The 286163-nt window shown below is 46.3% G+C and overlaps 5 protein-coding genes across 15 annotated transcripts; 2 read left to right on the top strand and 3 right to left on the bottom strand.

The window, feature by feature from the left end:
- Positions 1–30101: 30101 nt before the first annotated feature.
- On the bottom strand, positions 30102–32247 carry DDIT4 (DNA damage inducible transcript 4). Its single transcript, XM_032609326.1, has 3 exons — positions 32116–32247; positions 31736–31991; positions 30102–31463 (listed from the first exon to the last, which is right to left on the bottom strand). Exons 2-3 carry the CDS (start codon positions 31929–31931, stop codon positions 30970–30972), a joined length of 690 nt encoding a protein of 229 aa, XP_032465217.1. The 5' UTR covers positions 31932–31991; positions 32116–32247; the 3' UTR covers positions 30102–30969.
- Positions 32248–55804: 23557 nt separating this feature from the next.
- ANAPC16 (anaphase promoting complex subunit 16) lies at positions 55805–68947 on the bottom strand. Of its 5 annotated transcripts, none has more exons than XM_032607288.1 (5): positions 68834–68947; positions 65594–65759; positions 59943–60017; positions 59057–59212; positions 55805–56553 (listed from the first exon to the last, which is right to left on the bottom strand). In XM_032607288.1, the coding sequence occupies exons 2-4, from the start codon at positions 65730–65732 to the stop codon at positions 59097–59099; spliced, it is 330 nt and encodes a 109-aa protein (XP_032463179.1). In that variant the 5' UTR covers positions 65733–65759; positions 68834–68947; the 3' UTR covers positions 55805–56553; positions 59057–59096. The 5 variants fall into 5 exon arrangements, with proteins under 5 accessions (XP_032463179.1, XP_032463176.1, XP_032463177.1 ...); XM_032607285.1 differs by lacking the exon at positions 55805–56553 and adding an exon at positions 56973–57032; XM_032607286.1 differs by lacking the exon at positions 55805–56553 and adding an exon at positions 58231–58440.
- Positions 68653–174657, top strand: ASCC1 (activating signal cointegrator 1 complex subunit 1). 6 transcript variants are annotated; one of them, XM_032607278.1, is made up of 11 exons: positions 68653–68765; positions 70591–70735; positions 71901–72000; positions 76100–76197; positions 78032–78210; positions 109371–109507; positions 123286–123405; positions 134527–134651; positions 140606–140691; positions 165680–165838; positions 174530–174650. In XM_032607278.1, exons 2-10 carry the CDS (start codon positions 70624–70626, stop codon positions 165794–165796), a joined length of 1074 nt encoding a protein of 357 aa, XP_032463169.1. In that variant the 5' UTR covers positions 68653–68765; positions 70591–70623; the 3' UTR covers positions 165797–165838; positions 174530–174650. The 6 variants fall into 6 exon arrangements, with proteins under 6 accessions (XP_032463169.1, XP_032463168.1, XP_032463174.1 ...); XM_032607277.1 differs by lacking the exon at positions 174530–174650 and adding an exon at positions 166915–167696; XM_032607283.1 differs by lacking the exons at positions 68653–68765; positions 174530–174650 and adding exons at positions 68926–69082; positions 166915–167696.
- Positions 174653–199815, top strand: SPOCK2 (SPARC (osteonectin), cwcv and kazal like domains proteoglycan 2). 2 transcript variants are annotated; one of them, XM_032607275.1, is made up of 11 exons: positions 174657–175026; positions 187313–187321; positions 187700–187745; positions 188004–188118; positions 189616–189730; positions 191366–191480; positions 191864–191983; positions 192482–192700; positions 194181–194243; positions 195714–195851; positions 195947–199815. In XM_032607275.1, exons 1-11 carry the CDS (start codon positions 174838–174840, stop codon positions 196087–196089), a joined length of 1272 nt encoding a protein of 423 aa, XP_032463166.1. In that variant the 5' UTR covers positions 174657–174837; the 3' UTR covers positions 196090–199815. The 2 variants fall into 2 exon arrangements, with proteins under 2 accessions (XP_032463167.1, XP_032463166.1); XM_032607276.1 differs by lacking the exon at positions 187313–187321 and having other exon boundaries at positions 174653–175026.
- Positions 199816–242169: 42354 nt separating this feature from the next.
- CHST3 (carbohydrate sulfotransferase 3) lies at positions 242170–284066 on the bottom strand. Its single transcript, XM_032607922.1, has 3 exons — positions 283461–284066; positions 249620–249841; positions 242170–248230 (listed from the first exon to the last, which is right to left on the bottom strand). Exons 2-3 carry the CDS (start codon positions 249775–249777, stop codon positions 246949–246951), a joined length of 1440 nt encoding a protein of 479 aa, XP_032463813.1. The 5' UTR covers positions 249778–249841; positions 283461–284066; the 3' UTR covers positions 242170–246948.
- Between the last annotated feature and the right edge of the window lie 2097 nt (positions 284067–286163).

The raw sequence follows: 286163 nt of genomic DNA, 5'->3' as shown, positions 1-286163 counted from the left end.
TGGTTTCAGGTCCACACCTACCAGCCAGCCGTGTGACCCTGGATGACTGGCTTAGCCCCCCCTGTGCCTCGGTTTCCCTAGTAAACTAGGTAACACGTGGCAAGTGTTTAGAAGTGGGCCTCATACACGTAGGTGTATCTGTTATCTACATGTGTTTGCTATTATCTGTCTGTCTGGGGTAATAACAGTACCTACTTTACTGAGCTGTTGAGGATTAAATTAGATAATGCATGTCAGGTGCTTTGTGTTAAGCGTTTACTTTGTTTTACTAAAGATAACAAGATGGAAGTACAGATCTTGGTCCCAGAGATGCGGCAGGCGGGGGTGGGGATTAGCATGGTGGCTGCTTGTGACTTACTGGGAACAGTGTGCAGGCCCTTCAGTGGCCCAGGCAGCCACGTTGGTTCGGTGTTGTTACCCTGCTGGGTGTTGCTGAGTTGTCCAGTCATCTGCCTGCTCCCTCAAACCCATTTAAACCAGCTCCATCTGGCCTAGCTTTCCCAACACACCATCCTGGCAGCTTTCATGGGCCCAGAGCACTGGGCAAATTGTCAGGCCTGCTGCAAAATATGTTGGAACTTTATCTGACCCCTGGCTCCCATCCCATCCAGAAATACATTGGCTGGAACTTGCAGGCAAGCTGGAGCAAGCCTGGGGGCTGGAGGAGAAGGCAGTTCTGAATCACAAACCAGATATTCCCCCCACACCCTCCATCTTTGTTGACCCCCCTTTTTATTTGCACGGTTCTATGGATTAATGCTGTTCCTAGTTATGAAGCAGGCTTTAAAGCTGAAGGCTTAATCCTGAGCCCTGGATTTGCAGAGAAGGGAAAGAAAGAAGACCGTGCCCCCCCCCAAACTCAGGGAAGTTCACTGAAGAATTTTCATCTTTTTCTTCTTTCAGTGTTGCTTTGCGGCAGCCTTTTGGGAGGCCAGGATGACCCTCTGGGCCGCCATCTGGAACTCCCCAGAAGGAGCCTGTGACAATGGCAGCACTGACAAGCACGCCACCCTGGCACCTGGCCAGCAGTGGAGGAGGTGGTGCTTACTCTGGGAGTCTCCACCCCGGTCAAGGTCGGGTCACGTTACCCTCCCCACCCAGCTCCCTTTGGCGACTCCCCCCAGGGAGGTCCCAGGCAAGTGTAGCAGGTCCCCAGACCAAACAGGTCTTCCTGCAGGTACTCCTCAAAAGGCCCCTGTCTTAGAATAGAAGGAATTCCAGGAGTGCCCCACCCCAAGCATGCATTGGGGCTTTCATAGAGCTAGCTTGCTAGCCAAAGGAAACGAGAAAAAGAAACATTAACGTGTGGGGCCTGAAGGATTCTAGATGTTAGGTTAATCTTCAGCTCCAAAATTTCCCATTACACAGGTCATACTGTCAAGACCCTAAGCCTCACAGATGTGGAATTCATTAGATTCAGAAGTTTTGAAAAATCAGCCTGGTCAAATTAGAGTACCGACTGGATATGAGATGATATTATGGAACAACTGGTTTTCTCAGGTTTGAGAATCACCGTGTGATTATATAGAACAGCTTATTCCTAGGAAATTCATGCTGAAATATTTGGAGCTGAAACATCATGATGCCAGCAACTTCTTTTCAAGTGGTTCACCAAAAAAACTTGATACAGATAAAGCAAATGTGGCAAAAGGGTTAACAATCATTGCATCTAGGTGGAGGGTACATAGGTGTTTATTGTGCTATTTTTGCAACTTTTCTATTTGTTTGAAGAACTTCTCCGTAAAAAAAGGGAAACTTTTAAATAAAATAAGCTATTCACATGCAAAACAAGACAATACAGAATTCAGCCTGCTCTAGCTGAATTTCACCTCCTCTCTGAGGATAGAAGTAGTAAAAACAAGATGGTGTCCAGGATTGCAGAGTTGAGCCGACCAAAGGGAACCAATTCTTTTTTTTTTTTTTTTTTTTTTTTTTTTGCGGTACGCCGGCCTCTCACTGTTGTGGCCTCTCCCATTGCGGAGCACAGGCTTTCGGACGCGCAGGCTCAGCGGTCATGGCTCACGGTAGCAGCCGCTCCGCGGCATGTGGGATCTTCCCGGACCGGGGCAAGAACCCGTGTCCCCTGCATCGTCAGGCGGACTCTCAACCACTGCGCCACCAGGGAAGCCCCAACCAATTCTTTTTAAAGAGTTTATTAAGTGCTTGTCTGGAAACAGTACTGGTCGTTAAAAATCCTTTTAGTTCATGGCCAGAGGAGGACTCATTTTGGAAAATGGGAGAGTCCAGCCCTTTTAGCTTATTGGCATCAGATGTAACACAAGTCAAGAAACACATCTTTTTTTTTTTTTTTTTTAATCTATTTGGTTGCGCTGGGTGTTAGTTGTGGCACACGGGCTCCTAGCTGCGGCATGCATGTGGGATCTAGTTCCCTGACCGGGGATGGACCCCGGGGCTCCCTGCATTGGGAGTGCGGAATCTTATCCAGTACGCCACCAGGGAAGTCCCTCAAGAAACACATCTTGAAGACTTACTATGAGCATAGCCCTGATATGTCACCAAAGGTGTTTTTCCCGTGCCTATAATCTGGTATTGAGTACAAGGTAGCCGCACTTTCTCATCGTGGTTGTCGTGGGCTGAACTGTGTCCCCCACAAAACTCCTGTGTTGAGGTCTTAACCCTTAGTACCTCAGAAGGTGACCTTATTCAAGAATAGGGTAATTGCAGATGTCTTTAGTTGAGATGAGGTCAATAGGGTGGACTCTATCCAATCTGACTGGTGTCCTTATAAAAAGGGGAAATTTGGGCACACGGAGAGAGCCACATATACACAGGAAGAACACCACGTGAAGATAAAGGCAGAGATTGGAGTGCCGCTTCTACAAGCCAAGGGAAGCCAAAGATTGCCAGCAAACCATCAGAAGCTAGGAGTAAGGCACGGAATAGATTCTTCTTCACAGCCTTCAGGGGGAATCAACGCTATTGATACCTTTAGACTTCTAGCCTCCAGAACTGTGAGACAATACATTTCTGTAATTGGCCACCCAGTTTGTGGTAGTTTGTGGTAGGCTGTTATGGCAGCCCTAACCAACCAACGCAGTGGTAAAATGAACATGCCATAAAATTTGCTGTATTAACCATTTTAAAAGTCTGCAGTTTAGTGAATGAAGGGTATTCACATTATTGGGCCGCCATTTTTTGTTTTTAGCTAGGGAAAAACCCAAGACTGTGGGAAAGTTGGAAGCCCAAGTTCCATATCAGCTTCTGCTTAGCTGAGTGACCTGTTTCATCATATGTGCAGTGAAGAGGCAGGCAGATGACTTCCTGCTCTGATGCTATCATTGCCCGTGTGGAGAAATTATAATAGTAATAGCTCACAGCTTATTGAGCAATTATTGTGTTCCAGGACCATGCTAAGGGCTTTTTTTTTTTTTGCGGTACGCGGGCCTCTCACTGTTGCAGCCTCTCCCATTGCGGAGCACAGGATCCGGATGCGCAGGCTCAGTGGCCATGGCTCATGGGCCCAGCTGCTCCATGGCATGTGGGATCTTCCTGGACCAGGGCAAGAACCCATGTCCCCTACCTCAGCAGGCAGACTCTCAACCACTGCGCCACCAGGGAAGCCCCATGCTAAGGGCTTTACAAGGATTATCACTCTTGATAATCACAATAACTTTATCAGGGAGGTATCATTAGTCCCATTTTACAGATGGGGAAATCGAACCTCAAAAAGATTAAGTGCTTGATTTTGACAGCCCTGGGATTTGAATGAAGCTCACGACCACTGTGCATACTGCCTTCTAGCTCTTTTGGCTGCACTAGCCTAGGAGGAAATTAAAAGCATAAGGTACTGATCAGATTGAAACATAGTTTATGTTTATGCCAAATCAGCCAACTGCCCTAGAGCCCCCATTGCACACGCTGTCATACACCAACCCAGCTCTCTCATGTCCCTGTGTTCTTGGGGAGGGACTCTGAAGAGTCCAAGAATTCTGAATTCCAACTTGACTTTCCAGGTCATTCGGAAGGTTTATATATGGAGGTAGGAAAATAAAACATTTTATTTGACAGCTTCTTAGCTTGACTTGTACATTTTGGATAGCTAGACATGTGGTATGTGGGTTTCCATTTGTGCAGTGCCCCGAAGGATAGAGGCAGCCCCGTTACCATGGTTCCCCCGAGCCAACAGATCTCCAGTGGCCTCCCAGTGGCGGCCGGAGCTTGGGACTCTCTCAGAGTCAAAAGGAGAAGCCGTAACCTCTGAGCATGGACCAGGCCAGGATCTGCCCTCCAGCAGTTTCACCTGTTTCCATCAAGGGGCAGGAAGGTACGTTGCTACAGCGTGGGGCGAAGCCCAGCTCACCCACAGGGCCTGACTTACTGCTTCACCAGCTGCACGCACACCCACCTGCTCAGCCCAGGTCCGCCTCGGTTCTCTAATCCCATTTGTTTTCTATATCCCTCTAAAAAAACACCTCTCTGTTTCCCAGAATAGAAAAGGCTAGAGCAGGTTCGCTGGCCAAGGAGAAGGAAAGACAAGGTTGAAGAGACAAGACAGAAAGGGTCCTGGAGAAGACAGCAGGGTGGTGGGGAACACAGGGAGAGGGCCAGGGGCCCTCAGCCTCCGGGGGCAAGCGAGAGAGCAGGAGAAGTTGAGTAAGCTGGAGGGCTCGGGCGGCAGACTGGGCCTGCTGGGAAGAGCAGCTGTGCCTGATGGAAGGAGTGGGGGAGGGGGAGGGGGCGGCTTAGCGAGGCCCCCGCGGCGGCCTCTTGGGTGGACTGCAGCCCCACCGCAGAGCCCCAATGGAAACACTGACTCCAGCTTGAGGGTTGACCGAGGAGGTGAGAGGAGGTGGAAAGTGGCTAAAAAGCCCAAGTTTGGCTGTCGCCCCGTTCAAATCCCTTTCTTCCACAACACCCTGCAGCTGTGACCACACTGATGGGCTTCCAAAGCACGATGGTAACCTGTTCCCCGTGCCCCTCACGGCAGGCCAGGCAGTTGTTAAACCCGTTTCACCAGCGAGGACATGAGAAGTGGACAGGTGATGTGCCTCACTCAAGGTCACATGGCCAGGAAGGTGTGAACATAAGGTGAGGCCAGCAGCCGGACGTGGGAAAGGAAAACCAGTGGCCAGATTCCAGAGAGGATACACAGCGCTCGTCATCACCACCATCAGAGCTCCCAGTGACTGTGCACTTCCTGGTTGCCTGTGCTCTCGCCCAACCCCCTGAGCCTATGGGAAAAGGCCTTTAAGGTAATTATTATCCCCATTCTACAGATGAGGTGTCTGATGCCCAGCGAAGTTAAGTCCATTGCCCAAGGTCACACAGCCGCAAGTGATGAGACTGACAGCCCAGGTCAGAGGGCAGAGTGTGTGCTGGCCTGGTCCACAAGTGTGAACCTCTGCTATGAGTACACATGAGAAAAACCCACAGAGAACACATATGCGAGACAGAGGGCCTGATTCCAAGCAGCGGGGAACAGCTGTGTTGGCAGGAGGGGGTGAGAATGTGTGTGTGAGCGCGGCTTTGACAGCAGCCAACAGCGCGTGGGAGTGTGTTGACAGCAGGGTGTGGGATGGCAGCGCCATCGCCATGTGTGTTTCTGCTGGCAGTGGAATGTTCTGGTCTGTGTTGATAAACAACAGTTTGGGCAGGCGCGAGGCTGGAGCAGGGACAGAAGAGAAGCACTGGGGGTGGGTAAAGGCGGGGGGGGGGAGGGGGTGTGCCCGGGGTGATGGTGACCCAAGCCTGCAGCTCCCAGAACGAGGGGCCTCAGGGTGGCGGCTGTCGTTTTGTCGGTTGACCTCACTGGGTGCGCAGTCTGGGTGTGGATCCCTCTGCAAACCACCTGATGCCCATAAACATGGAAAACAGGAGCGGGGGACACACTGTGAGGAAGAGAGTGTTCTTCCTGGGTTGGTAGTTGCACCAATGGAGGTTTAACCAGCAGCCGAGGCCAGGGTAAACACATCACGATTTCTGCGGCTAGGCAAATTCCTCAAAAGTCAGCTTCTTGGAAAAAGGGGCACCCCTGAGACCATCCCGGGTCATGACTGTAATTGGAGCCCCTGCATCTCACCCTCGCCTCCTGGCAGACACAGGTGTAGGCCTGCGAGCAAGGGCATCTCAACCTGGGAGTCATTGCATGAGAGACTTCCCGGGGCTTGGCCCCAACCCCATCACTGCCCTGGCAGATCCTCCCATGAGAATGCCCCTCTGCTTGCTCCGTCTCCATTAGCTGAACTGTATGCTACCTCCAAGACCCTAGGTATTCCTCACCTCCTCCTGGATGCCTTCCAAACCATCCGGAGGGCCTTAGAACGGCCTCTTTCAGAACCCCAACTGCTCTTGTTGCCAGGGCCTCTCACACAGACCTCGCCACGTGGATGTTGCCTAAACATGTGCTCTGTGCGGGGCACTGAACTGGGCAAAAACAGGGGGCTGTGAAGACCCCTGAAGCCCCAGTAGCCGCCCTCAGGAATCTTACAGCTCAGTTGGGGTGCACAGAGGGAAAAAACAGGAGTGAGGGTGTGAAAGGCTGAGTGAGGGCGCACAGTAAATGTGGTGGGAGATCAACAAAGAGAGCCAGCACTCCTGATCTGGAAGGGGGTGCAGTTAACACACAGGGGTGAGGGGTAGCCCTGCCCAGGTAGTTTCAGCTCCTCAAGTTCAGGGATCTTCTGAAGCCAACACATGGCATCTGCTAAATCAATGCCTGGGGTTCCACGATTGAAAGCGTCCCAACCACCCTCTGAAATCGTTGTTTGGGAACTGGAGGCTCCCCCACCGCCCCCTGCCCTCCGCAGGGTTGGAGGAAGGAAGCTTTGGCCTGGCCATGCTAGTGGAGGAGGCTGACGCTGCTCTTCCCTGGTCTGCTGGCTGCTGCCTTCCTGCCAAGGGCCTCTCATTCCCCAGGGTCGGTTATCTGTACCCGACTTGCTGCCATGTCCTGGCCCTTCTTGTCCTCCAAAGTTCCCAGCTCCTGATCACCCCAGAGGCCAGGGCAGAGAGAAACAACTTAGACTGAGGCTCCTGGTGGCTAATCACAGACGCATTCACCCTCCTTGTCTCAGACTGTTCTCTTGTAGAAGTTCAGCAAAACCATGTCCCTCAGTTCTCCTCATGCGGCCCTGTCAAGAGACAGACCTGCTTTCCTCCGTACACCCAAATGGAGTTACTCTTGGCTTTAATTTCCTAACAGGACCAACCTTACCAAACACAGTGGCTGGCTGCATCTATGTTTCCATTTGAACAATGTCAGAAGGGCCCTTACCCCAAAACATCTTCCCCACTGGCCCATGGAGGTTTCTGAAGTTGCACTATTAGTCCGATATTCAGGAGACCTTATAAAACTATGATTCATGTGTACTTAAAAATGGTTAAAATGATAAATTTTATGTTATGTGTATTGTACCATGAAAAAAAAATTTTGGAAGGATGTGCTCTAAACTATCAACAGCACTGTTTTCTAGATGATAGAAATTTGGGTAATTTTGGGACTTCCCTGGTGGTCCAGTGGGTAAGACTCCGCACTCCTGATGCAGGGGGTCTGGGTTCGATCCCTGGTCGGGAAACTAGATCCCACATGCATGCCGCAACTAAGAAGCCCACATGCCACAACTAAGACCTGGCATAGCTAAATAAATAAATATTTTTAAAAAATGAACCCATGTCATTAAAAAAAAAAGAAATTTGGGTAATTTTACATTCATTTTTATACTTTTCTATATTATTTGATATTTTTAAACAACTGGGCATATACTATTTGATTAGAAAGGAAGATAGGGATTCTCTGGTGGCTCAGTGGTTAAGAATCTGCCTGCCAATGCAGAGGACACGGGTTCTATCCCTGTTCCGGGAGGATCCCACATGCCGCAGAGCAACTAAGCCTGTGCGCCACAACTACTGAGCCTGCGCTCTACAGCCTGCGAGCCACAACTACTGAGCCCACATGCCACAACTACTGAAGGCCACACCCCTAGAGCCCGTGCTCCGCAACAAGAGAAGCCACTGCAATGAGAAGTCCATGCACCACAACTAGAGAAAAGCCTGTGTGCAGCAACGGACCCAGTGCAGCCAAAAATAAAATAAATAATTTTTTTTAAAAAAAGAAAGGACAATAATACCCTCTTTGTTTTGAGAAATAAATACTATGACTTTCAAAAAAAATAATACAATTCATCCCCTGGAGAGGCAACACCTTAAGTTAGTACGTGTCTAACTTTTCAGATCAGGGAGTTTTGAAAAGGATCCCCTAGAGAGGATTGAAGCAATGCAGGTTCCCTGGCTCAGGTGGCCAAGCAGCCCCGGTGGTTCTGAGAACAGCCAGGCCTTCAACTCCCAGCCTTGGAGATGTGTTCTGGGAGCCGCCAGCGCAGTGGGAAGGGAAGGGGGCGAGCTAATGCCCTGCCACTCTGACCTGCCCTTGCTGATACTCCCTCACAAGGCAGGGCCAAGGCAAGGTGTTCCCAGTTCCTGTAAGTGGGAGCCTCCACACGCCTTTCCTTGTTTAATAGATGCTTTGGGGAAACATGCACCCAATCTCTGGGCCTGGATGAGGCCTGGAGAGGTCATTCAGTCCATCCTTCTGCCTCTAGGCAGCACTGGCATGATCCCAGCTGGGCAAGCCTTGTTTTGAGGAGTTGGGAAGCTGGGCATTCCAGACCCTTCCTTGCTCAGTCATTCTCGTGTCTAAACATTTCTAGCCAGGAAGTCCTTCATCATGTCTAATCCAAACTCTCTACTCCATGAGTTGCCATCCTGTGGCTCTTGTGGGTCTGGTTGGAGACAGAAAAATGCCTCTTGCTTCCCTGCCTTCTCCAGGTCAGGAGCCACTAGACCCTTGAATCAGGACCAAAATCCTAACTGGCTGTGTGACCCTAATCAAGTCACTACTACTCTTTGAGCTTCAGTTTCCTCACCTGTAAAATGGGGCCAATGACGTCCATAGTGCAGGAACTGAGAGATTGAACGAGACAGCAAATGCAGATGCGTGGAAGAGGCATACAACCTGCTGCTAACATGAGGCTATAATTATTATTTATAATAATAACCGCCCATCCTGGCTGAACCATTGTACAAAATCATTTCCACTGTGGTGGTACATGGGGAATTTTAGATGTTACAAAAACAAGTATTTTAAATTAAAATTTAATGTGTGTTAGAAAAAAATGAAACTGACACATCAAATCCAGGATTTCACAAATATTGCTTAGAACAAGGGCAAGTTAAAACAAAAACAATAAGAACAACTGAACATTGTTTTAAAGAAAAACTATTAAGTAAATAATACTCTGGGTAGCACAAGGTTAGGGCAGAAATCATAAAGGTGGTGTGAGAAATGCTGGCTGAGGGGAGACAGCAAAGCAGGGAAAGGAGGCTGGTTCTTGAGAGTGGGCAAGAGTTGCTGAGTCTGGGGAGGGCTGAGAAGGGATGTCCCAGAGGACAGGAGGAGACACCTGTTGAGCGGATGTTGAGCATCCTGCCCACAGATGCAGCCCTTTCTGGGTTCTGGAACAGTCTGTCTCCCCCAGAGCTGGGCTGTTACCAACTCCAGCAAGGCTGGTGGGCAGGCCGGGTTAGGATTTCCTGCCCATATTCATGGCTGCCAAGGCTCAGTGCCCTGTCTGCATCCAGCTGTCCCCTCCAGGGGGAATTGGACAACTCAAACCCCAGCCTTGAATCCCTCCTGCAACATTGCCCATCCATGGTTTGCGAGCCTGCGGTGTGGAACTCAGCCAGTGACTGGGAAACCACAACTTCCCCAATGGATCCCCCTCTTCCACGCTCAACGTGGGGTTCGGCAAAGATGCCCTGGCAAAAAAGGTCCTCTGAGACCCGCTGTGTGCCAGGTCCCTGTCTGGGCACCAGGGACACAGAGTGAAAGAAGCCCCTGCCTTCCAGGAGCTCATAGCCAAGCCAGGGAGGCCCGCCTCTCACAGCCATTTCAGAGGTTTTGGAGGAAACAGTCCCCTCTGCCTGGGAGTCGTCAGCCTCCCAGCACCAGACATTCTATTGGAAGAGGACACCACCTCCCTTTGCCCCGGGGAAGAGGCTCCAGGCCCCTCATTTATCTTCCATCTCCCAGGCCCAGGACTGAGCACTGTAATGCCTCCTCTTGAGCTGGGGTTTTTCAGGCCCCGGGGGTGTATATATGGATGGGTTTGCTGGAGCTTGAGAGCTCTCTATGAGACAATAAAATGTTTGTGTTTTCATTTTGGAATAATCTAAAAAAAAATCAATATAAACATATTCTATATCATCTGGATGCCTTGCTTACAGCCGATTATGTGAGCACAAAATTTGGGTATCTACCTTTGCATTGATGTTTATGGAAAGCAGTCTTTTTTCTTTTTAAAGTAGAAGCTACATGCAGAAAAATATACAAAGCTGAAGTATAGAGCTGGATGAATTTTCACAAAGAGAACACATCTGTGAAACCAACACTCAGATCAAGAAACACAATATTATTACTGTCCCCTGGACACCCTCCTTAAGACCTTCCACACTCCCCAGAGGTAACCACTATCCTGACTCCTTTGAACTTGATATAAGTGGGTCATATAGAATGACTCTTTGGTCCCTGGCCTCTTTCTCTCAACCTGATACCATGAATTTCATCCACGTTGTTGGCGTATAGCCGTAGTTGACAGTGGTTAGCTCCTAATCCAGCGTTTCTCAAAGTGGGATTTTCAGAAGTGGTTCTGGAGGGTCTATGACTCTACCATTTGGAGAAAAACAAATGTGGGTACCTGCTGGTTCAGAAGGGTATTGAAACAGCCAACTGCAGGACACACAGTCCTGTCCTGGGCATTCACTCCACAGCCTAGGTCCTGTCGCTGTCCTCCTGACTTGCCGTTTCCCCACGCATCAGGCTCGCCCAGGCCTCTAGGTCTTTGGAGATGTTGTTCCTTCTGCCTGGGACTCCCTTCCCTTGCTCATCTGCCTGGCAAAGGCCTACATGTCTTGTGACCTCTGAAAGGCTGCCTCCTCTGTGAGGTCTCCCCTGGCTTTGCTGGGCAGGCTCAGGCACCCCTTCTCTTGTGAGGCCTCTGTGTTCCGTCCAGGTTGTCCCTGCAGCATTTATTCACACTTGTGCGGTCCTTGCAGGTCTGTCTCTCTGTTTGACTGTGGGCTGCTTCTTCTTCCTCTTTTTCGTTTTAATTGAAGTATAGTTGATTTACAATGTTGTGTTAGTTTCTGGTATACAACAAAGTGATTCAGTTATTCATACATATACATATTCTTTTCCACTATGGTTTATTACAGGATATTAAATACAGTTCCCTGTGCTATACAGTAGGATCTTGTTGTTTATCTATTTTATATATAGTAGTTTGTATCTGCTAATCCCAAACTCCTAATTTATCCCTCCCCACCCTTTCGCCTTTGGTAACTGTAAGCTTGTTAGTTCTATGTCTGTGAGTCTGTTTTTGTTTTGTAAATAAGTTCACTTGTATCATTTTTTTTAGATTCCACATATAAGTGATATCATATGGTATTTGTCTTTCTCTTTCTGATTTACTTCACTTAGTATGATAATCTCTAGGTCCATCCATGTTGCTGCAAATGGCATTATTTCATTCTTTTTAATGGCTGAGCAGTATTCCATTGTGTCTATATACCACATCTTTAACCATTCATCTGTCAATGGACATTTAGGTTGCTTCCTTGTCTTGGCTATTGTAAATAGTGCTGCAGTGAACATTAGGGTGCATGTGTCTTTTCAAATTAGAGTTTTCTCCAGATATATGTCCAGGAGTGGGACTGCTGGATCATATGGTAACTCTATTTTTAGGGTCTTTTTTTAAATTTACTTATTTTGTTTATTTATTTTTGGCTGCGTTGGGTTCGCTGCTGCGTGCAGGCTTTCTCTAGTTGTGACGAGTGGGGCTACTCTTTGTTGCGGTGCGCGGGCTTCTCATTGCGGTGGCTTCTCTTGTTGCGGAACACGGGCTCTAGCCACGCAGGCTTCAGTAGCTGTGGCTCGCGGGCTTCAGCAGTTGTGGCTCACGGGCTTCAGTAGTTGTGGCTCACGGGCTCTAGAGCGCAGGCTCAGTAGTTGTGGCGCACGGACTTAGTTGCTCCGCGGCATGTGGGATCTTCCCGGGCCAGGGCTCAAACCCGTGTCCCCTGCATTGGCAGGCGGATTCTTAACCACTGCACCACCAGGGAAGCCCTATTTTTAGTTTTTTTAAGGAACCTCCATACTATTTTCCATGGTGGCTTCACCAATTTACATGCTAGACTGTGGGCTTCTTGAGAAGGGGAGTGTGGAGTGATGCTGGATGCACTCTCAGAGGGACCAAGGAGGCACTTACTGCACCCTCCACCCCCAGAGCCATCAGAGGCAGGGGCGGGGTTCTCTGTGCTATTTCACCTGCCTTGTTAAATATGCAGCTCAGGTGGCCCCAGCATCCCTGTATCATCAGCAAGGGTGGACAGCATCAGAACAGTGGCATGGGGCTTCCTTGGACAAGCTACCACGCCAGGGAATTAAAGGCCTGGAGAGCCCTGCTTGGACCCAACGCCAGGCCCTAGGGCCCAAGGGTGAGATACTTTACCAGGCAGGCATCAGTTTTCTCATCTGTAAAATGGGGACAATGAACCTGGTCACCTTTCTCTTTCCTGGGTAGAGTACGAGGTTAATGAGTGCCCAAGGCTGGATGTGACTGTACTGAAGATGGAGTGCAAGCTGCCCAGAGGCAACGTAATGGCCTCGGTGACCCTTGGCTCTCTCTTCCTGCCTGAAGGTCTGTGAGACCCACAGTTCGGCTGTGGCTGCTCATCTTGGTCCCCCACCCTGTCCTGGGTGAGTCTCGGCTTGGAAGCCTTAAACTGCGTGCTAAGCACCTACTCCACTCATTTCTACCTAAATTTGCCCAGCCCTGTGCCCTGCCCCTGCAGTGCTCCGGCGGCTCCAATACAGTACATTGGGTGTCCTTGTCCCTTCTAACAGAACGCTACTCGTACGTAGTGTTCCTTCTCCAGGCAGCCTTCTCTTAGCAGTGCTGTTCACGTGGGGCTCACCTACACTGTCAGCATTTGTGAAGGGTTTGGGCCCTAACTGGCCCTCTACTTTGACACCATCCCCCCATCCTAAGGTAGAACTGGGGCCGCAGACTGTGACCTGGCTGGTCCCTGGAAGAGTGGGCTCCGCCGGATGAGGGTAGCAAGATACAGTTCCCTGTTGCCGTGACAACTAAAAGCACCCCCGTGAGCCTTTTCATTGGCCACTGAGGTTGAGATCCCGCCTCCGCTATCGGAAGGCACCAACCCGAGGCAGACTGGGTGAGACCCCACTGGGGCATTAGAGGGGGTGACAGGTTTCGCTTCGCATCCGGTAGGAAGACCCACGGGCACATGATCCCACTTCTCATGGACATCCTGGCTACAGTGGAGCTGTGTCCAGGAGTCGGTCGCGGGTGGAGGTGGGGAGCATCTCGCTGGCCTTTTCCTCTGGCGGGGCTGGCTAGACGTGGAGCTGGGTGAATGGACCGGGGAGGAAACAGTTTTTCTTACCAGCAGTTCAGGCCCGGGAGGTCTGGCTCCTTGGGGCTGCGGCTGGGAGGTCCCCAAGGGCTGCCAGGTGGAGGCGGGGAGTGGGGGGAGGCTGAGGAGGAAAAGTATTAGGGAAGGGGGTGGGGAGGATCTCACTAGTAGAAAAGGCAGACGTTACTGGAGGTAAAGGTCGGCTTGGAGTCACAAAAGACCCGGGTTCGAATCCTGTCTGTCCTCGCCAGCACACAGGTGCCTCCCTCTCTCCGTTTGGGGGGAGGTTCGAACACTCATGACTTTATGCCGATCCTTGCGCTGAACACCCTGGGACTCTTCCCTCCGTTATGCCCTCAAAACGACCCTGAAATAGGTGGGTGCCATTTTACAGGTGAGGAAACTGAGGCTCAAGGAGGCTACGTGGGAAAAGCCCAAGGTGAGCTCAATTCCCAGACGTGAGAAAGATCCGGCGGGGTTGGCGGTTATCGGGAGGGAAGAAGGAGGTGCCGTTCCCACCCCCACCCCCAGGCATCCTGGCCTGTCCGGAAGGAAGGGTAGTGCCAAGCCTTGAGGCTTGCGTGGTTTCCTCTAGCAAAACTGCCGTCAGGCTCTCTCTGGGGGGTAAACCGCCTGGAGCCTTCTCCAGAAAGTTCCCTGTGCAGGAGACTGCGGGTTAAAGATAGAGCCGCCCTCAGGGAGGAAGGGAGAGAGTGTTTATAACTCCTTTTTGCCCTTTCAAAACCGCCTAGAATTGCTAATGAAGCCCTCATTTAACAACAACGGACCCACTTAATTTAGCCTAGCTGGGATTGAGACCTCGCCCCACCATGGGACCACACTGATGTGCTCCAAGGGAGGGACTGAGCCAGTAGAGGGGCGCTGGCTTTAGCACTGGATTGTACATGATCTCTGAGCCTCACATCCTTCACCTGTAAAATGGGCTTGATTAGATCGTGAGGGCTAGGAAAATTAATCATGACCCCCACTAGAGTCTTTCTTGGTGGCACCTGTGATCTGCATGGACAAGGCAGTCCTCCCTGCAGAGTGCCCCCCACACCACCACCACCCCCAGAGATTCCTGGGACCCCTCAGAGTTACAGGAAGAGACTTTTTTTTTTTCCCAGATGCCCTTGCAGTTCACCTCCTGGGGCCAGATTCATTAACAAACACTTACAGAGCACCTAAAAGTTGATGCTTTTTGAATGTCTAACATATGTCAGGCTCTATGTGAAGTGTTGGACCCTGACCAATTCTTTTAATCATCCTAGAACAACCCTTCCTTTCTCCTGAAAAATGCTATTACCATCATCCCCTTTTTGTAGATGAGGAAACTGAAATTTATAGAGAGGTTAAGAAAGTTCACCATGGAAATTTCAGACTCTTTCTGATGCAAATGACAGAAAGCCTGACTTAAACTGGTTTATGCCAAGAAGAGAATTTACTGGCTCGGGGAAACTGAAGGAGGCTCAAAAACATCATAAACACTGAATCCTTCCACTCTGCCATGAGCGGTCTTCTGGGGCTCCAGGTTCATAACATCCCAAATTCCAGGTCAGTAGAAAAGGGTCTCTTCTTAGCAATTGCGACACAGGTCCCAGGATTTACTCTAATTAGACAGTTGGTGGTCACATGACCACACATAAAAGGCCCTGCCCAGGAAGATTTATTACTGATTGGTGGGTCTGGTCACAGGCCCCATGGCTGCAGCCTCACCTGTTCCAATGAGCTGAAAAGGAAGACGGGAGGAATGTTTCTCCAAAGAAGAACCGGAAGAGATGGGAGATGGATGCCAGCTTCTAACTCTACCTGTGTCCTCCACGCTGGGGTCAAAATGTCACACAGTTGAAAAGAGGTAGAGCCTGGATTGAGCCCTGGCAGTCTGACTCCAGAACACAGGCCCTTCTACTACAGGTGCCAGCCTGGTACTAAGGTCCTAGTAGAGAAAACATAGATGTGGAAGATGAGGCTCCCCGCCCCTTCCTCACTGGTCCCAGGTCAGTCCTCATCGCATCTGGTGCCCGTCCCCACCTCTGGCCCTGGCTCCTGTTGTTCCCGAGAGGGTTCCTGGAGCCTTTCTGATAGCTGGGCCTGGGCTGTTGCCCACCATGCTGCCAAAGGCACTCCATATTTAGCTGAAGTTATGCACTGTCCTGGGGTCTAGTTGCTTCCTGTTTCTCCAAGCAGAGGGGAGGTTCCTTGGGGACTGAGACTGTGTTCTCCCTTCCCCTGTGTGTGGTCCTCCTCTGGGACCTGGCAGTATTTGTGCAGCAGGCAGCAACTGTGCTTGTGAGGGACCCTAGGAAGGCCCTTGTCTACCCACTATATTCCTCCTTTACTTTTTTTTTTCCAATGTATTTATTTTATTTATTTATTTTTGGCTGTGTTGGGTCTTTGTTGCTGCGCGCAGGCTTTCTCTAGTTGCGGTGAGCCGGGGCTACTCTTCGTTGCGGTGTGTGGGCTTCTCACTGCAGTGGCTTCTCTTGTTGCAGAGCACGGGCTCTAGGCACCCGGACTTCAGGAGTTGTGGCTCACAGGCTCTGGAGCGCAGGCTCAGTAGTTGTGGCGCACGGGCTTAGTTGCTCCGCAGCATGTGGAATCTTCCCAGACCAGAGCTCGAACCCGTGTCCCCTGCATTGGCAGGCGGATTCTTAACCACTGCGCCACCAGGGAAGCCCCCTCCTTTACTTTTAAAAATTCTATCATTAGATGGGATTTCACTCCTTTAATTCCTGTTAAGATTCAAATTCCTCTGAGAGAGGGGGCATAGTCTTGTTACTCATTCACACTTTAGTGAGAAATAATTCACAGAATCCTTCCTGAGAGCAGGCTTTGTTATCATGGCCACCATTTATTGAGTGCCTTCCATGCGCTCTCCACTGATCTAAGAGCTTCTCATACATTATCTCATTTAAATCTCACAACTCTGAAGTGAGTACCGTAATTTTCCTTGTTTTACAGATAAGGAAACTGAGGCCCAGAGAGGTTAAGCATCTTGCCCAAGGTTTGCAATCAGTGGAGCAGGAATTTGAATGTAGGAAGTCTGGTTCCAGAGCCCACACTGCCTATCACTCCACCAGGTTAGTCCCTAACACTCTTCAGTGTACAAACGTATTCAGTGTATTCACAGACATCTTTTGGACCTTCCTACAATTCAGTGAGGTAGTTGGTACGATCATCCTCATTTTACAGAGGAGAACACCGAGGAGGCTAAGTTCAGTCAGCTGGCGACAGGGTTTAGACCCAGCACGCCCATCTCAGCTCAACTCTGCTCCCCGGACCACATGCAGCGGCACACAGTGACAGGAGCCTTGAGGCAGCTCCTGGGTGGGAGAGGGAGGGTGCAGTGGGCACGGAAACCGGGAGAGCCCAGAACGGAGCTGCTCCTTCCTCTCTTCTCCCCCTCCTCCTCCCTCCATCGCTTCCTTCTCTCCTTCCTTCCACTCATTCATTCACCTACCTGGGCACCTACTAAAGGTAAAGGCTGTGGGTAAGAATGGCCAAAATAAGTGTCCCTCGTGCCGTCACAGGGCTGACAGTCTAAAAAACAAACAAACAAAAACACTTGCTCTATCTTAAGTGTTAATGATGAGCTGGGCCCTGTGCTGAGTACTGGACGTGCGTCATGCTCAGAGCCCTCTTTTTCAGGTAGGAGACTGAAACTTAGGAAGGGTCCCAGCATCTCACCATTAGGCTGAATTGCCTCCGTCTTGGGGTGTAGTGAGGATCCAGTGAATATTTTTGGAGTGATGAACACGCACACACACAGCCCAGGCTTTGTGACCCCAGCACCCAGCACCAGAGGCAGCCATGTGTGCTGTCTCCGGCACCCTCCCTACCGCCAGGAGCCAGGCCCCATCCCATACAGGAAGATGATGGGGAAAGGCCATCTCCCAAAGCAGGGACAGGATGGCACACTTCAGGACCTCTGGATTGAAACTCCCAGGGAAATCGAATGAGAGTGATCTAACCAGAGATCCCAGAGGGAGAAACCAGGGCTGGGGGTCGGGGTGCGGGTGGGGCAGGGAGGGCAGTCTTCTAGCGTGGCTTCCTTGTGCCTCAGTTTCCTCTTCTGTAGGGTGACTTGCTCACAGCTGTGTCTGAAGTGTGACCCATCAGAAACTTCCTAGAGCTGGCTGGACGCTTCATCCTCCCCACTTTCTGACCTGGTTCTCCCAGGCTCTTCGTGGGGATTATGTTTCCTACTTTACAGATGTGGAGACAGGGCTCAGAGAGGCTGACCCACAGCCACATAACGAGCATTAGAAATGCGATGAGAACCCACCAAGGTCTTGAGTCTATTGCCCCAGCAAGTATCTTCTAAGCACTCAGTGGGGTATCAGAGTCTGAGCTGTGCCCAGGACATATAGCAGTGAGCAAGACACACTTGTCCTACCTCCAGGGGCACCAGTCCCAGTAGGGGGGTGGACAGACAAGGGAGGAAATGTTGAAAATGTTGGCAGGACAAAGTGAAGAGCCAAGAGAGACCAAAGAGAACGGCTCAGGGCTGTCTCAGCTCCCGCACTTGGGAGGACCCAGCAGAGCAAAGGTTTGGGGGCTGGAGAGTTGAACTGGGGAAGGCTGGGGTCCAGGACCAGTATTCCTGGCTCAAGTGGGGTGCTGACTGGGAGAGGGAGTTGGAGCTGCCTCACCCTCAGAAATACCCATACCAAGGCCACTTTCGGCCTCTGCCTGCTGCCTCTCAGGCCATGCTCTGCCTGCCAGGAGTTTCCATCCATCAGTTTCCTTGTCTTGGGTGGTTTCCTGCCCCACCTGCTTTCCTGGAGCCCAGTTCACCCATCACTCCTGCCAGACATGTACCAGGGTCACTCTGAGTAACTGCAGGGACCCAGGGTGACCTCACCTGATTCAGTTTGACTCACCCTCCCCATTTCTGGAAGGTGGCTCTTGGCCATTCTTACGTCATGCTTCAACACCCAGTGCCTGTGGGAGTGGCATATCCCCCTCCCCGCTCCCAACGGTTCACCGGGTCTGTGTCACAGAGGGGAAGTGCGGGAGCCCTGAAGAGGGAGCCCTCATACACCCAGATTAACTCACTCCGTCTACAGCTCACTTTGGACTGTTTCCTTTCCAGTGATCGCGAACATTCTCCAGTCTACTTTCCTGTTTTTAACAGGAAAAGGACATTATCTAGGAAGACTAGCTGTTGTTAATTGACCACTTACTATGAGCTGGGCAGTCTGTAGGTATCATCAGAGTCTCAAGCATTTCATTATTGGTCTTCATTTTCTAGATGTGGAAGCCAGAGCTCAGACAGGGGACTTGACTTGTCTGAGGTCACACTGCAAAGAATTGGCTGAGCTGGGTTTGGAACTCAGGTGTACTTGACTCCAGAGTTGTTTAGCCAGGGCCCCACTCCTGACCACGCCCTCCAGCTGCCCACAGGTCTGGGAGGGCAGAGGGAGATCATTCCATCCCCAGCTTGAGCCTGCCCAGATCCAGGCACCCCCCACTAGGACCCCTTCAATAGTGGTGCTGGAAGGGATAGAAGCTTTGAGAGGAGCCACCGTTTGCTCCACCCAGGGGTCTTAGGGCCATCACTTTCTTGGTGGGCAGAAGCCCAGACCTACATAGCGCGCATGGGAGGGGATCCTCTTGTGAGTGGGCCAGACATGTGCTACTTGGTGGGATTCGTGACTGGTCATCCCACCTAATTTTTAGGTGGGCCCAGGTCTGCCACCTCAGCTCTCCACCCTTTCCCTTCCACAGCCGCTCCCCAGTCTGCTCCAACTCCCTCCCCCGGGCCTCTCGCACCCAACCTGCCTTCACACCAGATGAGGCTGCACAGCCCACAGTGGCCACTAGTCATGAGTGGTTGTTGAGCACTTGAAATGTGACTAGTGCAGCGAAGGAACCGAGTTATCATGTTATTTAATTCTAATCAGTTTACGTTTAAGCTTAAAAAGTGATACTCCATGCAGTGCTTAGAAAACACAGGTATGTTTGGAACAACTTGAATATGAGGATCTACTTTTTCAACTGCAAATTTTAGGAACTCTAAATACAGATCGTTTTCTGAGAAAAATTTAGCAAGTGTTTTACGTGTAAACCAACCACAAGATCTTGAAGACTTAGTAAAATAAAATGTAAAAGTATCTCATTACTATTTTTATATTGATTATGTGTTGAAATGATAGTATTTTAATATATCAGAACAAATTTTTAAATATTATTAAATATTTAAACTATTATTAAAATTACTTTTGCCTAATTATTTTGTAACGTAGCTATTAGAAACATTTTCAATTACTTGTGTGGCTCTTATTTCTATCAGATAGTGCTAGTCGAGAGGGTAAACGTGTGGGTTCAAATTTTGGGTCTGTGTATCCTTGAGCAATGTAACCAGTCTCTCTGGACCTCAATTTCCTCACCTTGAAAGGAAAGAGAATAGCAGTACCTCCCTCACAGAATTGTTCAGAGGAATAAATGAGATACTGTTTGTAAAGCGCTTAGCACAGTGCCTGGCTTATAGTAGCGCTCAGGGAAAAAACGACAATATTATTATAGGCTTCCTTTTATCATAGCACCCAGTTGCAGTTCAATTAAACTCAACAATATTTATGGGGGGCCTGCTATGTGCCTGGCTCTGAGGAGTCGATGAAGAACAAGCCAGATGACAGCCTCTGCTCTCGTGGAACTCCCATCCTCCAGGAGGGAGGTGGCCGCTGAAAGAAACAGGGAAAGTGCAGGTAGTGAGTGCTCGGGAGAAAATGAAGCACGGAGATGTTGCTAGAGGCTGCTGTAGCAGGAGTGGCGAGGGAAGGTTCCCCTGTGGAGCATGACCGACGTGGAACCAACCACGTGACGCTGTGAGGGAAGGGTGTTTCCGGCAGAGGGAACAGCTAGTGCAAAGGCCACTGCGAAGCCCCTGTGACTGCAATCTGTCTCCTGTATTACACCATCTGCTTCACCAAACTTTCCACTTCTCTCATCCAACTCTCTCCTGGCCACTGCACTATCCCTGTGTTCATGGCAACCTTTGTAAAGCTGGTCCAACGTTATTCCCCATCTCATCTGCTCTGCTCTCTCCTGTCTGCTCCGGAAAACCTCCTCCCTCCTCTGGCCCTCCAGCTCAGGTCCCCTCTTCGAGGAACTTTCCCCTGATGGTTCCTGACCCCACTGGTCTCTCTCTGGCGTTCTTCTAAGACTGAACACTTTGTTTTACAACATCCCAGTTCCCACCTTGCCTCTTCATCTTTCTGGGGCAGTCATGCCTTCCCCACAAACTTGCCCCTTTTCCTAGGGCTGGAACCAGAATCAGGTCTTACACTCTTCCTAGCACTCAGCCGAGCCGTTCATTAACACCTGTGGATTGCCAGGTCCTGGGAGAGGCACGTCTGCCTGGGCAGAGTGGAAAATCCCTAGCTGAGGAAAGGGCCATGGAAATTTCTTCTTAACGTTCTCCTTCCAGACTTGGACTTGCCCCAGAAAGCAGTCAAGCATTTGCCCAGTGCCCTGCAGGGCGGCCTCTGTTTTTCCTCCTGCCCCCGCCCCCAACCCACCCCAGGCTTGAACCCAGGGAGCAGTGACAGGGTGGGGCTGGGGAGAGGCAGCAGCTGGCAGCTGAGCTCTGCTGTAAAGAATCGCTCTTGATGTCATCCAGTCCCACCCCCTCAGTTCAAAGATAAAGGAATAAGGTCAATGGCAAAATCATGCTAGACTGCGGGTCTCTCCTCTCCCGTTGAAGCTCATTCCATTGCTCCATGTTCCTCGATTTCCTCATCTGTAAAATGGGAATAATAATAACAGTACCTCCTTCATAGGACTGGGGATATGTGAAGTGAGTTAAAGATGTAGAGATAAATATAAGCCCTAGGTGTGCCCTTCCTCTAGCCCCTTGGTGGAGTGTGCAGTTCCCATTCTTCCAGCTGCCAACTTCTGGGGGGACTTAAAAGAGGGTTTGAAGTTATCACCGGGGGCTGGCAGGTTCCAAGGAGGATTGCCCGGTGTTGTCTGTACACTGTGTCCACAGCACATCTGGCTCACATTTGTCCTGCTGCTCTTTACATGTCCGTAGATGCAATTTTGGTGAGTAAAATGTGTATTCACTTGACATTGTTAATGAAGTCACAGCATTGTAATATATTTGCTCAGTCCGTGATAGCAAAAGTCAAAATTTTTGGAGGCTGAGAATTGGTTAGGGGCCACTGGGGCAGGTTCTCCAGTCCTCAGCCCTTCTCTCCTGGGAACCCAAGCCCCTCTCCTGTCCTCTGAGATGTGCCAGCCCAAATCAGCTCTACTATTCTGTCACCAGCCCTCAGATTACCCCCTCCCCTCCCCTCCGAGGGAATGGGAATGTGGGCTGCGGGGAGGCCTAGGTGAGAGAATGAGAAAAGCTGCCTTCACATGCTCAGGGCTGAACTCTCATCCTTCCTCCTCTGGGAACCTGTCCTCACTCTGTCTCCAAATTCCTAGAACATATAGGATACTGCAGATCCATCGCCCTCATGCGGCTCTTTACACCTTACTACCTGTAGGCGTGGGTGCGGTGGGCTTGACTGTTGGGGTAATTTGGACCTGGGCTGAGATGTGGAGAGGCATAAAAGGGCCTAGAAGTATTGTGCACTGTTGGTGGGAATTTAAACTGGTGCAAATTGTATAGAAAACAGTATAGTGGTTCCTCAAAAAGTTAGAACTAGAATTATCATACGATCCAGCAATTCCACTTCTGAGTATATACCCCAAAAAAGTGAAAGCAGGGTCTCAAAGAGATTTGTACCCCCATGTTCATAGCAGCATCATTCACAATAGCCAAAAGATGGAAGCAACCCAAATGTCCATTGACGGATGAAAGGTAAAGCAAAATGTGGTATATCCATACAGTGGAATGTTATTCAGCTTTAAAAAGGAAGGAAATTCTGACATTTGCTACAATATAATTGAAACTTGAAGACCTTGTATTGAGTGAAGTAAGCCAGGCACAGTAAGACAAATACTGTATGATTCCACTTATGTGTTGTATCTAGAGACATCAAATTCATAGAGACACAAAGTGGAATGGTGATTGCCAGGGGCTGGGTGGCGGGGGGGATGGGATATTGTTGTTTAATGGGTATAAAATTTCCATTTTGCAAGATGAAAAAGTTCTGGAGCTTGGTTTCACAGCAATGTGAATATATTTAACACTACTGAACTGTATACTTAAAAATGGTTAAGGTGGTAAATTTTATGTTATATGTATTTTATCACAATTTAAAAAAAAAGTGTTTGGAAGTGGCTCCAATGGGCCTCTCCAGGAGATGGCGGATTTGAGAGGTCATGATCCTTTCTGTCCTTCTTTTCTTCCATACATGTGCATTGAGAATTTTCTATGAGCCAGGCACTGTTCTAGGCACACAAAAAATGTAGGCTGACATTCTGTTAGCAGAGACAGACAATAAATAAAATTTGAACCAAAATGCTCATGGCTTCTCTTTGCTTTCCTTTACTTAGTGAAAAATTTACCATATTTACACTAAATGGGACCCTAATTACGGAGCTATAATTTATGTTTTAAAACTTCTAGAGCTCATTTTATGTACTTTTTCATGTGTGTTAAAATTTTTTTTAATTGAGGTATAATTTGCATACAGTAAAATGTGCCCTTTTATTAGGTGTTCAATTCTATGGATTTGAAAAACATGTACTTAAAAAACAGTTTTATTGGGCTTCCCTGGTGGCGCAGTGGTTGAGAGTCTGCCTGCCGATGCAGGGGACACGGGTTCGTGCCCCGGTCTGGGAAGATCCCACATGCCGCGGAGCGGCTGGGCCCATGAGCCATGGCCGCTGAGCCTGCGTGTCTGGAGCCTGTGCTCCACAACGGGAGAGGCCACAACAGTGAGAGGCCTGCGTACCGCCAAAAAAAAAAAAAAAAACAACAGTTTTATTGATATAATTTACATACCATAAATTTCACCTATTAAATTATATTAATTTTATTATATTAATTATTATATTACTAATTATATAACAGTATATAGTATAGTATATACTATATAGTATATAGTATATACTTATAGTATATATATATACTAATTATATTCCTTTTCCATTATTATATTAATGGTTTTTAGTAGATTCACAGAGTTCTGCAACTCTGTGAATATACTAATTTAGAATATTATCATCACCCCAAAAAGAAATTCTATACATATTAGCATTCACCCCCAACTCCCCCCAGTCCCCCAGGCCTAAGCAACTAATCTTTCTATTTCTATGATTTGCTTATTCTGGACATTTCATATCCATGGAATCATACAATATGTGGTCTTTTGTGATTTGCTTCTTTCAATTAGCATAACGTTTTTGAGGCCCATCAAATGTGGTAGCATGGATTATTACTTCATTTCTTTTAATTGACAAATAATATTCTGTTATATGGGTATATCATGTTTTGTTTATCCATTCATCTGTTGATGGACATTTGGGTTGTTTCCACTTCGATATTTTGAATAATGCTGCTATGAAAATTCATATATAAGTTTTTGTGTGGACATATGTTTTCATTTCTCTTGGGTATATACTGAGAAGTGGAATTGCTGGGTCCTATGGTAACTGCATGTTTAACATTATGAGGAACTACCAAACCATTTTCCAAAATGGCTCTACCATTTTACAATCCCTCCAGCAATGTATGAGGGTGCCAGTTTTTCCACATCCTTGCCAATACTTGTTCTTATCCACCTCTTTGATTATAGCCACTCTGGTAGTATGAAATGGTATCCCACTGTAGCGCTGATTTACATTTCCCTACTGACCAGTAATGTTAAACATCTTTTCATAAATGCTTATAGGGCGTTCGTATATCTTTAAAAAAATTTTTTTTTCACAAGTTTTTTGTTTTGTTTTTTTTTTGTTTTTTTGTTTTTGCTGCATTGGGTCTTCATCACTGCGAGTGGGTTTTCTCTAGTTGTGGTGAGCCGGGGCTACTCTTCCTTGTGGTGCATGGGCTTCTCATTGCGGTGGCTTCTCTTGTTGCAGAGCATGGGCTGTAGGGTGCGTGGGCTTCAGTAGTTGTGGTGTGTGGGCTCAGTAGTTGTGGCTCACAGGCTTAGTTGTTCAGAGGCATGTGGGATCTTCCCAGACCAGGGATCGAACCCCTGTCCCCTGCATTGGCAGGCAGATTCTTAACCACTCTGCCATCAGGGAAGTCCCTGTATATCTTCTTCGAAGAAATGTCTATTCAAATCTTTTGCTCATTTTTTAATTAAGTTGCAAGAGTTCTTTATGTATGCTAGGTGAAAATCACTTATCTTATATATGATTTGCAAAATATTTTCTCCCAGTCTGTGAGCTGTCTTCTTACCTTCTTGATTATGTCCTTTGGAGCACAAATGTTAAAATTTTATAAAGTCCAACTTGTTGATCTTCTTTTAAACTTGTATTTTTGGTGTCATATCTAAGAAATCATTGCCTAATCCAAGATCATGAATATTTACTCCTATATTTTCTTCTAAGAGTTTTCATAGTTTAGTTCTTCCATTTAGGACTATGATCCACTTAAATTTTTGTATATATATACTTTTTAAAAATTCTGGTATTAAGATATAATTTACATTCAATAAAATTCACCATTTGAAGTATACAGTTTTGTTTTTTTTTTAAACATCTTTATTGGGGTATAATTGCTTTACAATGGTGTGTTAGTTTCTGCTTTATAACAAAGTGAATCAGCTATACATATACATATGTTCCCATATGTCTTCCCTCTTGCGTCTCCCTCCCTCCCACTCTGCCCATCCCACCCCTCCAGGCTGTCACAAAGCACCGAGCTAATATCCCTGTGCCTTGCGGCTGCTTCCCCCCAGCTATCTACCTTACTATGAAGTATACAGTTTAATTAGTTTTATCTTATATACTTTTAATCCTTCTGTATTGGGACTTCCCTGTGGTTCAGTGGTAAAGAATCCGCCTTCGAATGCAGAGGACATAGGTTCGAGGAACTAAGATCCCACATGCCGCCGGGCAACTAAGCCCACGCGCCACAACTACTGAGCTTGTGCACCTCAACTAGAGCCCACCAGCCGCAAACTACAGAGCCCACGCGCTCTGGAACCCGCACACCACAACTACAGAGCCCAGGTGCCCTGGAGCCTGTGCGCCACAACTAGAGAAGAGAAAACCTGCACATCACAACTAGAGAGAAGCCCACACACCACAACGAAAGATCCCACATGCCTCAACGAAGATCCTGCGTGCTGCAACTAAGACCCGATGCAGCCAAAACTAAATAAAATAAAAATTTAAAAATCCTTCTATACTGTTAGATTTTTTTCCCCCTGGGAAGTTAGGGATAGGGAAAATTGAGTGTGTGCCCATTTTCTCTTTTTTCTTATGCCCCACAGTTTTGCTTGTAAATGTATGTGTGTGATTATGTGGGAGCGTGTGTGAAAGAGAGAGAGAATTTTGATTTTGACATCAGCTTCTTAAGGATTGCCACTTACTTTGGCTTTCTCTAGCAGCTCCATGGACCCATTTAATTATATATAGGTTGAATGAGTGAATGCAGTAATCAAGTGACAGTCTATCAGTGTCTGCCCTCAGAGCCATCAGTACCACATGGCCACAGATGTTTCCATGCAGCTGCCCATTGTTGGGACTGAGATGGAGACTCCCCAGCTGGGCCCATGTGTGGACGTGTCTGGGTTTAATGGACTGTTTTCTAATTTTGATTCCTTCATAAAGAGCCCCCTTTTCAGGATAATTACAGAGTCCTGTAATAATCTATTACTTAGGACTGGTTTCTGTTCCTCATGTTTTCGCAGCCTTCCACTGGGCTGCCCCAGCAGCATTGGCCACCTCCAGCAGTGAAAGCAGGGTGAGGCTGACCAGGACACCTTAACTGAGGAACCAGGAGAGCTCAGTGGATTGAGTGAAAGGCCCAGGAGGTAGGAGACCACACTTCCCATCTTAGCCCTGCAGCCCTGCTCTCTGAGCCACTCTGAGCCTTCCAATTTCCTTCTGAAACATGAGGTAGAATTAAAGGAACCTTATCTAGGGTGCTTAATATACACTGGGCTTAGAAAAATACCACTTAGAAGTGAAGCAGTCTGAGCACATTAGCTCACAGTGATGTTTTTTACCAGAATTTATTAAGGTTACATATTGACGTGACTGTTGTCAAGATGATGACTTTTGAACGTTAGAGGAAAGGCGGACCAGAGGTGAGGCAGTCAAAGGTGGTCCCTATCACAGGGTGCCTGTTCCACCGCAGCCCAGGCCCCCCATCTCTTGCCCAGCCACTGGCTTCCTCTGCCAGTGGTGAACTCCAGTTATACCTTTATATATTGAATACATCATTTCCTCACTATTATCCCCGTTTTACAGAAGAGAAACTGAAGGTGACTTGCTCAAGGTCATCGGCTAAGAAATGTCCGAGCCGGGATTTGAATACAGATTTCACTAACTCTACTGCATGGAGGTCTTACGCATTAAGATACCACTTCCGTTCTAGGAGCTCTATATTCCTCTAAACTAGGTGGCAGGCAGAGTAAAACAATGAAGTGTTTGTACCCTGCCCTCCTCTCTCCTTAGCCTAGAGTCTGAGGCTGGTGGGGGAATCTTGTGTTGTCTGAGTCCAGGGAGAGGGAGATGATCAAGCAGTCTGACAGCCAGGCTTGAAGGGAACCCAGGAGAGGGATACCAAACAAGTGCATACAATGAGATTGGAAAACTGCTGAATTTTCTACACAGCAATTGTGAAGGATGAGGCTGGGTGAGGCAGAGGGGAGTCATAAAAGGGCTGGAACTTGCTCTGGGCCTTAAAGGAAAGGAAGGGTTTTCAGGCAAAAGAGGGGGATCACATCCCTGGTGGAGGGTACTGGAATAAGCAGAGTCTGGGGCTAGAGGAGGGGGCAGGCCAGGGCAGTGGTAGAGAGTGGTAGAGGCTGTCAGCCTGGGTAGGGTGAATAGGGCCTGATACCAAAGGTCTTCAAAGGCAGGCAGTGGAATCTGATAATAGGGAGCTATGGTAGGTTCTCCAGTAGTATTCTGTTGGGGTGGGAAATAGAACTAAGGGAGGGAGGGAATCCTATACAAAGGGAGGGAATCAATACAAATTTTATAGGCTAACTAGAACGATTTCTGAAAGCATTTTCCAAAATTGGATTTTATGTGGAAGTCTCATATGCTTTATTAACTTTCAGTCTTAGCAACAAGGGAGCCTGTTCCATCTTCTCTTCAAAAGCCCAATACCTAGGACAAAGCTCCCTGCCACATCTTAGGAGACCGAAGAGCCCTAATCTGGGGCTCTTTCTGTCCTATTTGGGGGGATTTTCTAGGTCTTTCTGTCCTATTTGGGGGTATTTTCAAGCCCTGTGAGGATGAAGAAAGGCAGTCTGGCCTCAGAAAAGGGCATCTTAGCTGAGACTTCGTGGGACCCCAAGTTTTCCTCCAGCCTCGATCTGACCATCCAAGAGAAGGAACTTAGGAGCAGAAGCAAGAAGAACTACAGTTCTGCAGCCCATGGAACGAAAACCACAATCACAGAAAAATAGACAAAATGAAAAGGCAGAGGACAATGCCCCAGTTGAAGGAACAAGATAAAACACCAGAAAAACAACTAAATGAAGTGGAGATAGGCAACCTTCCAGAAAAAGAATTCAGAATAATGATAGTGAAGATGATCCAGGACCTCGGAAAAAGAATGGAGGATCGAGAAGATGCAAGAAATGTTTAACAAAGACCTAGAAGAATTAAAGAACAAACAGAGATGAACAATACAATAACTGAAATGAAAAATAGACTAGGAGGAATCAATAGCAGAATAACTGAGGCAGAAGAACGGACAAGTGACCTGGAAGACAGAATGGTGGAATTCACTGCCGTGGGACAGAATAAAGAAAAAAGAATGAAAAGAAATAAAGACAGCCTACGAGACCTCTGGGACAACATTAAATGCACCAACATTTGCATTATAGGGGTCCCAGAAGGAGGAGAGAGAGAGAAAGGACCTGAGAAAATGTTTGAAGACATTATAGTCAAAAACTTCCCTAACATGGGAAAGGAAATAGCCACCCAAGTCCAGAAAGCACAGAGAGTCCCAGGCAGGATAAACCCAAAGAGAAACACACCCAGACACATAGTAATCAAATTGACAAAAATTAAAGACAAAGAAAAATTATTAAGAGAAGGAGCTGAGGGTGCTTGCTGCTTCCCAGTCTAGGAGAGGGTTAATGCTTACCTCCCCATCTAGCTCTTGCCTCCAAACACCAATGAGACTCTCTGTTCTGGAGCCAGACACGGCTTTTTGTTTTCCTCTTTGGGGGTCAGGGAAGCACAGCCATGAGCATTGGCCCTGATCTCAATTCCTGGGAAAGTGCCCCCAGATACCACCCAAGTGTGGAGCCTGCTTCATCCTCACCTCCACCGTGAGGGGCTGAGAGTGGGCAAGGTCAGCCATGGTCAGAAGAAGACCATCATTCAAGGGCTTGGGCCTCTGTTTACTAATCTGTAAAACTTCACTAACCCCCGCCCTACCCACCCCTCCCAGGGTAGCTATTAGGAGGATGTGCTAAGAAGTAAGGGCTCTTAAAACTACTCTGGGCACCCTCTTCCTTGTTACCACCATTTTCAAATCTAGTTCTAAACAGTTCATTCATTTTGGGGAACAAGTCATCTCTACCAAAGAGATGCGAGTCTTCTAAACCATCCCAAAGTTCAAGACCCTGTGTCAGGATCCTGGATGAAAATGCAGATTCCTGGGGCCCTGCCCCGGACACATGTGGTCAGAATCTCCTCCAAGGCAGGGAGATATGTGTTTAATTCAGGCCCCAAGAGATTTGAGTATACAATCAAGTGGAAGAACTACTGTTTTACAGTTGGGCAAACAAGGCCTGTCTGAGACCAGGAAGAGAAACAAGGGAGATAACAACTCTCCAGAGGCTGGTGTGGGAGGACTGGCCGAGTCACTGGGAGGGAGGAGTGGGAAGAGCCTTGGCCTTCATCTGGCCCAATCCCAATTTCACCGATAATGAAATTGGGGCCCAGAGAGTGCGATGAGTCCAGGTCACCGAGAACATTCATGAAGATAGGCCTGTAGTCTCCGGGCTCTTGAAGCCCTCACCACACCTCCTACATATGTTGTGTGTTTTGCTCCTGCCTGGAGGTCATGCCCCTCTCCGAGCCCTAGGTTCTGTGTCTAGTCAGAGGCTTGAACCAAGTTAAGTCTTTTTCAAACTCCCTTTCTTAATGCTCCTGCTCCCTAGCCTTTTCATATCCAGAGATAAAATGTGTAATTTTCACTGCAGAACAAATAGAACTGTGCCTTTTTTCACAAGGAAAAAAGCCTCTTGCCGTCCTTTAAGTGCCTGGAAGGACCTTGGGCTCAGGAGTCCTTTGTACCAGGCCCTTCTAACCCAGGGCAGCCAGGTGAGCTCTTTCTACTGAGACTGTGGCTCTGAGAGGTCTGACTCACTCCCTATCTTCCAGGGCTTTCCAGTGCTTTCCCTTGGTAGCCTCAGCCAGCAGAGCCAAGGGAGCCTGCGTTCTTGACACAGATGGCACTCAGTCTACATACGTCCATGACCAAGCTGGCAGGCAGCCCCAGAAAGGGACAGAGAAACACACAGCTGCACCAGGGCGTGATGAAACCCACCTTTTCCAGCACCCATCCCCCTCCCTTTTATTTCATGGCACTGATGAGAGGCAACCGTTTTAACAAACATGATTTTTTTTATTAGAAAAGTAAAAAATATTGCATAGGTCTTAATACTTGAACATCAAGTGTATTCATGAACAGCGAGTATCTTCATGTAAACAGTTCTAGATGGAAGACCCAGATGGTACTCCTCTGGGGGAGGGGTTCCAGCCCCCACCCCAATCAGCCCCATCCCCTCACAGTTCAACCCTTCACTACACATCCGGGGATGGGCCACACGCAGCTCCCAGGTGTATTTTTTCTTCAAGTGTCAAAGATCCCCAAGTGATCCCAACACCCACCCCTTCCTCCTCTTACATTCATGCGTCTGTAAGATAGCTGCCTAGAACAGGTCAGTAGTGAAGCTCCAATCAAAAAAAAAAAAAAAAAGATACAAAAACAACAAAGAACAAACATTTGGTCCCTTCAGACCATGAGATACACAAACCACCTCGATGGCCTCCCCCCCCCCACCAGAGCTGGCTACCGTGAGCACACATCCCTTGCGGATGCCAGGGCAGCCCAGCTGCTCTCATGGCTCTGTCACACCACTGTTGTCTTAACTGTCAGTAACAATAAAAATAATAAGGTACATGCTACATACACATCCAGCCAGAAGCCTGGTTGGCCCCTAAGCCTTTGTTTCATGCTACAGTACTGAGGGGCAGCGTGTGAGCCCAAGTGGGAGCCACCTGTCCACACCTCAGTGAGCTTCCTAGGGAAACACCGTGTTCCCCTCACCTTGACCTTCCTCCCCGCAGGTGGCTGTTGTCAGTTTTCTAACGACAGGCAGCAGTCCCTCAGCTTCTGCCTGCCAATGTCCACCCCAAAAGTTCAACTGTCTCTGTCATGGGGTCAGTATCGGCCCCCCAGACCCAAGTTCAACACTCCTCAATGAGCAGCTGCTCTGAGCTGTACAGCTTCTTTTTGATTACTCGGAAGCCTGTGCTCAGCGTCAGGGACTGGCTGAAGCCAGGGACGAAGGGAGAGTTGGCGGAGCTAAACAACCCCTGGATCTTGGGCCAGAGGCGTGAGTCCAGGCGCAGCACGAGGGTCAGCTGGAAGGTGGGCACAAGGCTGGGGTCGAGAGCCAGTTGACCCACGCTGTGGCAGCTCTTGCCCTGCTCTACGCAGACGTCTAGCAGCGCCCCCCGCAGGCCGCACGGCTCGCTGTAGGCCAGGCGCAGTAGTTCTTTGCCCACCTGGCTCACCAGCTGGCTGGGCATCAGCAGGCGCGCAGGGCGCCGCGAGCCCAGCCGTGCCTGGGCCAGGCTCTCCTGCAGCAGCTGCATCAGGTTGGCACACAGGTGCTCATCCTCGGGATCGCTGAGCAGCTCGAAGTCGGGCAGGGACACCCCATCCAGGTAAGAAGAGTCTGCAAGGGAAAGCACGTAGGGGAGGGAGTTAGAGCAGCTCTGAACGGGGAGATGCTGTTTCGCTAAGAAAGCAGCACTCCTTTCCACTCTGTGCCTCAGTTTCCGCCCCACTCTCGTACCCTATACTTCAATGCCCCTCCTCTGCCCGCCTCCTTCCACAATCCGGATTCTGATGGGATAGGAAGCCAAAGTGGCTTTGACTCCTTCCAGCGCGGTGCCTTCCCACCTCCCCGGCCCCTCTATTCGCGTCCGGCTCCCGCCCACGGCTTACCTTCCTCCGGCCCAAAGCCACTGTTGCTGCTGTCCAGGGACTCGCAGTCCGAGCTCTCCAGGCTCGCGCAGCGGCCGAGCGCCTCTTCTCGGGCCGCCGACCCCCAGGCTGAGCGTGGCGGCTGATCTGGGGTGGGAGTTCGGGACAAGGACGAGGACGAAGAGGACGACGAGAAGCGATTCCAAAGGCTAGGCATGGTGAGGACGGACGCCAGGACGTTTGCAGATGAGCTCAGGGTACTGGAGCGCAGAAGACGCTGTAAGACAAGAGCGGCGCGGGCCCGGCGTCAGTCTGGGGGCTGCTCCAGACTGAGAGCGCTAGGATCCCCACGGCTGAGGCCTCTCCGCGCAGCGACCAGCACACAGAGAAGGGACACTCACCAGCTACTGCGGTCAGCTAGAACTGGGACAAGTGCGTGCGCGAACTGGTGCCAACCCCCGAGCTCTGCCCGGACCTGTCCCTTCTCCCCACCCGCAGCTCCCCCTCGGCCTGCCGCGGTCCCTAGTACCAGCGCAGAGAGACCTATAAGGACTAGCGGGGAGAGGCCACACCCCTTCCGCGCCGCAGCCCAATCCAGACCCGGGAGTGTGGCCCACCTCGACCAATGGGCTCTGGGCGCACGTTCGCAACGTTCTCTCCTGCCCGGTGACAGCCGCCTGGCCCCGCCCCCCTTGGGCCCCAGAAAGCACCCGGCCAAACCCGCGAGCCTCGGCCACGCCCCCTTTCTGGAAAGGGATCCGCGGCGGCTGCAGCTGCCAAGGTCCCCGAGGGCGGTCGCGGCAGGGGAGGATCTAGGAAAGACTTGTTTATTATAGGGTCGTATTGCTGGGGGAGGGGGTAGGCCGCGGCCGCAAGGGGTAAGAGGCAGGGGGAACTTGAGGGGGGCAACAAGCAGGGAAGACGGTTGCCCCCAGCGTCTGAGAGCCTGCGAGCTCTGGGCACAACTGGGCGCACAAGTGGATGCCAGTGGGACGGCGGCGCGGGGAGCAGACGTTAATCCACCGGCCCTTGCGCACGTACCCCACGCTAACCCTTCTTTACGAAGGGTCGGGTTATGGGTCCAAAGACTGGGCAGCTCCGGGCACCGTGCTCCCTCTTCCCGGCGGCCCCACCTGCCCGCCCGCTTGTTACTCTACAGCCCCAGGGGATGGATTAATTGGGGGGGTGGGGTCCGCTCCCAGCCTCCAGCTGCCTCCAAGGAGGGGGTTTGGGAAACGTGGTTAAAAGACTATTGATGGGCCCCGGTTCCTAGCGCTTGGTTCTGGAGCTGGGAGCCATATCAGAGGGACACACTGACCCACCCGCCGACCCTAAGGACAGACAGAGGTGCGGCTGTGCCTCCCCGGCCCGCTGCGGCCGAGAGGCCCCGGGCGTCCGCCGGGTCCTAGCGCCCCTCTTCGCCAAAACGCTTTGTGTAAAAGAGCCGGAGAGTTGCATCAGGACCGAAGACCTAGATCTCCGGAAAAGCCCCGGAGTGAAATCGCTATCCCCTGTTTCGTCATTCAGGAGCGGCCACAGAAAATGTGACCCGACGGCGGTGCTCGAAAACTGACAGAGATTGCTGAAGGTGGGAAGGGGATCGGACGGATTCGACCTTTATTTATTTAAAGATATATCAATCTGGGTCACAGGATCCTGATGGAAGAGAGAACCAAACTTACATCAGACGCTCCCGTCCCTGGGAGGGCCAGAGCCTAACCAGTTCAGACTGGCGGGCGTCTCCTCGGGGTAGATTTGCGCGTGACAGAAGACACTTGCCGCCGGAAGAGTCCGGCCGCTGCCATCCACACCCCCTCCCATTAAAAAAATGAAAGAGGCTGGCCCGTGGGCCTTCTGGGCAAACCAAGACTTAGAACTGTGAACGACTAGAATCAAGCCCTGCACCCCATCCCCTTTTTCCAGATGGGTGAACCATCTCTGGAGACAAATTTATGGATAAAAAATAAATTAGACGACTCAGATTAGGAGATATCGTAAAGACTGCTGCAGAATAGAATCGTCTGTTAGCTGCTGGGGCTTTCAAGGCCTGAACACTGGCCCTTTCTTCCTATCCTCCAAGCTGTAGTCACTTGCTGGGAACCTTAAAGACACCAGGTCTTGGCAATTAGGTGAAGTGCTTGGAGGACTGAGGGTAGATGACATCCTCTTGAAATCACCCTTTACTGAGGTGGGAAGGAAAGAGTTGGGGTGACCTGTATGGGTGTGTCTTTCTGTCAGGACTGAAGATCAGGGAATTAATCCATCAAGACCATTCACTCCTCCCAGGCTGACTGGGCTGGGGACATCTGAGACAGCAGGATATAGACTTAGGGTGTTTTTCTTCTCTCTCTCTCCGCCGACCCCGCATGAAAAAAAAATTCAGAAAAATGTGGAACACTAAGAAAAATAGAGGTTTTTAAATAGAGGTTTCAGAAGCAAAAGAATCCAGTGCCATTTTGGAAAGGTCAGTTTACTAGGAATCATTCATTCATTCAATAAGTAGCCATCACGGAAGAAGTGTGCTAAGCAGCTTTTTTCATTCACTGTCTCATTCTGTTAATAAAACAGCTTTTTATAATGGGGAAGGGCTATGTTAATGGGCACTGGGTAATTTTGTTTCTTTTCAAAAGAAATCCATTAATGTTGTTGTCTCATCATTTTCAGAAAAGGACAGGCAGTCTTAACCCTGGAGGTTTTTCCCAGAGGAGAGAGTGGGCTATAGGGTAAACAACCACCTGCTAGGAGGCCTGGCTGCAGGGGGATGAAGGTGGAGGGCTAAATGGCTTCCCGACTGAAACTCTTCACCCCTATGAAGGAGGGGGGAAAAGCCCCATACCATTGTCTGTCAGGAGAACCTTTGGATCTAGATGGGGAGTTTCCTAACTGTTAGCCCCTCCGAGGAGCTAGGGTGGAGGGTCTTGGTTCATCCTGTGAGGTGAAGGGCAGGATCCCTTCCACATGGCTGGGGCTGGAAAGACATGGTTACCATCTCACACACCTCTCTGCATTGAAGATGGGATGGGGGGGGATCCCAAAAGTGGTACTTGCAAGGAGTGGGCAGCTTCATCTCCTAGCCTCTGAGCCAGGCCTCTTCAAATCCTTCAAAGATCCTATGAACCCTGCATTTGCTTCTCTCCCCCTCAGGCTTAGGCTGGCTGCAGGTCAGGCTTGCCTGGACATGCTCCTGCCAGCAGCCTTGGAGACGCAGCTGTGGCATCCCTTCCTGCAGGAAGCCTTCCCCAGTGCCCAACCCAATACACCATCCCTTAGGTGCCCCCCCCTCAGGTCATCCTCACACCCCATGCACATCTCTGTTAATAACTGTTTCCCCTTTAGTCTTCTCACCGGACTATGAGCTTCCTGAGGGTGAGTTCTACTCTTCTTTTTTTCTTTAATTTATTTATTTTTGGCTGCATTGGGTCTTCGTTGCTGCATGCAGGCTTTCTCTAGTTGTGGTGAGCAGGGGGCTACTCTTTGTGGTGCGCTTCTCATTGCAGTGGCTTCTCTTGTGGCGGAGCACGGGCTCTAGGCGCACGGGCTTCATTAGTTGTGGCACGGGGGCACGGGGGCTCAGTAGTTGTGGTTCACAGGCTCTAGAGTGCAGGCTCAGTAGTTGTGGCGCACCGGCTTAGTTGCTCCGCGGCATGTGGGGTCTTCCTGGACCAGGGCTCGAACCAGTGTCCCCTGCATTGGCAGGCGGATTCTTAACCACTGCACCAGCAGGGAAGTCCAGTTCTACTCTTCTTAACTTCCAGTGGCTAGCACATAGTAGAGTCTCAGTGAATATTCCTTGGATGAATAAATGAATGAATGGATAAAGCAAGAAGGTGGATTTTCCCAGAACTGCAGACCTACATCTGGATTCTCAGGATCTGGGTGGCCTTTGGGGTGAGCCTTCAGAAGAACTCCATGCTACCTTTCTACCCCCTTTCTCACAAGTGCTGCCAAGAGTGTTGGATGTATCTGAATATTTCCCTTCTTCCTCAGCTCAGGTCAGGAAGTGGGCTTCTAAGGCAACCTAATTCTTCCAGTTTGGGTATAGTCGGCAACCCCAGGAAGTTGGGGATAGAGGTTCATTGTGCAGAGAGCTGACTTGTGGGAAATCTTTTAAAGTAATTAGTACTTTCCCTTCAAGTGCCTTAAAATACTCAAATTTTTTTTTATTGAGATGAAATTCACATGTAAAATTAAACTTTTTAAAGTGAACAAGTCAGTGGCATTTAGTACATCCACAGTGTTGTACAACCACCACCTCTATCTATTCCAAAACATCTTTATCATCCCAAAGGAGACCCTGAACTCACCAAGCAGTCACTCTCCTCAAAATACTTTTGAAGTTTATATTCCCTTGTTGGTGGGAGTAGGGTTGCCCCTTTGCACAACTCCAGATGGCACCACTGCCATTCGAGTCTGTGCATTTACATGTGTCTTCTGGGGAAAGCACTCCTAACATAGACACAATGTGCAACATGGAATCTGTATCAAGACGACCCTGATGGGGAGATGGCTGAACTCCCAGCAGGAGTGGGCTAGTGTCATGTCTCCAGTGACTCAGGCCTCTGAAGTTGGTAACCATGCCCCATGTCCCAGTCTCTGTGGCCAGAGCCATGCCTGTGCAGAAGCTCTGCCTCTTCTCAGGCTCTGCTCTCTTCCCGTAGGACTCACAGCAGCCTGCAATTTCAAGTCAGTGAGCATACACTCCAGGCCACCTGCCCCTCCCTGTTCTGGCGGTTTCTGTCCTGTGCACCGGTTCCCAGGACCTCAGTCTGGCAAGTTGCCCCAGTCGGGTGTGGGGAGTTAAACCAGATCTTGGGGTGGGGGTGTGTTTCTGGGAACCCCAGAATTCAGGATGGGAACCCCTGAAGGCCAGCCAGCATGCCTGCGCGGCTCTGCTTGGGTTGCCTCCACAGCCCTTTGGAAACATGTCATTGAGGGGAGTGGAAGTGGCAGGAGGCGCCCGGGTGGTGGGGAGAGGGTGGAGTGGTGGTGGCACGTGGGGACAATGAAGCCAGCAAAAGTGTTCCCAGGACTCCTGTGGCTTTTTTACTTGAAAAACAACAACTTGGTCAGAATGGCAAGCTTATAAGTGCACCTGGTTTACTAGGAAGGCTGTGAAAAGCTGTTGACAGCTGAGGGCTTTAGCAGGATTTTGACTGTGTTATTGGAGGGAGAGTTAAAAATTCAGTGGGGAATCTTTTTGCAAGTGAAGCTGCTTTTTGAAATGGATATACTAACAATACATTGTATTGTGCAGCCTTTCAAAGAAGCTTTTGAATTATATTATCTACTTACACCCGAAGGAATGAATATAATGCCATTCTACAGAAAGCAAATTGAGGCCCAGAGTGAGTGTCCTGGAATCCTACCATCAACTAGCGGCTTTCTAGCCTGATTGATAATTAGAATCTCCTGTGGAGCTTGAAACCCACCTCCCCAATCCCCATTCTGATTTGGTAGGTCTGGATGGGTCCCTTTTGTACAAAGCTCTCTGGGCGGTCCTGATGCTTATCTTTAGTTGGGATGTCTGCAGACTGACCTGTCAGGAAGAAAGGTAGGCCTTGGAAAGAACGCTGGCTTGGCTTCCCAGCCTCTCTGTGGTTTGGGGGTGGGTTCGGGGCAGGTGAGATGGCACACAGCTGTGGAGACTAGGCCCACCTGTGGTAATGGTGCGCTCACAGCCAGCCAGTTCTAATGGGCTCCTAGGTTTCACAAGAAGTCATTTCCTCTGGGGACAGGGCAAAGGGCAGAAGGAACCCCACCAAGGGCTGGCTTATTAAACCACCATGACAAAGGTGGAGCTAGGAGGGTAGCCTGAGTATCCTGCCGGAGCTCAGGTTACCCCTGCAGTGGTGAAAGGCACGACGGCCTGCCAGACCTCCACTGCTCCCCCCCGCAGCCAGAGCTGTCCTAGGGATCCAGATTCCAGGGCACTGTCTCTCTTTTCTCACTAACACACTGGACTGCCTCTCAGGAAGGAATTCCATCTGCAGGGTCAGCTTTTGGCCAGCTTCTCAGAATCCCTCTTCCACCCTAGCTTCTGAACTCTTATGAGGGAAGAAAACAGTGAAGTGGAGGGAGGCTGAGGTAACACCCCTCTCCAGTTAGTACCCAAAGCCTAGGCTAACTGGCTTTCCGAGGCAAGCCCAGGCCCTATGAGGGGACAGGAGTCAGCTGACCTGAGTTCAGGCTATTTGGCTGCTAAAGATGAACAGGGTTCCGAGCTGTGGCCTGAAGCAGCACCTAGGAAGCGTAATGTGTCTTTGAAATCCAGTATTTTCATTACAAATTATTATTTTTATTACAAATAATGCAATCTTGCATTCTATTTTATATTTTATCCGTGTATGGGAATTTGTGTTAATTTCGGTAGCAAACTTTAAAATGACTTAACACTTCAATTACTTAATCTTCCCTGCCCCCCGAAAAACCCTTTTTAACAAAAAAGATACACTGCGTTTATCCTGTGGCTTCAGACACTGTTTGGATTTTCATACCCCAGTTTTGAAAACCCAGAACTAGAGAATCTCAACCTCCACAAAGATTATAACAAAGAAAAACCGATTTCAGTTCTATGGAGCTCCTTTTCTAAAACTCCCGGGGTGGAGGGCAGCCCATAGGGTGGTGGACCATCTGGAGGAGGCCTGCCAGAGAAGGTAGAAACAGACGTCCCAGTTCCAGCCCTTTCAGTGTTCTCACTTTTTGAGGGTTTCCAATTGCCATATATCAAAGCGGGGGAGGCAGGGTCAGGATGAGCTTTGTTCATCGAGGTGGGGGTGGGGTGGGGGTGGAGGGATGACAAGGATGATCAGAAGCTGCTACAGTGGGGACAGCCTGAATCCAGGCTTACATTTGCATAGCGTAGATGAGACAGGCCTCATCAGTGCCATTGTACAGGTAAGAAAACAGGTTCGGATAGGTGCAGGGACTTGCCTAAGGTCACATAGCCAGTCAGCAGGCTGGAGCCGTGACTCTAGATCTAGGCTGATTTCCTTGATTCCAAGCCCCTGACACTTAGTTGAGAGCCAAAGGGACTGTATGGCTGGGAAGGGGGGCAGTACACGTTGGGGAGCGGTGGTGTAGAACAGGTGGAGTGAACACCTGGAGTCGATATGGAGCAATTGACAGAAAACTTTCTCTGCTGGTTAGGCTCTTTATCTGATGAGGCTCTTCCTCCCCGTGCAGAATTCAGCAGGGCCCAGCAGCGCTGACTCAATGGCAAAGCTCACTGTCGCCATGGGGTCCCCTTCAGCTAGACAACCGCAAGCCCAGAAGTGACACTGATTCTGTCACATCCTCCTCCAGGTATCCTCCCTGAGAGCTCAGGAGGGCCCATGTGGGAAGTGGTGAGCCAAAAGAGGAGCCTCTCCCCGCCCCCAGCTGTAACGTTTGTAACCCACAAAGGACAGACTTTGGCGTAGGAATCCAGAAGCTACGAATGAATCTTTTTGTATTTAAAAATCACACGCAGAGAGACACACAAAAAATCTAGATTTCTACCTTCTGCTCTGAGAAGAGGAGCACACAAGAGCTGAATTGACTTCCCCGCTGTGGCTGGTCTGCAGTGGGGCCAGCCGGGATGGGGGAAGGGAAGACCCCCTGCTCCCTCTCCTCTCCCCTCCCGCCCCCCACCCTCGGCCGAGGTACGCCTTCAGGGGAGCCGGGCAGGGGAGGTGACAGATGCTGAGCAGCTGACTGGGGAAGTGGGGGTCTGTCTCCACGGACCCCCTGGTGTGTGTTGGGACGACCGGGGACGTGACTTGGAGAACGTGCGTCTGGGGGACGAGGTGGGGGGAAGGAGGGAAAGTGAGACAGGGGAGAAGGGCGGGACTAGCGTTGACCCCGCCCACTCCTGGGAGGAAGGAGACTCCTCCCACCGTCCGAGAGGAAAGCCGCCAGGCTGCGGAGATGCTGAGCTCAGCGCTTTAGTCGTTGGGCTGCTGGGTGGGGGGCAGGGCGAGCGGCTGGCGCCTTTCTGGGGAGGGCAGAAGAGCGGGGAGAAGGGGAGGGAGGAGAGGCTGAGGAGGCCCTCACAACCCTGAGGCAGTAACTGTCCTCGGGCCGGGTCCGCTAACAAAGCCGTCTCTGTTGGGGTGGGGGAGGCCTCCTGGGTGCACGCAGAACCTTATGGGGGTGGGCGGGGGAGTGTCTGTGAGTCACCACCCTACACCCTGACTTAGGCCCAAGAACCCACGTCAGAGAGGCAGAGCCCTTGTGCCCTCTGACCCCAGGATTTGTTTGGTGGAGGGAGTGCAGGGAGCAGTGCCTGCTCCTATAGGGCTGCAGGTCAGAACTGCCCGGGCAGCTTCCGGGGACTTTTATTTAAGGCAGCCTTATAAAAAAGCAGGGAATATCAGCTTGGGAGGGGAAGGAAGAAAACCCTTTAGACCTACTTGGCACAAATGGTTACCCGGGCCAAATGGATGGGTGGCTATTTTTGAGCTGACCTACATACCTATTTGCCTCTTTATCTTTTTATTATCACACATAGTTATTATGGGAGCTTTTCTTTAGCACTCGGTGCAGCTGCTGCATTTGCTGAGGGCTGCACAATGAGGCGTGTTGCCTCATTCTCCCAGGAAGTTTTAAGAGTCTCTGGCCCAGGGAAGAAGGACATCAATAGGCCTGCAGAAGCTTCACCAAGTTTTTTACCCAAGGAATGGGATCTGAACCTGGATGCACCACGTCCAGAGCTTGTTAGCCTTGGAGGCCAGGAATGATATTCAGATTTGGCAACAATGTCCCTGGGTTTTGCCCAGGCCGGCCTAAATGGGCCTCATTGCTTGCCAAAGTTGACCTGTGGTCCTGCAGCCCCACACTATGGCAGGTGGGGCTTCCCTTCACAGATGGAGAAACTGAGGCAGAGATGAATTGTGGACAGAACTGGTTTGGGATTTTCTGCTTTGATTGTGGAAGTAACTCTGTTATCTTAAGTAGAAACAAGGAGAGCCTGGAACTTTCTATTTTACTTTTGTTCAGCTTCACTAAGGCCTCCCTCTCAAACCTTTTGATAGCTCCCCACTGCCTTTAGAGCAAGTCTGGCTCCTTACCTTGGCCTCACAAACCCCCAGGGCTGGCCCTTGACTATCTCTAGCTGCACCTCCCTCCCAAAGCCAGGAGGGGAAAATCACAGATGGTTCTAATTACCTCTGAAACGCTCTTAAATTTTCCATAAAGTACAGTATGCCTGGCTTTGTGTATACAACTTTGCACAGTAATATGTATGTAGATGTGCAAAATATATACAGCCATGTACAGTGGATCATAAAGAGAACATCAACAAAGTGTAGGCATATAATTTACAGTATTTTTTTTTTTTTTTTTTTTATGCGTTACGCGGGCCTCTCACTGTTGTGGCCTCTCCCGTTGCGGAGGACAGGCTCCGGACGCGCAGGCTCAGCGGCCATGGCTCACGGGCCCAGCCGCTCCGCGGCATGTGGGATCTTCCCAGACCGGGGCACGAACCCGTGTCCCCTGCATCGGCAGGCGGACTCTCAACCACTGCGCCACCAGGGAAGCCCTAATTTACAGTATTTTTAATCACTCTAAAGAGACACACATAGACGTGGAAGTGAGACTGGCAGAGGTGACAGCAGATTTCTGTCTCCTCCCATCTGGTGCCCTTTCTAGGGCATGAAATCCTTGGCCCCTGGGGAGGAGAATGGGGGCTGCTTGCCCTCCTTAAAATGCTTTTTTGGCTTGGATTTTTCTTTCCAGGCTGGTATAATTGACTTCACCCAGGTGCCCTGTGCCCCGTGGGATGCTTTTCCTCTGTGGTCTCAAGTGTCTTCCCTTCCAGCTTGCTCCCATCTTCACACAGATTACTTTTCCCAGATGCCCTTCTAGCTCCTTCTGACTCACACTCCAAGCTTGTCTCAGCTCAGGGCCCTCCAGGAGCCCCTTTTGAGCACACTTGCGAAGCTCCATGTTCCCTGGCCGGGGAGTGCAGGGCCAGGGAGTCCAGTCCAGAACTGCTTGCCTTTGAAGCCAGTGCTCAGTTCCCAGAGCTGTGGATGTGTCGCTCTCTTCTCACTTGATGTATATTGAAATTATCCTATCCTGGGTCTGATGCTCCATCAATTTGTAAACTCTTTCAGAGGTCACCTATTTTAAATCTTTAAACACTCACCACCACAACTACCCCCAACATACACACACCCCTAACCTCTATATGTTAGATACATATGGTATATGCTCAACAAGTATTCGGCCCGGAATCGAATGGCAGTAGAGCTTGCCTGTGACTCAAGGTCAATGTGATGTCAGTGAGAAGTCTCCCTTGACCCCTATCAGGCAGTGGGGAACTCTACTTGCCCTGAACTCTGATAGTGTGTATTATTATCACAGAAAGTTAAAACTGAAAGAGGTATTTCCCTTCTTGTCAGATGAGAAGATTAAAGGGGAAGTGGCCTGGAATGGGAACCAGATCCCATGGTCTGCTGGCTTCACTGGCCCTCTCTCCTGGTGGCCCCATCCCTTCTCCTCTGTTGTTTCCTTTCAAAGTACTCATCCCATATGTAATTATCCATGTATTTATCTGTGTGGATGTACAATGCCTGTCTTTCCCATTAAACTGTAAGCTTGCCAAGGTCTGTATCTGTTTCATCCCAGAGCTCCAGTGCCCTGCACAAAGCCAGGTCCCCAGAGTTCCCAACACATATATATGAAAAAGAAAATGAGTGTCCATGTGGCCTGAGAACCTCCTTCTACTTCCCCAGGGCAGCACTGAGATTGGCTCAACAACTGCGGAGTTGACAGGCCTAGTGTTCCGTGTCAGGACCTCCAAGGCAAACACCCTGTCCTGAGCTTAAGACCTAGGAGGGGAGATAAGACACCTTGTGAATAACCCTAATGCAAGGAAAACAGCTGAGCTGGGAATGATAGTCAGACTTGGTGTTGCAATCAAGCAGTGGTGTGGGAGGCAGATCAGAGGTTCGAGACCTGAGGCCAGGAACCAGTTAGATAGTGATGGAAGAAAACTGAAAAAAAAAAAACCACCTTGAGTGTCTGGCAGGATAACAGTTAAATAAACTATAGTACATCCAAATCATGGAGTATTATGTGGGTGTTAAAAAGAGTGAGGTCAGTTTTGGAAAAATGCCCGATACTTTGTTAGGCAAAAAGAACAAGTTGCAGAACAATTTGTAACCTCTAATCTCATTTTGAAAGAAAAACAGAGGACATTCCCCTGCAGACACACACTTACATGTGCAGAGAAAACATCTAGAAGGATACTGGAAAAACTGCCCCCAGAGGTTATCTCTGAGGGATGGAGGGGTGGGAGAGGCTTTTAGTTTTTCACTTTATATCATTTTTTTTTTTCAGGTTAAAAAGTAAGGTTACCTTTATTTTGCTTTGTAGAAACACTGGAAATAGGATTTTTTAAAATAAATTTTATTTATTTATTATTATTTTTTGGCTGTGTTGGGTCTTCGTTGCTACGCACGGGCTTTCTCTAATTGTGGCGAGTGGGGGCTACTCTTCGTCGTGGTGCGTGGGCTTCTCATTGCGGTGGCTTCTCTTACTGTGGAGCAGGGGCTCTAGGCATGAGGGCTTCAGTAGTTGCAGCACTCGAGCTCAGTAGTTGTGGCTCAGCGGGCTCCAGAGTACAGGCTCAGTAGTTGTGGCGCACGGGCTTATTTGCTCTGCGACATGTGGGATTTTCCCGGACCAGGGCTTGAACCCGTGTCCCCTGCATTGGCAGGCAGATTCTCAACCACTGCGCCACCAAGGGAGCCCTGGAAATCAGATTTTTACCATGAGCTCATATTACTTTCACAAGAGGTTTTTGTGTTTTGGCTATTGCAGGATTGCAGATGGGGTTGGGGGTTGGATAAAGAGGTGGGGTGGGGCTGCAGCAGTGGAGACCCACTGAGAAGTACTGCAGCTCCTAGACAGATGGGGGAAGGGTCTGGGAAGGCTCTGTGGTTCCAAATGGGGAGATGTGAGGATGGCTGTGGAAATGGAATGTGGGAAGCACAGGGCAGTGTAGGGAGGCTCATTCAAGATGACTGACCTCCACAGTGCCTGTGACCCTGGGTAGGGGACAAGGAGCCCAAGACCAGGAAACCTTAACTTTTGGGAACAAGGGCAAGGAAAGGAAGGAGGTCGACCTTTAGGACCCTACGGATTCCTTGGTTGTTTCACCATCCTTTGGGTACAGACCGTTCTGGCTGCAGCTTGGAAACAAACAGAGCAAGGAGGGGCCAAAGCCAAAGGCGGCAGGGGGAGTCTGCCTTTCGCAGGGCCCGGCGGTGCCGCCTGGGTCTCTGCCTTCCTCCTGCTTGTTCTTGTGGGCTCACGTCCAGGCTTGGGTGAAAGGCCAGGGCTTCTGGCCCCTTCTGGAGGCGAAGCCCCTGACTAGGATCAGGAGCAAAGGAAACCAGAACAATGCTGTTCATGGAGAGATTGGGCGAGAGGGAGCTGAGTTGGGGCAGGAGAAGTTTCTTGGCTCAGAGAAGCCAATACAAGCCTGGAGAAGGTCAAAGATGAAGAATGTTCTGTGATTTCTAAGACAGCAGCTCATTTATCTCAGAAACACTTGCTCTGAGGCTGAGTCCAGTGGTAATGCTGCCACCATGCAAGCTGGGTAAACCCTCCTCAGAGGCACTGTGTTTGGAGTCATATCTCCATGTCTCCCTCCAAAAGTTCCTGTGGAAAGGCAGGAGCGAGACGTCTGCCCAGGGCCATGGGGCACTTTCATGGGGGTCTATTCAGTCAGCACTCCAACCTCCTAAAGGAGGTATTCTTTTACAAAGCAGGAAACTAAGGCTGGGGAGGATGGTGCCTTGCCCAGGACCACATGGTTAGGAAGTGTTAAAACTGGGATTTGAAACTGGGTGTGCCTATGTTCCACTTATAATTTGGTTGCTTGGAGCTCAGAACACATTTTCCCAACAAAATAATGCTGTAAGTAGTGGTTTGGTTGCCATGATGGCCGAGCTCACCCAGGGTATAGCTGGAATTAATTCTATGTTTCACTGCGGTTGTGGATGAATCAGGCTTCTGCGGGCTAGCCTGGAAACCCACAGAAGAGGGAAAATGCATTTCAGGGTGTGCCCGGCTGGGAACTCTTGCCCTCACCATAGCACCTGATTCAGGGCAAGTAGGGAATGTGGTGGCTCGGGGAGCGCTTGTCCATTTCCAGAGCTCTTCCAGCAAGCCCTGGTGAGTTCTAGCTGTTCACCGGAGGGGGCAGAGCTCTTGGCAGGTTTGGGGTTTCTAAGACAGGGAGTGTTACGTGAGAATGTGCACTGATTTTCAGACTCTGACCATCTTAGGCCTTTCTCTTTCTTCCTTACACTGCCTCTCAGCTTCCTGCAGTCATCTTCCATCTTCTTCCCCTAGGGTGGAGCACTAAAGGCAAGATCTAGGGTTTATTTTCACAACGAAATCTGATGTCTGCCTATGAAGTAGGTGGGTGATAATGACTGCACAGGGTTAGGAGTGATGGAGATCAAAGCAGCTGTTGAGAGAAGTAAGGATCCATCAAAGCTTTTAGAGTGACTTCAGGGAGAGCAGTCATTCATTCAACAAACATTTGCTGTGGGTGTGCTGGGCACTGTCCTCCTTCTTTTCATGGCACTTCTGTTGCCAAAAGAATCCTGGGAATGACTGACTGTGGGTCTCAAACCCAGAATCTTAGCATTGGAAGAAGTCTTTTTCCAGATGGAAACTGCAGTCATTCATTAATTCAGGAAGGTCTAACTGTCAGGCTAACTACTGAGAATACATAAAGCCTGAAATTGAGATCCAGAGGGAGGTTGGAAGTGACTTGCCCAGTATCTCAGTCCAGGGTCCCCGTGCCTGGACTAGTACCTGCCCCTTCTGGCCACAGTCATGGCCTTCCTGCCTCAAGATATATCCCAGTCAGCTTTTAGGATTTCTCTGGTTTGGAGTCTAGGGCCTAGGGGAAGGCCACAGAGAAGTAGTAGGATTCCTTTTTTATGGACAATAACAATGCCTGGGTTCTCCCCTGGACTGAGAACTAGATTTCCCACTGGTGGTGTTCAGAAGACATAGAAGACTATTCTCAGTTCTATCAATGAGCCATCTGATCTCTAAATTCCAGGTCTTCACAAGCACTGTTACCTTTGCTTGGAGCTCCCTTTCCCAGGCTCCTCTGTCTGGCTAATTCCTAACTTCCCTTTGGGTCTCAGTTTGAAGAGCTCTCCCTCGAGGACTTTCCTGGGCCCCCAATGTTCTTAGGTCTCCCTGCTCTGTGCTCACCCACAGCACTCTGGACTCCACCTAGGATAACCCTGGACCCTGGGGATTGTTCTTGCTTATTGAATGCCTTTCTTTCCACTAGACTATGATCTCTAGGAGGGGTAGACACCATGGCTGCCTTTCCTTTGTTTGTACATTTGTTTTTAGCAATTGTGTGCCCTTTATCAATCATTGTTAACTTAGTACACAGTAGGTGCTCAATGTGCAGTTGGGAAAGACTGTGATCCATGGCTACAGGCAAGGCCTTCTGGTGAGTGACTTCCACTCAGGTCGTTCAACAACCGTTTATCAAGGACAAGCATACCCACAGGATACAAAGGTGACTTGGAAAAAGAGACTCACCGTCTAGTAGGGGAATTGATGATCCAGAAGCCAGTTTAAAAACTGAAAAAAATCTCTTCTAACCAGAGAGTTCAACCCCGTCCTTGAGTCCCTTTCCCTCTCTCCTGGCCCATTGATCCTTGGCTACTTGGGCTGGAGCCCAGCGTCTGCCTCTGAGTTTCAGGACCCTACCCAGGCCCAGAACAATCCAGGCCTAGTGTGGGGCTGCACATAGGCGTCTGGTGGCAGGTCCAGGGAGCTGAGGCACAGGGCAGACAGAGCACTGGGCTCTCCAGTTTCCTCTGGTCAGCTCTACACCACATGCCAGAGCTTTTAGCTGTTTTGGAGAATTCGTTAAGAAATCACCTTACTGTCAAATTCATCTGGAGAGAAACTTTGAAGGTAAAGGCTTACATTCATTTCAAGGGTTTGAAGTGCTGGTCTTTAAGTAGTTACCCCTAAAGTGTCAGGAGATCTGGGTCCAAAAACCTTGAATTACTGACCTTGGTTGTTCCTCCCAATTTCCCAGAGCCTCAGTTTTGTCAACTGAAGGAGGTTTTGTCGTGAGGAACATGAGATGCTATTATGTGACAGTGCCAAGCAAGTCGAAGATGCTTCAGGACGAATGGGAAGGTAAGTGCCCACAGTCTGGTCACTGGAGGCTCACCCAGTAGGGAGGGCACAATGGAAGTGGCCTCCTGGGGTCCTTCAGTGGGCTTTACGTGGTGCAGGTGACCTAAGGCCGAGGATAGCGAGAGGCAGCACTAGGACCCAGGGGCGGAGTCTGGAGCCGGCTCAGCAGGGTAAGTTCACAGCCAGAACAGAATGTTCTCAGTGTACCCACAGGAAACCGTGAAGAGGAGAACTGCACATGGCCTTCTGCTGGGTGTGTTCTGGTCCTAGCCTTTTATTCTTTTTCCTAACCTCAGTCCCCACTTTCACATCCTGTAACCTGCAGAGCTGCCTGCCCCACCCTGGTGGGCTGGTCCCAGGCCCCAGGAGAGCAATCAATGCAGGAAGCCCAAAGCCTGGCTGGCCTTCACCATTTTCAAATAAGACCGTTTGCCTCTAACCTTGGTTTCCTGAATCAACCCTTTGTGATGGAAACTTTTCACAGTGCGGAAGGCGGACACAGGGGACAAAGCTGAGTTTCTAGCCGAGGCGAGGGTCTTGGCTCACGTGCAGGGAAACAGCTGATGCCTCTGGACCATCTCCTCCCTTCCTCCCTGAAGTCCAGGCCCCACCTGGGACGGGGTGAGGGCCTCCACGGCTGCTGCATAAATCAAAAGGAACTGGGAGCTGCCTGGGGAACCAGGGCCAAGTTTGGAGCAGAACATCCTATGATGTGGTTCCTAGTTTTTATTTCCACGAATGCTATAATATGTTGTCCCACCGAGCTATTTTTATTGAATGAAAAAAATTTTTAAAAAGCAAACCTCTGCAAAACCAACAGCCCTCCGTTACAGGGAAGGACAAGGTGAACTTTTCACTTCCTTCCCCACAGCCTATCAACTCATCTGTGGTTTGGTGTCACCCACACTTCCATACTATATTGAGTCTCAATTTTTGCCTCCTCGTTTTTGAAGCTGCGAGAGCAAGGCTCTTAAACCCATGTTGCTCCTGCACGTTGCGTGAGACTTTCAAAAGAGTTTTCTTAGTGAGTTCTCACAACTGATTGCAGAATGGCCAGGTATGGAGGCCAGATGCCAGCCTTGAGGCAGAGACGAGCCCGGAGAGAGTGAACAGTCAGGGAGAGTCTGTGAGCGGCCAGCACCCAGCCGTACCCTGGCTCCCTGCGCTACTGGGGGCTACAAGTAAGGAGCAAAGCTCTTCTTTTATAACACACCACATATCTGCCTCCTTAATGAGGGGCCTGGCCATTGAAAATAAACCCCAGTGCTTATATTAAGCTCTATTAATAGGGCTCCTTCCACTCTGGCATTTCAGAGTCTTTTCCCAAATATTGGTTTGTAAGAGAGTTTTAGTGTGTCCTCACCCCATGCCTATAAAGAGATTCGACTGGGTGCTTCCCATACTTATCCAAGCTCAGGGATTCCTTTCTTGGAGAAGGAGCTTCCCAAAGCTGGCAGTGCAGCTACTCCAGGGAAATCTGCACAAAACTTGCAGCCCCCAAAGACCTGGGTTCTAGTCTTAGTTTTTCCAATTTGCTGTGTGACCCTGTGCAAGTCACTTTCCTACTCAAGGCTTCAATACCCTCATTTATAAAAGTAGAGGATTTGGTTAGACATCATTGCTGTTACAGGTGGAATTGTGTCCCTCCTCAAAATTTACATGTTGAAGTCTTAACTTCGGTACCTTAGAATGTGATCTTATTTGGGGATAGAACTCAATAGAGGTAGCTGAGTTAAAGTGAGGTTCAGTAGGGTGAACCCTAATCTAATATGACTGGTATCTTGATAAAAAGGGGAAATTTGGACACAGACACATGCATAGAGTGATGATGATGTAAAGAGACATTGGGAGAAGATGGTCATCTACAAGCCAAGGAGAGAGGCCTGGAACAGATCCCTTCCTGCACAGCCTCCAGCAGGAACCAACCACGGTGACATCTTGATCTTGGACTTCTAGACCTCAGAACTGTGAGACTATTAAGTTTCTGTTTAAGCTGCTCAGTCTGTGTACTTTGTTATGGCCGCCCTAGTAGGCTCTTATGGCAGCCCTAGCTCAAATGAATACAGTTGCTAAGGCCCTTCAGCTCTTAGTCTATGGGATTCTTTCCTGCTACTCCTTGGTGGTTTCTTCTGCCCCACATGGCCTTTCTGTTGCCCTCTCCCAGTGCGTAAATGACATCATGTGTGTGAAGTACTTAGCACAATGCCCCACATACAGTTACTCTTCACTATATATTAACCATGATGAGTCCCCAGTGCCTGGGTATGACTTGTACCTACCCTGAGAGCTATTGCGCCAAAATGAGAGGTGTGGGTGCTGAGCCCAGGCCCTCATGGCCACTCATGCCTTCACTACTGAAGCCTTTCCCATCCCCCTTGGCAGCTTTTAAATTGAAGAGTATTAAATTGGCACCTTCCAGGAGCCTAACTCTTTTTCATGGAAAGTTCATTTTGGCCACAAAGCCAGCAGGACTCAAGAGACTGCAGAGGCTCAGAATGGGAGATGGTTTCTCTGTCCTTGGACTCAGTGATCCCCGGGGTCACGAAGAGCTGCAGAACTCTGAGGTTAAGGCCCTGCTTTTCTATTTGCCTAATAAGGATGCCCCTTGGCTGCGGCATAGTGGATAAGGCTTAACTACAGGCGCAGCCAGAGCTTATGCTCCCAGCCCTTATGCTCCCAGACAACAAGGCGCTGCCCTCCTCCTTGGTCCTCCATCCCCCCTTCTGCTTCTTTTCTAGCTCTCGGAATGAATACTCCACTGTACTGAGAGATGGCATGGGGATGATGTCCTGCTTTCTTCCTGGCTCCTAAGTCCATAGGTCTCTGGAGGCCATAGCACCTGGTCCTCCAGCTGCAATCTCAGGCTGGCTGGGAGAGTTTGATTTTCCTTTTCATGATCAGGAGTGCTTTCAAAAAGCACTGTAGCCTTGAGCATTGAAGCAGGATCACAGAATGAGCCTTGAGTCTTCTCTGGGCAGTGACACTGGTCCAGGATAGAAAGTCCTAGGTTGTCCTCTAGGCACTATGTTGGAGAGCTAAGTTGCCCTGACTTCACAGAAGATTCCAGATTTACTGTATTTTGGAGACTCTGCAGAAAGTTACGTGGGTAGTCTGACTTCAACAGCCCGCAAACATGACCTTTGGGTTTGCTAAACAGATGAAATGCCCATGCTTGTGTGGTTTATCTTCAAATATATGCCTGGAGATTTCTGAGAACAAGGAGGGGGAGAGAGGGTGTGGGATTTTACTTCAGGCCTTCGGGGCCAGGGAAGGAAGGAGGAGAAACCATTTGGGGGGAAAAACATCTCTCCGCAATGTCCATATACTTTATATTTGATCCCTTCAAGCTGCCTCTTATCCTGGTTTGGCTCAGAGCCCAGAAGGGAGGCTCCTTCAATAATTGTGAGCTTAGAACATCTGCCTTTCCCTAAAAATAAGTAAATAAATACAAATCTGTAAATATTTACTTTCCAGCCAGAGCAAAAATACTGTGAACAGTACTGCCTAGTGGTCTGTAAAGATCACCTCTGATGCGTTATACCAGCCTAAGGGTCTAACCCTTCCAGGTCTTGAGGAGCCTGCTTCCTAAGTTACTTATTGTAAAAGTCAGGATTGTTGACGTTTTTCTTAGGTGTACCCTGTCCGTGTCAGAGAAATGCTCTTTTGATGGAAAGTAGAGCACGGTGAATGAGGCTCAAAACAATCTGGTTCTTGCTTCCTTCTTCTGAGAGGTCGCACCCCTCCCCTGTTTACATGCTCAGCTCCAGCCACACCAAATGACTTGGAGTTCCATGAATGCGGCCCTGCCTATGCACGTGCTATTCCCTGTACTTGGCATGGTTCTCTGGCTTATTCCCCTCTAACTCCAATTGAACAGGCATGCTCAGGCCCAGGCTCACCTTCTCTAGGAAAGTTTCCTTGTTATCTCCCCTTCTTTCCCACCTCCAAGACTTCTTGGCTTCCACAGCACCCCATATAGACCAGAGTCATGGAGTTATGGTGCTGTATAGATTCCATGTGTGTTTACTTGTCTGCTTTTTCATTGGTCCAAGTGGTTTCCAAAACTGGCTGCAGGAGGGTCACACGAGACCCCCAGCCATAGACCTATTGGACCCCAGGAATGAAGCCAGGGAGTATTTTTATTAAGCTTGGTTCTGAGGCACAGCTAGGTTTGGGAACTATTGCTCCATCTTTGTATTTCTATTGACTACATATTACCAGAGACATAGTAGGCCCTCAAGAAATGTCTGACCCTTCTAATAATTTCTCTCTTGTAACCTCTTCTTATTTTCACTTCCTTCCCTTGCTAGCCCTAGACCAACAATTTGCTTACCCCCTTGCCCTTACCGTGTAAGACTGTAACCACCAACTATTCATTTTTTCCGTTCCTACTGCCAGGCTGCTAGGAGTTGCTGGTATACTTCCCCAACAATTGGTGCCATTGCAAATTCAGGGACTCAAACTAGAAATGGCCCCTGAATGTGCTTGGCAATCCTCTGACCCTGGTCAGCTCCCTCCCATTCTTCACAGGGACCATTCCCAAGCCCACTATTCCTGCTTTGTCCTGCTCCTGCCGCAGGCCATACACCAATTTGCCTCCCCCATCACAGAGAACATAGAAGCCATCTGATGGGAACTCCCTTAACTTCCTGCCACCTCACCTACACGTTTACCCGCATCAGCACTATCCCTCTGCCCTCCCTCCCTCTAAGGTAACCACTCCAGCTGGGCTCTGGATCCCACCCCTTCCACTTCCCCAGGGACCTTACACCCTCAATTATGCCCTCTTTCTCTTTGACCTATCCCCAGAACAAACGTCTTGACTATGTGTCCTCCTTTAACTATCACCCTCTTTGTCCCCCATTTTTGCCTCTGCTTCCCACTGAACTTCTTAAAGATGTTGCCTAGATTTGGCCCCATATTTTCACCTTCCACTCACCTCCCAGCCACAGCAGTCTGGCTCTGCCCCCACTGTACCACAAAGGTGGCTGCTCTTGAGACAAGGTCACCAACAAGTTCCTAGGTAAAATCCGAAGGCCTTCTCCACCCCTGTCAGTTCATTGCTTGGCTATACCAGATACTGGTATTTGCAGCAGGCTCCTTCTTTTTTTTTTTTTAATTTAATAATTTTATTTATTTATTTACTTATTTGTTTATTTATTTATTTATGGCTGCATCAGGTCCTCGTTGCTGCACGCGGGCCTTCTCCAGTTGCAGCAAGTGGGGGCCATTCCTTGCTGCGGTGCATACATAGGCCGCTCATTGCGGTGGCCTCTCCTGTTGTGGAGCACAAGCTCTAGGCACGCGGGCTTCAGTAGTTGTGGCTCGCAGGCTCCAGAGCGCAGGCTCAGTAGTTGTGGCTCACGGGCTTAGCTGCTCCACGGCATGTGGGATCTTCCCGGACCAGGGCCCGAACCCGTGTCCCTTGCACTGGCAGGCAGATTCTTTTTTTTTTTTTTTTTTTTTTTTCAGATTCTTAACTACTGCGTCACCAGGGAAGTCCAGCAGCCTCCTTCTTAAAACATCCTTTCTCCTGGTTTCCCTGATACCACATTCCTCATTTTCTGGCTGTCTCTGGTTACTTCCTGCCAGTTGCTTTCCTGGGCTCCTCCCCCTCCTCTTCCTGTCCCTTAGATCAGGGGTCCCCAACCCCTGGGCCACCGTACCGGTCCGTGGCCTGTTAGGACAACAGCAGGAGATAAGCGGCGGGCGAACAAGCGAAGCTTCATCTGCTGCTCCCTGTCACTCGCATTACCGCCTGAACCATTGCCCCCCACCATCCGTGGAAAAACTGTCTTCCACGAAACCGGTCCTTGGTGCCAAAAAGTTTGGGGACCGCTGCCTTAGATGCCAGGGTTCCAATTCTCTTCTTACTCTGTGGGCTCTCTCCCTGGGCAATACCATCCATGCCCACCTTTGGTTGCATGTCTCTAGGTGGGTGAGTCCCAAATCTAACTCTAGCCCAGCTCACTCTGCTGAACTATATGTAGACCATAGAGTCACCTGACTGCTGGACATCTCCTTGAGCCTGCCTCTCTCCCTGTACTCCTGTCTCAGTGAATAGAATCCAGTCCGTCAGCTACTGACGCAAGAAACCCGGGTGTCCTCCCTGAGTTCTCCAAGTTTGACCAGTCACTAAGTCCCATATATGCTACTTCTTGAGTAACTCTCAGATAAAATCTATCATCTTGTCCTTATACTCTATGAATTAGCCATAACAAAGCACCTGCAGCCCCACAGAAGCACGATGTCCTTCCTCACTCTTGAGCCTTTGCATATTTTGTTCCTTCCATCTAGAAAGTCTTTCCTTCCCACCCCACCTACTTGTTCTTCAGGTCTCAGCCTAAACATCATCCTCCTAGGAAGTCTTCTCTGACCCCTGCTCAGCTGGATTAAAGCTGTCTCTGATTTTACAGCATTTCCTGCTTTCTGTTATCAGACAGTTTTTTACACTGAAAATTGCTCTTTTCTCTTTCTTAATATATTTATAAACTTGAGGCTAATGACTGTGTTTTGTTTGACAGCATATCCTCAGCATTTAGCAGATGCTAAACACATAGTAAGTGCTCAAGAAATGTCTGTGAAATGAGTAAAAGACATTTGGAAATAAACATCCTCTCTGTTGTTGCTGGTAACAAACTATATTGTTTCATTACCTTCCCTAAAGAGCTTGTATTATAAAAATGAAGTAAGCGGATTCTGGATAAACAGCTTCTCTAGGGAGACTTGACAGGCTGCAGAAATTAAAGTATCTGGAGAGGTGGAGACCAGCTCATGGATGCTGACATGTGGGACTACCATTGGGCCCATGTGCAGGAGCCTATGAGAAGGGCAGCGGGCCACCAGCATCATTTGCCCAGGCTCCTACCATGGCTGTTTTGGACACAGCTGCCGTTTGTTCCACAGCTTCCACTTGTCAGTATAGCATTATAGAGAACCCTGGGCTGAGCTCTGGCTTATTGCCTTGGCTCTGCCCACCACCTATCTCAATTACGTTAGGCTTTTCTCCACTATGGATGCTGCACTGTAAGTAGCTAGCACAGCTTCTAAAACAGGGTAAACATGCAACAAATTCATACATTCATTCACTCAGTATATACCTGTAGCACACCTACTATGTGCCAGGTAGTGTTCTAGGTACTGAATATACAGCAATGCATGACACAGACAGGGTCCCAACGTCCTATTTGTCAACCAGGGGGATGAACTAGATGATCTCTAAGGTCTGTTCTATTCAGCTCTAAAATTCTCAGACTCCCTCTTTGACCAGATGCAAATTAACAAGGCAGGCTGGTGGCGAAGCATCCTGCTCCCGCCTCCTTCTCCCATTCTTCTCCACCCTTGGTGCCATCTCCATCCCCATCCCAAACTCAGCTCTGGGAAACAGGAGAAGATCTGGTATCATCTGTACTCTGCCTGCAACCCAAAACTTTCCCATGTATCTGTTAGTTAAGCCTTTTCTCTTTTGTGGAAAGGATCTGTCTTGGTTGGAACTTTGGGCAATTACAAGGAGGCCAGGCAAGGTATTTTAGGCAAAGTTAGGTGCTTTGGCAAAAGGAGAGGGAGAGGCAGAATGGCCTTCTCCTCCAAGTGTAGTATCTCTTGGGCTTGCCTGAAAGGGAACCACATCCTTAGGCAGGTTCCTCCTCTTTGTTGTGGATGATAGGCATCTCCTGGTCTTATCTCCTTTCTCCTACCTTTGGTTTGGCCTTAAGGTCCAAAGTTTCTATCACTTCAGTGTCTGGTGTTCTGATCGGGAACAAGAGATTCAAAGCCTCCCAACCATTTGGGGGAAGGGAAGCCACAGACTGCAAGCAAATGGACAGATCAGAGAGGTCCTAGGGTCAGGAACGTGATTTAGAGTTCCAGACCACTGTCATTCCAGGTCAGTATCAGCCATGCGATGGCACTGATAACACATTAAAGCTTATCAGTGAAAACTCAGGACTTTAATGCTGATCCTGGATAAAGTCAGAAAGTAAGATTTTTGACTACATAAAAGTAAAGCCAGCTTTATTTATTTTTTAAAAAATATTTATTTATTTGGCTGTGCTGGGTCTTAGTTGCGGCATGCGGGATCTGTAGTTGCAGCATGCAGGATCTAGTTCCCTGACCAGGGATCGAACCTGGGGCCCCCGCATTGGGAGTGTGGAGTCTTAACCACTGGACCAACCAGGGAAGTCCCCAAACCAGCTTTATTTAAGTTTACTATTTATGTATCATTACCATGAGACAAAACACTTATATGGAATTATGTATCAAACCGACATGAACAATTCTTTATTAACAGCAAGTTCTGCCTTCAGATTTTCTAGTATATGATGAACTAGAAGGCACAGAGACAAAGATTTGAAAGGCCTATATTATTAACTATAATTTGGATAATAATCTTGGTACCTTACCTTCTCTGTACTGGTTTCTTCAACTGTAAACTACCTGCCTCATTTATCTCACAGCGTTGATGAGGGACTAAAGACACGACATATATGAAAATGCTTTAGAAGCTGCAAAGTGTTTTGTGCACTGAGGCACTGTTACCATCCGCTCTCTTAGGATGGCTGTCTGTGCAGTCCTGGTTGTTAGCTGCCATCTGCCCTCTTGCCTTCCTCCTTGCTCACTTGGGTAGGTACCGCTTAAGCATCTAACTACATTTCATCATACTGAATCTTAAAAGGTTAGGTAGATACTAACATATAGCTAATTCTTATCTGTTTTTTTTTAATAAATTTATTTATTTTTATTTTTGGCTGTGCTGCGTGCAGGCTTTCTCTAGTTGCGGTGAGCGGGGGCTACTCTTTGTTGCAGTGTGCAGGCTTCTCATTGCAGTGGCTTCTCCTGTTGCAGAGCACGGGCTCTAGGTGCATGGGCTTCAGTAGTTGTGGCGCGCGGGCTCTAGAGGGCAGGCTCAGTAGTTGTGGCACATGGGCTTAGTTGCTCTGCAGCATGTGGGATCTTCCCGGACCAGGGCTCGAACCCGTGTCCCCTGCATTGGCAGGTGGGTTCTGTGCCACCAGGGAAGCCCCTAATTCCTATCAGTTCTTAAAGAAAGAGGCCTTCATTGTACTTAAGACTCTTTATCAACAAGCACTGGAAGAAGGGAGGGTAGTGACAAGGCTTATTTCCTCCAGGTAGTTAATTCATTTTATCATTAAAAAGAAGAAAGAAGGTTTTAGGATTTTCCTTTGTACGAGGCCCTGGATTGGGCTCAACGGGATGCCACATGATTCAACTAAAATAATCTTAGCTTTGGAGTCTGGCAGACTTTGAGTTCAAATCCAGACTTGGCCATTTACTTAGCTATGCAGCCTTAGCATGTAGTAATGCCTGCTTTGTGCTTCAAGTTCCTCTTCTGTATTAGGGGGTGTTATACATCTTACAGCATTACTGAAAGGATTATGATTAATGCCTGTGAGTGGCTGGCACATAATGAGTGCAGAGGGGATGAAAGATGAGCAACAACAGGTCCATTTTCAAGCCCAAAACATGGCAATAGGAGTTGTGGATGAGACATAATGACCAACAGAAAGGTGCAGAGAGGGAGGGGCCATCCTCAAATAGTGAGGGTCTCATTCCTGGCAGCGCTCAAGTAGAAGCTGAATCTTCACGGGGAAAGGTGCTTCAGAACGTATTTCTGCTCAACTCTAGGATCTCTTCAATTTCTAAGGTCATAAAAGGAAATGTCCAACTTAAAGAGAAAACAATTCTTTTTTTTTTTAATGAACTATGCTAATGTAATTGTATATCTGGGAGAAATTAAGGAAAGCTATGAAGCTATAAAATCCCTAAACAATATAAATGTATTTATTTATTTATTTTATTGTTTTTGTTTATTTATTAGTTTTGGCTGTGTTGGGTCTTCGTTGCTGTGCGCGGGCTTTCTCTAGTTGCCAAGCAGGGGCTACTCTTCATTGTGGTGCGCGGGCTTCTCACTGTGGTAGCTTCTCTTGTTGCAGAGCACGGGCTCTAGAGTGCGCAGGCTTCAGTAGATGTGGCGCGTGGGCTCAGTAGTTGTGGCACATGGGCTTAGTTGCTCCGCGGCATGTGGGATCTTCCCGGACCAGGGCTTGAACCCGTGTCCCCTGCATTGGCAGGCAGATTCTTAACCACTGCGCCACCAGGGAAGCCCGAGGAAAAAATTCTGTAAGTTCAAATACCAAAGGGTAATGATGAGGTAATACAGTGTCTGTGCTGTACAGTTACATAAATCAAATGAGAGAAAGTTACTGATTGCTTCTGAACTGTCACTGAAAATATGATTTAAAGGTTTATTGCAGACTACGTATTTAAAATTTTTCCTTTGGTAATCATAAAGATGGTTGATGCCAAAAAGGACAATGTTAGGAAAGTCAATGGCTTTCAAATATGGAACTAGTTTAGGTTAAGAAGTATTAATATGGAAATAGGTGAGTTTGAGGACTGGTAATTTTTGTGTTCTGATGTGCTTCAGAGACAAGGTTAGTGGGCTGAATTGTTAATCAACTGCAATCTATTCCAAGTGCCAAGATTTTCTTCTGTCTGGGCTACGTGGCCATGAGCAGGTCTTTAACTTCCCTGTGCTCAGATTCCTTTTCGACGCAATGAGGTCACCACCTGCCTGTTATATACTATGTGTTAAAACATTCTGAACTCCTGAGATTAAGGCCAATTGCTACTGGAATCTTATTTATTCATAATTAACCAACTCTAAGCAGGTCAGGTACAAGTTATTAATGAGGAGAAAGGCAAATGCTGTCTGAGGCAAAATTTGCATACAATTTAATAAATGATTCTCCTAACTGTGCAGTGTGGACCCTGGGGTCCCATGAGGGAAAACAAAAGACACCTCTTAGCTTTTCATGTTTTTCCTTTTCATGGTAAAAAACCTACTCAGATATTGATGATAAATTCATATACTTTGAAATAGACAAATATCCCTGAGAGAAAGCAAATCTACCATTTACTTAAGAGAAATGGTTTTTACATTCCCTTCTTATAAAAAGTAATTTGACCTCTTTCCCCTATCCCAAATCCCTGAGGCTTTGAAAGGATAAAGAAACCAATCTGGAGCTCTTTCAAAGGATTTATTTGCTACAGAATTGCCTGAGCCCACCAACAAGATGAACTCAGGATTTCTGTGTTTAAAAGGATTTTGCTCACTGCTTTATTTTTACCAGAACTTCAACATTCAAAAAGCAATTCTTTGGGCTTCCCTGGTGGTGCAGTGGTTAAGAGTCTGCCTGCTAATGCAGGGGACGTGGGTTTGTGCCCCAGTCCGGGAGGATCCCATATGCCGTGGAGCGGCTGGGCCCGTGAGCCATGGCCGCTTGGGCCTGCGCGTCCGGAGCCTGTGCTCCGCAACGGGAGAGGCCACAACAGTGAGAGGCCCGTGTACCGCAAAAAAAAAAAAAAAAAAAAAAAAAAAAGCAATTCTTTTTGCCAGCATTTGGCATGCCTAGAGGTTAGAAAAAGATAGAATCTATAGAATTAGATGTCTAAAAATAGAAAAAAAATCCCAAACATTAAAAAATTCCTAATTTGGACAGGTCCTGAGTTGAAATCACATTCACCTGCAAAAAGAACGGTTTTAGGTCAGAAATGCTGTATTTTTTGGGCTTCCCTGGTGGTGCAGTGGTTGGGAGTCCGCCTGCTGATGCAGGGGACACGGGTTCGTGCCCTGGTCCGGGAAGATCCCACATGCTGAGGAACGCCTGGGCCCGTGAGCCATGGCCGCTGAGCCTGCGCGTCCGGCGTAATGGGAGAGGCCCCAACAGTGAGAGGCCCGCATACTGCAAAAAAAAAAAAAAAAAAAAAGAAATGCTGTATTTTATAACTCCAGATCCTGACCTCGGACTTGACTGGTGAGGATTCTAGGAACTGCATGAATTGACAGGAGGGATGCCATTCTGTTGGCCAATTCTGGCATGTGTCCTGGCTTGTGAAGTTTTATTAATCTCTCTTAAACCCAGACCTCCTGGTTCTGTGATGCCAGTTGCCTAAATCTGATTCTCAATACTTTTTTAAACAAATAAACAAAAAATTTCCTTGTAAGATCACACATTTAAGTATTTGTTGCTTGTGGACAGATACAGAGAAACCAAGTATGGATGTGAATTAACAATTCAGTGATGGAGCTGTGAATCTCTGGATGGCTATGTAAGCTGTAAGAAAATTTCCTCACTGCACCTGCACTTGCTGTGCCCCAGAGGTGACTGTCCAGGCAAGGTCAACTTGAAGAGGGTGTGAACCCCAGCAGCTGCTCGATGGGTTTAAATCGCCACTCATCTGCCTCCAGCTCTTCTACCAGACCAGCTAGTTTTTCCATCCGAGCAACTTGCTGATCTGTAAAGAATCAAGGAGATGATATATCAACCACCAACATGATGGCTGATTTAAAAATAATTTCTAAAAGGATTTCCCCCTCAAGATTCTAGTAATGGGGTCTTACCCTATGTTGGTCAGAAGACTTAATCTTAAAAAAAAAAAGGAAAAAAAAGTAGTACTTATCCTCCATTCCATTTGTGTACTAAATTTGTGATTTGTATACTAAAAACCTAGGGTTACAGGCAATTGCAGCTTCCCCCCCGCAACATTATGCTCTCTATGGAGAAATGGTCTGGTCTGGTGGGTGAACAGAGTTCCCTGATGCATAAATGAAGACCTGGTGAGGGATGATGGAATAGAAAAGGTGCTACCAGGATCTTAAGAGTCCAGTTAGACCAAGAGGTATTACTTACATAAATACCCAAAGATGCAGATAATGATGGTAACCAATGGAGGACAACAGTAAAAGAAGGTTTCAGAAAGGAGAGGAAAAAGCAATACAAGCGGAGTAGGAAGCATTAACTCCCCTAGAAAACTAACCCCTTTGACTTCAACTTTAAGCCTCAATGTGGACATTATGTCTGGATTAAGACCGTAGAATGTTCTTGTCTGCAGGTAATTTGGAAAGTCCACTTAAATAGCCTTGCTGAGTTTTTGTTACAGAGCACTCTGACCTTTCTAAGTCCCCCTCTCCCACCCCCCAATAAATTTATTCTCATAGTTAAGTATACAACACTCATGTGCTTACCATGTTTCACCTGTTTAAGCGTAGATGCCACTTGATAGCTGAAAACGGATTCACAGAGGAATCTCTCAGAGCCATCTACAAAGAGAAGAGGAAAAGTTTTAATCTGCTCTAATCCATTTTAATCTAATGGTGCCTGATAAACCTAGTAAACATGTCCATTCTTTTCCCTGCTTTTACAATCGGGGTCTAGCTTTTAGTGTTTACAAAGAGGGCTTCTGTTTCACTTAGAATTAACACTGTTGAAAAGCTACTTCTTCTATACCTAGAATATTAAAATAGTCCCTCCACTTGTTAAAAGAGTTTAAAAATAGTGTTAAAAAAACAAAAACAAGAAACCCCAGTTTGATGTCCTGGTCAACATTTCCCCCATCCTAACCTGACAATTTCTTAATGTTCTCCTATTGTGTATGTCAAGCAAACACTGACAGCTGACACATTTGACCATGTGGCTCCCGTGCTTTCAAAATACAAAGGTACACCAAAACTCTTAATCATTTTCATTCTAAAAAGTAAAGCTGAGGAAAAATAGCTATTGTTGATATTTTATATTTCAAATTACATCACTATGGCCACCACAAAACACTGCTGGGAAGCTTCATTCTGTAAACGCCAACTGTAACCTTGATTTTCCAGCTGAATCAAAACACTGCAATTTGCATGGCCGTAAGGGTATGGTACAACTTCAGAACCTAGCATTGTACTGGTGCCAAGAACTGGCTACAAGAAGGTAGCTAACTCAGTCACCCCAGTACTTGAAAGATGACTGTGAAACATAAGCTAGTTCATGCTTTTCCTTGTCAGGCAAGGGCTGATACAGCAAAACATACCCCCAAAGGCAAAGAACTCATGTAGGAAAATGTGACTTTTAAAGGGGTAGCTGAAACCATTCGGTGAAGACATCTTATTGCAAAAATCCTAAAACAAATGGAGGGAGGGGACACAGCTGTCTTTTTTTAGGCGGTAGTTCATGCCAGCACTACTGGGCGTCATGCACTCACTCATCAATCATGGGTTGGTGCGTCAGCCAGGTATTAAGTGACAAGGAGATAGGACTAACACATCCTAGCTTCATGCTGAGTTTCACACAAGGCAGACCTTATTTCAGAAGCTCATGGTAAAAAAAAAATAAGAAAAACTATAGATACTGTATCCAAATAGCTTGAATATACAACCAAGAGGGCTTCTAATATTATCTTCAAAACGGATGCAAAAATAATATATATAATTATTTCCATACATATGTATGGAAATATATTATGCATTGATATATACATATTGAATAATATTTCAAAATATAGTTTCTTTCATATAGTGATGTAGACTTTGGGGAGAGTACTATTCCTTAAACCCAACCTCTTTTCTAAATACTGTGCTACATGGGATATGATCCTATTCCCTCCTCCCACCCCCATTCCTCTGGCTGAATGTAAGTCATTTGTGAGCATATCATCTAAATTGAGCAAAAAATTTTTTATTTTCAATTAACTAAATATTATACTGGATGTCCAGTTTAAAGATCTAGGTAAGCTAATGATATTACTGAGTTTTTTAGATAAGGGCAATGGCCAGAAAATAACTTATGAATCTCACTGTGGGAAGAGGGACTGTGTGAACATTTGACACTAATGATGCAACTTATTATGCCTCTTTTGTGTAAATATGCCAGCATTCATACCCTTGCTTAAAGGATCAAATTATCATTTGTTTTATTTTAGGAAGAGCAAAGCATAGAGAATTAGAGCTCACTTCTCAGGTGGTTTGATCCTGAACTTTAGGATCTCACACAAGGCAGCGGGGATTCTGGCTGTTAGGACCAGGCCAAGATTTGTTTGGAAGCTCTTGCAAGTGCTACCTCCCACTTACATTTAATCACAGGTGTTATTAGGATAAATGCTTAAATTATAACATTTGCATATTTCCCTTGGTAATGAACTTCAAAGCAAAAGGATGTAAGCTAATCTTTCAAAAAGGCACCTGCATATCACTTTTCCACTCTATATGTCTGCGGAACACACTTTTGCTGATTTGCAGCTCTGTGTTAACCACAAAGTCTACTGCTTCTTAGCCACATCCTATTAGATGTGATATCTGTACCAATCTAAAGCCTGGAATTTCTCCAGAGGAGTCAGCCTGGCGCAATCTGTCTTCCATTTAGAAATTGTAATCAAACCCTTTGTAACACACCAAGTAGCAATACATCAGCTTTCCTTTTAAGGGACAAGTAAAGGTTATAAATGGTGAAAAGTTCAGTAAATTGTCCAAATCTAACACCATTGCCAACTCCAATAAATAGGACGCTAACAAATTCATTTAAAAGAATATTACCTCACAGCAGGAAAATAGACAATGGCAGATAATTTATGCTTCAGTGGCCTACAATGTTACTAAAATTCAGCCACTTTTGGGCTGGAAGGCAGTCTCTAATTTGCTTACTAATAACTGGGTGAGGACAATCCTAGCCAAGGGCAGGGGAATGCTGAAAAGTCCTGTACAGTATACTGCTTATGTGAGATGTCTGTTATCAGAGAGCAGGTACACAAAAAAGTTAATTCACAAGGTTATTTGGGTTTATTATCCTAGACTTAGGAGGGCGCAAGATCAGATTAACCTGTTAAGATTATAGACAGCATTCAACCTTGATTCCTAATTGCTTTTGTTCCTTACTCTGAAGAGGCAACTATTCCTTCTCTATTTTCATACAGGCATATCTCAGAGATATTGTGGGCTCGGTTCCAGACAACTGCAATAAAGCAAGTCACACTAGTTTTTTGGTTTCCCCTTGCATAGAAAAGTTATGTTTATACCATACTGTAGTCTATTAAGTGTGCAACAGCATTATGTCTAAAAAAACAATGTACGTACCTTAATTAAAAAATACTTTATTGCTAAAAAATGCTAACCATCATTGAGCCTTCAGTGAATTGTAATCTTTCTGCTGATGGGGGGTTTGAAATATTGTGAGAATTACCAAAATGTGACACAGAGACATGAAGTAAGCGCTGTTGAAAAAATGGCGCCAACAGACTTGTTCAAAGCAAGGTTGCCACAAATCTTCAATTTGTAAAAAAAAAAAAACAACACAGTTTCTGCGAAGCCCAACAAAACACGCTTTGCCTGTATTCGATTAAACTACCGTAAGAAAAATGGTCAGGTTCGTGTGTGTTAGATTACTTGCATAATAGTATCACCTATAAACATGGTAGATGATGCTTCCAAACTAGCATCCTTATTAACTCACATTTAAGGGTACTCTTTTCAATTTAACATTCTTCATTTGACCAGGATAGTTCAAGGACTACCATCTCTAAGTTTTCATAGTCTGTCCTTAAATGTAAGCAGCTTTAAAATGTAGGGGAAACTTTAAACCCGAGGAAGAGAATCAAAACTGTGCACTGTGAATTTAAACTTAAATTCATTCTACAATAGAAAGGCAACACAGTCCCCCATGAAGCATAATGGGATGGAATAGAAGTGGATAGAACTATAACTTGTTAGAATGTCAACATTTAGAGTAATTTTAGAAGCCTTTCTTCTTTAGTGTTTCCAAGTAATCTGGTATACACTGACCAAGAATGCTGATAGCTTTGAGACCAAGGAGGTACCTCCTGTATTAAATTCCTCCTGTAGCTAGAATTTAAATGACTTCAATCTTAGGGTCCATTGTTAAACGATGATTCCTCTTCTGCTGCTACAAAACTCATTAAGCAATTTAAGTTCCTCCAACTTCTGGTTTGTTTTGTGGGAAGTGTCCTTAATACCAGGTCTCTGCTGCATATAACTGAAGTCATAATTTATTTTTAGCGCCAAATATGGTAAACAAGGCAACAAATATTCGCTACCTCCAGACTCAGTGATGCTAGCTTGAGTATTCAGTTAACAAAAATGAAGAAAACAAAAGGGCAAAGACAGAAGTACACACACCTCAGATGTATCACTAACTGACTGTCTACTAACCATGACTTGAACCAATTCTAAAAAGCCTTATGGTTCCAGTCTTCCCAAGTTTTCCTGTCACAAATGATTCTTCTGTTTGTCCTGGCTTAATCCAAACCTCTGCTTTTTATTATACCTGATATAAATGAATAAAGATTACCCCAAAAAGCCGACTCTTAACTACAGTTTGTACCTTTCTCAGACATTTCCAGATTTTTAAATATACTTACTGAAATTTGCAATATTTAAAGCAAAAAAGATCAATATATAATTAAGCACAGATGTGCTAGAATCAAGTAGATTTTGAATCCTTGATAGGTTCTTTGCTAATTTTTTTCAAAAGGTATGATGAATAGTTTAACAGTTAAGGACCATTTTCATGAGAATCCCTGGATGTTGGTCAAAATGGAGATTCCTGTGCTGTAACCTACACTGATTTGGAATCTCTAAGGTGAGCCAGAAAGGTACACTTTATTTTTTATTATTATTATTATTTTTTAAAGTAGTTATATATTCAGTATTTTATTTATTTATTTTTGACCGTGCTGGGTCTTCGTTTCTGTGCGAGGGCTTTCTCTAGTTGTGGCAAGTGGGGGCCACTCTTTTTTTTTTTGTGGTACGCGGGCCTCTCACTGTTGTGTCCTCTCCCGTTGCGTGAGCACAGGCTCCAGACACGCAGGCCCAGCGGCCATGGCTCACGGGCCCAGCCGCTCCGCGGCATGTGGGATCTTCCAGGACCTGGGCACGAACCCGTGTCCCCTGCATTGGCAGGCGGACTCTCAACCACTGCGCCAACAGGGAAGCCTGCGGGGGCCACTCACTGTCTAGGCCTCTCTTGTTGCGGAGCACAGGCTCCAGACGCGCATGCTCAGAAGTTGTGGCTCACGGGCCTAGCTGGTCCACGGCATGTGGGATCTTCCCAGACCAGGGCTCGAACCCGTGTCCCCTGCATTGGCAGGCAGATTCTCAACCACTGTGCCACCAGGGAAGCCCAAGAAAGGTTTACTTTAAATAAGCTCTTCTGGTGATTTTTATGCTCCCTATTAAGAATTTATTGGTCCAGATCCTAAAATGACATGAATCTGATAAATTCTAGGAACCAATGCTGTTTCATGCTTACAGCCTGTGCCCCGATCTTGGCCAGCCAGTTTGCAAATGTGTGCTGAATAAGATGGGGGATGGTTTGATGCAAATCCAGCTCCAGTGCTAGCAAAACCACACAGCACTGCCCTGCAATGGGCCTGAGCCAGGGCCAGGAGAGTCATCTTCACATACAAGAGTAGTAAATTGGTTTTTATTTCCTCTCAGGATCTCTTAATCTATCTGTCGATGAATTATATTAGAAAAAAATATATCAAACCTACCAAACATGGGGAAGCAGACTGGTGCCAAGATAAAGCAAACTGGAGCAGGAGGTCAACAGAATTCCTGGTTCCAGTGCTGACTTTGTCCTTTCACATGGTCAAATTACTTTATCTTTTCTGGGTCTAAATAACTAGATGACCTCCTTGATTTCCAAAGTCTTTTTCAGCTCCAAACTTCTGATTCTAGAGAAAGATTTATGTTTTAAAGATATTATTTTGAAACGGGGACAAGAAATGAAATGTGGAGCTGAAATCAGGGCAAACTTATCTCTAATCCACTTAATAGCTTCTTTACAATTAATATTCATAGCAGGTCTGAATCCAATTATTTAGCAAAAAGCAGCATGAGATCACCTTCTAACATCTCTCCAGCTCCTTTGGGGTAGGTGAAAAGGGCTTTCCGTGGTGGGGCAAGGTCTGAGACACTGAAACCAGATCCAGTGACAGAACTTCCACTGACCCCACCGGCTGAGGAGGATGAAGAGGCAGCCATCTCCTCTCTAGTAGAATTCTCACTTCACTACAGAGAAAGAAAAACAGCAATTGGCAAGTTTATGGAAGTGAGATTAACATTTCATTCTAGCTGCCATAAAAGCCAGCATACAGTTTAGTCAAGAATTTGCTCCAATTTTTTCTACCCTCTGTACTCCACGATCTTTTACTGATGCCTCAGGCCAAAATGTCACTCAGGATTTTAAGTGAAAATATGTTTATTCTTAGTTTTTCTACTCGAAACACTACTTCCTACCATTAGCAAACTGTTTATGTCACTTGGGATTCACTGTGGGTGATTTATGGGTTATGAAGTGGTGATACGGCAGTGCCAAGGTAGCAATTTAACTGAGGAAATGAATTATATGAGGATAAAACAACCATGCCTCATAGGATAGTTTGTCTTGGACACATCCTGACCCAACCACACCAAGAAATTCACTTATAAAATTTTCCAAATAAAATTCCAGAATAACAGTGTGTTCTGTTCCCAAGGAAGGGGAATTGGTTAGGAAATACATATTGGCCCTTTCATTTAAAAAAAACCCAAAAAACAAAAAAACCCCACAACTTTTTCATTCAAATGTAATACCCAAATTGATCACTTGGTGGCGGCCCAAAACTGGAACAAAATATTAATAGTTCAGGAATGATCTTAGAATTCAAGGCCTATTAGGAATTAAGAGGAATGGTGAGTGTTTAATATTATGTCACATCAAAAAGTCAAAATGTAAATGAGAAAAATCTGTACCAAATACACAACTCCTTAAAAAAGTTCAAAACAGAAGCTTATACTACACATTTACAAAAGATTCTAAAAAGTTTATGTTTTCTAAAAAGAATACTGTAGTCTTCCTGCAAACTCAGAACTACTATCATTCAATACAAAAAACAGGGCTTCCCTGGTGGCACAGTGGTTAAGAATCCACCTTCCAATGCAGGGGACATGTGTTTGAGCCCTGGTCCTGGAAGATACCACATGCCATGGAGTAAGTAAGCCCATGTGCCACAACTACTGAGCCTGCGCTCTAGAGCCCTTGAGCCACAGCTACTGAGCCCACGTGCCTAGAGTCCATGCTCCGCAACAAGAGAAGCCACCGTGGTGAGAAGCCCACTCAACGCGACTAGAGAAAGCCTGCGTGCAGCAACGAAGACCCAGCACAGCCAAAAATAAAATAAATAAATTTATTTTAAAAAAAGGTACAGGAATTAGAAGATTAAAAAAAAAATACACAAAACAGCCAGGGTTGAAAAGTGGAGTGCAGAATTAGCACTAACTTTAACATAAATAAGCAGTTTTCCGCTGAGGTGGAAAGATACACCTAAGTAATTTCTAGCTTTAAAGATTTAGGTTAAATTTTGCATGCTACCAGCGGGTGGTAACAGGAGTTAAAGTGAAACCGACAATAAACACTAGTTTGTAACTTCTCTATGAAGGCAGGCATTCTGATCACCAGAACCAAACATTATGCTTGGCCTATACTAAGCAGCTGCTGATTTAAATAAATGTTTGCTAAATGAGTTAAACATTTCACAGGAATCACAAGATTCCTTAAAGGTCATCTAATCCGATTCCCCCATTTTACAGATGACAAAACAAAACTGAGGTGTAGGGACTTTAAGCTTATTTGCCATGCCATTTTTTAAGCAATGGCTTTATTGGCACGTCATGTGCTATGTGAGAGGTAAAATAGTATACTGGTTAAGGGCTCAGACTCTGAAGCCTCTTGGCCTAGGTTCATGTCCTGGTTTTTTTACTTAACTTGCTGTATGACTTTGGACAAATCACTTAGCCTCTCTGCTTCTCAGTTGCGTCTCTAAAATGGGGATAACGATAGTACCTACACCAGAGGTGTCAGGAAGGTTAATATAACTAAAGCATTTGGAACAGTTATAGGTACAGTAAATACTTAATATTAGCTACCCAAAATCACTGATGGATATTTACTCCTGAATCTTTTTTTTCCTCTGCAGATTCCAGTTTTTCATACTTATGTTTCAACACACTTACTCATGGGAAAAGTCCTAATTCTTTCTATTTGACATAGAGTGTCAATGTCAAATGAATCCTAGAGGAGAAAGGGCCTGCTCAGGAAGAGGGAAAATGCACTCCACACTTTGACTTTAAGGTTCAAGATCTTAGGAAGAACCCCTTTCTTAGGAAAAGGGGAAAGAGTTGTCTTTTTACCCTCAAAGCCTAGCACAGAACCTGGATCAATGTTTCCTGAATGAATGATGAACAAATAACAGAACACAGAGCTAGCAGCTCAGCAAAGGTTATGCAGGGGATAGAGAAGCTTGGTGTCATGAGGGTTGGTCCATTACCGTTTTCTTTTTCTTCCTTATTCTGCGGATCTATTTACACAACTGTTTCTCCCATTAGGCTGCCAAGCCTAAGGTAGGTGCTCAGTAAAATTTTTTTGAATGTTTAAATACTGATGATGAAGTATTTGACCCTATTGAGGAAGTCAGAACTATTGGCAGTAGAGATTCTTATAGGAGAGCAATGCTATTTGGGGAGACACAGCATGGTTGTGTTCACAGTGATAAGATGAACAACACATTTACTTCATGTATGATAGGGATGACCTCGTATTCATAAACTACTTTCCTTCCTAGCAGATACAAGCTTATGTTCTTAAAAAGAATCCTTCCTTTTGAAAAAGTCTCCGTATCAAAAAGACGCTGAAGGAAGTACCCTGGTACAATGGCAAATTATTACAAGCAATCATTAAACTTCATCATCAAGAAGTCATACCAAAGAGCTGGATTACCATTCAAAAAGATGCTGCAGCTAAAAACAGGTCGGGTGGAAAGAAAGGGGCAGAAGAGCGGAGGGGTCAGAATGCCAGCGGTTCATCCCCCGACCCCGGTCCCCAGGGGGCGACATCGGCGCCGCCCCACTGCGCAGGCGCCAACCTTCGGTCCGCATGCGCACTAGTCTGGTGCGGCCTGAGGAAATTTCCTCTTACACGCCCTCTGCGGCAGGCTCCTGTTTCTCCACCTACTTTCTCCATTTTACTAGTCCCTGCAGGTAGGATCCCAGGGATCAACTCCCTTTCCACCAAGCTCCCGAGGGTCCCTGAGCCCTCGACCACTTACCTCTGCGGCTTTGGCAAGTTCCTCTACAGCCCCGCCCCCAAGGCCAACCGGAGCGGCCGCGTTTACTGCGACGAGAGCGGCGGCGTGCTCGAGGCCGCGGCGTGCGCGTGCCCGTGCAATGGTGGGCGTGGTCGGGGCGGAGAGGCGCTGGGAGCGCTTTCTCGAAGAGGCCTTCCGGGTCTTTCGCTTGCTGTGCTGACGGAGGTTTTCTTACCGCAGTGGAGCCAGTTTCTCTTCGCTCGCTTTGACGTACTCGTTTTATTTTGCTCGCTTTTATGATTCAGGGTTTCATCTCCCCCCACGACATTGCAGGCCTTCTGCTTTCCTCTCTCTTTCTCTCTCCAAACCACCGCGAAGCAGGGTGAAATTGGTTTTTTTCCCGTCATTCCTAATGAGCAGTCTCGTAGCCCAGGGCCGTAGAGGAAAGGCAGATGAAGGATTTCCTGTCTCTGAGACAACCCTATATCTGCCCCCAGAGCTCAGTCTGAGGCCCGATCTTAACATTAAAGTCTGTTTTGGTTTTTTTTTTGCGGTACGCGGGCCTCTCACTGTTGTGGCCTCTCCCGCTGCGGAGCGCAGGCTCCGGACGCGCAGGCCCAGCGGCCATGGCTCACGGGCCCAGCCGCTCCGCGGCATGCGGGATCCTCCCGGACCGGGGCACGAACCCGCGTCCCCTGAATCGGCAGGCGGACTCTCAAACACTCGCCACCAGGGAAGACCTGGAAGCCCTAAAGTCTCTTTTTGTGGAGAGTTTTTTTTTGTGTGTGAGAGGTCCTGGGAAATTGGGCACTAGGGTATAATGTTATTAAACTATTGCTAATTATACTGCCTCTTCCGACATTCAAGTCTGTTTACCTTTTATATTGTTATTTCTCACAACACGAAATCTCCTCTTGGTTCAGTAAGCAGATTACCAATTAAAGTGACTTACTTGCTGAGATTGGATTGCGCATTTAGTAAGAATTGATTTTTTGGGGGGGAACTCTTAAGTTATTTTGGGCTTCAAGACCATCTAACATACGTGGTAGAAACACTGGTTAAACATAACCACAGCTAACCCGTAAGGAACCTTTGTTTCCTAAATTACTGATTCATTAAATGGTGACTGGAAACGTGGCTTCTCTGTGAGTGATGTGGAGTTTTTGAGCAGTTACCTACGGAAATCGGATTCTTCCCCTCAGCAATGTGTTGGTTTAGAGAACCATGTTGGTTAAGTCATATTTTAACTTTGTTTTGATAGGCAACTGGATCTAATTGTTGGATATATATTTCTAGCACCTCTAAAAGAATTTAGGGTTTTTTTGGTCCTCCCCTTGAGGATAAGTGTTTTAAATATCCCTAATTCTCTTAAAGGTTGTGCTAAATAGTGAGGGTAAGACACTTCGCAAATGTTTAGATAAGCACAGAAGGTTGCATTTTACTCTCTTTAGGTTAAAGTAATGAAGAGATCTCTAGTTTCTCTTTCAAAGTCATGGATGGGCTCAGTATCTTTTAATCATTTTTTTTGGGAATGCTGAATAGCTTACAAATTACTGTCTAGAGTGTGCCAGGAGTGGAGTAGTGTAGTGGAAAATGCAGCAATTGTTTTAAAACAGCTTCTAGATAGGGGAAATCTAGTGGAAACAATGCTGCATTTGCTTAGGATGTACTGTGAACTGATGCCCAATTATGTCCTTTTAGGCTTACATAAAGATCCACATAATAGAGGTAGGGTTTTATGATTAAAACAAAAGGTAAGGTGATGGTTTATTTTTCAGTATTCCACAGGACTGTTGTTTGGAGAAAGTATCATGGAAGTTCTGCGTCCACAGCTTATAAGAATTGGTGGACGGGTTTACAGGAAGAATCCCATCCAAGAGCAGACTTATCAACATGAAGATGAAGATGATGACTGTTATCAAGGTAATCCTGGTTGATCTTTGGTCAGATTAGAAGTAAAATGTTCTCCGTATTGTAGAAGCAATTCTTTGTTTCAGTGTATTTCTGTGTGAGCACTGAAATTTGAGATGTTTGGCCTCTTATAGCTCCCTTTGTGTTGACGTCTGAGGGGACAGATGAGTGAGTTTGATGAGGTGTTCTCAGTTCATACATCAGGTTGTGTCTCATCTTTGTGCAGAGGCTTAAATGTAATATGGGGTAATTTTAGTTAACTATTAATATTAACCATTAATAATCTGTGGCAAAATGAAGTTCTTTTATCTGTAAAGCTATGAAGTAATTTCTATAAATTATTGAAATAAATGAACATGTGCCCAGTGTTAACTGTTGTTATTATTATTGTTGTGTTGTAATTTTTCTTTTCTTCTTTGCAGTCATATACAGGCAGTTTCAAATACACAACCAACATTATTACTACTTAAAATAGGGATAATTTTTAAGAAGCAAACTAAACCGTTGAGATGGGCAATATTTTCAGGCTAATTAACTTGGACTTGGGTTTAATGCACAAATAGGGCCTTTCAGGTTCTCTGCTTCCTTTTCCTTTTGGTTTGTAAGCTTTTCCATTAGGCCCTAAGCCTTGGGGAATAGTCTTCCCCTTGGTCCTCCCTGCTGTTTCCCTTTTGCCTTGGGGCCTTGAGCTCCTTTATTTCACCCTCCTTTCTCTTTGTCTTGGCTGTATGGAGTAAGTTCTCCAGTATCACTCCTACCTCATTCACTGAAGTGATTTTGTGTTTTAATACTAAAAACCACTGAGTTGTACATTTTAAGAGGATGAGTTTTATGTTACATGAAACACATCTCCAAAAGAAAAAAACAGTACAAAAAATGTTACTGTCTTAGCTTTCTGGGAGAAAACAGTTAAATAGTGATATGTAAATACTCCTTTTCCACGGTTCCAAGATTGGAAGATTTAAAATAGTCATGTGTTTTTTATTCTTTATTTTTCTTCTAAGAGCAGGTCAGAAGGAATATCAGAGCAGTGTTCTGTAGTGTAAAGTGTATGACTGTTTTTTTTGTGTGTGTATTGCTTTTTTTAAACCTTGAGAGTGGTTGGACAGCTGGTGAGAAAGCAGACTGTTGTCCATAGAGCAGCAGCTCTGAGCGAGATGTTACCATTTCTCTACAGGTCTCGTGGAGTGTGCAGAAGAGTCCTGTGAAGGCTATGAGGTGGTGCAGACCCCACAAGGTTTCCGGTGTACTCTGAAGGCCCCCAGCCTGCTCTACAAGTGAGTGAGGCCCCCGGCAGCTTCACGGCAAGGCATTTCTAGGAAACATAGCAGGAAGTGGATTCTTCTCTTTTCCACACTTATTGCAATGCTTGATTACTAGTAATAAAATGGTTTAGTGTTTAATGTCCTAGAATTTCTAAGGACTGATTGTAGATCAGTTTCATCATTTCACATGTGTCACCAAGTCCTGTTGATTTTGCTTCTTAAATATCTTTTGAATCTACTTATCTCTTTCTTTACAGCCACCCTGCTGCCTTGTCTGTGAATTACTTGAAGTAGCCTACTTACTGGTCTCTCCACATTGATTCTTGCTCTCTCTTCCAATCAGTTCTTCACATTGAGGGCGGAATGATCTTTTTAAAAGGCAAACCTGATTATTTTACTACCTTTGCTTGAAATCCATTAACATCCTTCCTCTGAAGATGGAATTCTCTTCCATTAGAGCAGTGGTCAAAATCTTGAACATGAGTTAGCCAGCCTTGATTTTTCAGTCTCAGTTCACACCACTGTTTCCCTGGCTTCGCACTTAAGCTTAACTGGTTTTCTTCAGTTTTTCACATGTGCCGTGTTCCTTCCTGCCTTTGAGCCTTGGCATATGCTGTTCCCTTTGCCTTTTAATCTCTCCTGTTCCTTAGCTAGTTTTATTCTCCTTCCTTAGGGAAGCTTGCTTTGACACCGACATCCCCACCGCCATATTGATTACCCTTCTATACGTCTTCATAATACCCTCTACTTTTCCTTTGTAGCATTTCTCAGTCTTATGTTTATATTTATTTGTGTGCTATTTGATATTTTTCCCACTAGATGGGAAGCTTCTTGAAGGTAGGAATGTGTCCTGTTATTCTCCAGTGCTTGTCAAATACTGATGTGCGTTTTCCAGCGTTATCGTTATATGTAAATTGCTTGGAAGCTTTGCCATCCCTTCAGTCTGTGCTTGCTTGCTTGCGTGATGGACCACATTCTCTTATTAACCACTAATACGGTTAGCTTATGTGGCTGACTGGCTTCTTTTGGGCTTGTGCCTCTGGAGATAGGCTGGTCTGGGAAGTCATAGATTTTTTTTCTGTGTTGTACCAGATGAATAAAGTCTGTCCTTGATCCTCTATGAGAGGAGATCTACAAATATGGAATCATATACCTTTAAGCTCCAAGAGGCAAGTAGTTTCATTTTTGTCAACCTTGAGAATCTTCTGAAACACCTATTAAGGATGAAATTCTTATGGAATGTGGCTGAATGCGAAACCAGATGTTAATCGTGACAGCTCACTTTTCTCTGAGGTTCCGGTGACATTTTCTTCTAAGAAACATGATTTTAGAAAGTTGTGGCTCAGGTTCCTGATAAAATCAATGCAACATGTCTTCCTTAATGTATATATTTGCTACTGCTAAGGTGTGTAAAGATTCCTTAAATATCTGATTCTAACTTGATGACCTTTTGAATTCTATATATTCTAAGTACTCATTTTGTTCCAGATGACTTGCAATTTAGATTAGGTATTGGTTCTGCTAAATCCTAATTAATAGATAATATTTACTAGGAAGACTCCTTCCTCCCTCCCTCCCTTCCTGTCTTATTGAGAAACAATTGTCATACAAGGAAGATTTCTTTCTTATGAATCATTTATGTAAAGTTATTTGGATCAAGGAAGAGATTACTTAACCAAAGTAATTTATAATCAAAGCCTAATGGTGATACACGTGTGCATGGACTGGATCTAATACTGTGGTTCTCAACTTCAGGTGCACATTTAAAGCTCCTGGGGAGCTTTAAAAATTCCTGATACCTAGGTGCACCCCAGACCAGTTGAGTCCAAATCTCTGGGAGCTGAACCCAGGCATCATTAGTTTTTGTAGCCCCCCAGGTGATTCCAGTGTGTAGCCAAGATTGAGAACCACTTGATCTGGCAGGAATTTCCACTTACATATTCAATAAAGGAGTCACCCTTTCACTGCATATCTTTTATTGTAGTGAGTGTTTTAGACTTTCCATGTAAACCTCTTTTGGGTCTGGTACTCTTAACTGTAAGGATGCTGTCATGGGCTTAATGAGGATGGCATGGGCTGTACTGAGCTATGTGTCAGTCACTAGGAAGCCCTTTTATATATGATCACATTTAATCCTTAAAACAACCTTATGTTACTTAGGTATTATTCACTCCATTTTTATAAGTGAGGAAATAGGTTTAGAGTGGTTAAATGACTTGCCCAAGGTTTGATTCTAAAGCGTCTTTAACCTCAACCACTTCCCTAAGGTGCCTGGACTATTAATAACACTTTGAGCCAACTACTTAGGGTAAGTTTGTCCACTAGCCGTGTGCTAACAAACAAGAGCCTGGTTGAAAGCTCCCCTTGTTGATAAGGCCTAGAAAGGCAAGGGCCTGATGGAGTCGGTGCTGCACAGTCCCTAGCCCAACACAGAGAAAAACCACATTGAAACTGTGGAGTTCTCGTCCTCTTCTAAACATCTTGTTTTATAAAAATCTGGCTTACTACAGTAGATCTTAATGGAAATAACCAGGCTTGGTTATCCCCATGTAAAAAACAAATGCAAAGTTTTAGACATAGTCACCCATGCTGTTGGATACTGTAATTGAAATCATAGAAGCTGAAATACTGTTGATGAGGAAGTTTTATCTCTTAACTATGGTCCTGTGGTGGTCTCTTAGTGCTTTATAGACTCTGAAACTTTTCTCCTGGGATCCGGTAGTCTCATTTGCTTTAACACATCTAATTACTATGGGTTTCAGAAGATAACCTTGGATTGTCAGAATTATTTATGCTAGGAGGCCCAGGCAAGTAATGCAAATGAGCCAGCAGATGATTGAGGTGCAGTCAGTGAAAGACAGTAGGGAGGGACAGGGTTTGTGATGAACTCATATTCCACTTTTAGGAACACGCTCATGTTCCAGCCTATTTTTGCCATGAGTAGTCAGATCTCCCAATTTTTCAAAAGAACTTAGAAATCTATATTTTTAGGTAAAATTTCCCAATTTTTACGTGAACTCTCCCAAACAAAACATGCCTATGTGTTTGAATTCAACCTGAGGATTACCTCTTTACTCTCTGTGCTTGAATCTGTCCTGACTGGTGAACCCTGCTCTTTGCTAAGCTCTTTACCTTTATTTAATTAATTAAGGATAATTCCCTTAGGATGAACTCATAATGTAATTTTTGCTCTCTAAGAGAACGAGGTTTTCCCCCTTCAAACTGTAGACCCAGTCAAGTGCCCTGTGAGACTGTGCCAGCTTTCCTTTCACTGAACTGCAGACCCAGATTTTGAACGTAGTTATTTATTTATTTTTGGGTGTGTTAGGTCTTTGTTGATGCCCGCGGGCTTTCTCTACTTGTGGCGAGTGGGGGCTACTTTTCGTTGTGGTGGCTTCTCTTGTTGTGGAGCATGGGCTCTAGGCACGTGGGCTTCAGTAGTTGTGGCGCGTGGGCTTCAGTAGTTGTGGCTCGCGGGCTCTAGAGCCCAGGCTCAGTAGTTGTGGCGCACAGGCTTGGTTGCTCCGTGGCATGTGGGATCTTCCTGGACCAGGGCTCGAACCCGTGTCTCCTGCATTGGCAGGCGGATTCTTAACCACTGCACCACCAGGGAAGTCTCTGAATATAGTTTTGAGAAGCAAGCAGGCATTGAGCATAGTTATTCTTTCTACGTGGTTGAATTGGCTGTAGGATATCATTTTGCCAATGAGTGTAATGCAGTATGTTCTATAAAGCTGTATGATTTGTAATTTCCCCTACAGATACTGAGTTTTTACTGAAGCACTTTTCTATGAGGGAGTGTCTCTGGCCACGTATGATTTAAACATGATGGAGTTCTTTATTCTTTTTTTTTTTTTTTGGCAGTATGCGGGCCTCTCACTGTTGTGGCCTCTCCCGTTGCGGAGCACAGGCTCCAGACGCGCAGGCTCAGCGGCCATGGCTCACGGGCCCAGCCGCTCCGCGGCACGTGGGATCCTCCCGGACCGGGGCACGAACCCGTGTCCCCTGCATCGGCAGGCAGACTCCCAACCACTGCGCCACCAGGGAAGCCCCAGAGTTCTTTATTCTTGAACATTTTGATTTACGTTAATTAATTTTCTTTATGTTATAGGCATATAGTTGGAAAGAGGGGCGACACTAGGAAGAAACTAGAAGTGGAGACCAAAACTTCCATAAGCATTCCTAAGCCTGGACAAGAAGGAGAAATTGGTGAGACCCAATATATATGTTATATTTGGAATCACTTGTGTGTGTGTATGGAATAATGTGACCCAACTGAGGTGTTTGGTGACTATATTCTTTACGTGGTTCTGTAGCTATTGGCCTTTTTATATCGGTGTCAGTCTCCCAAATGAAGAAAGATGTAGTCATACAACCTTATCTTGATTAAGTACCTGGGCCTTAATTTTATACTTCACCACGCACTGATGGAATAAAGCTTCCAGATTTTGTTGTGGACGAGGAAATTTCTTTCATGCTTCAGTAGCTTGAAATGAAGTTGTGAATTATTTCAAGTTAGAATTAGAGAAAACCAGTGGGATCAGCAAATTTGAAATAAAGTTCAGACCTTTCCATATTGTTCTCTGTTTTTATCTTGCTTTGTAGACTAGGAAGGAAATAGTAAGAATAATAATTAAAACAACAACCTGATTCAAATAACTAGTCAGGTGAGGAAGAGTAGTTTAGCAATAGAAATTACATCAGAAAGTGTCTGTACTAAAGCAACAATGTGAACCAAGGGCATAGGCTTGTGTTGTAAAGTGGCTTTGAGTGAGAGGCACTGGAGGGACAGAATTTTAAAAAACTCATCCTAAAGCAGTAGGACTTCTTCAATGTCGAATAAGTGCAGCAGCCTCCAATAATCCATTTTCCATAATCACTCATAGGTTGTATTAAGTTTTAGGAGAAAAAAATAAGTACTCTTTTCATTTTGTGCTGTGTAAGAATAATCACTGTGGCAGGTAAGTAGCAGTTGACTTTAGAGCAGTGCTGTCCAGGAGAACTTTCTGTGATTGTGAACATGTTGTGTATCTGCACTGTCCAGTGCAGGAGCCACTAGCCACACGGGACTGTGATTACTTGAAATGTGGCTAGTGTGACTGAGGAACTGAAGTTTAAATACTGCTTCATTCTAATTCATTTAACTTTTAATTTAACTAGCTGCGTGTGGGCTCCTGTTTTGGACAATGAAGTGCTAGAATTTTCCCCAGCCCCTTGGTAACTTCAGCAAACTTTAGCTTTAGGACTTTAATGACATTTTAAAAAAACTTAATTAATTAATTAATTAATTAATTTTTGGCTGTGTTGGGTCTTCGTTCTGCATGCGGGCTTTTCTCTAGTTGTGGTGAGCAACGGGGGCTACTCTTCGTTGCAGTGCGCGGGCTTCTCATTGCAGTGGCTTCTCTTGTTGTGGAGCACGGGCTCTAGGCACGCGGACTTCAGTAGTTGTGGCACGTGGGCTCAGTAGTTGTGGTTCACGGGCTCTAGAGCACAGGCTTATTAGTTGTGGTGCACAGGCTTAGTTGCTCTGTGGCATGTGGGATCTTCCTGAACCAGGGCTCGAACCCGTGTCCCCTGCATTGGCAGATGGATTCTTAACTGCTGTGCCACCAGGGAAGTCCCTGTACAGGTTTTTTCTTTGAACACCTGTTTTTACTTCCTTTGAGTTTCTATCTAGGAGTGAATTCCTGGGTCACATGGTATTTTTCTGTGTACCTTTTGAAAGAACTGCCAAACTTTTCCATAGCAACTGTACCATTTTACATTCATACCAGCAAGGTATGAGGGATTGCTTGTAGCTTTTGAACTCATTTCTCTACTTCATCAGATGGCCTTGAGGTTATTCTGCTTTTAAACCTCATTCTGCTTAGACTGAATTCATTAACAGCTTTCTTACCCTTGGTACTGTCCCCTGTTAAGAATTATGTACACATTCATGACAATTTTATTCTCCAGAGCTGACAGTTTCAAGAGGTCACCTATTTTACAACCATTTGATGGTCCTTGAGCATTTTAATATTTGCCTTTTTTTTTTTGCTTACAGTAATCACTGGCCAGCATCGAAGTGGTGTAATTTCAGCCCGAACTCGGATTGATGTTCTTTTGCTCACTTTTAGAAGAAAGCAGCCCTTCACTCACTTCCTTGCCTTTTTCCTCAATGAAGCTGAGGTTCAGGAGCGATTTCTGAAGTTCCAGGAGGAAGTACTGGAGAAGTGCTCCATGGTAAGCAGCAAACAGAACAAAACAAAAAGTTAAAGAAAAAATATAAAGAAGAGTACAAAAATGACTCATAATTCAAACAGTAGAAAGATACAAGTCTCTTCTCCCACTGAAAAAGGGAACCATTTCTAACGGTTTCTTTTAATTCTGAACTGCAAAAAATATATAGACATATAAGCACATAAGTTTCTATGTTACAGAAATATCCTTTAAAGGATGTTGAAGACACAAAGGGATCATCCTAATATCCACACTATTCTGCACTTTGTGGGTGTATTTTTATGCATTTTAACGCATGTATAGATTTCTGTAGCCACCTACCACAATCAGGATACAGAAGAGCTCTACTCCCCCAAAAAACTTCCTCGTGTTGTCTCTTACAGTCACCTCTTCCTCACCCCATACTTTGGCAATCACTGATCTCTTCTTGGTTACTATAGTGTTGTCTTCCTGAGAATGTCATATAAGTGGAATCATACAGTATGTAACCTTTTGAGATTGGTTTTGGCTTTCAGGTTCATCTGAGTTGTGGTATGTTTCACTAGTTTGTCCCCTCTCATTAATTTGTTTCCAGTTTTTGGCAGTTATGAATAGAACTACTATAAACATCTGTGTACAGGTTTTTATGTGAACATAGTTTTCATTTCTTTAAAGTAAATATCCAGGAGTGGGATTGCTGGGTTATATGGTAGGTATATGTTTAACTTCATAAGAAACTACCAAACTGTTTCTCAGAGTGCCTGTACTATGCATTCCCATCAACAGCATAAGAGAATTCCAGTTGTTCTGCACCCTTGCCAGCATTTGGTGGTGCTGGCATTTTCATTTGAGCCATTCTAATAAGTGTGTAGTGATATGTTATTGTGTTTTGTTATTTTTTTTTTTTGGCTGCATTGGGTCTTTGTTGCTGTGTGTGGGCTTTCTCTAGTTGCGGCGAGCAGGGGCTACTCTTCATTGCAGTGTGCAGGCTTCTCATTGTGGTGGCTTCTCTTGTTGCAGAGCACAGGCTCTAGGTGTGCGGGCTTCACTAGTTGCAGCACTTGGGCTCACTAGTTGAGGCTCGTGGGCTCCAGAACGCAGGCTCGGTAGTTGTGGTGCATGGGCTTAGTTGCTCCGTGGCATGTAGGATCTTCTCCGAGCAGGGATCAAACCCGTGTCCCTTGCATTGGCAGGCAGATGCTTTTTTTTTTTTTTTTTTTTTTGCGGTACACGGGCCTCTCACTGTTGTGGCCTCTCCCGTTGTGGAGCGCAGGCTCCGGACGCGCAGGCCCAGCGGCCATGGCTCACGGGCCCAGCCGCTACGCGGCATGTGGGATCCTCCCAGACTGGGCCACGAACCCGTGTCCCCTGCATCGGCAGGCGGACTTTCAACCACTGCGCCACCAGGGAAGCCCAGCAGGCGGATTCTTAACCACTCTGCAACTAGAGAAGTCTCTCTTATTGTGGTTTTAATTTGTATTTCTCTAATGGCTAATGATGTTGAACATTTTTTTTTATATGTATTTATTTATTTTTGGCTGTGTTGGGTCTTCGTTTCTGTACAAGGGCTTTCTCCAGTTGCAGTGAGCGGGGGCCCCTCTTCATCGCGGTGCATGGGCCTCTCACTGTCGCAGTCTTTTGTTGTGGAGCACAGGCTCCAGACTTGCAGCCTCAGTAGTTGTGGCTCACGGGCCCAGTTGGTCTGCGGCATGTGGGATCCTCCCAGACCAGGGATCGAACCCGTGTCCCCTGCGTTAGCAGGCGGATTCTCAACCACTGTGCCACCAGGGAAGCCCTGAGCATCTTTTTTAATGTGCCTTTTTGCCATTCTTTTATCTGCTTTGGTGAGGTATTCTTATCTTTTACACAACTTAAAACTGTTTTCTTACTGTTGAGTTTTGAGAGTTCTTTTATATATATTCTGGTTACAAGTCCTTTCAAAGATATGTGATTTCCAGATATTTTCCCCAGTCTGTAGCTTATCTCTTCATTCTCTTATCAGTGACTTTTACAGAGCAAAAGTTTTAAATTTTGATGAAGTCCAATTTATTAATTTTTCTTTTATGGTTTGAACTTTTGATGTCATATATAAGAACTTTTTGCCTAACCCTAAGTCACAAATGTTTTCCCTTAGAATTTTCATGGTTTTGCTTTTTTATATTTAGATCTGTGACCTAGTTAATTTTTGTGTAAGTTGTAAAGTTTAGGTCGGGGTTCATTTTTTTGCATATGGATGTCCATGCTGTGCTTTCTTTTTATGTATTTATTTAAAATTTACTTATTTTATTTATTTTTATTTTTGGCTGCATTGAGTCTTCGTTGCTGCACGCGGGCTTTCTCTAGTTGCTGCGAGCGGGGGCTGCTCTTCCTTGCGGTGCGCAGGCTTCTCTTGTTGTGGAGCAGGGGCTCTAGGCTCCCGGGCTTCAGTAGTTGTGGCATGCAGCCTCAGTAGTTGTGGCTCACGGGCTCTAGAGCACAGGCTCAGTAGTTGTGTGACACAGGCTTAGTTGCTCTGTGGCATGTGGGATATTCCCAGGCCAGGGCTCGAACCTGTGTTCCCTGCATTGGCAGGCAGATTTTTAACCACTGCGCCACCAGGGAAGCCCCATGCTCTGTTTTTTAATCCTGTAATAAAGAGAGGAATAAAAGCATGTGGAATAAAATAGAAGTGTGGTTAGTATTTATTTATTTATTTATTTTGGTTCTTGAGACAGATGGACATACATCTGATTCTGGATTCCTCTATCTATGTAGACTTGAGCAAGTGAACCTCTCCAAATTTTTACAGCCTGCTTTGGAGAGTTGTAGGAAGGATTAAATGAGATAACATATAGTACTCAGCATGGTGCTTGATACAGAATAAGCATTTAATAAATGGTGACTGCTACTCCTGATATTTTTATGGCTGGTTAGGTTAAAATTGTTAGTATTACTTGGAGTATTCAGAGTAGGTGAGTGCTATATTTGATAGCTGTGGGCAAGGTCAGTGAAAATGTTTTTGGTGAAAATTTTTACAAAATCCTTTCTTCCTTCTCTTTTTCCCTTCTCTTGTTTGTCCTGTCCACATTGCTCAAGCTGGGTCTTAGGTTTTAGAATATAGTGAGATATAGGTATGCAGATATAGAAGTATTAGAATCCAAGTACTTTTATGGGACAGGGGGTGACAGTTGGTCAACTTAATTATTTAAGAAGGAGGCTATGATGGTGAGAAGATTCAGACTGGGCAAATGTGAGTAGACAGTATAGAATTGTATAATCTATTTTTAGATGACTTCTTTGGCATTTATGTGCTTGAACAAAGGTACATTTATAAGTTCAATACACAAATACTATATATGTGTATGCATACATATATATGATTAGTAAACCGTCAGAATATTACTAATTGTCATTAGTAAACCATCAGTATCTTTTTTCCTCTTAACATTTCATAGCAAGATGATTTCATTCTTAGTGGGAGTGGAGGGTCGGGTAGGAGAAGATCAAGAACGCTGAAGTTATAAAGACACAGATGTAGAGAATGGACTTGAGAACACGGGGTGGGGGAAGGGTAAGCTGGGACGAAGTGAGAGAGTGGCATGGACATATGTACACTACCAAATGTAAAATAGATAGCTAGTGGGAAGCAGCCTCATAGCACAGGGAGATCAGCTCGGTGCTTTGTGACCACCTAGAGGGGTGCGTTAGGGAGGGTGGGAGGGAGACGCAAGAGGGAGGAGATACGGGGATATATGTATACATACAGCCGATTCACTTTGTTATACAGTAGCAACTAACAACAATGTAAAGCAATTATACTCCAGTAAAGGTGTTTAAAAAAAAAAAGTGGAAGTAAATTTTGTGGGGGTGGTGCTGGTAAGTTTTGGAGTTGTTTTGCCTTGTAAATACCACTTACTGAAGCTCAGTGATTATTTATTTTTTGGAGTATTACAAATACTTGATATTTGACAAGCAGATTATAATAAATTAGCCTTTTTCTTTCTGTGTGTGTGTGTATATGTGTGAACAGTTTCTCAGTTTTCTTTTGGATCCTGACAAGGGCTGACAGGGAGCAAATATTGGAATGATTACTTTAACTCAGCTGGAATGAGATTGGCCACTATGAATGTCATGCTGGCCTTAATCAGTCCAAAGTACTTCCTTCCTGCTTTCAGGGAGACTCCATACTGACATTGTCTTCTTCCTGCTTTTATTTTATTTATTTATTTATTTATTTATTTTTTTAACATCTTTATTGGAGTATAATTGCTTTACAGTGGTGTGTTAGTTTCTGCTTTATAACAAAGTGAATCAGTTATACATATACATATGTTTCCATATCTCTTCCCTCTTGCGTCTCCCTCCCTCCCACCCTCCCTATCCCACCCCTCTAGGTGGTCACAGAGCACCGAGCTGACCTCCTTGTGCTATGCGGCTGCTTCCCACTAGCTATCTATTTTACGTTTGGTACTGTATATATGTCCATGCCACTCTCTCACTTTGTCACAGCTTACCGTTCCCCCTCCCCATATCATCGAGTCCATTCTCTAGTAGGTCTGTGTCTTTATTCCAGTCTTACCCCTAGGTTCTTAATGACCTTTTTTTTTTTTTTCTGAGGTTCCATATGTATGTGTTAGCATACGGTATTTGTTTTTCTCTTTCTGACTTAACTTCACTCTATATGACAGACTCTAGGTCCATCTACCTCACTACAAATATCTCAATTTCGTTTCTTTTTATGGCTGAGTAATATTCCATTGTATATATGTGCCACATCTTCTTTATCCATTCATCCGATGATGGACACTTAGGTTGCTTCCATGTCCTGGCTATTGTAAACAGAGCTGCAATGAACATTTTGGTACATGACTCTTTTTGAATTATGGTTTTCTCAGGGTATGCCTTCCTGCTTTTAAATCAAGTCCTGCTAACAGCAGGGAAGTAAGCACAGCATAAAAGTGTTAATAAGAGACCATTATCTACTTATTTATTTATTTATTTATTTATTTGCGGTTCGCGGGCCTCTCACTGTTGTGGCCTCTCCTGTTGCGGAGCACAGGCTCTGGACGCGCAGACTCAGCGGCCATGGCTCACTGGCCCAGCCGCTCCACGGCACGTGGGATCCTCCCAGACCAGGGCACGAACCCGCGTCCCCCGCATCGGCAGGCGGACTCTCAACCACTGGGCCACCAGGGAAGCCCTATCTACTTACTATATGGAAGAAGGTTTTTACTGAATTTCATTCTGATGTTAGAACGACAGATGACGGTAAAACCATGTAGGCGTTTTCCACTGGTACTCTGCTTTTTTTTTTTTAATATAAATGTATTTATTATTTATTTTTGGCTGCATTGGGTCTTTGTTGCTGGACGTGGGCTTTCTCTAGTTGCGGCAAGCGGGGCTGCTCTTTGTTGCGGTGCATGGGTTTCTCATTGTGGTGCTTCTCTTGTTGCGGAGCATGGGGTCTAGGCACGTGGGCTTCAGTATTTGTAGCACGCAGGCTCAGTAGTTGTGGTTAGAAGGCTGTAGAGCGCAGGCTCAGTAGCTGTGGTGCATGGGCTTAGTTGCTCCAGGGCATGTGGGATCTTCCCGGGCGAGGGCTCGAACCCATGTCCCCTGCATTGGCAGGCGGATTCTCAACCACTTCGCCACCAGGGAAGTCCCTGGTACTCTGCTTTTATTTTTCCAACTTAGCAGAGTTCCTTTGTAGAAACTTTGAAGAATGTATGCCTGTTCATTGAGATAGCAGTTGTTTCCTGAAAGACTATGTGGCCCTCAGTCTTGTTTTGATTTCTCTGACACTCATTTGACATCTCTGATGAGAGTTTCTTCATCTCTAAAATAGGAGTGGTCTCAGCATTCTCTTACATATAAGAAAAAGATGACACCTCTTGGTATAAAGTTGGCTCATACGTTTTTGAATTTACATATGTATGTATTATATACATTTATTAAAATTAAGTTACACACACTGTTTTGTAACTACCTTTTTGATTTTTTTTGGCCACGCCATGCAGCTTGTGGGATCTCAGTTCCCTGACCAGAGACTGAACCCGGGCCCCAGCAGTGAGAGCCTGGAATCCTAACCACTAAGCCACTAGGAACCTCCCTACTTTTTCGATTTAACAACATGTTTCAGGTCAATATAAGTAAATCTAATTGCTGCTTCTAATTGCTATGAAGTATCCTAGTCTATGAATGTACCCTAACTTATTTAATTAATACCCTATTGATGGACCATTGAAAGAAATTATTTCTATTAAATAATGCTATAAAGAACATTTTTGTAAATGCATCTTTGTGTTCTTGGCTGATGGTTTCTTTGAGGTACATTTTGGGATAATTTCTTAGAACTGGAATACATGGGTTAAGGGAATGTAAACTTAAAATTTTTTGATAGTTTTTTCCATTTTATTTTAAAAATCTGCCTTTTTGAGTTACAACTTACAAACAATATAATGCACCCATTTTAAGAGTATGCTTTGATGAATTTTGACAGACATGTACAACAGTGCAACAACCATCAAAAACAAGATGTAAACATTTCCATCACCCCAAAAAGTTCCCTTACACTACCTCTTTGCAGCCACTTCCGCTTCCTGCTATCTAATCTCCTACTAGTGATTCCAGGCAACCACTTATCTGCTGTCTGTTACTACTGGATTTCCCTTTGTTAGAATTTCATATAAATGGAATTATGCAGTATATAGTCTTTTTTTTTTTTAATTCTTTGGTCGCACTGTGCAGCATGTAGGATCTTAGTTCCCCAACCAGGGATCAAACCCACGCGCCTTGCATTGGAAGCACAGAGTCTTAACCACTGGACCACCAGGGAAGTCCCCAGTATATAGTGTTTTGTGTGGCTTCTTTTTTGTTCAGCATAACATTTTTGAGCATCATTCATGTTGGTGTGTGTTACAGTAGTTCATTTCTTTTTATTGCTAAGTATATTCCTTTGCATGAATGTACCAAAATTTGTTTATCCATTCAACTATTTGGGTGGTTTCTAGTCTTTGGCTCTTATAAATGAAGCTATTTTAATCATTTGTACAAAAATCTTTGTGTTAAGTATATGTTTTTATTCCTCTTGGGCAAGTACTTAGGAGTATAATTGTTGGATCAAGTGCAGATATATGTTTAGTTTTATAGAAAACTTAGAACTATTCCCAGCGTGGTGGTGCCTCTTCCTACCACAAATGATATATGAGAGTTTAGGTTGTTCCACATTCTTGCCAACATTTGGTGGTGTCTTTTTTATATTTTTAATTGAAGTATTGTTGATTTACAATGTTTTGTTAGTTTCTGGTGGACAGCAAAGTGATTCATTTATACATACATATACATATTCTTTTTCATATTCTTTTCCATTATGGCTTATTACAGGATATTGAATATAGTTCCCTGTGCTATACAGTAGGACCTTTTTGTTTATTTATTTTGTATATAGTAGTTTGTATATGCTAATCCCAAACTCCTAATTTATTTCTCCCCAATCACCTTTTCCCTTTGGTAATCATAAATTTGTTTTCTGTGTCTGTGAGTTTGTTTTATAAATAAGTTAATTTGTATCACATTTTAGATTTCATATGTAAGTGATACCATATGATATTTGTCTTTCTCTTTCTGACTTACTTCACTTAGTATGGCTAGGACCTCCAATATAGTGTTGAATAGAAGTGGTGAGAGGGGACATTCTTTCCTTTGTTCTTGATCATCGTAGGGGGAAAGTATTCAATCTTTTATCATTAAGTTTAATGTAAGCTGTAGGGTTTTTACCGATGCCCTTTATCTGGTTGAGGAAATTCCATTCTGTTCCTAGTTTGCTGAGAATTAAAAAAAATCGCAACTGGGTATTAAACTTTGTTAATCTTTTTTTGTTTGTTTTTGTGGTACGTGGGCCTCTCACTGCTGTGGCCTCTCCTGTTGCGGAGCACAGGCTCCGGACACGCAAGCCCAACGGCCATGGCTCACAGGCCCAGCCGCTCCGTGGCATGTGGGATCTTCCCGGACCGGGGCGCAAACCCGTGTCCCCTGCATCGGCAGGCGGACTCTCAACCACTGCGCCACCAGGGAAGCCCCCTTTAACCTCTTTTATGTGGAATATTTCATAGCCGTTCTGACTTTTATGTTATTGACATATTTGAAGAATGCATCTCTTCCAACCTTTTTGAAACAACAGAGCATTCTTTTTCGCATTTGTCTTATGTTTTGTCTTTGTCCTCATGTTTAAGTTGATATTATGTTTTCTCAGTTAGAGTACTGCATAGGTGATGTTGTGTCCTTCTGAGGATATCACACCTGGGGACATACAGCATTCATCTGTTTTTCGTACGTGATGTTACATCTAGTCAAGATATTGCCCAAATTGCTTCTAAGTATAATAACTGTATTTTATATCTTCCTTGCAACTAATAAGCACTCTGCAGGGAGATACTCTAAGAACATGCAAATATAGTTGTGTCTTGGTATCTGTAGGTGGTGGTTCCAGGATCCCCTGTGGATACCAAAATCCACAGATGATCAAGTCACATATAAAATGGCATAGTATTTGCATATAACCTACGCACATCCTCTTGTATACTTTAAATCATCTCTAGCTTACTTATAATATCTAGTACAGTGCAAATGCTATGAAAATAGCTGCCAGTATGTGGCAAATACAAGTTTTGCTTTTTGGAACCTCTGGAATTAAAAAAAAAAAAAAAAAACCCAGGCTTAGCATCCACTGGTGATTCTTACCTGATTTTTAAAAAATTAATTCGTTAATTAATTAATTAATTTATTTTTGGCTGCATTGTGTCTTTGTTGCTGCACGTGGGCTTTTCTCTAGTTGCGGTGAGCGGGGGCTACTCTTCGTTGTGGTGCACGGGCTTCTCATTGCAGTGACTTCTCTTGTTGTGGAGCATGGGCTCTAGGCTCATGGACTTCAGTAGTTGTGGCACGCAGGCTCAGTAGTGGTGCCTCGCAGGCTCTAGAGTGCAGGCTCAGTAGTTGTGGCACATGGGCTTAGCTGCTCTGCGGCATGTGGGATCTTCCTGGACCAGGGCTCGAACCTGTGTCTCCTGCACTGGCAGGCGGATTCTCAGCCGCTGTGCCATCAGGGAAGCTCCTTATCTGATCTTTACCATGATGGTTGCAAAATGTTTCTAGCGCTTGTTCTACATTTAGTATTCAGCTTTCTACATTCTGTTGTAAGCAGGGGACCTTTCTTCTCCCCTTACTTTTATTTATTTATTTTTAAATCTCTTTTTATTTTTTATAAATTTATTTATTTTATTTTTGGCTGCATTGGGTCTTTGTTGCTGCGCATGGTCTTTCTCTAGTTGCAGCGAGCAGGGGCTACTGTTCCTTGCGGTTCACAGGCTTCTTCTCATTGAAGTGGCTTCTCTTGTTACAGAGCCCGGGCTCTAGAGCACAGGCTCAGTAGTTGTGGCACATGGGCTTAGTTGCTCCGTGGCATGTGGGATCTTCCTGGACTAGGGCTCTAACCTATGTCCTCTGCATTGGCAGGTGGATTCTTAACCACTGTGCCACCAGGGAAGCCCCTCCCCTTACTTTTAAATTTATTTGTTATTTGTGTGATTTCATAAATTATATTTTTTTCTCAAGGGCTTATAATTTACTGTTGTGCTTAATCATTTTGGTGCTTAAATTGTCTCAGGTTTATTTCAGGGTCCTCTCAAACCTTTTCTGGGGATGCATCTTCCTTGGCCTGTATTTGTGCTTTTGTTCCAGTTCTCCTGTATGTGTGTACACACACACACACACACACACACACACACACACACACACACACACACACACACGGCTGCTTTTAAATGCCTTAATTTCTCTAAGCTCTCACCCCAGTGCTTCCTCTTAGAGCTTTAGTTGTTCTCTTGTATTCCTCTGCCTGTAATCTCTTGTCCCCAGGCACCTGAAGATCTGCTGTCTCCTGTAGTTCCTTCTCTCCCTCTGCAGGTAATTAACATTTCTTATAGTGGCCTCCAACCTGATAACCAGATTATACCACTGTTCCAAACTGCACTCCAAGTTAGGCAAGACAGAAACCAGTTCCTCAGGCAGCCTCCTAACAAGCCAGAACATTGCAAACAACTTTCACTCTTCCTTCTGCCCTGATGGAGGAGCAGGAGTTGTGTGGCTTCCTTCTGACCTGTTGTAATGTCCTAGGGAAGGGGTTTAGGGCAAAGGATAGATGAAATTTCCTACCATTTTGAGTGCAGCTTTCCTTTGGTTAGGCATTTGCTTGGTTGTTGCTGATTTTTAATTGGTTTCTGGAGTTTTCCCAAAACTGCTTTGGTCTGTATGTTATTGTTTATTTGCTCTTTCTGTCGGGGAATAAGGGCCTGGATCTTCTCAGTGTGCCATCTTGCTAATGTTGCTCCAAGTTTGTATAATTTTAAGGCATTATTTTCTCAAATATCTTTTTTCTTCCCTTTTCCTCGTCTCTGTAACTCTAATTTCACCTGTATTAGACTAATTGATGTTGGTGTACAGATTACTGAAGCTCTGTTCATTTGCTTTCCAGACTTTTTTTTTCCTCACTCTGCTTCAGTTTGGATAGTTTCTGTGGCTGCGTATTCAAATTCACTGTTTTTTTCTGAAGCGTCTAATCTGTTCTTAATCCCATCAAATGGAATTTTCATTTTTGCACTTATTTTTTTAATCTCTTGAAGTTCCATTTGTTTCTTTTTGATATTGTCCTTTTTCCTCTTCAGTATCCTCACGTTTTCCTTAAAGTAGTTAAGCTTGTAAATAATAGCTATTTAAAGTCATTATCTGCTAATCCATTAGTATAATATTATAGCATTCTAGATCTATATCTGTTGATGGATTATTTTTTGCCATGTAATGTCTGAAACATTTATATTAACATATTTCCATACAAATAACCCAAAGAAAGTTTAGTATTAGTTTTTTTTTGAATTTTATTTTATATATTTTTTTATACAGCAGGTTCTTATTAGTCATCAATTTTATACACATCAGTGTACACATGTCAATCCCAATCGCCCAGTTTAGCCCACCACCATCCCCACCTCCCCCGCGGCTTTCCCCCCTTGGTGTCCATACGTTTGTTCTCTACATCTGTGTCTCAACTTCTGCCCTACAAACTGGTTCATCTGTACCATTTTTCTAGGTTCCACATACATGCATTAATGTACGATATTTGTTTTTCTCTTTCTGACTTACTTTACTCTGTATGACAGTCTCTGGATCCATCCACATCTCAACAAATGGCTCAGTTTTGTTCCTTTTTATGGCTGAGAAATATTCCATTGTATATATGTACTGCATCTTCTTTATCCACTCGTCTGTTGCTGGGCATTTAGGTTGCTTCTATGACCTGGCTATTGTAAATAGTGCTGCAGTGAACATTGGGGTGCATGTGTCTTTTTGAATTATGGTTTTCTCTGGGTATATGCCTGATAGTGGGATTGCTGTATCATATGGTAATTCTATTTTTAGTTTTTTAAGGAACCTCCATACTGTTCTCCGTAGTGGCTATATCAATTTACATTCCCACCAACAGTGCAAGAGGGTTCCCTTTTCTCCACACCCTCTCCAGCATTTGTTGTTTGTAGATTTTCTGATGATGGCCATTCTAACTGGTGTGAGGTGATACCTCATTGTAGTTTTGATTTGCATTTCTCTAATAATTAGTGATGTTGAGCAGCTTTTCATGTGTTTCTTGGCCATGTGTATGTCTTCTTTGGAGAAATGTCTATTTAGGTCTTCTGCCCATTTTTGGATTGGGTTGTTTGTTTCTTTAATATTGAGCTGCATGAGCTGTTTATATATTTTGGAGATTAATTCTTTGTCCGTTGATTCATTTGCAAATATTTTGTACCATTCTGAGGGTTGTCTTTTTGTCTTGTTTATGCTTTCCTTTGCTGTGCAAAACCTTTTAAGTTTCATTATGTCCCATTTGTTTATTTTTGTTTTTATTTCCATTTCTCTAGGAGGTGGATCAAAAAGGATCTTGCTGTGATTTATGTCAAAGAGTGTTCTTTCTATGTTTTCCTCTAAGAGTTTTATAGTGTCCAGTCTTACATTTAGGTCTCTAATCAATTTTGAGTTTATTTTTGTGTATGGTGTTAGGGAGTGTTCTAATTTCATTTTTACATATGTAGCTGTCTAGTTTTCCAGCACCACTTATTGAAGAGACTGTCTTTTCTCCATTGTATATTCTTGCCTCCTTTGTCATAGATTAGTTGACCATATGTGCGTGGGTTTATCTCTGGGCATTCTATCTTGTTCCATTGATCTTTGTTTCTGTTTTTGTGCCAGTACCATATTGTCTTGATTACTGTAGCTTTGTAGTATAGTCTGAAGTCAGGGAGTCTGATTCCTCCAGCTCCATTTTTTTCCCTCAAGACTGCTTTGGCTATTTGGGATCTTTTGTGTCTCCATACAAATTTTAAGATTTTTTGTTCTAGTTCTGTAAAAATTGCCATTGGTAATTTGATAGGGATTGCGTTGAATCTGTAGATTGCTTTGGGTAGTACAGTCATATTCACAATACTGATTCTTCCAATCCAAGAACATAGTGTATCTCTCCATCTGTTGATATCATCTTTAATTTCTTTCATCATTGTCTTATAGTTTTCTGTGTACAGGTCTTTTGTCTCCCTAGGTAGGTTTATTCCTAGGTATTTTATTCTTTTTGTTGCAATGGTAAATGGGAGTGTTAATTTCTCTTTCAGACTTTTCATTAGTGTATAGGAATGCAAGAGATTTCTGTGCATTAATTTTGTATCCTGCAACTTTACCAGATTCATTGATTAGCTCTAGTAGTTTTCTGGTGGCATTTATAGGATTCTCTATGTATAGTATCATGTCATCTGCAAACAGTGACAGTTTTACTTCTTCGTTTACAATTTGTATTCCTTTTATTTCTTTTTCTTCTCTGATTGCTGTGGCTAGGACTTCCAAAACTATGTTGAATAATAGTGGTGAGAGTGGACATCCTTGTCTTGTTCCTGATCTTAGAGGAAATGCCTTCAGTTTTTCACCATTGAGAATGATGTTTGCTGTGGGTTTGTCTTCTATGGCCTTTATTATGTTGAGGTAGGTTCCCTCTATGCCCACTTTCTGGAGAGTCTTTATCATAAATGGGTATTACATTTTGTCAGAAGCTTTTTCTGCATCTAATGAGATGATCATATGGTTTTTATTCTTCAGTTTGTTAATATGGTGTATCACATTGATTGATTTGCATATATTGAAGAATCCTTACATCCCTGGGATAAATCCCACTTGATCATGGTGTATGATCCTTTTAATGTGTTGTTGGATTCTGTTTGCTAGTATTTTGTTGAGGACTTTTGCGTCTATATTCATCAGTGATATTGGTCTGTAATTTTCTTTTTTTGTAGTATCTTTGTCTGGTTTTGGTATCAGGGTGGTGATGGTCTCATAGAATGAGTTTGGGAGTGTTCCTGCCTCTGCAATTTTTTGGAAGAGTTTGAGAAGGATGGATGTTAGCTCTTCTCTAAATGTTTGATAGAATTCACCTGTGAAGCCATCTGGTCCTGGCCTTTTGTTTGTTGGAAGATTTTTAATAACAGTTTCAATTTCATTACTTGTGATTGGTCTGTTCCTATTTTCTGTTTCTTCCTGGTTCAGTCTTGGAAGTTTATACCTTTCTAAGAATTTGTCCATTTCTTGCAGGTTGTCCATTTTATTGGCATAGAGTTGCTTGTAGTAGTCTCTTAGGATGCTTTGTATTTCTGCGGTTTCTGTTGTAACTTCTCCTTTTTCCTTTCTAATTTTATTGATTTGAGTCCTCTCCCTCTTTTTCTTGATGAGTCTGACTAATGTTTTATCAATTTTGTTTATCTTCTCAAAGAACCAGATTTTAGTTTTATTGACCTTTCCTATTGTTTTTCTATTTCATTTATTTCTGATTTGATCTTTATGATTTCTTTCCTTCTGCTAACTTTGGGTTTTGTTTGTTCTTCTTTCTCTAGTTCCTTTAGGTGTAAGGTTAGATTGTTTATTTGAGATTTGTCTTGTTTCTTGAGGTAGGCTTGTATAGCTATAAACTTCCCTCTTAGAACTGCTTTTGCTGCATCCCGAAGGTTTTGGATCGTTGTGTTTTCATTATCATTTGTCTCTAGGTTTTTCTGATTTCCTCTTTGATTTCTTCAGTGATCTCTTGGTTATTTAGTAACTTATTGTTTAGCTTCCATGTGTTTGTGTTTTTTACGTTTTTTTCCCTGTAATTCATTTCTAATCTCATAGTGCTGTGGTCAGAAAAGATGATTGATATGATTTCAATTTTCTTAAATTACCGAGGCTTGATTTGTGACCCAAGATGTGATCTATCCTGAGAATGTTCTGTGCGCACTTGAGAAGAAAGTGTAATCTGTTGTTTTGGGATGGAATGTCCTATAAATATCAATTAAATCTATCTGGTCTATTGTGTCATTTAAAGCTTCTGTTTCCTTATTTGTTTTCATTTTGGATGATCTGTCCATTGGTGTAAGTGAGGTGTTAAAGTCCCCCACTATTATTGTGTTACTGTCGATTTTCTCTTTTAGAGCTGTCAGCAGTTTTCTTATGTATTGAGGTGCTTCTATGTTGGGTGCATATATATTTATAATTGTTATATCTTCTTCTTGGATTGATCCCTTGATCATTATGTAGTGTCCTTCCTTGTCTCTTTTAACATTCTTTATTTTAAAGTCTATTTTATCTGATATGAGTATTGCTGCTCCAGCTTTCTTTTGATTTCCATTTGCATGGAATATCTTTTTCCATCCCCACACTTTCAGTTGGTATGTGTCCGTAGGTCTGAAGTGGGTCTCTTGTAGACAGCATATATATGGGTCTTGTTTTTATATCCATTCAGCAAGCCTGTATATTTTGGTTGGAGCATTTAATCCATTCACGTTTAAGGTAATACATCAATATGTATGTTCCTATGACCATTTTCTTAATTGTTTTGGATTAGTTTTTGTAGGTCCTTTTCTTCTCTTGTGTTTCCCACTTAGAGAAGTTCCTTTAGCATTTGTTGTAGAGCTGGTTTGGTGGTGCTGAATTCTCTTAGCTTTTGCTTGTCTGTAAAGCTTTTGATTTCTCCATCGAATCTGAATGAGATCCTTGCTGGGTAGAGTAATCTTGGTTGTAGGTTCTTCCCTTTCATCACTTTATCATGCCACTCCCTTCTGGCTTGTAGAGTTTCTGCTGAGAAATCAGTTGTTAACCTTATAGGAGTTCTCTTGTATGTTATTTGTCATTTTTCCCTTGCTGCTTTCCATAATTTTTCTTTGTCTTTAATTTTTTCCAATTTGATTACTATGTGTCTCAGTGTGTTTCTTCTTGGGTTTATCCTGTATGGGACTCGCTGTGCTTCCTGGACTTGGGTGGCTATTTCCTTTCCCAAGTCCAGGAAGTTTTCGACTATAATCTCTTCAAATATTTTCTCTGGTCCTTTCTCTTTCTCTTCTCCTTCTGGGACCCTTATAATGTGAATGTTGTTGCGTTTAATGTTGTCCCAGAGGTCTCTTAGGCTGTCTTCATTTCTTTTCATTCTTTTTTCTTTAGTCTGTTCCACAGCAGTGAATTCCACCATTCTGTCTTCCAGGTCACTTATCCATTCTTCTGCCTCAGTTATTCTGCTATTGATTCCTTCTAGTGTAGTTTTCATTTCAGTTATTGTATTGTTCATCTCTGTTTGTTTGTTCTTTAATTCTTCTAGGTCTTTGTTAAACATTTCTTGCATCTTCTCAATCTTTGCCTCCATTCTTTTTCAGAGGTCCTGGATCATCTTCACTATCATTATTCTGAATTCTTTTTCTGGAAGGTTGCCTATCTCCACTTCATTTAGTTGTTTTTCTGGGGTTTTATCTTGTTCCTTCATCTGGTACATAGCCCTCTGCCTTTTCATCTTGTCTATCTTTCTGTGAATGTGGTTTTTGTTCCACAGGCTGCAGGATTGTAGTTCTTCTTGCTTCTGCTGTCTGCCCTCTATTGATGGATTTTTTTACCTGCTTATGGGGTCACATTTTTCTGCTTCTTGTGTATCTGTTAAATTTTTATTGGGTAGTGAACATTGTGAATTTACTCCGTTGGGAGCAAATCTTGTTTTTTCTCTTTAGAGAGTCTGAACCTTGGTTCTGGAAAATAGCTACTTGTGGATCAGCATAATCATTCCAAAGCTTGTATTTAAGCCTTTTAAGGGCAGATCTGGAGTATTCCTTTCTCTAGGGCTAGTTTAGCTTCACTCCTAAGGTGTGTCCCTACTGGAATCTCTATTCAGTGCTCTGTGTATTCAAGCGTGGTGTCTCTACTCTGGCTGGTGGGAACTTGAATGTTAGCATGCTGTTTGAGCTTTGGGTATTGTTAGGCTTACAGCTCCCCAGTAGTTGTTTTTCATCTGGTCTTGTGGATTTCACCCTGTGTATGTGCAGATTGTCCTTCAGCCAAAGTCTCAGAGAGTTTTATGCTGATTTCTGGAGTCCTTTTTTTTTTTGGCTTCCTCCTCTTCAGTGCTTGGTCCTACAAATTTTATTTGCCTTTGCATCACCAAATTCCAGAATTGAATTGAATTGTCCCCTCAGTTCACTGGGATCATTGGGCTCTGTTTGGGTTCCCCACTCTGTGCCCCTATGTGGAAATTGTCTCCATTCAGAAAGCCAAGATGGGGCTCAGTCTGTCTAGCTCCATCTGTTATCCAGTGTCTGAAAACATTTGTTTTATGTGTTTTATCTAGTTTTCTAGTTTTTTTTTTTCTTTGCGGTACGTGGGCCTCTCACTGTTGTGGCCTCTCCCGTTGCAGAGCACAGGCTCCAGACGCACAGGCTCGGCGGCCATGGCTCACGGGCCAGCCACTCCGCAGCATGTGGGATCTTCCTGGACTAGGGCATGAACCCGTGTCCCCTCCATCGGCAGGCAGACTCTCAACCACTGTGCCATGTGGGAAGCCCTAGTTTTCTAGTTATTGATGGCAGGAGGCAAGTCCTGTAGGAGTTAATTCTTCATGGGCAAAAGGAGACATACATTTTAAAATTAGGATATAATTCATATAACATAGGTGCACAGTTCAGTGGTTTTTAGTATATTCACTACATTATGCAACCATTGCCACCATCTAATTCTAGAATATTTCCATAACCCCATAAAAGATAGCTCATACTCATTAAGCTGTCAGTTCCTATTGCCCCCTTTTCCCAGCCCCTAACAACCACTAATCTACTTTCTGTCTCTGTTAATTTGCCTATTCTGAATATTCCATATAAATGGAATCATACAATATGTGGCCTTTTGTCTCTGGGCATCTTTCACTTACAATGTTTTTAAGATTTATCCATGTTTTATCATGTAACGCTACTTCATTTTCTTTTTATGGCCAAGGAATATTCCATTGTATGGCTCTACCACATTTTGTTTATGCATTCATCACTTGATGAATGTTTGGGTTGTTTCTACTTTTGGGCTTTTATGAATAATGCTGCTATCCATACATGTTTTCTTATAATAATTTGTAATATTGTAAACAAGGCTGAGTTTACCATTATTTTTATTTACTTAATTGACCTTGATCTGATAAAAAATAGCTGTTGTGTTGTGCTAGACAGTGTTCTAAGTGCCTCCTATGCTTATTTTGTTTAATCTTCTGTCCATCCCTGTGAGGTAGATACTGATTTTCCATTTTACTGATTAAGAAAGTGAAGTTTAGAGAGGATAATTTTCCCAAGGTACCACAGGGTACCACAGCTAGTGGTTGCCACCATGCTAAGTCAGATAGATGATGCAAAGTTGTGTAGGACCTAGTAATGGCTGTAATTTATATAATCCAATAGAACAAATAGCTGAAATTAGTCCTGGGAGTCACTGTGGGAAATTATTTGAACAGAAAAAAAAAAACCAGACTGTTTAGGGACTTTCCTGGTTAAGACTCAGCACTGCCAGTGCAGGGGGCACAGTTTCAATGCCTGATTGAGGAACTAGGATCCCACATGCTGCATGGCATGGCCAAAAAAAACCCCCCAAAAAACAACCCTACCAAAAAATAACTGTTTAAATTGAAGATCTTTTGATGGTTGCTTGTCTGTTAACCACTTGTACCAATCTTTCAGCAGGTATTTTCCTTGGGACTAGCCTTGAGTAGAATTAGGTAGTAATTTGTACAGTATTTGAGCATTCAAAAAACAGCAGCAGAGCCTTCCCAGTTGTGCTTGGGTGTTTCAACTCTAAATCATATTCTGTTCCCTAATAGTTAAAAGATATCATGTGGATATGATATTATTTACGAAGGACTTTCGTTCATTAGGGATATCCATCTTCACTCCTGTATTAGGACTGAAGGAGGTGAGATTCTTTATCTTTTAAAAATACATTAATAATATTAATTTTTTTTTCTTTCTTTGAGAAGGTAAATTTATCGTCCTTTGCAGCTTATGTCAAATAAAAGAAGTCCTTTTGGGATCTCTGAGGTGAAAAGTAATATTGGAAAAGGAATTTATTAGATTACATTTATACCCTACTCTGTATTAGTTTTCTGTTGCTGTGTAATAAATTACCACAATCTTAGCAGCTTAAAACAACACGCATTTATCATCTCACAGTATTGTAGTAGCTCTGTAGATTAGAAGACCTGGTGGCCTCGAGAGGGTTCTCTGCTTTGGGTCTCACAAGGCCAAAATCAAGGTATTGGCCAGACCAGTCTCTTATCTGGAGGCGCTGGAGGAGAATCCACTTCCAAGTTCATTCACATTGTTGGCAGAATTCATTTCCTTGTGGCTGTAGGTCTGAGGTCCCTGTTTCCTTGACATGGGGCCCTTCTCACTTCTGTCAAATCCTGCTTGTGCTTTGAGTCTCTGACTTTGCCACCAGCCAGAGAAAACTCTGCTTTTTAAAGAGCTCATGTGTATAGGTCAGGCTTACTGGGATAATCTGCCTGATTAAGGTCAGCTGTGCCGTATAACTGAGTATAATTACAGCCGTGATATCACATGCACAGGTTCCACCCACAGTCAAAGGAGAGGGGATTATATGAGGTTAAGGGTCTTTGAGGGTCATTCTTAGAATTCTGCCTGTAGCTATTAATGTTCATTTTAAAACATTGTTGTGAGGGTCACATTTTTGATACAGCTGACTTTTCTACTCCCGGCTCTCATCCTATCCTTCCCTCACCCTTCCCTGAACTCTTTTCTTCCCTTAAAATAGTGGGCCCCTTTTCTCTCTTTATTTGGTAGCATGCTTGTCCTTGACCTCATCCTCGACTCTCTAAGGGAACCCTGGATTTACCTTTTAGAATAACATTTCCTGAAATCACCTTTCTTTGTGCTGATCAATTATATAAGAAGTGTTTGACTACAGACATCATCATCATCATCCTTGTGCTTCAGCTCCCTAAGCCTGAGTATTTAATGTAGGATTTAGCTGCTCACAGACACCAGCAAGGTGTTTTTCATCTATGTGATCTGCAGATGAACTGCACCTTATTTTTTCACTCTTTCCTCTCTTGCATTAAGATTCAAAGATGTCTCACTGTCTGTAAGTTCAAGCAGTACGTTAAAACCCTGTATATCTCTCAATCTATCTATAGCTAGTAATGCTAATATAATTCCAATTTATCTCACAGCAGGGTCCAGTAGAAAAGCACATCAGTAATGAAAAATAGTAATTCAAAACTGTGTTTGGTGGAGCATTCTGAAGGCTTTGTAGATCTGTCTGAAGCAACAGGGGATTTCTCAGGCTGCCTGGAGAACCTGAACAGGTTATAGAACAAAAACTACATCATTCTGCTCATACTGTGGTGTGAAGGTTGACACTGGGCAGAAATGGCTAATGGATTTGGGGTCCATCCCCTCTCCCCAAGTTAGGATTAGTTTTTTCCATTTAGTATTATTCACTGAAGAAGAAAATTTATATATAAAAGCTTTAGTGGATAATTTAGGATTTTTCATGTGTAAGGGGAGTTGTAGGATTTGTAATTATCTTGTGAACTAATTTAGAATGAAGACGGATACAGGCATACCTTGGAGATATTGCACATTTGGTTCCAGACCACTGCAATAAAGTGAGACATATGAATTTTTTGGTTTCCCAGTGCATATGAAAGTTATGTTTACACTTTACTATAGTCTATTAAGTGTGCAATAGTATTGTGTCTAAAAAATGTATATACCTTAATTAAAAATAATGCTGTTGGAAAAATGGCAGCAATAGACTTGCTCCACTCAGAGTTGCCACAAAACTTCAATTTGTAAAAAACATAATATCTGTGAAGCACAGTAAAGCGAAGCACAATTAAACAAGGTGTGCCTGTAGTTGTCTTTGGTTGTAATAAAAGTTGTGAACTCCTGAGTTCTAATGTTAGGTGAGAAAGTAAGAAAAGGAGATGTTACAAGATTCATATAGTGTACCATTTGGATGGAGATGATTGTTGTGAATAAGTGTTTATCTTTTATTCATTCATTCACTATTTTTTAAATGTCTACCATTGTCCAGGCTATATATTTTGTGCTAACAATGGACTCTACCCTATGGATCCCATACTCTACTAGGGGGAAACAGTGTTCTTATAGAAATAGTTAGAGTACTGTGAGTTAAGTGCTATTAGAGGGAGTGCAGTGGGTTCACAGAGGAGAGATTCTCCAGTGGTTGGAAAAGGCTTATTAAGGGAGGTGACACTTGAATTGAGTCTTGAAAGAAGAACAAGAGTTCTGGCAAAGGGGGATGAGCATTCTGGGCAGAGGAACTGGCACTTGCAAGGTATGGAGGTGTTCTAGTCAGCTGTGTTCAGGGAAGAGTTAGGAGTTTGTTAAGACTGCAACCTGGAAAGTGAGTAGGGTAGGGAAGAGGTAGGAGTCAAGAGTGGAAAGGTGAATGGTATCCAGGTTGTGAAAGGTCATGTGTGGATTAAGGATTTTGAATGTATTTTATAGTCAGGAACCAGCAAAGGTTTTAAGTAGGGACTAATGTGATTAACTTAGCATTGTAGTTGCCTCTGAAGGCAGTGTGGAGGATGGATTGAGAGTTAAGGAGTGGGGTACGAGAGGCATCTACCAGTTAGAGACTATTGATACCATCTATTAAAAAAAAGACTAAGGGTTTCCCTGGTGGTGCAGTGGTTAAGAATCTGCCTGCCAATGCAGGGGACATGGGTTCGATCTCTGGTCCAGGAAGATCCCACATGCCATGGAGCAACTAAGCCCATGCGCCACAACTACTGAGCCTGTGCTTCTAGAGCCCGCGAGCCACAACTACTGAGACCACATGCTGCAACTACTGAAGCCTGCGCTCCTAGAGCCCATGCTCCGCAGCAAGAGAAGCCACCTCAGTGAGAAGCCCGTGCACTGCAACAAAGAGTAGCCCCTGCTCGCCACAACTAGAGAAAGCCCGCGCACAGCAACAAAGACCCAGTGCAGCCAAAAATAAATTAAAAAAAAAAAAGACAAAGGCCTGTGGCATATTCAGGAGGGGATATGTTCCAGAGATATTTTAGAGATCTCTCTAAAGTGGGGATAATAATGGTGCCTACCTTTAGTGTTGATGTGAAGAGTAAATGAGTTAATAAATTTAAGGTGTTTAGAGCAGAGCACGGTGCATAGTTAGTATTGTGTTTGCTCTTGTAATAATAGCACGGATTACTGTATAGGAGATGAGGGTAAGTGTAGCATCAAGAAGGAGCGGAGGATCTGACTTGAATAGGAGGTGTACCATTAACTCATCACTAATGTTTAAGTGATCATTGTCTGTCTTTGGGAATAGATGTAGGTTGGTAGATGGATTGCCAGCTAGTGCTTACAAGTAACTTATAGAGGAATAGTTAAGTTTTTAGAAAAGTATGTTTAACTATTCATTGTGCTTATCAACATAAGAGAGTTGTATCCTTTAGTTAAGGGGAGATGCTTTTTGCTTCTTTTCCGGTGGGTAAGGATATTTAGACCATGCGTGAGAACATTCATTTTTTCTGGTCACTGTAAAAGCTGATCCTTGAATATTTGTCCTTTGTTTTTAAGAACCTCTCCACTTTCCTGTAAGTATGTCTGGATAGAATTTATAAGATAGAAGAGTCAAAACCCTGTTTTCTGAAGCTTATTCAGCATAACGATTATTTGATTAATAACATACAGAGATTCTCAAATCAAAGTCAGCATTTGTGAACAGTCTTAAAGGATAGAAATGACTCAGCAGAGCCTAATTAGCTCTTGAGGGTGCTTTAAAAGGAAGAGTAAAGATGGCATTTGTTTAGAGTGTAGCCTAGTCATATAAAAAGCAAGAAGGGGGAAAGCCTCTATTTATTCCATACTACTATGTGCCAGAGGCTTCAGAACAACCCTGAGAAGGAAATGTGTGTTTTAGAGATGATGAAATTGAGTTTCAGAGCAGTGAGTAACTCACCTCAAGTAATACTATGGATAGGTAGCAGAAATAGAATTTGAAACCAGGCCTATCTGGTTGCAAAGCCAAATGCTCTTTTCACCAGTCTTATATGAATAACTTTTCTATGTGAATGAGGTAGGTATATATCACCCACCCAGGAGTGATTGTCTGGGATTTGGCCATAAAAAAGAGAATATAATGAGCATAGGGGAAGGCTTCCGTACTTATTTCCTCTCTTTCTTTGCATAGAATATCAGGAAGTGAATTGGTAGACCCCTCACAAATACCTGTTTCGTACTTATTTATAGGTTTTGTGAGAGCATGTAAAAAATCTATAGGACCTTTGAGTTAGAGGTAAACTGGGCCATCTCCCTCATCTTATAGAGAAGGAAACCAAGGTCCAAAGAAGTGAGATGGTTTGCCTGATCATAGCTGGTTTATAGCAGAGTTGGAATTAGAACCCTAAACTCTGTATTCCAGGTTAGAAGCCTTTTGTAGCTAAATCCCAAACCTTTGTTATGCCTGGAATTCCTGGAAGATGATATCTGTGCATATAATTTGAGGATTATTTTTTTTGTTTCTGGCTCTCAGCATGTACTGTCAAGGCCAAGTGCTGTACATTATATATGTTCTGGGTGCTACACATTTGGATCAGATTCATAGGCATTCTTTTCTTAACTCTCATGTAATGGAGCATGACCTTTGGGATCTGAGTCTGAAGAGAGGCTTCACTTCTGCCAGCTGATAGCTCTGGCAGATGTACCTATGTTATATCCCAACTGTGTGGACAGAATGGTTTGAGTTCTTACTGGGGCTTTAAGGAAAAAAAAGTGGGCTAATCCATACTTCTCTCTACTGGCCTTTTCCCCAAGCATGACATTTTTAGATTTCACTATTCCTTGTTAATTGTTCATTCTGATAGCACTGCCAGCAGTTCTGCCCCCGTGGACCCCGAGAGCTGGATTAAAAGTGAAATCAGTGAAGGCACTGTGATCATGTGGTGACTGCTGATAAATCATGGAGCTGCAGTTTGAATGAGAGGGTTAAGGTCTTGCACCTAGGACTGCTGAGTTAGAACTCGCCTTTGAACTCTGAACTGGGGCTTAGGCATGCACATAAGCTTTCTGTGGAGGTAGCTTTTGCATGCATTTTTTCCTTAGATGAGGTCCTATTTAACAAATAAAGAAACTGAGGCTCATAGATATGACTTAGCCATAAAGAACCCAACCCCCCAATCTAGATAGAACCACCCTAGGGGATTCTTGTTACTTCACCCTTTGCTTCAGCTTGCTGGGTGGAAGGTCACCACCGTTAGGATTTTCAGGCGCCAGCCTGGGTGGCCAACCTAACAAAGTAAAATAGTTCTGGCTCCGAGTAATGGTGAACTTGGAGCAGGGCCCAGTGTAATTAAACCCCTGGAGAAAAGAATTTGTTGTTGGCCTGTATTCATTACAGTGAAGAAGCTTGCGGGTAGAAATATGATATATTCCAAGCAAAGAAAAATAGTGGCTCTAGAGATCTATGCCATTGCCTTGAAGATTGTTTGGTTCCACATTAAATTTAGATAGTTCAGTAAGAGAAAAGCTTTTCTTGGTAGATGGCATTCCTAGGCAGGGTAAAATTTAGGGTGTTTCTCCATTTATTAAAAGACTGTCCAGTAGAGTTTCATATGCATTATATAACCTAAAACACAGTTAAAGCCTGTCTGAACTCTTATGACTCACAATTCCCCCAAAGACTTCAGTTTATGTTGCCTTTAGGTATCCCATGTGTTCCTTTCCTTGCTCTTTTGTGTTCTCTCTGTTTTATTTCCAAGTATTTACTATTTTTGTGGCCAGGGAACTCAAGTTGACTGAAGTGGTAGGCTCCCAAAGAAAAAGGTAAGGGAAGAAAAGTTCTAGAGCTTCTTTTTTCTAGATAGTAAGATAATAAATTTATGTTGGTTTAAACCACTAAGTTTGTGGTAATTTGTTATAGTAACAGTAGGATACTAATAATTTTAAACTCACAGAAAAGTTATAAGACTAAGGATAGTACTCTACTCAGATTCACTTGTTAATATTTTGCTTTGTTTTATCATTCTCTCTTTCTCTTTTTTCATCCTTTCTGAACTACTTTAAAGTGCACTGCATATGTCATGACCCTTTACCCCTCACACCTCAATATATATTTCCTGAGAATTGGAATTTTTTTTAATGTAATAACCAGGTACATCTTCCCATGTTTGAGTCATTTTTATTTTTGTGAAGTGTCTCTTTATGTCTTTTGTCTATTGCTCAGTAGCATTTTTAGTCATTTTCCTTTGATTTTTAAAAGTTCTTTATATATTAGAAATATTAACCCTTTATCTGTGATATATGTTGCAAGTATTTTCTTCTAGTGTATTGTCTTTTAACTTTGCTTATATTTTTTGCCATGTAAAAGTTTTCTCTTTTTAAGTAATCAAATTTATTGGTCTTATTGCATCTGGATTTCTAGTCTTAGTTTGACAGCCTTTTTCTACATCCAGGTTAAAGAGGAATTTACCCATCTTGTTTTCTTGAATAGTTTGTTTTTTTACGTTTCAGTCTTTAATTTGGAGTTTATTCTTGTGTGTGGTGTAATGAATGAATATAATTTTATTCTTTTTCCAAATGGCTGTCCAGTTGCCCTAGTATCATTTATTAACAAAAATCATATTTGCCTCAGTGGTTTGAGATAACAGCTTTGCCATCCACAAAGATTTCTGTGTGTACATGGTGTTTTTAACATTATATGTTGAAAGACCTTTGGGAAGTCATCAAATACAAAAGGTCAAATAAGAGTTGATCAGAGGTCAAGTAAACTATTCCATGAGAATAGCTCTCAGCAGGTTGAGTTATAGGTGAAAACTTGTTTCAGGATTGCTAAGATGCTCTTAAAAAGAAAAGGCATACAGATTTTTTTTTTTTTTTTTTTTGCGGTACGTGGGCCTCTCATTGTTGTGGCCTCTCCTGTTGCGGAGCACAGGCTCCGGACGTGCAGGCTCAGCGGCCATGGCTCACGGGCCCAGCCACTCCGTGGCATGTGGGATCTTCCTGGACCGGGGCATGAACCCGCGTCCCCTGCATTGGCAGGCGGACTCTCAACAACCGCGCCACCAGGGAAGCCCGGCATACACATTTTTATATTTAACAGCTTTATTGAGGTACAGTTTACATACCAAAAAACCCACCCATTTCAAGTGTACAGTTCAATCATTTTTAGTAAATTTACGGAGTTGTGCAATCATAACCATAATCTAATTCTATTTCTAGAACATTCCTGTCACTCCAGAAATGTCCCTTATGCCTATTTGCAGTCCCAGCCCTAACCCCAGGCAACCATCTGGCTTTCAGTCTCTACAGATGTGCCTCTTCTGAATATTTCACATAAGTGGAATCGTATAATATGTAGTTTTTGCATCTGGCTTCTTTTACTTAGTTATTGTTTTTGTAGTTTATTCATATTATTACATGTGTATGTTGCCTAGTAGTATTTCGTTGTATGACTGTACTAAATTTTGTTTATCCCTTCACCAGTTGATAGATATTTGGATTACTTCCACTTTTTGGTTCTTATAAATAATACTGCTGTGACATTCACTTACAAGTTTTTATGTGGACCTGCATCTTCATTTCTCTTGAGTAGAGTCCTAGGAATGAAACGTCTGGGTTGTACTGAAAATTCACGTTTAACTTTTTGAGGAACTGCCAAACTGTTTTCCAGAGGGGCTGCACTATTTTCCATTCCTCCCAGCAATGTATTCAGCAGTTCAGTTTCTCCATATCCTCACCAGTGCTTGTTATTGTCTGTCTTTTTGATTACAGTCATTCTAGTGAGCATGAAGTGATGTCTCATTTTGGTGTTGATTTGCATTTCCTAAAACACTAATGATGTTCAACACCTTTTCATATGTTTATTAGCCAGTAGTATATCTTCTTTGGTGAAATGTCTATTCAGATACTCTGCTCATTTTTAAATTGGATTGTGTATCATTTTATTATTGAATTTTTAAAAATTTAAAAATGTTTATATTTATCAGATATATGATCTGCAAATATTTTTCTCCCAAATAATTTTTTCTCTGTGGCTTGTCTTCTCACTTTCCTAATGTATCTTTTGAAGCACAAGTTTTTAACTTTGATCAAGTTCAGTTAATCCTTTTTTTCTTCTTTATGGGTTATGCTTATGCTTTTGATGCTCGTATCTCAGAAAAGACAATGATTAAAACTACTTTTCATGGAATTATGATATTTGCCTTATTTTCAGGACTAGTCTGGTGATCAGACTATTGTGTGAGTTTTGTTGAAATGTATAATGCCTTGCCTCTGGGTGATGGCCTCATTGTTCCAGAGTCCTTTGGGCAACTATTACTAGAGAGGCAGAGTAATATTGATCAAAAGTGTAGGCTTTGGGGCCTGACTACCTGGGTTTGAATTTTAACTTCATCCCTTCCTAACAGTGTTACTTTGGGAAAGTGGCTTTATTTCTCTGTGCCTCAGTTTCCTCATCTGTAAAATGGGGATAATACTATTGGGTTGGCCAAAAAGTTCATTTGTTTTTTTCCGTAAGATCTTACGGAAAAACTTTTTGGCCAGCCCAGTACTTTGCTCATAGGGTGTTTGTGTATATAAAGTTCATAAGAAATGCCTGGGGCAGAGTAAGCCTCAAGAAATATTAGCTCTTATTATTAGGGGAGCAATTCTCAACTGTAGTTTGGGGTGGGGTTGTGCATATTGGAATCATTTGTGGGGCTTTGCATGCCTTTCTAAAGAGACAGATTCCTCCATGGGTTACAGCAGCTGGGATGTTTAGTATTGCGCTTAGCCTTCCTTGACACATTTAAAGTTGATTGTTCCTTAAAATCACTTTCATTAAATGAGGCAGTTTGGGTTGATGTGTAGAATTATAAAACTCTTCATCAGATGTAAAAATAGCTCAAGCTCCATTAACACTTAGAAAATGAATAATCTATTAATTCCTCTTGCCAAGGGCAAAAATCAGGCAGTCCTTAGGCAAACCAAGAGCAGAATATAAGCTATCTGCATTTGATAAATACATTTTTCTGCTTTTGGGGTGGTTTATTAGTCCAGGGATCAGATTATGGGATAAGAACTTGTAATTCAGAGATAGAAGAATTCCTGCTTTGCTCCTGTTGGAGGATAAGATTCACAACTTTTTTTTTCTTGTCTTCATTTGCAAAATGAGTTTTATGAAATTTGAGACCTAATTATCTTCAAAAGGGATTCATGATCTGATATGGGACTACTATCAGAATATATAACGAATCCTTATAACTCAACAATAAAAAGACAGAAAATGGGCAAAGGATTTAAATAGACATTTCTCCAAAGGGGATGTACGAATGTCCAACAGGGTCATGAAAAGATGTTCAGCATCATTGGTCAATAGTGAGAAGCAAATCAAAACCACAATGTGATACCACTTTACACCTACTAGGATGACTATAGTAAAATTTAAAAAGGAAAATATTAAGTGTTGGTGAAAGTGTAGAGAAATAGGAACCCTTGTACATTGCTGCTTGGAATGTAAAATGGTTCAGTTTCTGTGGAAAAACAGTTTTGGTGGTTCCTCAGTAAGTTAAACATAGAGTCATCATAGGACCCAGCAATTCCACGCCTTAGTATATATCCAAAAGAGTTGAAAACATATGTCAACATGGATGTTGACACAGATGTTTTTTAAAGCTGCATTATTAATAATAGCCAAAAGATGGAATCAATCCAAATGACCATCAAGGGATAAATGGCTAAACAAACTGTGTTATATGCACACAGTGGAATATTATTGAGCCGTGAAAAAGGATGAAGTACTGATATATGCTGCAACTTGAATGAAGTTTGAAAACATGCTAAGTGAAAGAAGCCAGACACAAAGGTCATATATGGTATGATTCCTTTTATTTGCCATATCCATTATAGGCAAATCCGAAGAGACAGAAAGCAAACTAGAGGTTACCAGGAGATGAGCAATGGGAAATAGGGAGTGATTATTTAATAAGTATGAAGTGTTTTTATGGGGTGCTGAAAAAGTTTTCAAACTAAAGAGAGATGGTGGTTTTACAAAATTGTGAATACACTAAATACCATTAAATTTTGTACACTCTAAAATGGTTAATTGTGGGGCTTCTCTGGTGGCGCAGTGGTTGAGAGTCCGCCTGCCGATGCCGGGGACACGGGTTCGTGCCCCGGTCCGGGAAGATCCCACATGCCGCGGAGGCGGCTGGGCCCGTGAGCCATGGCCCACTGAGCCTGCGCGTCTGGAGCCTGTGTGCTCTGCAACGGGAGAGGCCACAACAGTGAGAGGCCCGCGTACAGCAAAAAAAAAAAAAAAAAAAAAAATTAAAATGGTTAATTGTGTGCTAAGTGAATTTCTTGTCAGTTTAAAAGTGGGGGAGACAAGTTTTAAAGTGCAAGGAATGATTATGCTAGAAAAGGATGACCATATTTGATGTGGCTACTCCAGTGTCTGGATATCTCTCCAAATTCATTTTTCACTCACCTTTGCTTGGGACAGTTTATTCTTTTTTTAATAAGTTAGTTTCTTTCTTTCTCTCTCTCTTTCTTTCTTTCTCTTTCTCTTTTTCTCTCTCTATCTTTCTCTTTCTGCATTGCTGCACGCGGGCTTTGTCTAGTTGTGGCGAGAGGGGGCTACTCTTCGTTGAGGTGCTCTGGCTTCTCATTGTGGTGGCTTCTCATTGCGGAGCACAGGTTCTAGGCGTGCGGGCTCTAGAGGGCAAGCTAAGTAGTTGTGGTACACGGGCTTAGTTGCTCCGTGGCATGTGGGATCTTCCTGGACCAGGGCTTGAACCCGTGTCCCCTGCATTGGCAGGCGGATTCTCAACCACTGCGCTACCAGGGAAGCCTGGGGCAGTTTGTTCTTACACAAAATATTTTACCTGAAAATACTGCAGTGTCTGCTAAGATAGAAACTTCTTTATAAAGAGTATACTACCTTTGGGGAAGCCCATAAGAGGCCCAGTTGCTCTGGAACTAATAAAGCTGATGAGGAACAAAAGTATTCTTAGAACCTGTAATTAGGTAGCATTCTGTTTTTCCTGGGCATAACATTTTATCAGGCTACCAGTTCATTTTTTAAAAAAATATTTCTTGAAGTGAAATTCGCCTAACATAAAATTAACCATTTTAAAATGAATGATTCAGTGGCCTTTTGTGCATTAGCAGTGTTGTGTAAGTACCAACTCTCTATCATTCCACATGTTTTCATCACCCCAAAGGAGAATCCCATACCCATGAAGCACATCCTTGCCAGCACTTGTTTTCCACTTTTTTGATTATAGGCAGCCTGATCGGTGTGAAATGGTACCTCATTGTGGCTTTGATTTGCATTTCTTTTAATGACTGAAGAAGTTGAACATCGTCATGTGCCTGTTGGCCATTTGTATTTCTTCTTTGGAGAAATATCTACTCAAGTCCTTTTTCTTTTTCTCTTTTAAAAACAATTAATTAATTAATTTTTGGCTGCGTTGGGTCTTCGTTGATGGGTCTATGTTGCTGCATGCAAGCTTTCTCTAGCTGTGGCGAGCGGAGTCTTCTCTTCGTTGTGGTGTGTGGGCTTCTCATTGTGGTAGCTTCTCTTGTTTCGGAGCTTGGGCTCTAGGTGTGCAGGCTTCAGTAGTTGCGGCATGTGGGCTCAGTAGTTGTGGCTCGCGGGCTCTAGAGCACAGGCTCAATAGTTGTGGCGCATGGGCTTAGTTGCTCTGTGGCATGTGGGATCTTCCCGGACCAGGGCTCGAACCCGTGTCCCCTGCATTGGCAGGTGGATTCTTAACCACTGCGCCACCAGAGAAGTCCCTTTTTCTTTCTTTAAATCGAGCTATCTTTTAGTTGTTGAGCTTTGTACGTGCTCTTTATATATTATGGATACAATATGATCCTTGTCAGATGTATGGTTTGCAAATATTTCTCCCATTCTGTAGGTTGTCTTTTTCACTTTATTTTTTGTTTTAACTTTTTACTTTCTATTGGAGTATAGTTGATTAACAGTGTTGTGATGGTGTCTTTTTCACTTTCTTGGTAGTCCTTTGATACACAAAAGTTTTAAAGTTTGAAGTCTAATCTGATTTTTCTTTTGTTACCATACTATTGGTGTCATATCTAAGAATCCATTGCCAAATCCAAGGTCATCGAGATTTTCCTCTCTTTTTCTTCTAAGAATTTTATGATTTTATGGTTTTAACTCTTATATCATTGATCCATTTTGACATAGGTTTTGTATATAGTATATGGTATGGGTTCACATCATTCTCTTGCATGTAGATATTCAGTTGTCCCAAAATCATTTGTTGAAGAGACTCTTCTTTCCCCATTAAATTGTCCTGGCAGCCTGGTTGAAAATCAGTTGGTCATGGATGTGTGGGTTTATTTCTCTGCACTCAATTCTGTTCCTGTAAGGAACGGCACCAAGAAACGGGGGAGAGCTTAAACAAGCTTTATTTGGGAACGCTCCCGCGCTAGGTTCACTGATCCAAGAGAAAGGGGCCAGAGAAGTCGCGCCTGGGCGAGGGTTTGGGCAGAATTTATAGGGGAAGAAGGGAAAGGGGTGTGGTGAATCCGGGAGGGCGCAGGGTATTCCTTATTTGGTGGTCTTTTCGGATATTGTGGGGGACCGTTAGTCCCGCCCCTCGAAAGGCGGGAAGGCTGGGCCCGGTGGAAAGTCCCCAGGTCATTTCCTGAAACTGGGTGGTCCGGAAAGTCTCCAGGTCAGTTTCAACCTGTGAGTCTGATTGCGTTCCCCTGCCTCGGGCCATTTGGCCTTACAGTTCGTACCATGTACTTTTGTATGGGCCTGAGTTTCTTGGTTTTTTCTCCCTTTGATAATAGGATCACGGGGTTGATAGCACCATTTTCCAGAATCCTAAAAAGCTTCACCTAACTATTGGGATGTTGGTGCTTTTGAGTGATCAAGAGATCCAGCAGACATGTGAGATGCTACAGCAGTGTAAAGAGGAATTCATTGAGTGAGTAATCCACAGGAGTGGGGAAGGGTGGTCACCCTGTACTGGCTTCTTTCTGGTATCACAGACTTGTTTTTGGACTAGGGAGCTGGGTGACATGGGAACAAAATTTGTTGACTCACCCATTTGTAACACTTAACATTGGATTATTGTCTAAAAGTTTAAATGGATTTAAAAGCATATATTTACAGATTTTGTGTGGAAAGGCTCTACCTTAAATTTTACCAGTTCAGTTGGCAAATTTTGTTCTTTAACAAGGACATCCCATTCTTTTCTCAAAAAGGAAATTCTCTTCATTATCTATAGAAGAGTGTAGGCTACTGTATTAGTTTTCTGTGCTGCTGTAACACATTATTACAACCTTGGTGGCTTAAAACAGCACAAATTTATAATCTTACAGTTCTGTGGGGCAGAAATCTGATAGGGGTTTCACTGGGCTAAAATCAAGTTACTGGCAGGGTTGTGTTGCTTTTTGGAGGCTCTAGGGAAGAATCTACTTCCTTGTCTTTAAAGTCCTGATTTAGAGGCCACCCACAGTACTTGGCTAGTAGCCTCCTTCCTCCATCTTCAAAACTAACAATGTTGCATCTGTTTGACCCTCAATCTGTTACATCTCTCTCTCTGGCCACAGCAGGGACAGGTTCTCTGCTTCTAAGGATGTGTGTGATTTAATTGAGCCCACCCAGATAATCCAGAGTAATCTCCCCACCTTAAACTCTTTCGCCTTAATCACATCTGCAAAACCTTCTTTGCCATGTAAGGTAGTATATTTACAAATTCCAAAGAGTAGAACATGGGCATCTTTGGAGGGCCGTTATTGTGCTTACCATAGTAACTCAAGCATTATAACATGATTCCATAGGAGAGTCTTCACTGTATTTCAGAAATGCAGTCTTTAATTTTCTTTTCTTTAATAAAGGTAGTTTTGTTTGAGTCAGTAAGGATACCAAAAACTGTCCAAGCAGTCGGTTTTGGCTCAGGGAAAACATTGCTGTTCTGATGGCAGAGTTGTTATTCTTTTTACTGTAAGATTTTAATTTGCATATACATCTGACCTAACAGCTCTGTTTCAAAGGATCATCTCTTCTGAGCCCCCCTTCCTTTGTTCCTTTTACTTAAGATTGAAGCAAACCAAGAGGAACTTGAAAATTAACTGACTTGAATAGTTTTATTTTTATTCAATTGTAAAATACAGGTCCTATACTATTCTGACATGGCCTTGTAGAAGTGGGTTACCTGGTTCATTGGGTAAAACAAGGTAAAAGGATTTAAATTTTTTCTCAAGGTATGTTGTATATGAAACTGTAATACAAAGACTTATTTGTGGGCCAGTTCTCTTTTTTCCATTAATTGTTTTGAAGACAAAATATTTTTCTTGAGCAAAATCATAAGCTGATCGTGTTTGCAGCTGCCTGTTCTTTCTGAATTTCAAACAGCAAAGAATACTTCTTTGTCTTGTTCTTTGCATAGTGATGGGCAACTATTTTCTCTCTATCAGACCTAAAATTCAAAATAATTTGGTGTTTGTAATTAGATATTTACAGTTTTCCTTGCATAAAATAAAATTTTATGCTTTACCTTACAAAGCAGAGCAATTTTACCTTGTTTAAAAATCACTTCTGATACTTTAACTCCCCAGATTACTTTTTGCTAAACAAAACTGAAAGCAGCTGCATTTTTTGGCTGCCATTAGGATAATCCTGCTAACAAAAAAATTAAAGGCGGATAAAATATTTGTTCAGAGAGGTATTTGGTTTTTTACCTTATGAAAATCAGGTCACAGGATTTTAATCACTGAAGCCTTATCCTGAGCTATGTGAGGATTTAGTTGAGTTCCTCCCTTTTATGTCTCTTGGTGTCTTTTGTGACTACATGCCAAATCTGAACCCTTTAAGCGTGTCAGAGTTGGTGTGCATAGGGAATGAAGAGCAGCCTTAATAGTTCCTAAGAATTTTTGACATGACAGGATGAAAACAGTAATTGTAGTTTTTCAAATTTAGCAAAGCTTTTGAAATAGGACACGTTACCCTGCCAAAAATCTGCAGTGCAGGCAAAAATTTTTTAAAGTTGCTCTTTTCAAAAAGCTGGAAAGGTTTAAAACCAGCAAGTATAGCAGGCCTCCCCAGCCTTCTTCTCTCACCTTCCCTCTGTTATACACACTTGTTTTAAAAGTATATAGTGCAAAATTAATCTACCTGATTGGCTAGGGGGGTGAGAATCAGAATTGGTTGTTTGTATTGTCCAGAAATGCCCTGTTTTCCTAAAAGGAAGAAAAGTCTCCTAAAAAAAAAAAAAAAAAAGATACTTATAATAAAGCCCTGGTGTAAAATGTATCACCTAACTTCTTTTTCTTTCTTATTCCTTTTTTTTTTTTTACATCTTTATTGGAGTATAATTGCTTTACAGTGGTGTGCTAGTTTCTGCTTTATAACAAAGTGAATCAGTTATACATATACATATGTTCCCATATCTTTTCCCTCTCCCTCCCACTGTTAGACCCAAACGGTCTACGAGGGATTCCAACTCGCCCAAGAACCGCCAAGAGTCGAGAGCCGCTGCAACACGCAAGAGGTTTATTAGGAGCCGATGCACCGGGGTTCCCTGAACCTCACGCAGGAGGCCGATGGGGAACCCCTAAAAGCGGAATCACATACTTTTTATAGGTTTATTTACTCATAGGGCGGGTATATTCTCACAATGATTGGGTAAATGTGGTGACTTTTGAATTCATTGGCTTAGGAACTTTTGTCCCACCTTCTGGCCGTTATAGTTGTCTGTTCATTGTGGCGGTTAGGGCGTATACCTGTTACGGGCAACTGGAAAATTACCCGCTGTCTGGCAAGTCCCCGTCAACTGAAAAACTCCAAGAATTGGTTTCGATAGGGAGAAGGAGTGGCGCACGATAGGGAGAAGAATTGGTTTACGGGAACAAGTGAGGGGGTGGAAAGTCCCTAAAGGCCCCACATTCCCCCCTTTTTTTTTTGTAACTAATTTCAATCATGGAATTTCAGTTTCTTTTTGCGAGTTTTGGTATTGTTGCCTTAGCATTAAAACTTGTACCGTACTAATGCGTTCTCTAATAAAGGCTATCAGGCGATTCAGAATGCATGGTCCAAAAGTTAAGAGCAACAATAAAATAATGAGGGGCCCTAACAAGGTGGAAACTAAAGTAGTAAGCCAGGGAGATTTATCAAACCACGATTGAAACCATCCTTTTTGATTTTTCCTTTCCTGTTGTCTTTTGTCCAGGCGCTCCCTAAGTTTGTCCATAGTTTTGGTAATAGCCCCAGAATGATCAATATAAAAACAGCATTCTTCTTTTAGTGCAGCACATAGTTCGCCCTCCTTAAGGAACAGCAGATCTAATCCCCTCCTGTTTTGCATTACCACCTCTGAAAGCGAGGTGAGGGATTCTTTTAACTGAGTTATGGAACTTTCTAATGCCCGGAGGTCAACATCTACAGCTTGCCTTAAGGCATCATAATAGTGGGGTTGTTGGATGAGGGCTGTTGTACCCGTTCCTACCCCGGCTGCCATTCCTAGTCCTAGGAGTACAGCCAGGGTGAGTGTTATGGGTTCCCTCTTAAACCTTCCTCTGCCCTCATATTCATCTAGAAAGGATGAATCTGAATGATAAATGAGTCTGGGGACCAGCTGAACTAACACACAAAAATCGATTGAAGCTTTAAGGACCTCTAAAGAAATGCAGGGGGTCAATCCTGTGTTACATGCCCACCATCCATCTGGAGGAGGGAGGAGATACCCTGAGCCCTGTGGGAGGCTTAAATTGGCACAAAGATGTCGGTGGGACGAGGGGGGCGTTCCTACACATGTACCGTTTCCTAATACTGAGGCCAGGGTCAATTTACTATTTCCTTCTTGTTTTCATCGACATTGATCTGGAGTGTTAATATTATTAGAATTATATCCTATAGCATCATAATAAGGGGGAGGAGCAGCATAGCAAAGCCAACAGGATTTGGTAGCCTCCGGGTTTCTGGCATTTAAAACCTCAAAAGCCGCCTGGACCAATGAGAGCATTCGGTCCCGGGGGGTCTTGGGCTTGATTGTTATTCCTTTTGGCTCAGAAGTTTGGTTTCTTATCTCTGGTAACGCTGTGGGAGGGGCCAAAGGTAGCGAAGAGTGCCCTATCTCAGGGTTGGGGCTTATAGGAACTGGAGTAGGGGTTTCAATTTTTAGTTTGATGGTCATTAGTAATCCATCATTATATCCTTCTTTATAAAACCTGATTCCCCATGAATGGCCATTTATCCAGTTTTTATCCTTTTTTCCTGGTTCACTAAAAGAGATCTTAAGGGGATGGCACCATTTAGTACATTCAGGCCTATAAGTTAAGGGGTTGGTTGGGTGTGTATAATTGGCTGTCACCTTAATAAAGTCCCAGCCAGAGGTGGGCTTCCAATAGGTGTCTCCTGTGGTTTCACACCCCCAGCTTTTACAATAAAAATGTTCCTTTCCCCCACATTGATAATTTAGGGACCTATGGCGATGAAATCCCGGGCATACATAAAAGGTAGGGTTGCTAAGTTTCTGTCGCGTACCCGAGTTTTGGCAGCCGTATTGGCCGGCCCGACCGGGTATGGATGGGGCATTTTGACGATCATGGGAGTGTGCTGTGTCCCAATTGGGAGCTCCTATGGCTAATTTACAAACATCGGGGAAAAGGTCTGGCCACCAGGTCCAAGGAGCAGCAGTATGGCTAACAGACCATATTACATCTCCAGTTTGGGAAATTACCTGCCAGGTTAAATGCTGGGGCAGGTGAGGACTAAAATTACTCACAGTCAGTTAGGGGTAACAAAGTTAAAGTTATAAATCTGATGATCGCAGAAGCTTGAGCTTGAGCGGGTTGCTGGTCTTTTGGGCTCGCCATTCCGATGTTGCAGATGCTGGTGCGGCCTTCACGTGTGAAGCGTGGATCCACGCAGCGATGCCGTCTACCTTTATAGCCGTGGGGGTGGTGAGCAGGACGATGTATGGTCCTTTCCACCGAGGCTCTAGAGTCTGGGTTCGGTGCCGACGGACGTACACGGAATCTCCGACTTGGAAGGGATGAGCCTCTGCTGGTGTTCCTGGTCGGTAAGCCTCTGCCAGCTGGGACCACACCTCCTTTTGGACCAACTGGAGTCCCAACAGCCTAGCATATAAGTCAGTGTTATTCTGGCAGTCAGGACTTAATTTCTCCCTTAGCGTAAAAAGAGGAGGTGGGGCCCCGTATAGTATTTCAAATGGAGTAAGATAATAGCGGGAGGGGGTATTTCTAGCCCGGAACAGGGCTAAGGGAAGGAGCACCGTCCAATCTGTACCGCCAGTCTCTATGGACAATTTAGTTAGGGTCTCTTTTAGAGTTCTATTCATTCTCTCTACCTGTCCTGAACTCTGGGGTCTATAGGCACAATGTAATTTCCAATCAGTCCCCAGGTATTTGGCCACACCCTGACTTACCTGGGCGACGAAGGCGGGACCATTATCTGATCCTATTACCTTTGGTGCCCCGAACCGGGGGAAAATTTCTTCTAAGATCTTTTTGGCCACCACAGTAGCTGTCTCCTTCTTCGTTGGGAAAGCTTCTACCCATCCTGAGAAGGTATCTATAAAAACTAGAAGATACCTGTTACCGTACCTTCCAGGGCGTATTTCAGTTAAGTCGACCTCCCAATAGGCTCCTGGGCGGTCTCCTCTGAGCCTTTTTCCGACCTCAAGTTTTCCTTTATGGGAGTTTACCTGTTGGCATGGAATGCACTCTCGTGCAATCTGCTCAGCTAATTTAGTTAGTCCAGGGGTATCATAACCTGTCTTGTGTAGTAGGGACACCATCTTTTTGGTTCCCAAGTGTGTCCATCTGTGAATCTGTTGTAGCATGGATTTTGCTTGTTGAGGAGATAATGTTCCTTTAGTTATGGCTGGGGTAATTGTTCCCCTATCATTTGGTTTCCCAGGACTCTCATCTGATAGTTCTAGTATGATTTCCCGTAGAGCCACTTCTCGTGCCACCCTATCTGCCAATTTGTTGCCTCTTGTCACCGGGGTATTGTCCTTCTGGTGTCCGGGGCAATGAATGATGCTGACTTTAGTGGGGAGCATGAGGGCAGCTAGCAGTGCCACTATTTCTTCTTTGTTTTTAATTTCTTTGCCCGCCGAGGTGAGCAACCCTCTTTGTTGGTAAATGGCCCCATGGACATGGGCGGTAGCAAATGCGTACCTACTGTCCGTATAGATGTTTACTTTTTTGTTTTCTGCTAGTTCCAATGCTCTAGTCATGGCGATTAGTTCAGCCCGTTGGGCCGATGTCCCTTGCGGTAATGCGGCTGCCCAGATGACCTCTTTCCCGTCTACCACGGCAGCTCCCGCCCGACGCTTACCTTCCTCTAGGAAACTGCTTCCGTCAGTAAACCAGGTAACGTCGGCGTTGGGGAGGGGCTGATCCATCAAGTCTGGTCTGCTACCGTGTGCTGCAGCCAGTACTTCCTGACAATCATGGATGACGGTAGTGCTTTCCAGGTCAGGGTCGGGTAGCAAGGTGGCCGGGTTGAGTCCTGTGGCTGAGGTAAACTTAATACGATCTGAGTTTAACAGCAGGGCTTGGTAATGAGTCATCCTGGCATTTGTTAGCCATCTGTCGGGTGGCTGGCGAATTACACTTTCTAATGCATGGGGGGCTGTTATCGTTAGGTTCTGCCCCAAAGTCAGTTTGTCAGCATCTTTGACCAAAGCGGCCACCGCGGCGATTATTTTTAAACAGGCGGGCCATCCTGCTGCCACAGGATCCAATTTCTTTGATAGGTACGCAACCGGGCGATTCCAGGGGCCCAGTTTCTGAGTTAGTACTCCCTTTGCAATACCTTTATTCTCGGCCACGTACAGATGAAAAGGCTTAGTGATCCTTCCCCCGTTCCTTTTTTTAGGGCATTCTCTTGCCCAATGACCTTTTTCTTTACAGTAGGCACATTGGTCCTTGTCTAATGGCCGCCTTCTATCCGTTGTTCGCCCTTCCTGTCTATTTCTGTCTCTACTGTTTCCTCCTCTGACTACAGTGGCCAGTATCTTACTCAAATGTCTTTCTTGCCTCTTATCTCATCTTACCTCACGAGCCTCTTGTTCCTTCTGCTTTCTTTCTTCTCTTTCTTCTTCTGTCTCCCTCTTATTATATACCTTATCTGCCTCTTTTACTAAGTCCTGAAGGGAGAAACCTTGTAGGCCATCCAGCCTTTGTAACTTCTTTCTAATATCAGGGGCCGCCTGGTCAATAAAGGCCATTGCTATGGTGGCCTTATGTTCCTCAGAGGTTGGATCATAAGGAGTGAATCGTCTAAAAGCCTCCATTAAGCGTTCTAGGAACACGGTTGGCGATTCCTGGGGCCCCTGAGTTACCTCTCTTACCTTAGCCAAATTCGTGGGGCGCCTGGCCGCTCCATGGAGACCCGCCACCAGAGCCTGGCGATACATTTTCAGGTGCTCCTTACCTTCCGGGGTATTAAAGTCCCAATTCGGCCTGACGAGTGGAAACCCGGCATCAATCTCGTTAGGCAACTGGGTAGGTTGTCCATTGGCGGCTAACACATTCTTTTTAGCCTCCAGGAGAACCCGTTGCCTCTCCTCAGTTGTGAGGAGAGTCTGGAGGAGCTGTTGACAATCATCCCAGGTGGGTTGGTGGGAGAAGACAAGAGACTCTATTAGAGCAGTAAGAGCCTGTGGGTTTTCAGAGAAAGTAGGGTTATGCATCTTCCAATTGTAAAGATCTGCAGAGGAAAAGGGCCAGTATTGAAGGGGCCTATTCCCGTGGTTATCGGGGGGGCCATATTCTCTAAGGGGTAAAGCAGTAGAATCCGGGGAAACAGCCCTCCGGCTTCTGGTGCCCGCCGAGGGACCCCCCCTTTCCGCCATAACAGGTGGCCCTACTGGTGCGGAGGGTTGTGAAGCTGGGGGTCCTAGGGGCGACATGGGATTTAGGGCCGGAGGATAAGGAGGTGGGGAATCTAGAAGAAGCAAATCAGACTGCAGGTCAGGATATATCGCCTTTGGCGGGTCCGGGGCAGCAGATGACTTTTCCGTGTCTGGGGTTTTCTTCAGGGCCAATATCTCCGATTGTGCTGGAGCGCATGCAGACGTGCCTGTTGAGGAAACAAAGGGCCGGACCCACGGAGGCGGGGAGAGAACTAGATCTTCCCAGACCAAGATATATGGTATCTGGTCTGGGTGTCCGTGGGGTCCTGTGTTAAAGACCCTAGACTTGACTAGCCCAACCTTATATAACAAAAAAGATCCTTCGGGTGGCCACCCTGTCTGAAATGTAGGCCACTCAGAGGTACACAGCGTTTGCCATTTTCCTTTCCTTACTTCTACCGAAAGGTTGTGGGCCCTAGCCCTAACTTCGGTCCAGTGGCTTAGGGTAAGAGAAAGAGGAGTCGTCATAGTTTGTCCCATTGTCGTCCGTCAAAAGAAAGATAATAGTACAGAAAAACAATAAAATTTCAAAAGACACACATTGATATTGCCGCCGCGAACTTAAACCCGAAACCAACTCAAATTCAGATGGCAGCTTATATAACCTGCCAGAACCAGCCGCCGCGAACTTAAACCCGAAACCAACTCAAATTCAGATGGCAGCTTATATAACCTGCCAGAACCAGATGAAGGGGAGACAAAATTTGTTTCTCCTTCCAGATGGACCACCAGGGCGTCCCCCGGGGCCCGTGGACACCAGCTTTCGGCACGTCTGCCTAGCCAGGAGTCCAATACAGATTCCACAGCAAGCCGGTTCGCACGGCTTTTTCCTAATGGCGGCTAGCAACAAACAAACGACAAACAAACAGACAATTGGGCTCGAGCCTACCTGATACCTCCGACTCCCGATGTTCTTGTGACCCGGGGGCGAGTGGGGATCCCGGACGAGCCCCCAAATGTTAGACCCAAACGGTCTACGAGGGATTCCAACTCGCCCAAGAACCGCCAAGAGTCGAGAGCCGCTGCAACACGCAAGAGGTTTATTAGGAGCCGATGCACCGGGGTTCCCTGAACCTCACGCAGGAGGCCGATGGGGAACCCCTAAAAGCGGAATCACATACTTTTTATAGGTTTATTTACTCATAGGGCGGGTATATTCTCACAATGATTGGGTAAATGTGGTGACTTTTGAATTCATTGGCTTAGGAACTTTTGTCCCACCTTCTGGCCGTTATAGTTGTCTGTTCATTGTGGCGGTTAGGGCGTATACCTGTTACGGGCAACTGGAAAATTACCCGCTGTCTGGCAAGTCCCCGTCAACTGAAAAACTCCAAGAATTGGTTTCGATAGGGAGAAGGAGTGGCGCACGATAGGGAGAAGAATTGGTTTACGGGAACAAGTGAGGGGGTGGAAAGTCCCTAAAGGCCCCACACCACCCCTTCTTCCTTATTCTTGATCTTCGATCTCAGTCTTTGTACTTGGTATGCTTAGAAAAAAATGTCAATAAATAATTGCATTTCTAACCTGAACGTTTTATGATGTAAAGATCGCAAATTAAAATATAAAGGTGGAAAACATTGGAAATGAATAGTCTACTATAACATGCTGTAGCTTAATTTAATGGCTTTTTAAATTGAGGTATTAAATGTGGCTATATTGGCGTTTAATTAAAATTGTGGTGATACATAGATATTTTAAAGAAATGGGTAGTTGAATGTTCGTTTTAAATTTGGGGGTGGTATTTGAGTTTAAGGTATATCACCTGACCAGAAATAGAACTTTCATTTCAATTCTTAGGCTAAAGGCTCACGTAGCTGTGTAGATTTCAAATGAATTATTCACGATGTTCAGTACATGCTGAAACACTAAATGTGTCCCTTGTGACTTTTCTTTGTGATATGTTGAACACAAACAGTGCCATGTCTCTGAGTATATAGTCTGACAAATGTGCAGCTCTTCTTTAGCTCCCGTTAACACTCTACTCATACCTAAGTGTTCCCAGTAGGCCTGAAGTAAAACCAAATAAGAAGTTAAAAAGGGACAAGAATGAGGAGAGGAGAAGAGGAAAAATACCCACAGATAAATGTCCCTAATTATTGCCTCATATGTCTCTCCATTGAAGAGTGTGCTCAGTGGTATCCAAGGTGGAATAGTTTGGTCACCAAGACAAAGAGCATTTATCAAGCAAACCATTGGATTCTCTCCCGCTCTTTAATTCTCCCTCTTGATAAATCCTAGGGATAGGTTGAAAGAGTTTGTTTCTACTTGTAAGGCAGACTTTGAATCTGTTCATTGTTTTGTTTTTGGTGCCGCATCTAATTCCAGTGGTTTGAGGTAGTTTAGAGTGAGGACATATATACAAAAGAAATGTTAAAGTCAGACAGATTAGAAACCATAAAGATGGAATGGGAAGAAAATTCTGTCTAAACCGAGGTGAGATAATAATTGTACTAGAACTTTAACATTTAGTGGTGTTTTCAAGCATCAGTATACTTGAACTATGGGAATTCTTGGCAGTCCAGTGGTTAGGACTTGGCGCTTTCACTGCCGGGGCCCTAGGTTTGATCCCTGGTGGGGGAACTAAGATCCCGCAAGCCGTGCAGTGTGGCCCAAACACACACGCACATATATATATATATATATATATATATATATATATATATATACTTGAACTAAATTCCAGAAAGGAAAACACCAATTATTATAATTCTTATCTGATAAAAAGGAACATAATTTTTCAGGAGAGAATCCTTTTCTGGTTCTCAACCCAAGAAAAAGTTGTATAAATCTTAACATAAAGAACCCAGGTGATGATGAGCTGTGTCTTCAACAGGAGTTTGGCAGAAGATATAAAAACATTGTTCACGTTGCTCTTTCTTGTATTGACCCCTGGAAATTGAGAGTGTAACATTAAATATAACCCAGTAAAAACATTTTAGTGGGAAACTAAACCAGTGGTATGGTGCTTTCTGGTGATCTAACTATGCAAGGTTAGAGCTGAAAAAACATAGAAGAATGTACACTTAGTATTAAATTTTTTTTCCCCAAAAGTTTTGTTGACTGCCCTTTGATAGGATTTAATGGCAGTCTTTCATATTGAATTCTTTGACTATAACTAGAAATGGAGATACACTGTATTGGCTGGCTATCTATCTATCTATTTTATTTATTTCTGCATTGGGTCTTCGTTGCTGCGCGCAGGCTTTCTTTAGTTGTGGCAAACGGGGGCTGTTTTTGGTTGCGGTGCACGGGCTTCTCATTGCGGTGGCTTCTCTTGTTGCAGAGCACAGACTCTAGGCGCACGGGCTTCAGTAGTTGTGGCACATGGGCTCAGTAGTTGTGGCACATGGGCTTAGTTGCTCCGCGGCATGTGAGATCTTCCTGGAACGGCTCGAACCCATGTCGCCTGTATTGGCAGGCAGATTCTTAACCACTGCGCCACCAAGGAAGTTTGTATTGTTGATTGAAGCTAAAGACTTCAATCAGATAATAATTCAGAGCTTGACTTGTGTTTTGGAATATCCCACTTATTGGAGGTGGTTATAGGGATACTTATGATCAGGGTCATAATTTTTCTCATTAAAGTACCTGTCTAAAATAGTTGAGTTATTTAGTTTCTTAAAAAATTCTGGTCTTGTGCAGTAATAACGGCCTTGGTGTTTTAAGGGAATCTTTTTTTTTTTTTTTTTTTTTTTTTTTTGGCAGTACGTGGGCCTCTTACTGTTGTGGCCTCTCCCATTGTGGAGCACAGGCTCCGGACAGGCAGGCTCAGCGGCCATGGCTCACGGGCCCAGACGCTCTGCAGCAAATGGGATCTTCCCGGACCGGGGCATGAACCCGTGTGCCCTGCATTGGCAGGTGGACTCTCAACCAGTGCACCACCAGGGAAGCCCTTAAGGAAATCTTTTACCATTAGGATTCCTAGGTTATAAAAGGATCTCCCTGGGCCTCAATTAAATATCAAGAAAACTTTTTTGTTTTGCCTTATTTGGAATTATTTTTTGATTAATCCTAACAGTCTGTTGTCTTTGAGCCAGTACCACATTTTATTCAATGACAATATAGGCGTGTGTCCACATTCTCAAAATTGTTCAGGACATCTTCTCCCTTTATAGTGGTACATCCAATCAATGTTTATCAGAGATTTATGGAGTACCCATTTTATATAAGGCACTGTCCCAGGTGCTGGGGATATAGGAGTAGAAAAGATGGATAGGGTCCCTGGCCTCATGGGGCTTGGAGAAGGCTGTTTGGTGAGCTGATTTTTAGCTGGGTTTCATGTTGTCACAGCAAAGCCTTTACTAGTTGAAGCATAAGTCTGTTTAAGAGGACTGGGAAGAAAGCAGGATGGTGGGTTTTACTTAACATAAAAGAAATACATGTTAACTTTAGAAGAGCTAAAAATTGCAGATAAACAGGAATTCCCTGGCTGTCCAATCGTTAGGACTCCACGCTTTCACCGCCAAGAGCACGGTTTCGGTCCCTTGTCGGGGAATTAAGATCCCGCAAGGCAAGCAGTGCGTCCAAAAAAAAAAATTGCAGATAAACAAGATATAACTTGTAATATTACCTAAAGATAATTACTATTAACATTTTGGGGCATGTACTCCCACGCTTTTTGGTTTGCATATATGTATTTTTTTCCTTTGAGGTGTAATTTACTTACAGTAAAATGCACAGAGGTTAAGTGTAGTTGATGAATTTTGATAAATGTGTACACCCATGTAACTTCACCCAAATCAAAATGTAGAACATTGCCATCACCCTAGGAAATTCCTTCATGCTCTTTTCCAGTAAATTCACTTCTCCCAAAAGTAACTGCTGTTCTGATTTCTGTTACCACAAATTAAATGTGCTTGTTCTCTAATGTCATATAAATAGAATCATTCAGTATATACACTTCTGCGTTTGGCTTCTTTTGCATATATTTTTTTATTTTAACTTTTTAATGAATAATACATTTACATGGTTCAAAAATTTTAAAGTACAAAGGATATGCAGTGAAGAGTTTCCTGCCTACTCTTACCCCACCAAGCACCCTGATCTCCTCTCTGAAGGCAACAGATTTTAGCAGTTTCTTTGTATTATATCCTTTCAGAGATTTTATGTATGTACAAGCATATAAATATGTATATATATTAAATTTTTTATCCCCATCTTTTGCACGAATAATGGAATTGATTCAATATTTCATCAGGAGTTGCAAAATGGTGATATTCTAATTCCATCATTACCTCTACATCTATCAGTTGGAATTCTTCTGAAAGAACTTTCCTTTATTGGCTGTGGTTGGATATGTACCTGAATTTATAATTATTTCCTTGGGTTTGGCTCCTAGAAATTGAATTGCTTGGGCAAAGTTTTTCTATTCTTGAAGGCTTTTTATAAGTATTGCCAAATTGTTCTTAGAAATGGGATAGCAGTTTGCACCTTCACTGTTGTTATATGAGTGAAATACTGTCTGCAATTTGTAGAAATAATAAGGTAAAACCGGAGGGATGGGCAATGTAGTAAATGTCTTCATCAATCAGAACTGTCATCACTTGGCCTTTTCTGAGACATTTCTTAGACATGCTAATAAACTGGTATTGGGATAAATATAGTGTGACTTTGGAAATACTTGTGGTTCTAGTTTGTGTTCATTAAACATGTATCTATTTTGAAATTAGAAGGACGGTTAAATCATGTTGGTTAGAAAAAACCCTCAACAACTTCATTTTTGTAATATTTGACTATGTATATTAACCATGTTTCAAAATATAATAGCCCTCTTAACTTAAACAGTTATGAAAAATCTAATGTGTTTTCCTTTGCAGTGACATTTCTGGGGGCAAACCCCTGGAAGTAGAGATAGCAGGGATAGAATACATGAATGATGATCCTGGCATGGTGGATGTTCTTTACGCCAAAGTCCATATGAAAGATGGCTCCAACAGGTATGTTTCTGGAATACTTCTTTGTTTTAATTGTGAGGTGCCTAGAAGAATCCCTGGAAGTTCAGGTAGTTTTGATTCCTTTTCTTTGAGGTCTTATTATTGTAAGGAGTGTGTAAATTCTTTCTTTTTCTGAAATAGTAAGTTAATATCTTGCAAGAGGAATTTGTTGTAGGAAAAAGTATCAGACTTTTAGTTTGATAATTATTGAATTACTTGGATGGTAGATATTGATAGTAGCAATCTAGTTTTTAATGGAACTCAGTGCCTCCTTCATGGTTTCCAGGATAATAGGAGGCAGGAAGGATGGCATATTAGGATGGCAGTTTCAAAAGTGACATAATGCAGATCTAGTGAATACCAGGGCAAAATAGGGATGATAACTATACAAACTTCATAGGATTATTAGAATTAAACTAATATACATAAAATGCTTAGATCAGTGCTTGGCACATACTGACATCATCAAAACATACATTGAAAATGTTTGCTATTTTTAATTTTTGTTACTACCACACCTCGATCCCTACTTGGAATTCTCAGTCTGCAACCCAGGCTATTTTTGAGGCTCTCCTAGGCATCCAGAGCCCTTTGCAATATTAGTACCATTTATTAATCTGTGCAAGGCCTTTGGTGAGCAGAGGAGCGCAACTTGAATTGGAAGTTTGTTTCTGTGTGGTCTTTTCATTAGGGCAGGATAGAACAGAACTCACACTGAACAAAAAACCCTTTAGGGAAAATCTGTGTCTCTAGGCAGGCCCCCAAATTGATTTGCTTTCCTAGAGGATCTCTTGGAAGGTTTCTCTTATCTCAATTTGAATTGATGATCTCAGTTATCTTCTATCTCAATTCCAATGGAAGTGAATTTTGAGTGTAAGGGAGGAAAAAAAAGATATAGAATCAGTTTTTGTGTGTGTGATGTATGTCAATTACATCTCAATAAAACTGGAGAAAAAAAGTGTCTTAATATCATTACTGGGAATTCCCTGGTGGTCCAGTGGTTAGGACTCCGCACTTTCACTGCCATGGGCCCAGGTTCAATCCCTGGTCGAGGAACTAAGATCCTGCAAGCCATTTGGTGCAGCCTAAAAAACAAACAAAAAAAAACACCAAGTTTTGTAAAGTCCCCTCCCCAAATCGCAGTGTCTAAGGGACTTGTACACCTCTTGTTTAATTCAATATTAAAACTATTTGAATGCCTCCTTTGTGCAAGGTATTTTGAAAGACTATGTAAATTGATACAGAAATGAGTAAGACATGGCCCAGTTTTTAAGACACATTCAGTCATTTGTGTTTCTTTATGTGAAGAGACACTGCTCAATGCAGAGGCATGGAGGAGAGGCCATGTTATAACAAAAACACAGTCAACTTTCTTTGTATGATTTCATATATTTTAGATGAAAGATTCCCTTAAAATGCTTGACTGTGAAGTGCCTGACCTTTAAAAGAATGGAACCACTTAGATCAAATTTTTCCTCTGGAAACAGAGCTGGGACAGTGTAGCTACACTTATTGATAGATCCTTGGATTTTGTAAAACCTGACTGTGTAGGGAATTTGCATTCAAATTACTTAGTAGTCAGCTGTTGCTAAGACTTAAGCATTGAACACAGTGGCTATTCTGTTCTGTTTCTTACTGTCACAGGCCTCCACCCTTGCCACTTCAGAAGAATAGCTTCCTCACATTATACTGAGAACATGAAGCCCAGTCAACTTCCTTCCTTTTTCCCTCACAGTCTACCTGTTTTCATCACACCCACTCCACTCAATTTCACTTTCTTTCTGAAGAATTGCATACATTAACTCTGATGAGGCTAATCCCTTTACTTATTCTGGGACCCCATTCCTTCTTATCTCCTCAAAGACCTGACACCATCAATTATTCCACCTTGCAGGGCATTTCCAGTCCCCTTTTCCCTCAGGCATTTTTCAAATGTCCAGGATGTGAGATGCAGTAGACCCTAGGGCTTCTTTCTTATGGAGGAGGCAGATGTTGGTAACTAGAATACACTAGGTTGAGGACTGTGATTGAGATTCTAGTGGTACATAAATGAGCAGCAAAACTCTGCCCATGTGTGGGCAGATTTTGTAAAGGAAGGCTTCAGAAAGCAGGTTTCTTTACTGAATAAGGAGATTGCAGGCTGAGGGAGTAGCATGCTAGGAAAAGGAATAAATACTAAGTACAGATCTAGAGGCAGTGTTATATGCCATGTAAAAGGAATGTTGATTTTCATTGGTCATTTGTTTATTCAACAAAACTTTATTAAATGCCCACTGTGTGCCAGACACTGTGCTAGCTGTGAATATAGAATGGTCAGTAAAGGGACTTCCCTGGTGGTCCAGTGGTTAAGACTCTGCGCTTCTACTGCAGGGGGCTTGGGTTCGATCCCTGGTTGGGGAACTAAGATTCCACATGCCTCTCCGCAGGGCCAAAGGAAAAAAAAGCAAGAATGGTCAGTAAAGCCAGACACAGTTATTGCCCCCATGTAATTTACAGACTATGGAGAAAACAGATGTTAACAACACGTAATATATCATTGCAAAGTGTGATAAAGGTGAAGCAGGGGGAAAATGGTGCTCTTTTAAAGACAGAAAATATGGCAGTTTAGACTGTGGGAGGGCAGAGTAAGGAAAGCCTCTTGGAGGAATTGAAACTGAATTGAGGTCTGGAGGGGTGGGATTTTTCAGGCAAAGGGGTGGTGGGAAATTCTAGGCAAAAAAAATTCAGAGCAAAAGCCCTGTGGCAGGAAAAAGACTAGCAAATTCCACATATGGATGAGACATAATGAAGGAGAGGTCGGGTCACATGAGATGTCCATGTGAAGAGATTAGAGGGGCTTGGATTGAGGCAGTAGCAAAGATAAGAGAAAAAAGAATAAATACAAGCAGAATAAATAAAAAGAAATCCATATCAAGATAAATCAGGATGGAAGTGCAGAACACTGAAGATAAAGAATTTAAAAGAAGTCACCTACAAAGGATTGACAGTTATCCAGACAGTGGACTTCTCAATATCAACAACAGAAGCCAAAAGACAGCGGACTGTTTTCTAGAGAAAATAACTGTCAAGCTGGAATTGTTTACCCAGAAAAAAAAAATCTTTAAAGAACAAAAGTGAAATAACTTTTTTGTGTCCAAATGCTGTCTTTCCTTCTTGTTATCCTTCTTTTTCTCAAATAGACTCTAAGATTCTTGGAGGCAGGGGGTTTGTCTTACTTACTATAGAGTATTATGTGATAAAAACAGATTACAGAACAATTTGTAAATATACATTTACTTTTTTCCCCTCAAAAGTGGGAAGAGAGAGCAAGAGAGAAACAAACCAGTTAGTCTGAATATATAATCATCTTATCAGTGGTTATTTTGGATAATAAGTAATTTTTTTCTTTTAGCTTATCTGTAAGATTTTTTAAAAATAAAAACAATGTTCGTAAAGCAGGCACATGTTACAGTTGTTCAGATACAGTTGACATACTTTGTCACATGAAGGTCAGTAGTAATCAGTATGTACATGTAAGTGGTAGAATTATGGTTTGACCTAGCTGTGTTTGACTGTAAAGCCTATGCTCATAGTGGGGCAAAAAAAGGAGATTAAGAATAATTGGAGACGTACCACTCTTGAGAAGTTTGGTGAAAGGAAGATGAGAGAGATGTAGTTAGAGTCTACAACTGTGCAGCTCAACATCACTGTACCATCTTCCAGTTAGCCATCTTCCTTTCATAGCTGAGCTTCTTCTTTATATATTGTTTTCTCTCATAAAATTAAAGCCTTCCAGATGGGTAAAGTGAAAATTAAATGGCTCCCTTTCCCCCTGCTCTGACTCTCCCTGTGTTCCTCCCCAATAGATTGTAAGCAGAGCAAATACTGCTGAGAGTCACTGTCCGTGCGTATTGTTTTATACAAACTGGATCACATTATTCATATTGTTCTATAGTTTGTTCTTTTCATAAAACATAACCTAGACATTACTTTTATGTCAGTGTCTATAGATCCTATGATCTACTACTACATCAGCCTTTCTAAGCCATAGCTTATATACAGTAGGACTTCCCCTTGCTTAAAAATCTCCCATCATTTCACATCATCCTTTGAATTAGTTCATATTCCTCAGTCTAGCAGTCAGTATCTTCCAGGATGAAACCAACTGAATATTTCAACTTGATCTTCTTCTTATCTTGGACTTGCCCCAAGCCCTAGCCCGCTTCACTGCTTGATGATCCTTTGTGTCTTTGTTAATGTTGTTTCTTGTGACTAAAATTTCTTTCATGTTACTCCTCATCTCTTTTTGTCCAAGTGCTGTTATTCCTTCTTGCTATCTTTCCTTCTTTTTTCTCAAGTAGACTTTAAGATTCTTGGGGGCAGGGAGTGTCTTATTCAGCATTGTATATCCAGTGGCTTTTATAATTCATAACTCATAGTCGATGTTCAGTGAATGTTTGTTTACTTAAGTCATTTATTTTTTCAGCTGATTTACAAAGATGAATTGAGTACAGTTAGCTTCCTGTCCTAAGCCCATCCTCCTGGTAACCTATTCTGGTCTCAACCCAGCTGTAACGTCTTCCACATTTAAATTACCAAAGCACCTTGTATTGCTTGTGTCATTACCAAAGTCCTCTTTATAGTTATTTTAATAGATTGTAAGCTCCTTAATGACAAGAGCTGTGTTTGCTTAGTTTTTAATTCTTTTAGTGACTAGCATGGTGCCTGTATACAGTAAGAACTCAAGAAATGTTAATTGGATAGAGCTGAATTAAATTTGGGGAAAAAAAAACAGAAAAATCTGGAATTTGCACTTTCTAGGGAGTCAGTGATCATTCTGCAGTACAACTCCACATCCATAAAGATGGCTCTGGAATGCTTGAGCTTTGTAGCACGTACAGGCCTTTAAACTAAGAGCTCAGATTCAAGGCATTAATAATTGGCTTCTGTTTTCAAACACAAAGCACTATCTAAATGATAAAGCTGCTTAAGAGTAATTTATTATTTTTCTCATAGCAACCCTATATTATTTTTAATTCACTTAAGAGGATGCAAAGGTATAGAGAAGCTTTGTGACTCATTCATAGTCAACCAGGGAAGGATCAGTGAAGTAAGAATTCAAAGACTATAATGTTAGAAATATACTGACATATTGTCAAATGTAGTATCCATGACAGCAGCCTGAAATTTAGTGATTGTTTCTAAGCACCCTTAAGTTGTCTTAATAGAACCCCAAAGATTTGTCATTTATGAATTCATGCATACATACCTGCAACAGCTATTCATTGAGCACTGATGATATGTCAATTAGGTATTAACTTGGGTGCCAGGGTAAGGTGGTGAATAACATGAAGAGCTGGCTTCGTGGAAGTGCACAATAAATTGATAGCAGAGCAGAACTGGCTGCCAGGAGACTTAGATTCCCATCCCTCTGCCCTGACTGAGCAACTCAGCCTGTCTGTGCTTCGTTTCCTCTTGTGTAAAGTGAGCAGGTTAGACTAGAACATTTTAAAGGACTTTAATCTCTTCAGAGTTCTGAGGGAGAAGTCTTAATTTGCCAGAAAGACAAAGCTGGAAACTGGACTCTTTCATTTAGTCAATTTAATTTCCTTCCTCTAGTATTACATGCTCCCTGTTTCTCTACAGCTGAGCTCCCTGTCCACTTCTTTTTCTTACTTTTATTTATTTATTTTTGGCTGTGTTGGGTCTTTGTTGCTGTGTGCGGGCTTTCTCTAGTTGCAGCGAGCAGGGGCCACTCTTTGTTGTGGTGCGTGGGCTTCTCATTGTCGTGGCTTCTCTTGTTGCAGAGCATGGGCTCTAGGTGCACGGGCTTCAGTAGTTGTGGCTCATGGGCTCTAGAGTGCAGGCTCAGTAGTTGTGGCTCACGGGCTTAGTTGCTCTGCAGCATGTGGGATCTTCCGGATGAGGGATCGAACTGTGTCCCCTGCATTGGCAGGCGGATTCTTAACCACTGCGCCACCAGGGAAGTCTGCACTTCTTTTTCTTTAATAGGAGAGAGGCATCATTCTATTGTGATTTGAAATTGAGGTGCATTTTGCAGTGCTTGGTTATGTTTAGACCTGTGTTGTAATATTTTAAAATATTTTAAACTTTATGAGATGGTGTTAATCAGAAACTTTAGACCCAATAATGTAGGTCTTGGCTTGGAGATCCACATGCACAATTAAGTAAGTTAAACTGCAAAATCAGAGTTACGTGCATTGTGAATGTATTTTATTTTCCCCTTAGGAATGTAGGAACAAAGTCATTTTCTTGAATCAGTCCTCTTTCTCCATCCTTACTAGTATCTTATTGGTTAGCCCTTCTCATTGCTGGTTTAAATACTTGAGAAAAATATTTTATGTCATGGGAAAATATTCAGGGTATATTAAGTGAAATAAGCAGGTTATACAAAAATATTGTCTTTTTTTTTTTTTTTTTTTTTTTTTTTTTGCGGTACGCGGGCCTCTCACTGTTGTGGCCTCTCCCGTTGCGGAGCACAGGCCCCGGACGCGCAGGCTCAGCGGCCATGGCTCACGGGCCCAGCCACTCCACAGCATATGGGATCTTACCGGACCGGGGCATGAACCCGTGTCCCCTGCATCTGCAGGTGGACTCTCAACCACTGCACCACAAGGGAAGCCCAATATTCTGTCTTTAAAATTGATGTTTATCTATCTGTAGTAAAAGACTTAAAAATTATTTAACCCAAAATTAAGTGCTTATCTATGGATGGTAAGGTTGTTTTCCTTTTTGTCGTTTTCTGCATTTTCCATTTTTTCTATAACAAACATGTATTATTTTTGTAATCAGAAAAAAAGTTAAGATAACTATGCAAGGAAGCACAGCATCTCTCTTAACTGGCTTCCAAGCCTTTAGTTTTCCCCTGCATATCTTGCTTCTTACAACCCCGTCTTGCTTTCTTAGGTCTACCAAATAAGACTACAGCCCTGCCTGACACACAGGAGGCTTCACAATCTGGCTTCAGCCTGCCTCCACTTCATTGCTGCCCTTCCCTCTCCACAGAATTTTTCATGAACCTGGAGTGCGGTGTATTCTTTGATATTCACTCTTTCAGTTGTTCAGGACAAAAATTCTTTTAGAATCACTTTCAACTCCTGACTGCAGTATATTAGCAAAGCCACCGCCCTCCTCACCACCTCCACTGCTGCCATGCCCACCAGCTTGGGTGTTGCGACAGCCTCTCAGCTGCCTTCCTGCTTCCGTTCTTGCCTCTACCACTGTGTGTCCTCCACACGGCAGCCAGAGTTTTCCTTTTAAAATGTCAGTTGGATCGTGTCATTCTTCTGCTGAAAACTCTCCAGAAGCTCGCCACCTCACTCAGTAGAAGACAAAGTTATTACAGGGGCCTAAGAACCTTATGTAAGCTCCTGTGACCTGGTCCTCCCTCCTCTCCCACCTCATCAACTCTCCCCACAGTTTCATTCCATACACTGGCTTCTTACTGTTCCTCCATCATGCCACAAGCAGGCTGCCTCAGATGACTGTATTTGCTGTTCCCTTTCTCTGGAATGCCATTCCCTTAGGTCTCTGCTCAAGTGTCACTTTATCAGGGAAGCCTTACCTGATCACCATGTCTAAAATAGTACACTTACTCTCAATCCCTTTCTCCTCCCTCTCTTCCATTTTGTTTCCTTCATGGTGCTTAGCACCACCTGATGTCGTATATGTATATTTGTTTGCTATCTGTCTCCTTCCACCAGAATGTAAGCTGCTCAAGAGCAGGGACGTGTTCTGCTCATCTTTTGTATGATTTCCATTCCCACACCAGCCCTTCCTGTCTCCTTTGAGATCTTGTTCTGTTGATCCCCTCTGTTTCCTAAGGTTTCATCTTCCTTCTCTGCTGGATAGTTTCTTGTTGCCAGTAAGCATTTTCAACTCTTTCTCTTCATTGAAAATAAACACAAACAACCTGCCTTCAATTCTATACCTAATTACCGAGGCAATTAGTTTCTTCCCTTCTTTGCAAGTTTCTTGAGTTTATGTGCGTGTATCCCCTTCCCGTCTGTCTGGCCTCTCCCTTGTCCTCTTCAATAAGGCTTCCCTTCGCCAGTGTGCCAGCGAAACTGCTCTGGCAAAGACCTCTAATAATGTTCTGATTGTAAGAAATAAGTAAGCATTTTTTGCTCCTTTTCGTACTTTACTTTTTATAGCATTGTACTATACTGATTATTCCTCTTTTCGCACCCCTTGTAATTCTCTTTTCAGCCTTCCTGAAGTCTTCCTTTTCTTGTTCCTCATCCTTATCGATTGTCCTTACTGGTTCCTTCTCTGCCCCTTACATACGAGTGTCCCATAAAGGCTCCGTCCTTAGCTCTCTTCTTGCTTGCTCTGATTTCCCCTCACCCTGTGACTGCATCTGTCCCATGCTTTTAACTACTTTTTTTGCACTGATAACTCCCAGATCTGTGTCTTTTGCCCAGATTTTTCTCTTGAGCTTCAGGCTTGTTATTTCCATCTGTCTCCTGGACATGTCGCACTTGAAATCTGGTGCCACACATGAAAAAGTATACACACTATTAACCCTCTCCACCACTCCCCACCTTGGTCAGTGACCCATCTGCTCATTTAAGGTGAACTCGTGGGAGTAGCTCTCAGCTGCTTCCTCTGCTATAACACTGTCGTATCTGAGGGCCCCAACTTCTCTCTCACAAGCTCTTTTGAATCCATTCCCTTGTCTCGGTTCTCACTGCCCCTGTCATAGTTTAGATCTTCATCCCTTTCTACTTTATAGCATGGTCCTTAAAATTTGTCCTCTGAAGCCAGACTTCATGGGTTCTCATTTTGGATCTATCACTTATTAGTTGTGTGACTTTAGTCAAGTTTTATAACTTCTCTGTGCCTCAGTTTCCTCATTGGTAAGGTAGGGATAATAATTTATCGTGAGGATTAAATGATTTAACAGATACAAAGTGCTTAGAATAGTGTGTGACACATCGTGTTTGTTATTATTTCTACTATTAGTACTTTTAGTACCACATAACTGACCTCAGTACCGCTGGTCTCTTTCCCCTTCTAAAGCATTTTCCACTGTGCCACACAGTCAGCTTCACAAATGGGTAGCTGACCACATCATTCCCTTTTAAAAGATTTCCATGGCTTCCCATGGTCTGATCATTTTAGTCCCAGCCCTGTGTTGTTTCTGGAGGTCAATGGTGAGGGTATGGGTATTTATTTTATTATGATTAATTATAGCTTACTTGCTACTTCCCTGGTGGTCCAGTGGTGAAGACTCCATGCTTCTACTACAGGGGGCACGGGATCGATCCCTGGTCAGGGAATGAAGATCCCACATGCCATGTGGCCAAAAAATAAAACAATTATAGCTTACTCATGTTTAAATATTCTTTGGTTAGTAGACAAAATAAAAACAATTAAGATAGAGAAGTTAGAATTATAAGAAGATTAATTTGGAACTTTGGAGCCTGAAAAACATGAAAGGGAAAAGAATCCTTTGTGCTTCTCACTCAATCTCTAGGGGAAGATAACTCCCTCTTGCTGCAGCGTATGAGTGCAAGCGGAAAAGGGTTGTTTTGCCCATGTCTAAATGGGTGAAAGATAACTGGGGGGTAGGGGTACCAGAGGCTGCTCTATCCGTGTGGAGACAGGCATTGAGCAACTCAGCTGCTGCAACCAGAGAGACTGCCCTGTGGCCTCAGGAAAACTCCCACAAATGGGCCACGCAAGGTGGGTTTGGCACACATCTCACATAAAACTGACCCATCCAGCGCTGCTCAAGGAGAAGCTGCTCACTGGGCTACAGTGTTTTACCGCAAGCCATGGCCCAAGAAGCAGTGGAAGATTCACAAACTCTGCAGATATCTCAGGGCCACTTGCATCTGGGAAGAGAAATGGTATGTGGCACAAAGAGTATTACTAGTATGTACATCTAAAATGTAAAATCTTAAAAAATGTGAAATCTATTGTTCATTAGTACACTGGCAACGAATGAAAGATTTTGAGGTGGGGAAGTCAATTAGCATGCAGCACAAATCTCAAAAAAAGCCAAGGGAAAGGTTGAAAGGAACAGGCTGCTTCCTGCGCTCATCATGTGCACTGCTCTGTCATTTGATGCAGACCTCCACATCAGCACCCATGTTCAGTGAGAACTTCAGGCTCAGGTTGGACATCTGGTCACACTATGTAAAAGCCACAGGCTGAATTTCACCATCAGATGAGTGAGTGGTCACAGAAGATGGCTGCTTTCTGAGGCCTAGGGCCAAGATCTGCTCCACCACATCCTCGATGGGATAATGACCCCCTCTCAGTGGCGCAACTGGCAAAGTTCTTCAGAATTGAAGGGGAGATAAAGAGTTTTTCAGACAAACAAAAACTGAAGGAGTTCATTGCCACTAGACCAGCCTTACAAGAAATGTTAAAGAGAGTTCTTTAAGCTGTTGATCAAAACACCTGAACAGAGTGAAAACTTCCTGTGCAAGAATTGTTTCTGGTGGAGGTATTGGAATGAACAGCCATCATCAAGATAGAACTCACCCGCTGCAGAACCATTAGTGCTTAGAGCCAGCTGGAGTCCATTTGGAGACATCAGTTATGTGGCCTGTGGATTTTCCTATAGTTATCTTCATTGGTACTACACTTCTGCCTTAGTGAACACTGATGTAGTGGCCAGGGCTGCTGGGATTTTCACAGTGCCTGCTCCTTCCCAGTGAGCAAATGTCTGAGAGTCATGCCAGACCTCATTTGATCCTGGCAGAAACACATCAACCACAGTAGCTTTTGGTTCTGTGACTGGATGAACCAATAAAGCACCTTCTTTTAGACAGCTCTCTGCTGAGCCTGGCTTCTTGTGTAAGATTTCCAAGATCATAAACTTCCATCTTCCTTCAAAGCCATGCTTAAACCTCCTGTGAAAACCTGGCCCCTCCAAGTATAGTTGATCACTCCCTTACACTCACCATGATGCTGTGCAGTTGTTTCCAGGTGTCTTGTTCACACAAAGCTGTGTGCTTCATGATGGTGGGGACTGCAGCCTTATTTACTTCCTCTTCTTTTGAGGGCCTTGTATGGTGACTGGCTCAGAGTAGATGATTCATAAATGTGAATTAGTAATCAGGGTTCAGGAGTTTACTGAGATTTCTGTACTTCTTTCTTCAATTTCTCCAGGCTGCAGGAATTGGTTGATCGAGTACTGGAACGTTTTCAGGCATCTGGACTAATAGTGAAAGAGTGGAATAGTGTGAAACTCCATGCTACAGTCATGAATACTCTATTCAGGAAAGACCCCAATGGTAAGTGCTTCATAGAACCACAGCACAGTTTGTGATCAACAAGGCCTAATGATGTCCCTGGGGTTTGAAGAGAATGGGCTATCAAAGAATCTCTGCTGGGCTTCCCTGGTGGCGCAGTGGTTGAGAGTCCGCCTGCCGATGCAGGGGACACGAGTTCGTGCCCCAGTCCGGGAAGATCCCACATGCCGCGTAGCGGCTAGGCCCGTGCGCCATGGCCTCTGAGCCTGCGGGAGAGGGAGAGGCCACAACAGTGAGAGGTCCGCGTACTGCCAAAAAAAAAAAAAAAAAAAAAGAATCTCTGCTACATCTTCTGTTTTAGATCCATTAGCTTGTTTTGATGAGCCCAGTGGAAGGGGGCAGGGACATATCTAGCATGGGACTGTAGCATTCCAAATCTTTTATTTCTGTCGCACATAGGGTTGCCAGATATAGCAAATAAACATACAGGATGCCCAAGTAAATTTCAGGTGGAAAATGAATAATTGTTTTAGTGTAGGTATGTCCCATGAAATACATGGCAGCTTTTTCTTTTTTTTATAAAACAAGAAAGAAGATTAACTAGTAAAGGTAAATGTTAGAGCAGTGATTCTCAACTAGAGACAGTTTTACCCCCAGAGGACATTTGGATTGTCTGAAGACATTTTTGGTTGTCACAGTTAGGGGGCTGGGAGTGAGTTGCTACTGGCATCTAATGGGTAGAGGTCAGGGGTTCTGCTTAACCCTCTACAATGCACAGGACAACCCCTCATAACAAAGAATTATTCAGCCCCAAATGTCAGTAGCACCAAGGTTGAAAAACCTTGTGTTAATGTTTTTTTCCCTCATGAATCTAAACCTTCATATAAAAATGCCTGTTTTAACCCTTTATTTGCGATAATAATCTACATTTTAATAACGATTATTTTTCTTCCCATCCTCACCCACCAAGTCAAAGCTGTCTAGCACACATTCAGCATCTATCTGATCAGGAGATACAAATTCAAGTTATGTGCAGCTTCTTCTTCAAAGACCTGTTGTTTAAAATATACCAGCACCAAAACTCCATATTCAGGTTTTATTATATTTGTTAGGACCCTGACCTTGGTTTTAGAAAGTCTACGTTGGAAGAGGACTACATCAGGACTCCATCAGAACCCATGAACTATTTATAGATTTATAGTTTAGGACAGTTTTTGTGTCCCTTTTTACCAAAGTACATCTTTTAATTTCTTCAGATATATACCAGAGAACTCAACTGTAAGTTGTTTGGTTTGGTTAGCGCCATTGTTGGACTAAGAGATATGTAGCTAATCCAATTCTTAGTTCTAGTGTTAACTGTTTTATGATGCTACATTGTATTTTCTTTAAGACTTTTCTAAATAAATCAGTGTTTTACCTTTCAGAGCACTGAGATCAAAAAACATTCAAATGACTCAGTCAAAGCCTATGGACTCTGGGTAGTTAGTAGAATCCGAAGCTCTCTACTTATTCTTGTTCTGATGGAATATATTTCTTTCATTTGGATAGTGGTGTTGCAGAAGACCATTTGGAATTCCAGAAAAAAATTTTTTTATGGAATATTTGATATAAATTATAATGTAAGTTATCTAATGGGAACATTTAAAGGAGTTTGTGGTATTTATTTTGTTCTGGACAGTTTTAAAAATTTATTTATCTTAATTAATTTATTTTTGGCTGCATTGGGTCTTTGTTGCTGCGCGCAGGCTTTCTCTAGTTGTGCCGAGCGGAGGCTACTCTTCGTTGCAGTGCACAGGCTCTAGGCACACGGGCTTCAGTAGTCGTGGCACGCGGGCTCAGTGGTTGTGGCACACGGGCTTAGTTGCTCCACAGCATGTGGGGTCTTCCCGGACCAGAACTTGAACCCGTGTCCCCTGCATTGGCAGGTGGATTCTTAACCACTGCGCCACCAGGGGAGCCCCGGACAGTCAGTTTTAATCTTGGAAAACATTGTTAGATCCCCTGAGGTGGTGTACATTTTAACATCATCATGTAAAGACAGAGGTTCAGAACTCTAATGTACACTCTAGGGACTTACCTGGTGGTCCAGCAGTTAAGACTCTGTGCTCAATGCAGGGGGCCCGGGTTCGATCCCTGGTCAGGGAACTAGATCCTTCATGTATGCCGCAACTAAGATCCTGTGTGCTGCAGCTAAGACCCGGCACAGCCAAGTTAATTAATTAATTAATTAAAAATAAGGTACACTCTAATTCAGGGGTCCCCAACCCCCAGGGCGCAAAGCAGGAGGTGAGTGGCGGGCAAGCAAGGGAAGCTTCATCTGCCGCTCCCCATTGGTCTCATTACTGCCTGAACCATTCCCTCCACCCTGGTCTGTGGAAAAATTGTCTTCCATGAAACCAGTCCCTGGTGCCAAAGAGGTTGGGGACTGCTGCTCTAATTCATTGGTTCAGAAGTTACATTGTATCTAGCACCATCCAGTAGGACTTTCTATGATGATAGAAATATTCCATATCTGTGAAATTCAATATGGTAGCCACTATCCACATGTGGTTATTGAGTACTTGAAGATGGCTGGCTAGTGAGACTGAGAAAGTGAACTTTTAATTAATTTAAATTTAAATAAGTACTTCCCTGGAGGTCCAGTGGTTAAGACTTCGAGCTCACAATGCAGGGGGCACAGGTTCGATCCCTGGTCAGGGAACTAAGATACTGTATGCAGCATGGCATGGCCAAAAACAAAAGAAATTTAAATAATCACATGTGGCTAGTGGCTACTGTTTTGGACAGTGCAGTATTTTATTAGACATGTGATACTATCAGTAATACATTCTGCATCTGTCCTAGTCCTTAAATCTTAGTTCAGAACTCTTACAACTATACCATACCCCATTATTAACTAACCTCTTAACATAAAAGTGTTGAATTATATAGGAATCTGTGTCTTATAAATTGTGTGGATCCAGATGTATATTCAGTTGGCACCAGAGCTTCACGAAAGAAAATGTTCTGTGTTCACAGTCTAGTTATCCTTTCCTGTTGACATATATTTTAAATATAACAGCTTTAGTGAGATGTAATTCATATACCATATAATTCACCTATTTAAAGTATAGTGAGTAATGTAACCATTACCACAGTAAATTTTAGAACATTTTCATCACCCCAGAAAGAAACTCCATAGTTATTGGCAGTGACTCCCCGTTTTCCCCTTACTCTTCAGTCCTTAGGCACCACCAGTCTAATTTTTGTCCAATGAATTTGCCTTTTTTGCATATTTCATATAAATAGAATCATGCAATGTGTGATCTTCTGTGACTGACTTCTTTCACTTAGCATAATGTTTATAAGGTTCATCCATGTTATAGCATGTATCAAATGTCATTCCTTTTTATTACCAAATAATAATCCATTGTATGGACATAACACATTTTATTTATCCATTCATCAACTGATGGACATTTCTGTTGTTTCCACTTTTTGGCTATTATGAATAATGCTGCTGTGAACATTTATGTATGTGTTTTTGTGTGGGCGTATGTTTTCATTTCTATTAGGTATATACTTAAGTGTGAAATTGCTGCATCATGATATCAGTATGTTTAACTTTCTGAGGAACTGCCAGACTGTTTTCCAGAGTGGCTGCACCATTTTACATTCCCACAAGCAGTACAGTAGTTCCCCCTTATCCGCGGGAGATATGTTCCAAGATCCCCAGTGGATGCCTGAAACTACATACCACATTCTGTATTTTTCCTATGCATACATACCTATGATAAAGTTTAATTTATAAATTAGGTGCAGTAAGAGATTAACAACTAATAATAAAATAGAAGAATTAAACGATATACTGTAATTAAAAGTATGTGAGTGCTGTCTGTCTCTCTCAAAATTTTTTATTGTACAAATGTAGTGCCTTTTCCATTTTCACTAAGCACTTACCATGCACTGTGACTGTAACTTTTGCAGTTTTTGAGGTGTGACAGCAAAACTAGTATGAATCTCTTTTTCCTTCTTCATAATTTCACGGATAGAAGATTTGTTCTTAATGTAGATATTAGCAAACCTCAGCATATGATCTTTTTCTTTCCTTATTAAGTCAAGAACTTTCACCATTTCACTTAAAGGAAGCGCTTTATGGCTTTTCTTTGGCATATCCGAATTGCTGGCATCGTTATTCTTGCCTTTGGGGCCATTATTAAGTAAAATAAGGGTGACTTGATTACAAGCACTGCAATACCTTGACAGTCAGTCGGATAACAGAGAGGGTGGGATACGCTGGACAAAGGGATGACACTTTCTGGGTGGGACAGATCACGCTACTCAGAATGGTGCACAATTCAAAACTTAGGAATTGTTTATTTCTGGAATTTTCTATTTAATATTTTTGGACCTCGGTTGACCATGGGTAACTGAAACCATGGAAAGCAAGACCATGAATAAGGGGGGACGACAGTATATGAGGGTCTCAATTTCTCTACATCTTTATCTGCACTTGTTATTACTTTTTTATTATTGCCATCATTTGGGGTGTGAAGTGGTATCTCATTGTGACTTTGATTTACATTCCCCTTATGGCTAGTGCTACTTACAGATTTTGCACCTGTCATTAAACATTTTAATCTTCAGATTTCATTACTGCTTTTTTATTGACATTTACTTAGTATGAATTTACTTTAAATTTTCACATCTCCTTTTAACAAGGAACCTATTTTTAAGTTGTGAAATATGCATGGGATTGGGATCTTGGATTAAGAGAATAGTTCTCATTGGAAAAATTGTCCTGTAGGTACCCAGGTATAATTCCAGTGGGCTAGCTAAAATATATTATGTTCATGGAGTTAGCACTTTGGATGTATTTTATCAGTTCTGACGTAGTAATCTCCATACAATAAAAGAAGCTCCATACAATAAAAGAATCTCCATACAATAAAAGAATATACTCAAAAGTAGAAATACAAATTTTTTTTTTTCTTTTGCGGTACGCGGGCCTCTCACTGCTGTGGCCTCTCCCGTTGCGGAGCACGGGCTCCGGACGCGCAGGCTCAGCGGCCATGGCTCACGGGCCCAGCCGCCCCGCGGCATGTGGGATCTTCCCGGACCGGGGCACGAACCTGCGTCCCCTGCATCGGCAGGCGGACTCTCAACCACTGCGCCACCAGGGAAGCCCACAAATATTTTTGAGTGTCTGTTGATGGGCAGGAAAGGGTTGATATTTCAGAAAATATTCTGATAAATAATTTTTGAAGATGCTTTGAATTTTATATACTCTGGATTCTTCTCTGTCTTGTGTTTTTCTCTTGAAAAGGCTATAGAATACATTGTTTTGCTTTTACTTGCCAGTTATCCCTTTCCTTTGATATCCTTTTTTCTGCTGCATTTGAAGGACATCTTTTGGGATAAGCAAGCTAAATTAATGCGAGGAGTTAGAATACAGCTTTGATGAGGCTAAGGTCATAGATTTGCAAATTTCTGTGTAGAATGTCAGGATACCTTTGACTGCAACTGAAGAGGTTTTTCTCATTGGGGGGAGAGTCCTTAAATCAACCCAAAGCATAGTTGCCAGCATTTTTGACTAGTTAATGTGTGAACTTCTGTATATTTTTATGTATTTAGAAATGCATGCAGCTTATATAAAATCTTGGGGTTTTAGACTACAAGGAACCTTTGGAAATCACCTTGTCTTAACCTCTAACTTTGTAAATGAGGAACTGAGGTCCATAGAGGAGACATAAACTGCCTAAGAATATGGTTAGTTATGTAGTTTATATACAGTGAGTACTTGGACAGTGTTCAATGAATAAATATATATCAGTTGATGACAGAGCTGAGACTAGATGCTGGGTCTCTTGACTCATAGCCTGATGTATTTCCCTCCATATTATGTCACTTTCCAGGTAGTACATGAAGATCTTGCTAGTTGTCCCTGTAGAAGTCCAAGAGAAAACAGATACATAACCCAAGCTTCTCTTCTAACATTGTCTTTGGAATATTTACAGCTGAAGGCAGGTACAACCTCTACACAACAGATAGCAAATATGTCTTCAAGGAAAGAGAATCATTTGATGGCCGAAACATTTTGAAGGTCAGTATGAAGCAGAGTGAATTGGAAACCTTTGGCATGTGTCCTAAAATAAGGGAGGACAATAAGTGGTTCTCCTTTTAACAGTAAAGTATATTTTTCTCATATTTCCCATGAGGATTATTGATTGAAAGGACTGTTAAAATTGTTTTTCATTGTCCTAAAAGAGAAATCTTTTTTGACTTGTTAAAAGGCTGTTGGTATCTCTTAGAGTACTTGAAACTGATGATTTAAGAAACAAGTATAGTGACTATTTGGATCCATAGGAATAAGTTGATTTTAACCTTGTGAGTCTTGCTCTGTATTTTACCTCTGGAGGACTGAGTGTGCATTTTTTTAAGTGAAAAAGAATAGTTTGTCTTGTTCTAGTAGATTTTTCTCTTCACCCACAAAGTCGCTCTCCAAAGTTCCTGTATAATCTATTTTTACTCAGGAACAGCCCATGTACTAAAAGCTCGGTGGTCCATTTCTGACTGTTGAGGATTTGCTTCTGAGCGTTAAATTAACCTATGAAATTCAAATAAAAGGGGTTCTTTAGGATTGCATTTATCTTTCTACCACAGACCACATTCTGTAACATCCACAGTTTATGCTCTCTCTATCAGGTTAACATACCATTGTGCCTCTGTGCAGAGAGAAACATAAGTTGATACCAAAAGAGAGGTTTTTGATTCTTCATTTTACTTGTTCTATAATGATGTAGGTCATACATTTTCAAGGCCATGGGTGTTTTTTGGAGCTGGGAGGGAGAGTATGTATATAATAACTTCAGAATAAGCTCTAGCTTTAAAAATGTTTTTTCTTTTTCCTTCCTTCCTTCCTCCATTCCCTTATCTTATCACTTGACAGTTTTGTTGCCCAATGCCTAATATGACCTCATTGCGTATAATTAATGACATCACTCTTCAGCAGCTGCAAGCTCCTCACTGCGAGCCCAACAGAGCAATGACAGCATTCACTTAGGCAGGCATTCCTGCCTTGTGGGGAAGGGGCTTTGCAGGGCTTTGTGGATTCCTTCTTTTACTTGATACCTTTTCTCTCTTTGAGTAATTTTCTTGTCTTCAAAGTAGCTATTGTAGATTTGGTTTGAGTGTCAAGCTGCTTATGAATTCAGTTGCAGTTTACTTATTTTCCCAGGCCACAGCTTCATTGTATGAATCTTTCTCCTCCTCTAGCTCATTTCCTGGGGCTTTTTAAATAATAGCATTAATTACTTTACTTTTTTGTTATTGTTAATTTGATTAAGAAAAAAACTAGACGGATGGGGAAAGAAATCTGTTGGAATGACTCAAGCCAACTTGGTTCCTTTGAAATTAGAATTAAAGCCCAAAAGGTATGTTGATGCAAGTGGAGTGTGAGGTGCTTTAACATCTGTAAGAGGGAGGTAACAGCAGGGAGCCTGAGAAGTTGCTGTATGAACAGTATGGATCTCTCATTGAATATTTAATTTCTCTCATTCTGGAAAGTCAGTTTTCCATTTAAAGATGCTTGGCTTGGAAATCTTCCTAACCCACCCCAGTGATGACACGGCTGTAGCTCCCTCTAGTGTTGACAAAAGCTTGCTATAGTAGTTGTACCCTTACTGTTAAGGCCTAATTGGAATTTTAGAGCTGGGCCCAGCTAGGTACTTGGAAACTATTTAATCCAGTTCCTCATTTTACTCTCTAAGGGTGTGAGATCCAATATGGTTAAAATGTTTTGCCAAAGGTTAACGCTAGATAGTAGCAGAGTCTGAATCAGAACAAAAAGATCCAAAGCTCACAAGTTAGCAATGTCTCTACTCTTTTCCATAAAGATGCTCAGTGTTTAGGTAGAAATCAGTAGATTGAAACTGGGCCTATCTGAATTGTGAAAATATCTGACTAGACATAAATGTTGAGGCAATGGGTGTGCCAGTTAGTCTAAAACTGGCTAATTAAGAATTAGACTTTTGAGTTGAATATAATACTAACACCAACAGAAATACTTATTGACTGTATACCATCTGTCAGACTATGTGCCCTATAGATAAAAGTCATTATGATACAGTCCTTACCTTCCACGAGCTTCCTGTCTTTGAGAGATACAGCTGGTTAATAGGTAATTACCATATAAAATGATGGGGACAAATTATGAAATGGAGGGGAAGTACCTTTGAGCACAGGTAGTTGTAAAAAAGTATCTTTTGATAGAATTTCCAATATATTACTTTTTTTTGTAAACTTATTTATTTATTTTTGGCTGCATTGGGTTTCATTGTGGTGCATGGGCTTCTCATTGCAGTGGCCTCTCTTTTTGTGCAGCACGGGCTCTAGGCGTGTGGGCTTCAGTAGTTGTGACACGTGGGCTCTAGAGCACAGCCTCAGTAGTCGTGGCACACAGGCTTAGTTGCTCTGCAGCATGTGGGATCTTCCCAGACCAGGGCTCAAACCCGTGTCCCCTGCATTGGCAGGTAGATTCTTAACCACTGTGCCACCAGGGAAGTCCCCCCAGTATATTACTTTTTAATCATTCGTTCCACAAAATATAATCTTTCACTTACATTTAATCAAAGGAATTAACTTTTCTTTGAGAATAAAGATAAAATGTGGCATCCAACAACTAGCCCCCCAAACACACAAGCAGTAATAACTGTATTTATGAAGTAGCTATAGCAGCCCACTTTTTGGAATTACAAGACAAGTCTTTCTCAACTAGAACATTAGAACCCATGGCCCCTGAATCCCTTGCAAAAAAAAAATTTTTTTAACTGATGGATTATACATAGTTTTTGTACCAGATATAATTATTATGTTTAGAAAGGGAAAAAAATCACTTCATTAACAAGGTAGGAACTGACTTGGAATAAACAGAAAGGTTAACTGCATATGTGTACAGCATATTAACAGCTACATAGGTCAAGGATCAGGAATGCTGGTGATGGGAAGCAGCCTTGGAAAAAAATCAACTTCATCTGCTATTCAAAGAGAAACAAAACGAGAATGCAAGTCATTGCTCATTGCTGTAAGAATTTAATGAGTAACAGCCAATTGCTATTCTACTCCATGAAGAGAATTGGTCCTTTTGGCTTGGTGTAGTATTATGTGTTTCGGATGCCTTAATAAGAAAAAAAAACTCCGACTCTTGGAGGTAGAAGCCACATTTTTCTTTTGTATAGCTCTTTTGAGAGTTGTTGCAGCTATTATAGACTAGTATCTGGTTATCCCTAGTTAAAATAAGAATTTTCTTACCCTAAGAAAGACTTTGAAAGAAGAACTGACAACTAAAGAATCATTCCGCGTGTTTTTCAAACCAGAAAAGGAATGTATTTAGTAGTAACATTTTTTTATGGAAGACTGACAGATAGCTCTGAAAGGAGGATATACAAGTGAAGAAGACCTAGGCCAAATTAATAGGATAGTGTCCTGTCAGAGGGTTTCCATTTCTCATCTAACAGATAGGAGCAAAGATGTAGTTTGTTTGTCTATAATGCAGTGATAAACTTGTAAATGGAGAAATCATGCTGATCTAAAGATGTAATGCAGGAAATAACTGCTCCCTCGCTAGCTAAAAGTAGAATGGTCATTAACTGCCAGTTTCTGGAGAGAGAAGTGGTCTTAATGGCAGTCTGTTTGGGGGACTTATGAAATGGTCTTATGCAATCGAATCAGTATTCCAAGACTGTGCTCTCAGCAGATTGAATAGGGGTCCAGTAGTAACTGTTTAAAAGCATAGCTTCTAACTGCAAAGTGAAGAGGAGACATTAGAGCCCTAGGTTGTACTCACCAGAGATGATTTGGTATAAATAAAGGCACAATAATATATTTGGGAAGGAATAGACAGTACTATGGGCCCAAAATCAAAGGACACTGTGAAAGTGCCATTTCTTTAGATACTTAAAAGTCCTGGAACAAAGTGATGCTGGGAAGACTGGACAGCTTCATGTAGAAGAATGAAATTAGAACACTCCCTAACACCATACATAAAAATAAACTCAAAATGGATTAAAGACCTAAATGTAAGGCCAGAAACTATAAAACTCTTAGAGGAAAACGTAGGAAGAACGCTCTTTGACATAAATAACAGCAAGATCCTTTTTGACCCAACTCCTAGAGAAATGGAAATAAAAACAAAAATAAACAAATGGGACATAATGAAACTTAAAAGCTTTTGCACAGCAAAGGAAACCATAAACAAGACAAAAAGACAACCCTCAGAATGGGAGAAAATATTTGCAAATGAACCAACTGACAAAGGATTAATCTCCAAAATTTATAAGCAGCTCTTACAGCTCAATATCAAAAAAACAAAACAATCCAATCCAAAGATGGGCAGAAGACCTAAATAGACATTTCTCCAAAGAAGATATACAGATTGCCAACAAACACATGAAAGGATGCTCAACATCACTAATCATTAGAGAAATGCAAGTCAAAACTACAATGAGGTATCACCTCACACCAGTCAGAATGGCCATCATCAAAAAATCTACAAACAATAAATGCTGGAGAGGGTGTGGAGAAAAGGGAACCCTCTTGCACTGTTGGTGGGAATGTAAATTTATACAGCCACTATGGAGAGCAGTATGGAGGTTCCTTAAAAAACTAGAAATAGAAGTACCATACGACCCAGCAATCCCACTACTGGGCATATACCCTGAGAAAACCATAATTCAAAAAGAGTCATGTACCACAATGTTCATTGCAGCTCTATTTACAATAGTCAGGACATGGAAGCAGCCTAAGTGTCCATCAACAGATGAATGGATAAAGAAGATGTGGCACATATATACAATGGAATATTACTCAGCCATAAAAAGAAGTGAAATTGAGTTATTTGTAGTGAGGTGGATGGACCTAGAGTCTGTCATACAGAGTGAAGTAAGTCAGAAAGAGAAAAACAAATACTGTATGCTAACACATATATATGGAATCTAAAAAAAAAAAAAAGGTTCTGAAGAACCTAGGGGCAGGACAGGAATAAAGACGCAGACATAGAGAATGGACTTGAGGACACGGGGAGGGGGAAGGGTAAGCTGGACGAAGTGAGAGAGTGGCATGGACATATATACACTACCAAATGTAAAATAGATAGCTAGTGGAAAGCAGTCACATAGCACTGGGAGATCATCTCGGTGCTTTGTGACCACCTAGAGGGGTGGGATAAGGAGGGTGGGGGGGAGACGCAAGAGGGAGGGAATATGGGGATATATGTATATGCATAGCTGATTCACTTTGTTACACAGTAGAAATTAACACAACATTGTAAAGCAATTATACTGCAATAAAGATGCTAAAAAAAATCCTGGAACATATAAAGCAAGTAAAAAAAGAGATGAATTTTTTTATATATATAAGAATATTTAAATTTAGAGAAAGAGGGAATTGGCAGTATTTAACTATATTAATATTTAATAGTACTTTATCTGAAAATATGTTTTAAATCTAGCTAGGTACATTGAGACTTTTCTTGAAAGATGTAAATGAGAGTAACTCAAGTATTTCATTCATTTTTGCTTTGCTCCATTGCTGCCTCTTAAAGTTCTTTAAAAGGACAGTTAGAATGAATGCATTTAAATGAGAGCTTTATTTAGTTTTCTTTACTTAGAGAAGTTTCTATAAAGGAAGCTGTTTAAAAATACATACTATTTATTCTCTTTGGTAAAAGTTCATAAAACATATGTGTAATTTTAAACAAATAATCATAAAGTGAACACTGTAACTACTACCAAGGTCAAGAAGCAGAATGTGCCTCACATGTCCTTCCCTGGCCAACTCTGTGGTCAATTTGTCCTAAGGTAACAAAGGCACAATTAAGTTCTTAAATACTCTTAGTGAAGAGGCTTGTTTTCAATGATTACTTGTTTCAGAGTATTAGAAGAATATTGAAAAGATGAATTTATTTTTTCAAGGGAAGAGAGATTAGATTGAGAACTCGGTAGTAATTTTTTAAAAAAAGATATTAATGACTACAGAGGAAGACTAGCATTTAGAAAGTATATTATTTCTAAGGAAGAAAATATTGTGTTTTTTATTATCCAATTCAGTATTAAGCCACGTTACATACTGTTCTTGAAAATTACTTCTTAGTCACATGGCTCTTCTTTAGAATTTTTTTTTTCAAAACTCACCTTTCGCAGAAAGCCTTTCCTTGAAAAATCTATCACTAAATGTTCCATTGCACTATTATATCACTATGAATAACAGCAAATTGAATGTAGAAAAAAGTTGCTATGTCTCATTACCACCGTAGCTATGGTGTCATTTTTACTACCTGATATTTCTATGACTTGAAATTTTTTTTTTTTTGGCCGCATTGCATGGCTTGCGGGATCTTAGTTCCCTGATCAGGGGATTGAACCTGGGCCCCAGCAGTGAAAGTGCCGAGTCCCAACCACTGGACTGCCAGGGAATTCCTGAAATTTTAATTTAAGTAAAATCACTAAGCAGGTGTCACTTTCTATTTAAGCTATTTATGCTTATACACTGTTGACATTTATTAACTTCACCTGGGCATACTAATATTTTGTAAGAGCTTTTATCCACAGCATTGGAAGCAATCACATCATTCTTGACAATCATGTAAAATAGGCAGCTTGTTAGAGGAGCAAATGTACAACTTTCTAGAGAATTTCACTTGGAAAATAAAAGCAAGATGTTGTGGAAAAGGCTTCTGTGAGAAGAGAGTTCATAGAAATAACATATATACTCACATATGTATATATTAATTAAGGATTGGAAGATAAAGCTAAGGAAATCTCTGGCAAAGTGGAGAGATAGAAAATATGAGGGGAAAATCTGACAAAGAGGATCCTCAGGCAGTGCAAAAATTAACTGTTAGGGTTCTAAAAGGAGAAAACAGACCTTGGAGTCTTGAACTTGGATGAAAGAGCCTCTGGACTGGTAGTGCTCCCAGGTACTTGGCAATAGTAAAGAAAAATCCTTTCTGGAAGAAAGTTCTATCACCCTCTGCCTAAAAGTATTCTTCCAAGGAACTTTTGCCCCCAAAACAGCCAATACACAAAGATAACTAGGCATATGAGGAAACCACTCACCATAAGCAAACAGACATCCAGAACTCATAAAGACATGAAATACTAGAATTATCAGACTTAGGCTAAAACAACTTTTTTATCAGGTAATTGGGAACTATTGCAAAGAAAAAGTGATGTAGCAGTTTTGAAAAGAACCAAGTAGAAATGCTAGAACTGTAAAAATGCAATAACTGAACTTAAGAGCTCAGTGGATGGGGTTTAGCAGGAAGTTAGCAAATTAGATAGAGCTGCAGAGGGAAGTAGTGAAGTGGAAATTGTCACAAGAAATTATCCAGCATGTTGCATGGGCAGAGGGGGAAGGTAAAAATTACAGATGAGAGAAAAAGAGACATATAGGATAGAGTGAGAAGATCTAATATACATTTAATTGGAGTCCCAGAAGGAGAGGAAAGAGAGAATGGGCCAGAGCTGATGAAAGACATCAACCTACAGATTAAAGAAGCCAAATGAATTCCAAACAGTTATGTTGAGTGAGCCTATATTGCACTTTTCTTTCCTACAACTTGTGAGTGAATCATGGACGACATGAACTAAACTACTTTAAAAAGGCCCCAGCACTTTTTAAAATGAATGTCTAGAGTTTGTTGGCAGTATCCACATTACAAAGAACAAAACACAGGAAATCAGTGAAAGAATGCTTTTCTTAACATAGGTTATAAAAAAAAAGAAAGAAGGGAAAAAGGTATCCAGGAATTCTCTTTACTATTTTTGTAACTTTTCTGAAAGACTGAAACTACATCATTGTAAGAAATTACAAAAAATAAAAAATAAAAGAAGATGGAAGACAGACATGCTCTTGGGAGGGGAATAGAACACTAACCATTTGTTATGGTTGTGGTTTTTTTTTTTAATAACCATCTTCCAGAAAAGTTTGTTGAAGTCTTGCCTATGTTTTGTTCCAGCGTTTAGGATAGATGTAACTTCTGTTAATTCCTGATCTTACTACAAAATTTGGCCCATTTGATTTCAAGGGGTATAAGAATTTAAGGTAAGGAACAACTTCCTGATTAGGATGTTTCATATTGAGCAAGCTACTAATAAGGTAGCTGCATCTTTCACTAGAATGTTTTTTGTTTTGTTTTATTTAAGAAAATAGAGTCCATTTCTCTTTAAAGCCATTCCTCCCACCAACATCCTTTTCAAACTATTCCATTTAATTCCATGAAACCTATCTGTCAGCTCTGTCATTACACTGAAACCGCACTGTAAAAAGGCACCAGTAGCCCCCTTTTGTCCAGTGCCTTAACCTACTTTAATTTTTTCCCAGTAACCACATTGAGAGTTTTAAGCCCTTTTCTCTTTCAAATGTTCTCTTCTCTTGGCTTCAGTGGCAGTTTTTTCCTTTTTCTGGTTCTACTTTTTTTTTAATTCACTGCCTTGTATGACTACTTCCTAAAGTTTTGTCCTTATCTCTCTATTTTTCTTTTACTGCAATCTTGTTCTATCCAAATCCTACTCATTCTTCAAAGTCCAGTACAGGTGTTACCTCCTCCATAATGGTAAGGACCATCCCAGTCTATGGCATGCTTTCACCTCTCAGTGCCTTCCCTCCTCTCCTTACTTTGTGCAGACACCATTCACATGCCTCTCAGCGCTTAGCAATGTCTTTTGTGCCTGGCAAGCATTCAGGAAGCTTTTTCTGGATTGGCTAACTAAAACTTTTTTCCGTAGAAATCAGAAATCTATAAATTTCCATAGAATCTTCCTTTGGCAGAAGAAAAGAAAAAGATTTTGATTGACAAAGGGGATATTTTTTGCCCCTTACTTGAAATTGTAACTCTCAGAGCAGGGTCCTGTAAGCTATGGTCTAAGGACCAAATTTGGCCTGTCCCCTGTTTTGTATGGCCCTCAAACTACGAATGGTGTTTATATTTTTTTAATGGTTGAAAAAAATTAAAAGAAGAATAATTTATGACATGTAAAAATTATATGCAATTCAAATATGAGGGTCTCTAAATAAAATTTTATTGGAACACAGTTGTCCTCATTTGTTTATGCACTGATTGCTTTTGTGCCACAGTACCAAAGTTAAGTAGTTGTGACGAACAACGTATGACCACCTGACCCTTTATGGAAAATGTTTGCTGACCACTGTCTTAAAGGTTAGTGTTTAGTTCAATTTTTTAATTTCACCCAGTGCCCTTTCTGCTTTATGATTAGATATGATGCTTGTATTTAATAGACCTTCAAGATATTTATGTCATAAATATTTAGTTAGCAGCAGTCAGTCCTATTGAATTTTCATTTACTTAACTCTTTTCTAGCAAATGTTTCTTTTTAAAAATTAGTTTACTAAATTCAAGAAAAGAGAGCCCCAAGTCAAATAAACCTGTAACTCATACTCACAACCCTCCATTAATAAGTGAAGTTCATTTTTCAGTTAAATTTGACTGCAACTTTATTACTTCACATCAGCAAGGTTCAGCTGATAGGAATAATAATGAGCTTGAATTTACATTTAAATTCCTTTTATTTCAAAATACATCCAAAAATAATTTTGTTTCTCTGTGGTGTGCACTAATTAACTTTAAACATGAACAGTGATTTATTTTGCATTTTCATTTATGCCTTATTACCGAATGTATTAATAAAAAGTATTGAATGAAAACTAAAGACCAGTGAACTTGTAAGTAAACCTGTGTTAATTTTAAAATTAGCATGAATAGGGCTTCCCTGGTGGTGCAGTGGTTAAGAATCCGCCTGCCAATGCAAGGGACACGGGTTCAAGCCCTGGTCCTGAAAGATCCCACATGCCGTGGAGCAGCTAAGCCTGTGCACCACAACTACTGAGCTTGTGCTCTAGAGCCCGCGAGTCACAATTACTGAAGCCCACGTGCCTGGAGCCCGTGCTCTGCAACAAGAGAAGCTGTAGCAATGAGAAGCCCATGCACCTCAACGAAGAGTAGCCCCTGCTTGCCACAACTAGAGAAAGCCCGTGTGCAGCAGCGAAGACCCAATGCAGCCAAAGATAAATAAAAATAAATAAAATTTAAAATAAATAAATAAATAAAATTAGCATGAGTAGCAGAAAAATGTGGCATTTAGAAAGGAACCTGTGACAAGACATCTTGCCAAAATACGGCCCACTCTTGCTTTGCTCTGTTAGTGATAAAATATGGCTCTGTCTCCATTCTTTTTTTTTTTTCCCATGGGTTTAGAATGCAAGTTTTATATTTGAATCCCCATTGAAATAAATATGTTAATCTTAGAAAAGTATTTAGTTATATGCCAATAAAATTATCCCTAGAGCCCCCAGTGATAGTCATGCCCCATTCTGGAAAACACTACCATAGCGAATTACTGGAGGTATCCTGGGGAGGTAGGATGAGGCCACTGTTTGTTGAGCAAAGGTCATCTGTGTCCCAAGTAAGCTGCTTGCTGCTGTTCATAATTCTCTGAACCCCAGACCTACCAGCATATTGGATATTATCTTTCCTGGCTGGCAACACTTTGCTGGCTCCCTGTTCTCTTCTAGATAGAAGAGTAAATGCCTTAACATAACCTACAAGGTCCTTGGGGATACTGGGATAGGCCTACCGTGGCCCCATCAGGCTGGTGAAGAGAGGGGGACGGGAGACAGGGAGGATCTCCTGGAGGAAGTGACATTTGAGCTGAAGTCTACCGACTTACGGGAGAGAACTACGTGATGGTGGCGAAGAGCTTTTTTAGGTAGAAGGAACAGCATGTGCAAATTTCCTGAGGCAGGAAGGAACAATGTGCATGTGAGCACCTGAAAGAGGCACTAGAGGAAGAGTCAGGGAGAGGAGTGTTTCAGGGACCAGACCCTGCCTGCAGTCCCTGGAGGCATCACAAGCATTGTGATCTTAATGCTGTGCCTTATGAGGAGCCATTTAGAGCTTCAAGAACGGTGACTTCAGTTACTTGAATAACAAATACTTTTTTTTTTTTTCTCTTGCGCTACGCGGGCCTCTCACTGCTGTGGCCTCTCCCGCTGAGGAGCACAGGCTCCGGACGCACAGGCTCATCGGCCATGGCTCACGGGCCCAGCCGCTCCGCGGCACATGGGATCCTCCCAGACCGGGGCACGAACCCGCGTCCCCTGCATCGGCATGCAGACTCTCAACCACTGCACCACCAGGGCAGCCCCAACAAATACTTTTTTTTTTTTTCTGGTACGCGGGCCTCTCACTGTTGTGGCCTCTCCCGTTGCGGAGGACAGACTCTGGACGCCATGGCTCACGGGCCTAGCCGCCCCACGGCATGTGGGATCTTCCTGGACCGGGGCACAAACCCGTGTCCCCTGCATCGGCAGGCGGACTCTCAACCACTGCGCCACCAGGGAAGCCCCCAACAAATACTTTTTGAACAGCTACTTCAGGGGGAGCACTGGGGATTTTAATAGAACAAGACTCTCATGGTCCCTGCCATCAGGAAACTTACATTCTTTTAAAGACAAAAGTTATACATATGCATGGTTTAAAGAAATAACAAGTATTATAAGGTTTTCTATGAAAACAGAAGGCAGTCCAGTACATTTCCCCCCTTTTCCACTTTCACAGTCTGCCTCCATTCTTGATGATTACAAAACAAAACTTGAGCAAATGGGAGATGCAGGAAATCATTAGGGGCTTTTCATATTTTGCTAGTAATAGAAATAACGTATTAAATGTTAAAAATCTGAAAGACTTCTGACAGGTGATTGAGCAATTTCTTAGAGCATCAGATATATAAGGAAAAGTGCAGTTTGAAATGCTTCAGTTTGGTTTGGTACTATCTTGTTTTAGATTATTGGGTTGGGGGCAGGGGAAGATTCACATCCAAGCAGTATTTCACCAAAACTTATCCTCTGAATTTGTTTTATGTGTCACTTTGCCTGGAAAGTGAAATCTTAAAACACTGATGAGAGCAACTAAAGATATGACTGTCAGTGAGGCACAACCATCGTTAAAATGAAACTGGAAAATGAACAGTTGGCTGATTTTTGATAGAGCCAACATCTGTTCTAGAAAGATGCACCCTCCCTGGTCTGTTGCTCTGTTCATACAAGATGTTTTTTTTTCTCCCTTCACTCTCTTTTGAATTTATGTTTATTGGTTATTCATCTTTGCAGTGGTACTGGGATACTTCATGCCTTGTCTTTGCTCAGGCAGGGAATGATGGGTTTGGAAAGTCTAACCTAACACAAAGACAAGAAATAGGCAAAGACAATAAGAGTAAAAAAGAATTATGAGATTAAAATTACTTTTCTTCAAATCATTTCTGGTTTTTATCAGGATGAAAAGTATTTTATTGAATACCTGCTGAAGATAAAACACTAAGCTATGTGCTTGGTGCATTTGTGGGGGATGGGGATAAATATTCGATTGTTTGGTCCCTCTGATCCCATTCCTATGAACTCTTTTGACAAGATGCCTGTTACTATTGTGGGGAATATTTATTTCTTTTATATATTCATTTGTAGGAGTCTAGTGTATCATTTTGGGTGTAGTTCACAACTGAAGGGAGTTGGATTATGGTTCACTTCAGTCTGTTTTTTTTTTTAAGTTGTGGTAAAATATACGTGACATAGATTTACCATTCTAACCACTTTAAGTGTATAATTCAGTGTCATTAATAAGCACGTTCACATTGTTGTATAACCATCACCACCATCCATCTCCAGAACTTTTTCACCATCCCAAATTGAAACTGTGTACCCATTAAACAGTAACTCTTCATTCTCCCCTCCCCTCCGCCCTTGGCAACCATAATTCTACTTTCTGTCTCTATGAATTTGGCTCTATAGGTACCACATATAAGTGGAATTATACAGTATTTACCTTGATTCTGGCTTATTTCAGTTATATAATGTTTCCAAGTTTCATACACATTGTAGCATGTATCAGGATTTAGTTTCTTTTTAAGACTGAGTAATATTCCATTGTATGTATATATTCCACTGTGGTTTTTTAGCTACAGTGTAAACACACCAGTAACCAAATATAAATCTGCACCTAGAGATGGTGACAGGGCACTGTATTCTTTGAGACAGCCTATTGTTTAGAGACCAGGCCAAATGAAACCATATTAGATTAGGTGGCTTGGTGCCAGCAATGTCTAAGTGTTATTCCAAATGTTAGAGGACATTGTGGAAAGAGAAAAGAAGTGAGAGTGAACTTCACCATGTGATGAAGCTGTGACAATTTCTTAAGAAATCATGTCCTCTTTCCCATATCTCAATGGTGAAACAGTTTTAGAACTAATGCTCATAGATGAACATTATTATTACAAAATAAAAGTAGAAAAACAAGATGTAAGTAAACCAGAATTCCAGTTCAAAGTTTGCGCTCTCAGTTGTAGGTTAAAACATTGATACCAGTTTGTTAAATTGTAGAGGTCTTGCAACTCCTGTGGTGTGTGTGGGGATGATAACCCTATCCCTCTTCCAGGGCCTTTTGTCTGACATTTAGCCCACACCTTTGCAGAGGGGAAGGAGGTCATCTGGGCTGGATTACAGGCAAGTAAGTAAGTGTGTGTCATAATAGATAATGTTCCAGTGGTGCTACTGAAGGCAGGTTTCCTGTGGTCCTGAAAGAGGACAAAATAAATATTTCACGTCTCGTTGTCTAATAAGATGAGATGACTTAGTTGAAAATCTAAGATAACATGTGGCAACCTCTCTCTCACCTTACAAGGAAGCATTTCAAACAGCTATTTTTTGGACAGCTCTTATTTATATGTATATATGCTCTTGCCGGTGCCTGATGTTGCCAAGGGACATCTGATTTGCTCTTTAACTTTTCTTGTTGCTGTTCTCCTGTTGGAAAAGTTGGAGTGGAGGTGGCTGCACCTGATGACCTTTCCTCTTTTCTCACTGTTCTTGTTCTGAATTTGTCACTTGGCACACTAGTCAGCCTCTTTGTGCCCTGCCTCCCTAAAGCCATTTGCCTAGCGACCCCCAGGCTGAGCAGAAATCATCTCTGCTCCTTTTTGCTGACTTGCACTTCCTGTCTCATATATAATACAGAGATCAAACACTTACCTCCTGTTGCTATTGTTTGAGGGACAATTATGAGTAATCCCTGAGGGAAGATGACCAAACTGAAAGTAAGAGTGGTAACAGATTTGAATGAGCATCAAGCAGTCTCCTTCTGAGGGAAAGAATTTATCTGCAGAAACATTATCTAGATTAGTTCTGAAAGGGCATCTGCCCCTAGGGTTGGTGGTCACAGGCTTAGGGCATTGAAGAGACCCTGCTAGCCAGCAGCCACCTGGGGCAGTTTTTCCCTGGTGAAGCAGTAATATCCATGCCTGAAGGCAGGGCTTTTTCTGGAAGAAATTTTGCAGCAAACTCAACTCCCAGCAGCCCATCTCTGATGCTAATTCTACCTGCTGCTGTGGAAACCAGCAGAGCGTGCTGCTGTGTGCTGAGATGAGGTCTGGGTTCTTCAGCCATGTCAGCACAGCCTCTTCTCTCCTGTCTCCTACTTCCACCCACATTTTTTTATTGCTACTTTTTAAAACTGAAAGACTCTGCAGGGAGGGGAAGTCCTTTGGCATTTTGAGTATTGAGGTGCTCAGCAGAACTGCCTGGCATCCTGTTTGTATATAGCAGTTTTAATTCACTCTCTAATAGGTCATTTGACCTTACCAGCAGAGCCTTAAACTTGATAATCCTCACGTCAGCAGTGAGGCTCAGGGCAAACATCCAAAAGTGCAACCCTGCGTGATTGTTTGAAGGAGGTGTTAAAGCCTTCATTCCCTGGCTGTTTGGCTTCTGCCTGGCGCCTCTTCAGGTCGGGCCTATAACATTCCTTGTGCTCTCTGCAGCTGAGAGAGGCAGGTGGTTTGGGAGAGCAGAATCAAAGAGGGAAGTTCACGTTCCCATTCTGTGTGAGCAGCTTGATAATGTTCCTATGCCACTGCAGTCAGTGGGCAGACTTAGGCTCTGGTGACATGCGAGCTTTTTGGTACTGTTTTAATGGAGATGCCCAAAGCAGGAGTGATGTGCTGATAGGTTGAAAAATCATAGCTGATACACTGATTACATTCTTCTTGCTCTTTCCTTTTAGAGGTAATTGATGATAAGAATTACTCCTCCCACAGACTGGCCTTGACTTGCTCCCTTGATCTGAGGTGCCCTCGGCCTTTTGGAAGTACATTATGTCCTATTTTTATTGGCTATTATTAGCTATCATTATTGGCTCTCTCACCACTGATCACTGCAGTTTGAGGTTTCAGATTAGATGTGGTATCTCAGGCGGAGTTAGGGCTGTATTTGGAGATGACTCTAGGATAGTAACCACCTAACAATCACATTGTCTTTTATTCTGAAGTAGATGTTTCTATTCCATTCTTTAAAAATATAGCCCTGTGAAACCAGTTGATGACTGCAGAGACTGTAAGCTATCAGAGTTCCTTCTAGACCTTTTCTTTTTTTCTTTTAAGGAAGCTGCTTTTTGTCATGTAATGATGCATTGGATGTTATAGTTGGTGAGTGACAATAATAGAGCTCAAAATTCCATCTGATAATTTATCTTCCTGTAACTGCAGAATATCCTTGTAAGGTATTGTCCCTGTTCAAAGGTGGAAAAATTGAGGGAGAGAGTAGCTATGTGGTTATTGATAGGAAAGCATTGAAGTCTAGTTTGCCCTAAGAACTGTTTTGATCTCTCTCTTCAATAGAAAAGAAGTTTCTACCTTTGGTTTCCAGGTGAAGTTGGGTATGTTTGTGTATACGTAGAGTGGCATGGCTTACCTTAGTGTGAATAGGCTCCATTGTGTTCTTTTGTGGCGATTTAGAAAGAATCAATGTGAGTGCAGCCTGTGTAAATAGTTTTCAAGTAGATGGAAGGTGTTTTTGACCTGATGTGTTAGATCACCATTTTCCTTCTTGTCTCTTCACATCTCTCATATTTGCTCTCTTCAAGAGTAATCTTGCACGTAGCCAGAAGAAAAATGAAAGGTATGGGAAGGCTTGAGAATTTGAATTGCCTGGTACCTTGGCAGAAACTCAGAATCATTTTTTTAGGTTTGGGGAGTTTTAACCAACAAAACTTACCTGTGGGAAAGGAAAAAACTTACTTGTGATCCTAATTCTAAGTGACATTGGCAATATGACATATGAAGAGCTGTGATAGTTTTCAAGTCTATTATATTTTTAGGCTGTTGTCCATATCTTTCTGTTTACTACCTAAAGTCTTATCATTTTTGTACCTGGAGGTACAATTTTGTGAAGAATGCTTCTGAAATATACCATTATTTGTTTTGTTGTTTTTCAATTAGAATCTTCCAAGGGCTGTGATTATAGTTTTTTCACATTACTTATCTTTCTTGGCCACAAAACCAAGTGGACGCTTCCTTTGCTGTCTGATTGCATATGCATAGCCCAAGGATAGGACTTCTTCCCCACTTGGCATTCTTTGGTACAGATTTGTTATTCAGATTGTGAGACAAATGCACACTGCCATGTGGACATGGCCTTCTACTGGCCTGTGTTCTAGGCCTGGTCCCAGGAACTCTTAAATTTATATCACAATGTTAGTGGTCCTAGCCTGTCTCTGTTTCTTATCTTTTAAATGGGGATAATAATGCTGAGCTCAGGTTTATGTCACAGTGATTTTTTTGAAGGGTTAATGAGCTGGGCTTTGTGAGATACTTTTTAGATCCTTAGATGAAAGGTGTTATTTAGCCTCAGCAAGGCTTTCTGTGGGAGTACCTTCCAAAGAGCTCAAAGTGCTTGTCAGACTGTCTTCCATTCATCCTCATACCATCCCTGGTAGGGAGGTAGGTGGGGGAGCATTATTATTAAGTACAAAATAGTGTTATTACTGTTACTTTTATCTGTAAACAGGGGGTAATTGTGAGAAATAGAAGTTGGTAAAACAGATTATAGAAGAAAAACACTGGGAAAACTTCAAAGTAGCATGCGTTTGCCATTCCTGTTTACTTTAGGTTTCAGAAGTCTAATTGCCATACATGAAAACAATAGAAATAATCCCTTCTTGGGGGAGAAACAGGACCCGCTGCATCCTTCTAAATCCTTGCATTAATTGAACACCAGTACTTACTTTCATTTGTACCAGATTATGTACTAAGGGTTAGTTTAACTTGCACATACCAGGAATGACTATAAATTTCATAGGACTTAACATTTTAAAAAAATTGTATAAGGACCTCCCTGGTGGTGCAGTGGTTAAGAATCTGCCTACCGATGCAGGGGACATGGGTTCAATCCCTGGTCCGGGAGGATCCTACATGCCACGGAGCAACTAAGCGCGTGCGCCACAGCTACTGAGCCTGCGGTCTAGAGCCCGCGAGCCACAACTACTGAAGCCCGTGCTCTGCAAGAAGAGAAGCCACCGCAATGAGAAGCCCACGCACCGCAATGAAGAGTAGCCCCTGCTCACTGCAACTAGAGAAAGCCTGCGCACGGCAATGAAGACCCAACGCAGCCAAAAATAAATAAATAAATAAATAAACTGTATAGTTGATTTACAATATTGTATTAGTTTCAGGTGTACAGCAGAGTGATTCAGTATTTTTATAGAGTATGCTCCATTTAAAGTTATTTTAGGACTTCCCTGGTGGTCCAGTGGTTGGGACTCCATGCTTACACTGCAGGGTGTATGGGTTTGATCCTGGTGGGGGAACTAAGATCCCGCATGCCACATGGTGCGGCCAAAAAAAAAAAAAAAAGTTATTTCAAAGTAATGGCTGTAATTCCCTATGCTGTACAATATATCCTTGTTGCTTATCTATTTTATACATAGTATTTTGTGTCTCTTAATCTCATACTCCTATCTTACCCCTCCCCACTTCCCTCTCCTCACTGCTGTCCACTAGTTTGTTTTCTATATCTGTGAGTCTTTTTCTGTTTTGCTATATGCATTCATTTCTTTTATTTTTTAGATTTTACATATAAGTGATAACATATAGTATTTGTCTTTTTCTGTCTGACTTATTTAACTAAGCATAATACTCTCTTGGTCCATCCACATTGTTGCAAATAACAGAATTTCATTCTTTTTTATGGCACAGTAATAGTCCTGTATATACCACACACACACACACACACACACACACACACACACAAATATATGTGTATACCACATTCTTTATTCATTCATCTGCTGATAGATAGAGTTTGCTTCCGTATCTTGGCTATGATGTAATAGTGCTGCTGTGAACATTAAGGTACATATATATTTCTGAATTAGTGTTTTGAAATTTGGGGGGCATATATCCCCAGGAGTGGAATGGCTGGATCATATGGTAACTCTATTTTAGTTTTATAAGGAACCTCCATACTGTTTTCCATAGTGGCTGCACCAGTTTACAGGGGGGTTCCCTTGTAGAGGGGGTCCCTTGTAGGGGGGTTCCCTTTTCTCCACATCCTCACCAACATTTGTTATTTATAGACTTTTTGATGATAGCCATTCTGACAAGTGTGAGGTGTTATCTTATTGTTGTTTTGATTTGCATTTGCCTGATAATTAACGTTGTTGAACATCTTTTCATGTGCCTTTTAGCCATCTGTATGTCTTTGGGAAAATGTCTGTTCAGGTCTTCTGCCCATTTTTTAATTGGGTTTTTTTGTTATTGAACTGTATGAGCTGTTTGTATATTATGGCTATTAACCCCTTGTCAGCCATATCATTTGCAAATATTTTCTCCCATTCATTAGGTTGTCTTTTCATTTTGTCACTGGTTTCCCTTGCTGTGCAAAAGCTCTTAAATTTAACTAGATCCCATTCGTTCATTTTTGCTTTCATTTATTTTGCCAGGACTTACATATTTCGAATCTTCATTTTAGACTTCAAAACTGAATTTCCTCTTTTTGAAGTCAAATCAGATACCAGATAGTTCACTGAGGCCACCCAGCACAAGAAATAGATTTTCTTAAAGGAGAGATCTTTGAAGAGAGTGACCACTACTTTGTCTAAGATTGAAGAAAGAGAGCGAGCCTCATTTGGGAAGCCCAATGGACAGGGATCCCCAACATGTCTGTCATTATGCTGTTGAGGATTGGCCATTCATTCAGTTTTGTAGCTTGAGGTCACAGATATTAGGAGGTTCCTCTTTACTCTCCTCCCCAACTCTCGCTGAGATTTTGAGGCTCATCTTTGCAGCCTAGTCACATGTGGAATTATTTCTGGTCTTTTATGGTTGTTTCATAGAGCCTGAGAGGAAGGAGTAGAAGGTCTGAAATGAATGCAAGGGAAAATGACCACAGTTAGCCCTTAAATCTTGCTTTTTGTTTTCTTTCAGTGTATACCACTACACTACCAAAAATCAGTAATTTCTTCTGTGTTCTCCCTAGGAAACAAACATGTACAAACTAAAAATGGTAGGCTTCACAGATCATGTGAGCAAGGGACAGCAGGATGGTTAGATCTTTGTCTCGAGATTCTGTCAGGGAAGCTTTGGTTTTGACTAAAAACCTTTCATCTTGGTGGTCCACATTTGTCTCTTGGTAATAGGAAAACTTTAATTTTCTGAAGATAACTGTGAGTGGTCAATAAAGGATAGCAGCTGTATGCTTAACAGTTTTCAAATGTCATACTTAACACTTAACTTGGGTTTTAAATTTTCTTAAATTGTCCAAATCAGTACTTATTACTTACAAGTGATATCACAAATATTGGCAGTCTTAAATTCTATGTTTGTTTCCTTATCAAATGTTTGTAGTTTCGTGCAGCTGTTCATTGTTTTGTTCCTTTACGACAGGCTTTAAAAAATGCTGGCTTCCAACACAACAGGGCTCTGTGTGTGCATCAGAGAGAAATGTTTTCAGAAAGAAAAAGGTTTAGGTTTCAAAATCCCCAAGGAATTGTTATAAAACAACAGTGAGGGGAAAAAACTCAATATGATTTAAATACCTTGCCATGGTTCTTTTTTAATTTAAATTTTTCCTGTTAGGTCTTTTATTTTCTAAACAATAGACCACTTTGCTCTTCTTGAACTACTTTAGCCTATAAAGAACAACCAAGTTTCTTTTTTTAAACGTGTAGTTTAAGCTTTTTCCTCTTCTCCATTCAGGTACCTAATTAAATGGAGCCATTTAGTTGATTTGTGCTTATTTTCATCCAGAATTCAATTAAAATTCTTCTAGCTGAACTACAGCCATCTGATTCTTAAACGAGGTCCAGGATAAGAAGTGACAATGAAAGTAGGAATAACAAGGAAAAAATATGTTCATTTCAGTCTTTGGGAGTTTTGTGAGTCAAGCTTAATCTCCGTGGTTTAACAGGGCCAGGTTTTAAGGGGCATCACCCACAAGGAGAGGCTGTAGAGTACAGAGGTTAAAGAGTTCAGACTTCAGAGTTAGGCTACCTGGGTTTGAATATTTTTTTCTTTTTATAATTGAAGTATAGTTGATGTACAGTGTTGTGTTAGTTTCAGGTGTACAGCAAAGTGATTCAGTTATACATACATATATATCTTTTTTTTTCAGATTCTTTTCTCATGTAGATTATCACACAATATCGAGTGTAGTTCCCTGTGCTATACAGTAGGTCCTTGTTGGCTATCTATTTTGTGTATAATAGTGTATATATGTTAATCCCAAACTCCTAATTTATCCCTCCCCCACCTTTCCCCTTTGATAATCATAAATTTGTTTTCTATGTCTGTGGGTCTGTTTCTGTTTTGTATATAAGTGCTGGGTTTGAATCTTAATTTCCTTTTCTTTTTCTTTTCCAGCTTTATGAATGTCAATTTTCCACTGTTTACTTGCTGTGTATTCTTGGGCAAGTTACTTTAGCCTTTTAAATTTCAGCTTCAACCCTAAAATGGGGGTTAATAATAGTATCTGCTTCTTGGGGTTGTGAGGAGGCAGTCAGATGATCACATAGAGCCCGAAGTATAATGCCTGGCATGCATGCTTGCTCAGTAAACTTTAGCTCTTATGATCTTTACTTCATTAGTGTTGTTGTCAACATATATATCTGTTGTTCACCTTGATTTTTTAATATATAACAATATTGGCATTAGGTAACTTTGTTTTTAAAATGTTACGATATTTTTGAGTTTATAAAAATTTAAATTGACATGGTAAAAATCACCATAAGTAAAGTCAAAAGACAGATGACAAATTGGGGGAAAATATATTTGCAGTTCATCACACAGAGTTCATTTCCCTAATACATAGAGAACTACTACTCAATTTAAAAAGTAGACAGTTGTAAACTGTTTATGGTGATGTGCTTCCACTTAACTGTGCTACAGATTTCATGTCTTTAATATATATTCTCAGAGCATACCAGGCAGACCCTTGGTTGGAGAAGGGCTTGAGACACACAGCTAAAGACACAGAATGAGTGTGTAAACAGATCTGAATTTTTTTTGTTTTTCCCCATAAAATAGCTCCCACTCAGAAATGTTCTGTCGCTATCAGTGGTACCCTCACATATCCCTTTACCCTGTCATCCATGACTTTTCTCATCTTCTTTTTGTATCTCCTTCCTCTCATCCAGAAAATCACGGAGTCTGTTCTGTGTTTCATTCATAGTATTAACATCTGCTCCAATCTTTCCAGGCCCACTACTACTATTTTTAGTCAATAGACACTCAGTATCTCATAGTTTAACTGCTACCCTGGTCTCCTTTTCTTTCTTCTCTTGTTCCTTTCTCCAGTCAGCACAATCAATATGCCACACCCAGATTAATTTCCCTTGGTTTTCATCTTGGGTCACCAGCTTACTCAGAAGCCTTCAGTGTTTCCCCACCGTCTAGAATGAAGTCTAACTTCTGAACCTGACCCTCAGGGCCCCCCTTAATCTGATTTTCCCTCCTTATGTCTCTAGCCTTAGTCTTCTCACTGCTTCTTTTTAGGAACCCTCCATTACATCTAACCTGGCCTACTTGACCCTCCATATACCCATTTCCGCCTTCATGCTGCCCTCCCTCCTCCTCTTCACTAAGTCTTAGACTTGCTACAAGGCCCAGCTCAGTTTCTGACTCTTCCAGATGGCTTTTCTAGATGCCCCAGCCCTCTACATCCATTGTTTTCTTACCTCCCGCTGCATTTATTAATTGCCTTTACCTCTCCTCCCACACTTAACCTTTGCCACCTATATTGTTTTAGGTAAACTTTAATTGAGTACATAATACAGTAACTTTTCACAAGGTGAACACACCCGTGTCATCAACATGCCTCTCTTCTGACACATACCCCATCCTCCCTAACCAGATGGCAGTTGCCTGGGAGACAACACCACATCATATGCCTCTTTACATGAAAATGCATAATATCAGGTGCTCAGTGACATTCTAGATCAGAAATTTGAGCTAAGACTAGGCTTTGACAAATAAGAAACACATAGAAATTTAAAGGAATATGTGAAATTTCCATTACTAATAACTATAAATTCTTTCTTCACAAGTAGTTACAGTTGAGGTTACATTAGAGGTAATACCATTGGGTAAGTCTTGTTCAAGCATTCCTAGGTGGTGATCTATAAATGAGATTTTTATATCCATCTAAACAAGGCCATGTTATAGTTTTCTCTTTTCCTACACAAAGTACACAGACATCTCCAACATTCGATTTTGGTGTCATTTTATCCAACAAATGCTTATTGATCATATGCAAAGATACAGTTACAGCATATAGTGGGATTCAGCTTTGAAGAGCATAAAAGATCTTTCTTCTGTAGAGCTTATATTTTAACGAGTCACCAGAAATAATTGGCAGAACTAAAAGAGAAGCTTAAGACTAAAGATAAAACAATGACTAAACAATAAAGTAACTATGAAAAATTGTTACTAAATCATCATAAACATAGAGAACAAGAACATGGGGACAGGAAAGGCTAAAAGGGAAGCTTAAGACTAAAGATAAAACAATGACTAAACAATAAAAAAACTATGAAAAATTGTTACTAAATCATCATAAACAGAGAGAGAGAACAAGAACATGGGGACAGGAAAGACTAAAATGAAGCTTGGCCTTGCACTAGGGACTTTCGATAAGAAATCCATTTGATTATGATGTTATCAAAAGGTGCGGAAGAAGATGGCAGCCTATGAAGGTAGAGTAAGGACCTGTTAAGAAGAGCAGAGAGATGTTGTAAACATCATAGGAACTATTTACTTTTCAGGAGTGCTTTACAGTTTACAAGGAGGGTACTTCGACTTGTTCATCTTATTGAGTCTTACCCATTATGATCTTGTACCATGGGTGGTGTTGTCTGTCCATAGCCACCTGGCTCCCACGTGCCTGTCGTAAGTTTCGACTGACTTCAGTCTTTCCACCTGCTGCTCTTGTCTTAAAGGAGCATGGGAATTTGTGTTCAGTCTTCTCTTAATTTGTGTAATTACTGCATTGAAATCACATCCCAGCTAACTTCATTATCACCGTATTTACTCTTTGCTTCAAACCTAAAGCATGAGAAATCTCCCTGGCAAATCATGCCGTCTGGAGGTTATAAGTATTTAAAAGGCAAAGTGAAGTCAGAGGTAAGTACTTTCCAGCTCCTAGCTGTGGTGTCTCCATCACTTGGAAGCATAGGTACAAAGAGAAGAACCATGGACTGCTAATCCCTAAAAACTAACTTGTTGAAAGTATTATGAGTTCCCTTTTAGTTTTGTTTTGCCTTGTCTTTTATTGCCCCTTTGGTTATGTCTTCTTTGTACCTAGAAGGCTTCAGTTTGTAAAGCTGTAAATCTGTCAGTCTTGTTGGCATGGCTTTCACTTCAAATTAACGTTCAGCAAAGGGATTAGCCGATAAACATTTCGGGCTGTATTTCTTTACACAAAAGGGTGGATATGGTTTGAACAGGCTGCTGAAGCCAGGAAGAGAAGTTAATTGTGTAAATCAATGCAGGCAAGAGCTGATCACCTTTCTGAAAGACAAGACAATGCGGCACACAACCTCTAAATAGATGTTTGGGGTCAAGTTGATGTCATGTTGAAGAATCAGTATTTACTGGGCTTTATAAAGTTAGACTTTAAATGAACCCCGGGCATTTCGCTAGGCCATTAATTGCAGGAAGAGGAAAGGTGACAGTGGCTGAAGTCCATGGCTATAGAGATACTATAAAAATAAGTGAAGAGACAAGACAGTCAGTTGCTAACGTGCAAAGGTCTCAGCTTTAGGTTCTACTCAAGCATTGTTGGTTCACGTACTGAAAGGCTTTCTCAGGATTGTGCTGGCATTTTAAGAAAGAGCAGCTCTTCCATCCTAACAGAGGAAGGTCAGCCCTTTACTCTTTGACACTCATTATCTAAGCAGTGTGGCTTAATTTTCCTCAAATGAATTCTGATGTCATTTTGCATTCTGCCTTGTAAATGTGCTGATCACAAAAGCAGGTCTTTCTGAGTGTGGCTCATCCCTCCCTCTGACAAAGTTGAAAGCTTTTTAAATAAAGAATTGTAGTAAAGAGCATTTACTTTAGGACGCTGGCTTGAATCCAAAGTCTAATGAAAGGCTTTTGATAAATATTATCATTTGTATTTGTTATATCATTCAATAGAAGTGTTCCTCTAGCTGTTTTGTGTGCGAAAGTGTTCTGTACTCCTCACTGGGTTATCAGAATTATTTGTAGGGCAGGAACCTTATCTACTGTTTATTTTAGTCAGTGTTTCTAATAAATGTTGTTGATGAGGTGGGGGAATATATCAAATTTTATCCTGGCTGTAACAAAACTAACATCCTACATGGTCAGTAACTGAAAGTCATAGAAGCAGCTTTGTTAGGCCCTATGGATCAGGGTATGGCCCTAGGATGTTTGTTACAAGTTCCTGGTCATATCTGCTCACTAGATACATTTTGGAGTTGACTTCTCAGACCTCTTTCTCTAGTGCATTTTGTCAGAGGAGGCTTTTCAATTAATCAACGAAGAGCTGCTGTTCTTTTCTCACTCCCGCTCCTATCCCTCCTCTCCAGGATCATTTTTCAGAATAAATACTGAGAAGAAAGCACAGGAGATTTGTCGGGATTGTTGTGGTGTTTTTACAAGAGAATCCAATGTTTAATGTTTTCATCTATGATATTCTTTGGATATTCACTCTGAGTTTTTATTCTTCCTTTTCAGCTATTTGAGAACTTCTGCTTTGGTACCCTAAAGCTCAATTCAATTCACATCTCTCAGAGGTTCACAGTAGACAGCTTTGGAAACTATGCCTCCTGTGGACAAATTGACTTCTCCTGAGGTGGATCTTGGGAAACACTGGAAATTAAACATCCTCACAAGGTGCTGAGGGAAAGTATCATCATTTTAATTGCCAAGGAGGGATGTGGAAATTTGGGTGATAGCTTTCCTGGGTGATTCCCCAAGGATACCATGGTGTCTAATGGTGGTCCACAGTCATTGCACTGTCAGCGAGATGGTTGTGAGCACAGGGAGAACATACGACTGTAACCCTTAGCTTGTTCGTCTTTCACAGGGTCTACCTCTCTTTCCAAAGCTCTTCTCTGAAAATGTACCTCTGAAGCCCAGTGGAGCTCAGATTTGCATTATTTCTTATATACCTACTGATTTTGCCTCAACCATTTAAACTTATATTAATACTTTAAAAGAGAATTACAGGTGTGTGATCTTATTAATCTCTCCACCTAGATAATATCTACAGATTGTAGAAGGTTTGTATTTTTTCCTTCCCCCTTTTAATCAATACCCAGAATTTGTTTTTTATTGTGGTAAAACACACATAACCTAAATTTTACCATCTTAAGCCATTTTCAAATATACAGTTTGGTAGTGTTAGGTATATTCATATTGTTGTGAAATATCTCTAGAACTTCTTTGTCTTGCAAATCTGAAACTCTGTACCCATTTAAGCAACTCTTCTTCCCCCCCACCCCTACAGGCCCCTGGCAACCACCATTCTACTTTCTCTTTCTATGGATTTGAGTACTTGAGATACCTCATATAAGTGGAATCATACAGTATTTGTCTTTTTGTGACTGGCTTATTCTACTTAGCATAATGTCCTCAAGGTTCATCCATTTTGTAGCATGTGTCAGGACTTCCTTCCTTTTTAAGGCTTAGTAATATTCCATCTGATGTATATACACTCATCCCTCGGTTTCCTTTGGTTTCAGTACCTCTCTTGGTATCTGTGGATTCTCAAGTCCCTTATATAAAATGGCATAATATTTGCATATAACCTATGTATACCCTCCTGTATACTTTAAATCATCTCTAAGTTATTTATAATACCAAACACAATGTAAATGCCATGTAAATATTTGCCGGCACACAGTAAATTCAAGTTTTCCTTTCTGTAACTTTCTGTAATTTTTTTTCTCAATATTTTTGGTCTGCAGTTGGTTGACTCCACGGATGTGGAACCCATGGATATGGAGGGCCGACTGAACCACATTTTGTTCATCCAGTCTTCCATCGATGGACACTTGGGTTCCTTCCACTTCTTGGCTGTTGTGAATAATGCCCTATGAACATGGGTGTACAAATATCTGAGACCCTGCTTTCAATTCCTTTACTACTTAGAATTTAAACTTTAGCAAAATAACTGGTAAAGTTTTTACCTTTTACTTTGATCTGTCCTTTTTCTTCTGAAGTTGATACCTTTTATATTTCTTAGATTCCTGTTCCTTCACCCTACCCTAACCCTTGCCTTCCCATGCCACGGATGGAGCTGCAGTATTGTAGCTCTTTTCTGTTTACTTCTCAGGGCAGCAGCAATCAAAGCAATGGTGATACCATCAGGACTATGCAGAGTTCCCTGGGAGAGTGTCAGCCACAGAAGGCACTCACTCCTCCTTTGCTGCAGACCAGCAAAGGGAGGGAGCTCCCAGCACAGGTTTGCCCCACCCATCAGTCCTGCCACACTCTCTGCTGGGGAGCTCCAGCCTCACTGTTGTTACCTCTCATCTCTACCCCCTTTCACAGCCTTTCTCCCTCCATGGCCTCTCTTTTTCCTTCATTGCTTAGTCTTAATCTTGATTCTTACTTTCTGTTTGAGAAGTATGATTCTGAATCCCGTGTGTTAATAAGGCCACGGCATGGTAAGGGCTGTGTATAACACTCAGAGATCTATCAGTGTGACTGCACAGATCATTTGTGAATAAATGAATTTCTAAAGTAACTGTGTTTTTCTTTTAGTATTATTATATAGTTTCAGTTTGACCCCCTTTGTCAGTGTGTGTTGGGATACATTGCTGCCATCACTTATTCAATAGCATAGCATATTTTTCATCCAGGAGTTACATATTGGTGCTTGCTTTTCCCCACCCCCCCACACAAAAAAGGGTTGCTTTTTCCCAAAAAAGCTTTCTACTGGTAATATTCATTTTTTAATTTAAGTTGAGCTTTTACCTCACTCACCTCTGATTGTTAAATGGCATATGGGAATGAGCGCTCCCAGAGGTAGTACTGAATAGCAGAGTTGACTGAAATTCAGTGCCCTCATCTCTTCTTGGTCCCGCTTCTGTCTTACTGATTTCTTTCTGACAGCTGCCGTTGGGCAACCTTGACCAGGAAGTAAAGATGTCTTCTTTTGAGTATCAGAGGTATGACTTAACGTTTTTAGGAAAAAATTTTTGTCTTTGGAAAATGTAACTTTATATATCAAATGCTAAATTCTTAACAGAATTAGAAATTCTATTATTTAGTATTTAGAGGTAACTATGTGTTTAAGGACTTATCATACTGTAATTTTTCACAAGTTGTTTGTCTTTTTCACTGTCATTCTCTGATACTTGTAAAGTGGAGTTTTCCAGCAGCTATGTGATATGGTGACATCATCACTCTAATGGTTAATAGAGTGTGTGCTTATGTATTTTTGTTTGTTTTGTAAGTTTGTAGGTATTGGTAGAATTGGGAAAAAATTTTTATGTTTTAAGTTTTCTTTCTAGAAGCCAATAGACAAATTTTTGAGACAATGTAGCTCTAAAGAAAATACACTTTAAACTACTGTTGTAGAAGGGGGAGTAGCAGGTAGTTTTGATGTAGAACTTTTAGAGAAGAGCAACAGTGTTAGAGAGCAAATAATTTTTGATGGAGCTAAAAGAATTTTTCAAGATTTCAGGTCCCCTTTCAACAAACTGTAATGGGGTCAAGGATGGAGGATTTACTTCTGTGCTTATAATCCAGTCTCCCTTAGTATTACCACTTTGCAGTTCATTCTGCACTGAAATAGAGTTAAATTGCACCTAACATCACTCCAGTTGGTTTTTGAGGCACTGAATTCACCCTCAACTCCTCTAAGAGGAGAAGGGGAAAAAATCTCTCACCATGATTATTACACAAGATCTGTGTTATTATATAAGGAACTTTGTTATGGAGAATAATATTGGTGTTTTTTTGAAGGGGCACAATGAGTTACCCCCAAATGAACTCTATACCCTTGGTAGAAACATGACAAATGTTTCTTATAATGGTTATTTACTTATTTTTGGCTGCGTTGGGTCTTCATTGCTGCACGTGGGATTTTCTCTAGTTGGGGCGAGTGGGAGCTACTCTTTGTTGCAGTGCACGGGCTTCTCATTGCGGTGGCTTCTCTTTGTTGCGGAGCACGGGCTCTAGGCGTGCAGGCTTCAGTAGTTGCAGCACGCGACTCAGTAGTTGTGGCACACGGGCCCCAGAGCGTGTGGGCTTCAGTAGTTGCAATGCGTTGGCTCAGTAGTTGCAGTGTGCAGGCTTCAGTAGTTGTGGGGTGCGGGCTCAGTAGCTGCGGCTCGTGGGCTCTAGAGTGCAGGCTCAGTAGTTGTGGTGCATGTGCTTAGCTGCCCAATGTCATGTGGGATCTTCCCGGACCAGGGTTTGAACCTGTGTCCTCTGCATTGGCGGATTCTTAACCACTGGACCACCAGGGAAGTCCTATAATGGTTATTTTTTAAGTGAACTTCAGAGTTTACTAAATTGGACACGGATGACAATCCAGCTTCATAATGACACAAAGCTTGGTTCAGGTTTGCTCTTGCACTGTGCGCTTTTCCTTGTGCCAAAGAGAACCTGATGGTACCAGAGGGGTATTGAGTTAAGGAACACTTCTCAGATTCTGTCTTGATGCTTACAGGGAGATGGGTAGCAAAACCCAAGGATGCTATAGGTGAGAAAAGGGGCTGCTGTTGTGGTTGTTTATCAATAACTTTTTTGTTGTTATTAATAAAATGATCTCTCAAACAAAGGTAAAATAAGATTACTGTGTGAAAAATCATCAAGCTATCTACTTTGTCTTATGCTTTTTCCAGTGTTATGCTTCAATTTAAATATTTGTTTAAAAAATAAATTTCCTCATCCAGAGGTTACTACTTCCTATGCATTTAAGCACATGAATCATGTTGCTAAGTATTTTTCACAAATGATAACAGCTAATATTAGCAGAATGCTCACATTTGTCATTTATTTGTGAATAATGGGTATTTATTCATTAAATCTTTACAAGCCCTCTTAAGTTGGTGTTATCATTAACCTCATTTTAGAAACTGAGGCTTAACAAGGTTAAGAAATTTGCCTGAGGTCATAGTGCTTGTATCTGTGGTTCTTAAAATGTGGTCTTTGTACCCCTCAGAGTCCCTGAGATCCTTTGGAGGGGTGGGAATGTCCTACTATTTTCATAAAAATATTAAGGCATAATTAGCCTTTTTCACTCTGATTCTCTCCTGAGTGTACAGTGGAGTTTTCCAGAGGCTATATGATATGGTAACATCATCACACTAATGGTTAATAGAATATATGTTTGTATATTTTTGTGTTTTCTAGAATTTTGTAAGTTGGTAGGTTTAGGTTATAGATACATGTTTTTAGAGAGAAACTCAGTTTGCTCTCAATACTTCTGCTGTGCTTTTACTAGCTACTTCCCATTATAGCTACTATTATGGGCTGAATTGTGTCCCCTGAGAATTCATATGTTGAAGCACTCACCCCCTAGTACCTCAGAATGTGACTGTTTGGAGATAAGGCCTTTAAAGAGGTGATTAAGTTAAAATGAGGCTGAGGCTGTTAGGGTGGGCCCTAAGCCACTCTGACTGATGTCCTTATAACTAGAGGAAATTTGGACACACAAAGAAACATCGGACCCCTGACTACGGAGATCATCTCCCTGGGTCTGTCTCCAAAAAAGTTTGGTTGATAATATTGCCTAGTAACTGGTGATTGGAAGGGTCCGAGAATGACAGTGAAACCGACCAATTCAGAACAGACAGGGCCAGACTGAGGAAGTTCCTTCTGCCTCTGCCCTGATCATCAAAGCCTTCAAGGAATGGCCAAGAGACAGAAAGAAGCAGAACATTAAGCACAGTGGACATACAATTTTTGATGAGATTGTCAACACTGCCCAACAGATGTGGCACTTATTTTTAGCTCAAGAACTGTCTGGAACCATTAAAGAGATCCCAGGGACTCCCCAGTCTGTGGACTGCAATGTTGATGGCTGCCACCCTCGTGACATCATGGATGACATCAACAGTGGTGCAGTGGAATGCCCAGCTAGTTAAGGACAGCAAAGGAAAATATTTCAATAAAGGATCATTTGACAACCAAAAAAGAAAGAAAGAAAAACATCAGATATGTGCATGCACAGAGGAAAGACCATGTATGACAGCAAGAAGGCAGCCATCTGCAAGCCAGGAAGAGACAGGAGAAACCAAGTCTACCAACACCTTTTTTTTCTGGCCGTGCTTTGCTGCTTGTGGGATCTTAGTTCCCCGACCAGGTATTGAACCCAGGCCCTTGGCAGTGAAAGCAGGGAGTCTTTTTTTTTTTTTTTTTTTTTTTTTTTTTGCGGTATGCGGGCCTCTCACTGCTGTGGCCTCTCCCGCTGCGGAGCACAGGCTCCGGACGCGCAGGCTCAGCGGCCAGGGCTCACGGGCCCAGCCGCTCCGCGGCATGTGGGATCCCCCCGGACGGGGGCACGAACCCGCGTCCCCTGCATCAGCAGGCGGACTCTCAACCACTGCGCCACCAGGGAAGCCCAAGCAGGGAGTCTTAACCACTGAACACCAGGGAATTCCCAAGTCTGCCAACACTTTAATCTTGGACTTCTAGCCTCCAGAATTTATTGAGAAAATAAATGCTGTTGTTTAAGCCACCTAGTCTGTGGTATTTTGTTATGGCAGCCCTAACAAACTAATACACTTGCTATAATGCAGAAGGTAATCTACCTTTCTTCTTTTGAGCCAGACATTAAAGAGATTTGCCAAAGTGTAAAACAGTAACAATACGACTACTCTTATTAATTTGGTGTGTGGGGTGGTAGGGAAAATATAATTTTTTTCATAAAATATGTTATTTTGTTAATATGGGTTTGGTATCGTTATTTTTAAATACACTTTTTTAATTAAGTTTTTTTTGAAAGATTTTTTAGAGCAGTTTTAGGTTCACAGAAAAATTGAGAGGCAGGCTTAGTTTTATTTTCAAGTACAGTATATCAATGTCTATACTGTATATCTCACATAAACAAAAACAAAAGTTCTTTGGGGTCCTCAGTAATCTTTCAGTGTACAGGACTCCTGAGACCAGAAAGTTTGAGAACTGCTGCACTATACTGTCACTTCCTTTCAAATGGGATCAAGTGATACATGGTTTTCTATAATGAGCTTGTCTTACCCAGTAATATGTAGTGGATCACATTAGTTGTCAGTAGATACAGATCTACATTACTTTTAATGTCTGTACCATAGCCTGTTGTATGTATTATAATTTAACTTTTTGATCCCTAACTAATGGACCTTGATTTGGTTTCCAGGTTTGGCTATTATAAATAATTCTGGATTGAACATCTTTGTATGTTTGTCTTTTTATGTTTGTGAGGTCATCTAGAAATGAGATTAAATGGTTTTAAAGATGTGGTTAAATTTAAGTTTCTTGTTTGGAAACTGAGGTTCCTTCCTCCATTTTGTATTGCTAAATATTAAATACAAACAGAAGAAAAGCATGAAACATATGTACCATTTATCAGATACACCCAGCAGCTTTGGGGCCCCTTTCAAGGCTGACCTGCCAGTAAGTCCCTCAAAATTTAGGAAAACCTTTTCTTCTTTATAAACAATAGTTATTGTCCATTTTCTACAGCTCTTTTCTCCCTCATCTGGAAATTTGGATTTTCCCTCCTAAATAGCTTTACTATTGGATTAACTAACAGTCCTGGACTGTTATTGATTTGCTTTAAGCCCAGGGCTAATATTGACCCAGCTTGAAGGTGCTACAGAAGGCAGGTCCCATTGGAGGAGTGTGGGAAACATTTTGACCTTCAGGGATCTGGAAAGAGCTATTATCTTATTGATGGGTATCTTGTTAGTGCCTTTCCAAACTCTTTATTGGGCAACTGTAGTAATTTCAGAAGACCAGGGACTTCATAAGATAGTATTACAATGGGAGAGATGTGACATCTAGGATCTACCTCCTCAATGTCTTGGAGACATGTAATTAGGTTTGCTAAAAGATGAGGATTGAAATGGAAAAAGTTAGCAAATGTTAGTACGTATTCAGAACTATGGGACATCATAGCTACCTCTTCCCAACCTGAGGGAAGAAGACCTAACATTTCAAAAATGTTCACTATGCCCAGGCACTTAGTATGTAATTTTGCATGGGTTTCACAGCAATTTTCTGAGATGGGTGGTATCATTAATTTATAGATAGAAGATAGATTAAGTATTTTGCCCAAGAATGCAGCTAGTAAGAGGGATTCCATCCCCAGTCTATATGACAACAGATTGCTCTTCCGTTGTACACTGCGGCTGTGTACAACTGGGCAAGGCAAGCCTGCTTTATTTACTGTGAGATGTAGACATCAATGGCCAGGGCCTCATTGCAGCACCACCTCTAAATCCAACTGCACAGAAAAAGAAAACATGGAAAGGGAGTTGTTGTTTTCTGTTTTCCCAAGGGACCCCAACCCAAGCCATTGATGCATTCAGAATTCCCAGGCAAGCCAGACTCAGGGTGACTAAGAACCTTTCAACCTGTGTTTCTTTCCTACTGATTAAGATCATGTTATTCATTGCCTTTGATTTTTTTTTTTTTTAACATCACAGCAGCCAAGTTCTTTGTTTTTTTAAATAAAAACACAATCTAGGGCTTGGGTCCCAAAAGTTTAATATGTTTTGTCCTGTCAGATTATCTGTTTCCTCTTTAATTTATTTGTGATGTAAACCTCACCCCATTTCTGCTCTGATCCTGGGACTGTGCCCAGAAATGTGTATGTCAACACATTTCTAAAGGCAATGATAAGGATCACAATTTTAACAAAAACTTAAACACCTCAAACAAACCCAGCCTCCCCACACCCCTTTCCCCAGTGGCTTATTAAAATCAACTGAAGTCAAAACCATAGCAAATGTGCCTTTTTCAAATTTACTTCAAGGCAGATGACATAGCCAGACATTTGCCTTTTAGGGTTGCCCTAAGAAGAGCTAACAAAAAGGGTGACAGCCCTTAAACAGTTGCTTGGGGAGGAGGACATCTGCCTCTGTTTTACCAGCTATTCAGTGCTCAGGCCTTGCCTTGAAAAGAGCATGTGGGGCTGGGCAATAGTTCTCAGGCAGCCAGTTGTTATATGGCTTTTGTCTTAACGAAGCCACCCATTACTGTAGAGCCATAACTCGCAGGAAGCCAGCTGTCAGGGCTGTGGCACAGGCCCCTCTGGGTGGGAGGCAAGGGGAGAGAAAGAGTGTCTGTGGCCAAATTCCCTTTTAGACACCTGAGCCTGGCTTTGTAACCAGAGAGTTTCGTCTTTTCCTCACTCCCATCTTCCCTGAGGAGACCCGGCACCCTTCTTGCTCTCCAGCCTTGGAGAGACAGCAGGGACATCTCCGGGTCTAGATTCCTTGGTTTGCAACTCCCTAAGTGCTGGGCTGGGCTGGGCTGGGCTCTGCGGCGGCAGCGGATGGCTGGCGTTTGGCGCTCTGATCTAGCGCTTCCCTTTGAAATCTACCCCCTCCTTTTTTTTTTTTTTTTTTTTTTTTTTTAAACCAGGTATGATGATGTCAAACGTGATGCTGATGCTACAGTTACAGACACGGCCCCTGCTGGCGCAGCCTCTCTGATTCTCTCTTCCTCTCTACGTCCGGCGCTGGGTTTTTTTTCAGACAAGTGCATCTCCTAACCAGGTCACATTTCAGCTGCGACCCACTATCCGTCTGTCACCGGAGTCAGACCGCAGGAGGAGGGCTGAGGAAGACGACGGCGTTTGCTCCCCCAACTGCGGGGTGGGAAGAAGGACATTAAAATACTGCAGAAGTCAAGACCCCCACCCCCTCACCTCAGGTCGAATTCAGACCAAGATGCGCGCTCCGGACTGCGGGCGGCTGGCGCTGCCGCTGCTGCTCCTCACAGTAGCTACCCTGGCCGAAGGCGACGCCAAAAGACTCAAGGAGGGCGAGACCCCCGGCAATTTCATGGAGGACGAGCAATGGCTGTCGTCCATCTCGCAGTACAGCGGCAAGATCAAGCACTGGAACCGCTTCCGAGACGTGAGTCTGCGGGTCTGAGAGGGCCGAGGGCTGGGGCTGGGGGTTTGGGGAGGGAGCTTTGGAGCAGAGACCCTGGGGCTGGGAGTGGCGGCTGCATGTCGCAGCCACAGGCTCCCGCAGCCTAGCCGGTTAATTGCACCAAGAGTAAACAACGAGCACCCACCGGGCTCCTGAGACCCCTCCTCATGTACTCCCCAGCCCAGGAGCTGGCGGTCTTGGGACCCCCAGTCCCACACCCTCCCAGAGCGAGGAGTTACTCTGGGGGCGTGCGTAAGCGACGAGGTCTCCCCTTCAGGCTGGGTGCGGAGAGGGTTGCGGGTTGCAGTGGGGCGGGGGGAAGGGGGCGGAGGGGAGTAGGGAGGGAGGGGCGGGGACCCTGGCTTTGCCTGGGCCTCCGACCTGCTCCTCTTTTTTTTTGGTGAGCCATCCCCAGGTGTCCCCCTGGGTGGATGCTGCAGGTTCCAAATACGGGCCACTGCAGAAGGGGCTGGTCTGGGTGGGGCCGGTCAGGGACAGTAATATCGTCTTGCGCTTGCCTTCTATTCCCATCTTGGGCTTTGGGTAAAGGAGAGACAGAAGGGGACAGGGCCCTTGGTTGGCGCTTTGAGTTGGGGTCGGGGGGCGCTCTTAGCAGTCCTCCTAAGGCGAGATGGTGAAAGGCGTGTCCGTGATGGGGGGGCTGGTGAAGGCAGTGAAAATACCGGAGGCCACCTCTGGGTGGCCCCCAGAGCCAGGTCTGGGGTCCCCATGCTGAGGGACGCGAACACTAATGGAGGCTGGTTTTCCAGGACCAACCTTTCACGGGGGAGCGCGGCCCAGAAGTTGGGGAGCTCCAACCTGGAGGGAAGACTTCCTAGCCCAGTGGACTTGAAAAGCAGAGGGGAGAGCCCAGTAGCTGGGTATGGGAGCCCTTCGGGGACGCCCGATGGAACCCAGGCTTAACCTTGTGCCGGACTTTGCCGGGTAGGGGGGTGGGGAGGCGGCTGCGGAGGAGCGGGCGTCGCTGCAGCACTTTGTTTACGGGCACCTGTAGATCAGAGGGGAAACTGAAGGCTGCCATGTTCGCAGAAGGGGAAGTAGGAGTGAGGAGGGGAGGGCAGAGGGCGTGGCTGGGACCCAGAGAAGGGTCCGGGCAGGGGTGTGAGGTGCTGGATGCGCCCGGATGCTCCGGAGGAGAGGAACGATGGTACCCCGCGATCTGGTGCTTTCCAACACCCTGTCCCCAGAAAACCTCTCCTACGACCCCAATTCTTGCCCCTCATTCCCCAGATTCTCTCATCAGACCCACCTAGTATAACACAGGCCACACCGTGACCTTTCTCATCTTAAATTGTGTGCATCCAGAAGTTCCTTAGCAATGTGTTTAAAACACACATGCTTCATATGATTTCCAGCCACATGATGGAAACAGGCAGAAATATGCATCTTTTTGTTACCCTGAAACAAGTGACTGTTTATCTCCAAAGTCAAACTGGTAGGTTGTAATTCATCAGGACTCGCATGCTGCCTGGTCCTCAGGGCTGAGTGGCCTGGGCCCGAGTGGGCGGTTTGCACCACCCCACGGCTGGTCCAGTGACAGGAGCCTGGAGCTCCAGCAAGACCTTTTCCACGTCCCCTGCAGGCCCAGCACAGATTAGCTGCAGTCTCCTGCCGCTGCCTGGGAAGCAGCCCGGCCACAGCATCGAGAGCGTGGCAGCAGGCTGGCCCATCCTGAATCCATGTGTCACTTGTCCAGGCCTCCCTCTGACTCGTTGGCAGTTTGATCTTCCATAATGGGCCTAGTGAAGGTCAGAGGGAAAAGAAATGCTTAATCAGAACAGTACAGGTTTAAAAACAAAAGGTTCCTACCCACCTCCCTTCCACTGACTTCCAATAGCCAACTCTGTGGGTGAGGATAGATGACTGACTGCATGACCCCTGGCACAGGGCTGCCCACCTGTCTCCCTGTACTGATGCCAGTCACTTCCCCCTTCCTCCCATGCTCATCAGAAAAAAGCCACCAGAATGAAATTCTGCAGGACCTGCCCCCATAGGATTCATGGAAAACTTAAAAGCATGTGTTGGTTTGCATGACCTCAGGCATTTATAGGGTAGTTTTCCTCTAAAACCCCATTTAAGGTAGCCCTGGGTATAGGAGAATGGGGTCAGGGAGAGAAGGAGGACAAGGAAGGGTGGGCAGGAGGACCTGGCTATAGGGATCCTTTGGCAGCTTCTGCAGAAATGCAGGAGGCTGCTAGCTCAGAGCCACTGCATTGCATAACTCTAGGGGTGCCATGGTGTGAATGGTGCCCCCTGGAGTTGTGCAGTGCACAGACCATGCACAGGGGCTCTGCCAGGACTGCAGACAGTTCTCATTCCTCCCCTGTTAGCAGAGGCCCCACTTGCCACCCTAAGGACTGAAGGCCCTCTAGCTGGGCCCAGTAGCATCGGCTTTATGTACATTTCATCAGGCAAGCTTTCTTGAAAATATGCTCCTTCGCTTCTCAAAAGAGAGGTAGGAGTTTCTTTTGAACCTCTGAGGCATTGCCAGATGGAGCCAGAACCTTGTTGATAATCAGTCACAAAATGGTGCAGGGCCCCCACTCTGCCTCAGTGGAAGGGAGGCAAGCAAGCAGGGGGAGTGGAATATTCTTGGGGAATAGGATCAAGGAGTCGATAGTGTGGGTGAGGGAAATGTCTCCATTTAATGGTTGGACTGAATTGAGGGGGGAGATTGAGAGAATCATGTCGAAGTGGTCAGGAGAAGGAAGGAGAGAAGGAAAGCGTGGGCCGTTGCTCCAGTGTGGAATTGGTCTGAGCTGGTTAGTGGGGAGTTCAGCTTAGCATTCTTCCTCTGAGCACTAGGATTATTAGTGGGGTGTTGTGAAGGATTTACTGGCAGAGTAATCCTCCCCTCCAGTGGGCGCGGGGCTCTCCCATGTGTCAGGAGAGATCTCTGCCCTGCTGCCGGGAGGAGGGAATTTCAAGTCAGAGGAGATGGGGATCTAGCTGTGCCCTGCTCTGTGCAGGCCTGGGTTTTTTGGAGCCCTGCTCCCTAGTGCTACTATCTCCGAATTCACTCCCTGCAGAAGTGGGTGGATTTTACCGCAGTCTTTGGAACAGAACATCCAGAGCCTGGTAGATAGAGATGGACACTTGAGAGGAGACAGGCCCATTACACAGCATTCTTCCTGGCAGCTTCCAAGAGCTGGCTGGACAGCACTGACCGTTCTTTTTCTTCTTGGCTCTTCTCTGCTTTGTACCCCACTTCCATTACATTTTAATGATACTTATGAGGATCCAGCACAGTGCTGGGCACCCCGGAGGCATGCAGTTAGCACGTGTTGAATCACTGGTTGCAGGGAGTGCTTACATCTGCCAGTCCCTGCAGTCAGCACTTTATCCCTGTGGCCTCTTGTGCCCTCCAACAACCTGTGAGATAGTTACCATTACTTTATATTCCACCCTATATAGGACACAGAGGCACAGAGAAGCTGAGTAACTTATCCACGGTCAAATAGCAAGTAAGCAGCAGAGCTGGGATTTGAACCCAGGTCCTCTAACTCAACTTTGCTTTTTAGAGAACTCTAAGCCTAACCCTTAGTGGAGATGGAAAAGAAGAGTCTACCCTGGCTTGTGCCCTATGGGCTCAAGGATGCCTGGGCAGGAGCAGCACCTCCTAGGAAGGGGGGGGCCAAGGCTCTCAGTGTCTTTGGCAGCCTGCCACCAGCCTGGCCTAGCGACCCTCCAGAGCAGCTCTCTACCCAGGAGAGGCATGAGGCCTGGGTTCAGGTTCTGATTCTGCCACTGCCTGGCAACATTATGCCAGGTACGTCACATAACCTCTCTGAACTTCAGTTTCAGTCTAGGAGACTGAAACGGACACGTGAACATGAAGACATCTTGTCAGGGGGCTGGGGGGCATCCATTTCAGGTAATATAGAAAGAAACTCCAACCCCATAGAAAAACCGCCAGATGGATCAGTGTCTCTGGGGCTAGCCCACACCATGCCTCTGGCTCCATGAGAATGACACCAATGTATGTTTACTAATTCGCTCATTCACTGCAGATCTGAGCACCTCCTCTAGGCCTGTGGCTTCACCATGAACCTGGGGTCTGGCCCAGGGAAACGTCGCCTGCTGGCTACTTAGGATTCTCATGTTTTTATGAACACCAAGTAGGCCAGTAGCAAGTTTCAGCCACAAAGGGCCTCCCTTGTTACCACCCCTCCCCTCTCCCCACCCCATACTGCTGAACCAGTGCAAGTGTGGGAATGAGCTGCACAGGTGTTCGTGGATAAGTGTGGGTGTGTGAGAAGAACCCCAAACTGGGTCAGGATGGATTCCATCATTGGGATTTGGGGATGGGAGGCTGGGTCCTGCCCTGTCCTCCTCCTCTTCCACCTCCACTTTGGGTTCAAATCCACTCCCACGCTGGAGGGGCTGGCGTCACCCAGAGCAGTGTAGTGCAGTGAGAGACTCTTGAACACCCAGTGGGGCTCCAGGCCTTGGGAAGAGAGGGAGAGAAGAGCACTCTTTGCCTAGAGAGGCCGTCTGAGTCTCCTCTCAACTTCCAGGCAGTCTGCAGGGGATGGCCAGCCAACACCACCCCCTCCATTCTCCAGAAGGTCAGAGGGCTGTCCGGAGGAGTGGAAGAGCTCTATCCTACCCTGAGCCCGCCCCAAGGGCCCTGGGAGGGTGCTCAGCTTGTCTTCCTCCCTGGGGGAGCCACTTCCAGTTTCTGGCCCTTGATTTTTCCCTTGGTTTAAAAGGCAGCCCTTGTCATTCTGTGACTCCGGAAGATGACGCTAGAGCCCGTCCACAGCCCTCCACCTGCACACATCCCCCACCCCCCTCAACTGCCCCCTTGCCACAAGCTGAGCAGCAGGACTTTGGGTTTAGGAAAAGGATTTTCTTTTTGCTCCTGAGGAGGTATCTGTGACCAGGTCAGGGTTGAGTATGTATTAACCAGAGACCAAGAAACCTGAGAAATGAGGCCTAATGGCATCCTGGGGCAAACACCAGGCTGAGGATGGCCATACTGCCGCTGTGTAGGTTCCCTTGTAAGTGTAATGTGGGTCTTCTTAGGGCTATAGACAGGGAAAATGTGTCTAACCTTGGCGGGCAGACCCAGGCCCAGCTGCAAGCTGTAGGGTGATGTGATTCTTGAAATGTCGCAGCCTCTGACCCCCTGAGGACTCAGCCAGTGTTCAGTTGTATGTGTAGCCCCTTCCTCGGGGTTGCTGCAGCATTTATTGGTCATAAACACATTTGGCACATGTTGGTGCTGCTTTGCATCATCACTTATGCTGTGGGCTTGTATCTCAAGAGTCCTCCTGCTGGTGTTTATCACATTCCTCCCAAGGTAAGTCCCTGAGGGTAGGGTCTGGGGATAGACTGCTTTGTGACCTTACCACCCTGTCCTCAGAGCATTGCATGGGGTTTTTGTGCACACAGTAGGTGCTCAGTATAAGTATATGCACCGTGGAATAGGAAAGGCAGGAAGGGTCTCAACTCACCTGTCCTCTGAGCCCCTCCCTCTTTTTCCCAGGGAGCAGCACTATGGATTCAGGAGGTAGAGGGCAAAGGGAGAGCTGGGGCTGAGCCACGCTGACTATTTGGGGTGAGCTCTTCCTCTTTCTGGACCCTGAAAGGTTGGCATAGTCACAACTAGAACCCCGGCACCCTGACTCCAATGATTCATTTGTAGGATAAGGGAGTACATACTACTGTGAAGGAACATTATCCCGCAGGCCTCCCTGTTCTCCCCTGTGTCTGTGGGCCTGGACCCGGCTGCAGCCAGCCTTCCCCTTTCTCCTGGGAAGTAGGGGGTTCAAAATTTCCCCCCACCTCAGTGGGCCCACCAAGCAGGTGACCCACCCATCAGACCTGTGGGTGGGTGAGCACAGGGCTTCCTCAGGTGGAGACCAGGTTCCCTGAGGCAGGGCATCCTGCCCCTGTGGCTCTCTTCTCTGACATCTGAGAAGAGGTCAAGGCTGCACACAGCAGGAAGGACAAGCCAGGCTGGGCCAGTGTCTTACTCCTGCTTGGACGCAAGCTGCTGGCTCCTTCCCTGATCCCTTGCTCCCTTGCACAGGTTAGAGGACGTGGAAGAGTCTGAACTTGTTCAGGCTCCTTTTCCCCTCTTCTCAAAGTTCTCAGTTTAGGAGAGGGGGGGAGCAGAACTGCGGAGCCTCAGCAGCATTAAGCACTGAGCACTGAGCCTCCACGGTTTACAGATAAAGGAACCGAGCACACCCAAGCCCATGTGCTCTTTCACAACCCCATGTCTGTGTTTCCTTAGCTCCAGTGTCTGGCCCTCCTCAGAGATCCCTGGGATTTAAATCCTGCCCCCCACTCATGTTCCAGAAAGGAAACAGAGGTCCTGAGGCAGCTCAGAACAGAACTCCAGGCCCACCCTCCCCTATACCTCTCTCTTGTTCTCTGCCCTCTATGGACCCCTGGGGCCACTGCCTGAACCAGAAACCCAAAGACTGGGGCCGAGATGCCCCTGGAGCTGTGGAGAGCTCAGGCCCCGCGGAGTGTGGGGATGGGGGTCAGCGCGGGCATACCTGAGGCCAGGTGGAGCTCCTGGCATGCTGGCAGTGATAAGCACATTTTTGTCCTCCAAGGAAATTCCTCTGAGCAGAGAGGAGGTGGGAGGCAGGGAGTCTGCCAGATGCCTGACTCCGTCTGTTTGTCCAGACCTAACAGCCTCTGCCGCTCCCTCTGAGAGAGGGGCAAATATTTAATGACTGCCCCCCTCCCAGCCTCCTCCATGTGGAGGGTGCCGCCCCCTCAAGATGCCTTCTGCCTGGGCCTGTGACAGGGGTGTCAGGCCTCAGCTGAGAAGGAGCCAGGCGGGCCCCACTTCACCCCTGCTTGTTCCTGTCTGGGTCCTTCCCTCTGTGCTCCCCGGCTCTTTGCAGGGAGAGGTAGGAGGAGCCCCCAGCTACAAGTTCCCCACTCCTGGGCCTTCTCAGTGGACTGGGTTGCATCAGAGGTTCCCTCGCCTGAGGAATGAGGCCAAAATAATGCTGGCTACGGGGCCTTTCAGAGGTTGAGAGAGGCCTGGCCCACTTCCATTTTTAGAGGTTCTCGATCTATTAAGAAATGAAGAAGTGCCATAATAGGGTTACAGAAGTTATGGTTTCTTTAAAGTCTCATGATGCACATCTTTCGGTCCTGTCGGTGTGCCTCTGGCTGTAGCGCCTCAATTGGAGACGTCAGAAGTCTGCGTTTGAGGCTCCTTGTGACTGTGAGACCCAGAAGTGCCTCTTGTCCACCTTGTCCCCCAGACTCCTACCGTATGTGCCGAAGAACCCAGCTTCAGTGCTCCTGTTTCGTGAGTTTTGCAAGTATAGAGCTTCACAGTTTACAAAGTGCTCTCACAGCTGTTATCGCACTGGGTCCCTCCGCAGCTCAGGGAGGAAGGCAAGGGAGTCACCCTTACTTTATAGGCAAGGGAAGGGGCTCCAGTGAGGGCAAGGCTCTCTAGGCCACAGTCTTGTTGGCAGTCAGAGGCCAGGCCAGTACCCAGTGCCCTGATTCCACGCCAGGGCGAGGGTGGGGGGTGTCAGTCTTTCCATCACACGGTGCTGCAAAGAGGCAGGTGGAGATTTGCCCAGGTAGTTTCTAGCCCTGGGGCGCTGCTCTTCTGCGTGATTCACTGCTGTGTCCCATCCTCCCCACCAGATGGAGAGGCTGGGGGAGATTGGGTTAATTCAAGCTGTGAAGTGAGCGGGTGATTTGGGTGCTAATTAAAATGACAGGAAGTAAACAGCGCTTGGAAACACCCAGCATGTGCCCCCTAAGCCCGACTAGGCTTGCGCACTCACTGCCGTTTCTCCCCCAGCTTGGCACAGTGGGCCCTGTCTCCATGGCAACCGGGCTGAGCTGCTGAGATCAAAGCAGGAGATGGGTTAGCTCCAAACCAGCCGTACCAGGGGCGGGTGAAGAGGGTTCTGGAAATGCCTGGAGAAGGGGGGCCCCCAGGTGTCTTCCCCCACCACTGCCAGTCTCTCTACTCTGCTTACAAGACTCCCTGCCTAGGGGTTGGAGCAGAGCTGGTGTGGTGGGAGAAACCACCCATGGGCTGGGATTGGGCCTCCTGGGTCCAGTCGTGGCCTGGGACTTTCTTTATCTGCGAAAATTTATGGAGCAATACAGGGTCCTGGTTAGGGGCACAGATTCTGGAATCCCAGTTCTAGGGGTACCAATACTCTTCTGCTGTGCTGTTGATGTGTGATCCTGTATAAGTCACTTAACCTCTCCAAGCCTCAATTTTATCACCTGAGAAATAGGATGATAATAGTGATTTTCTCTTAAATTCTCATGAAGAGTAAAATGAGCCAATGAGTGCAAAGTGCATAGCGCAATGCCTGCCACATAGTAATTGCTCAAAAGATGTTAGCTATTATTAGTGTATTTTTACTATTGCTAGGTGCTGGGCATAGAAAGGTGAACTTTATATGGTCTGTGCCCTCGAGGAACTGGCCACCTAAATAGGGCAGAAGCAATGGCATTGCTTGGTGTAACCAGAGCAATAATAACTTCTACTAGGTGCAGTCCACCTGAAGGAAAACTAGATACGGGGCGAGGTTAGGGAAGATGAAGTGTGAAAGCCAGGTTTTGAAAGATAAATAGAAGTTCAGGGGCTGGGTGCAAACATATATTCCAGAGAGGGAAGAAGGCTGTGCCAAGGCCTGGCCAGAGTGATACATCCACTGGAAGGACATGGGGACAGGAAGAGACTCAGAGAAGATGGGCTTTCTTCTGTAGGTGACAGGGAACCCTGTGAGGGTTTTTAAATATAATATTTATTGTGGTTTTTTTCCCCCTTCATTACAAAAGTAATACATGTTCATTTTAGAAATTTTAGAAACTTGGAAAAAAGCAGAAAGATGCCCAGATTCTCTACTCCTCTCCCCCAGAGGAAACTACTGTTAACATTTTGATATGAATGCTTTTTACCTAATCATCTTTAAACATTTTTTTTTCAAAATAAGAGCAAGCTATATATTTAGCAAAGGGTTTTAAGGTGGGAGAAACATGATCAGAATTATCTTCTAGACAGATCCCTGTGGCTGCAGGGGTGTGGAAGATGGGCGGGGTCAGGGAGAGCCCAGAGGAGACCCTGCAGTAAGTGAGGCTGGGGTTGCTAGGGTGGGACCAGTGGGCATGGTGAGGGGAAGGCAGGCTGGAGAGAGAGCAGGAGGTGGAGTGGACAGGACTCTCCTCACACCCCACTGGTCTCTAGCTCTCCCAGTGGTGACCACTCTCTTCTCCATTTGCAGGGGCCCCTCATGTGGCCTCTCCCTGCCCATTTCCTGTCCCTCCACCATTTTTTCCACCTGAAGTCTCTGGTCTCTTCTGCTATAACAGCTTTTATTTGTTGAGTATTTTGTGGACACCAGGCACCCTTCAGATACCATCTCCTTTCATCTCTGAGCGGTCCAGGAGTTAGGTGCTGAGCTCCTACAGGCCGAGGTGCTTGCCCGAGGTACGCTGGTAAGGGAGCATGGGCTTCTGTGGGACTCCAGGGCCCTCTCTCCCCCTCATCCCGCTCTTTGGCTGGCTGCTCCTATTCTCCTGGAACTGAGGGTCCTGGGATCCAGAACCACTTTGGCCTCCCTCAACCTCATCCACCACGGTGGAGACAAGGAGCTTAGCTAGAACCCAGGGCAACCCTTGTATACAAAAGGGGCTCAATCCCTGTATCCTGAATCAGGGGGAGTCTTAGCCTCACTTGGGCTGGGGTGGGTGGAGATGGCTCCCCACCAGGGCTCTCGCAAAGCAGCTGGATGATGAAATAGCCCTTTCTTTGAACTCTCTCTTCCCCCAGCCCACTCCCCCCTGGATTTCTAATCAGAAATTTTTGGTATTGACCTTTGAGAACCTTCTTTGTTCTGAGTCCCAAAGGCTTCTGCTCACAGCCTGGTTGGAGGTTAAGGCATTAGGTTAGGTCCAGAGTGAGGGGGAGAATGAGCAGGTGTCAGGGCCCTCGGCTAACACCCCTCCCTGCTCCAGTCCAGCTGTGGGTGGGTTCTGGGGCACACAGACCTTGTTGGTTGAAAGCAGGTGACTCACACAAGCCACTTGCCCCGTCCTCTTCACAACCTCATGCCCAATCCCCTTCCAGAGGATGATGGAGCAGATGTGAAGACCCCAACTCCATGAAGGCCAGTCCCTACTTTTGCCCCAACTTGTAACCCTGGCCTCCACCACTTGGCCATGCTCAGCCTCATTTCCCATCTGTGGTGAGTGGACACCAGGTGAGGGACCCCTCCACCCTGATGAGTTCCTGGAGAAGAAGGGCTGGGTCTGGGCTAGGTTCCTTTGGCCCTGGCATAAAGGGAAATTATGCCGCAGTTCCCTGTCGGCTGCCTGGCGGTCTTCTTAGAAGCTTGCCCAGGGGCTCAAGAGGGTTCCAGCCACGTCCCGTGGAATTGGGTGGGTGCCTGAGCCAGTAACCTGGGCTGGTCTGTTGAGTGTCCAGGGGGCCGCCCAGGCCAGGTTCTCCAGAAGCCCCTCCTGTGGCTTTCCTCCTGCTGCTCCTGGGTCCAAGGACTGCAGGACACTTGGCTGCTTGGACACATATGTGGGTTGTTACTTAGTTTCTAGATAAAAACCAACTGGCATTGGGTGAACTGTCTTGAAGTGCCCTTTCCTACGAACACCCAGCACACACTGTTGCTTCACGTGTGTGCATGGGTACAGATGCTCACAGACGAGGACACGCATGCCTGCACACACAGGTGCTTTGGGACACACGCCCATGAGTGTGCACGTGTGAAGACCCAAATGAATGCACACACGTGTGTGTGTGCAGAAGCACACACTCAGGTTTGCACCTGACCCCAGCGTGCTCTACCTGGGTCTGACGCCAACTGCTTGATCAGCATGGCCCCTCTCTGGCCTTTGCCCAGGAGGCTGTGTTGATAAGGACTCTTGCCCCTGCCTGTTCCTGATGCTTGTCAACTTCCAGGGGACACATCAGAGGCCTCAGAGCCCTTGGGCTTTCAAGGCCCTGTGGGTGCCCTCTGGTGCAGGACCCCCATGCCCTCTTCCCCAGGCCTGACAGGAGTCTGGTCCCTTCCCACCCCTACCCCACAGTGTGGCCTCTGCCCTCATCCTTGCATAGTTTTGATCCTTGGGTGGGATTCACGACGAGGAGGCAGCTGCACGTGGCTTCTCCTGCCCCTTGTCCTCCAGCACCTGGAGCCCCATGCAGAGGAGGCCGGCAGCTGGCTCCTTGGCACTGCCAGCCTCCAGTCCAGAGAAGCCCTCTCCCGCCTGCCTGGCAGAGCTGCTACTGGGAGCACCTTGGGAGCTGTTTACTGGTTTTCAGCTGCTGCCTCCACCCCACAGGAGAAAGTGGGGAAACCAGAAGAGCTGGGGTTTTATGTAAGCTAGGCTGGGTGGGAGCTGCTCTGCCTCTGGCCACTGCGGGGTCCACAGGCCCAGGGGAGGGACTTGCAGCCAGAGGAGGGTGAGGAGAGAGCTCCCGTGTGCCCTGGGTGCCCGACAGTGTGCGGTATCCAGAAGAGAGGTCTGTGCTGGGCATTGGGTGACCTGGGTTCTGAGACGGTGGGACTTGGGTCAGGTCATTTCTTGTCTCTGGACTTCCCGGCCTCTCCTGCACATAGAAGAGGCTGGGACAGATGACCTCAGAGGGCCTTTTCAGGATCTTCTGAGTCTGAGGATTTGCAGCTGGACGATGGTAACTGAGTAAGCTGTTGGGAGGGGCCATGGTCCCCCTTTCTCTCAGTGCACCATCTGAGTTCTGCACGCAAGTCAGACCTTGACTGAAAAACAGGTGTCAGGGGAGGGGACTGCCTAGGAAGGGAGGGGCCCTGGTAGAAGGAGAGAGGGTGTTTCTGGAACAGCCAGGGCATAGGCATGAGAATCACTTCCCAGGCAGTATGGGCCCCTCAGACATCTGTCCTGATGGTGGGGTGAGGGCTTGTTCCTTTGGGACCAGCTTCAGGGCCTGAAGTAGAGGGATGGGGCCTCACCCTTAAAGCCATGGGCCTCACCTCTACTGCTCCTAAGGCCAGCCCTGAGCGGGCCCCGGCCTCAAGCTCTCTTTTGTAAAGACATAGGAGTACTGTTCTCCAGTTGGAGGCCATAGAGGTCAGAGGATGGTAGCAATCAAAGACCATTGCCCAGCATCCACAGTCACGTGATGAGGCCTGGGGAACCCTGACCACATGGTCTGAGGGTAGGCCTCACACTAAAATACTCGTCTCTCCCTCTCTCCTCCTGCTCCGGTTCCCGTGGCCTGCTGCTGCTTGCTGATCCCCAGGAGGTAGAGGTGAGTGCTGCCTGGGGCTCCACTGCATATGTGTCTGCAGCTACACACCCCACTCTCTTCTCTTCCCACTTGCACACTCACCCCAGTTTCTCCTCCCCTGCGTCATCCAGTGTGGGATGGGGGGTGTGGAATAAGGAGATAGGGGAATAGGGGAGAGGCCGGAAGAGATTCTGGACATGGGTTTAGGGGGATCGAGGTCTGGGGGAGGCAGCTGGCAGGGCCTGGGTGGACAGGGGTCATCTGGGAAACCACGAGGATGGTGGCAGTTGGCATGCGGAAGCAGTGGCCCAGGCTTCGTTGGCCCTGGAGTTGAACTTCGGCTCTAGGATGTAAATCTTAGCCCTTCCCTTCTCCCTCACCTGCTCTGTCCTTCCCTAGGACGACTACATCAGGAGCTGGGAAGACAGTCAGCAAGGAGATGAAGGTAACATGCCCCTCCCACATTGGGGAAGGTGACTGACACCCATGAGGACTTGAGACCAGAGGGCAAGTCCTGATCATGGCTTTGGAGGCTCCTTGGGGAGCCAGACCAAATGGGGATGGAATTTCCAAGCCGAGGAGCTCTGGTTATCAAGGGCTGATAGAGAGAGGGGCTTCCCAGCTCAGAAGTGGGGCTGGGGGCTCCTGGGCTCTCTAACACTGAGTCCCAGGTGACCTGTGTCCTAACTCTGTGTCCCTGCAGCCCTGGATACCACCAAGGACCCCTGCCAGAAGGTGAAGTGCAGCCGTCACAAAGTGTGCATTGCCCAGGGCTACCAGCGGGCAATGTGCATCAGCCGCAAGAAGCTGGAGCACAGGTGAGGGCCTTGGGGAGGTGGGAGGCCTGGAGGGGGTTTGCTTAAAGAGCAAGGGCTTAACTAATACATAGGAGAGGATCAGTTATCTTTTGCTTCGGAACAAACTACTCCAAAGCTTAGTGGCTTAAAACAACAAATGTGTGTTATCTCACACAGTTTCTGTCAGGAATCAGATGTGGTTCTGTTGGATGGTTCTGGCTTAGGGACTGTCAGGAGGTTACAGTCAAGATGCTGGCTGAGGCTGCATCATCTGAAGGCTGCACTCAGGCTGGAGGATCCACTTCCAAGCTCACTCACTTGGCTGTTGGCCCTAGTCAAGGGGACCTCTCCATAGGGCTGCTTGAGTGTCCTCACAACATGGCAGCTGGCTTCCTGTAAGGCAAGTCATTCAAGGGAGAAAGAGCAAGGAGGAAGCCACATTTATGACTTAGTCTTAGAAGTCACACATTGTTACTTCTGCCACCTCTATTTGTTAAGAGCGAGTCTTAAGTACTGCCACACTCTAGGGGAGGGGAATTAGGTTCCATGTTTTGAAGGGAGGAGTGTCAAAGAATCTGTGGACATATTTCAAAACCACCACACTGTATGAGATAAGACACCAAACTGTGGGACCCAGGGAAAAGCACATTTCCCTTCTGGGCCTCGGTGTCCATATCCGTAAGACAAATAGGTTGGCCCAGATAGTTTGAGGTTCCTTCCAGCTCTGACATGGAGCCACTTCATGAAATATTTAAGGTTGTAGCTTCTGAGGCTTTTAGAGGAGGGAAGGAGTGAGGGGCATTTGAGGCCTTAGCTCCAGCCCAAGGACAAGACCCTGCCTGACTCCAAGACCCCCTGGAGAAGGTCCCATTTCCCTCCCTTTCTCCTTAATCATAGAATCAGAGACCGGAGACTTGGGGTTGCAATCTTAGATGCCTGTAGGGGCCCGGCAGGTAATGTAAATGCATGAAGAGAGCTTGGTGACAGACCACTCTGGTGAGCCCAGGCCTTGTGGAAATGCAGGACCAGGACTCCCATATCTTCCATTTTAACTAGGCCAGAAATCCAGGGTTTTTTATGTGAACTCTTCCATTTTGCAAATGTTCATGAATAACCCAATTAAAAACAAAAACCCTTGGTGGTCAAACAAAATGATCCTACAGGCCAGATGTGACCCATGGGCCATCAGTTTGCAATCTTTGATTTGGTCTTACCCCTTACGCAAGTGTGAGTCCCTTTTACATCTTACACTTGGGCCTGGAGTTGCAACCTGAGGGCCCTGCTGGAAAGGGGAAGCTGGGGGTCTATACCCTGCCCTGTTGGTTCCACCTTTATGAGCTAGAAGAGGGTCTGGCTGGGGGTGATGGGAGGTGGGCAGGGGCAGGGAGGCAGCTGCATCTACTACAGATCACCAAGAGCAACTTCTTTTTGGAACCAGTCTCCTGAAACCTCCCTTGCCCTGTCCGTCTCTCATTTTTGCTTCCACCCCTGTGCCCTCCCATTCTGCTCCTCCTGTAGGATCAAGCAGCCTGCCCTGAAACTACATGGAAACAAAGACAACATGTGTAAGCCCTGTCACATGGCCCACCTTGCCTCCGTCTGCGGCTCTGATGGCCACACTTACAGCTCAGTGGTGAGAAGCCCTGGCCCCAGGAGGGGTGGGGGTGGGGTGCACTGGAGTCCGCAGGGAGCAGAGAGGACAGCTCAGCTGGGCCTTCTGTGGGGCTCCCAGTACTGCTGTGGGGCCACATGCACTTGTCAGCGCATTCAGCGTGGCCGACCACAGCAGGGGCACCAAGCCCAGGAGTCTGAGCCAGACCCTGCCCCTGACCTCGGGCAGGTGCAGGTGGGGGCTGGGGCCTGGAGGAGACCGGTAACTGCAAGTCAGAGTAAGTGAGGAAAGGGCCTCATGAAAGTATGGAGGGCAATGGAAGGAAGGAGCTCCGTCGTCTAGGTGCTGGGGGTTGAAATCTTCCCATGGGTGGATGTCCACGTGGACAGGATGGTTCACCAGCAAGCACCAGGCATTCTGGGGCAGGAGGAAGTAATCCTCCGTGAGACGACAATGTGGGAGGGAACAGTGGTTGGGTGAATGAATTCCAACTTGATGGGATTTTTGTGAGGGTTAAATGAGACAGTATTTGTGAAAGCATTTTATAAACTTTAAAGTACCCTAGAAATGCGGGTTCTAATTGTGAATGCTTCTGCTAGCTGTGAGGAGTTGCTTGGTGTCTGGAGGGCATGGACTGTTAGCTGGAGTTGGGTTCTGGGGCTTAGGAACCCTTTTGGGGTGAGATGCAGATTTGAGAGTCACCCGTTGTGGGTGATGATTGACGTTGGGGAGGGGATGAGGTCACCCAGGGAGAATAAGGCAGGGAGAGAGAATAAGCAAAGGGGCAGAAGCTGCATGGAGGAGGGGTACAGAGGATGTAGGCGGAGCTGGTAGAGAGAGAAGGAGAGCGCTGAGTCACACCACCTGAGGGCAAAGCAGGGTTTGGGCAGGAGGCTGTGGTCTGAGGGTCCCAGTGCTGCCCTGTGGGGAGGTGGAGGTCATCGGGAGGTCTGGCTTCCAGCCCAGCCCCGTGGCCTTGGCTGAGTCACTGGGCTTCTCTGAGCTTCCGTGTTCTCTGCTGAGTACGAGAAACACAATTCCTCCCTCACAGAACTGTCGGGGGCCAGGTGAGGTCACGTTGTAAAATGCTACGAGGGCCCGCTTCCATGAGCGGTCATCCCATGGGGAGAAAACAGACACAACCAGGGGAAAACACTTGAAGGGCGAGGAATGGATGAACCCCTCTGGAAACTGTAAAGGCCAGGGAATTAGCAGATGTTCAGTAGCCAGTAGCTGTTTGTTATCAAGAGAGCCCATGGAGGTGACTGTGGGAAGGCCATGAGGGAGGGGCCCACAGCCGCTTACCTAGGGGCCAAGGGACTGTGGGGAGGAAGAGGAGAGGCCAAGAGGGCGAGGAGGGGTGGGTGAGTGGGGGTGAGGGGATGGGGGTTTCCTGGGAAGGACAACTGTGCAGAGAGGCAGGCTGGTGCGGAGTGGGGCTCCTGGGAGCCTTTGAGTCCCCCCGCTTCCTGGGCCTGCTGCCCCTGACCACTGTACACCTGTGGCCTCCAGGGGGATTAGGAGGGCCGCTCCAGGCTGTTCGTGGGTCTGTCTCTCCCATCTCCAAGGAGGAAGGCAGATGTGGCTGCCATGGTTGGCTGGAGGGTGCCCCTAGCAGTGTCCCCGTCACCCAGCCCGACCTTTCTTTTTGTGCAGTGTAAGCTGGAGCAGCAGGCATGCCTGAGCAGCAAGCAGCTGATGGTGAGATGCGAGGGCCCCTGCCCCTGCCCCACGGAGCAGGCCGCCACCTCCTCCACAGGTGGCAAACCAGGTAATGAGTGCTGGGCCGCAGCCAGGCAAGGGGTGGGAGGCGGCTCACTGCCAGGGCCCCGGGACGCCTCCTTCAGGAGAAGTAGCAAAGACAGGGACAGGCCTGAGGGACCTGTGGGTCTGGAGGTCTGGTTTACATGGAGCAGGAGGGCCCCGGCCTCATCCCAGGGAGACTGCGCTGGGTGTTTTTAGTGCTAGGGAGTGAGGTGGAGGAGGAAGGTGGGAGAGGAGGAGAGAGAGCCTCTGATTTCTAACTCCCCTTCCCTCTGGCATCCCACTGCCCAGCCTCCAGGCCTGTAGGGCAGCACCCCCAGCTGAGACCATGCTTGCTGCTCCACCCCACCTTCACCCTCCACCCCCTTCTCCCTGTTCTGCCGACTGCAGAGACCTGCACGGGCCAGGACCTGGCTGACTTGGGGGATCGGCTGCGGGACTGGTTCCAGCTCCTTCATGAGAACTCCAAGCAGAACGGCTCAGCCAGCAGTGGGGCCCACCTGGCCAGTGGTACAGGAGCTGGTTGCTCTGCAGGGGAGGAGGGTGGGAGATGGGGGGACGGGGGTACACTGGGCCACCTGGCTGCACTGGGGAGCACCCACTTTTGCTCCTTCCTGCCAGACCCTGAGCCCCTAAAAGAACCTAAACCTCAGAACAAGGGGAGGGAGGCTTGATCAGACAGGAGGGATTTGGGATAGCTAACAGGAGGAACTTCTTAAAATGAGTGGAAGGAAGCTAAACCCTGAAATGGGTAGCCAAGGGAAGGTAAGGAATTATTTTCCCTGAAGGGCTTTCAAAACAGGGTTTTGACTGGTTTGGGTGCAGTCCTAGGCAGAGGCCGAGGGATGGGCCTTCAGCCATTCTTGAATTTCTCAACGCCATGGTTGGATTCTGAGCTGTCCTGACCCTGAACAGAGGGCTGGGGCTGACAGAGAGGTGGAGGGATGAATGGACAGATGGATGGAGCGATTTACCTTGAGCAGGTCTGAACCGTGGCCTTCTCCCCAGGGCTGGACAAGAGCCTGGGGGCCAGCTGCAAGGACTCCATTGGCTGGATGTTCTCCAAGCTGGACACCAGTGCCGACCTCTTCCTGGACCAGACGGAGCTGGCTGCCGTCAACCTGGACAAGTACGAGGTCTGCATCCGCCCCTTCTTCAACTCCTGCGACACCTACAAGGATGGCCGTGTTTCTACCGCCGAGTGGTGCTTCTGCTTCTGGAGGGAGAGTGAGTGTGGCCCCTCCCAGGGCCCCAGGCCCCCGGCCCTGCTGTGCGGGCTCTGCCCCTTGCTCCAGGCTGTCTTTGGGAGTTGGGGTGGCTACCTCCCCATGCCCTTTTCCTGCTCCCCCACTTCCTGCACTCTCTCAGCACCTCATCTCATGGAGCCCAGGGAAGCCAGCACTTGAACTCCCTTCCTCGGCAGGCTCCAAGGTGGATTTTGTGGGTCCTGAAGCTTATGCACTTTCGGAGGCCTGCTTTAAGGAAGAGTATTAAAAACTACACATGTAAAATTTCTAGGGCCCCTCAGAGGGCTTGGAAGGGGCTCAGGGTTCCTGAAGCTGAAGCTAGGTTGGCTTCTCAGTGATTCCTCCTTTAGGCCCATCTCACAGTACTTGCCCCAAATATGTGATTATGCCTGTGATCATTAGCCTTAGAGATATAGCGTCGTTTGTCAGCTTTATGTATCCTGAGCCAGGGCAGGACGTGTGCTTAGAGATCATCTAGGCCAAGTGAATAACCAACATCGATGGTTAAACTGAGGTTCCGAGAGCTCAGCTGACCAGCCAGAGGTGGGGTAGCCTGTGCTCTGCCCCTGGTGTTTGGCCTGGTCCCCACTGTGGTCGTGTGATGGGAGTATACAGCAACTGTGGCCCGAGGCTGGGTCTTCCTCTAGGGTTCCGCCATAGCTGGTGTGGGACGCTGGGCAGGCAACTGAATCTTTCCGAGTTCAGTTTCTTCATCTGAATGGGAGATAACGATACCTCAGAGACTGTTGTGAAGATGAAGTGAGAAAATCTGGGTGCAGAGCACCATGTAAATCACAAATCCCTCTGCCAGTGTGGGGTATTTTGACCAGTTTTACTGCCCATAACTGCCCAGCCTTCCTGCTCTCTCTGCACAGCTCCAGCACTTTTACTTCCCAGGCCTTTGGAGCTCGTGCTGTCCATTCTGTATAGTAGCCTTCTTGGGCAGGAGGCTGGGAGCTGCTCTCATTTTACAGACAGCCAGGCCCCCGCTGGGAAGGGCTAGGGGACTTCTCAAGGTCACAGACAAGTTAGATTTGGCTGCCAGTTATCTTCAGGCTTCCATCTAATGTTCCCTCCAGTCTTATGTTGCCCCCGGGCCCTCTCACCCTGGGGAATCTGTGCATTCACCTCCTCTTCTGAATCCTGTTTACCCATCCCATGAGTGGCCAATACCCTCAGAGATACCCCTGGGCTTCTTGGGGGGCCTCAGCACATCCCACAGCCATGGAACAGCCTCTCCCAGTTGGAGCCTGGTTGTTCTCATCTGGCAGAGCCCCTGTGCCAGTTTTGGAGCCCTTAGAAGGATCAGTGCCTCCCACTGTGGGGCAGCCCTGTGTCAGGTCCTGGGTATTTTCATCTTGCAGAGCCCTCTGACTGGGTTTCTAAGCCTTGAGGGGGCTCAGTGAGTCCCATCGGCACCATGGGACAGCCCCCATCAGAGGCTGATTCTCTCCCTGCAGAGCCCCCCTGCCTGGCAGAGCTGGAGCGTATCCAGATCCAGGAGGCTGCCAAGAAGAAGCCAGGTGAGGGGGCTGGGCTCGGCTCAGAGGAGGAGTCAGGTGCCCCGGGGTCCCTCTGAGGCCCAGAGGCTCTAGCCACTGGGTATCATGGAAGATGCTGAGTTCAGAGGAGGCCCTGGCTTAGGAAGACAGGAGAGGGAAACTCCCTCCTGTCTTTATCCTCGTGGTAGGGAAAGGTCTCCCAACCAGCCCCTCAATAAGTGTGTTTTAAACACTAATTTTGTGCCCATTCCTGCCAGGACTGGAGGTAGGGATACAGAAGGTTCCTAGAACTCTCTGTTCAATTCACTTCAGCCAGGGTGTGTGCAAAGCCCATAGCAGATGCTCGTGTTCTCGGCAAACATTTGAGTGCCAGCCCTGGAGAGACAACAGCAAACCCAGCCTAGATCAGAACTGATGGGCAAGACAGTAGTGGTCCCTGGCCTCATAAAGCACACGTGCTACTTGGGGAAACACAACCCACAAGGTGACACACCAGGAAGACAGAGCGACAGGTTGTGGCTCCTGTATGTAGCTGAGGTGCTGAGGGAGAGCACAGTGGACAGAAGTCAGCCTGGGGTCAGCGAAGGCCTCTCTGGGGAGCTGGTGTTCAAGAGGAGAACTGAGGGATGAGAACGAGGTAGCCAGGAGCAGTGCTGAGGGCAGGAAAACGTTCTTGGGACACAGAAAGGACCCGTGTGGCTGAGCGTGGTGGTAGAGGGGACAGAGGTCCGAGGGGCAGATCCCATGGGGCCTTATAGCTCCTGGGTGCAGCTTGGCCTTTAACTGGGCAGTGAGACCGGCACATATGAAACCAAACACTGGAACCTCCCTGCAAAGCCGTATTGACTGAGAACCCAGTGGCCTTTGGGGGCAGGCACTAGTGCCACTTCTGCCAGGAAGCCAGGATCTTCCTCCTGGAAGCAATCCTCTCTGGTCTGCATTCCCCTGCCCTGGGCCTTAGGGCACATGTCCTGGGGTGACTGGTGTTAACATTTCTATGTTATCTCACCCCTACTACGTGGGCAGAGTCTATCACTGGGGCCCCAGAGTGGGGATGTCAGCCGGTGTCTGTTAAGTGAACAGAGGAGCAGCCTGAGGGCAGGTCAGAATCAGACGGCTGGGAGGAGAAGCTGGCGTTGCTGGCAGGAGACAGCCAGGCAGAGGAGCAGCTGTAGGATGGAGGGTGTCTGGCACAACGAGGTCACACTGGCCGTCCTGCAGGGCTTGGGAACTGTGGAGGCAGATGGGAGCCATTGTAGGGGCTGAGCAGGTGGTTTAGAAAGGCAGGTTTTCTTGTTTCTGGTCAGTCAAGCTGGAATAAATGCTGACGTCCAACCCTGGACGTCTGAGCTTGTTGGGTGGTCAGTACCTGCGCTGGCTGGGATCTGGTGGGGTCTGGGCCCCTGTGAACCCAAGGTCCCAGGGCCACCTCTGGGAAGAGCCCACACCCCGAGGCCCCTGCTCTGACCCTGCGGGGCGTGCCCCATTCAGGAGTCTTCATCCCGAGCTGTGACGAGGATGGCTACTACCGGAAGATGCAGTGCGACCAGAGCAGCGGCGACTGCTGGTGTGTGGACCAGCTGGGCCTGGAGCTGACGGGCACCCGCACGCACGGGAGCCCTGACTGCGGTAAGGGCCGGACGGCCGCCAGAGGCCCAGCTCGGTGTGGCAAGGTTTCCTGCTAGCAGGATGCTAACCTGCCCCTTGGCTTGTTCCCCTCACAGACGACATCGTGGGCTTCTCAGGGGACTTTGGGAGCGGTGTCGGCTGGGAGGACGAGGAGGAGAAGGAGACAGAGGAAGCAGGCGAGGAGGCGGAAGAGGAGGGCGAGGCTGGCGAGGCGGATGATGGAGGCTACATCTGGTAGATGGCCCGCGGGGCGCTGGGGCAGGCCAGGGTGCTGACGGCCGGGGAGACAGGCCAGCAGAGGCCTGGACAGAGCAGGCAGATGGCGAACGGATCCAGAAAATAACAGTCTGAAGCTACCCTGGCTCCAACGGGGAGGACCCGATGTGCAAGTGTGCATGGCACGTGTGTGGCATGTATGGCCGGGATGTGTGAGTGTGTGTGTGTGTGTGTGTGAGAGTGTGTGTGTGTGTGTGTGTGTGTGTGTGTGTGTGTGTGGCATGCACTGAAAAACGTGTCCTTGGTCCACACTGCTACTGGCAGAGTGAGTCACCCAAAGGCCCCTTCGGCCTCCTTGTAGTTGTTTTCTTTCCATTTTAGTTTTAAAATACACACATACACACACTGCAAGGTCAAAGCTGATTAAATGAGATGCCCCGTTGCCAGTCCTCCAGCCCCATCCAGGCCCACCCTGACACCCTGGGATTCCTTGTCCTGATTTGCTACCCTCTCCTCAGTCAGTCCTCCCTCCTCCTGCCCCTGCCCTTCTCTTTTTCCCTTCTGGAGTCAAGCCCTGGCCTGTGGGATGAGGCCTAGGGACCATCCCTGGGGGCAGAGGGGAGGGAGGGCAGGGAGCTGTATGCTGGCCAGTTTGGCTGTGACACGCCCACCAGACTCAGATGAGAGGGGCTGGGACACCTGTCTCAGTGAGCGCTTTCCCTTTGCTGGACTCTCCTCCTAACCCAAGCCAGTGTGACCAGAGGTGGCAGAGAAAGAGCTGGGGGCAGAAGCTGAGAGGTGGGGGAGGAAAAGGCCTTGGCAAGCTGCTGGGGAGGGGAGGGGTGGACCATGTGAGGAAGAGAAGGGGCCAGCTTGACAGGGAGAGTATGCCTTTGCAGATCCAGGTAGAGCTCTTAGGAGTGGAGATGGGACACCCCTGAATGCCAGGCCCTGGAACAGCTCGGGCCTCTTTCTGTGGCTCTCAGGTAGGGGCCTGGTCTGGGCTGTTCTGTAGGGGCAGTGGGTGGTGGTTATGCAGGTGAGCTCCCCCTAGCTCTGAGGGAGGACCACACCTTCCCCTGTCTCCATTGCTGGGGTCCCCCACTCCAGGAACCTGAGGATCAGGCTGCAGGTGAAGAGCCTGGGTCTTGCCCAGGGGTGTGTGTATGCACCCACATCCTCCCTGACCCCTTAATAATTGCTCCCCTCCCATCCAGACCAACAGAAAGCATTGTCCCTGAGACCCTGTGAAGGAGGAGCAGTGGAAAGCTGCAAACTTCTGCCCTCAGAGACCAGGATGTTTCCCCATCTCTCCTCAAGAGAGAGGCACCCCTGGGCCATTTCCAGCCCCACCCCTCTCAGCCCCCGGGCTTGCCCTCCGTCCCCTTCGAGGGTCCCCTAGGGCTGCTGTAGTGGAGGGCCTTTCAAGCTCTGAGGTGTTCAGGGTTGTGAAAAGTCAGAGGGGACAGGTCCGGGGCAACCAGAATCTGAGGCCATGCGTCACTGTTCCCCCAAATCTCCTTACCGTGTGGCAGCCAGCATGGATGAGAAAGTGCCCCAAGGTTTGTTTTTTTTTTTTTCTTACTCTATCCAGTTCTCCCTGTTGAAGCAAATTTTTTAACACCTTTGGTGAAGAATTTCTTGCCTGGATTTGGGCCTCTGATGCCCTTTGGTGTGTGGTGAGTGCAGTGTGTGTGTGTGAGTGTGCGCGCCCACGCACGCACGAGCCTAGGGACCGTCCCTGGGGGCCTGGCACATGAGGAGATGAGGAGGAGCGCCCTGCGTGCTGGGTGGTGGCAGGGTGTGGGGTCCACGTCGTCGTAAGTTTCCCTGGGCAAGCCTCCCAGCCTGGCTCCCCGGATTCTTTACTTCCACCCCGGAATCCACATCTTACAAGCCCTCCCTAGGGGGAAATAATGAAACTCCAGTTAGTCCCATGAACCGCTTCTCATTCCACAGCACAGTTCTGATTGTTGAGGTGTCGCGCTGTTCCAGATCCCCCTCGCCTGTCTCCCCCTCTCCCCTTCCTGTCGTCCCAGTCCTTCCTCTGGTCCCCGGCTCAGTTCAGGGAAATTCCGGTTCACATCAGCCCTCTGCTGTCTGAGCACAGCTCCTCTCAGAGCTACTTGAAACTTCCTGCTCTCGCTAGGATTGGAGTGTGTCTGTCTCTTCCCTCTGCCCTGGCTCAGACTTCTGGAACCGTCTCCTGGGTGTGGCTGTTGGGGATGCTGGGGTGTTCTGGGGTGGGGAGGGGGCAGAGAGGGAGGAGTGCCCCTCTCCTCTTACTTCTGCCCTCCCCTCCTGGGGGCACATGCCCTCTCTGGGTCTTCTGGTTGTGCACGTTTTTGTGACCTTGTAAATGTGTTGTAGAGAGAAAGCAAAAGGCGCTGAAGTAGACCCTGGTGGGACTCAGGGGTCCAGCATTGCCCTGTCTCTGAAGCCCCTACGCTGCTTTTCACCCCACTCTCTGGGACCAAGTCACCTGCCCCCTGCAAAGTTAGACCAAGCAGCTTGTGCCCAGTGGGCTGAAGGCCTCCAAGTCACTTCTTGTCAGACAAGGTGCAGGTTTCCTTGTGAGCAAGGTTGCAGGGTGGTCCTTCCTCAGCTTCTTGGATGTGTGTCCTTGACCAAGCTGTCTGCCACCTGGCCCCTCCCATGTCCCTCTTCTCGGTGTCCTCTCTCTGTCCTGTCCCCACTCCCCTGGCTTAGGCAGGCAGCGGGATTCGGGCTGTGTTGGAAAGAGCTCGACCACAATTTCAGAGAAGTTTCTTGCCTGGCCCTGGAGCTGCCCTTGGCCACCCCAGGCCTCCTTACCCACTGGTGCTGGGAGAGACGGGCACGTCTAAGATGGGGCAGGTTGGAGTTGGAGGGAAAAAATGTGCCTTGAGAGACCACTCAGAGAGGGTTCAGGGCGATGGGAAAGGAGGTGTGGGAGCTCAGGAAGAAGGAGGAGGGAGGTGAAGCTGATGAGAGTGTGAGGGGGTGTGACTGCCCCCCGTTGTCCCCCTGGGGCTGTGGCCACATGTGGCCAATGGTCACACTTCTGTCCTCACACCAGCCTGCCTGGTTTTAGTGGGCAGGCCACCCGCTCACCTCTCATGAGCTCCATCTGCTTTCAGCTTCACCTGAGTGGGTGGCGGTCCATTGGGATCAACATGGGAACCCTCCATTTCACCAAAGCCTCCCCCGCAGCCCTTGGGGAGAATGGGTGGCTAATCCACTGACCCCCAGCATCGTCGTGAGGCTGTGGGCTGGCAGGGGTCAAAGGGAAGAGACACCGGGGGTGCCAAAGGAGACTCGAGACATCCGAGGAAGTCCCAAGCAGAGCAAATTGCTTTATAGCCTGAAGCCTCCTTAAACTGTGTTACGTGCAATAACTGAGCTTAGAGTTAAGAATTGTGTTCCAAGTGCTTGAATTTCCGTCTGTATATTTAAAGTGCTGAAATCGTATCTCTCAGTAATTTTAGATGTCTTAAAAAAAAATCGAAAAACAAAGTGTTAGACTGTGTCTGTGCATTGATGGGCACTCAAGCGTCCCGTGGGTCACCCCACCCTCTTCCTCTCCCCTGTGCCCCCCCTCCCCTCACATTCACCCCTGCCCCCCGCCTCCACTTGGGGACCCCGCCTCGTGTTGTCTTTATCTGCCTATTAACTCAGCCTAAGGAAACAAGTACACTCCACACATGCATAAAGGAAATCAAATGTTATTTTTAAGAAAACGGAAAATAAAAACTTTATAAACACCACCTACTGGCACTACTCTGATTATTCTCCCCCTTGGTGTCATTTTTCACAAAACAAGGTCCCAGGATTCAGGCTTGTGGTCAGCACGCTTCCCTTATTCACCTTCATATGTTAGACCTCCGAGAGGGTGGGGCTGCGAGGAGAGGCCTGATTTACTGAGGGGAGGACCAGAAGCAACTTAGAAACATTTTTGGTATTATTGCAAATATATATGCAATGTCTGTTTGTAGATAGGCCAATAAATACATCTGTATCACAAAACAGAGATCAAACTCTGTGTCCTGCTTTTTTTATTCAGCCTATTATGAACCTTTCTCTATGTCATTAAAATTATTTGAAGACATGACTTAAAAAAATTGTATTGAAATATAGTTGATTTACAATGTTGTGTTAGTTTCAGGTGTACAGCAGAGTGATTCAGTTATATATATAGATTCTCTTCCATTATAGGTTATTACAAGATATTGAGTATTGTTGCCTGTGCTGCACAGTAGATCCTTGTTACTTATCTATTTTATATATAGTAGTATATATATTTTAATCCCAAACTCCTAATTTATCTCTCTCCCCCACCCTGACATGACTTTAATAGTTGCAGAGTATTCCACAGTATGGATGTACTCTAATGAATTTAACCATTTCCCTATTTTTGGATATTTCTGTTGTTTCCAATTTCTTGATACTCTCAACTCTAGCCCTAGAACTTGCTAACTGTGACCTTGGTCAAGTTATCTGCAGATGAGGAGAAGTCGTCGTCTCACAAGGATCACAAAGAAGTGCTTTCTCAACAGTGAAAACCCTGCATAAATGTCTAGTTATGCCTCCCGTGCCAGCTCAGAGCCAGGGCAGACTCTGCCCGTCTGGCTAGAATGGATACCAAGGAAGGGTAGCTACCTCCTAGGTGATGGGAGGCTGTGCGGGCTGGTTTTCTTCCCTTTGATGTTTCTCACTGTCATCTGCAAGGTCAGACTTGGAGGCTCAGGAGTCTTCCTGGAGGAAGTGTGAGGATGGATGTGACTTGCCCAGGAGCTTCTTCCAGCACACAGGATGCAGGAGAAAGTAGGTTGGAGATGCAGATGGAGATCCCTAGAAGCTGGTGCACTCTCTGGGCTTGTGGGAACCTGTGGTTTTGGAAATAGAGGAGCCATGGGGGAGGTGTGGGGTCCTTGAGGTTGGATTGGTCAGTGGAAGCATCTTATGCCAGCCCATGAGGTAGGCACTATTATTAATGCCCATTTTGCCGATGAGGAAACTGAGTCTCAGGTTTGGTAACTTGACCAAGGATATGCAGCTAGTGTGGGGCAAAGCCTGAATTCTGCTTCCTAATTACCATCCCACACAAAGCAGGCTGCCATCAGTGCCCAGTGACTGCTCCTTGCATGGCCCACAGGTCCTCCTCCGAGGATGATCACCTTCACAGGGGTAAGTCAGGAAGGCTTCCTGGAGGAATGGGACTTCAGCTAGGCCCCCTACATGGGTAAGAATCATCTAGTGGCTCAACCCTGGCCACACATCAGAATCACCTGGGGGAGTCCAGGCCCCCAGGCCCCACCCGCAGAGATTCTGATTTCATTGTTCTGGGTTGGGGCCATCACTAGGTGCTGCTGACGTGCAGCCAGATGTGTGCCTCCAGGTTAAGCAGATAGAAGCAGGGTGTGTCCCTTAGGTGAGGGCAGCATGTGCAAGAGGCCAGGGCAGGAATACACCTGTGAGGAGCCAGGACTGGGCCCTCATCTCTGGGTGGGGACAGTGTGAGGCCTGCAGGCCAGTTCAAGGGCAGGAGCCAGGAGGTCCAGTGGTCCCCGGACAGGAGGGCTTCCATTTTATTGTTTCATCTAACATCTTATCAGTCACCAAGCCAGGCCTGGGTACTGGATCATCGAGGAGCCTGCAGCCTGCTGAGGGCGCCTGCATCCACCCCTTGGGAAGCCTCTGCGTGAGTATCCTCAGCATGCAGGGAAATATTGGCGTTTGCACTTCATGATCAGCATTTGTTCCCGCCATGGGGAGTTAGAGGCCAGTCAGGGCCCAGGCTACTGGAACAATTCATCCATTGTCACCATATCCCGGCCACCTGGGTTTCCAGGGCCATCGACAAAGAGCATCTCCCAGGACAGGCCCAAGTGCTGACAGCAGTAAGTGAGCTGCCTGGGACGCCCGCTGCCACTGCTTCTCCTGGATGTGACCCCTCAGCCTTGGTCCTCCCCGCCCCCCCGTACTGTGGGAGCCAGCTTGTTCTGGCGCCTCGTTCTTCCTCGGGATTTAGCCTCCTGGAGACAAGGACTGTATATTGACTGCTCTTAGGTGAACAGCCAGGACCTGAGAACAGATCTACAAACAAAAACACACGTAAACCCCTACAGAACCAGCCTCCCCACACCTGCCCTGTGCGCCCCGTGCCTTTGGCTGGTCTCACACTTTTTGTGGGGGGTGGGTTCGGAGAGGGGGTGGGTTTGCCCAAGAACAAAATAAGACAAAACAAAATAACACAAAACAACAGCAACAAAAACCCCACTAACTTTAAAAAATTTTTTTAAATTATTTTTGAGCAACAAAGGTGAGGGAAAGGAGGAAAACACAAATGTCTCTATATTCCCATCAGCGTCCTACATGCTTTTTACCGTATGTTGTTTAATCTTCCCAACAAACCCAAGAGACTAGTATTGTTACCCACCCACCCCCATTTATACAGGAAACAACTAAGCCTCCAGGGGAGTGACATTGGTTCACTCCTGTGGCCGCGATGTCACCCCAGCCTGGCCGACTCCAGTGTCAGCCTCCACGTTCTGCGGCCACTGCTCTGTGATTCCCACAGTGAGACAATAAATAACGCAGAGATCCCACATCTTTGGAAATAAATCATGGGTGAACGTGGATGGGAGCTTGAGTGCCGGGGAAGAGCGTGGAAGAAATGAGGACACCTGGAATTCACCTGGTCCTGTCTCTAAACTTTGGTCAGCACCTCTTCACGAGCCTTAGTTTCCCCAGCTGTGAGATGAAGGGGTTGGGCTAGACTGCCCAGTTTTGTGATTTTGTGCCAGCGTGAAGAGGCAGGAATCCTGACCGGCTCAAAATTTTCTTGCTCTCCCTCTCACACTCCACACTTCCTCTAATTAACCCCAAGGGCTCACACATTTGCAAAGCAAAATTAACTATGCTTTAAAAAGAACGCTGGAAAAGGGCTGTTGAGCCGTGGCGGCCATCTTTCTGAAGGCTCAAAGGACTGAGTTCTTCTGCTGGTGACATTTGGAGGTGGGTAAGGCTGGGGCTACACTTTGGAGCAGGGTGTTTCCTACAGTTGGGGGAACAGGAAGGGAAAGGCAAGCACTCTCCCCTTCAGCCTGTGCACACTGCCACCTGACAGTGAGGTGGCCGAGGAGGTCACGTGGCTAACACAGTTCCCCAGCCTGTGCCCGGGGCAGATGGTGATCTCAGGCCCAGCCCGGCCAGAGCCTTCTCGTGCATGACTTCATCTAAGCCTTACAACAGCCCTCATCATCTTATGGATGAGGACACCGTCACACAACTGTCTGTGCCAAGTCCTCTCACTAGTCCCCCTTTATAGATGCTGAGGCTGAGGCACAGGAGGCAAAGGGCACAAGGCTGAGTGAGTGATGAAGGGTATCCGTAGACCGTTGGGTATCGGGGACTCCTGGGGGCTGTGACAGTTAGCCGGACTAAGTTAGGAGGAGAGCGGAAACATGCTAAGTTAGGTGGAAGGAAACATGGATGCAGATGGCTTCCTTCACAGAAGGCTTCCTCTGCACCAGGCCTGGTGCCGTGGGAGCAGCCACGTGGGCCGTCTTCTTCACTCCTCACAGAATCCAAAGAGTGTGGGGAGCTCTGGGGGCCATTGGTATCCAGAGAGATGACACGGGGTGTGGAGTAGGATGGGAGGAGGCCTCCCCGGCCTCCAGGGGTGGAGGGCCTGGCGTGTAGCCTGCAGGGCCTATGCCCAGGCAACAGATCCCAAAGCCTATGGGATCCCTAGCAGTTCCTCAAACACAGGCGGGGTCAGAGGCTGCAGGATGACCCTACGTTCACTCTCCCCTTGTATAGCAACAGAACCCCCTATTTCTAGCTGGGCATCTGGCTGCCCAGACAAAGGCCACACCTCCCAGCCTCCCTTGCAGTTCCACATGGTCAGGTGACTCCCTGCTGGAAAGTTGGATGAGAGTAGAAGTGACAGATGCCACTTCCTGGTGGTGGCCTTCAGGAGAAGCATGGCATGCCTCCCCTCCAACTCCTTCTGTCCCTTCCCACTTCCAGGAACACAGATACAGCAGCTCCATCTTGAGGTGACGTAACCAAGGGAAGGAGCCTGGGCCCCACTCACCCCGGAGTCACTGTTCCAGCCAGTGGAGAGAAACGTAGGTGTTATTTTGTCTAAATCATTGTTATTTTTGTCTGAAACAAGAGCCAAATCTATATCTGAATTCTGATGGTCTCAAACTCTTTTGCCCTGACCACAGAAAGAGGTAGATCTTTCCTCCAGCTGGAATGATCTTCCTCTGCCTCCCCTTCTATCGCCCAGCTTCTACCCACTGCTGAATCCCCAGCAGCGATCACCTGAGCTAGCGCCTGTCTCTAGACAGGTGGTGATCAATAAATATCTGTTGAATGAATAAATTCTAACTTAGCCCTGTTCATCTATTGCTTGGACAACTGCAGCAGCCTCTACCCTGTCTTCTAGCCCCCTCCTTTCTAGCACTGTTGGTCCATCTTGGTCACAGCTGCCATGGAGACAGGGTGATTTGCTTCCTCTACATAATACCTTCAGTGGCTCCCTATTACCCACAGAGTGAAAGTCAAATTCCTTTTGACTGGCTTTGTAGAAGCCTGGTGATTTGGCCACCACACTCCTTTTGTTCCTCCTCATCTTCATCTTCCTCTCCACCTTCTGTGCCTCAGAACCTTAGTTTAGTCTGTACTTCCTGCCTGAAAATTTTCTCCATTCTTCTTCTTTACCTGGTGAACTCCTACACATCCTTCAAAACCCAACTCAAACGTCATGTCTCCTTCTCACCTCCTCAGGCAGAGAGGACCAAGCTACTTCTGTTCCTCATTGGCCTTGTGTAGGCCTATATTCTGTCCTAAGACCACTGAGCTGCATCTCCTTGATTCCCTGGGTTTTCCCCTGCTGGAGTTCCTTGAGGGCATGGATCATGTCTTGTCACATGTGTATCCTTGAGTCCTGAGCCTGGCACAGGACAGGTAACCAGGATGTATATGTTAAATAAATGAGTGACTAGATGAATTATCTTGTCCCAGGTCAGCCTGACATCCCCCTTTAAAATATCGGGCTTCCCTGGTGGCGCAGTGGTTGAGAGTCCGCCTGCCGGAAAATCCGGGAAGATCCCACATGCCGCGGAGCAGCTGGGCCCGTGAGCCATGGCCGCTGAGCCTGCGCGTCCAGAGCCTGTGCTCCGCAACGGGAGAGGCCACGGCAGTGAGAGGCCCGCGTACCGCAAAAAAAAAAATCGTCACTCCTGGTGCTGTTTATCATTAGAGATTCACTTCTCTTCAGGTGCGTAAACAATTTTACCCTTTCCTGTAGAAACTTTCTGCAAATTGCTGCCAAGCTAAAGTGTCCCAGTAATTTTATGTGGGAAACCAAAAGGTCAACGTTTTATATGAAGTGCTGAAAATTAGATTTAGTTAAAAGAAACCAGTTTTTATATTTAGTTAAAATAAACAAGTTTTTATAATTTTTTAAATTTAGTGAATTTGGTGCATTCAAGTGTATAAATTTTTTGGCAAATTCGCCTGCTTACTGCCTCCTGAACTACTCTCCCAGCTTATATTTCAAAAGGAGCCCTAGCCCAAAGGAATGACTCTCTAAGGATGGAAATTGGTGTCTTTTGGGGTAGAGACATCACAGACAGAGAAGCTTTCATTCATTATGTTATTTGCAATTTACTTGGATTTTACTTGGAGTCACAGCCCTGTGCTTTTTCAGTGTCGCCCTAACAGCACCAAGTGCTCACATGCTCACCAGAAAGTGCATGGGGTGACCTCTCTCAACTGGAGGGGGCGCTGCTGGCCTGGATGGGAACCACCCTCCTTTGCTCTCGTTGGCTGCTTGGCCAGTGGGGGTGGGAGAGTGTGGAAACAGGACCATATCACCCAGGACCCTTCAGTGCAAGCAACAGAAACTCAACTCACACTGGCCTAGGCAGAGAAGGAATTTACTGGCCCTCATGAAGGGGGAGGATACTAGGGCAGCTCTTGGAAGTGAAGGAAAAAGTCTAGGAACCAGGGCCTCCAGGAGAGCGACTGTGAGGTGAGTGCCCCCAGGGCTCTCCCCGGTGCTGCCCATCTTTCATCAACACTTTACTGTTTCTTTTCACCTGTTGGCCTCAATCTCTGACTCCTGATGGGCGTTCTCCACGTGGCACAGAAGTTGCTGCTCCAGCAAAGAGAGAGCTGCTCGCTCCCAGAGTCTACGCATCAGTGGCAGGGAAAGACTCTGACCGGACCCATCGCTGCTGCCAGGTGAGTCGGGTGCTGTGGGTGGTCAGCCTGGATCACGTAACCACCCTTTTGGCCAGAACATGGGCTGTGATCGGGGGAAGGGACACAGGGAAACTTCCTGGAAAGATACAAACCAGCAGTCCTCTATACAAGCGGTGAGCAGAGTAGTTTCGCCTGAAGAAAATAACCCAGGGATGTGGATAAATGTCACATATTTTACTTAGCTCTCTTGGGAGACCAGGACTTTTAAAGATTTAGATGCTTCACTATTAATTCCAACCTACTGACGCCACACAGCTACACGCTTCCCTTCCAACTAAGCTCACTACTCATTGCTCAGAGAATAAATATTCCTAGAAGGGAATGAACGAATGAATGAATGAATCTATGGATCTGTACATGGCCCACTCTTTCCTACCTCTGGGCCATCCACTGCTCTGTCATCTGGAACATGGCTGCCACCACACCTGTTTCTGCTTGTTTTGATCATATCCATCCTTTAAGGCCCAGTTCAAGTGCTGCCTCCTCCATGAAACCCCTGAGCCCATAACCAGCAGGGATTTCTTTCTTCTTAGGCCTTGGTTTCCCTCACTCTTTATAGACTCTAACCTGATCTTATGTTGTTTGTATTATGTATTGGTTTAGCAGAAAGACTTTCCAACAATTAGTCCATCACACAGGTGGGAGGTAGTAAGTTCCCTGTCCCCGTAGGCTTTAGAGCAGAGGCCTGTTTGGGGGATGTTATAAATAGGTGAGGACCTCTTGGGAACTGTCAGCAGGCTCCCAGGGCTGCTGTAACAAATTACCACAAACGGTAGTTTTAAGCAACAGAAATTTATTCTCCCACAGTTCTGGAGGCCAAAAATCCAAACTTAATGTGTCAGTGGGGTTGTTACTTCTGGGGGCTGTGAGGGAGAATCCACTCCATGCCTCTCTCCTAGCTTCTGGTGTTTGCCAGCGATCCTTGGTGCTCCTGGGCTTGTAGATACATCATTCCAGTGTCTCTGTTTCCACATGATGGTCTCTGTGTCCTCTCCTGTTTTTTTGTCGTTCGTTTTGGTGGTGCTGCGTGGCTTGTGGAATCTTAGTTCCCAGACCAGGGATTGAACCTGCGTCCTCAGCAGTGAAAGCACGGAGTCCTAACCACTGGACTACCAGGGAATTCCCCCTCTCCTCTTCTTATAAAGACATCAGTCATTGGATTTAGGATGATCTCAAGATCCTTAACTCACTGGATCCACAAAGACCCTATTTTTCAAATAGGATCACATTCTGAGGTTCCAGGTGGACATGTATATTTGGGAGACACTGTTCAACACACTACAGGGATTCTGTGTAGGACAAACTAACAGAAACCAAAGTGGCCACAGTAGAGGCCAGACAGATAACTGGAGAGCACAGGCCTCAGCCCCAGGCATCCTCAGATCCAGTTTTCAAAAGAAGCCAGAGATCAGACTTTTTATGTAAAACATCTGGATTTTTTTTTTTTTAAGATTTATTATTTATGTAATTTTGGCCGCGTCATGTCTTAGTTGCAGCACGCGGGATCTTCGTTGAGGCATGCGGGATGTTTCATTGTGGCCTTTGGGCTTCTCTCTAGCTGTGGCGTGTGGGTTTTCTCTCTAGTTGTGAGGCGCAGGCTCCAGGGCGTGTGGGCTCTGTAGTTTGCAGCACACAGGCTCTCTAGTTGAGGCGTCCGAGCTCAGTAGTTGTGGCGCGCGGGCTTAGTTGCCCTGCGGCACGTGGGACCTTAGTTCCCTGACCAGGGATCTAACCCGCGTCCCCTGCATTGTAAGGTGGATTCTTTACCACTGGACCACTAGGGAAGTCCCACATCTGGATTTTTTAATGTTGGCAACATATTAAAAACCTGTAGAAGCATTGCGATCCATACAGCTGTACATTTATAGACAGTACATCTGTATGTCAGGTTTGCCCTGTGGAGCATCAGTTTATGACCCCCAGTAGAAACTACAGCTTTGCTTGTGAGCTCAGAAAAGAACACGGCCTATGCACTTCTTCCAGAAGCCACCAGATGGCGCGCTGGTCATTGCATTGGGCAGGCCTGGGAGACGTCCTAGGGCTGAAATGGAACAACCGGTTTTTTTCAAGTCAGAGGTGGTGAGTGGGGGCAAAGTAGAGAAGTGGGATTAAGCTGATGACCAGAGTTTATTCCATTTAAAACTTTTGCATCATTCTCTCTTTATCTTTGATGCCTGTTATCTCTTTTTTTTGTGTGTGTGTGTGTTACGCGGGCCTCTCACTGCCGTGGCCTCTCCCGTTGCGGAGCACAGGCTCCCGACGCGCAGGCCCAGCGGCCATGGCTCACGGGCCCAGCCGCTCCGTGGCATGTGGGATCTTCCCAGACCGGGGCACGAACCCGCGTCCTCTGCATCGGCAGGCGGACTCCCAACCACTGCGCCACCAGGGAAGCCCTGTTATCTCTTTTTTTAAATTTTATTTTATTTTATCCATTTATTTAATTTTTGGCTGCGTTGGGTCTTCGCTGCTGCACATGGGTTTTCCTCTAGTTGCTGAGAGCAGGGGCTACTCTTTGTTGTGGTGCACAGGCTTCTCATTGTGGTGGCTTCTCTTGTTGTGGAGCACGGGCTTTAGGCGCGCGGGCTTCTGTAGTTGTGGCACATGGGCTTCAGTGGTTGTGGCTCGTGGGCTTCAGTAGTTGTGGCTCGCGGGCTCTAGAGCACAGGTTCAGTAGTTGTGGCGCACGGGCTTAGCTGCTCCACAGCATGTGAGATCTTCCCGGACCAGGGCTCAAACCCGTATCCCCTGCATTGGCAGGCGGATTCTTAACCACTGCGCCACCAGGGAAGCCCGATGCCTGGTATCTCTTGTTTGCTAGTGATACCTACTTCCTTGGCAGACAAAATGAGTTCAAAAGTAGTAAAGATAATACCATAGGAAAAAGAAAGGAACAGCCAATAGTACCTATTCAACAGCTTTTTCTTATTCTAAATAAATCAATTAAGCTTTAAAAATGGACACATACACACAGCAAAAGGAAATTCAAACCATACAGGATATTCCTGCTCCCGCTGCCAACACCTGCTATCTCTGTTAATTAACACTCCCTCATTGCTTCAAGAGCTCTGAATTCAGGGATTGAGATTACTTTTGTTGTGGTTGCACATATGTAATACCCTTCTCTTGCAAGGAAGGTTCTGCAGTTTGCGCAATGGAATTAAGTACATCAGTACAGATGGTTACTGACTTCTATATAAATATGACCCTGATAATCCTTGTGAAAAATCAGGACTTCCCTGGCAGTCCAGGGGTTAAGACTCTGTGCTTCCACTGCAGAGGGCGCGGGTTCAATCCCTAGTCCAGAAACTAAGATTCCGCATGCTGCGGCCCAAAATAAAACAAAAATCATTAGTGCACAGTAGTTAGGAGGGGACATTTCCAGGAATTTAATGACACCTAATCACAGTTTAGCTTTTAGATGTGACGCTTAATGTTGTATTTTTAATATGTGATATAAATTTATATTTACTTTTTATTACGGAAATGATAAATATTCACAAAAATGGAAGGAATGGAATAATGAACCTCCATGCTTCAACAATTAGCAGCTCATGACCAATCTTGCCCCCTCCTTGTACTTTTTGTTTGTTTGTTGGAGCATATCAAAGCAAATCCCAGACACTGTGTCATTTCATCCAAAATACTTTAGTAGTATACATTCTTCTATTTTGTTCCTTTGCTTTTGTTCTTTTTCTTCACAAGAGAACTCATAGCCAACTCGCTCAAGATTGATCACCATCCAACTCAGGCCAGTGGAGCCCCTCTTGACTCCATCTCAGCCTTAACTGGCCTGGGGTTGGAGCCCGTATTTTTTTCATCATTTCCATCAACGAGTTCACTTTTCTGTTTTCTGTTTTGATCATTTACCCATGATCAAACATCATGGGTAAAACTCAAAAGTATATTCAAATAATTGTCTAAAACTCAGAAAAAGATGGCCGCTGCCCAAGTCCATTTCTTGGCTGACAGTACCCCTGTGCCATCGTAGCTCAAAGTGTTTGTGGGTCAGCTGAGGCATGAAATGGCTGACTTTTGTGTAGATAAAAGATAGATAGACTAATGGTGTCGATGTCAAATATACAGGGATCAAAGGTCATAGGGCTTCCATCTGCCTCAGGTGGTCCTGCCCACCTGGGATATTGGTGATGGCTCTGTGTGATAACCACCGTGCTGTTAGGAAACCCAGCTATCACACATGAAGCAGTCACATGGAGAGGCCCTGAGACTACAGGAAGAGAGAGAGAGGTGCTTGGTCATCCCCCAGCCAGCCCAGTCCCGTGCTGTTCCAACACCAGCCTCCATCTGACTACAACCTTATGAGATCCTGAGCCAGAGCTACCCAACTGAGCCCATCCTTGACTTCCTGGCCCACAGTAACCATGAGAGATAATAAAACGGTTGTTGTTGCTTTGGGCCACTAAGTTTTGGGCTGATTTGTTGCTCAGCAATAGGTAAACAGAGCAATCTAAAATGTGTTCTGGGGATTTTCTCCTGGAGATAGGTAGTAAGAACCTCCTAGCCTTGGGTGGAGTGAATAGCTTTCTGTGTTCTGATTTCAGTCACCTGCAAACAATCTGCTGCTTATGCCAGAAAGTCCACCATTCGTGGCTGACTCTTTGGGATGTGTCACTGACTGTCCTCCTAAGAGGTGAACAGAGAGAGTTTCTGACCCCATCTCACCCTACCCCTCTGTGAGGGAATGAGTCGACTCCTTTCCTGAATGGGGCCAGTAGAGGGGCTGTAAGCCATTCCCCTTTGGGTCTGTCCCCAAATGGATAGACCATTTGTACTGGCAGACCCCTCAGCCCCACGTCAAATTTGTCCTGCACCCTCAGGCTAGATAGCGGGGGACTTTGTAACGCATACATTTTATATACAACATAAATATCTAGTCGTTACATGCCCCTCTATAGGGTAGTGGCTTTTAATTTCCTGGGAGCCACAGTCATTTCAAGAAGCTCATGAGGCATATAGACTTACAAATTTAGCATATAGACATACAAATTTAACATTAGGTTCTATAAATAAGTAAACTATTTATAAATAAGTTAGGTTATCTAGCTATAAATTCAATTTTTATGACTGCATAATATTCAATTGTGCGGCTAAATTGTAATTTACTTAACTAGTCTCCTATGGTTGGACGTTAAGTGGCTTCTAAAGTTTTCATGTTTTAAACAATACCAAAAATCTCTGTCGTAAGATTATTATGAGCATCTTCTGGTCTTAGTTTATGCTGGTTGCATCTTGTGTGTCCTTGTGGCTGTTTTATATTTTTGGAACGAGACAGGGCATGTTTAAATACATACGGTGTTTTAAAAATGAGAAATACACGAGTTGGAACTGCCCCCTGCCGTGGCCTTGGGGTGCAGCCAGGGGCTCCTGGCTCAGCCTCACCCAGGGAGGGGAGGGGAGAGGGCCGGGTGGAGGGGAAGTGCTGGGTGTGGTTTCCAGCTAGTAGGGTGTCAAGAACGCCTGTGATGTGGGCTGTGGGGGACCTGGCCTCGCTGCCTACCCAGGGAGCAATGACTTATGTCGTGGGATGACGAAGAACGGGAGCGGCGTGTTCCCTCCTGGAGCTGGGGTTGGGGGAGTGGGGCGGGAATGTGGCAGGAAGGTGGAAACAGCTGCCTTCCAAGGGCCTGGGTGTCCATAAAGCAAGTCTTCAGCAGCGGGCAAGGGCCTGTCCTGGTGCCACCAGCAGTGGCCAGAGGCTGCCCACGGAGGTGGGCAGGGCCCAAGGAAAACAGCCAGCAGAGAAAGGGGCCTTTGTGGCGAGCGGAGGACGGCTGCCGGACCCGAGGAGGTTGCCAGAGCTATGTGGCCAGGGAGGTGGCCGGCAGGTGCTGTCACCAGGTGACCCCTGTCTATTGGAGAAAGAAAGCACAACCTGAAAGTTACAAATTCAGTTTTATTCAGGGGTCTTACTGAGGACCATAGCGTGAGAGACAGCCTCTGCTAGCTCTGAGGAACTGCTCCAAAGAGATAAAGGAGGAGCCAGGAAAAAACTGTGGTCGAACGTCAAAAGTTCACAAAGAACAGACATCTCCAGTTAATTATTTTAGCTCTCTACTATGCATGGGATGATGCAAGAATCTGGGTTCATTGAATCGGTTGCCTAGATATGCATCTTAACTATCTAGGGCCAGTATCCAAAGCACAGAATATTTCCTGGTTTTCTCCATCCTGAATTCCCCTCAGGGTGTGCCGCCAATGCGGTAGCTGCAGTGGCTAATGGCTTGGTCCTTGTAAAACTGGGATGACGGCAATGTTCCCTGTCCACACCCCGATGATGCTGCACCGGCGGGGGCAGGGGCTATATGTAGTGTATGTAGTGCTACGGGGTGGGGGCTTTGGTGTCTAGAGCAGCCTCCCTCCCTCCTTTCCTTCCATTTTACTTTTGCTTTTTTTATTCTTTCATTATTTTTCTTTTAAAAGGTTTTTCTCCTTGGTAATTTTGGTAATTACAAGAGTGACCTGTGTTGCCTGGTGAATCCATACAAAAATGGAACCAGGCATAGGGATCTTCTCCCTCCCCCTTCCCCATTCCCGCAACAGCCAAGCAGGAGGAAACTTCTATACAGCTAGGGTCTTGCTAATGTTCATTAAGAACAAAAAACAAAAACCTCACCCCAGGCCTCACCATCACTGGTTTTTAGCATGGAATATTTGGAAATATGTTAAGGCTTTTCTGCTGTTCTTTTTTTGACAATGAGAGGGCAGAGTTGGCACGACCATGAGGGGACGAGGGATGCTGAACGTCCTGTAATGTGTGGGACAGTTTTACACATTGGATCGTCTCGCCTACAGTTCCCATAGTGTCCCAACTCTGCAACATGCTTTCTAAATTTAGCAGGATGTGCACAGCCCTTCAGACAATGGAGCTGTGCCTAATCCTTTTTTTTTTTCAACAGACGCATAATATGAAACGGCAAGAATCTACCTACCATGTTCATTCAATAATTTCTCTTGTAGAGAAATGGCTCTTCAGATACTTAGGGTTCCCCCCGGCCACTATTTCAAACTATATCAGAAAACCACTCCTTTTTATAAATCCTTTTGGTGGGTGCTTTTGTTCCTCTAGGAAACTTGTCAGTTTGGGGGGCTGCTGGGCTAAAGTGAGTGTATTTTGTGTTTCAGAAGAAAATGTCAGATTATTTTCCGAAAGGGTGATGCAGCGTGTTCACGGAGAGCACAGCTGCCTGTCCCAGGCACCCTCAGTGTCCCTGGCTGTTGCTGTTTGATGTTTGAAATTCTTGACTACTCGCAGGTGAAAAATAGGATTTCAGTGTGGCTTTAATTTGCATTTTCCTAAACTCTCATGAGGCTGAGCGTCTTTTCAAATTTGTATTGGCCACTGGCTTTCCTCTTCTCAATTCCTGCTCCATAGTTGCCTCTGGGGAGGCGGTCCCGCAGAGAGTGGGGGGATCCCACAGCAGTAAAGTGCCCTTCTCGTCACGTCATATCAAAGTCTGCGGTCAACATGACTTACCACTGTTGATGTTAAACTTGCTTAGTAAGCTTGGAACAAGGGCTCCGCATTTTCATGTTGGACCAGGCCCTACCTCTAATCTACACATCCTTCAGCTCCTGCCTTCACAAATCCACTTCTCTGCTTTCCAGTATCCCAGAACTCTTGGGGACGCAGGGAAAACTCTCCTGAGAACCCCGCCTATGCTTCTGGGTCACCAGATGGCAGCCCCCCGTGCTTGCAGGAACCCTCAAGTTTCCATGCAGAATTCTGAGAGTCCCCCCAACACTGGGCTGGGGGTGGTGACAGGGTGAGCCACCTTCCCACCATGGGGCCAGGTGGAAAGAGCTATTTGTCACCAGAATTTTTTCCCCACAAGGGACCATCCTCCACACTCTATGACTAAGCGAGGGTTGGGACTGCTGGGGTGGGGTCAGTTCACCCGGCTCTGAGGGCTCTGGGGAGAGGTGTCTAGCCTCAGATGGGCTCTCTTAAATCCTGGGCCCCAATTCCCCTTAGAGGTCCTCTGCTTTGCTTCTCTGCTGCTTCTTGGAACCATAGGACAAGTCCCTCACCCTCCTGTTATGCAGTTAAATGGGCAGGCCCATCCTGGGCCCTGTTCATAGGGACCAAGCATGTGCTGCACGTCAGCCCGAGCTGGGCGCTGGGCGGCAGCGGTGAAGCAGAGACAGGCAAGGCCGAGACTCTGAGGGGCTCACAGGTGGTGGTCCAGGACGATGAATCTGAAATAAAGCAGATAACCAACAGTCACTGGGCACCAACACCCAGCAGGTGGGGCTGAGGACGGGGCTGCTCCACTCACGCAGGTCAGGGAGGCAGAAGGAGAGTTTAAACTGAGACCTGACGGGTGAGGGGCAGAAAGAGTCCCAGGCAGAACTAAGTATGCACAACGTGAGAGCTGCGAGTTTCAGTTTTATTGGGGAACTTTCTGAGGACTGTAGGCCAGGAGACAGCCTCTTAGAGAGCCCTGAGGAACTGCTCTGAAAGGTAGAGCAGGAGGTCAGCATAGATGTCATTTTTTTTTTTTCTTCTGAGGTATGTGGGCCTCTCATTTTTGTGGCCTCTCCTGTTGCGGAGCACCGGCTCCGGATGCGCAGGTTCAGCGGCTATGGCTCACGGGCCCAGCCGCTCCGCGGCATGTGGGATCTTCCCGGACTGGGGCACGAACCCGTGTCCCCTGCATCGGCAGGCGGACTCTCAACCACTGCGCCACCAGGGAAGCCCCATAGATGTGATTTTGATGAAGGGGGTGCTTGCAGCCAAGCACATATCTCAGTAGAAGTTGCTGCTGGTCACGAGGGGCAGATGCCTCAGTTAGTGCTTTTAGTGCTTTTCTAAGTACAGTATGGGAAGTTGCAAGAATCCGCGTTCATAAAAAATTTCGCCCGAAAATGCCTACCTGTCTGAAGGCCTGTTCTCTCAGTTTTCCTGGAGCACAGAGTGCCTCATCCTGATCTCCGCCCTGAATGCCGGGGTGTGTTGAGAGTCAGCAGCTGCAGTGACTAATGACCTAATTCTTATGGAACAGCAGGGCAAGCAAAAATTTTAAATTAGCAGGACAATAGCTCATCACCCTGCCTGCAGGGAAGGTGGGGAGGGGCATCCCCTGGGTCATCCCCACCCCGTGCCTGCCAGCCTCAGCTGGTGGAATTTTCCTGAGGTGGGTGCCCCCAGATATACCTGGCTGCAGGTGTCTGTCCCCACAGCTGCCAGCCGCCCCCACACCCGGGAGGAAAGTGTGAGCATCAGGCCTGCTCTTCCCTCTTTTTCCGTCCTCCAGCCCCACCCAGGCCTCGACACCAACCACCTTACCCTGTAATTTCCCGTCGTGGGAGCTTGTTTGGGATTTACCTGGGACTGCTCCCTCAGCTCCCTCCCTGAGACAGGGCCTCAGCCCACCTACCCCCTCCCTGAAGAGGCCTGGCCAGTGAGGTGTGGGTGACTGAGCATTGGCTTTGAGGCAGAGGGCTCAGACTTTGGCTGGCCCTGCTGTGGCTCACCGGGTGACTTTCGGCATGTCACGGATCCGCTCTGTGTCTTTCCAAACTAATAGCACAGAGTTCATCTGAAGGCAACATAGAAACCCCTCAGGATCTCAGATGGCGAGAAGCCGGGTCTTGTCCGTATGCTGCAGAAGGGGAAACTGAGGCCATATCACAACCTGCTGGTTCAGAGGCTTTGCGGTGTGGGGATAAGAAGCCAGGCCTACAGAGTGGGACCTTTGTCCTGCTCCCCGCCAGCCATACGGTCTGTCCATGTAATACTCTCAGAACCTCAGTTTGCCCACCTGCAAATGGAGATAAAGCTCTTTCTCTCAGGGCTGCCATGAGGTTAAACAACGTTAAAGGGCCTCATATAGAGCAGCTCCTGGGGAAGGGGACTTGCTGTCTGTAGGACAAGATCCCAGCCTCAGCCCTGCCCAAGCCTCTGAGTATATAAACCTTGTGCAACTTCAGACAGAGCTCAGAGGAGCAGATGTTGGAGATGTGTCTTCCTCGGTGGCAAGGAGGAGTTCGGGAGGGGCAAAGTGACAGGAGGCAGACATTTCTTTAAGGGTGACTATGTGACAGTGGCCAATTTTGCCAGCATCCCTGATCCCAGTCTCCCTATCTGTAAAGAAGAATCCTAATACCTCATAGATGCATGTATTAGCAACTCACCAAATTAGAAGCTATTGCTATTACTGTTATTATTACTATTAATTGCTTTTTATTGATGAGGGAGATGTGAGGCAGATGTGTGTCCCCATTTTACAGATGAGGAGAGTAAGCAATAGAGGAACCTCAATGACAGACTTGGCCCCTCTCTGCGCCTCCTCCAGGCACGGAGGAATGGCTCCAGAGACGAGAAGGTGGGTCAGGGGAGGCCTGAGAACCAGGGAACAGGATCCAGCCTTCAAGTCTGAAAAATCAGATTAGGTCACCGGGGGACATGGTGCTGGAGGAGACAAAAACAAGCCCAGACCATTTCCTGGTTGGGCGCTGAAAGCCAACACCAGCTCTTTCTACTCCATAAATAAATTTCATGTTTAAGTCAATATGGAATGGTGTGAGATTATTTTCCTTCTGCAAAAGAAAAGAGCATTTATCCGGTCTCCAGAAGCTCATTCCTTATTTCCAGCTCCTCTCTGACATCACCCAGGGGCAGCTGGAAAGGAATTTTCTTTTCTCATCCCCACGGGGGAGTCAGGTCAGGAACATGTGGGCAGTGCTTGGTCCCAAGCCACAGACAGGCTCTGTTCCTGCAGTTCTGTAGGTCGTCGTTGGGAACTCAGAGTAGATTTTCCCTCTGAAGCAGTGTTGTCTGTGTTTCTTTGGTTACCAGGCTGGCCCAGCAGCCCATTTTGAAGGCAGGGAGGAAAAAGCAAGGGCGCTGGAGTCAGATTACCTGGTGTAACCCCAGCTCTGCTGTGTCCTAGCTGTGTGACCCTGGGGAAGGAACTCAACATCTCAGTGCCTCATCTCAGGCTGCCAGTGTTAGTTCTGGAGACAGTTCTCCAGAGGGCCTCTGGAATTTCTGGAGTCCCGTGACACCTTTTGCTCTGGACTATCTTTTCAAGGGTGTTTGTCTAGCAAACAGCCTTGGCAGATGTAGTGTCTCCCTTGGGTAGAGGGCAGATTTGTTTGCTTTCCAGGAGAATAAAAACAATGTCTCCCTCCAAGGCAAAGATTGGGCAGGTTTGATAGAAGCCACTTTATAAGATTGGGGATTTCCTAATCTCAGGATTCCTCAGCCGAGACACAAACCCCCTATGGGCACAGTGTTTCCTCACGCCTGTCTCCCACTTGGCCCGTGAGACAAGGGAGCAAAGGGAACCAAGGCAAACATGGAGCTTGTGTCACCTGTTTTACCTAATAAGTCTGTTGTCTCTGTCCCAGAAGTCTGCCAGCATTCATGGCACTGGCAGGCTGACTGCCGGCTTACAAGCAGAGGAAAAGTCTCAGACCTGCCACCGTTCTTGTTCTTGGCAGTCCCTGCCTGACTCTAATAGCCACCCTGTTGTGGGAGGGTGGGATGCCTGGCCCTTGGTGGGGAGTTAATAAATGATGTTTGGAACAATTTTGCTATCAGTGGATGGGAGGCTGGTTATTCACGAGCCAATCAGAATTTCCACCCAAGATGCCAGCAGTGCAGCATGGCCTTGGCCCCGGGGTTAGGAATTCCATCCCAGCAGGGTCTGGGACACGCTTGCAGGACCTGTGGCAAGGGCTCCAGAAGGGTGGACTTTAGGTCCTTTTTGACCACCCCTTCAGCACCTCCCTTCTCAGAGGCAGCCTCTATGATCAACTTGAAATACATCTTTCCAGACCTTTCCCTGTGCATAGATATGTTTAGAGAATGTATAGTTTATATTTACAGAAATGACTTACACTGTATATATTATCTTGCAATTTTCATTTTTCTCTCAAAAATACATCCTGCACCTTTCTGTGTCATCCCACTTAGGTTTTAAGAACTGCTGGATAACGTTGCTAATATGACTGTGTCGGCTGAAAAAAAAAAAAAAAAGTACAACCTAAAAGCCGAGAGTTATGTTTTATTTGGCAGATTTTCTGAGGACTTCAAGCCCATGAGACAGCATCTCAGATAACCGTGAGAAAACTGTTCAGAAGGGGCAAGGCGGGGAGCCAGGAGTTTTCCCAGCAAAAGACCAGGTAGTCGGAACATCAAAAGATTACTGTTAATAAAAGAAAACAAGATATCTCAAGTTAAGGAGTTTAGTACTTTTCTATGTATAGGAAGATGCAAGAGTGTGGGCTCACTGAAATCATGCCTTTGACATGCACCACAGCTATCTGGGGCCGGTAGCCTGTGTTTTCTCATCCTGAGTTTCCTTCTGTACAAAGATACACATTGTACATATTGAAACACCTTCCTGGGCGTATGGGTGAGGGCTTCTCCAAGGCAGACATGAAGGTGCTCCCCCTGCATGTTACAAATATGGCCATGGAGACCCTGAGGGGCTGCAGACTTCCCTCTGATCACGCTGGGGGTGGTGTGGTGGTCTCAGTCCCGATTCTCCCTTTTCCTCTCTTCTAGGAGTCTCCACCCTGAAACGTGTTGGGATGGGGTGTGGGCCGTGGCACCAGGCTGGAGGAAAGGAGGGAAGGGGTGACGGGGCCACAGTGGCTCTTCTCCCTGTGATGCTGGCAGGCCCAGTGGGGATAATTGCTGAAGCACCACAGAGGCCCCCGAGGAGCCACCATGTGGGTACCAGAGGGGAAATACGGGCCGCCAAGGGCCACTGGGCCCCAGGTTTCCTAAGAACCCTCTCCTGGGTGCCCCAGTTTAGAGAGAGGCTCTGTCAAGTGTGACACTGGACTTAAAAGCTACGAGGTCCTCTTGAGGGGCCCAGTCCTCTCAAGCTCAACCTAGAAATCATCCACCAGCCCTAGGGCCCCCTAGGTTGCTGCTACCTGTCACATATCCTTGTGGCCCAGGCATTGCAGACCAAATCAGTCAGGTCCGCCAGCAGGGCAAGGTCTGGGGGAGAGACCAGCCAAGACACCAAGCCAGTCTTCAGAAACACCAGCTCGTGGTCCCAAGAGCCCCTGCCAGGATCTGTGCTGGGCCTGCTGAGGACATCCACAGAAGGCACAGCTTGCTGTGATCAAGCTGGCAAAAGGATGTAACGTCAAATGTAACAAGCAAAACAGAATGAACTCAGTTCATTAACGACTACTTCCTGGGAGCTAATGTGACAGGCTCTGTGCTAAGCTGTTTATCTCATGGCCCCTATTGATGCTGAAAGCTCGGCCTCTGTGCACCGGTGCTGAATCGAATCTCGAATAATCTCGGAGACAGAGTTTTGGGTGAAATAGAAAAGAATCGCTTTATTGTTTTGCCAGGCAAAGGGGGACACAGTGGGCTTGTGCCCCTCAAAGATTACTATGTGTCCCATCCTGGGAGGATTTGGTGACGAGTTTTATAGTAATTGTTCAAGGGTGGGGTTGCTGATAAGGATTAGGGGGTATGCGGGGCCTGCCCTCTTCTAATCTGGTCTCAGGTAATCTTTTGATGAGCTTCTCTGGTTCCTTCAACCTGGTCTTTCCTGTTATAAAGAATGCTAACACCTTCCAATTGTTGGGGGTTTTAGTTCTGTAAAGAGCTCAGAAGATAATTGTGTATATCCCTTGAGGCCAGGGCCCTGCCCCAGGGCTGCGCGACTGCCCCTCCCCTCTCTTTTCATCCCCTCCCTTTGCTGATTAGCAACTGTTCAAGAATCTGCCCTTTGGAACTCAGGGAAGGTCGTGGAGGCTGGAATCTGTTCCCTACAAACAAGGAATGGGGAACACCGAAAGGCTTCCTTGCCCAGAAGCCCCACAGGGTCCTGCTCAGTTTTACTATTGTCACACTAACCTTGTGAGGCAGGCTTTATTATAACCCTTATTTTACAGATGAGAAAATAGCTCAGAGAGGTTAAGGAACTTGGTCCAGGCCCCACAGCTAGTAAACCATGTACCTGGGACTCAAACCCACACCTCTAACACCAGCCTTCTGCTACCAAATTGTTCTTAACCTTTAGAGAGCCATGGACCCCTTTGAGATTCTAACGAAAGCCCTGAGCCTTCTAATTAGAAAAGTGCCTGCAGTATAAACATACAACCCACTCTTGTGAGTGGGTCTGCCTTCCTGGGTGTGCAGCCTGTATGGTCACACTCAGACTGTGCTCAGAAGGGGCCTGTGCTTGGTTTAATGTTTCGCTGTTGCCATCATGAAATTCTTAATACTTTTTGAACAGTGGGTCCCACATTTTCATTCTGCACCGGGACCTGCAAATTATGTCTTGCATACGCCTGCACTTCATACGCACAAGTGTACACACACGCCACAATTTGTAAATGACTTCAGCTGTGCAGGAATCCCATGAGGCCATTCAAAGATTTAAGAAAGACCCTTTTTGCTTTCACCTGCTTCCTGGAAGGCTATGTACGTGTGCACGTGTGCGTGCATGCGTGCGTGCGTTTTCAGGTATGTGTGTGTGTGTGTGTGTGTGAGTGTACTGTGTATGTACATGGCACACTGTCAGGTAGAACCGTGTTTCCCAGGCAGGGAGCAGAGGAAGAGGTGGCGAGCTTAACATCACTCTCCACACATTTTTTGACTGCAACTTCTCCACCTCCGAGAGAGGAAACCCAGTCCTGATAATAAACAGCCCAGTACTAAACCCATGTCCTTAAAAACCTGCCACCTCCTGGGACAGGACAAGGATGTTTTGTCAGGATGGCAGCCTCAGGGTGAACACGGGAAGGTGGCCAGAGGCAGGTGCTTAGGCCATAGGGTTCTCTGTGCCCACCCCTGAGAGCAGAGACTCTTTGGCGAGGGATGGGCACTAGGATGGCCACATGTGTCCCTGAGAATGGAGAAGGCAGAGAGAGCCTCCGCAGTCAGGAGGGGGCTGCTGGGGGCCTTTATGCAGTCCTCGCTCTGATCTATATCACCTTGAGCAAGTAGCTTAACTCCGTGACTCAGTTTCCCCATATGTTTAATGGGGATAACAATAATACCTAGCCCTGAGGTTATTGTGAGCATTGAGTTTAGTCGAATGTCCTCCCAGCAAAGCACAATGATAGCTATTATTGTTATTATTATTAAAAACTGGATCGGAGGACAGGGCTTCAAGCATAACAGCTGTGCTTTTAGTTTGGGGTTTATCTTGTTGTTGTTTTTAATCAGGCGCCTGTGAGATATCACTGTGGGAGGCGGGATGTGGGCTTCTGCTGCTAACGACTAGGGAACCAGTGCTGGGATGGGAAGTGCCCTGAGGGGAGACGAGGAGCTCAGGGGAGGCTCATCCCTCAGGACAGGGGTCCCAAGAGCCCAGGAGGGACCTGGACGGGCCCAGAGTCTGAGGGTGGGGCTGTCTGCAGGGGCTGGGTTTGAACAGGAGAATTTCTTTTCTTTTCAGTAACCACAGCAAAGGGCTCTTTCTTTGTCTTCAAGGTTCCCAGCCTTGCCCCCCACCCACACCCCCAGCCTCCCTCTGGTCACACGGTGGAGGCTGCCCTGGGCAGGCGTGAGTGTGAGCGGCCTCCTGCCTCAGAGCAGGGCAGGGTGTCCAGGGGCTGGAGGAGGCTGGCAGTGCCGCTGGGAAGGAGGTTCCACACTGGGGCTCCCTGGGGCTTGGAGATCCACCTGCCCTGAGGCCCTGGCCTGGGGCTGTACAGAACCGGGTTGAGGGGTGGCATTTAGTCACCAATGTCCACCCTCCCCATCTCCCAGAGGAGATGTGATTTTGAAGTTTGTCCCTGCCATAAGTGTCAGCTAACATTTTTGAGGCTTTCTACATGCCAAGTTCTCTCCTAAGCTCTTTGTCTGTCTTATCTCATTAAACCTCACAGCATTCATTTAACTCTAAGAGTTATTAGAGATGAGGAATACGAGACTAACAAGGCCAGGGTGCCCAGCTAACGAACGGTAAGCCTGGACTAGAGTCCAGCTCAGGGGACGTCAGAGCTACCTTCTTCTTCTTCCTTTTTTAATTTTTTTTAGATAAATTTATTTATTTACTTATTTATTTTTGGCTGCATTGGGTCTTCGTTGCTGAGCGTGGGCTTTCTCTAGTTGTGGTGAGCGGGGGCTACTCTTCGTTGCGGTGTGCAGGCTTCTCATCGTCGTGGCTTCTCTTGTTGCGGAGCACGGGCTCTAGGCACGCGGGCTCAGTAGTTGTGGCTCGTGGGCTCTAGAGCACAGGCTCAGTAGTCGTGGCTCATGGGCTTAGTTGCCCCGTGGCACGTGGGATCTTCACAGACCAGGGCTCGAATCTGTGTCCCCTACATTGGCAGGCGGATTCTTAACCACTGTGCCACCAGGGAAGTCCCCAGAGCTACCACAGCTTCACACTGACCTCTCTTCATGGGGCAGAGACCCAAGGAGACCAGCAGGGTCTGAGAGCTGAGAAGGAGCCCTCCTGTCTGCCCCCTTCATCCTCTGGCCAAGATGACTGACTTGACTCAATCTAAGTGGCCCACACATCTTGGTGGCAGAGGACTCTAAGCATTTTTACTGGCCTTTTGGTAAAAATAATCAGGTGAAGTGCCTGGCCTTCATAAGTATTCATAACTGTTGAATAACTGTCTACCGTTATCATTAGCTTCTGAACGGGGTCTCTGGCCTCCCCAACCCCCTTTTTAAAAAATTTACTTATTATTATTATTTAATTAATTTATTTTTTGCGGTACGTGGGCCTCTCACTGTTGTGGCCTCTCCTGTTGTGGAGCACAGGCTCCGGACGCGCAGGCTCAGCGGCCATGGCTCACGGGCCCAGCCGCTCCGCAGCATGTGGGATCTTCCCGGACCGGGGCACGAACCCGTGTCCCCTGAATCAGCAGGCGGACTCTCAACCACTGCGCCACCAGGGAAGCCCCATTATTTTTTTTAAAAGGTCTTTAATGGAGTATAATTGCTTTACAATGGTGTGTTAGTTTCTGCTTTATAACAAAGTGAATCAATTATACATACACATATGTCCCCATATATCTTCCCTCTTGCGTCTCCCTCCTTCCCACCCTCCCTATCCCAGCCCTCTAGGTGGTCACAAAGCACCGAGCTGATCTTCCTGTGCTATGCGGCTGCTTCCCACTAGCTATCTGTTTTACGTTTGGTAGTGTATATATGTCCATGCCACTCTCTCACTTTGTCTCAGCTTACCCTTCCCCCTCCCCATATCCTCAAGTCCATTCTCTAGTAGGTCTGCATCTTTATTCCCGTCTTGCCCCTAGGTTCTTCATGACCATTTTTTTTTTTAAGATTCCTTATATATGTGTTAGCATATGGTATTTGTTTTTCTCTTTCTGACTTCACTCTGTATGACAGACTCTAGGTCCATCTACCTCACTACAAATAACTCAATTTCGTTTCTTTTTATGGCTGAGTAATATTCCATTGTATATATGTACCACATCTTCTTTATCCATTCATCCGATGATGGACACTTAGGTTGCTTCCATCTCCGGGCTATTGTAAATAGAGCTGCAATGAATATTTTGGTACATGACTCATTTTGAATTATGGTTTTCTCAGGGTATTTGCCCAGTAGTGGGATTGCTGGATCGTATGGTAGTTCTATTTGTAGTTTTTTAAGGAACCTCCATACTGTTCTCCATAGTGGCTGAACCAATTCACATTCCTACCAACAGCGCAAGAGGGTTCCCTTTTCTCCACACCCTCTCCAGCATTTATTGTTTGTAGATTTTTTGATGATGGCCATTCTGACCGGTGTGAGATGATATCTCATTGTAGTTTTGATTTGCATGTCTCTAATGATTAATGATGTTGAGCATTCTTTCATGTGTTTGTTGGCAATCTATATATCTTCTTTGGAGAAATGTCTATTTAGGTCTTCTGCCCATGTTTGGATTGGGTTATTTGTTTTTTTGATATTGAGCTGCGTGAGCTGCTTGTAAATTTTGGAGATTAATCCTTTGTCAGTTGCTTCATTTGCAAATATTTTCTCCCATTCTGAGGGTTGTCTTTTCGTCTTGTTTATGGTTTCCTTTCCTGTGCAAAAGCTTTTCAGTTTCATTAGGTCCCACTTGTTTATTTTCGTTTCTATTTCCATTGCTCTAGCCCAGCCCCCTTTAAGGATGCACTATAACCCTCCATTGGAAGGGTGAGGACCCCGGCCTGAGGGTGGATAACTTGCTCAGGCCACTCACTCGCCTCTTTCCTGGCAGCCTGACCCTCACAGATACGTTATCCTCCTGGCGGAGCCCTGAACAGTGAGTGGGGGTGGGGTGGGGGTGATGTGAGTGGACAGACCCAGGGAGAGAAACAGTAAGCCAGAAGCCAGAGAGACATGGCGAGGAACTCGGGAGGCCAGGCATGGTTTGACCATTCACCAGGTATGTGGCCTTGAGTGGAATGCTGTCCCGCTTTCATAGAAGAAACACAGAGAATGGTGGAAGTGACAGGGATTCTCTCCTTGACCCAACCCCAGCCAGGCTCCTCGGAGCTTCCTTCTGGACTAGGCCTCCACTTTGGCCTATAAAGACCTGAACAGACGCTGACATAGTTTCTAACAGCCCAGGGCCACATCCCTAGGATGATGCTGGCCCCTCTTAAAGTGCCTGAGTGGGAAAACTCAAGGCTGCCAGAAGAACTGACTGTTCCAGCCGTCACCTGAAGAGGGGGCCCACCTCCCAGACTCCGCGGGAGGGGCAGAGCCTAACCTCCATAAGGCCAGTATGCCAATCCTGAGGGGTTTCACGTGGACCAACACCTCCTTCCTGTTTGTTTGTAATTCTTCACTTCCCTGACTTTCCTGAGCCCCTGCGCACCACCCCCGCATTCTCTCATTCTCCCTTTAAAATGGCCAGTCACCTCTGCGCAAGTCCCAGTTGAGTATATTTCACACTGGACTCTTCTCCCTGCTGCAGTGGTTATATCACTGATTAAAATCTGTCCTGACCACTCTAGCTAGTGACAGGCTCCTTCATCTTCCACAGAGGTATCTCAGGGCCTCTGCGAGTTTGGATGAGATGCTCAGCCCATTGCTGGGCGTGGCCTTGCGCACTGGGCATCTCCACCAGGTGTGCTGTGCTGTCGCAGGTGGAAGGTGCTATGAAATGACATGCATGACCATTGACACCCAGACTCTAAAACCTTTGGATTGTTTTCTTCCTATCTGGGCTGAGCATAATTCTGCACCAATCCAACAGGAGACTCCTTGGGGAAGGCAATGGGCAGAGATGAAGACTTAAGAAAATAAAAATGGGATCTGGGTCCAGTGGGGCTGGGAGGAGTAAGGGGTAGGAACCTGGGGTAGAGGGTAGGACGGTATGTGAATTAGCATACAAGCACACACACCCTTTCCCATGTCCAGCTTATTTAATATCAGACCCTAAATGGGGCAGTAGTTCAGCTATCACACCTCCCAGGTGGACGTTGGGACCAGGTCACCATTCCGGTTAGTAAAGATGGGAAAGGCAGAGATGTCTTTCTTCTAGACCAGGCCTATGGGTGAGACCACGAGAGACGAGAGCCCCACAGCTGTGTGTTCTAAGGAGAACACTACATCCCATTTGAGTGGAGACAGTAGGGAGGGAGAGGGATTTTAATTTCTTGGAGGTTTCCAACATCCTCTTTGAAGATTTTATTTAAAAGAATCCTTGTTTAAATGGGTTTCATGTTTCTTAAGGGCAAGTGTAAGAGTGGTTTTATAAGGTATGATCCCTGCTTTCAGAGACTGACAAGAATAACATGATTAATTCTCATCATCAACATGGCTCCAAATGTTTTATAGACCTCCCATTTCAGAGGAAGTAATTATCACCTTGGATGGAGAGTTAAAATTGTCAGACAGACTGGGGTACAAGTTATTCACCTTATTGGCTCTGTGTGACCTTGAGCAAGAATTATGGGTTGAATTGTGTCCTCCAAAATTCATATGTTGAACTCCTAACTCTCAGTGCCTCGGAATGTGACCTTTTGGAAATAGGATTGTTGCAGATGAAGTGAGTCAAAATCAGGTCATATTGGAGTAGGGTGGGCCCCTAATCCAATATGACCGATGTCCCTATAAAAAGGGAAAACTTGGAGGCAGACCTACACAAGAACACCAGGTGAAGATGAAGGCAAAGATTGGGGTGATGCTTCTTCAAGCCAAGAAACACCAAAGATGCCAGCAAACTGCTGGGAACTAGGACAGAGGCATGGAACAGATTCTCTCTCACGCCCCACAGAAGGAACCAACCCTGCTGACACCTTGATCTCAGACTTCTAGCCTCCAGAGCTCTGAGACAATAAATTTCTGTTGTTTAAGCCACCCAGTCTGTGGTACTTTGCTATGGCAGCCCTAGCAAACTAATACAGCATGTCACCTCACCTCTCAGTCTCAGTTTTCTTGTTTGTAAAGTGAGGATAATAATATTACCTACTGGGAGGGGTAAGGGAAAATAAAAGCGTTATTATGGGATTATATGAAATCATGTTCATGAAACTTTTGAAAATTGTAAAGCACTGCAGAATTTAAAGAATCTTTCATTCAATTTCATTCAATTAGAAAAATGATAAAGAGACTTCCCTGGCGGTTTGGTCCAGCGGTTAAGACTCCACGCTTCCCATGCAGGGGGCGTGGGTTCAATCCCTGGTTGGGGAACTAAGATCCCACATGCTGTGGGGCACGGCCAAAAAAAAACAAAGGTAAAAGAAATAATAGTACCTACTGTGGCAGAGATAGTGATAGTCACCAAACATTCTATTTGTTCCCCTGTATTCCCCACCCACACTGCAATTGGGTACGTGCCATGTGATTAGCACTGGCCAGTGGTCTGTGGGCTGAAGTGACATGAGTCACTTCTGGGGAAAAGAACAGAAGAGCCAGCCCAAGACCCTAGAGTTGTCTTTTCCTCTGCCTCAGCACCAAGACCTCCTGTTCAGTAGACTGAGTGACAAGATCAAAGCTACCTGACTTGCTGGGTGGCTGCATGAATGAAAGATGCCCCGGAGAGGTTCGTGGACCCACAGCCAACTTCATGTAGATAAGAAATAAACCTTTGTTATGTTAGGCCCTGAGACCTTGGGGACTGTTTATTACCACAGCAAAACCTAGCCTATGTAGACTAATACACTACCTCTAGGATTGTTGTGAGGATTAAATGGGTCAATATGCGTAAACAACTGAAGCAGTGCCTGGCATATAGTAAGGACTCAATAAATGTTAGCTCTCATACCACCTGTGTGACTGGGGGCAGGATGTGTGACCTCGCTGAGCCTCTGTTTCCTCATCTTCAAAAGAGAAGCAATGACAGCATCTACTGTGGAGTTGTTGCAGGGATTAAATAAGGTACTACTTGTAAGTGCGTGGCCCAGGGGAAGTGAAGTGTGTTCATTCTCCTCTCTCTGCTCCTCATTATGGCTGCCTGGTCAACGTGCTTACCTGCCTGTCTCTCTGAGGCTCCTCTGAGCAGGACTTGGCCAGCATCCACTGACCCTTCCCTTCCTGATGTAAATGCATTGGGCCTCATCCTGTGATGAAGTGATTACTCAAAGCATCTGCTCTTTGTTTTGTGAATCTTCCCACAGCTGGGGGGCTGGAGGCCCAACCTTCCCTTGCTGCCAGGCCTCGGAGGGGGATTTATGCCCGTGCAGACCAAGGATCAGCTCATCAGCTGTGTGCTGCTAGGCAGACTGCCCTTCCCAGAGCCGGCCAAGGTCTTGAGCTCAGCGGACCTTGGCTTTTCCATGGATCAAGGTAAGTCAGTTTTCCCTGAGCTGGGTCCTAAGGAAGCCATGCCATAGGGGCTCTCTGTGCCATGTGCAAGGAGAGGGAACGTTTCTCTTGAACAAAGGTAAGAGGGAGAACGTTAAGACACCAACGAACCTGCAAACAGAGCTGGGAGCTGTGACAAAGTGCTGATGCCCCAAAGCTCAGGCAGAACCAGAAGCAGAGCAGCGCCATGCAGAAATGGCCTCTGCGAAGTTGCAGACATGCCAAGTCCGAGAGCAATGTCAAGATTTCTCTTTGATGTCAAAAAGGAATCGAAGTTAGGTAAGGCCATGATTGAGAGCAGCTGGATTCTAGTAGGTCCTTAACTGTTAACTGGCTCTTTGCACTGATTTTTACAATGTGCTCTTGTAGTTGATCTCACCTTAATTGGCCCTTGTGGTGTTAGCAGTGGTTCTCCCAGGGTCGTCTGGGCCCTGATGCCGTATCCAGCCTCTAAATTAAATCTCGGAGACAGAATTTGGGGTGAAGTAGAAAAGAATAGCTTTATTGCTTTGCCAGGCAAAGGGGGCCACAGAGGACTAATGCTCTCAGAACTGTGTGTCCCGACCTGGAGGGGGTAGTGAGGAGTTTTATAGCACTGGTTGAAAGAGGAGGGCGTGATCAGCTCGTGGACATTCTTCTGACTGGTTGATGGGGAGGTAAGTGGGAAGCATCATCAACCTTCTGGTTCCAACAGTTCGGGGTCTCCGTGCTCTTGGGCAGCAGACAGTTAACTTCTCCCACCTGGTGGGGGTTTCAGTGTCTGCAAAACAGCTCAAAGGTATTGTTATGTGTGTCCCTTGAGGAGGAACCAGGACTCTGCCCCAAGGCTGCACTATTTTTTCTTGACTTTTCCTCCCTTGTCTCCAAATCCCCCTCCCTTCCCTAATTAGTGACTGTTTGAACCTGCCTGTTGGAACTCAGGGAAGGTCATGGAGGCTGAACAAAGCCTATTTCCTGTAATCAAGAAACTAGGGGGGGCTTCCCTGGTGGTGCAGTGGTCGAGAGTCCGCCTGCCGATGCAGGGGACACGGGTTCGTGCCCCAGTCCGGGAGGATCCCACATGCCGCGGAGTGGCTGGGCCCGTGAGCTATAGGCCGCTGAGCCTGCGCATCCGGAGCCTGTGCTCCGCAACGGGAGAGGCCACAACAGTGAGAGGCCTGCATACCGCAAAAAAAAAAAAAAAAAAAGAAATGAGGGGACACAGAAAGGCTTTTGTGCCCAGGAGCCCTACAGGGTCCTGCTCGTTTTCAGCCCCTTTAAATAGCGGATGTCCAGACCCCACTCCAAACCAACTGAGTCAGTCTCGGAGGACAGGGAGAGGCAGTGGTTCTCAAAGTGTGGACTGGGGACTGGCAGCGCCAGGGCACTGGTTAAAAGGCAAGTTCTCAGGTGCCATCCCTGACCAACTGAATCAGAGACTCTGGGGTGAGGCCCAGAAATCTGTGTTTTAACAAGTCCTCCAGGAGATGCTGATGCACAGGAAAGTCTGAGCACCAGCTGGTGGTTTTAATGCATATCCAGAGTTGAAAACTACTGGGTTAGTTTAGGAAGTTCTGTGTTTTTAAAATAAGTAGTGAATGGGTGAGGGTTGAGTTTCATGTCCTCTTCAATGGTGGCTTATCTTCTCCCTGCTGAGGTTCAGAGTTCAGGATGAGAGCAGCCGGGCTCTACTCCCTATAAGGGGAAAGGGGACAGTGACCTTCCTATACTTTGAACATCTTCTACGTACATAAGTGAGAACAAGACAAAAATTATCTTCACAATTAATACTGCTGCCCACTCTGCTCTATTACCAACACCAGTAACAGAGGAGGCCGGCCACAAACCTGCTCAGGGCATCCTTGACAAACTGTATTTTGACTCTACTGAAATGTAAAGAAGTGGAGCCCAGACTCCCTTAGCTGCATCTTAGTGAGTTCAGCTAAGCCCAGTTCACACCCTGCAAACATAAAGCCTTTTTCTTGGGTTTTGGCACATTCTTCACAGCCCTAATCCTGGTGGAATTAATTTCTCATTTTGGAGTAACAGAATAGTTGTGGGAAGTGGGTGGAGTGGGAATTTCTAGGAATCACAGCTTTTTTTGTTGTTTTCATTCACTTCTTTCTTTCATATTCAATCTAATGTTCTTGTCCGCCGTTCCTGACGCTTCACCCAGCAACAGTTACTCGGCTTTGTCTTGGGGTCACTAGAATTTAGAATTTTTATGGGTGTATTGGTATTTTCAAGCAGAAGGGAATGAAGAATGTGTCTGGGTTAAAGCAACTGGAGGATGGGGTCTGGCTGGAACTCCATACCCTCTGCTTTCCCAGCCTGGAAGGAGGTGTGGGCATGTGTGTGTGTGTGTGTGTGTGTGTGTGTGTGTGTGTATCTGTGTGTGTCTGTGTAGGGAAGCAACCACAACATGTCCCTCGATCTGGTTCTCCCACATCTGGCGAAATCTGTGACCCATATGAGCCAGCTCCTGCCTAGTGAGGGGCCACAGGAGAGGAGGGAAACCAAGGACAGGTGGACGCTTGCCAGAGGGTGCTGTTGGCTCGAGGGGCCCATGTCTCTCTGGCTCATCCCTCTCGATCTCTGGACACATCAGCCTCATGTACACACCTTGCCCCAGGCGCACCCTGGTCCTCACTTAGTTTTTAACCACCCTCCTCTTTCCTGTCTGTCTTTGCCTCTCAGGGCTTCTGCTGGCAACACTGTGGGGTTTCTCCTTGGCTTCTTCCAAGTTTGCTGGGCTAAGGGAGATGTCTTGGATTTATTCAAATCAGCCCCATATTGGGGCCAGATGCTTCAGAGAAAATGAGCTGGTCAGGATGAAGTGAAGAAACAAACAGGGGAAAGAAGGAGGCCCAGTGGTGAAGGGCAGTCTCCTCCAGGGCCTTCTGAAAAGTCTCCTTTCTCGGTGCAGCCTGTGCTCCATCTCTCCTCCCAAACCAAACATTTGCTTATACATTTTTGTAAACTTCCACGTCTCACTCTGGGGCCAGCAGACCACTGTTTGCTAGGCTGTTTCTTCCTCTTTGTGGACAGGGTGAGGCGGACGGAACACGGGAGTCCTGGCAAGTGTGAGCTGAAAGCCTTGCAGGAAGTCGACAGTGAGTGCCAGCCCTGTGGGGGGCAGCTGGCAGGCATGGTTTTCTGAGGTGGGCGAGGACGCAGGCAAACGCTCAGGCTTTTCTCCCTTCTAATTGCACAAGTTGTATTAGTAATCATAACCATAATTAGTCATAGTAATCATAGCAATGGTGATGATAAATTACCATGAGGCGTTGGACTGGGAACATCACACATTATCTTCTCATTTAGAGCCTCCCAACACCCCCAGAGCAGGTGCTTTGGCGTTGTTATTACCGCCATTTGTACTTGAAAACTGAAAGGTTTCAAGAGAGGTCTCCATGAATCAGGGATGGAGTTGAGATTTGAACTCAGGCAGCCTGACTCCAGAGGTTACACTCTTTTTTTTTTTTTTTTTTTTTGCGGTACGCGGGCCTCTCACTGTTGTGGCCTCTCCCGCCACGGAGCACAGGCTCCAGACATGCAGGCCCAACAGCCACGGCCCACGGGCCCAGCCGCTCCGTGGCATGAGGGATCCTCCCGGACCGGGGCACGAACCCATGCCGCCTGCATCGGCAGGCGGACTCTCAACCACTGCGCCACCAGGGAAGCCCCGGAGAGGTTACACTCTTAAACACTATGTGATGAATGCAAGGAATACCTGTTGGTTTAAAAAGTTGCTTAAAATTTAGATAAGTAATTTACCGTCAACAGTTTGGTTAATGTCTTTCCAATCATTTCTCTGTGCAAATATATTCACATTATAAAGAATATTTTATATAAATGGAGTTTTATAGCCCTCTTTTATTACTTAATATATCCTGAACATCTTTAACTGTCATAAAAGGTCTTCTGCATGATTATTTTAATAGCTGCAGAGTTTCCCTTCATATGTATAACCGTAATTTGTTTGACCAATTCCTTATTATTCAACACTTAAGAGTTTTTTTTTTTTTGGTTTTTCACTATTATAAACAACATTTAATGTTTTAAAACATTAAATCTTAGCATTCAGCCACAGTTAATTCCTTAGAATAAATTTCTGTACTAGATTTGCTGGATGAAAGGTTATGAAAAATGTTAAGGTGTTTGATGCATGTTATCAAACTTTCCTCCGAGGAGGTGAATGGATGTTTATCTACGCCTTCACCAGCACTGGGTTTTACTATTTTAAAAAACTGTTGCTGGGGGCTTCCCTGGTGGCGCAGTGGTTGAGAGTCCGCCTGCTGATGCAGGGGACATGGGTTCGTGCCCTGGTCTGGGAAGATCCCACATGCCGTGGAGCGGCTGGGCCCGTGAGCCATGGCCGCTGAGCCTGCGTGTCTGGAGCCTGTGCTCCGCAGCGGGAGAGGCCACAAGAGTGAGAGGCCCGCGTACTGCAAAAAAAAAAAAAAAAAAAAAAACTGTTGCTGGGAATTCCCTGGCAGTCCAGTGGTTAGGACTTTGCGCTTCCACTGCAGGGGGCACAGTTTCGATCCCTGCTCGGGGAACTAAGATCCCCAGTGCTGCACGATGAGGCCAAAAAAAAAATTGTTGCCAATTTAAGAGGTCATTTTTGTTTTGGTTTGCATTTCTTGGCTGTCTGCTGAATTTGAGCTTTATGCCTATGTTTACTGTGGCCTTGTATCTGGAGGGCAGCTCCACGTGTGATGTTTCCCTGCCTTAGCTCTGCCCTGCTGGCATTGAAAGCCAAATTCTAAAGAGAGTCTCTGGTCCCGCTGCCTCTTTCTTGGCCAGGATCCCATGAGCACTGTTGACAGAGGCAGACAACATCTGCAGGATTGACAACTGGGCTGACAATTACCTGCCTTTTATTTATCCTGTCACCAGGGAGAGGGATGAGGGTATCACAGGCTCTGAGCACTCAGATGTCCTCACAGTGGTGTGGCACAGCTGTTCTGAGGTCAAGCTCTGGAGCAGAAAGACCTGGGTTTGCAACCTGGTCCACCCAGGGTCTACCTCTCCAAGGCTTAGTTTCCTCATCAATAAAATGGGGGATAATCAGTAAAATTATCAAATCAATCACCCATTTCGCAGGGTTGGGAGGATCATCCAAGGAGATAATTCATGGAAGGTACTGGGCATGTACCTAGCACATAGTACATGCTCAATAAATCATCATCATTATGATTATTGATCAATTGTGAGTATCTGGAGGGTTTTGAGAGAGGTATTTTGAGTGAGTGGAGGTCCTGGGCCTCTTGAGGAGACTGATAAAGCTCAGGGAGCTCTTGCTACAGAAATGGATTGAGTGCTGTCTCATTGTAAATGGCACAAAGGAGCTGGTGACTTACACTTGAACCAGTGAGGCCCAAACCACTTCAAATTGGACAGTCTCATCAGTCATATACAGGGAGGGATTGACACAGACACGGGGTCTGATGGTGGGTTTTATTTTTCCCTGATTGGGAAATTATTGGTACAGATGATTACAAATTAAGCCATCCTGGAATTGTTGCTGAGTTTCCAATGAAATGGAAGGTATAGAAGTAAGTGATACTGAGCCTGCCTGGCAAGTCTGACATGGGATGTCTTTTATTGCGCGGACAGGGACTGTGCTCTTCACTTCTGTGCCCTGCAGCCTGGCAGGGGGGCTGCATACTGCGGGCACAAAGCCGGCATTTTTGTTTGTTTGTTTGTTTGTTTTGTTTTTGGCTGCCTTGGGTCTTTGTTGCTGCACAGGGCTTTTGGCCAGGGGGGCTACTCTTCGTTGCAGTGCACGGGCTTCTCACTGCAGTGGCTTTTCTTGTTGCTGATCACTGGCTCTAGGTATGCAGGCTTCAGTAGTTGCAGCACATGGGCTCAGTAGTTGCAGCACGCGGGCCCTAGAGCATGCAGGCTTCAGTAGTTGCAGTGCACGGGCTCAATAGTTGTGGCTCATGGACTCTAGAGTGCAGGCTCAGTAGTTGTGGCACACGAGCTTAGTTGCTCTGCCAGCCAGTGTTTGATGGGCTGAACTGTTTCTGCTACTTTCTATCTCAGCAAGTTCCTTAAACCTTGTCGAGCCTCAGTTCTTTTATATTTGAAATGGAGAAATAATTTCCACCCAGTTGAGAGCAGTACTGAGGGTTCAATAATAATGAGCAAGTCCCCAGGACGGTGCCAGGGTCATAGTAGGAGCTCAAGAAATGTTCATTAAATGAAAGTGCTGCCAAAAGATGGAAACAACCCAAGTGTCCATCAGCTAATGAGTTGATAAGCAAAATGTGGTATATCCATACAATGGACTATTATTCAGTCTTAAAAAGGAATGAAATTCGAATACATCCTACAGCATGGATGAATTCTGAAAACATCATGCTAAGTGAAAGAAGCCAGACACAAGAGGTCACATATTGTATGATTGCATTTATATGAAATGTCCAGAACAGACACATCCACAGAGACAGAAAGCAGATTTGTGGTTGCAGGGCATATGAGGGTTTCCTTTTAGGGTGATGAAAATGTTCTAGAACTAGATAGTGGTGATTGTTGCTTATTATGGAGGTCCTAAATGTCACTAACAGTAAATGTCACTAACAGTAAATTTTATGTCATGTGTATTTTACTACAATTGAAAAAAAAATTGTTTATTCCAAGTGCCTCTTAAACTTCCTTACCATTCATTCATTTATTCAACCACCACTTGTGCTGTGTCAGGCATAGTGGGAGACAATATGAAGCCTTTCACTGAGGCTTAACCACCCATGAAAGAGAACTTGAAGGGCACGACATCTAGAAGTAAGCTGTTGGGAGCATGTCCCTGTAATGGGGTCCTTGGATTTCTACTTCCAAGGGAAGTCTTTAAAAAAATATATTTATTTATTTATTTATTTATTTGGTTGTGCTGGGTCTCAGCTGCAGTAGGCGGGCCCTCTAGCCGCTGCTCTTGGGCTCCTTTGTTGTGGTTCACCGCTCCTTAGTTGCAGCACATGGGCTTCTTAGTTGCGGCAGGTGGGCTCCTTAGTTGCAGCTCCAGGGCTCCGTAGTTGCAGCTTCCCAGCTCCCCAGCTGTGGCACACGGGCTCCTTAGTTGTGGCACATGAACTCCTAGTTGCCGCATGCATGTGGGATCCAGTTCCTCTCCCCGACCAGGGATCGAACCTGGGCCCCCTGCACTGGGAGCACAGAGTCTTCTCCACTGCGTCACCAGGGAAGTCCCTCCAAGGTGATGTCTTGACACATGTCTTCTCAGCTGTTGCTCTGCTCCCAGCCAAGTGAGACCTGCCTGGTTCAGGAAGCGGTAGGCTCCAGACCAAGTGTGAACACACCTCCATTCGGGCCAGCCAGACCCCTCCAGGGCCAGGGAAGGGGGGAGAAGTGCTGCCCATTGGACAATGTTTTGAATGAATTGATTTAAACTCAGATCTTCTTGGTTCTCAAGAGTCAGTCTCTCCACTCATACAGACAGAAGGCAGCGGGCATTTTTTTTTTTCCTGGAAAGGAAACTGCTTAAAGAAATCAAGATCAAGTCAGAGGAAAGAGACTGCTGAAACACAGAAGTGGAATTAATGAAAGCTTCCAAAAGGAAAGAGAAGATTAGTCCTACTCACTCACCCAGACTCTGGGAGTTGCCCGTTGCTCTGTGAGCCATCTCAAGGTCTGTCCCTGGAATCTCAGCACTGGTTTTCAGGATTTGTCCTGCAGGGGGCAGCTTGACTGCCTGGGGCAGATGCTGAGGGACCTATTCTATTTGGCCCAGGTTCCACTGTATGCTCTATTTAGGCTTCCCTATAGCCTTCAAAATACTTGTTGATTCGTTGATTAACTGAGAGGCATCCAGAAGAGGGTGAATAGGGTAAAGGGCCTCTATCTTCAAGTAATAGCAGCCACTGTTTATTTAGGGCTTACCATGAACCAGACACACTACATGCATCCCTGTGCTTCACGTTGATATTATCCCCATTGTATACATGAGCAACCCAAGGCTCAGAGACGGCAATTCACTGGTCCAAGGTCACACAGCTAGGACACCTTGCTGGAGAAGAGCAGACTCAGGCTGACTTTGAAAAGCTGGCACATAGGGGAGGGGTCAGACTTGTTCTGTATGATCTCAAAGGAAAGCCTTTCGTTCTGGTCCTCCACAGCCTTTTCGTGGCCTTTGGGGTCTCAACAGATCGAAGTGGGAGACTTGAGGCAAAAGATGGGACAGAGGGTCTTCAAGGAGGAGGGATGTGGATTCATATCCTGACACTACCGGTCATGTCGGCTCTCTGTGCCTCTCTCTTCTCATCTGTAAAATGGGACATAATTGATCAGACCAGGCCACGCTGCTTCATTCTACCTTTCACGGTTCCCTATAGCTCTTGGGATCAAGTCCAATCTCTTATCATGGCTTAGAGGTTCCTGCACGCTCAGGTCCTAGCTTTCCTCTCCAGCCTCTTGTCTCATCACCTCAGCCAGAGCAAACTGTTTCTCAGTCCCCGAACTCTTCAAGTTCTCTTCATCCTCCAGGCCTTTTTACACACTCTCCTTGGTCACCCTGTTGAACTTTCCTAGGTGGGCAAGAACGGGTGGCATTTGAACTCAGGCGCTGGAGATTGCCATGCTGATCTTCACAACAGCACACCCAAGGGATGTGTTGGGCCCCACAGGTGAGCATCATCTACTATGTGCCTCAGAGCAGAAAGAAGTTGAAAACTTTCAAGGGAGGGTAGCTCTGGTATGGACTGGATGCCGGCTGGCTCTGTCCACCCTCCAGGTGGGAAAAGAACCTGTGCTACTCCTCACTGCTTATTCTGTCCTCTCACACAGGTGGGCAGCAGCTGTTTTGGGGTAGGGGTGGGCAGGAGAAATCCAGGAGAGTGTGGTAAGAGATGGTGAAGGGAAGGTTGAGTTCCATGGTGTTCTGACCAGGCAGGCCTAGGCAGAGCCCATGGTTTCCAGACTAACCATGTTATTCCTGAGGTCTAAGCATTAAGGGTCCCCTGGTGAGCATTTTCAGGAAAGCCAGCCCAGACCCCAGCATTCCACCAGGACTTTAAGCTGTGGTTTGAAAACTCAAACACTCCAGGGCCTGGGGTGCTGTCCTAATGAATGGAGTCACAGCTGTGGCCCTCTTAACCTGTTGCTTTCTCACTTTGGAGGGACATGGATTGACAGAGAGGATGTCTCTGTTGGAAGTAAAACATCAATGCAGATGCCGTGATCAATGCTGCCTAGTATTGGAGAGACCAGAGGGAGACTGGGCCCCGCCCTTCTCCCAACTGAGGCCCACTGTTCCTGCTGGGATGAGAGCCCCAGGTGACCTACCACCCCAGGGAGCAGGTGCTGTCAGGCCCCTCCTCTCCCTCACACTTTTCACTGGAAACTTGCGCTGTGATCTGGAAACTTTCAACCACTTGTATCTTCCTTCCTCTCTGGGCCTGACAGCTTTTTTCAGAATTCTGGAATGTTGTTCCGCCAGCAGGGCAAGTGCTGGGGAATTAATACTTCCGAGGAACAACCTTCAGCCAAAGACGGACAGGTCTTCTTTTTTTTTTTTACTGGCATAGGTAAATTTTAATATATACTTGGCATTTTCTAGATCTTGATAATTTAACAACTCTGAGATTTTGTACCAATATAATGTATAATTAAGTATAAATATGAACAACTTTTTAAATTTTAATTTTATTTATTTACTTTTTATACAGTAGGTTCTTATTAGTTATCTTTTTTTTTTTTTTTTTTTGTGGTACGGGCCCCTCACTTCTGTGGCCTCTCCCGTTGCAGAGCACAGGCTCCGGACGCGCAGGCCCAGCGGCCATGGCTCACGAGCCCAGCCACTCAGCGGCATGTGGGATCCTCCCGGACCGGGGCACAAACCCACGTTCCCTGCATTGGCAGGCGGACTCTCAACCACTGTGCCACCAGGGAAGCCCTAGTTATCTATTTTATACATATTACTGTATATATGTCAATCCCAATCTCATAATTCATCCCACCACCACCAGCCTGCCCCCCGCTTCCCCCCTTGGTGTCCATACGTTTGTTCTCTACATCTGTGTCTCTATTTCTGCCCTGCAAACCAGTTCATCTGTATCATTTTTCTAGATTCCACATATATGCATTAATATACAATATTTGTTTTTCTCTTTATGTATGACAGTCTCTAGGTCCATCCATGTCTCTACAAATGACCCAGTTTTGTTCCTTTTTATGGCTGAGTAATATTCCATTGTATATATGTACCACATCTTCTTTATTCATTTGTCTGTCGATGGGCATTTAAATTGCTTCCATGACCTGGCTATTGTAAATAGTGCTGCAATGAACATTGGGGTGCATGTGTCTTTTTAAATTATGTTTTTTTTCTGGGTATATGCCCCGTCGTATGCTGGGTCATATGGTAATTCTATTTTTAGTTTTTTAAGGAACCTCCATACTGTTCTCCACAATGGCTGTATCAATTTACATTCCCACCAACAGTGCAAGAGTGTTCCCTTTCCTCCACACCCTCTCCAGCATTTGTTGTTTGTAGATTTTCTGATGATGACCATTCTAACTGGTGTGAGGTGATACCTCATTGTAGTTTTGATTTGCATTTCTCTAATAATTAGTGATGTTGAGCAGCTTTTTTTTTTTTAAACATCTTTATTGGGGTATAATTGCTTTACAATGGTGTGTTAGTTTCTGCTTTATAACAAAGTGAATCAGCTATACATATACATATGTTCCCATATGTCTTCCCTCTTGCGTCTCCCTCCCTCCCACTCTCCCCATCCCACCCTTCCAGGCTGTCACAAAGCACCGAGCTAATATCCCTGTGCCTTGCGGCTGCTTCCCCCCAGCTATCTACCTTACTACGTTTGTTAGTGTGTATATGTCCATGACTCTCTCTCGCCCTGTTGAGCAGCTTTTCATGTGCTTCTTGGCCATCTGTATGTCGTCTTTGGAGAAATGTCTGTTTAGGTCTCCTGCCCATTTTTGGATTGGGTTGTTTGTTTTTTTGATATTGAGCTGCATGAGCTGTTTATATATTTTGGAGATTAATCCTTTGTCCGTGGATGCGTTTGCAAATATTTTCTCCCATTCTGAGGGTTGTCTTTTGGTCTTGTTTATGGTTTCCTTTGCTGTGCAAAAGCTTTTAAGTTTCATTAGGTCCCATTTGTTTATTTTTGCTTTTATTTCCATTGCTCTAGGAGGTGGGGACTGACAGGTCTTTGATGTAGGAATACTCTTGGGCTCCCTCACCTCACCCCTCAGCTCAGATCATTCCAAGGTTCAAGCTTTATGCGCTTCCTGGAGGCGTTCAGCTCCAGTTGTCCAAGGTGGCAGCTGGCTCAACCCTGCACCCTTGGCTGGCTGTCTCCTCCCCTCTTCCCCTCCTCCCCTGCCAGGCTGTCTGCAGCTCCCACATAAACCATTTGCTCTCAAATCTTTGTCTCAGCATCAGCTTGTGGTGTAATTCAAACCAAGTGACCCAGTTTTCAAGAGGAAGCAGAAATCTGGTTTTTATATAAAATCCCTTAATTTTAAAGTGGTGGCCAGTTGTTAAAAAGAAAAGCAGACCATGCATGGACCACACATCCACAGGGTAGATGTGGTCCATGGCCAGTGCTGTGCAGGGCTATGTGTGTACCTGGGCCTGGCCTGACCCTGACATCCCTTAAATGCTTCGGCGTCATGGCTTTGGCTATTTTCATGGGTGCTCCTTCCAGCAGCTTGGCTTTATTCTTCCCCTGCATCTCATGAGAATGTCCCCTCCTAGCTGTCACTCTCTGTTCCTCCCTCCCTCCCTCCCTCCCTTCCTTCTCTTATTCTGATTTTCTTGAGCGAGCCTCTCCTGCTGAGTCTTTACTACTTGCTTGCTCTTCTAATAAACTGCATAGCAGCATTTAGCAAGGGGTTTACTAGCTACTAGGGGATTACATCTCCAGGGAACCCGTTTACTGTTGGTAACCTTTGTCCGGCTGTTTCAGAAATGGCTCCTTTAAGAATGACCCCAAGCTCTAGTTTCTCAGATCAATAGTGTCCTGTGGTGTTTATGCCTGGCCTGGTTCTCCAGGGTCTCCACTCTCTGTGGGGGTCAACACATCTTTTGGGTAATGCCACAGAGGCCCTGCAGGTGTGGGTTGATTTGAGGACACGAAGGGTTTCAAGCGACTGGGAGGTTTTATGACAGCTGCATGGATGCCTTGGAGCTGTGAACTCTGACCCATAGCGACCCTGAGGCTGCTACTCCCCACACAGGCTGACTCTTGCTCCTGGCCTGCAGCTCAGTGAGAATGATGTGAAAGTGGGATGGGGCCCTGAAACCCTGGGCTTTTTCTCCCCAGCCACTTCACCTACCACCTTATTGTCTGCTTACCATGGCTTTTAGTCTTACACCTGCAGGTATCTGGTAGGTACACATTGTTCTATAGAATGCCAAAGTCTTGAAAATGTTGTTCGGCAAACAAAAAAAGTTTTCATGGTAAAAGAATTCCACCCATAAAATTTGTTATGAGTGAATCCTTGTAAGCTGGGTCAGACAGAGGAAAGCAGGGCTTCTAAGAGCCTTTAATGCACTAATGTGCACTATGACTTCTTAAGAGAGATTAGGTGACAACAGTTCCTCCAAAAACACTTGGGGCACTGCTACAGACTCTAGGACCTGGCAGTGTGGGGCCTGGCAGGGCTCCGTAAGCAAGTGGCACAAGTCTAAGGCCTCTCTCTGCTGGTGATCAAACTGCCTGCAGGGATGGAGCCAGCTGACTGCCCCCCGGAGACCCCATGGGGTGTTCGGCTCCTTTCCAGGGTGGGTAACTTGGGGTGTAGTGCAGGAAGAATCAGGAACCCCAAGAGGTCTGGAGTGGAAAGAGGCTCAGCCTAGGCTGGTGGCTGAGGGGGCCAGTGCGTGGGGACGTCGCTAGTCTCTGCTCTATGATTAGGGCAATTTGGTTCTCCAGGTGGCCATTTGTGGTAGGAAACACAGCCTAGAAATTAAACTAAATATATCCAGTCCCCAGCAGATTGGACACGGCAGTGGCACCTGGCTGGGGACGGGGTGGCCGAGGTTCCACCCAGATCGGGATGTCATTGTGCTAACTCCTATATTTTAAGGGTTGGGAGGGAAATGGTTTGAGCTTCCAAGACCTGGCCTGGGTGGAATGACAGAGATACAGGTTTGAGTTTGGGGGAAGAGGTCTCATTTCCTCATATCATGCTTTACTCTGTCACCCCTTCACTCCAGGGACCGTTGTCCCCAGTGCTCAGCTCTTCTCTGCCTCCTCATGGCTGCTGCAGTTCCTACTTCCCATCTGTCCCCAAACCCACAAAGCTCCACCAGCTTTGTCTTCCTGTGTTCCAAAAGGAACCCTCGCCCTTTTCCCTGAGGAAATGCCCATTCCCTCCAGGTGGCTGTTAGGAAACAAAAGCGTGGAAATTTAATTTGCACTAAGTTGATATGACTGATACAGCAATGTAATTGCATTAAAATTCTTAGTTGAAAGGGTTCTTGGCAATCTCCGGTGATTTTTGAGATTTTGTTGAAGGCCAAATGAAATCTTAAGTACTCTTTCAACATGTGAAGTGAATCAACGCACAGTTGCTCCAGTGAGAGCATTGCCTGCCCTTTCAGCTGACTTCAATCCATCCCTAAAGGGACTTTTTTGGAACAATGGTTGTCAACTACTAATCACACATTTCATTCTAACGGAAACTGGGGTACAGATTAAGGGAAGTGATTTGCCCAAGGTCACAGGGCCAGAGAGTGGCAAGGCTGGGACTTGTCCCCAGGTCCCCTGACCTTTAGCTAATGTTCTTGTCCCTTCCCGACAATGATGAGGTATTTATCTCTCAGACCTCATCCTTGTAGCCAACTCATCACCAGCTCTGCCATTCTGGTAAAAGAATCTTCATCACACCCTCTGCACTTATCCGTGCTTCCCTTGTGCCTTTCACCCCTGAAGAGTAGGCAGTTTTTCTGACCTGCTTCATGCTGGAAGTTACCCCTTTCCTACTGCTGCTAATTTTTTTCCCTGTTACTTTTTTTTTTTCCCCTATTCCCCTCCCCACTCCAGCTTTATTGAGATATAATTGACGTACAAATTTTCCTGTTAAATTTTTACAACCCAGTTGCTGCTGAGAATAAACGCAAAAAAGAGGGCAGAGACATTTCAGATTCTGCTCATTGCGCGTTTTCATTTTTAATTAAATAAATCAAGTAAGCCATCAGGTGATGGGTTCACATTCTGTTCTGCAGAGAAGATCCTGACTGGTGGTGGCCACCAGCTTTCTGAAGGCAGCCCCTGTGTTTCCAGGAGATTGTAGCCACGACAAGAACATCTGGGACATTGATGGCAAGGGGGCTGGGAGCAACGTGGCCAAGCAGGCTGAGCTACATGCTACACATACACACGTGTGGACACATATGTACATACCATGGCCACGTATGGCCATGCAGGGGTATCCTGTACTATGCGCCCATGAAACATGACAGGGGGCCAAAATTCTTGGCAAAAAGAGTTTGCAGGAACCAGGAGGGAGCAGGGGAGCCAGGCAGACTTGGCCTAGAAAGTACAGATGAAAGGGAGACTCTAGGGGGGTGACCAGTTCAAGCCCAATGATAGAAGAAGCAAGGAACATAGGTCATTTTATTTGACAAATAAATACAAATAAAATACCTGGTCTACAGTATGAGCTAGGCCCTGAAGATGGCACCATGTAATCTTGGAAACACATAACTAATTAGTCCCCCATGCACAGTATGGAATGACAAAGGTCACAAGACCCTAGGATCTTGAAGTTCTTAAGACATCTGAGCTGCCAATTCTGCTTCATCCTTTTGAGGTAAAGAGCAGCTTCCACTCTTCTGAAACCATGGGCAGTTGAAAGGCCACGTGGCTACATTCAGGAAACCCTGGGCCGCCTCCCTGCCTTCTAGCTGGACCATGTGCTAGGAATCTGCACAGGCAAACTCATTTGTGCAGACTAACAAGATCCACTTCTTGGAGCTCGTCAGACTGCACAAGTTTAAAGAAGGAGCGTCCTCTGCAGCCATCTGTTGCCCCACCCCACTCTCCCTGCCTCAGGAACCCACCCCTCTGAGACCCACCTTTGCTTTCAGCCTTTGGGGTTGGGAGTGGGAGAGGACTGCCTTGGGGACACAGCCATCCAGTCTTCTGCCCCTGTCCTTCGTAATCCAGGGCCTCTGAAGGGATAGGCCTCATAGTCAATTAACACAGAACCAGGGCTGGAAGAGCCCTTCAGGGTCAGGACCAGACCATCTGATGCTTACATCTCCTGTCTGCTCTCTAGGCCAAGCATACGGCTTCTGGGACAGGGACCTCCTGGAGCTTGTTCAGAAAGCAGAGGTGGAAGGGAAAGACGTTCTTGTAATGGGTCGGTTGGGTCCTCTGCTCTTAAGGGTTTGGTTAGCAGCTGCCCCATTAGACCAGCCTCTGGCATAGCTCCCAGGCTGAGGGTGCTGGCAGGCAAACATTTTTTTCCCCTGTTCATTTGGTTACTTATTTTCAAGTGAGTGCATCACATAAAGGGACAGAGGGCTAGAATTTGCTTATGTCTCTCAACCTTAATAATAAGTTGGTGATAACCTGCAAGGGCCATGCTACAGAGATCTGCTTCTTCTTTTTCCCTCTTCATGGGACTCAGGAATCCTGCCCCCGCAAAATCCTGCTCCCAAAGACCCTTACCCCCATGTCCTCATCCACTCCAAGGTTTATAAACAAGGCCCAGAGGAGAAGCCAGGAATGGGCAGCAGTGGCGACAGCCTGAGGGTGTTGGACACTGCCCTGTCTCACCAAGGCCTGGAATGTTCTGAACTATTTTTATAGGCTGGGCTAAAGAGGTCTTCACGAAGAAAAAGAAAAACGAATAAACGCTCATTGCTGAATGAGCCTCTTGTTCCCAGGAAGCTGGCTGTGGGCGGAGGTGAGGCCTCAACACTCCCTCTGTCTCCAGGCAGGTGGGTGCTGTGGAGGTGAAGGCTCGTGGGGGGCCAGAGGGAGCAGAGAAACCAGGGCTGGCCTCGCTGGAAGAGGAGGCACTAGCTCCCAGCTGGACCACCTCCCCTAGCCCAGCTCCCTGCTGAAAACCCCTCACACGTTACTCCAACCAGGTCCCACGGAATGTAGAGTCAGTAGTCATCCCTCCCTCTCCTCCCTAAACCCCAAGGGTTCCCAGAGCATTGCTAAGCCCAAGGCAACACTCTCTTGAGGTGTGTCCTATTTCAGATACCTGGACAAAGGTAATATAGCAGAAAGGGCCTTACTGTCATATCTTCAAATCAACAAGAGGAAACCGAGCTAAAAAAATACCCTGCGGCCATTGTGACTCCCACGCTCTCAGTTTTGTCCTCTCGTGTATTCTGAATCGTCTTGGAGTGTCCTTGTATGTACGAAGTGAATGGTTTCTATTATTATCGTCTTTTTTGATTTGGGTACAGCTTTGAGTCCCTGCAAAAAATAAAATATTTTCTGTCTCTTCTTTTTCACAAAATAAATAAATTAAGTCAACCTGCAGTGTACAAATTGATAATGTCCTGAGAAGTCCCAAAGGTCCATTCTCGGCATAGTCCTCAGAGCTCAGGGGTGGAGGCCTTGGCCCCAGAGGCACAGTAAGGGAAGAAGGAAGAAGTCTGCAGTCCACACTAGGAGGGCCCCAGGAACCAGAAAGGGCCTTGGATAGAGATGCCTGCCTCCCACCACCCCCAGGTGGGGAATAGTGGAGGGAGCAGGGCAAGGGCTGGGGAAGAATGGCCAGTACTTCTGGGCCTGCCAGAATCATCCTGGCCCCACTCTGCCCCAGGATCAAGTTTTCAGAGCTGGAGTCCTTTTGGACCCCAAATTAGAGCCATTTCCCGGTACAATTTATTCTTGGAACAGAAAACCTAGAGATTTCCTCGATTGGCTGAATCCATGGTGATGGAGACCCAGCAGCTCAAACGCACTGACTGTAATGGATCCCACAAGATGGCCACTGTCCTCACCTTTTCAAAGGCTGGCTTCCTGCCAGGACACCCCCCCCTTCCCTATGGCAACACTAGCCGGACCCAGATCCTGTATTTCCCTGCTCCCCATAATACTCAAACAAAACTCAGCCCTCTGGGCTTGACAATGAGATGGATCTGATACAGAGGTTGTCCAGGAAATCAGAAACAGCCCTTAGTGAACTGCTGACGCTTCCTGCAAGTTCTGAGGTGGTACTGAGTGCTGCTCCCTAGTTTGGGGTGGGAATGGGGAAACGCTTCCACTCTGGGGACATCTGCTTGGTCATAGGACCCTGACGCCCCAGGAAATATGTTAGGACCTGGGAGAGATGTTCAAATCTGGCCTCTTCTTGGGGAGGGGGTGAGGATTGCTAATTTATGCTGCCTCTGGACACTCAGCAAAGAACGCCACTGGTTTCTGACATTTGTTCCACGTGGGATCAAACAAAAAAGCCCGTGGGGTGCTGTGGGCTGCCGTGTGGCCACCTTGGCTCTGGTCCTTCTGGGGGAAGGCTCCTCCTCCTCTTCCTCCAGCAGGAGCCAAAGTGCTCCCCACTGGTCTTCCCGGACCCCTCAGCCCCTCAAGCCCACAATGCTTCCAAGCAGCACTCCTGTAGAAACAAACCTGAAAACACAGCCACAAGAGACCAAACCATAAATAACTTAAAAAAAAATAAAACATGCACCCCATCCCACATTGAGTAATACTCTTCCCAGAGTCCTAAATGAGGAATTCCAGACACTAACCACATAACCATGACGACGAACCATGTGGCTGACCTCTGTCCCCTGTCTTTTCGGGGGACGGGGTATCCTGATGTGACTTCTCCCTCAGGAGCACTCTGTATTTCCTTCTGCGCCTTGCCCCACAGCGGCCTGGCTGGAAATGACAGGACTCATGAGCTGCCTTTTGCCTCCAGGGACCACTGATGCTCCTGCCAGTCAGGCTTGAGGCCGCTTTCAAATATGGACCTGCTCTCGGGGAGCCAATTGAGCTAGGACAGGGTCTTCGGGCTGCAATCACACGAGGGTCAGCCATGCCATTTCAAACCATGCTGCCTACTAGCAGCAAGGACACGAATGGGTCAGGGGAGGTAGCCACGAGAATCTAAGGTGGGCAGAGGCCATGGACTTGGCAGTTCTGTATCCACCGTTCAGCCTCAAGCTTGGATGGGGAACAGGGTCATGGCCCATGACCGTATATCATTCCCCCCTCCCCGAATAACTCTAAAAGGTAAGCAGAGGCTTTTCTTTAGGTGTGTGATACAGATAAAGCATAAAGCAATGGGGAAGATTTTTTCTGTGTGTGTGTTTGTGTTTTTATGTTCTTCTGCCTCTCTGTGTGGTGTGAGTGTAGGTATTTGTCTTTATATGTTTGTTTTGTAGCTCTATATAGAGCTGATTTCACCTCTCCCCAGGGACCCACCCAGATGCCACACTGGATTATGGAGAAATTCGGAAACTGAAAGGTTGACACTGAGTACAGCAGGGGGTCTGACTGTGACTAGTCAGTGTCTGAAACCCCTTCTGGTTGTTAAATATTTGTGGACTCTGACCCACAGGATCTACAGGCACCTATGTGTGTTTCACGTATATTTCGGTGTGTGTGTGTGTGAGTGAGAGAGACAGAGAGACAGAGAGAGACAGAGAGAGAGAGGGAGAGAGAGGCGAGAAAGGCTTGTCAATAGGCTCGGGCCCGCCTGGGCCTGCTCAGGACACCACAGCCCCTTAGGTCTGGGTTTGACAGCCCTCAAAAGGACTGGCCACTGTCCTGTTCTCAGCGGGAAGCTCCAGGCCCACAGCTAGGGCGGGGAAGCGAGCGGGCTGAGGGCCTACTTCTACAGCACAGGCGCCACCTACGCCCTGCACGTCTTCCTGCCCACCCCTGCGGCGGCGCTGCAGTCTCCCAGCTGGCCTGGGTGAGGCCGGCAAGGCGGGGCTTTCACCAGGAGGGGTGCTCGACGCCCCGGGTCCCCTACGTGACCCAGAAGGTGCCGCGCTCCTCCAGCAGGCTGACGGAGCGGTTGGAGAGCGAGGCGGCGTCCTGCACAGGCTTGTAGCCAAAGAGGCGCATGGCGGGGCCGCAGGCAGCCTGTACCACCTGCGCTAGCTTGAAGGGCATGCTGAAGCGCCACTTCTCAAACTGCTCCGAGGAGTTCTTCTGCGTGGAGTAGATGCCGTCGTGCGCCGCCTGGGTGTTTTTCTGGATCCAGTCCTCCACCTGCGGGGTCAGGGGAATGCCTGCAAAGCGGTACATCTCCTGGGCCTTCTGCAGCGGCCTGAGGGCCACGTCCTCGTAGCGCACCAGCATGTAGCGGCCCCGCAGCCACGCCGGCTGCCTCAGGCCCAGCTCAGCGGACAGGCGGATGCTCTCACAGTTGCCCTTCAGCCGCAGCACCTCCTCCTCCCTCAGCTGGTCCTGTCCCTTGGCCAGCCACTTCTTCCAGGTCTCGTACTTGTCAGCAAAGGCCACCATGCGGGAGGCTAGCACAGCGCGGGGGTCGCGCACCAGCTGGATGACGCGGAGGTCCAGACGGGGGTCCTCGGCCAGCGGCTGTAGGAACTCCAGCTGCCGTATGCGGACGGCCTTGATTGCCATGTGCTCCTTGCGGCGGCAGGCCTCGGAGGCCAGCGTCATGTTGAGGAGGCCGCAGCGGCGGTTCTTGCAGGGGTACTTCTCGAATACCTTCTTGACGAGGGGCGTGCAGACGGGGTCCTCGCAGAGGGAGCGGCTGGAGCCCCGGCGGAACACGAACTGGGTCAGGTGGTCCTCGGGTGCCGGGATGATGAAATGCTCCAGGAGGTACAGGTCGCACAGGAAGAGCTGCTTGAGCACGTCGCGGTATACCAGGGCCGAGCCTGCGGCGTTGGCGCCGCCCTGCTCGAAAGACACCGTGCGCTCGATGTGCCACAGCGGCTCGAAGAGGTAGAAGATGTTGCCCTGCTGATTGAAGAACTCGCCCACAAACGAGGAGCCCGTGCGCGTGGTGGCCATGAGGAGCAAGTGGCGCCGGGGCGGGGCCTCGGCGGGTGGGCGGGACTCCTGCTCCCACTCTGTGGTCTCCTCCTCAGCCTCCTCTGCCGGCGCCACGCCTAGCTGCAGACTGAGGTTTCGCAGGCGGCTCTGCAGCTGCGTGAAGGCCGAATCCAGCTCTCTCAGGGACAGGAGGGATGCGTTCTCGGCCAAGACTAGGGCTGGGTCGGTGCTATTGGCATCTACCAGGGATTGGGGGATCTGCTTCAGTTTGTCCGAGACCCTGCGAGAACAGAGGGATACCGGGGTCAATGACTGACTGGGGACTCCATCCCCTGTGCCACCCTGAGGAGCATCCCAGGATAATCACCCAGAAGCCGACTCTGAGGCAAGGATTTGAGTGTAAGTAGTTTATTTGGGACTTGATCACAGGAAGAACGGGTAGAGGGGTAGGGAATTGAGGCAGGGAGGAAAGGAAGTCCATAAGGGTGAGCAGGCTACCCCTGTGGCCAAATCGCCCTGCAGGAGGAACCCCAGGAGACGGTGTAGATAGAACACACCTCAGGATTCTCTACCCAAGGGGTGTGAAGCTCCCAGTTGGCCTTGACTGAGGGCTGCTCCCAGAGGCATTTACTCCCCAGGACTTGTGGCTTGCCAGTGTGCAGGTGGAGAGAATGCCCTCAGGTGGAGAGTTGCAGGATCTTGCAATAGGACCCAGTAGGCACAAACTGGAGCAGTCCATGCTAAGGAACCCAGGCAGGGCACTGACATAGTGCCTACTACATAGCCCTATTCCTAACCTACCCATCCTGGTTGATGCTTTCTTGTAGGGGTTGTGCTTGGGAGAGAAGGTCTGTGAAATCTTTCTATGTCTTGCAGGCCCACTAGCAGGGCCACTGCACACAGCGGTACACTGCCAACTCTAGGGGGCAGCATTCCCAGCGTAGCTGTTGTGAGTGCACACCCCTGGAGTTGAACAGTGCACAACCTGGGCAGCTGAACATGGCAGCCCTGCCCACCACGGTATCTGTACCAGGACCCTGCCTCACCCTCATCCATGACTTCAGATTGCTATAGGAGATATGCTGTTAATGTGAGGCATCATCCTAGGCCAGGAAGTTAATTAATAATAATAACCACAGCCAGCAAGTACAGGACACCAACTGTGTGTCAGGCACAGGGCTAAACGCTTTTACATTTTCTTATTTAATCTTTACAACAAGGCAGGCCCCATTATTAGTCACATTTTACAGAAGAGAGACTTAAGACAGAAAAGTGAAATAATTTGTCTAAGCTGTCACAGCTAGAAAGGGCCAGAATCAGGGGAATTCCCTGGCGGTCCAGTAGTTAGGACTCCATACTTCCACTGCAGGGGTCATGGGTTCAATCCCTGGTGGCGGGACTAAGATCCTGAAAGACGTGCGGTGTGGCCAAAAAAAAAAAAAAGTGCCAGAATCAGGATTCCAACTCAAACTGCCTGAGTCTGGAGCCCAAGTCTCACAGCTGTGCAGTCATGAGGACATGGGCATGACCTACTGCCTGGGCACAGGAGAGGTCTGATGATTACTGGTTGAGGGATTGCCTTTGTAGGTCCACAGAGAGCCCTATAAGCTACCTCTCTGCCCCCACCCACCCCACCTTGATAGGAAAGACTTGTGCTTGCATCCCTCACCTTGATATGATTTTATTTTCCTTTTCAATGAAGACAAAAACCACCACCACAAAAGCCAGGAAAAGGGCATATTTGCTCCTCATTCTCAGGCTGTGCAGAAAGTGTCGGCAGTCCTGGGGCAGAGTGAGTCCTTTCTCCATGGGGAAGGGTAGGGCCATGGGCACTCAGCTTGGGGACATCACTCAGGACCTGGCTCGTTGTTCAGGTGGGGGACACCTGGTCCTGTGGAGAGATGAGCGGTCAGGACACCCTTGTCTGTAGATGAGAACAAACAGGAGCTTTTCCACCAGACTTTTGGGGACCACAGCCCTGTTTTGTCAGAACCCCAGACCCACTCTCCCAATGAACTATGCCCCAGAGACTTGAAATGAGGTCATTCAAAATACCAATGAACCTTCTGATTCGTCCATGTCACTTCCAGCAGTTTATGCTTTGACTTCACGCATGACTGAAAGGCAAGTGTATGAAAAGAATACTCCTTGCAGTAAACATGTTTGCAATAGCCAAAGAGTGAAAACATCTAAATAAAATATGATGGAGGAAGCAATGGATTATTATGCAGCCACGAAGAATAATGAGGTGGATCTACTCATGCTGATGTGAATAATCTACTATATATTGGGTTGGCCAAAAAGTTCGCTCAGGATTGTCCGTAAGATGTTACAGAAAAACCCAAATGAACTTTTTGGCCAACCCAATATGTTATAATTTTATATATAAATAATGTGTATACATTATACATAAGTAAGCTGCAGACATAGTGTGTTTATATAGGCTAGGGTTTCTTAGCGTCAGCACTATTGACTTTTAAAAAAAATTTTATTGGAGTGTAGTTGATTTACAATGTTGTGTTAGTTTCTGCTGTATAGCAGAGTGAATCAGTTATACGTACACATATATCCCCTCTTTTTAAGATTCTTTTTCCATATAGGTCATTACAGAGTTCCCTGTGCTATACAGTATGTCCTTATTAGTTATCTACTTTATATATAGTAGTGTGTGTATGTCAATCCCAGTCTCCCAGTTTATCCCTCCTCTCCACCCTTTCCCCCTTGGTAACCGTAAGTTTGTTTTCTACATCTGTGACTCTATTTCTGTTTTGTAAATAAGTTCATTTGTACCTTTTTTTAATATTCCACATATAATCAATTTCATATGATATTTGTCTTTCTCTGACTTACTTCACTCAGTATGACAATCTAGGTCCGTCCATGTTGCTGCAAATGGCATTATTTCGTTCTTTTTTTTTTTGCGGTACACGGGCCTCTCACTGTTGTGGCCTCTCCCGTTGCGGAGCACAGGCTCCAGACGCGCAAGCTCAGCGGCCATGGCTCACGGGCCCAGCCACTCCGCGGCACGTGGGATCTTCCCGGACCGGGGCACGAACTCGTGTCCCCTGCATCGGCAGGCGGACTCTCAACCACTGCGCCACCAGGGAAGCCCTATTTCGTTCTTTTTTATGTCAGCACTAATAACATTTTAGATCAGATAATTCTTTGTTGTGGGGATTGTCCTGTGCATTGTAGGATGTTTAACAGCATCGTTGGCCTCTACTCATTAGATAACAGTAGAATCCCCTTTGCTCAGATGTGACAATCAAAAATATCTCCAGACATTGTGAAATGTCCTCTGGGCAGGGGGGAGGTACAAAATCATCCCGGGTTGAGAACCTCTGATGTAGTATGATCCCATTTGAAAAAAAAAAAAATTAAGGGAGAGAAAAGTGGACTGTGACCACAGGCATACACAAGGCCTGTAACAAAGAGACGGGTAGGTCAGGAGAGAAGGATGGGGTGAGTCTTAATGTTTGCTGTGTAACACTGCACTATTAGAAATTTTACCATGCAGATGTATAATTTTTGTTTTTGTTTTTTGTTGGCTGCGTTGGGTCTTCGTTGCTGCGCGCGGGCTTTCTCTAGTTGCGATGAGCGGGAGCTACTCTTCGTTGTGGTGCATGGGCTTCTCATTGCAGCGGCTTCTCTTGTTGCGGAGCACGGGCTCTAGGTGCGCGGGCTTCAGTAGTTGTGGCTCGTGGGCTCTAGAGCGCAGGCTCAGTAGTTGTGGCACATGGGCTTAGTTGCTCCGCGGCATGTGAGATCTTCCCGGACCAGGGATTGAGCCCGCGTCCCCTGCATTGGCAGGCAGATTCTTAACCATTGTGCTACCAGGGAAGTCCCGGATGTATAATTTTTTAAAAATTAACTAAAGGTTTTCCACCATAGCATGTGAATTCTAACAAAGTCCTTCACATGGCCTCAGCCTTCAGGTCTCAGCTTCGTGGGGCAGCTTCCCCGGGATAGGTTAGGGCCTCCTTGGCCCCGCCACAGTACAAAGACTCTCTTTAGCACCTGAGACTTTGTCATAAAGCAGGCCCACTTGTAATGACTTGTTCAGTGCTGATCATCCCTTTGGGGAGGGTGGGGAGTTTGTCTGGCTCCCTCATTATCCCTTAGCACTGGGCCAGGCACACAGGAGACACTCATGCACGGCTGCTAAATGACAGAATGGTTAAAGGAATAAATGACACTTAGCGGAAAGTGTATATATTTTTTAAAGCTGGAGTAAAAACACCATTGCCCAATGGAGCCTGAATCACCATTTCTTTCACTCGTCCTCACCATCACACACACACACTGTCCCATACCACAAGCCGCAAGATTCCAGCACAACCCCCTCTTCCAAAAGTCTATCCCTTTCTCCACAAGGACCCTCATCCATGGGAGACAGTCTGCTCCAAGTTTGGAAAAATCTTATTGTGACCTTGTGCAGGACATCCAGGACCATCCTTCCTTCTGGGAATAATGAATTTCTTCCAAGCTGATGACATGGGGGAGTGGGAGGGCAGAAAGGAGGGTCCCAGGGCTGCACCTTCATCACACAATGGAAGTGGCTTTAGGGACAGCCAGAAAATCTACCCTCTGGAGAAAGCAGTGAGGCTTGTGAGAAGACAGATGTGTACCCTGGCAGCTGGAGTGGAGTTCCTCAGCTGTGCAGGGCAGAGTGGTGGTGGGGCAGTGGGCAGCTCTCCCTGGCAGAATGCTGGGGTGCTTTGTGAGTGTGGGTAGTTGGAGCGGAGCCAGGAGGGAAGAGGGCCGCAAGGCCATTTCAAGGGCAACTGAATATTTTTGCTTCTTCCTAATTCTTCTGGGCCATTTCCTATGCACTCATTAAACAGATATTTTCTGAGCACCTCCTATGTGCCATTCTAGGCACTGGCAATACAGCAGTGAACAAGCAGACCCAGCCCATGCCCTCATGGGGCTTACACTCTGGTTGAAAGAGTCAACTAGAAGGATATGGGTAGATGAAATTTATTGAAATTTATAAAGTTACTACTCTATACCTGGTGTCATGCTAAGCACTTGATTTGCATTTCCTCATTTCACAAAAGCCCTATTAGGTAGCGACCAGCCCATTTTACAGATGAGGAAACTGAGGTTGAGAGAGATTAATTAATTTGCCCAAGGTTCCTCCAGCGGCAGCCTGATCACCCCTCTCAGATCTACGTCATTCCAGCCTCTTGATGTTCCACAGTGACACCCCCCCCCCACCCCCGCCATAGCACATGTGGTTGGGCTTTCCAGCTGATGGTCTGTCTTTCTCCCATTCCCAGACTGCAAGTTCTCTGAAGTCAGGACCAGCGTCTAGAATGGCATCCACCACATATCAGCTGCCCAGCAAATCACTGGTGAGTCAACCCGTTGAAGCTGGTGCCTGGAAGGCTGTCAGCATTCATTTGCAGAATGCCGGGCAGGGCCATGTTCCCCATGCACCCAGTTTAGCCTGTGGTGGGATGCGAGGCCACCTATCCTGCTGGGAGGGTGAGCCCCAGTACTGAGTCTGCAGAGCACAAAGGATTGAAATCCTAGCTTTCTTCCCTCTCGGCTCTCAGCTGAGAGTTGCCTGGGTCTGATGATGTGAGGGAAGCAGAAGGAGCTAGGACCAAAAGTCCTGGGCTCTTGTCCTTTCTGCATGTCTACCATGCTGTGTGGCATTGTATAAGTGACTTAACCTCTCTGGGCCTCACTTTCTTCACTGGTAGCATGGAAAGGGTGGTTCCTACTGCATAAAGTTGCTGTGAGGAGCAGTATCTGGTACATGGGAGAGGGAGAAAAGGCAGGTGTGGCCCAGGGGGAGTTGCGTTCACTGTCTTCTCTCTTTTGGGTCTAACATCTTTGGTAAGATTTACAACTTTGGCTGCCTCGATGACAAAGATCCTGAACCTTCTCCTCCCCTCCCTTCCGGGCACTGTTTCTATTTTTGAGTCGCTGTCCCAGCCCCCTCACCCCCCAAATAATACCAGATTCCTGAGAACCTTCACGACATTGCCCTAAAAGGAAGACGCAAGGGTGAAAACTCCCTCCAAATGAAACCGCAGGCAGGCTGTTGGCTCCTTTGCCCTGCCCAGGCAGGCTACCCCTAGGGTTAGCTTTGGCAGGCCAGCAGGCAAGTGGGCAGGCAGGCGAGAGAGGTTTAGACCCGGGGGTAGCAGAGGGTCACAGATGCCAGGAGATCACGGGTCATGAGGGATGAGGACAGGGCTGGGATGGGGGTCACTCAGGTAGAACCTGGCCTGCAGGAGGCCCTTTGCAAGAAGTGTGTCTGTGATATCTGTGACACTGGACAAAACTTTGTGCTACCTCCCTCCCCAAACCCGTGGTGCCCCCCTTGCTTAGCTCATGGGAAGAATGAAAAATCTCTTCCTTTACTTGACGGATGCCATCTCCCAGGGGAGTACTTGATACCTTCCCTCCCCCCAACACCAGCAAAAGGAAATTGTGACAGCCAAAGGAAAAGGTGGTACGTCCCTGCTGGGATGCCAGTGGAGGTCATATTTCCAGGGCACCAGGGTCAGTGCTGAGGAAAGCCAGGGGCAGGTGCCAGCCCAGTGCTGCCTGGATGCAGTGGGGAGTGGGGCAGCTGTCCTGGGCCCAGTTATACTCAGTACTCAGCTCAAATGTCCCCTCCTCCGGAGTCCTTCCCTGACCACTGACCTAAAGTTGACCATCTCCCCTCTCCCTATCATGTTCCCTCTCAGCACCCTGCTTTACTTCCTTCCAGGATGGAAGTGTACTTGTTTGCTGCCTATTTCAGTCACTGGAATGTGAGCTCGCTGAGGGGAGAGCTCTCTGTCTGCTTCCTCCTTGTATGCCCAGTGCCCGGCTCCACGTGCACCAGGCATAGTAGGTGTCTCATAATTTTCGTAGAATGAATAGATGGATGCCCTTTCCAAAGCACTTAGCCCACTGTGAGATGCTTAATCATTCTAAGTTGATGGAAAATACAAAGAGGAAGAAGAAAAAGCCCTTGTTCCCCGAGTGAAGCATATGTGTGCGCTCTGACCTGTGCTGCGGATATGCACTGATTATATGTCCTGAGTGTGTACTACAAGCGTGGGCTGAGTGGATACTACACGTATATACTACATGTGTGTGCTACGAGTGTGTACTATGGGCAAACCTTGGGGCTTGGGGCTTCACATACGTCAGTCTCTTGAATTATATCAATCTGGGATGCCTTTTTGAGGATAAAGAAACTAGGCCTTGTGGCTTTCAGTTCCAAGTCTCTCCAGCTATGTGCTAACAGTAGGGAGGGCAGAAACCAGCGAAGGCGTCCTAGGCAATCTCAGTGAGGGAGTGCACTGGAAAGAAAGCAGGCTGTGATCTGAGGCCCGAAACTCTAGGCACCAGCTCCTCTACCCGGCTCTCCCCTCCGAGGCCTTTCTGCTCAGGCCTCCCTTGTGACCTGGCAAGGGGCCTTCACAAGAGAACAGCTTTCTACTTGGATGGCTCCCAGGCAGGCCCTGGGCCTGCTGCTGCCTCCCGTGGGGGAGGTGGGGTCCCAGAGTCTGCTGTGAACAGCGCTCTGATAAGGGATGGGCCCTGCCAGACGTTGCATCAGGCAGCAAAGCTCCACTCCCCTCCCTTGGCTTGCTCGGGGCCAAGAGCACAGTGGGGACTGGGGCCTCAGCTGTGGCAGGCCCTGCTCACAGCCTTTGCACTGGGCAGGAGGGGCAGCCGCCTGAGCCGAGGGAGGCCAGGAGCTGAGATGGACGAGGCTCCTGGGCAGAGATGCGAGCAGTGAAGCCGATCGTGGGAAAATTCTGAACTAACTCATGAGCGGCAGCCCTCGGGGGCCGGGAGGCTGCCGCAACCATGCCGTGTTGCCAGACACCTGGGAAGGGAGACCTCGGGGGGCTTTCTGTGAGTTGTCTCTAGATCCCCTAGAGTGGAGACGGAGGGCAAGAGCACACGTGCTCATAGGTGACCTCTGCTTGGGGGATGCAGGAGTCCATCCAGGGGCCTGTCCAGGCAAGGTTCTGTTTCACAAAGGGACGCCCAGAGATGGCTTGGGCTGTCGAGCTTAGCATCTGACAAGAGAGTAAATGGCCAGGAGCCATTGGATGAACCAGTGAGCGAAGGAATGAGAGAACGAGGAAGTGGATGGAGGCCTGGCTGATGGATGCTCCCCTGAGCAGCCCGGGGCTATCATTCCTCCCCAGGTCCCTCACATCCCAGGGCTCCAGCTTCCTCTCCCAAGAACAAACCATCTAAAACTTCCTTTGGGGCACATGTCCAACCTCAGCCAAGATAGAGCCAGAGTACGCGCTCCAAGGGTGGAGGTATGTGTCACCTGAGTGGCAGTGGGCATCCAAGAACTCGTGAGAAGCTGTGGGCCAGAGCCACGAGGTAGACCACGGGGCTGAGGCCAGCCTGGTTGGGGTGGGGCCTCCACAGACTTGGAGGGAGCCAGCCCTGGCCGGGACAGACCCCGCTGCCCCTCGGCCCCGTTTGGCTGTGCGGGAGTATGGGGCAGCACACTGTCTACCCCCAGGGCCTGCTCAGCTGTGTGAGAAGCACATCCTGTGCAGAACGCTGATGGCTGCACGGATACGGGCCCCGGGAACAGTCCCAGCCTCCCTGTCCGCACAGGTACCTCCCGTGCCTCTCACGCTGAACCCTAGGCCCTGGGCCACGTCGGAGCCGACCCACTGCTCTGGGCTTTCCCTTGCCCAGTCAGGAGCTGCGGCAGAGGCTGGTGTCCAGGAGGCCCCTAGCCATGCAGCCAGGCAGCCTGGTGAGGAGTCTGTTGGCTTCTTTGGAACCGACCTGGACGTGCGCTGAGATTCATGGCCAAGGATGTGCACCCAGCTCTGGAAGTCCAACGTGTGAGAAGCGACTTGAGTGTCTCAGCAGACAGGGCTGGCTAAGTAACTGCAGTGCACTGGCACAATGAAAGCAAGCCAGGCAGGGGTTAAAAACACGGATGCGCAGCTACAAAAATGGGGTATTAAGTGATGATTCTTTTCACTTTCTACCCTTTTGGATTTGAATTTTTGACAACCATGCACATGTACCACTTTAATTAATAAGCTTTAAAATCTCATCTGAAGCTTAAAAAGAGAAATGTAAGGTTACTTTGAAAGCGGCGTGGAAAATGCATTGGAAGAAGGAAGGACTGGAGGCCGGGAGAGCAGGCTGTCCCTTCTGCACTGGTTCAGGAGAGAGGAGGCGGCCTGAGCAAGCAGGGACAGAGTGGACAAGAGGATGGACAGACATGTGAAACCTTAAGGAAACCCGCGTGGTGCGTGTGACTTGCATAGCGTGGATGAGCCTTGAGGACAGTATGCTTATGAAGTGAAATAAGCCAGACACAAAAGGACAAATCCCATATGATTCAACGTACATGAGGTACCTAGAGGAGTGCAATTCGTAGAGACAGAAAGGAGAAGGGTAGTTGCCTGGCCCTGGGGGCAGGGGAAATGGGGAGTTGGTGTTTAATGAGGGCACAGTGTCAGTTTGGGAAAATGAAAAAGTTCTGGAGATGGATAGTGGTGAAGGTGGCACAACATGCATGCACTTAATGCCACTGAACTGTGCACTTAAAAATGGTTAAAATAGGGGCTTCCCTGGTGGCGCAGTGGCTGAGAGTCCGCCTGCCGATGCAGGGGACACGGGTTCGTGCCCTGGTCCGGGAAGATCCCACATGCCGCGGAGCGGCTGGGCCCGTGAGCCATGGACACTGAGCCTGCGCGTCCGGAGCCTGTGCTCCGCAACGGGAGAGGCCACAACGGTGAGAGGCCCGCGTACAGCAAAAAAAAAAAAAAATTGTTAAAATAGTACATTTTATGGTATGTCTATTTTCCACAGTAAAAAAAAAAAATTCACAAACAATAGGCAGGGTGAAGGAGGGCAACAGAGGACTCCGGGAGGATCCCTGGTTCCTTCCTTGGACAGCATTCCTGTTCTCTGCTGCACCCACAGCGCCTGGCACGTGGCAGGGCTCATAATGTTTGTGAGGTGAATGAATGGATTCATAACTGTGTTTAAGAATTGGCTGAGTTTCTTGTAGTTTCTCTTCCCCCATGTTAGTGAGGAAGATGACTAACATGCCGTTGATTTTATATATAGAGAGAGAGAGAGGGAAAGAGACAGAGACAGAGAGACAGACATAGAGACACAGACAGACATTTTGGAAAAACCTGAACAAATTATAGTGACTGGGCTTCCCAGGTGGCGCAGTGGTTGAGAGTCCACCTGACGATGCAGGGGACACGGGTTCGTGCCCCGGTCCGGGAAGATCCCACATGCCGTGGAGCGGCTGGGCCCTGTGAGCCATGGCTGCTGAGCCTGCGCGTCCGGAGCCTGTGCTCCGCAATGGGAGAGGCTGCAGCAGTGAGAGGCCCGTGTACCGCAAAAAAAAAAAAAATTATACAGTGACTGTCTTGACTTCTTTGCTTTTACATATTGACTTTGAAGCCCTGTGACCTTAGGAAAGGAGCTTAAACTTGAGTGGTTTCATTATTTATAAATGGGACACTTAACAGCATCTACTGTATACTCAGTGGTCGTGAGGAATTCAATAAGATGCTGGTGAAATGCTTAATCCAAGCCCAAGTTGTGATAAATGGTCCTACTAAGAAACCACTCACCCTGTCTTTACAGATGCAGCAGACTCTGTGGCTTGTGAGTAGTGGCAAGTACTGGAATGGTTGCAGTGGGGTGGGGGTCTCAGTCCCCTAAAAATACCAGGGTGAAGGAAACAGTGATAACCTGATCTGACCACAGCTAGAGACACCCCTCAGGCAGAGCCAACATCTGCTCATTTATGGATAGCATTTGGCTCTGGGCATCTCATCCTCTCTCAGCCTCATCTGGGGATAAACTTGCTGACTTTCCCCATCCCGAGCACTGCAGTCACCCGTAGCCCTGAAGCAGCAGAGCAGCCGAAGAGAGACCCAGAAACACCATAGGCAGAACCCTTAAGGATGCTCTCTCCCCAGCTTCCCTATAGGCCAGAGCTGCTCACAAATTCCATACGGCCCCCCATCTCCAGGAAGTGCTGAGTGCGCTGACAGGAGTGGCTGCAGAATGACAGAAGCCATGGGGTACAATGGACCCCTGCGGAGTAGCCAGCTCCACTCTGGCTGTGGTGAACAGAGGCATCAGGCCTCAGATCTGTCAGGCTGAGGTCAAGTTGAATGCCAGTGGATTTTGCCCCCAGGACAAAATCACGCTGTCAGCAGAGACTCAGGCCAGCAGCCTTACACAAAGCAGCTCGGCTTCCCAACTCTAGCTGTACTTGCCTTCAACTGTGCAAGTGTGCATTTCTCTCGGAAAGGTCCAAGAGAAATTTGTCCTATACACTACCCCACCAATCATGAAAAACGTGGCTTTTGCCCTAAAACTGCAGAATGTCAGGATTGGAAAGGACTTGGAAATTTTCTTATCCACGCTTCCTCTTTTTTCATCTATAGCAATTCAGGTTCAGAGAAGGGAAGTGCTTGACCAAGGCATAACTGGATGGTGACAAAACTTGAACTACTACATAGGTCTCCTGCCTCCCAGGTTAGTGATGGCCCTGCCAAACTTTATCACCCTGACTCTCATAGCTTAGCCCACTCAATAACCTTCAGCACAGGGATGTCAAATAAATGGTACACATTCCACTCAGCAGTCCTATGCCTGGGGCAGACATCACTAATCAATCATTGTCCTCTTTTCAGCTGAGACTAGATGTAGCCTCATAAGCCTTCTCGGTGCAGTGCCAATCCATTAGAGCTGGCATGTGAGATAAAACCACTTTGCCCCTCCAACTTTATGGGATCCTTACTGGCTACCAAACAAAATTCCTCACCCTCCTTTAGTTTACCATTCTGCTGTCTGACATCACCCCTCAATGCCAGCCAAATTCCAAGTCTCCTCCTACATAAACCTTCCATTCAAGCACATGTGCCTTGTACATCCATCCTCCAAGCCTTTCACTTAACACATAAAGGCCTTTACTGAACAAAACACCACAGATTACAATTAATGGTGAGGTCACTAAGAATAGTTAAAGCATCGAAATTTGCAAAAAAAAAATTGCTTTTGAAAAGAACTGCAATGGATGCAAGGTTCTTATAATTCTACCTTTCTCCCTCACTTGGCTTGTGCTTTCATGAATGAGAGTGGAGGTAGCGTTACAGAGAGCCTAGGACACTGCACGGAATGGCTGCCAATCCCTTCCACACCACAGCTGGCAAAGATCTTCACACGGCTAATTTTATATTGTTAGTCACATGCCTTTATATGTTTTTATGAATAAGAGCCAAAATTTTAGAAGTCTTAGGGCTTTCCTACAAAGTGTTTTTTGGATTTTGAGAAAATTTGGGCAAGTCCATTGGAGTGTGTCCATAATCTGCCATGGGTATTACAGCAGAAAAAGGTTGAGGCCAGTTGCCTAAAGAAAGCATATACGGGCAAATCAAAATGATGCGTGGTGCCACTTTTTCCCATACTGGATTGAAGAACCAAATGTTCCATAATATATTGTGTGGGTGAAATTCTAGGGAAACAACTGGCAGAAACTTGGTGCTCACTGGGTACCCCCATGCTCTCTACCTTCCCCAGCCCCTCCTGCAGTTAGGTTGGGCCAGTGACCAGGTTCTGACCTGTGGGGATGTAGGTTAAAGTGATATAAGCCACTTCAAGTCCTGTAAAATGATCCCACACATTCCCCAGGTCCTCTCTTCTCTTGCTGTGACAAGACTGGAGGCCACATGTTCCAACTGGCTTAATACAATGTGGAAGCAGCCCAGATCCTGCGCCGCTGCTTGGAGAGTCACCCCACCTGCATCAGATGTGATGCAAGTACAAAATTAGCCTTTGTGGTGCCGAGCCACCATGACAGGATTTCTGAGATTACTGGGAAGAGAAAAACTCTCAATGCATAAGCCCAGGATCCCCTTCCTGCTTTCTCCTACTGACTGACATTCCTAAGGAGACTTTCTGCACCGGAGAATGTTCATGTAAGGGACAGATGGAGAGGAGAATTTCTTTTGCTCCCTGGTTTTTTTTTCCAATCCTACTGTCTTCAATGCAGAGGATACAGAATTTGGATCGTCCAGGGTGGTCTGCAGTCCCACAGTTTCCTCAAGCCCCCATTTAATCCTTCCTGTTAACAGTAGGCAGGGGCTTTATTCCTTGTGACTCTTCTCTTTTTCACCAGGGAGTTCTGCCCACCATCCAGGCGCCAGATCTGTAGGGGAGTTAGCGGTAGGAGAGAGGGGAGCAGCCTGGGTCTTAGCCCACACCGACTACTGCTATTGTCTGGGCTGATCAATGGCCACGAAGGAGTCCATCTATACCCAGCCCTTGGAGAGGACAGCCGGAGTCTGAAGGTGGGGAGAGAGGTCCAGGCTGTCAACGTCTAACTGCTCTGAGGACTAGACAGGGGGGACTTGCAATCAGACTTGGTTTGGGTGCCAGCTCTCCCATTTATTCTCTAGTGATTTTTTAAAATTAATTAATTAATGTATAGCTGCGTTGGGTCTTCGTTGCGCATGGGCTTTCTCTAGTTGTGGTGAGCGGGGACTGCTCTTTGTTGCGGAGCACAGGCTTCAGTAGTTGTGGCACGTGGGCTCAGTAGTTGTGGCTCGCGGGCTCTACAGCGCAGGCTCAGTAGTTGGTTGTAGTGCACGGGCTTAGTTGCTCTGCGGCATGTGGGATCTTCGCGGACCAGGGCTCGAACCCATGTCCCCTGCATTGGCAGGCAGATTCTTAACCACTGCGCCACCAGGGAAGCCCTCTCTGGTGATTTTAAGCAAGGTATTTAACTGCTCTGAGCCTGGGTCAGCCCTACGGGGTTGTCGTGAGCATCAGGTAAGCTTGTGTGAGGCTCTGAAAATAAGGAGGACTGCATACAGGCTGGTCATCATTACAGGTCTGGACCAGTGTGAGCCAGATCCTGTCTATGCTGATGGCACTGTTGGTTTACACCCTGCACGCACATCTCTCTCCCAGCTGGGCTGCAGGCTGCCGCAGGGGAAGGACACTGGCTGATTCACGTTGCCTTTTCCTATGGAACCAGCCCAGAAAATCCTTGCCTGCTGTGGCTTTGCTGCTGCTATTACTATGGGCCAAGGACCCTCATTTCTGGCATGATTTGGAGGGCCGCTCACCTAATGCATCAGGTCCCAGGCCTAGACACACCTGGATATGGCAGTTGCCAAACAGTTTCAGCCTTCTCAGCTGGGAGGGCAAGTCATTTCGATTCCTGGGCCAAGGCCGATCAATTGGAAGTGGCCGCCTGAAGCGTGTTTGAAAAGGTCGCTCTCCGCAGGAAAAGAGTGTGGTGGCTGCTTGGTGACGTCTACTGCGGCTAGAGCGGTAGCACACCGTTGTGCATTCGCTGAACCTGCTTGAGCACTGCTTTTCGACCCTGACAGCATGTGAGAATTATCTGGAGTTTCAGAAATTGCTGAGGCCCGGGTCCCACACCCAGAGATTAGGATTGAATCGGTCTGGGTATGGCTTGGGTATCGATTGTTTAAAGCTCCCTAGGTGACCGAAGATGGAGAGCCGTGCCTTAGAGAGCACCCAGCTTCCTCAGAGAGCGCCACCTCAGGGCATCTGAGCCAGAGGAGCCGCTGCCGGTGTGCACCCTAGCTCAGCAGCAAGGCCATACTGACAGGAGGGTTGCTGATCTCTTGTTGACCAGGCGTGGATGCCGGGTGAACATGCCAGTATTCTTGTTTTACTTGGGATACGGTGCTTGGGAAGCTTTTAGGCCTATGTTTGAGTGGTCCATCTAAAAGCAGCTCCCTTATACCGTGGCATACTGCTCAGCAATAAAAAGGCATGCACTACAGATACAACAACTTGAATGAATCTGTGAGGTATTGAGTGAACGAAGCCAACTTCAAAAGGTGGCATACTGCATGACTCCATTTATATAACATTCTTGAAATGACAAAATTATGAGATAGCAGAACAGATTAGTGTTGCCAGGAGTTAAAGAATGGTGAGGGCAGAAGGGAAGTGGGCGTAACTATAGTACAGCAACATGAGGGGTCCGTGTGGTGATGGAAATGTTCTGAATCTTGCCTGTATCGGCATCAGTATCCTGGTTGTGATATGGCACTAGAGGTTTGCACCACTGGGGGAAACCGCGTAACGGGTTCAAGGGATCTCTCTGTATTATTTCTTAAAACTGCACATGTATCTGTAATTATCTCAAAACCAAAAAAAAGTGTAATTAAATAGAAAAAAAGAAAAGAAAACCAGCCGCCACAACAGTAGGCAGGTTTTAAAGAGGTCTTTGGAAAATGGAGCTAGAGGTGGATGACAAGATTAAGCAGCAATGGCCTTCCTGGGGCAGGAGTGAAGGAGTTGAGTCCAATCTGGAATTCCGAGTTTGGCTTTTTGGAACACCATGGACTGGCCACCCTCCTGGAGTCTGTTCATGTGCAAGGACAAGCTTGGGGGCTTTCTGAGGAAGTAAAACGATGAGGAGGCCCATCCTCACAGTAGGGGAAGAAGAAAGATGGGGACAGGACTCTGGAGGGGATGACACGACATCTGACCCTCTCATCAGCTGGAAGGCCTGGTGTGAGCTTCAGATAGGAGAGGAGCTAGGAGGCCACTCGGGACTAGGTGCTCGAGCTGTGCTGCCACAGGGCTCAGAGACCCCGAGGAGGCCTGAGCAGGTGGGTCAGACATGGCCTTGAACTGAGGAGATCTGGGCAGCCACGCTAACTGTGCCAGTTACCTTGCACTCAAGGGTTGGTGATACCTGGGGATGGCTGGTTATCTCTGAACTGCTCATGGGACCTACCACGGGGCAGAGCAAGCTTCAGGCTGCTTTATGGCAATTCTGCAGCTTCCAGGCAAGAAGGAGGAAGAGAAGGGTTTGAATAACTAAGGTGGAATTTTTGAAAAGTGCGTATATTTGGGAAAGTACCTAGTGAGCCTCTGGCTAATAAAAGCTCACATTCAACCAGTAAATTCATTTGCTGAGTATTTGCTCTGTGCAAAGCATGGGAAGAGCCATTGGGAATAGAGGGAGGAAAAGAGTCTGTGCCCTAGGGGAGCTGAATCATAACAGAAGTTAACACTTCTAATGAACCAGGCACTGTTCCAAGCACTTCACACACATCAATATATTTAGTGGTCAGGACAACCCTGTGAGAAAGGTACCACAGTACCTTCATAGATAATAATCACCACCCCCTGTTAAAGCAAGCGGTGGCCAAACAACTTGCCCCCAGTTATAAGGTGGGATTGGAACCCAGGAAGTCTGTCTCCATAGTCCACAGACTCAACCACTATGCTGTAGCGCTGAGCGGGCAGATTTAGCCAAAAGGCAGGAGCTGTACAGCAGTGGGCAGATCAGAGTCTTGGCTAGGACCTGTACCAACTTGTGTGACTCTGAACAACTCTCTGGACCTCTTTATATCTCACATTCCTTCTCTAAGACATGCATAGCCCCAAATGCAGGGCTGCAGGAGAGCCTTCGAAGAGATGTGCTTTGGAGGCACTGGGCCATTGCTGGCCTTCCGTGAAATGGGAGCTTCCTCGTCAGCCCAGACAAGCAGTTGTCACTGGCTGCAGGTGACAGTGAGTAGAGTGCTGCTCCTGGCCCCAACCCTGCAGTTCTGCACGGGAGCTGGGTTGCTGCAGTAGGGCCAGGTCCCAGAGACTGAGTGGGCCTGAAAGTCTGAGACAGCATGATGAAATGCAGAGGGAAGAATAGGCTGGCACCCCGTGGGCTCCATTCCTTCAGAATCAAGTCCAAACTCTTCCACATGGTGCTCCACCTGGAAACAACCTGGCCCACCCTAGCATTCCAACTGGTCGTCACATGTTCCCCCATGCAGCCTCCCCCTGGCCAGATGTACCCACCACTAGCAAAGGACACAAAGACAGAACATGGCAGAATTGGGATCTGAATCCATGTCTGTTTGGCTGCAAAGTAGGGGCAGTGCAGTAAGGTGGAGAGGGCACAGATTAAGGGGTCAGATGCACCTGAGTTCCTTCTGTTCCAGCTCTGCCATCCACTAGCTGTGTGACCCCAAGTGAGTGCCTCATATTTCTGTGCGTCGTCTATGAAATACGGTTAGTAATAGCCCTGTATTAACACATTACCACAAACTTTGTAGCTTAAAACAGCACATATTTATTATCTTCCAGTTCTGAATGCCAAGTCCAAGATCAGTTTCACTGGCCTAAAATCACCGTGTCAGCAGGCCTGCATTCCTTCTGGAGTCTCTGGGAGAACCTTCTTCCTTGCCTTTTCCAGCTTCTAGAGGCTGCCTGCTTTCCATGGCTCATGGCCCCTTCCTCCATCTTCAAAGCCAGCAACGGCTGGTTGAGTCTTTCTTAATGTATTACTCAGACCGCCTCTTCTGTAGTCAAATCTCCCTATTATAAGGACCCTGATGATTACACTGGGCCCACGTGGATAATCCAGGATAAGCTCCCTATCTCAAAATCCTTAATCACACTGCAAAGTCCCTTTTACCATGTGATGTAACATGTCCACAGATGTGGGGATTCATATGTGGAGATCTTGTGGGGGGTGGAATTACTCAGCCTCCCACAAGCACGTACCCCATGAAACCGGATGCTGCAAGTTAAATGCTCAGCGTAGTGTTTAGCCAGTAGGAGACGGGTGGTGCTTAATCTCAGCTGGGCATGAGAAGCACTTTGAGAGCTTTTACAAAAATAGTGCCCGGGATTCACTCCTGAAAATGTGGGGGTGGGGGAAGTGTCTATGCTTTGCAATTTTTATAAGCTCCCTAGTGACTCTGTTGGGTAGCCAGGGTGGGGCTGATTATAATAAGCACTGAATTCATGGCAGCAGTTATTCTTATTCCCACAGCTACTTAGCACTGAGCCTCAGCGCCCAGGAGCTGGTCAATAGATGCTTGTTGAATTAGACTGAAGTGAATCACTCCTGGGGCCCCAAACTACCCCTGGGATGGGATGGGAGGGGTGAGAGGGCTTCTCCCTGCTGCATCAGGGCCTGAAGAATGAGGTTCTGTGGGCAGACAGAGGCCTTGGCCTCTGAATCAACCTCACACCCAGAAGTAGCTGCCTGGGGGGCTGGAGTCTTTCCTCGTCTCCGAAGTCCAGTCAAGGGGGCCAACCGGGCAGGATCCAGTCATCAACGGGCCATTGTTAATGGAACAGAAGGGCTCTGTGCCCATTTAACACTTCTCTCCCTCACGAAGCTGCTCCCAGCTGAGGGCTGGCTTCTGGAAAACTGCAGGGCTGGGGCAGGGCCCCAAGGCTACGAAGGGGAAGGGGAAGGGGAAGGATTAGGGGTGGGGGCTGAGTCCCCTGGTTGGAGGAACAGAGGCAGCTTGGAACTATAGGCCAGTTTCAGAAGTTAGCAGGCTGGAAAGCTTGAGTGCTGATGCGGGCACTCAGGCCAGGAAGAGTTTCCCATTAAAGCTGGCAATCCGGGGACAGTGAAATCCACCAGACCCCAACCAGAGCCAGGGGACAGCTTTCTCCATGGTGCTCACACTTCACCTCCCTTCTTCTGTTTAAAAAAACAGAAAGGTGCAATCCACACGGTAAATGGCACTTTCATTGCCTATAGAACAGTGTTTTCAAAAGGGCTGGGGGCGTTTTATGTTCTGTGGGCTTGGTATTAAGAGGCAGGCAATTCAACCAGGGTTGGGCATAAATGCCCTTTTGCTTAGCAGGACCTTTCTTCAGCACTTGATATTAATAGTGAGCTGGATTTCAGGAGTGTGGTGTTGAAGATCCCAAAGACAGTGCCTGATCAGCATCCTCAAAACTGCCAGAGAGAAAAAAAAAAAAAAAACTGCCAGAGACCTACAATGCTTGTGCTAGCCATCAGCAATTATTATCTGTTGAATACAGAAGATCCTCTGGTAGTCTCTGCCAAGGGAGTACATTGTCTTAAAACATATTCTAGGGGCTTCCCTGGTGGCGCAGTGGTTGAGAGTCCGCCTGCCGATGCAGGAGACGCGGGTTCGTGCCCTGGTCCGGGAAGGTCCCACATGCCGCGGAGCGGCTGGGCCCGTGAGCCATGGCCACTGAACCTGCGCATCTGGAGCCTGTGCTCCGCGGTGGGAGAGGCCACAGCAGTGAGAGGCCCGCGTACCACAAAACAAAAAAACAAGAAAAACATATTCTAGGAGGGTGGGATCTCAAAGTAGGCCAGAAGCACCTGGGAACTTGACAGAATGCACATTATCAGGCCCCTCCCCAGACCTCCTCCATCAGAATCTCTCAGGGTGGGCATGGCAAGCTGTCTTAACAAGCGCTGCAAGGGATTCTGATGCACGCTCAAGTTTGAAAATCACTGTTCTAGGGCCATACGTTTCAAATTTCAGCTGTGCAATCAATTTGGTAGGTGGGACAAACTTTTATTTTTTTAAAGAACAGAATTGTATAGACAGAAAATATCAGAGTGTGTTAAGGATGCGTAATAAGGATATGCACAGGTGTCATACGACTTTCGTTTCAGTGATGTGTGTGTGTCTCTGTCTGAGGTTTTGGTCCAAAAGATTGAAAGCCACTGTTCTACAGCCAGAGTGTACTACAGAAGGTCCCCGACTTAAGATGGTTGACTTTTAAGATGGTGCAAAAGCGACATACATTCAGTAGCAACCGTACATGAATTGGGGCTAGGGATATGCCGTTCAATCAGCTGGGGCTCCCAGTCCGTCACCCAGTCACAGTCACGAGGGTAAACAACTGATAACACTTACAACCATTCTACACCCACACAACCGTTCTGTTATAAACTTTCAGTATTCAATAAATTACATGAGAGGTTCAACACTCTATTATAAAATAGGTTTTGTGTGAGATGATTTTGCCCAACTGTAGGCTAATGTAAGTGTTCTGAGCACGTTTAAGGTAGGCTAGGCTAAGCTATGATGTTTGGTAGATTAGGTGTATTAAATGCATTTTCAATTTATGATGGGTTTATCAGGCTGTAACCTCATCATAAGTCAAGGAAGATCTGTGATTCGACCGGCTCCCTTTTTGTAATTTGTCTGAATTTAAAGAGGTTTTAAAGATTCTGGCATGAACAGAAAGATTTGTGCAGTGTATGGAGAAGGTGCTGTGACTGATGGAACGTGTCAAAAGTGGTTTTTTTAGTTTTGTGCTGGAGATTTCTCGCTGGACGATGCTCCACGGTTGGGTAGACCAGTTGAAGTTGATAGCGATCAAATTGAAACAATAATTGAGAACAATCAATGTTATACCACGCAGGAGACAGCCGACATACTCAAAATATCCAAACCAAGCCTTGAAAATCATTTGCACCAGCTTGGTTATGCGAATCGCTTTGATGTTTGGGTTCCACATAAGTTAAGCGAAAAAAAACTCCTTAACCATATTTCCGCATGCAATTCTCTACTGAAACATAATGAAAACGTGTTTTTAAAACAAATTGTGACGGGCAATGGAAAGTGGATACCGTACAACAGTGTGGAATGGAAGAGAGTGGGGCAAGCGAAATGAACCACCACCAACCACACCAAAGGTTGGTCTTCATCCACAGAAGGTGATGTTGTGTATATGGTAGGATTGGAAGGGAGTCCTCTATTATGAGCTCCTTCTGGAAAACGAAACGATTAATTCCAACAAGTACAGCTCCCGATTAGACCAACTGAAAGAGGCACGTGACAAAAATCGTCCAGAATGAGTCAACAGAAAACGCATAATCTTCCATCAGGATAACACAAGACCGCATGTTTCTCTGATGACCAGGCAAAAACTGTTACAGCTTGGCTGGGAAGTTCTGATTCATCCTCCATATTTACCAGATATTGCACCTTTGGATTTCCATTTATTTTGGTCTTTACAAAATTCTCTTAATGGAAACAATTTCAATTCCCTGGAAGACTGTGAAAGGCACCTGGAACAGTTGTTTGTTCAAAAAGATAAAAAGTTTTGGGAAGATGGAATTATGAAGTTGCCTGAAAAATGGCAGAAGGTAGTGGAACAAAATTGTTCAATAAAGTTCTTGGTGAAAATGAAAAAAAAAAAAAAAAAGATCCTGGCATAAAAGTTCCCTTGCCCCACACCAGGCCCTCATGTAGGTTATTGAACAGATGAGAGGGGCTGCTTTGGGGGCAGACAGCCTCTTTACAACACTGGCCTAAAGCTAAATTAAATTGTGCATTTCCCCCATGTTTATAAAACTTTCTGTCCCTCCGCTGCCCCCCTTTCTTTATATATATGCCTAGAGAAGTATGTGGACCAGATAGCTAACCAGTTACATCTGGATGTAGGGTTGAGGGGTGATTTGTTGCTTTCTTCTCAGTATTCATCCATTTTACTTGAATTTTGTATGTTAAACATCTATCATTATTACAAAAATAAAGCCATTACTGGTGGCACAGTGGCTAAACTCTACGCTCCCAATGCAGGGGGCCGGGGTTTGATCCCTGGTCAGGGAACTAGATCCCACATGCATGCCGCAACTAAGGAGCTCATAAGCTGCAACTAAGACCTGGTACAACTAAATAACTAAATATTTTAAAAATAAAATTAAAAAATAAAATAAAGCCACTACTTAAAAAATATAAAGCCGAGGAGGGTCCATCGCTGTGTGGAAAAGGGAAGGCATCTGCCAAGACGGGATAGTGCTGCCCAAAGGGCCACCCCTCCCCCATTCATGCCCTAAGTCTGAGCCCAGACCCCACGTGTCCCCAGAGCCCTCCCCCACATTCATAATGATTCCCTTAGAGGAAGAGCACCGTCCCCCCCTACCCCACATCTGTCACCCTCTTAGAAAGCCCTTTGGCAGCTCCAGGTTCTCACACCAGCCCTCTGGATCCTTACTGCCACCCTCTCCTTCCTTAATCAGATTTGAAAGGGAGGTACAAAGAAGCTAAGTGGGGCTTCCCTGGTGGCGCAGTGGTTAAGAATCCGCCTGCCAATGCAGGGGACACGGGTTCGAGCCCTGGTCCGCCACTACTGAGCCTGCGCTCTAGAGCCTGTGAGCCATAACTACTGAGCCCGCGTGTCGCAACTACTGAAGCCCACGCACCTAGAGCCTGTGTTCCGCAACAAGAGAAGCCACCCCAATGAGAAGCCCTCACACCGCAACGAAGACCCAACACAGCCAAAAATAAATAAATAAATAAATTTATTTTTTTAAAAAAAAGAAGAAGTTAAGTGACTTGCCCAAGGTCACCCAGCAGGAGGTACAAGGCCAGGACGTGAAGGGCAGGGTCTGCTGAAGGCCAGTCTCAAGGACAGGGCTCTCCCAGCAGCATTCCTCTCCGCCTCGCGCCATTCACTTTCCGCTTTATGTTAGAGTTAATGTTTGCTGTACAGCACCTGATAAATATGTTGGGGAAGAAGAAAGGAGGGGAGGAGCAGGGAGGAAGGGAGAGGAAAGGAGGGGAGAGGAAAGGAGGGGAGAAGGGGAGGGGAGCAGGGAGGCCTCTGGTCACACTCAGGATAGGAGTGGACCTTACCTGTGTGAGCCCCTAGGGGACTCTGAACATTCAGTCCAGCCAAGAGGCAGCAGAGTCTGGTCACATCACCGTCACCAGGTCCTGACCCCACAGGCCCCCGTTGCAGGCCCCTGCCCAGCCAGACCAGAGGGCAAAATGGAGAAGGGGCAGTGGGGAGCACCGGTTTCACGTGGAGCCTGAAGGAGCCACACTTGGAAGCTGGGGACAGCCAGGGGCTAGCTGCCTGGAGCTGCGGGGGATGAGGGACGTGGGGTGGGTGAACCCAAGGTGACCCCTGAGGGATGTGGGCAGCCAGCACCGCTTGTAAGGGACAGTCTTAGGCAGAGCTGCACTCTGCAGGCGGCCCCTACTACTTCCTGAGCTGCAGTTTTTCAGTTGTGCCTCAAAAACGGTGGCGGAACTGGAAGCCCAGTGGAGTATGATTTGTTTTAAAACTAGATAATTTAAAAGCAGCTTACACACAAGAAACTAATATTGCCGGTTGCCTTCGTGGAAAGACCTGGGTGTCTGGGTCAGGCGTGGGAAAGAGATTTCACCACATATCCTTTTGTACCTTTCCAATTTTATACCATGGGCATGGATTACTTATTTTATAAAATTTAATAAAAATAAAATAAAAGCAGGTATCAGTTTTCTACCTGTAGAGGCAGAGGCAAAGTTCTTCTGAGGTGAGACTCTCATTTCGGAAAAGTCATTTGAACACGCTTTTGAATTTAAGCAGAGGCAAAGCCAAAATCTTATTGCAGAAGCAAAATCTGGGGGCAGTGAGAAGCAGAACTGCCCCTACAGTCGAACGTAACAGTCTACTTTCTCTGTGAGAAAAGTGACAACTCTCCAGAAATTATTACTGTGGTGATCAGGCCTGAGACTGACAAGGACGGAGTAACTGGCTTTGGTCCCCTCCCTCCTGTGGGGGGAGGGGTGTCTGGAGGAGCCGCCTTGTACACTGGGGAATCCTGGGGGATTCCCAGACATCTTTGGAGAGGGCAGGTGTACTTGTGCTGACCACGTGGGCCTTGGGCATTAAAGGGGACAAGGGATCCCTGAAGGCTGCAGACCCCACAGACCTCTGCGAATCTGGCACCTGTCTGTGGAGAGCAAGGCAGGGTGTCACATGCTGGGTAATCACCAAGGCCAGGCCTCTCGTGGAGGCCCTTTGTTTCCTGGCCCTTCCATAGACAGGCTCTGCCAGGGCCAGTGTGGGGCTGGCACTTGGGCAGAGAAGGAACCTGCCCCTCGAAGCCTGGGGAGGAGCTCTATGGTTTCAAAAGTGCTCCCAGAGAAATGGTGACTCATAGCTCAAGGGAAATCAGAGCTTTTCTCACTCCAGAGGTTATTCGCCTTGCAACATCAGGATCTGGTGATTGCAGATGAATCAGAAATGCAGGCCTGAGAACAGCCAGCCTGCGCGGCTCAGTGTCAGAGGGCAGGCTAACCCCTCCCTCCTTCTGTCTGTCTCTTGGCAGAAAGAAGACTTAAAGAGTCTCAGTTCCTCTCTTTTCCGGCCAAGGGAGTTCCGGTGCACCAGAAAACCTCTCTAAGCCTCAACGTCCTCACCTGTTAAATGGGGATAACCGTGCCTCCCTAGCTAGGTCGTGGTGAGAGTGAGAGGGCACCACTCAGCACAGGGCTGGCCACCAGCCCCTCCTGCGGTCTGGGAGGGAGCTGTGAGTGGCAGCAGCAGCTGCAGCAGCCTTGCATCCTGCACCCACAGACTGGGCTGAGGAAGCTGGCACCTGGCCCCTTGCTTGACTCATACTCCTTTTCCAGGTTTGGCCTTTAAAACCAGGACAGGCACCCCCTGAGCCCCGGTGCTCCTTCCAGAGGGGAGAGTCTCACCCCAAATGGCCACGTCAGCAGGGTTTGCTAGGCCAAAGAAGCTGGAGCTCTCTGTCACCTCCTAAATGTCTCCACAACCTCCAGCAAGCTCTGGGGCGTAACCCACACTCTGAGATGAAAATTCTCCTGGCACTTCCTGTCTGCACCACACAATTTGGCAGACATAGGTTTGGTACAGCCCACATCCTGTGATTCTCTGATGGCTTTATTTGAGGCTGGAGTGGCTAAGAGCATAGGCACATCTGGAGTTGGACAGCCGAGTGTTTGAATTCTGGCTATGTGACCTTGGACAAGTCACCTAACCTCTCTGGGCCTCAGCAATGGCACCTATAAAATGGGGCTACCTCATGCAATCAGATTGACACAAATAAATCACTCAGCCTGAGGATGCCTAGTACATAAAGAGCTCTCAGATACTCAACTGTACCTTCTAGGAAGGCGGAGGCTGCTGGGACCTGGCATAGCATGAGCACACAGCTCAACCAGGCTTTACTTATAAAAAGTGATTCCAGGGCTTCCCTGGTGGCGCAGTGGTTGAGCGTCCGCCTGCCGATGCAGGGGACACGGGTTTGTGCCCCGGTCCGGGAAGGTCCCACATGCCGCGGAGCGGCTGGGCCCGTGAGCCATGGCCGCTGAGCCTGGGCGTCCGGAGCCTGTGCTCCGCCACGGGAGAGGCCACAACAGTGAGAGGCCCGCGTACCGCAAAAAAAAAAAAAAAAAAGTGATTCCAATGGAATAGCAGGCACCATTCTTTTTTTTTCATTTTATTTTATAAATTTATTTATTTACTTATTTTTGGCTGCGTTGGGTCTTCGGTGCCGCGCATGGGTCCTCTACAGTTGCGGCGAGCGGGGGCCACTCTCCGCCGCGGTGTGCGTGCTCCTCACAGCAGTGGCCTCTCCCATTGCGGAGCACAGGCTCTAGGCGTGTGGGCTTCAGTACTGCGTCTCGTGGGCTCAGTAGTTGTGGCTCGCGGGCTCCAGAGCGCAGGCTCAGCAGCTGCGGCGCACGGGCCCAGCCTCTCTGCGGCATGTGGGATCCTCCCGAACCAGCGCCCGAACCCGTGTCCCACGCATTGGCAGGCGGATTCTTAACCACTGCGCCACCAGGGAAGTCCTGCAGGCACCATTCTTAAGGGAAGAGCAGCTCTAAAAACTCGACACGGCTGTCCCCTTCCCATCCAGAATTCCCATCACAGGCCTGGCGTGGAGGCCCTTTTGGAAGCTGTTCAGGTTCATGATCACTTCCAGAAGCTCCTGCCTCATTCGGGTTTATGAGTGGGGGCAGTGTGGAGGCCGCAGGCAGGGAGGGGAGCAGTGGGAAGATGGGGCTACAGAGGTTGGGGAGAACTCAGGGCAGAAAGCCAGGGAGCTGACCTGGCCCTGCTGCCTGGGTGTGAGGGTCCCCTTGCAGGACTTTGGGCACGAGGACTGGCAGGTGGGCAGCAGACAGCAAGACTCAGTGATGTCATGTTTTCCCAAAATGACTCAATGGCTTGTCCCTGAGCTCTGAATGGTGAGCTGTGTGCTGTGGCCTTGGGGCCTCCTCATCTCCTTGCCTTCCAGGCTTGCCTGCATCTCTCCTTCCCCTGTCACCTCCCACTCTCCCAGCCTAGGGACCCATGGCTACAGCACTCATGCTCTGCTCCTGGCTGCGACTCCAGCCCAGGGGATGTCCCCATGCTGCCTCTGTCACATCTCTCTGAATCTCCGTGTTGAAGAAAGAGCTAAGTGCCAGACAGACCTGGGTTTCATTACTACCTCTGCCTCCACCTGGCTGAGTGACCCTGGGCAGGTTACTCTGCCTCTCTGAGCCTGTTTCCTCATCTATAAAATGGAGACTTTGCTAACAATTCTGCTAGGTTGTATGGGGCTCAGTGAGAAGGTCTGTAAAGTACTTGGCACACAGCAGGTGTTTAGCAAACAGAAAGTATGACATCCAAAGGCCTCTATGATCTGACCTCAATTTACTTTTCTAGCTGCTTTAAAAAAAAATAAGGATAATAGCTCAGTCTTCTTGATGCTGTGTGCCAGGTACTGCTCTAAACACTTGTACGGAAACACATTTTATTCTCCTGTCACCCCCACGTGATGGGTACTATTAGTATCTCCATTTTACAGATGAGAAAACAGGCACAGAGACGTTAAGCAACTTGGCCATGGTCACACAGCCAATAAGTGGGGATTGAGGGTCCTCGTGCAGGCAGCCTGGCTCTAGAGCTTACACATGTAACCACAACTCCATCCTGCCTCATTTCTTCTTTGTGCATCCTACAAATTGAAGTTCAGCCCAACTGGACTCCTCACCAACCTTTGCATTCAATCTGAACTTTCCCGTGCCTGTGCTTTTGCCCAGGTTCCCTTCTTGCACTGGAACCCCCACCTCCTCCATGAAGCCTTTCCCAAGTCCTCCCTCATGTCCACCTTTGTGGGCTCATCACAGTTGGACTCAAAGGTGGTTATTTGTGCCTAGGTGTCCTCTCCTCTTCTTGCCTAGAGGCACCTTCTGCTATCCCCAGCCAACCTGGCATGGTTTCAGGCATGAGCAGGCACCCAGACAGGCGGTGCCCTGGCCAGAGCACCTAATGTGTGCTACCTGGGTGGTGTGGATGGGAACCCAGCACGCAGGGCCCTACTACTTCTGTGAGGACAGCTCAAAGGCTGCAACTGGAACCAACCCTGGGAGGCAGCCTGCCAGCTGGGATTCCTTCTCTCTGCTCAGGGGAAAGGACTCAGCCATGGGGGGCCTCCATTGCTTGGGGGTCAGCTTTGAAGCCCGGAGAGGATGAATGAATGTCCGTCCAGAAAGGGGACAGGACTGAGAAACGCTTGCTGGTGGGGTTGAGTAGTGAGGCCCATAGTGCATCCATCCACCAGGCCACCTAATTCAAAGAGGCCTCTTGGAGCGTTTCAGGCCCATCCTTGGGATCCCAGCCCAGTGCCCACAGGGTAGTAACTGCAAGAGGCCATCTGCCCAGGGTCTCACTCTCCCATTCCCTCCCTGTCCCACATAGGGCCTCTGGTCCACATCAGCTGCCCCCTTCCACACACCATGACTCCCACCACCTCTGCCCAGACACTGATCACTCCCTAGGCATCCAATCACGGGAGCCTGGGCACCATCCAGTGCCTCCTTCCTCCTGCGGCCAGGTTTCACACCCATCACTCATGGTCCCACAGTCAGGCATGGGTACTCAGCGCGTGCCTGGGGCTGTGCTAAGCACTGGAGACACAAGGGGAACAAGGCAGACTCTGTCCTGCTCGCAGAGCTCACTACCTGGTGGAGACCACAGACCATGAAAGCAGCCAGGGCAACACAGCGGGGCAAAGTGTGAGGACGGGGACGTGCAGGCAGCCATAGGGAGGGCCACTGACCAAGGCTTCTAGAAGGAGACATCCAAGCTGAGGCCTGAGGATGAAGGGAGCTGACCATGAGAAAAGAAGGAAGGAGAGAGTGTTCTGGGCAGCTGGAAAGGCTACAGAGAGCAGGACATGTGCATCGGGAAAGAGGTCAGTTTGGAACCTGGAACACCAAGTATGTGACAAGGGCTGGTGAAAGAAGAGGCTGGGGATGATATTCACTGGGAGATCACAGGGCCCAAGGAAGCCATTCGGGGACTTCCCTCGTGGAGCAGTGGTTAAGAATCTGCCTGCCGATGCAGGGGACACGGGTTCTAGCCCTGGTCCGGGAAGATCCCACACGCCGCGGGGCAACTAAGCCTGTGTGACACAACTACTGAGCCTGCAAGCCACAACTCCTGAGGCCACGTGCTGCAACTACTGAAGCCTTGCACGCCTAGAGCCCCTGCTCCGCAACAAGAGAAGCCACTGCAATGAGAAGCCCGGGCACCACAACAAAGCGTAGCCCCCGCTTGTGGCAACTAGAGAAAGTCCAGCGCAGCAACGAAGACCCAACGCAGCCAAAAATAAATAAATAACTTTATTTAAAAAAAAAAAAGGAAGCCATTCGGCATCTTTAGCAGCTCGGCGCTTACTCCACGGTAAGGTTTCTGTCTTGCCGGAATGGCCTTCGGGGAGACAGAGGCCCCCAATCTGCCAGTTCTTCCTTGCCAATAATTTAAATCCCTTCTGCTGCCATCGGCGTCACTTTCTGAGAGCTGCCATTGCCAAGGGGAAGCAGCAATCAGCAGATGGCCGGCCTCGCAAAAGAGGCTGTTGTATGAGGGCAGTGCCCTGCCCAGTGAGCCCTGGGGAAGGCCGAGGCTCAGACTTGGCTTGCAGCACCCCTGAGGCCAGCCTCCCCAGCACTTCCCAGTCAGACACCAGCAGCATGCCCCGGCCACAGTTACGAAATGACTGTCCTGGTGAGCCATTCCACCTCTCCGGCTGTGGCCCCAGCAAGACGGACACACCCAGGGTCAAGAGCACTGACTCTGAAGCCAGGCTGCAGGCCTCAGGCCCAGCTCTGCACTCGTCAGCAGTGGGGTGCCAGCAACTTATCCCATCTGTCTGGTTCTGTCTGCCCGTCTGTACAACAGTGAGCACAACGGTACCTATCTTGAGAGCATCCTGTGAGAACTCGGTGAGTGCAGGCCAAGAAGGCACTAATTAAGCACAGGGCTGTGCTTGCTAAGCTGTTAGTGGTAATATTTCCTGTGTCCCCAGCCCCGAGGCACCTGCACCAGATGGAAAAGGAGGAGGAAAACTAAAAGGAAAGTAGCATCTCTCAGAATAAGAAGAGGACAGGGTGCCATTACCCCTGAGGTCACGGGGGGATGGGGTGGGGGAGTTCCAGTTCTTCATCCTGTGAGGATGACTTCCCCTTCCTGGTTCTAGGTTTGCAATCTTGGGCCTCTTCAGGCGTGTCTATCCTAACCCTGCTGAGACAGGCCCCAGGCATCCTCCAGAGGACAGCCAGGGGCCACAGCCCCGGCTGCCCACCTCGGAAGTTGTGAATTCTTTGCTAAAAATCACTGCAGTCTCAGCCAGGACGGTGGCCCAGTTTGTTTTCAGAATACTTCCTCAGATAGCCCTATCTTGGCTCAGACATGTTAGCACTTTCCAGAATCCTGCAGATGGTGAGGCAGCTGGAGAGGAGAGAAGAGGAGGGAAGCAGGGAAGAGAGTGGGAGAGGCCTGGGGCCAACGTTCAGGTAGCTGCACGGGCCCACATAGGCACGGGCATCGCACAGCGTGCTCGGACAGACGCACACAGGATGGGAAGGGGGTCAGACGGTAGAGGGGGTTTTTCAACCGTCTAAGCTATGGAGCCTTCTTATGAACCAGAGCTTTCCTAGGAAACCCAATATGTAGAAAAGATAAATGGGGGACTTCCCTCATGGTCCAGTGGTTAAGAATCCACCTTCCAATGCAGGGGACGCGGATTCGATCCCTGGTCGGGGAACTAAGACCCACATGCCGTGGGGCAACTAAGCCCGTGTGCCACAACTACTGAGCCCACATGCCACAAGTAGAGAGAAGCCTGCACACTGCAATGAGGAGCCCACGTGCCACAACTAAGACCCAATGCAGCCAAAAATAAAATAAATAAATAAATATTTTTTAAAAAAAGATAAATGGGGGGAGAGGCCTGGATCCTCCCTCCCATCAGACCTCTGAGGGGTCCTCGTTGAACCCTGGGGCTCCAAGGAAACTAGTTTGAAAACTGATGCTGCTAAAGGAATCATACCCTTCTCTGGGGGGAGTTAGTGCCCACATTGTTTTAAGATAATGAGCTTCTGAGCTCCCCTGGTGGCGCAGTGGTTAAGAATCTGCCTGCCAATGCAGGGGACACGGGTTCGAGCCCTGGTCCAGGAAGATCCCACATGCTGCGGAGCAACTAAGCCCGTGCGCCACAACTACTGAGCCTGTGCTCTAGAGCCCGCGAGTCACAACTACTGAAGCCCACATGCCTAGAGCCCGTGCTCCGCAACAAGAGAAGCCACTGCAACGAGAAGCCCGCACACCGCAACAAAGACCCAACTCAGCCATAAATAACTAAATAAATTTATAAAATAATGAGCTTCTTAAGGGAAGACGAAATGATGTTTCTAATAAATTCTAATTCGAGTCTAGTACAGAGAATGCCACACATCCTGAGAATCAGGACTCAGAAAGTGCAAAGTGATTGATCCTATTCGCTGACAAGTTTGTGAGCACCCCTCTGGGAAGTACTGTGCCCTTGGGCCTGAATATCTGGGGCATAGAATATGTGGTGAGCGATAGTTAGAACACCTAGCTGCGTACAGGCACGTTTCTAAACTCCTCACAGATACAAATTCACTTATAGCCCCATTACTTATAACCCATTACCATCCCCCTCTTACTGATTAGGAAAGTAAGGCCCAGAGAGGTTAAGTAACTTGCCCAAGGTCACACAGTTACTAAGCAGTACGGTAGGCATTCTGGCTTTAGAATATGTACTCTTCACTATTACATAATTTGCCTTTTGGGATGAGTGCATTCCTGTGCTTATGTATGTGTGTGTGTGTGTGTGTATATTTTGGCTCATGATGATGTGTGCTAATCTGTATGTGGGTGTGCAGCCTCTTTCCAAACAAGACTGCAAGCCATGGGGCTTACTCCTCAAATTCTCTCTTGGAAGCCTGACAGCAACAGGCCAAAGGGGCTCCTGCGTGGAGGCGGGACCCAGAGCCTCAGGGGGATGCCTGTTCCCCAGATCCCAGGGGTTTCAGTTTGCTGACCCAGCTTGGCATAGGCACATCAATGGAAAGGCCCCCAGGCCCCTCCCTGGGACTGAGTGGAGCCCTCAGCTGCCAATCCCACCAGGGAAATACCCCCACCCTAGCACCCTGGTTCTCCCCTTCTCACTGGGTGCTGGGTTTTAGAGTGGGTCAACTGAATTAAATGAAGTTATTATGTTATCACGAGTTTACTTCATACTCCACAAAGAAACTAACAACAGTGAACTCACACCACCAGAGCCCTAAACTGATAGGGCCTAAGCTCATAGGACTCCGGTCAAAAGCAAAGACCCCTGACATTCTGGTTAGTCCGGGTAGCCCTACACCGTAAATGGGGTTTTTAGGGTTTCTTCACATGGGAGCCCACTTTGGAGAAAATTAGCTTTGGCCCATCCGCTCTAAACTGATGTTTAAGATGTAAAGCTTCCTCAGATGCCACAAAATTGGAAAAAGCCCCAACATTCTCCATCAACAAAGTCAAACTCACCTCGAGCAGGGCTGAGGCAGGGAGACTTCCTCAGATGGAGCAGGGCTGTGCTGCAACCCCTAGCTGTCTCTTCTCCCACATTCTCCTCTTGTCCCCAGCCACCAGTATGCCAGCTTCCCAGTGTCCCGGACAGCTGGCGGTGGGTGTGTTCCCCGACTTTTGAGGCTCCGAGTCAAGGAGGAGGGGCTGGATGGGGAGGACGCAGGAAGGAGGGAGCGGGTAAGGCAGCCGGTGAGCCAGGTGTGAGCACAGAGGCCAAAATAGAGTTTCCCAGGCTAGCTGTTTACTTGTGGCATTCAGGAGAGGCTGAGCTGGGAATTGGCTTATTTATTTTACACGCTTTTCCTCCAAATCCTTTTCAGACAGCCCTCTGGAATCCCAGTGATAAATTTCCCAGAGTCTAAAACAACCCAGCACACAGCCATCTCTGTGGGGCAGGGGGGTAAGGGAAGGCATGGGGGGAGGGTAGAGGCATAGAGAGGGAGTGATGGGCCGCTAGAGACCTTAAGTTACTGGTGGTCAGGGGCTCCTGTGGCCTGCATGCCCCTCCTTCCAAGTTTGCAGAGGGGGGGATGTGCAGGAGAACCAGCCTGATTTAGGGTGATGAAGACGTGGGCTGAGACCTTCAAGCACAGAACAAACTGTCCAGCCTGCCAGAGGCCACCCCACACCCAGACGTGGAATCTACATGCTCAGGGCAGGACAAGCAGTGTTCTTCCACCTGTTTAAGCAAAGGGGACAAGCATTTCTGTTTAAGGAATGAAAAGGAGAGCTGTTTTCCTTTCCTCCTGCGTGACTTCATGAAGGGCAGAGGCCTCTCTGAGTGTTTCCTCACGGCAGATTCCCTTGGCTCCCCGCTTTACCACTTCCCAGCAGAGGCACTCACAGCCCCTCCCTGGTGTTCACCCATCATCTGACAATGTTCCTAAGTACCTCCGTGTGTCACACACTAGGACAGGGCCAGGGGTACAAAGATTAATAGCCCCCGCCCCTCGGATGGGGCAGCTTCTCCCCACACCCAGTCTCCCAACTTCCATCCTGGACAGCGAGTCCACACCACAGTGAAGCAGGGAGAGGGCGCCCGTATCTTTGCAGCTCAGCACTGCGAACGCTCCGGCACTCACCCAGGTGGGCTCGCTGTGGAAGGTGGGCAGGGCCAGCTGGGCAGTGCTTATCTTCTGCTCCTTGTTTAAGGTTGCCAGCTTTCCCCATGCCGTGAACACCTGTACCAGAGGATCTGGGCGTAGAGATGCGGGTGGGCAGAGCTGTGAGAATTCTTCCCCAACGGGGGTAACCCCCTCTCAGCCTTGGGGCTGGGGAGATAGAATACCAACCAGGCAGAAAACACAGCTGCCCCTAAGTGCCTGCAGGGAGTCCTGAAGGCAGCATGGCTTGCACTTCCTCCTTAGCTTTGTGACCTTGGGCTGCCACTGCACCTCTCTGAGCCTCATTTCCTCATCAGCAAATCAGGAATGAGAACCACTGTCCCTGTGGGGCCTGTGTGAGAAAGCATAAGCTGGGGACCCGGTGAGTCATGTGGTTATCGCAGCCCCTGGTTGCCCCAGCTTTCCCCATCCATCCCTCCTGAGGACCAGACACCACCACGGAGTCTAGCTCTCCTGGGCATGTGGTGGGTGGTGGGAAGGACAGCCGTGACATGCCCCTTCATATTCAGGTGAGGGCTGATTTCCCTGTGTGATAGATGTCTCCCCTGGCAAGGGCCGAAAGGGAAAGGAATATAGTCATCCCTTTGAGGACATTTACCTGGCAATTGCTTCCAAACCCAAACCTGCGACTTGTATGGTCACGAGTGGTAGCTTTGTCCCCATTTCTCACATAAGCAGTGAGTCTGCTCTCGCCGGAATTACTCCAACGTCTCCCTGCAGTCACTTCCAAACCCCCATCGTTTCCTGACTCCAAATCCACACGGAAGGCTCTAGCAGCCTGGTGCCACCCAGCCTTCGATTTCCATGACCCATGGTGTAACCCAGGCTAGGCAGAGTGTGTGTAAAAAGAGGACTGTAGTCAGGGGCCCCAGGACCCAGTGAGTGCATCAGCGTTGCTTCCTTGTTGCTATGGAGAACCAGTTAGGGACCTTAGAGACAGCTGGGCATGGTGGAAACAGCATGGGTTCCAGAGTCAGACTGTCCAGTTTCAAATCCTGGCTTTGTCCCTCACCAGCTGTGTGACCCCCAAAAAATTACTTAACCTTTCTGAACCTCAGTCTCCTAATCTGTAAAATGGTGACAAAACGCTAACTTCATAGGGATATAAGGTCTTGATGAGATAACGTAGAGCTCTTGATTCACAGAAGACATAAATAAGGTGGAAAGGTGATATTGGGAAGGGATTGGCTGCAGTGTTCCGCCTGAAATTGGGGGTGGCCAAGCCCAGATCACTCTCTCGCTCATCTGGGGCCACAATCCTGGGTGCTGCCTACGTACTTTGCTAATTTCAGGATTCAGACCACTTAGAAGCTTCACATGCACACCAAACCTAGTCACAAAGGGCCAGGGGTGGGGTGGGGGAATGACACATTTCTTTGTGATTACATGGCCAAGTTGCACCACATCCTGGCATGTTCCCAATTCCATGAAGGTAGGGAATCATTCTCAGGATTGTTTGCAATCCCAGTTCCAGGAACATGAGATGTTTCCACTCCTCTGGGAAGCTCATGCCAGCTGGTGCAGAGGAACCCACCCAATACTCAGTACAGGGACTGTGATTGCCCCCTCTACCTGCTGCCACCACAGAGCCAAGCCACTGCTGGAGGACACAGCTCCTAGACCCTTCATGAGACCCATCTCCTTCCAGGCCAGTAGGAGCCAGGAAGAACACTCCACGACACTCCCAGCTTAGCCAGATGCAAAAATGGAGACTTTCTTACTGCCCCTCTTAGGGAAGCAGAGGCCAATGCTAAGACTCACGTCCCCAATGCCAGCCCACAGGGCACAACAGAACCTGCTGCTTGGGCTAAACAGATCAGGCAGGGCTCCCTGGAACCACTCAGGGCCCCCTCCTCTGCAGATAGACCAATTCCAACCTAGCCGAGGCCATCTGGCTTGGCTCACAGAGTGTCCTTAACATATATGAATTATTGGTGTCATTATTCATCAAACAACTATTTATCGAGTACCAACAATGCTAGGCACTGTACTAGATCCAGGACAACCTTTGAAACATCCTGGAGCCCCGGACACCAAGGGCATCTGAAAACAGACACAACTTCAGGTGCAATGAAAATAAATATGGCTTCAGGACTGCCCTGCTTTCTCCATGACCTTGGAGTGTTAAACATCCCCTACCACGTTTTACATATACACACCCAGGGCTGGAATCTCCTCAGCCCACCCGCCCTGGAAGTCTCTCTGAGGAAGCACATCCGCTAGGGGGAAGGGTCTGTGCTTCCCTCGCAGGCCCTGTCACTGCCACCACCCAGCTGTCCAGGGCAGCACCGCCTGCCAGCCTTTTCTACTCTGCTCACAGACCCTAACACGCCTGGTCTGAGTTTATGAGTCACTCCCTCCTTTCTCCCGGCCTCGCCTCCGGAAGGGCTGCGCACACCCAGACACATCACCCAGACACCGAGTTTCCACGCCAAACTCGCTCCTGATGAACCCGGAGAGCTGACTGAAATGTCTGATTTCCCCTCCCCACTTCTCAGCCTCGAGGTCCCGGCCACGACTTTTCAAAGACAAGGCAGCCCCTCTCCTGCCCGTCTCGCTTTGGGGACACCTCACTGTGGGGCTGCAGGGGCAGCAGACAAAGACAGTGGATTTATCTGAGGCTGGAGGACATGCTTGGTCTAAAGATCCGAACGCCCGCACTTCCGGAATTGCACGGTTCGGTCTGAAGCGTGTGCGTGCGTCTGTGGCTCGATGGGTGATGAGCTGTGCGTATGTGGCAGTTGTGAATCTGGGTGCAGTGGGTCTGGAGGTGTGGGTGCCTGCGCTGAGCTTTCCCCGCGCCGAGAACTCCCTCTCCCACCTTCGGTTTCGCCCCCTCTTCCTCCAAAGTTTGGCGCGCGCGCCCGATCGGGGATGGTGGGGTGCGCACCGCTGGGCCATCTCCCGGTCCCAGAGGCGGTTCCGGGATGCCGGTGCCCTACTTACCCAGCCACCGAGCCTCCTCCAGCGGGGGCGGATCCGACTTTCCGAGGCAGGGGTCCGGCGCGGGCAGCATCCGCCCGCAACTTTGCCCTCCTCTCGGCAGGACCAGGCAGAAGCGGCTTCGGCCAGGGACGGCGGCGGGGAGGGAAGGAGGCTCGGCCCCGCGGGTTCGCACGGTGGGCGGGAAGCGGCGCCAGGAGGGCGCCGTCCTGCGCAGCGAGCGAGCGGTCCTGCCTGGCGCCTTCCCCGTTCGGCCCGAGTCCGCGAGCGGCCGGCAGTGGCGGCGGATTCCTGAACTGCGTCCAAGGCGCCCGGGGAGCCCTCCTCCTCCTCCTTTTCTCCCTCACCACACCCAGCTCCCACCCCTGCGCCCCCGGCAACTTGGGAACCGCTGGCGAAGTTGGCGCAGCTCGGGCTGCGCGACGGGCCTCCGGGTGGAAGCAGGGAAGGAGAGGGAGGAGCTGAGGGGGAGCGGGCCGCCGTCGCCCCAGCCCCTGGGGAGCTGCGCGCTGCAGGACCCCTCTGTGGGCCTTTGTTCCCAGCGCTGCGCCTCCGCCCGCCTGTCCCCTGGGACTCTCTTGAAGCCACTGGGATCCCTACCCGCTTTCAGAGACGCTGAGAAGAGCTCCCCTCCTGGGTTGGGAGGGGCGGGGGAGGGTTGGAAGGGAGGTGGCCTGGAGATCCCCGTGGCTTCGCTCTGCCAGAGCCCCTCAAGTCCTTCCCGCCTCCCATCCTATTGAAACGGAGTCTTTCTAAAACCTGAGTTCCCTTAGGAGTTTATGATTAATGTGTCTATCCAAAACTTTATTCCCTTTCTTGTCCCCTCTGACTTCAATCCTGTGCTAACTGAACACTAGTCAACCAGAGTCAGTTGACTAAAATTGCTGCTGTTGAGAACATGGTTAATGTACTAAGGTTGCCGGTGTGAATTACACTGTTAATGTACTAAAGTTGCTATTACAGATATCATTAATGTATAAACTCAGGTTGTTTCTCCAGGGCAAGATACATCAACAGACCCCCTGAGGCCTGGACCACCTGGCCAGAGAATCCTAAACCAGAGACATCCTGGGTCCCGGAACCTGAATGTCACAGAAAGCACAGTATAAGATCTCTAGTCAATATCTTGTAATAACCTATAATGAAAAAGAATATATATGTATATATACATATATATACACATATATATGTATAACTGAATCACTTTGCTGTATACCTGAAACTAACACAATATTATAAATTAACTATACTTCAATTTAAAGAAAGGTTAAAAAATGTCACAGAAATGTCCCAAGATGATTAATCCTAGCCTCTTTGTTCTTCCCCTTTATAAAACCCCCTCACTCAAAGACCAAGTGGAGTGGATCTGAGGTGTGTCTCCCACTCCCTTGCTGGGTGCCTTGCAATGAACCCTGTACTTTACTTCACCACAACCTGCTATAGTATATTGGCTACGCTGCTTGTTGGGCAAGCAGATCCTAGTTCGGTTCGATAACAATTTTGTCCACCATGAAGAGACCATCAACTGGAACTTTTTGTAAAAGGGAAGGAAAATGACATGAAATTCTTTGTGTGTAGGCTTTTATGCTATTGTATCAAAGTTAGCCTTTTGGAACTGGTTTGGCTTTGAGCCTTTTGGAATTGGTTTGTCTTTTATCTCTGTGTGTGTGTGTGTTTGTGTGTGTGTATGTATTTGTGCTAAAGAAGGTACACTATTTTACTTGGTGGACATTAAACATTAAACAAAAGTTCAGTTCCTAAAAATAGCCCTTTAGGATGCATCCTACAAAATTGGACCACCTTTTGTTCTGGTACTATGACTAAAGCCAAAAAGATGATTTTTTTCTTTTTGGTAACACTGTGTAACCACAGTATTCTTTAGACTCTGGAGAAAAATGCCCAAGATTAGGCTCATTTGATAATCCATAACTAGTTTTGCCAGCTTGATAAAACATCTTTTCAGAATTCTGACCCTAAGAGAGCAGATTCTAGGAGGAACTTGCTTTTCTCTCCCTGTGCCTTGAGCTGTAAATGTTCTACCAGGGCTCTCAGGAACTCCTGTCTTATCTAGGCATCTCCAATTCCTGAGACTGAGAGGAAAAATGGGGGGTGGAGGGAAGAGGCCTTTTTAAACTTAACTTATTCCAACTGTTATTTATAAACTAGTGAGTTTTATATTGTAATACCTGATTCATGGCTAAGTTAAAATGAAGCTATGAGGTCTCTAGTTGTATCTGCCTATATGTCTGTGTGTACATTATACATATGATATGTCTCAACTTCCAGACCTTATTAACAAAATTAATTTCTTGCGACTTCCCTGGTGGCTCAGTGGTTAAGAATCCGCCTGCCAATGGGGGGGACATGGGTTCGAGCCCTTGTCCGGGAAGATCCCACATGCTGTAGAGCATCTAAGAACGTGTGCCACAACTACTGAGCCTGTGCTCTAGAGCCCACAAGCCACAACTACTGAAGCCCACGCAACTAGAGCCTGTGCTCTGCAACGAGAAGCCACCACGATGAGAAGCCCGTGCACCGCAACAAAGAGTAGCCCCCACTCGCTGCTACTAGAGAAAGCCCGCACACAGCAACGAAGGCCCAACGCAGTCAAAAATAAATAAATAAATTTTAAAAAATTATTAAAAAGGAATATACAAGAAACTACACCAAAGAAATTTCAGGTTTATGTGAACTGGGAAATATTCA

This window comes from Phocoena sinus, chromosome 16 (genome assembly GCF_008692025.1).
Source record: "Phocoena sinus isolate mPhoSin1 chromosome 16, mPhoSin1.pri, whole genome shotgun sequence".
Taxonomy (NCBI): domain Eukaryota; kingdom Metazoa; phylum Chordata; class Mammalia; order Artiodactyla; family Phocoenidae; genus Phocoena; species Phocoena sinus.
The sequence above is the reverse complement of the archived record's forward strand: the minus strand, read 5'-3'. Positions and strand labels throughout refer to the sequence as shown.

Bases quoted from the DNA above. Each gene is read 5' to 3' on its own strand.
- DDIT4 (XM_032609326.1), bottom strand. From the start codon at position 31,931: ATGCCTAGCCTTTGGAATCGCTTCTCGTCGTCCTCTTCGTCCTCGTCC. The intron at 31,464-31,735 runs GTAAGCCGTGGG...TTTCCCTTGCAG, and splicing joins TGGCTTTGGGCCGGAGGAAG to ACTCTTCTTACCTGGATGGG.
- SPOCK2 (XM_032607275.1), top strand. From the start codon at position 174,838: ATGCGCGCTCCGGACTGCGGGCGGCTGGCGCTGCCGCTGCTGCTCCTC. The intron at 188,119-189,615 runs GTGAGGGCCTTG...CTCCTCCTGTAG, and splicing joins CGCAAGAAGCTGGAGCACAG to GATCAAGCAGCCTGCCCTGA. The intron at 191,984-192,481 runs GTACAGGAGCTG...CCTTCTCCCCAG, and splicing joins TGGGGCCCACCTGGCCAGTG to GGCTGGACAAGAGCCTGGGG.
- CHST3 (XM_032607922.1), bottom strand. From the start codon at position 249,777: ATGGCCCTACCCTTCCCCATGGAGAAAGGACTCACTCTGCCCCAGGAC. The intron at 248,231-249,619 runs GTGAGGGATGCA...CTGTTCTCGCAG, and splicing joins GAAAATAAAATCATATCAAG to GGTCTCGGACAAACTGAAGC.
- ANAPC16 (XM_032607288.1), bottom strand. From the start codon at position 65,732: ATGGCTGCCTCTTCATCCTCCTCAGCCGGTGGGGTCAGTGGAAGTTCT. The intron at 60,018-65,593 runs GTGATCTCATGC...TTCTCTTTGTAG, and splicing joins AGCTGGAGAGATGTTAGAAG to ATGGCTCTGAGAGATTCCTC. The intron at 59,213-59,942 runs GTAAGCACATGA...GATTCTTTACAG, and splicing joins GCTTAAACAGGTGAAACATG to ATCAGCAAGTTGCTCGGATG.
- ASCC1 (XM_032607278.1), top strand. From the start codon at position 70,624: ATGGAAGTTCTGCGTCCACAGCTTATAAGAATTGGTGGACGGGTTTAC. The intron at 109,508-123,285 runs GTGAGTAATCCA...TTTCCTTTGCAG, and splicing joins TGTAAAGAGGAATTCATTGA to TGACATTTCTGGGGGCAAAC. The intron at 123,406-134,526 runs GTATGTTTCTGG...CAATTTCTCCAG, and splicing joins ATGAAAGATGGCTCCAACAG to GCTGCAGGAATTGGTTGATC.